The sequence below is a fragment of the Gobio gobio genome (genome assembly GCF_949357685.1).
Source record: "Gobio gobio genome assembly, chromosome: 4".
Lineage (NCBI taxonomy): Eukaryota > Metazoa > Chordata > Actinopteri > Cypriniformes > Gobionidae > Gobio > Gobio gobio.
Window position 1 is genome coordinate 30,337,188 of NC_137100.1, and position 288,358 is coordinate 30,625,545.

Genomic DNA, 288,358 nt, shown 5'->3' on the forward strand with positions numbered 1-288,358 from the left:
TCAAAAATTACAGTAAAAACTTGTTGCTGTTGTTGTTGTTGTTAAAAGTCTACATAAAATAAATGCTGGTCCTTTTGAACTTTTAAAATTTGTGAAATATTCCTGAAAAAAGTATCACGATTTCCACAAAAATATTTGGAGTTAATGTTTTCAACATTAATAGTCGTAATAATAAATGTTTTTTTGAGCAGAAAATCAGTATTAGAATGATTTCTGAAGTGTCATGTGAAAATTGCATTTTAATATATATATATTAAAATAGAAAACAGTTGTTTTAAATTGTAATAATATTTCACTATATTACTGTTTTCCTGTATTTTTTATTTCTAATAAATGTAGAGACTCTTTCAGAAACATGAAAAATCTTACCCACCTCAAACTTTTGAATGGTAGTATAGTTCAAGCTGAGTATTTAGTTTACAAAACAACATTTAATAAGGCAATGAATTGAATCGTTTAAAAACGACTTTAACTCTCTAGAACAGTGCTTCCCTGTTTTGCTTTCGTATATAATAGAAGCCCAAACCACATTAGTGATAATGAGTTATTCAAATCAATTCAAATCAGCTATTGTAGTGGTCAGCCCTGATTGTGGCCAAAAACTGAAAAAGTGGTATAGTGGTCAGTCTGCGCCTGTTGTGTCAAATCAAATAGCCTGCAGATGTTTGGATCGTCATAAGATCCCCTGCTGGCTGGTATTTGGACATCACGTCCCTAATGTTCAGAGTGGATCAAAGGTATGAACCAGTTTTATTGCACAACATTGTGCAGGAAACAATCTGTGTTTACATGGCAACAAAGAGATTAGCACACATATTGTTGGCTAAATAGAGTCTAAGTGTCAGAGTAGCAACGACTCAGTCTTTACCCTCCAGCAAGGTTAAGTTTGTGGTGTGTGTTCAAACAAGTTTCTTTGTCAAGCTTTGCATGAGGAACCTACTTTAATGACTTTGGAAATTTAATCACGACTCCTTTGAACAGTGCATCACACAAAAGGAGTCATTCACTGACTTTCTTGTAAAAAGTGCTTCTGTCAGTCCTCCACTGGATATCCTGCCACTATGGCAAGAACTAGCTACCATCTTGCCAGGCTAGCATGCTACCCACATTGACGCTGCTGTGTAAATGTGCTAGCGAGGCTATCAAGTTTAACAGCCTCCAATTGTTTGAAGTGAAAGTGAGAGTGGTGTTTTAGAAGAGAAATAAAATAAGATCAAATAAAATATGATTACAATGTGGATGTGCAGGATTTGTTGCATTTCGTAGGTTATTCCTTTGTAAATAATTCAATTCAATTAGTAAAATTGGATAAATATATTATTAATTGCAATGTTTTCTATTGTTTTTGCATGGTGTTTTTTTTAAGATGGTATGACCTCGGAAAAAATCAAATGAAATAATAAAATAAAATACAAATGCCTATTGTTTGTTTCACACAGCTTAAAAATAAGATGGAATTGCATGATTTGTTGCATTCTTATTCCATTGTAACAGTAAAATAGAATAAATATATTATCAATGATATGTTTTATATTGTTTTTCACACAGAACAGCTTTACAAAATGTATGATTTGTATGAAGTGTTTTATTTAAGATGGTATAAGAAAAAAATGAAATGAAAAATAACATTTTCTATTGTTTGTTTCACACGGATAAGCTTAAAAAATTCATACATTTCTTAAGTTATTCTGTTGTAAATATTTAAGTTAAGTTCAATTCAATTCAATTCAATTAGAATAAATATAAAATAATACAATTATAATAAAGAAACGCTATCTCACGACCAATTCATTTTACGAGGTGGCTAATTCGTACGAATTTGTACGATTTGTCTAAACCCCAGTGATGGTTAGGGGTTAAGGGGAGGTCATTCGTACGAACTCATACGAATTGGGCAACTCGTCAAATACGTACGATTTAGCAAAAATCGTACGAATTAGCCACCTCGTAAAATATGGACGAATTGCCGTGAGATCGGGTTGGCCTTTCCGTATAACCATTTTCATGTTTCACACCCCCTATTTCACCGCTCATTGCCACTGAACAATAGCCACCCCGAAATAAACCCAAACACAATCCCTTGTGTACATTCCTCCCTCAGAGCCTCTTCACGCTCTCATCGGGGGCTCCCGTGTTTGCTTCTCACCCACTCTTAACCTGACATGTAATCTCTTCCCCTTCGCCTGATCTTTCAGCAAGACTTTGTTCGGCCTGCTCGCACGAGGGAAGTGAGATCTCTCTCCCAGCAGGCATTACCCCAAGAATGCACGGAGAGGAGGAATCAGAGAGCCACGGCCAGGGCAGATGTCAAGTAGCCTCAGGGGCCGGACTCTTAACCCCAAGCTGAGGGTTTGTGGACAGCGATGGGAAGCCAACAGCGTGCTCTCTGAGAAAACAGAGCTGTGTTTTGTCATTGGACTCCCAATAATGGGTGATAACTTCTTTAGCGAAGCTGCCGCGGCCCCCATGGGAGCCGAGTCCCCTCTATTAGCTTGTTAATGACTTTTTAATGTTTCTTCATTGAATGGTTGACAGTTTGTATGAGAAAAGGTTGAATTAAAAATAAAGGACCACATATATTTTGACGGGAATTAACAGGATTATCCAATGATGTAACTATATATTCTGGATGTGTGTGTGTTGGGGGGTGGGGGAGGGCTGAATTTTCAGCATCATTACTCCAGTCTTCAGTGTCACACGATCCTTCAGCAATCATTCTAATATGCTGATTTACTGCTCAAGGAACATTATTATGTTGTAATATTGTATAACATTGTGTTGAGAACAGTTTATATTTTTGAAAGAAAGCTTTCAGGGTTCTTTGTTGAATAGAATGTTCAAAAGAACAGCATTTATTTGCAGATAGACATTTTGTAACGATGTAGAAGTCTTTGCTGTCACTTTTTAAGCAATTCAATGCACCCTTGCTGAATAAAAGTATAATTTATATAAAAGTTTCTCAATGTCTATGGTGGTTACAGTCAACCAAATATACTCAACAAATCGGCAAAACAAGCATTTATTGGCCTGAAAAACACATTGCAACGTTTATTTTCGATCAGCAATTGTTGTCCTCTCTGGATTTTAGCATGGCATCATTCTTTGGCTCTCTTGCTAGGGCACTGTAAATGAGCCTAAGCAAAGATCTTGGAAAATGACTTTTGGAGTAAAATCTCATGACTCTCTCCAAGGATTTCCATACAATTTCCATGTTCCTTTCAGAATCGCAAATTAAGACCATGCATTGCTGGACACAGAAGATAGTTTGCTGCTCTTGTACACACAAAACACTCAGGCTAAAATCACACAAAATGCCCCATAACAATAACAGTCGAACAAGCGATACAAAAACATGCAATGGGCATACGTATGCCAAGGCCAACCAGGACAGATCAAGACGAAATGTTGTTACAGGCAGCGCTTTCAAACATTTGGATTTACAAGCATTTGCATTGAACTTGAGGCGATTTGCTTATCTACTTGAATGTCTTGGAAATGTTGCGAACAAACTACAACGAAAAACGAGAGCTTAGACGCAGGAGCACAGCGAGGAGGTCAGGACTGTACTATTGTTTGGAGCCATGTAAATAATACCTTTGAATAAATACCACAAGCGCAACATGGCTTGGCTTCGATATGAACATCTGAAAGCGATATTTATTTGTACTCTCTTTCACAACTCGCACTCTCCCTGACTTGTCACTTTGGCTGATTACTTTATGAACCTGTCGTGAAAGGGAGGAGGTGACCTTTTCAGCATTGTTTGTTTAGGGGAAGCCTCTTGATATACTCAGCTGTTATTTATTGGAGAATACAGTCAATGTTGTAAAAGAAAGACTGTTTGTGTTAAATGCTGACAGAGAGGGGTAAGTGAAAGGAAGGAGAGAAGGAAAACATCCCACAGGTGTTAATGATATAAACCTGCCTGACAAGGTTCCGCCATGGAAACACAGAGGATGATGGTCGTTTGTGTGTGAGTGTGTGAGCAGACACAACTTCAACTCTACCCGCATTGACTTCATCAGCTGTCAGCTTAGCAAACATGGTAATTAAGAGCCGCAAATTTGACAAAAGCTCATGCGCTAGCTACACATTTCTTATTATATTACATGTTGCCTTGCAGGAATTCCACAAAAAAGGCTGCTGGTCCTGAAATGAGGGTAACAAATTGGGACCCTGCCCCTTTCGTTCATGCATTGGTGGAAGCCAAAGCAAAATTTACAACACGGCATTTATTTCACATGTCAAAATAACCCTGTGTCTTGTGTGCCTTCCTTGTGTTTAGGTTTGCATGCTCTTCGTCTTCAGCTTAATGTGTGTTAATTCGGCCCGTGTGCTCTGCAACTGAGGCGACAAAGTCGACAGATTGAGAGATGGGTTTGTCCTTCGCCTGGGGAGGAACGAGTGAAAAAGAAGGTGCGAGTTGGGACAGTGACGTGTTTGAGTTTGAGTTGTCCTCACTTACTCCGGTCAGACAAATGTTTTGGGTGTAAACTGTGCAGCCATGCAAATGAACAGAAGTGCCTTTTACATAGTTTTATCGACGCTGCACAAAACATGTTCTTAATCAGTTTTTTTTTTCAACAAGATACATTATAAATTAATCTAAAACTATAGATTTTAGTTTAGTTTTAAGCATAAATCTAACTATGAGGTGTATGCTTAAAAGATTGCTTGCATTCTCAGGTAAAAGCTATTTTTAAATATCTTTTGTCTTATCTGTTAACAAAATCAGATTTTGTTATCTCAATCTCACCAATCTGATCTCTTTAAAATGTTAGTATTGAAAGACAAAACTGCTTGTTTCACATAAACCGCATTGTCACATACTCCCAAACTCTGCTTAAGGAAATATAAATGTGGATCTGACCTGCCTTCCGCATGTGTTTTGCAACAGACAGGTTAACTGACATAAGGGTCTAGTAAAAGGAACCGAGCAAACATGCTGGCAATGCTAGTGATGGCACTTTGCTAATGTGCTAAATCTGACACTATGGGAACAGGGCTCATCAGTCTTGATGACACCAGCAGATCCAGCGTCCTACTGTTACAATCGACCCTCATTGGCTTCAGTATATTTGAACTCAAAAGCTTCTACTGTTGTATAATTTCTGACCCCTTTTCCACATTGTACGGGTATTTACAGAAAATGTTTACAGTAAATAAGTGAAGAGATAACAGGTAAAATGAGCACAGACCCTTCTAGCGATACCGACAATGTGATCGTTTCTTGATTGTCTTACCAGGATCTACATTCTTCCTAAAAAAACAGAACAGCTGTAGTCAATCTGTAATTTCACGCTATTCTCAGTCGTTTTAGGAGATATCATGCAGAGGTTTTTTTTCTAAGAGACTTTTCCCTGCTCCATTTGAAGCCAGAAATGATTCCAGTGAACTGTGCAACGAGCATTTAAGCCATAATGTCGAAGCTAACATTTATTAGGTCCATTTACAATTATTTCATATGTAGTTTGGAAATTTCACTTTAATAGGCAGACTAAAATAACGCTCAGGGTTTATTTCACATGATAGAATGGAATCAGACTCGAGCCTTAAAAAGTATAATTTGTTACATTTCTTTTTCTCCCTTTAATTGTCACTTTTTTTTTATTCTGTGAATCGGTCATCTTCAGAATACAATTGTTGCGTTTACAGTCGGAACAGCATAATCTGACGTCAGATAAAGCTAAATGTAAAAAAAATTTTTTTTTAAAAAGAGTGAATTGTAAAAGGTATTTCACAATTTATGGACCTCTCATGTTTCCTTCAACGACATCTGTGATACATGTAGACCATTAATGTCTTTAGCAGGTGCTCCATATTTGCACATAAAAGTGGAATAAGTAAACAAAATCATTTATCCTTTTAGATAAACACACTTACTACTAGTTAAAAAACTTAATGGCCAGTGTAAATTGTTGCCTCTCTAACAATGTACACAAAAATCTCATCGTCGTCCAGAATTAAGCAGAGTTAGAATCCCATTTATGTAGTTACGGTATTTGCACATATTTACATTGACTCTGGACTGTAACAAAGAGTGTTGTTGTTGCTCTGGAAAAGCCACAATCTAGGATTTTAGAACGTCTCAAGCAGCAATTGTTTGCTATATTTTTTATATCTCTTTGTATTCACATTTTAAATTAACTGATGACGTTTTTTTTTACTTGTTTTTTTCTCGTTCTGTTGCCTTGAATAAATCTTTGATTAATATAAACAATTACTTTTCTGTCAAAATAATATCACAATGACAAAGTAAGGTCGGAACATGGGACATCTTAAAATGTGTAAAAATTTCATTTTATTGACACTTTTAAAGTAGCAAAATTAACATTTAAATAATCTACACATTATGATGTATTATAATGTACAACATGCATGTCTGAAATGGTATGTACATTTTTATATACAGTGGGGAAAAAAAATTATGCTTAGATTAATGCTAGGATAATTTTTTGTGACATTTATTTTTCTCAAATGTCCAAATGTGTGTGTGAATAAATATACAATCAGTATAAAGCAAGCATGTACTTTTAAAATTATTAAATTTTATTAACAGGAAGCCTTACTGGGATGTCCGATTTAAAGAAAGCGCAGGTCTTTTTAATATGGCCTCCACTGAGAACGACAGAGCCTCTCCTGTGCTGACCTTTGTGCTCCATGGCTTTGCTACAAAGTCCTTTCCCGCTCTTTCTGAGCTTTTGAGTCCCACTGTGTCTTTGGTTGTACCCTCCCTGAACTTTTTCGCCGCTTCCTCCAGCAGTTCCTTACAGTACGGCCCATTCATCTCTGGATTCTTGTCATTGAGTGTCTGCTGTATGAGGGAATGGAAGGAGTTGAGCTTCATGGACAGTGTGTGCTTGGCAGCGTCTTTGCTCATGTTGTTGATCACATGCTCGTGTGCTGCATGTGGAGGTACATTTGGGAAAGCTTGTCCATACGCCCTCTTAGGAGGCGAGAAGGCCGAACGGGCACTTCCGTTCTGGCCGAGTCCTGTCTGAGCCTCTCTGGGCCCCGCCTGGAGGTCACAGGGCTCTGAAGCCACTCGAGAGCCCTCAAGCCTGGACGCGGCTGCCTCGTGCTCTGGTGGGTGGCTCTCGGTGGAGCTCATCATCTTTGGATCCCAAACAGCTCCAGGTTTCAAGTTCTGGACTGCGGTGGCGTTCAAGAGGCACTGCTGGTATAACAGGGCATCGCCAATACTGCTGCTGCCCCGCGGCCACATTACGAAGCGCGGTGAGAGCGGGTATTGGCGATAGGTGGTCGCTACGCTGACGTTGGAGGAGATGAGCTCCACGTTAGCTGTCGTCCCACCTGTGGCAGCATACTGCAGGGAGAGATCCAGACAGCCAGGCAGAAAGCCACAGAGATCTTTGGGAGAAGGTTCAACCGTGGATGGGGCCGAGGAGGATGAGAAGGCTGTCTTATAGGAGTTATACTCGGCAGCATGGACCATATTGCCAGGAAGGAAGGGCTGGCTGGACTCGAGAAGTTCCCGTTCTTTATACTCTCGCTCCAGCATGATAGTCTCCAGCTCCTTGTCGGCAAAGGCTCGTCTCTTCCTCATGCGGTCGCTCAGAGGTGGGGGCAAAGCGGGGCTGCCACCTAGAAATGGGTCATTTTGCACTGGACGATATCCTGTGAATGAAGATAAATTTGGTTCAATTTATATATAGAACAACAGAGCAGATTTATGTCACATTTCTTCTGTTGATTTAATGTTAAGAATTTCTACAATTCAAATTGTATTTTATTTTTAACTGTTTTATATTAGATGTGATAATATTATAAGTTAAACATGCTGTATATAAAAAGAAGCTTACACCATGAACATATCCAGAGAGGAACCAAGTGAATTAATTTGAAATGGACAGAAGTCCAAGAAAGGCTGAGAGAAGAGGAGAAAAGAGGAGTAACAATTAGTTTTAAAAAAGAAGGGGAAAAGGATGAAAAGTCAGATCAATCTTGATAAGAAGCGAGGAAGAGTTCTCAATTTGTGCATGCAGTTTGGTTCATTTATTTTTTACCCACCTTCTAAAATACTTTTTGCCAGCATGGTCGATGGACGGATGTGTCGCTGATAGATACTTCGTCTTTCCACTGGTATTTGCTTGCCAGATATTCCCTTTTTGTCCTAAAATAATACATGACATTTTTGCTTTTTAAAAAAATAACCTTTTTACTTAAGCAATGCAGTAATCTTTTGATCTGACTGACTACGTTCAGAAAAGTCTGCATGTTCACCTTTTTGTTTCACTTACGCCCTTACATTTTGTTTCCTCGATTTGATATTGACGACAATACATTTGCGCGCACTCACCTCTGTCGCTTGCTGTCTCCGCAGGGCCACTTGAGCAGCCATTACGCGCTGTCTCTCCACCACCAGAAGGCAGTTTGCGCACTGGCAGTCTCTCCATCGGCAGAATCGCTTGTGCCCCTTAAGACAAGACACTACGCCGTGGTTCCTACAGCGAGCGCATTTCGGAGTGCGGCTCAGTTTGCGCTGGTCTCCAGAGCCGAGGTTTAAGCGGCTGGGTTTGTCATCGTCTTTGGTCCCCGCGTCGTCCTCGCCGGTGCCGGTGAACACCACCTGATCATCGCTCTCCGTTTCCAGGCCCTCCACGTCGATCTCAAACTCCGTGCCCGAGAGATCCGTCATTTTCAGGACGCGTGTAGCCTAAATAGATGCTGCCCAGAAGAAAGCAGGACCTAAATTATTTTAAGTAAGTCTATAATAAATAGAAATATTTCTCATTCATTTTTAGCGTGTCAATTAATTATTGTAATTCTCCTTTGAATCAAATTAGATTTGCCCCAGTAAATCCGGTTTAAATAATTTAATAAACTTATCACGGTTGATTTTACTTTTAAAAAAAGCAACAATTAAACGCATGTTTTTACAGTATCTTTAAAATGTTATCTAAATGGCCAGTGTTATAAATATCAATTATAGCATTCCGACCTCCTTAGACACTTACCTTGCCAAAGCAGTCCAATAAACGAATGAGTGAATATCCAACGGTCTTTATAGCACTAGAGTTTTCTCCTCTCCCAGAGATAAGATGCGCACCTCCAAAGTAAATTAGGCCACCTTCAAAAATGTGTCAGTGAGCAACATTTAGACTACCTGATCTGTCACTGAAATGTGTGGTGAGAGTCTCTCTTCCTTTCAACTCTAAGATCAGCGCAGCAAACCTGGCACAGCCAATGGGGAAGCTCCGCTCGCAGAGAGCCAATCAGGAGACGGCGTGTGACAGTACATCCCCATTGGCTCGATGTGAACGGAGCTCCCCAATTGGCTAGAATTGAATCGCTCGCTAAACGAAGTTCTTAACGGAGTGAAGTTACAAATAAAACATTTCTAGGAAACCATCAATTAATCACGGAGGGCAGTGGGGACTCAGCTGTTTAATATGCCTACAGTTTCACTCCATGTCCCGTCTTATTACTGAATCATTTATTGCTAAGACTGACTTAGCCTACTATAGCCTATATTACATTCAATTGTTTTCCCGCTCAGAAACGACAGTGAGTGATATTTATAATATTTGATCAAAGAAAATAGATTACAAACGTAACACTTAACGAAAAGAATAAACACTGCATATTTCGTAAAGGATACATTTATTTAAATTGCTTGACATCTGAATTATGATGTTTATGTAATTATAGCAAACGCGTATTTGCAAGTTGCGTTGTTATATTTCGTTAATGCGCTTGCAGTGGCTAAAGTAACCACTAATTGACAATATTCAAATTGCTTTTGGTGAATGCAAAAACTGGCGATGAATTTTCATTTTTATTCAAATGCACCTAACAGCGTTGCCATACAGGTGTGTTTTTGTTTGTTTGCTTTAAGATATAAATGGGCAGGCCCGAAGCCTATAAATAGTAGGCTATTTTTTTGTTACATTTTTGAACGATTGTCTTAAAACTTTGAAAAGATGTTTGTTTGTAATTGCTCATTTGTTTAAGAGACTTGTCTTTATTCATATGCCCAATTGGGTTGCAATTTTAATAATTAGAAGCGGTTGCCTGACAAATGAGTTTGGCTGTTAACAAGACACTAGATCTCTTGTTACACAAATTAATATCTTTCTGAGTTGCTGTTGACAATGCACAACCCTTCGGGGATGCATTTAAACACTGTTTTCAACTTTTCAAGATTGAGCGTGATATGACAGTTGACACAACAAGCGTTACTTAAAAAACATTGACTAAGCATGCGGGACCGATACACACAACACAATTCTCTTTGTCCCGATCGACCTACCATGTGTGATGTTTCTCAAAACAAAGTGAAATCAACTGACACTAAAGAATCTCTCCAGACAGCAGCATATGCGGGACGTGCACGAGAGAGTGAGGCTGGCTGCAAGACGAGCAACAAATTTAGGCTGCGTCATTTGTTGCGAATAAAGAAATGTCTGGTTATGTTTTAATATCTGGCCTTATCAATTTGCATGTAGCAATGGAATTAAAAAAAATGTTGTCCGTTAAAAAACCGTTTAAAATAATTAATGGCGCATGTTCATCTCATCACAAATGAAAACGAGTGTTTCCCAACCCTGTTCCCGGAGGCACACCAATTTTCAAAAACTCTTAATAATAAAACACACCCGATTTTAAACTCATCATCTTGTTAGACTCCATAAATAGTCAGATATTAATGGAAACATCCAAAATGTGCACTGTTGGTGCTTCCGGGAGAAGAACTGGGAAACAATGGAATAAATAAGGCCTATATGCTATCCGTTCAATTGATTTAGGGTTTTATGTGGTTTGACTTTAAAAAAAAAAAAAAATCTATTTTTTATTTCGCGCGAGCTGAATAATCGACACCCAGGTAGCTACAAGACAATCGAGTCTCGTTTCCGTTCGCGAAAAAATAAAAAGGCTAGCTGATGGGAAATCGTTCGTCTATTTTTTTTAGCCTATATATTTATATTATACCATCCTGCTCATAAACAAAAATATGTTGCCAAATCCAATGAGATAATTTCCATATGCTAGGCCTATGCATTTAAAAAACAAACAACTACAAAAATGATGGGTTTAGAAAATAGATCCTAAATTATCTCATTGAATTTGGCAACACATTTTTGTTTATGAGCAGGATGGTATTTCTAGGGTGATTTTGGTTGGCCCTAATTGTCTGTGGTCTTGCCCCGTCATCTCTGTTACTCACATGTGGTGAAGATGTTTGCCGTGCAGGTGCAGCTTCGCCACTAGCCCTTCTTTCCTCTTAATTTATTAGCAAGGTTACGGCCAGCAAACCAAACTGCTACCCAGGGTGCAATTTCCCCACGTGGAATGCTTTGATCTTCTCTGTTGCCTTTTTCTAAACGCATATGACAATGCCAAATGGAGAAAAAAAATCGGAGTGTGTTTATTATTTAGTGAGCTTTAGCCTATAGGCTAGATCATAAAAGAGGCCATGCTATACGCGAGTGGTTGTTTTATTCCGCAGAAAATACATTTTCATATCTCCCATATGTAGGATGCTTGTTTGCAGATTATCTTGTGTTGGGAAATGAGGGCTTTATGTCAGCAGCCTGCATTGTTTATGATTCATGTTATACATACAATAGCTACTTTCTATTACAGTAAAATACAGGTCCATCATGGACGTTCGAGGATATTTATTTACAATAGCCTATGTGACAATAAACCCCATCGCGTCCGAGCTTCTGGTTTGGTTCAGGGTGTGTCACATTCAGGATGTTCACTGCAATGTAACCTGATCGGAGTGTAGAGACAGGAGATTTGTGAGTTCCCTGAATCCCTGTTATGTTAATTAGCATTTGAAGACGCTTGATTGATTGGTAACACGTGCAACAACCTGCTGAATGCCTAACCACTCATAATTTGTCTGCCCAGTTGGTGTATGAGAACACAGGGCCATGTTGACTTAGAGGCACAGATTCAAATGTCAACATTAAAAGCTGTCGCTCGGTTAAGTCAACAGATGTGTTAAATAGAACTGCAACACCTGCACGCTCGAGCGACCGCTGGTTTAGCATCGCATACTTTTATAAACACCATGAAACCTAAACAGGGCGTCTTAAACAAGCAACAAGTCACTAAATATCCACTGCAGGTTTTTCAGTTCTAAATCTAGACTAGGCTATGAATAGGCCTATAGGCTATTAATTTGATCGAGTAGGCCTACGTCTTCAGCAGCCCACCTCAGACGCTGAGTAATGTTCTGTTTGACATTTGCATAGGCTAATTAACTTGTCAGAGATAGCAAATTATAACAAAACTTGTATGACGTCATGACTTATTTTGTACACGATCACAAGGTGACAGTATTGAGTCATTATCGAAGTTTTCATAGGGAGGAATTCTTGCACGCAGAGCACTTTTAGTCTAATATTAAATAATTTAATTATTTAATTTGACAGATGCTGCAATCATTTTAATATGGAGAACGATATTCGCCGTGAATGATTTTAAAATAATTTGTTTTTATGTTTCCCGTAAAATCGAATTCTAATCGAACACTCGTCCATAAAGAACCTTTAAAAACCACGGAACCTTTACATTGTACAAAAGGCTCTTTATAGTGGAAAGGGGGTTCTTTAGATTGATACAATTTTCTTCACACTAAGAAAACGAGTTATTTTAAAGAAATGTTCACTTAGCCTAAAAGTTCTTCAATAGCAAAACAAGGGGTTTTTCGATAACCCCTTTTTTTAAAGCGTGAAACATAGCCTATTAGTCTTTAATGTTGGTTACGTATTTACGAATAATAACTTACTAAACAGGAATCGGCCATATTTTTGAAAGGGTTTTTCCTTCTTTGGGTCAGTAGTGGGACAAAATTGTCTATTGTTAAAAAGGTCCACTAGATGGCGCAGTTAGCTCATTTTTACAGCTCATTTCGTCATTGATAAACGCAAATAACTTGATCCACTGAAAATACTTTGCTCCAGATAGCCTGTTAAAATACCCTGTTGTGTTCATTTTATAATCACATTGACATAAATAACGTAAGCCTACAGATAATAAACAGCAAATGTAGTTTAATTATGTATGATTGGTTTAAAACGAAATAAAGAGACAGATGACGACTGGGTCATTTGTTAGTAATAGTGGTATGATTATTATACACTAAAAAACTATCCAGATATGAATAAATGTTCTTTGCAGGAGGTGGGCTAAATTGGTAGTGGATCAAATGCGAGACGAGAAGGTAATGTATTCCTTGAAGTTTTACATTTTACAGTTGCTACTGAATTATGTCTGGGCTTTTTTTCTTTCTTTCTCTGAATGGATATTCCATATTCTAAAAAAAAACATGCCTTTTATTTTTTCATTCTAAAGAGTTGCTACTTAATTTCGTTTTTTTCTTTGAAGGTATATTCTGCGTTCTAAACAAATCCAAGCCAAATTTATTTATTACCTGTTTTTTCTTCTTTATTTGAAAATAATAAATGTTTTGCAGACATCTAATACATGTATATGTTTGCTTCAGGTAAACACAATGACAATAACAGTTCATAGAAGGTTTATTTGCCATACTTTTACATGCAGGACTGCTGGAATATTTTTTTTTTTTACAATAAATTGTTATGGTACATTTCATGCAAAGTGGAAATAGAGATCACTAGCTGTGCTCAAATATATTAAGTTATTCAGACTTTTTGGTCAAATGATAGTACCTTAATGATTTCCTTCCCCCCAAAATTAAAGCTAATGTTATTCCACACATGATTAAGTTGGCACAACAACCTCAGATCTGGTAGAAATACAATACCTCAAGTAATGCACTGTATATCTTTTCATTGCGCTCCTAGACGAGCAGTGTCTTTTTTGTATCATTTCATTTGAAACACATTTCAGTGCTTGTTTCCCATCCTCCTATTGAAAGCGCTGGAGTGAGCAGAAGTTAGGAGGAAGTATTCAGGATCCTGGAGTCTGAGGAGTCAGATCTTTCATCATACTCCTCATCTGCAGCGTACATGCTCTGTTTGGCAATGACAGGGCAGCTCTCCTCCTGGATGCTGATTCGATGCTCCTCGGTGGGTCTGCTGGTGAGGAGCGGCGAGCTGCGGATCACTCCGGCTGAAGGGCCTGAGAATGGCGGGATATACTGTGAGCGCAGCTGATACTGTTGCTGTAAAGTCATGGTATTCCACAGAGTCACATCGTTGTGCATGAAGGGCCCGGCTTGGCCACGGCTCAACGAATTCCTCAGCATGAGGGGGTATCGAGGTGGCTGGGGGAAGCCGTGCTGTAGCGGCATGCTAAGAGGGCCTGGTACCACTCCACCAGAAGGCTCTGAGGAGAAGCGCAGGGAATCGGGAACACGGAAGGCCGAACCGACTGACCACTTGGAAGACGAGACAGGGTAAGAGCTCAGCGGGTGCTCAAAAAGGTGGCCGTTTGACGGGAGAACCAGGGCATCTGCGTTCTCAGACAGGATCTTCTCTGGTTTTATTGTGGAACGGCTGGACAGCAGGATCTCGATGGCTCCAACCAGGTCCCCACCGCAGCCTTTCAGGATGAGCTCCAGGACTGCTGGCTTGTGGGCTGGGAAGATCTTCTTCAGGACCTCCAGTGGAGGTCGGTTGGCCCTCAGACTGAAAGGCAGAGATACAGAGCCTGAGAGGCCTTCGATGAGGAGGTTGGGCTCAGGAGAGTATTTGGGGTTGTCAGCTTTGGGCTCTGGCTCAGTGCAGGATTTAGACAGGCTAAAGCGGGAATCCTCAAGCTGGGGAGTTTGGTCTGAGGTGTCAGGGGTGCAACACAAGTTAGGTTTAGACTCCTCAGGGGAGCTGGCTGGTTCTGGTTCTCTGTCACTGGCACTACCTCCGTTCTCTCCACCAGACTGCTCACCAGACAGATCCTCATTTAGGTCTGGAGAACACACGCACACAAGCATGGACTTCATGAACATACTGCATATCAAAAGATGGTAATAAAGTGATGCTGAAGCTACATTAAAATCATTAAGATGCATTATGATAAAAAAATGATTATGAAACCACCAGTCTAAAAGATAAATTACTACATTTTAATTGAAATATTTTACGGTCTGACAATTTACTGGCATTTCATACAGAATGACTGAAGTGGAAGCCGTCCAGCTAAAATTCTGGCTCACTCTACCTACTCAAACACTGTCCGATTCTGAAGACTATAAAGTGCAACATTCAGGTTATTGACCTGTCAGCACTCCTGTGATTTATAATGGGCGACTTTATTAACTGTTCACATAAAAACGCTGACGCGGTGGCACTGAGAAATCTAATGTCGATTCCACTTCACTATACAGTTTTGAAAACGGATTACTTTAGAAACGTTTTACATTCATTTGGACATCTTTGCATTTCAGCTTGACCTCCCCCGAAAGGACCGGCAGGGTCTGTCCTACCCGTGATGTGCACACTGTCAGTCGCAGAATATAAACTTTCAAACTATAAAGTTCATCACCTAAACAAACCCCAGTTCGACTTTGTCTGATTGTCTAAAATATTTATATTCTAATATATATATATCATTTCTTGACTAGATAATTTAGAACTTTCAGGGATGTACAGCCTAGCTATTTTTAATCTCACGTGGAAAAAAGTAGGCTAGGCTATACGTTCAATAAACGTGTTTGCGATGGTTAAAATATCAGGAACAACCATAATTCATAAATATATATTATATATTGTATAAGAACAAAATTAATAACAATATGCCTACTTATTATGAGTTTATTTTTCCGGGTCAGGAAAAAAGGCGATAATTCCAGGAAACAAACACGCCCGCATTATGCTTTATCATGCTGTCTCGATCAGTAAGATTGATGCTTAGTGCAAAGATTATTTTTGTAAGATATTTGAAATAATAATGCTTGTAGCTTTTGTTGCTAACATAACGTGGCATTAGGCCTGTTTAAAAAGTATTGTGGTTTTAACCCCAGTCGTGATATCGTTTATCATATTTTATATAGGCTAAGCTTTTTTTAAATAATGGCCTAGTTTTGAAACAACAATAAAAAAAATAATGAGAAAATTGTAATTATTAAAATAAAACGATTAATTTCAATTAACCTTTCCAACATGCAAAACGCGTACGCGTCTTCGGCGTTGCTAAAACCGGAGTAAAATGTCTAAAACATTGAGTTACTTATTACCTTGCGGTGGTTTAGGGGTCACTGTCTCTGTGCTCCAGCGCAGGTCTATGTCGCTTGACCGTGGGTTATTTGGGTTCTGCTCTCTCCCCACCGTGATGCCAGGCAGTGCTCTCAGTGACTCCGGGATCAAACTCTCCAAACTCTCGTTCGCCTGCTGCCGTCTCAGCGCCACCTGAGCCGCCATGACCCGCTGCCGCTCGATTATTAGAATACATTTCTCGCAAGTGCAGTCCTTAAAACGGCAGTAACGCTTGTGCCCTTTCAGCCAGGAGAGCACCCCGTGGTTCCTGCAGCGGGCACATTTGGGGGTCCTCTGGAGGGGCGCTCTCGGCTGGGACACCGGGCCCCCCATGTAGAGGTAGGGCGATCCGTAGCCATTCATTTCTCAAGTTGTTTCCAGAGGTGCCAGAGGCGCAAGTGCATCAGATAAGCAGTAGAGAAGAGTGCTGTCAAGTACAGTCAAGAGATCAAGCCCCTCTGCTGCTCGCTACACTCGCGATGAGAGGTGTTGACTCTTTAAGACGAGGATCCACCTTTCGCCCCGCAATAAAGAAGTGCATCAGGCAATCTGACACGCACTAACGAGTAACTTCTATTTCTCACATCCCTGTCACGAGCGATTTCCATTCCCCTGACACTGGATGGAGGGAGGAAGTCTCGCTTTTTTTCTAATTTCTAATTACAACTCGAGTTTGGAGCAATCTCTTGCCGATGTGCAACCTTTTAATACTAACAGCATACAATTTTAGTGTTTTTAAGCAGCGTGGGAATTATGTCTGATCTGTTCAAACTTGGAGACCTCCAAAAAAAGGTTGAAGGCGTCTCAAAAGTTTGTAACCAAATTGACTGGCTCGGATCTGTCTATAGGATGATGCATCAACAAAAAGCATATAGGCTACTGTTGTAAATTATTATTTTATTATGCATTTACATAACACAAGTGGGCTAAACCACAAACAATGTTCTGCTTAAAAAGTAGTTGCCTCTCTCAGAATCAAATCGGCTGCATTAGACAAACTTTAACACATTTAGCGAAATAGACTATCGAAGTGTAGGCTATTGACAGTAATTCATCCCAAAACGTCGACTACCATAAAAGTAGCCTAATTTAATAATGCGCATTATTTGAAATCAACTCTCTAATTGATTTTTTATAGGCTACGGCTAATAAAATTGCGTAAAAACTAAAGGGAATTTAATAATAATAATCCACCATAATTTTCACAGTTTTTTTGTTTTTTTCAACATATGAGGCTCTTAGGAGCGCAGTAATTTCAAAAATTAAGTGGGAATGTAGAAAAGAATTCCCAGAACTGCTGTGCGCTTTTCATGAAAATCCTACAACCGCTTTGGTATTTAGTTTAACCACACGCTGTGAATTCGAATTAAACACAGGCGACAATAATATGGTGGTTTGCATTTGAATGAGCTCCTAACTTATTCCCATGAAAAATGTTGAATAGTCCGACATGCATGCGAGTTAATTGGGCAATATCATTTGGATTTGTACCAAATGAGTTCTGGAAGGATCAGATTGAAGAGGGGGAAAAATGAATTGAATCAAGTGAACTATAGGCGATGTCATCTACATTAAACAGGCCTATTTTGTTTTGCGCACACAGTAAACACACACAGACTTTAAATGCAATTTGGCGCGCGATGTAGGGTGTAAATTGCAGCACACCTTTTTTTAAAATGATGCCCATCGCTTTTAAAGTCCAGTGAAACTCAACACCGGGCACCCTCGAGTCCCGTTTCTGTTCCTAAATGGGTTTATTCAAGCACGTAATGGGATCCCGGCTGCACAACTTTGAGAACTGGGGGCCACGGTAAACTTCACCACATGAACTCCGTTTCCAGGGCTATTAAGCTTTTAATTGGAAAATAGCAGATGAAATTTCAAGGTGACGATAATGCAGCGTGCAGTCTGTGCATGGCGAGGGGAATTCACACCAAGGGGAGTGGGAGGACAACACAAATGCTAATACAATTATTTATGTTTTCTGTCACTGATTGACATCAAAGTAAATGGATATGAACAATACAAAGAGAATACGGTGAAAACAACTATAATACTTTATTTTTACAGTTTGATACAATTGTTTGCCTTTACGATAAGCATAGATTAAATAAGCATAAAAAAACAAACCAACCAGCAAAGAAACAAATAGCTGGATGTAATTAAAGGAAATGAATGAAACCAAAGCCTATATAAAAATCAGATTGTTTAATTTTTTTGAAATTATATAAATATGCGTATACATTTAAAAATGTACTGATCAAATCCACTCAACGAAAGATAATTCAGGGTAACACTTTATTTTACAGTGTCCTTGTTACACGTTACATGTACTTACCATAGTAATAACAGTAAATTATGCATAATAACCCTCAACCAAACCCTAATCCTACCCTAACCCTATAGTAAGTGCATGTAGTTAATTAATATTACTCAGTACTTAAATATATCAATACACTGTAACAATGACACCTTAAAATAAAGTGTAACCTAATTCAGTAATGGGAGAGAACAGAAAATGTAAAAGGAGAGATAAGGAATAAAGATTATTTTGGGTGTTCATTCATTTTTGCATTCATAAATGTGTTTAAAACATGCAAATACCTCTAATTCAAAGTGGAATTTATTTTTTAAAAAGTGTTGATTTTCAATGGAGAAAGATAGGCATGTACATTTTCTGTGGGTTAAGTGAACCATACTAGTATCACTAGACTGTGGTTTATATGTGGAGCTCAAAAGTTGTTTTATACTGAACTGAAGGACAAAATAAAGCCAGTAAATGTTCCAGTTCGAAGATCCAAGAAACCATAAACGGAGTATTATGACAGCAACTAAATCTCTCCAGTCAACCACTCAATTTGGGTGGTACTTTCACTCCCTAATCATTTAAAATGTGACATTATTAATTTAGAAAACACAGTTATCCCCAGCAATTTACAAATGAGTTTAAGTATTATTAAGAGATTAATCTCAGAGAGAAAACAAGTAGTAGGTTACACACACACAAAAGGTCACTTGTAAGCAAAGTCTTTCAGACAAGGAATAATGACATTCATCTGTTTAATCTAAATACTTGTACTTTATTGTAGTACAGATACTGCAGTTTCAAATGAATGCCTTATGCAAAGAACATGGTACAGAAGAGGAAAAATACATTGTATATATTGTCATGCTCTTGTATTTAATTACATTTCATTTAGTCTCTTTTTGAGCTTTCTGTCAGGTTTGATTGAGGTTTATAGTGGTAATTATGTATAGACTCAACGTTGAGTCTGTGAACTGTCCACCGAGACCCCAATCGGCTTCTCTTTCACTGCAGCTCTGTGACAGGCAGCCAATAGTTTCAATGTTGTGAGTAATGATGGGACATCTGTCCAGTGAAATGTCTGGTTATTCCCGCTGTATGGACAGAGCCTCCAAGGGCACTCAAATCACTGAGACTCTGACAGGACCCACACCTCCCCGCCACACCCTCTCCATCTCAACGTGAACAAAGGCAGACAACTATTTCCTATAGCCCACTCTAATGGGACTTAAAATATACAATTGAGTGCAATTGAAACTCTAAGTTAGTACAACAAATAAGTAATTGTAAAACTCACGGACAGCTTCATATCTAATCTATAGACTCATTATGGATTTCTTGCACAGTTGTATTAATTCACTTTTTTGTGCCTGCAAAAAGGGTTTCATGTTCAGGCCATTACATTCACAGGTCAGGTGCTTGATCACGTTGTTGGCCTAATTGGGCACGCAAATTGGTCAAGTCAATTTAAAACAAAATAACTGTTAGAAAATGGTTCTTGTCTTGCAGAATATGTTATATATATACATTTTTTTTTTATTTATTTATTTTTTTTACTCTGTTAATTGGATGATTGGGGTAAACTGTCCTTATTGTCTTTTGGGAAAAGTAAATATCTTGTGTAGCATCTGAACGGCAAAAAAAATGTATATGAACAAAATGTGAAAAATGTACACATCCTGCTCTGGACGGGTGGAACTTCTGGAACGGAAGTTGCAATATTCTTTTTTTCCTTATAGTGACGTACATCCGAGTAAAACGGCTTGCGTCCCGTCCTCGCACCAATAAACACATCATCAGAGAAGAGATGTTGTTGCAAGAGTGAGGGGAACTTAGTTTGATTACAGATTACGGAGGTGCATGGATTTCATAAAAATAATGATGTGCATGGATAAATAATTTATAAAATTTTTTTTTTGTCAATTTCGATTTTATGGTGACTTTAATGCATCTTGTTGAGATCTTAAAATCACACAGTCACTGTTGGAAAGGGGTTCAAACATACAGAAGTTTATTTAAATATTTATTAATAATAAATAAATAAATATACAAATATTTTCCTAATGAACAATGCATGGGCATCAGTGCAGTAAATATTTAATAGTAACACGTTACAGTAATAATATTACTTTACCTGGTAATTAGTATAGTGTAACTAATTACTTGTAAAATTTAAGTGATAATATTAAAGTTACAGTGCATCCAGAAAGTATTCACATTACTTAACTTTTTCCCACATTTTATGTTACAGCAATTTTTTGAAAAAGGATTAAATTCATAATTTTTTTCCTCAATTCTACAAACTATACCATATAATGACAGCATGAAAGAAGTTTGTTTGAAATCTTTGCAAATTTATAAAAAATAAAAAATGAAAAAAATCACATGTAAGTATTCACAGCCTTTGCCATGACACTCAAAATTGAGCTCAGGCGCATTCCGGTTTCACTGATCATCGTTGAGATGTTTCTACAACTTGATTGGAGTCCACCTGTGATAAATTCAGTTGATTGGACATGATTTGGAAAGGCACACACCTGTCTATATAAGGTCCCACAGTTAACAGTGCATGTCAGAGCACAAACCAAGCCATGACGTGCAAGGAATTGTTTGTAGACCTCCGAGACAGGACTGTATCGAGGAACAGATCTGGGGAAGGGTACAGAAACATTTCAGCAGCATTGCAAGTCCCAATGAGCACAGTGGCCTCCATCATCTGTAAATGGAAGAAGTTTGGAACCACCAGGACTCTTCCTAGAGCTGGCTGCCCGGCCAAACTGAGCGATTGGGGGAGAAGGGCCTTAGTCAGGGAGGTGACCAAGAACCCGATGGTCACGCTGACAGAGCTCCAACGTTTCTCTGTGGAGAGAGGAGAACCTTCCAGAAGAAAAACCATCTCTGCAGTACTCCACCAATCAGGCCTGTATGGTACAGTGGCCAGACGGCACATGACAGCCCGCCTGGAGTTTGCTAAAAGGCACCTGAAGGACCCTCAGACCATGAGAAACAAAGTTCTCTGGTCTGATGAAACAAAGATTGAACTCTATGGCCTGAATAGCAAGCGTCATGTCTGGAGGAAACCGCAGGCACTGTCAGTACCATCCCTACAGTGAAGCATGGTGTTGGCAGCATCATGCTGTGGGGATGTTTTTCAGCGGCAGACTAGTCAGGATCTGGGAAAGATGAATGCAGCCATGTACAGAGACATCCTTGATGAAAACCTGCTCCGGAGCGCTCTGGACCTCAGACTGGGGCGAAGGTTCATCTTCCAAAAGGACAACTACCCAAAGCACACAGCCAAGATAACAAAGGAGTGGCTACGGGACAACTCTGTGAATGTCCTTGAGTGGCCCAGCCAGAGCCCAGACTTGAAAATGATTAAACATCTCTGGAGAGGTCTGAAAATGACTGTGAACCGACGCTCCCCATCCAACCTGATGGAGCTTGAGAGGTCCTGCAAAGAAGAATGGGAGAAACTGCCCAGAAATAGGTGTGCCAAGCTTGTAGCATCATACTCAAAAATACTTTTTTGAGTATGATGCAATTTGTGCCAAAGGAGCTTCAACAAAGTATTGAGGAAAGGCTGTCAATACTTATGTAGTCTACATGTGAATAATATTTTACTTTTAATAAATTTGCAAAGATTTCAAACAAACTTCTTTCACATTGTCATTATGGGGTATTGTTTGTAGAATTGAGTCAAAAAATTATGAATTTAATCACTTTTGGAATAAGACTGTAACAACACAATGTGGAAAAAGTGAAGTGCTGTGAATACTTTTCGGATGCACTGTACCCTCCAAAAAATGGTATTCACTAATGATTTGAAATTCAAAAATCCAATCATCCCTATCAATTTTCGTATTTGTTGCCATGCGTGTACGCACGTAACGTCACCAACGCAACAAGCTAGCTTCGTCGGAAGATGGAGAAGCTCACATCATATAGCAGCTGGAAATACAGCCATTATTTTAATTTTGTAGGGAGAAAGGATGACAAAAGTATCAATGTCACATGAAATTTGTTTAGTGGTATTAAGGCTTTATCTATCGTAATAGTTTTTAGGTCATTGATTAGATATATACATAGCATACTACTGAATAAACTTGTTTCATCATCAGATTAAATGAGCTGGTGCTTGTTGGACTCTTTTTTGTTCTGCCAACATGTTTGGTTGGTTCTACCTGCTTGAGCCCTTTTACAGATTTTAATACTAAGTTGTTTAAAAAAAATGTGGCTTGTCATCAGTTTGAGTCAGCTGTAATCTTCATTTGTCTGTAATTTTCATATATTCACAGGCTGCAAAAATTATGCATTTACCAATTTTTTGGGGTGTAATGGAAAAGTAATGTAACTATTAGTGTAACTACTGTTGGCCGGGAGTAATAAGTAAAGTAATAATATTATTTTTGAAAAGAGTAAATAGTAATGAGTAATAAATTTATTTGAGTAACAAGCCCACCCCACTGATGGGTATATAACGATTCAAGGGTATAAAATAAAGTTTGAAATGGTTCATTTGAGTAAATTCAGTTATTATTTTGTCTTGTGGACTATATCCTCCTGGGACCCACGAATAGACTTTTGTCCACTGTAGTGGACATTATATTTTAGGGAATTTCTCTGACATCAGAACATGTCACAGTCTGGATGTCCTGTAAAGAGCACATTCGGGGCTTTGCAGAGATACCAAATGTTTGGAGGTTTCACCAGGACAACAACTTCTTGGTCTTTAAAAATGGTTGACATTAATGCTTAGCACTCTTATGGAAATATGATAATATTTTTTAATTATAATTTAAATCGGATTAATTTTCAAATTGTTTGTTATAAATCAACATCTCAGGAAAATGTTATGGGGTTTCTAATCAAAATGTGACTTTCTGTTACAAAACAGGGCATTGATTTCATCAATGTGACTTAAATCATGTTTATCAGGCATTTTGGAGACATAACAAGTGAATAGGGAAAGAAATTACATATCAATATTCCTATGAAATATTAGATATTATGAAAATGTTGCCAATTATTACACTTCTTTTTTCATTACATGTTGCACCAAGAACACATTAATATGCAAATTAGATGCAGTGTATAGATACATTGCATTGAATGGGAAAATCCAAGTACACTCTAAAAAAATGCTGGGTTAAAAACGGACTAACTCAGCAATTGGGTTGTTTTACCCCAGCGATTGGGTTGTTTTAAGCAAACATTAAGCAAACCAACCACTGGGTTAAAACTACCCAATTGCTTTTTTAGCATTTTTTAGAGTGTATGGCAATTTTTTACCCACATATTTCATAAAGTAAAATGGTATAGCAATGCATTTCATTATATCTTTCATAACATAGTTCAGAATAATCATTAAACAAAGTTTGTTTTAAAAAAATGTTTCAAAATGAAACCTAAAAATTGATAAATCCCATTGTTTTTGCCTATACATGCAATTTCATGTCCAGGGGGGTATTCCAGAAAGCAAGGTTAACTTACCGTCACATATACCTTGAACTCTCGGTTGATTAACCCAAACCTTGCTTAGTCGAGGTATGCTGGTTCCAAAATTGAGTCCAGTTCAGTCAACCCAGAGTATGCCTTTTGTGTGTTAACCGGAAACATTCTCAACAGAGCTACGAATCGATGATTCACCATGGAAACAGACGCTAAGAAAAAGCGTGCCGTTCTACTTCCTCCTCTTCTTTTGTTTAATGGTGATTTACATAACCTACTTAGTGCACATCGCCACCTATTTGGTAGTTATGCAATCATCTTTTCGTTTAATAAGTAATCTTTAAAAAATTATTTTGTTTGTTTGATGCTAATTAATTGAATGCAGATCCATGTGTGATATGACAATAATTGAATTAACATTTAAACTTATTTTTTATTCTAATTCTTTAGAATTAACATATAATATTGTATATTATAAATGAAACAAATTTGGTTATATTAATAACTATATTAATTATATAAAACACATCTGAATAATACCTCTTAAGCAAATTAACCCTGGAACATAAACTGCTCCGGTTATGTTCAGAGAGTGAGTTGCCATGGTTACTTACATACCCTGAAAGTTACCTCCGTTTTTGGAACCGAAAGTTTAGGTTATCCGCTAACGTACTCTTAAACATACCTGGGTATGTCACATAACCTGCTTTCTGGAATACCCCCCTGGTGTCAACTACAGAGGACATATAACATATAAATATAATTTAATTTTTCAAATTTTTTTTTTTTTTTTCATTTGTTTCTTATGCTCTAAACAATGTAATGACATGAAAAAATACTAAATTCAAAACACTTTTTTTTTCTGGGTCCCAACACTCACTGGCCACTAAGTTACACCATGATAGTACCGGGTCGAACCCCCTTTTGCCTTCATTCTTCGAGGCAGAGATTTGACAAGGAGCAGGAAATATTCCTCAGAGACTTTGGTCCATATTGACATGTTAGTATCATGCAGCTGCTGCGGATTTGTCGGCTGCACATCCATGAAGCCAAATCTCCCGTTCCACCACATCCCAAAGGTCTGGATTGAGATCTGGTGACCGTGGAGGAGGCAATTTGAACATGACACGCTGTCCCAGCCTAAACCGACGATACAAGGCAGGATGGATCCATACTTTCATGTTGTTTACACCAAATTCTGACCTTACATCTGAATGTTGCAGCAGAATTCGAGACTCATCAGACCAGGCAACATTTTTTCCAATCTTCTATTCCAATTTTGGTGAGCCCTTGCGAATTGTAGCCTCAGTTTCCTGTTCTTAGCTGACAGGAGTGGCACCTGGTGTGATCTTCTGCTGCTGTAGCTCATCTGCTTCAAGGTTCGACGTGTTGTGCGTTTAGAGATGCTCTTCTGCAGACCTCTGTTGTAACGAATGGTCGAGTTACTGTTGCCTTCTATCAGCTCAAACCAGTCTGGCCATTCTCCTCTGACATCAACAAGGCATTTTCCCCACAGTACTGCCTTTCACGGTATATTTTCTCTTTTTCGCACCATTCTCTATAAACCCTAAAGATGGTTGTGTGTGAAAATCCCAGTAGATCAGCAGTTTCTGAAATACTCAGATCAGCCCGTCATGGCACCAACAATGATAAGTTTAAAGTCATTTATATCACCTTCCTTCCCAGTTCTGATGCTCAGTTTGAACTTCAGCAGATCATCTTGAATATGCATACATGCCAACGCCACTTGAAGGCAGGAAAAAAGCATAATGGCTGCTAATGCTGTGGTACACAGGGAAGGAGACAAGAGGCCTACCGGTGTCAATTCACTACGCTGAATAAACTGCTTTGGTGAGGAAATAGCTTATCATTTAATGAAACGACTGCCTGTCCACTAATCTTTAACATGTTTTACGCTAAACGATACTTTCGTTGGTATGACTATGTAGATTTTACTATGATAAAAATGTATTTCAGGTTTTACCAATTATAATAAGACTTGAATTGTAATGACTATGGCTGCCATGATGCCGATATAATGCATTTTAATGAATAAAGACAAAATTAATAATTTATTTATAAATATTGTATTATATTGTTTTTTAATGAATAAAAGGGTTCTCTCTATGGCTTACAGGTTTCAAAAAATACATTACTTGAATTGTAATGATTTATGACTGCTTTGTATGCCTGACATAATGATAATGCTTATTAATGAATGAAGGTAAACAAAATATAAATAAATGTATTCTTTCTATGGCTTCCAGATTTCAACAATTAAATTACAATCACATTTTAGTGACTAGTATTACTGCTATGTATGCCCAGTAAAGCTGTTTTTTAATGAACAGAATTCTAATCTGGTTTGAGCTGATAGAAAGGCAACAGTAACTCAACCATTCATTACAACCAAGGTCTGCAGAAGAGCATCTTTGAATAAAACACACATCTAACCTTGAAGCAGATGAGCTACAGCAACAGAAGACCACACCAGATATAACACCAAATATAGAGCATTATTCACAAGACGAACGCGCTAATACACAAGAAACTGTGCGCAACGTAAAATGTAACTGACATAAAACTCTGAACGCTAATGTCACTGCCTTATGATATATGATATAGGCTGAGGTGCCTCGGGTGGTCCAAGTTAGCCGTTACACTTTCTCCCATGTTAGAGCAAAAGTCCCTTGCATCTCCCCATAAGACCATCTCTGCTGCATGCCTAAATGCATTGAGTTTCTGCCATGTGATTGGCTGATTAGATATTTGCGTTAACGAGCAGTTGAACAGGAATAAATTGGCCAGTGTATACATGTAAACATCTGTTATTTGAAATAGCTTATTCAGGACCATGCTAAATAAATAATACAATTAAAAAATGTAAAATTTTAACATCTTGCATATTCTGCAAGGGGTACGTAACCACATTATTGTTGTACTATTTCTATTCACCTAAACAGGTTGTTATATATCAAGTGCAAAGCAAGAATGCTAATATTTGATTTTGTAATCTGTAATTGTAATAATTATATGGAATATTTTAACAACCATCTGCATGTTCTCCATAAATTTGACTGTCAAGTTTTTTTATTCTCTCGCCTTCCAGTAATCTTTTTAAATATCTTTGCAGAACCCTCGAAATAAAATGCATTCAATTCAAATAAATGTATTATTACAGATTAAACTGGGCCTTGTTTCAGACCGTACAGTCATCAAACACTTTTATGACGACCTCTTCCTCTCTTAAATCCAAAAGCCCTGACTTAAGAAAATGCAGCTCTAGCACCTGTCCCCCCCTCTCCAGTATGCACTGAGACTTTGGGACAGGGGCGGCTTTATCTTTCATGGAGCCGGCGTGATTGATGGCACAATAGCAGCTCAAGGAAAACAAATCCACAGACACTTTTCAGGCTGTCGCTGGAACACAAACCTGGAGCAGCAACAGAAGGACACGGCGGCACGCCGGAGCCCAGCGCTGACAGCCTATGATAAAGCGGCCTTCCTTAACTAAACTCGTAAAGCACGGGACAATAAAACTCAATCTTCTGTAAAATCCAATTAAGTCATTATCTGACTGATTGTATCTTTAATTGAAAACAGAAGTGACAGTAAATTTCTGTGATATATCAGGATCAATCGATACTGCTGTACAATCTGCTCTCCAGAAGTGATTTATAATGCCAAAGCCATATAGGTAACTCCACATTCTTCTCACTAAAACCACTGGGGGATGAAATTAAGAGTAAGTGCATTTAATAAAAAAAACAAGATGGTCAGGTTATTGATTACAGCAGATGGGGCAGAATCGAATGAATGTTTTGAGAGTGCAGAGCAAAGAAAATACAAGTAATTTTCATTTCAGGTTTTATATCGCGCTCCCAACAGTCAAAAGCATTGTGAAAGCCAGTCATCAATAATGATTTTATTTCCACTGAACATGAGAGCATATAAACACACAATGATTGCAAATTAGCTTTTGCATCGTTTTATAATCATAACACTAATACAAATTGTTGTAACATCATGGTGTCTGAGGACAAGAGGACACATCCACACCACCATATAAAATACAGTGGGTAAATGTACTTGTCTGGAAAACAAATTAACACATGAATCAAACTGTGAACTGTTAGTCTAACAAAATGGTACAAAAATCACAAAAGGCATAACGATAATTACATTTTACGTTCATTTTTTAGAAAAAAAATCAATTAATTTACGTCTCTGCTAGTTATCTATTAATAGTGAGTACACAAGTAAATATGATATACTGATTGTCGAAGAATATTAAAGGGCCAGCCACTATAATAAAAAATGTAAAAATCAGATTACACAACATATGGCTCATTTCAATCAGATCAAGATGCTGAAAAAAATGACTAAAAAGAAAGGCAAAGTTTTGTGTCTCTCTTCTCCTCTGTTTGTGACTTGACTGAGGACACTATTTGTGCTAAGACCATTAAAATCAAGGGCAGAGCTTCACATTATACAAAGAAAGCTCAGAAGAGCACCGCACATTAGCTGGATCATGCATAGGAACAGGGTTGATGCAAATCATCAAAAGTTAAATGATGTCCTTTAGCGATGGCCATAAATAAACAAGCCGTTCGCTGTGAGATTGAAGCATAATTTAATAGTATCTCTTCTGACCCAACTGTCCCGCACAACACTATGGAGAAACCCTCATATAGTTTGCAGCATGAAGGTCATGGAGAGGAAGTTAGATTATCCATTAGGCCAATGACAGCAATATTGAGCTTGAACCAATATGTGACAATAAATCGTTCTGCTCTGCCATTTCTTTCAATAGCGTTCTGCTAGAAAGTGAAAGTGAATCATTTTAGTCTTTAAAAACTGCAGCATCAACGTGAACAAACTGAAGCTATTGAACTGTATGAAACATAGTAAAGGGCATTTCTGATCATCACTGAGAAACGAATTAATACAAAACCAATGTCTATAAAAATCTTAAAGAATTACCCCTCCAAAGTTTAAGAACACTACATTGATCAACCTGATCAGTATTAACAAGAAAATGTTGAACAATAAGGTAGGATTTGGTTACAGAATCATTACACTTTTAGTTGAAAATTACAGAAACAACTCAAAAAACAAAGGGGGGAAAAAAATCAAGTTGTTGGTGCAGGTGAGGGCGTTTTATTTGGTTGCCCCATCTATGACGGAGTCGACGGAGAAGGTTCCAGACTCTGAGCTGCTCTCACACTCCAGCCTGTTCTCAGTGTTGATCATTGAGCTGATGGACACTGAGTCTTGAGCTCCATTGGAGTAAGCTGAAATAGGATGCATCATGACATCACATAAGCAATTTTTTTGTGCCAGAGCATAATCTGGTTATGGCATCTGTGATAAACGATACCTGAAGCATGCATGCATGAAACACAAGCTTTTTTTGGTTCCTGACATTCTTTCACATTTAACAACATGCACAGTGCAATAGTGCCAAAAAGTAACCTTAAGCCACACTTAAAGATGTTTGATTGCCTTTGCATTAGAAACAAAATATCAAGCAAGAAGCATTTATCAGAAATAACCATAAACATAAGATATATTGTTCAAGAACAAGACAATTGTTCAAGTACATACCTGTTACCTGTGTGAACTTGAGGGCAAACGTTTGGGGTCGGTAAGTTTTTTTTTAATGTTTTTAAAAGTATTAGTAAAGCTGAATTTCAGCATCATTACACCAGTCTTCAATGTCACATGATCCTTCAGAAATCATTCTAATATGCTGATTTGCTGCTTAATAAACAACAGTATGCCTGAACATTATTATCAAAGTTGAAAGCAGTTCATTTTTTTCAGGATTCTTTGATAAATAGAAAATACTTATTTTTTTCTCTTTAGTGTATTTACTGCCACTTTTGATCAATTGAAAAAACAAAATCTTACAAACCCCAAACTTTTGAATGGTAGCGTATCCATCCAATAACAATCACTTTGAAAGCAAAGTAATCAAATGATTAAATGATTTCTACGTGTAATTTAAGTGTCCATTTAAGTGCTTTTGGGGCAAGAGTGGAAACAATGCTGTCGAATAATTTCTGATCTAGACTTCTCAACTTCTCCAGTCAAACCAAACAGCATCAATTTATGAGCAGTGTGGTGGTCAGCTCTCAACATTACAACAAAGTAAAGACAGTGGTGCCTTTTATGAATCTCACACTGCAGCAAGTTCTGGCTACTTTGGCAAACTCACTCAAGCTGAAGATACGCGTATTGAGCCAGTCAGACTGCTGAGCGAGCACACGGCTACTGAGTGCAGGACAAGTCTGTCCTGTGCTGACTTTCTCTAGTATCTATGTGTAATAGGGGTTGAACGATTTTTTTAAAGTGGACATTTATGTGATGAAAGTTGAGTCGATTAGTTGCTGATGATGTCATTAATAAACAAATAACCCTGAACCTCGAGCTGAGACTTGAACGCGGGTTGCCTTGTGCCCACAAAGCAATTGCTCCTACATAACAGCTTATTTTTATCAGTTCTTTTGTCTTTGGGTTGTTATATTATTAAATCAGATACAGATAAAGTAGCAAAGTAAAGATATGAATGCATTAGTGAGGGGGCGATTGCATGTGAATTCATTCTTCCTGGCAGCGTCTCTTTTCTAAAGGTGAAGCTGTGGGTTTTAGTAACTAAGAAATATATGCTACAACTTTTCAGTTTCTAGGCTATTTTATTGATAAATCACACAACAGTAGCTATGTTTCCATCGCCAAATAAATTCTGACGTAAAGAACATTAAACCCATGTGACTAATCGGCTGTTTCCGCTAATGCCGTTTTATTTACCGTTGGTTACTAGGTTATCATCCGTTTGAACAACTTGATTGAAACGCAACTAATTCGCATTTGTTTTGTTCCTTTTTTTTGCAAACTTTGAAAAGATTCGCTTCACTTTCGGATGGAAACCCAGCTATTGTTGACAATACATTCCTGCGCGCTGTCTGTATTTGGTGTGTGTTACAATGCTGCAGCGCAGAAGGGCGATTCACTTACGTCTACAATAAGCTGTTTAAAATGTGCATTCACCCGATCAATTTTGAGCATCCAGATGGTATAATCAAACTTGTGAAGTGCTCTCGGAGTATGCATTTATATGTAATTTTAACTGTTTGGAAACAGAGAGTAAAAGTGGACTTCTAAGATTTCTTATCCTGTTGTGCCCTCTATAGGCCATGATTAGAAACTAGTCGACGTCAAGCTTTAAGCGTCATGGCAGAGCATTAAAGCCGACTATAACTAAAATAGCATCATGTTATTAATATTAACATAAGCTCTCTAAAGATTACCTTTAGAATCGCATGCTCTGTTTAACATTAAATAAACCCTGACAGTTATTATGTTACATTTTTAACCCAAAGACCAAATCATCATCTTAAATAAATGACTATGTAAATGTAAAACTGAAACACTAGCAGCACAAATGTTATGGTTCCCTATAAAAATGGATGGTAGTTTGTGCATTGAGCCAGGTCAGCTCTCATCTCAATGTGCATATGAAGCTAATACATTACAGTCTCTACCGATTCTATCAAAGTTACGAGTGTCGGGAGGGGCAACGCACACAAATCCTGTTCAGCTGCTTTCCTGACCTTCATAACCCGAGAAAAGGAGCATAAAGGCTCTTACTGTGCCTCTCATCCCTTCTTGCCCTCCCTCTTTTTCATCTGCCTCTCCTCCTCTGCGCTGCTCTGGCGTGGAGGTAATTAAGGGGCGCTGGCGAAAAGGAGTAATTTTTCTCCTCATTAACTTCCTGATTGGTTTCAGGCTACAAAACTTTGCGCTCCGCCTGCAGTTTGTCACCAATTCCAAACTGGCCAATCGTTAATACTAATGTTTGTGTAGCTAAACTGCACCGGCGCTCTCTGTACAACAATAATACACGAGTGAGGGTGAAAGAGGAGGGGCTGGAATTAGCCGTGGCTGTGTTAATTCTGAGGGAGTTCATCAGGGGGAAATCTATGGTGTAATTAAAGGGAAGATCTCGCGGGTGAATGGACAGGTCGTTTGTGGGGACGGTAAATCAGCTGTGGGGCTGTTCGGCGAGCGGACATGTTCTGTGTCATAGCTTCGTTGCCTTTGATTATCATTGCATTAGCACTTAATATAGACTAATGTTAGATCGGCAGTAAACACTCAGGCAATCAGGCCTTTAAATACACAGATAAAACCTAAATAATGAAATAAGTAAATGGAGTTTGTTTACTTTTATTATACAGAACATGTCCACTACAGTATTATGACTTTGAAGAAATATCTCTCAAAATAATTGACAATTGACACACAATTTCACCTAGCCAATCCTTTTGGAGGGATTTACAGCTGGTCATGCTGGAAGACCATCTTAAGCCAGTGAAAACCAGCTTAAACTGAAGTGGGTTCTTTAAGCACACATTCGATAAGTATAACACTTATGAAACTTTCACAAAGTTGCCAAACAATACGTTTCCTACAAAAAACAAAAAAAAAATCACACGCGTCTATCAAGTGTAAAACAATATTGAAACAAGAGAGGATTTAATTTCTGTACGCCCAAGAAGAGCTTATTCTCCCATCTGAACTTTTGCCCTATTCACCCTTGTTCGGCTGACTATCTTAGATTTCCAAACTATTAAACAGTCTTTGTGTGGTTTAACAAAAGGAAGCTTTTTTTTTTTTTTTTTTTTAGAAAAAGAGCATGAAAAGGGGAGGGGAAACAGTGAAAGAAGCTCAATCATTTCTGGCAGTTTGGAAAAGGTGAACAAAAGCCCAGATGTGAGAGAAGATGGTAATTCAGGGTTGATCTATTGTGGATAAGCTCTTTCCTCTGCAACTCATATACTGCCAGCACTGGGCCATGAGGGTCCATAATGCCTTCACTTAGATAAACACACAGAGTTGCACAGAGATAACGCACACGGGCAGTGACACACACACACACACGCACACACACACACACACACATTTACATGCTCGAACATGTATACAGATGCACTCATACACACATGCTTACAGTGATTAAAAGTAAGAATAAATGTTTACTGTATCAGTCTAAAACGGTGTTAAGATGTGCACAACATATTAGTACCATATTGGTTATAGGCTGATATTCGAGGTCGGTAGGTGAGATTTTAATGTTATGTCCGCTGTCAAGGTTTTTTTTAAAAGTTCATTTTCTACCAATTACACAAAAATTTTAATAAATAAATACCTAATTACACAAAGTGTTTTAAATGTATATATGTTTTTTGGTAAGATCTAATTAAAAAGTCCCTAAGAGAGCATACTATGTAAAATCATTATCTCAATATTCTTTTTTCATTCTATATATTATAATAGATTTCAAACAATTGATTTTGACAAAGTCGTACAGCATTGCAATAGAATGGTGCAGAACCTGAAAGTGTAATTCTCCGCTGATTCCTTCGAGATTTTCCTATGAGGTTTTTCAAATTACGAGTAAAATAAAGCCTGTAAACACAAATTTACTATACTTTGACGTTTTGTTCTACAATGTAAACTGCACACACTCACGTCACATCCCAAATTGTCTTATGTAGTTACGTTTTAGAAAATGTACGTTTTCAAAAATGAACATAACTGCTTCAAAATTCGTGTTTTTGCTATGGGTGTTTGTAAGTTACATTGGTTAATCGTAAAAACTTTTGACATTTTGTTCTACAAAGTTATGTTTACCACAGGCTTTATTTTACCCATAAATTAAAAGGCCCCCATTATATAACCCCATAAGAAAATCTTGAAGGAACCAGCTATATCCGAATAGCAATTTATCAGTTATTATCTATAAAGTTACAGTTTTCTGAGAGAAAAGTAGTATTAGTGCCTCCCAACCAGGGCTTAAAAACAGAACAAAAAAATTAATCGGTTCACTCCGAGCAGAAACAGTATTTTAACGTTTCTGTTTCTGTTCTGGTTCCGGTTAATAAGTTTGGACCATCTTGCAGAGCAAGGGGAAATAAAGAACTGGCTCTTTAAAGAAGTACAGCGTTTTCATTATTCCAAAAACACGATGTTTGTACGGGCTAATATTTGATGTATTTAAGGAGCAGAGAAGAGTGTCAGTCTGATATTTGCCCTCTGATCATAGCCAAAACAGCCTGTGCATCAAAAGATTTTGGCCAAATGTATAAAACGACAGGAAAAACTGAGCAACCACATAGCTACAATAAACTTTGTAACCAGTAAGTTGAGGAAAAACGTAATGCTGAACTTACTGCCTTCAAATGTGGCCGTTAATGACTGACAAAACACAAATCTCCGACATCCGCTGAATGAGGTGAAAAACCTTGTAACACCATTTAAGCTTGATTTAAAAATAAATTATGCAAAATGCAAAACACAAATGCCACAATACAATTTTTGCTGTTTTCAAAACACACTCAACGCTGGATATTAGACATATACCTGCCATTCATTTTCATAAAACTTTAACGGTTGGTGACATTTCCTTGGAAAAACTCCTGAGATAGATCCACTCATGTGGGTGCATCAACGTCACATTTGCACAGGCTGTATGCCTACAATTTTAGCCATGATTGGTTGATATCCAAATTAAAATATTAAACAGAACGATAAAATAATTTCCAGTTTTTGTTTTTGTTCCATAAACTGGTTCAAAGCCGCAAAAACTTACGGCAAAGGTAAACGATATTGCTGATCACTTGGGTGTAGTTCATTCGTTCAAACAAACTCAGAACCAAAAGCTGTGAAAGCACCCTCAGAGAAGAACACACATATCCATACGACATGACTTGGCTGAAGATGTGCTGGGGGGAGATGAAGTTCCCTCAAGGAATGACATGCATGTCTCTCTCAATCATTAGAGCCGTGGCAGGACTTAATGGCGCAGAAAACACAGGCCTACAGCAAGGAGGCGGCACTTTAAACAGCTGCTGACTCCTCAAAGAGTGAACAGCCGTGGCTGCTGCAGAGAGACGGATGCTATTCTCGGAGTGAAGTGCTCACTCATAATCACATTGGCATTGAAGTTTGAAGCACTCAAGGGAGGTGGATGCTGACATGTTTAACACTTAATGGCAAACATGAGCTTGCACAAGTAAAATTCAAAAGCATTTGATTATTTTACGCATAAAATATCATCTTTAGATTTTTTAATGATTAAATGAATACTCTGTTTTAGATATTGCAACTCAGTATAAAAAAAAAAACATCTAACGGAATGCAACTACAATGAAGAAAATGTCAGTGCTGTAGCCTGAGCAAAACTCACCCGTACAATGATAAGGTGTTGTGGGCGGTATGATTCAAGCGTGTAGTGCAAGTCATGCAGGACAAGATATGCGCCAAAGTGTAAAACTCAAAATCAATCCTAAATACTACAGTATTTTTTCTATTCAGAAAAAAATTCTGGTAACACCATTATATTAGGCATCTTTAACTACTACTTACATAAAAAGTCATTGTTAGATTCAGTGTACTAAATGGGTTCATGTTGTATTGCAAAACACTTTTGCTGCTATCGAGATGGGATACGGGTATGGGAAGGTTTAAGGGTGGGTTAAAGTGTAAGGAAAGGGTAAATAGTGTAATTATAGAAGCAATTACAGAAATTAATTACAGTTGTAATTACATGCAGGTATTTTTAAAATATATCTACAATGTAATAAAATGTATACAGTAAGTGCATTGTATAAAAAGTTAAAGGCCTTTAATATAAAGTGGGACCAAAATTATTTTATGTAATTGTTTCTTTATGTGAACTGTCTATTTATCATAGGCTGATGAAAAAAAAAAAATGTACCACGGTTTCCACAAAAATATTAAACAGCACAAATGTTTTCAATATTGATAATAAAAAATGTTTGAGCACCAAATCGGCAGTAGAATCATTAAGATCATGTGACACTGACGACTAAAGTAATGGCTGCTAAAATTCAGCTCACATGTGAGCACATCGGACACTTCAGTCCCCATTATTGGACTATTAGAGATCTGCATGAGTGGCCTGTAACGTCTGACAGGAGGCATCATGCCAGGGTCAGAGGCTAATTAAACACATAAGCACCTCCAGACCTGTATTGTTCCCCAATCTGTCCCCAGTCTCAAAGTGTCTCTGAGAGAATTGACAGGCCCTTCTCCCTGTTAAATCACTGGCACTGATACAGCTCTCCGCCGGCCCTACAAATGACCTGTCCGTCTCTCCCGGCCTGCACGCCGATCCGTCGAAACATTATGGATATACTATAATGACTTGAGACACAGGATCGATGATTTGAGGGATTTTGTGTTATTATCCTTAAAGGAGAGAAAATAATCACAAGTGAGAAATAAGTGGTGCAGGCATCGGTTAGCAAGGCTCCGAAGAAGAATGAAGCACCCCAGGGTGAAATAAACAACTTAATAGATTCAGTTGAATTAATTATGTTACGACAAGCGTTAGAATAGTTAAATAAGACTACATTTAGAAAACATTCTGCTCAAGAATGAATATCCACCTTCCATTAGTAAGCAAAACGAATTACATGCTACAACAAATTAACTGAAATCTGTGTGGAAAAGGAATAAGTTACTGTAAGGTAAAGACTCAAAATATGCCCGTCTTTAACCATTTACACAAGATTTGCTACCGATTGACCTGAAATAAAGCACTCTTAAATATATTTTAAAACTTTTTTTCTGTGATGGCAAAGCTGAATTTTCAGCATCATTACTTCAGTCTTCAATGTCACATGATCCTTCGGAAATCTTTCTAATAGGCTGATTTGCCGCTCAGGAAATGCTGAATACAGTTTTTACAGTTTTCCTTTGATGAATAGAAAGTTCAAAAGAGCAGTATTTATTTAAAATATACTTCTTTGGTCATTTGATAAAAATATCTTTACTGTCACTCTTGATCAATTTAATGCATCCTTGCTGAATTAAGGTATTCTTTTGAGTGGTAGTGTATATAAACTTGGGATTCTAGACTTTCTTTAACACAGACCGTCTCTTGAGGAGGACACTGTGCTAAAGAGAGCAGAACCTTTGGCTGCAGTCATTACCCATTTTATCTCTTCAGTGCCTCAGGCAAGTGTTAATGGAAATGTTGTACAACACATTACGACAGTGCTTGAGCCTGGAGCAGCCAATTACACTGGTATTTAACCGATCCATAGAAAGAAAAGACAGAGCATTTAGCATCAGCACTGGAGAAGGGAAGACAGCATGACATGGAGGAGTTACTGACTGTGTGGTTAAATAACACTGAAGCCAGGGATTTTGCCTGCAGGCCACTGATTTACCCTCTGATTTACTTGACTGAGACACATCAGGATTCACCAATTCCTTTGAAAGTTTTTGAAAAACATTACGTGGTGCATTAGCCATCCTCTTCATCTGTACTACTAACATATGGCCCAGATTACAAAAGCTATCAAGCATTTTTCTGAGATCAGAAGGGGAAATAGAAAAGAACTGGTAATTGTCAGCAGGTAAATAAAGAGAGTAAAACAGTACAAGCCGTCTTGCATCTAGCATTATACAGCATTCAACCATAATCACTAAATTTAGTGTATGAACTCCTGCCCTATCTGTAACCCTAGCCAGGCTAGCGAAACTGTGTAACAACCAAATAAAGGGACACATGTAACAGCACTTAACCTCGAGGGCACAGGATGTGCCAGAGTTCTATGCATGTTCTAAAGAGGAATAACACAAACAGGATGGATTAAATGTTAAAAAAGCTCCATAGCCTCTCTGTCAGATGAGAAGTTACACCTCTTCCTGCTCAAGCGCTACCTCTCAATTGTGCTTGAAGCTTGGAGAGAGTCATTATTCCCCTTTGTTATTCTGCATTGAAAGAGAATGAATGAACTCTTTGGTTGCTCCTATGAGATTTTGTGTTTTCCTGGAACTTTTTACAGGGTGTCTGACACCTCTGAAAGTGATATAACATTGTGACGAGAAGAAATGCATCCATTAAAACTGTGGTTTGTAAACTGCATCAGAACGATCGATATATGTCAAAAGCACAGTACGATTTGCTGTGACTGGAATTTGTAATTAATAACCTTTAAATAAAGCCCTTTACCATATTCGTATTCAAATAAAAGCATTGCTGATGGACAGCAACAAAAATGTTTAACTTATTAGAAAAAAAGTATTGAGGTAGAAACAGGATGATAATACCATTGTAGCCTACTATTTAAAATATGTAATGGACCTGAATGAATACCAGACTATATTTACTGGGTACTAGAAGGTACAGTATAAAGAATAGCTTGACATTAGCTTGGTCCAAGCCAAATAAAACATGGTATTACCATAGGACCATGTCCAAAAAAAAAAAAAAAAAACAAGATTTAAATAATGTGTTAATTTTAGAAAAAGCTTATGCACTACAAAACAATATCTTTACAATATTTTATTCAGAAAGCCACATATTCTCTTCTAGAGCTGGGCGGTAAAACGAGTTTGATATATCGATAGGCCTGTATTTTTATAAATAATATCGGATTAGGCAATAACGTTTATATCGATATACAGTAGTTTGATATTATGAGCACATCTGAAAAAATAGCGGAGGGCACAGAGTGAGCTGCTGTGGGGAAAGTGCATAATCCAATTTGTCCTAAACATAAGACATGCTTTATATTAAAGGCTTTAAAATAACTCGTAAGATATATAATGCGTATAGCTTAAAGTGGCTTGCCCCGTCAGATGCTCTGACAGATACTCTGAGATGAGGTGTTTTCAGCCTACATTTCACAATGTTACAAGGTCATGCAAATATTTCCATTTTGCTGTCAGGAGTGGACGAGCCTTATGCTTAAGCAAGTCTCCGCTAAACTTCACAGACTTAAAGCTACACTATGTAACTTTTCCGTCCACTAGAGGTCGCCTGTTCAAAACAAAGGCGTAGTTTGATGACGGCACGTTTGAGCGCAGAATCTCGGGACATGTGGTCTTCACCTCACAGCCGGTGGGAAACAGTCAGGATAGGACTCTGGCAGAAATCATGTTCATGGATGCGATTATTAACATTACTGTAGTCTGAAGCAGAGCAGGAGCGAGTGTTGTGGAGCTGAGCAAGGCCGCAGGAGCGATTGAAGAGCGGGACTGTTATTATGACATAGTCGCTGGCGGGACTTTTATTATGACACGGTTGCCGGCGCCACTTCCTCTGTTCCAGTCATGAGTATATGAGGTAACGCAACTCTGTTTATCATATTAGATATATCTGAGTGTGTTGAAAAGGAAGTTATGACGTTCGCTCGGCGGCTGCTATGACACTTGTTCACAATGCAGTGAGAGTAAAGTGTTTCACTGAATAAAACCGGAGACCGAGGGTAACGCAGATATGACGCAATCGACAGGCGACTCCCTCACACGCATAGCTCACACGTCCCAGCTCCTTGGTTAAAATAGCAATTTTCTCACGATTTACAAATAGTTGAAAACATTTGGGATATTCTACGTACTTAACTGAACAAAATATATAACACTGGCCTAGTGGTTTCTGGATGTTTTACTGCAAAAATCCTACATAGTTCACCTTTAAGTGAAAGAGTGTCGCTGCACGCATGCAGGGCCGTTTCTAGCCATTTTGACACCCTAGGTGAAATCCTTATTGGCACCCAGCCAAATCTTAAAAACCAACTTGGTATTACTGGTATTAATTTTAATCCTTATTAACAAATACATACACACATAGCATTTTGGAACTGTATTCCTTATTAACAAATATATACAAATACAATTTGGAAACTACGTATAAAAGCTTGACCAGTCACATGAAAGTAACAAGAATAAATATTGATTCAGTGGTCTTTGTTTCTCATTGATGCTTGAACTTCCCCTTTAAATAACGCAACGCTATGCCCTGTACGACACTATTAGAACTGATTGAATCGATTCAGCATTCAACACCATCCGTAAAGATGCATTAAATTCGACAAAGCAGTTTAATAAAGGATGTAATAAAACCAAGCTCTTTGATCTAATGGTGTTGAGCGCTCCAAATGCAAACTTTATACGGTATGCAACATTCAGACAGTAATTGACAGTACTCTGATCCAATATGGGAATCGTCTGATTGACAGTCCTCTATCCCAATAGTGTTAGGGGAACCAGCGGGCGCGGCAATCATATTTCAGGGTGGCCTTGACACCCTTTAGTTTACACACACCCCTGATATGCGTTCATTGGCGCCCCTTCAGCTGATGGCGCCCTAGGCGACAGCCTATTTCGCCTATGCCTAAAAACGGCTCTGCACGCATGCATTCCAAACAGACGCAATAGAATGGAAGCACAATAATTCTGACGAAAACATCGTTTTTCTAAAATATTTGTTGTTGGACATTAAAATGTGCCATAGAACTTTAAACCTACAATAAAGTTTATTTCTATGATAGCAGTAACTGTAAAGTGACTATTGTAATGGGGTAATCATATTGTTGGCAAAATTACTAAGCTCAGAGGAGTAAATGTGTGTTCCTCTTACTGTGCGTTCACACCGCCACCGGCGAGAGCGTCAAAATTCGCTCTGGCTGCCCTGCCATCGATGCTGTAGAATGATTTGTGGACGCGCTGACGTAGATTGAATGCTTTAAATTTTATTTAAAGGAGCCAAAGCAAACAATCATGTCGATCGGCATTTGTGCTGACTGACCACGAGTAGGGTATAACTGTATAAGTTAACTTCATGAAATCATTTAAAAGTGACTGTAAAAAAAAAACCAGATCAATGGTTTGCGTGTTTTTTTTGTTGTTGTGTGGTGTGACTTTTGTGTTCATGGTTAAGTGCTAGTCTAATTTCAACATGCAATTTATAGGAAACGATTGCTAGCATTGGTCTAATTTGTGTGCAGCCTACATTACAATAACTGTCCTGGTTGTAGTGCAGCATTAATACAATTCGTCAAATCGGTGTTGTTTTGAGCAAATGAATTGCATTCCCGCTGAAAAACAATATAGATCGAAAATGTTGCCTATAAATAGTGTTGTGAGCCTTCTTATCAAACCCGCCACAGCAACGAGCAACCTCTCCTCCATTTTGCTTGGAAACTAATGTGGTCGGAACCAAAGTTAATAGCACTGCGCTCTCTGGAATCCTTTCAAGCGGAGCACTTATACATTCTAATTGGTAGCCGCCTGGTTGCCACCGAACCTCGTCATAGCTCATTACCATAAAGTTAAGCTGATTTCAACTCTCCTTGACACCCAAATCGTCCAAGACGCACCACGCCGCTCTCGCCGGAGCTCGCCGCTGGCTCCCATTGAAAATGAATGACTTCCAGCCACTTTGACGCTCTCGCCGGCGGCGGTGTGAACGCGGCGTTACCAGATAATCTTGTGCTTTTGTTTTTACCTATTTTCATTTTTAGTTTAGTTAATTTAACTTGTGCTTTAGAAATCAGAAAAATAATGTTGTTACAATGTTAGAATTTGATGTAGTTTTAACCCTTTTTTTCTTTGCACATATAGCATAGCGTACGTGGTTACATTCACTATATTTGTTTTCATAGCCTTCAGTATGAAAATTGTTTGTAGGACAACATTGGGCAGGATGTGAAATATGTTAACCTTTTTTAAAATAAATACAAAATAGAAAAAAGTGATAATAAAAATTAAAAAAAAAATACAGAAATATATAACATATTGCCATTCAGACAAAAAATTACAGAGATATCATTTTTTTGGCCATATTGCCCAGCCCTCTTCAAATATGGTTGCTAACTTGCTGGTAAACAGGAAGCCCCCTCTCCACTTTCTCCAAAACTGTAAACTTGGCCCAGACTACAAACAAAACTAACTTTGAATCTTCCAATAATAAATGGTGACAAAAAGAATAAACAGCACAAGAGAAAATGGTAAAACCCATAGACTGTCTCGTATAACACTGAAATTCCTACATAACTCACAGCGGGCACATCATCTCACGGGCCGGGGCGGCTGCCGTGGGTGGGGGCGGATGCGGGTGGAGGTAAGGCTGCCCTGCTGGGTGATGGAGTGCAGTGTCACCTCCGGCCCAGGCAATTTATGGTGGAGCGCTGCTGACGAGCTCCCAGCAGTAAAGAGCGCACAGGGGCGTATTTCACAGCGAGCTGAGCTTTATGAAGAACACTTCGACGCCCCGGCAGGCCGCCGCTCGTGACGGATGGAGAAAGACGCATGACAAGCTTCATCATTGTTTGTAAATCTTAACTTGTTCCCGCTCACTAACCCCAGAGGCAATTTTCCAAAGACAGCTGTGGGGGCCGCTCGGAAAGGACAGCGTCGCACTCCTGAAGGTTATTTGGCCTCATATTTGGCCAACTGATTACCCCAGCGCTAGGGAAAATAAATACATGCCGCACAAGCACTGGAGCCACAGAAAGAGTACAGAGGACTCAAGAGTCAAGCCATCTGAAAACCAGGCGCCATTGTATCTTACTGAAAAGCTACTTTGAAAATAATTAAACTTGAATGCTTGTCATTTACGGAGTTGTCTCTTTTTTTAATCTCTCATTACAGTACAAGCAGTAATACCCCAGAGTCATCTATAGTTACTAGAATAGAACAATGCTGGGAACAGCTAATCACGTCTGACTGTAGAAGTTGTGATTGTGAATATGACACAATAAAACACTATGAGATGTTTAGGGATCTGAATGAAGAGGGAGTGCAGACCCCATCAATCTCAGGCAACACTAGCCTGGATCGTCACTCAGTGTCTTCCCTAACCAAAGGGTTTCGAACAAGATGAGTCTTGAAAACAATTTTGTTAAAGTTGTAATTGTGTAATAGTTGATTAGACTAGTTTCATACACACACACACACACACACATCAAACTTTTGGATGCCAAGGACCCCCAAATACATATGATGATCCCCTTCTGAAAGACCCACTTCAAGAAATATAAAGACAGCTAGCTATATATTTGCATGTATGTTACTTACATAATAAATGTATTGGCTTTTATGTTGTTACTGTACTGAAGCAAATTAATAATGAGATTACTTGCAGTTATTATTTTCTGTTGATAGCCCTATAACGTAATAAACAAAATAAACACACACACACAGACAGACAGACACACACACACACACACACACACACACACACACACACACACACGTGTAAATGTGTATATACATACACAATTATATACACTTTAATATGTTATAGGGCTATCAACAGAAAAAAAAAATACTGCAAGTAATCTCATTATTTTCAAAACAGAATGCAGAATCAAAGCGTCAGATTCTTTAAATGAGTAACAATTATTGTCTTAAACACATTTAATTAAACTTTTAATTTTATACATTAACTTTACTCTGACTCCCTAGCATATCCACAGACCCCAAAACCCCTGCATTAGGGAATAATATAAATAGTAGGTACAGAGCACATATAATAGATCACAGACCATTCAATGCTGGGCTCTGAGTATGGGTGTTTTGGAGATTGGACCACCCAAATTGGAGTGTTTTGTGTTGTAATGGAACATAACACCCCCTGCAGTGATAGTGGGGGTGACAGGCACCCTCATGTTGAAACCACTGGAAATCAGCATGGAAAAATCATTAACAGCCAGGGCAGGTGGCAAGCTTGGAGCTATACGGGAATGGTGGATCACAGAAACGCCATAATCATACCCACACTGACTATAAGTGCTAAAATGTCCTTCAACACTCTAAATTAGTTCAGAATGGTGCACATAAATAGTTTTATATAAAAATTGAAAATAATTTTAGTTTCAGTTTATTGCTTACATAGCTTTACGGAGTAAAAGGCACAGACATTTTTTATTTAAAATACAATTTATGATTTCTATGTTCTAAGGCTGAAGCGCTTAGCACATGGTCCTTGTCTCTTTAAATCTGAAGTCGCCAGAACAAATGATGCTCATAAAAGTTTTACCTTTGAATTTATTTATTTTTATAAATTTTACAGCGCCCTTGACTCAGAGTATGAACCTCCCTCAGATGTACTTGCTCACACTGTTGATAATCTCTGGATAAAAGTTTATGAACCCTAGGAGTGTGTGCAAGTGTGTAAGTGTGTGTGTGTGGGACTGACCTGCTGCTTTGGGCTCAGGGCAGGTGCTGGATGGGACAGTGTCGATCCCCTGACTCAGGTAAGATGAATAGTAGGAGTGTGTGAGGTACTGGGGGGGAACGTTATGGCTGGACAGGCGGCCATTTCCACTGGGCATCTGTTTCAGAAGGGATTTGATTTTTTGGGCAGGTGGAGAAAAAATAAGAAGAGTTAAGTCAACACATAGAGAGTCTGAAGGTATGAATGGTCGAGAATCAAAAGTCACAAGATCACTTTTTAACTCACATTGTATAATTGCTCATCAATGTTTTACATCATGATTTTCAAATTTGTACAACATGTCAAAGTTAGCGTTCATAGAACAGCATACTGAACAACTTGGGCAACACAAGATTTTGCGAGTCAGTTCACTTGGCAACAAAATGGCATCAAACAAATTGCTTTTTTTAGTTCTAATCCAACACAAAATAAAAACATTACACTACTGTTCTAAAGTTTGGTGTCAATAAGATTTTTTTTTAGAGAAATAAATTATTAATATAATATAATAATATAATTATTATTCAGTAAGGATGCAGTTTCTGAACTTTCTATTCATCAAAGAACCCTGAAAAAAAGTATCACGGTTCCCACAAAAATATTAACTGTTTTCAACATTGACAATAGATAAAATATCACAATGTCACTCCACAGAGTTTCACAAAAACTCCTTTTAATTTAGGGCCCAATGAAATCCATTTTATTTTTTGGGGGATTCTGTGTTTTATGATTATTACAAATGTATATAAACTTTAACAATTAAAATCAAGCTTTTAAAATGTAATCAAATGAAAATATAACAATTAATTTTCAACAAATAATTGCATTTTGTTTCCCAAATAAATTTAAAATATGGATGATCATATCAACATATCTTGGTTATATGATATTCCTTAGAAATAATATTATTATTATTACTTTGAGGAATCACTTATTAGCGACATATACTGACTGGGCTGTTGACGCGTTTATGTCTGTTGTGTGATAGGCTGTTAAATTATCCCATAGGAGTAAAAATATCCAGAGCTTATCACCGTTATCGATGTAAATTTGATCGCAATCTCGGTACGATATTGTTTATCGCCCAGCCCTAATTGATAATAATAATAATAATAATTGTTTCTTGAGCAGCAAATTTGCATATTAGAAGGATTTCAGAAAGATCATGTGACACTGAAGACTGGGGTTGGGAATTGGATACTTGATATAAAAGTAAAATTTCGATTCCGCTTATCGATTCCTGTGTGCGCATTTTATTGTGGTTTTAAACCATTCAAGCACAAGACGAAGAGAAAAAGAATCCAGTTTGGCACGTGCACATTGTTTTCTATGCTGGGCACATCCAGAGCGCACGCACAAAAAAACACCTCTCATATATAGTGCACAAATACTGAATTGAGTTCTCTTTCAGATCTTTTTGTACTTGAATGGACAAACACAACAAAATGTCAAAATATCCTCTTTAACACAGTAGATCATGTCTTAAGTGAAGGTAAACAGTTGAGAAAGAAAACGCATGTGTAATAGTATACTGGATCTGTGCATTTGGTCTTAAAGTGACAGCAGCCTAATAAGCCGGTCTGTCATTACGGTTAATCAAAGAACAAAAAAAGAGAGAAAACACTCACTGATCTTGACTCCATAACTTTTGCAACTTTAATAAGGATTAATCTAGATTTTATTTATAAAAAGAAAACCATGCAGTGTTATTTTATATTTGAGTACTGTATACTGACTGTATTCTTGTCTTTAATAATGTTTGAAATGTATATTAGTTAGTTATTATTAGTTAGTTGTTCTTTAAGCTGCTGATTTTTATTCATGGTATTCAGATGGAACAGAATTTTGAGTAAAAAGACAGAATAAATACATTTTATATCTAAATGTTTGACTTAATATTTTTACCATATTGGAATGGAAACTGGGAATCAATAAGAAAAACAGCACCAACCCCAACTGAAACCTGGAGTAATGGCTGCTGGAAATTCAGCTTTGCATCACAGGAATAAATCATATTTTAAAACATATTAAAATAGAAAAAAAATTAATAATGTAATATTTCACAATATTACTGTTTTTACTGTATTTTTAAAAAAATATGCAACTTGGGCGAGCATAAGAGACAGAGCACAAGAGGAAAAAAAAAAGAAAAAAAAACATATATACTGACTTACTGTTTTTTCATGTTGGCCCAGCTAATGTGCATGCATGCACAATGTAAAACAAAAAGACTAGGCAGTGTCTTTACCAATGAGACAACTGGCTTTCTTAATTAAAAGGCTGAACATCCTTTATTACAGACAATATATTAGGTGTTGCAATTTCCCTCATTCTTTTATACATATATGGTCCATTTTCTCATACGGTCTCTATTTGAACTGGAAGACATACCAAATAATATACAGTACATGGACACCAGATACAGTTTATGGTACACCAACAGTGATGGTCCTAAACCGGGTCTTGAGTTCTACTGCACACTGCATGACGCATTAATCTCAGAGCACTGAAAACACTTTACAGTCTTTACAATCTGTGTGTACATGTGACAATACGAACCTCTAGTCCGAGAAGAAGAAAAAATGGCCAGTGTAAGTTACGGTTGACCTCCTGGCTAGATTGCTTTATTTCTAGCTCTCTTTTTTAAAATAAACTGCAACACACTGCTCTGGCAAGTTTTCTTCCCTCTTGTGAAAACTTTAGAATGAGCTGTCTACTTGGCAGCACCGAGGCTTTAGGGTCTTTTCAATTTCACTTTTATGGAATTTGATTTCTGTCAGCCAGTAATATGTCACCATTTACTGTCCACCCCATCACCTCTTGACAGGTTTATAAACAGTTATTTAAACAATGTCAGCCTCTTGTATTGCCTATGACAAATATAATACAAATTGAACTGTATTTTTTCAAGAGTACCCCACCAATACATACATGAAATAAAACAAGGTGGAAAAAAGTATGTGCCACAACAAGCAAGAGACAAACACTGTATGTTTGTGCCAAAACATTTGCAATGCTACTCAGCTATTTCCTGGCTTTTCTATGCCACTCTTAACCTACCATAACACTTGCATCCAAATAAGTGCAAGTGGAATAAAATTCATGCATCATTCAACGTCATTCTCTGTGATTCTGATCTCTATCTCAGGTATGAAAATATCTAGGCAAAAATCTGGTAACATTGCATAGTGCCTGCTTAGGAGAGCTTCAGCAGTTTGAAAGTGCATTGTGATCCCCAATTAATTTAATACGAGAACTTCTCACAAAAAGGATGAAAAGGCCTGCTAGCGTTGTTAGATCCAGAGCAGCCTCATTAATGAGGGCTGGGGTGAGTCCTTTACCTCCCTGAGTGAGCTCTTATCTGGCACCATCAGCTGTCTGGATCCTCTACGCAACCCTCATATTTTCATTCTCCACCTGCAGTGCAGCGGAGCCCCACTCACTGGAGGTGGGAGAGGGCGGGAGATGGACACACTAAGATAAAAGCGAGATGAGGAGGAATAGCTGCTCGCCCTATTACTTCCTTATCACGTGAACCCTAATAAAGAAAAGAAGCTATGATGGAAAGTTTAATGAAATAAGTTATCATTTTGTAAATGTAAAGGAGAATACAATAATGTCCTACAAACACTCCATACCACCAACTTTAAAGTTTCAGAATTACAAGACATGATCTGATTCAAAAGAGAAATCCTGCTAGACGATGTGACCAACACGCTTTTATACAGGTTCGTTTTTCATACAGAAACAGAAGTCTCAGACTTTCTGTTTCATGCTTCTATTTTCCACAATATTTTTCAAGGTAAAAACTCATTCCATTTGACATGACAATCCAAACTAACCTTCAGGTCTAATAATCTGATATTTTTATCTTAAAGCAACACAATGTAGTTTTTTGACCTTAAAATAATGTCTCTAAAATTATTTCAGTGGTAGAACAACTCTTAACCGGAAAAATTCTACTGCCGCTGATACCCAAGAAGCCTCCTAACGCTAAATCCCACACTGTTTTGTGTTCGGGTCGGTACACACAGCGGACTAGCACAGTACTTGCGTGACTCATCATAGACATACTAAACAGAGAGAAGTAGCTCCGGGCCTCCGGCTACAATGTTCTTCCACAAGATGCATGTAGATTTGTTTATTAACCACTAGAGCACCAAAAGTTACCTAGTGTTGCTTTAATGACCTTGACAGACATTCTCAGGAGTCTACAGGAGTCCTATCTGTGATTTCATGTTTTATAGTTTTGTTCTCTCAAAATTGTGTTAAATTGACTTTGATTTGACGGATAAATGTTGTAGAAATATATATATTTTAAACTGCTTTGTTATTTTTTTTATTAAAATATTATACCAAACTACTTACTACAATCAGGTCAAACTACTTAAACTACCCAAGAATTTTAGCCTGTAAATGGGATTCTTCTGTAACACTCAAGAAGAAGGACAGTGACCATTTTGCATTAAAAATTGACTGAAATAACCACGTTACAACCGAGGTATGTAGCAAAGCATTTGTGAAGCCACAACGCGCACAACCTTGAGGCAGATGGGCTACAACAGCCGAAGACCCCACCGCGTACCACTCATCTCCACTACAAATAGGAAAAAGAGGCTACAATTTGCACAAGCTCACCAAAATTGGACAGTTGAAGACGGTCTCGATTTCTGTTGAGACATTCAGATGGTAAAGTCAGAATTTGGCATACACAGAATGAGAACATGGATCCATTATGCCTTGTTACCACTGTGCAGGCTGGTGGTGGTGGTGTAATGGTGTGGGGGATGTTTTCTTGGCACACTTTAGGCCCCTTAGTGCCAATTGGGCATCGTTTAAATGCCACGGCCTACCTGAGCATTGTTTCTGACCATATCCCTTTATGACCACCATGTACCCATCCTTTGATGGCTACTTCCAGCAGGATAATGCACCATGTCACAAAGCTTGAATCATTTCAAATTGGTTTCTTGAACATGACAATGAGTTCACTGTACTAAAATGGCCCCCAAAGTCACCATATCTCAACCCAATAGAGAATCTTTGGGATGTGGTGGAACGGCAGCTTCGTGCCCTGGTTGTGCATCCCACAAATCTCCATCAACTGCAAGATGCTATCTTATCAATATGGGCCAACATTTCTAAAGAATGCTTTGAGCACCTTGTTGAATCAATGCCATGTAGAATTAAGGTAGTTCTGAAGGCGAAAGGGGGTCAAACACAGTATTGGTATGCTGTTCCTAATAATCCTTTAGGTGAGTGTATATATATACAGTGAGGAAAATAAATATTGAACACCCTGCTATTTTGCAAGTTCTCCCACTTAGAAATCATGGAGGGGTCTGAAATTGTCATCGTAGGTGCATGTCCACTGTGAGAGACATAATCTACAAAAAAAAAATCCAGAAATCCCAATGTATGATTTTTTTAACTATTTATTTGTAAGATACAGCTGCAAATAAGTATTTGAACACCTGTCTATCAGCTAGAATTCTGACCCTCAAAGACCTGTTTGTCTGCCTTTAAAATGTCCACCTCCACTCCATTTATTATCCTGAATTAGATGCACCTGTTTGAGGTCGTTAGCTGCATAAAGACACCTGCCCACCCTATACAATCAGTAAGAATCCAACTACTAACATGGCCAAGACCAAAGAGCTGTCCAAAGACACTAGAGACAAAATGTTACACCTCCACAAGGCTGGAAAGGGCTATGGGGAAATTGCCAAGCAGCTTGGTGAAAAAAGGTCCACTGTTGGAGCAATCATTAGAAAATGGAAGAAGCTAAACATGACTGTCAATCTCCCTCGGACTGGGGCTCCATGCAAGATCTCACCTCGTGGGGTCTCAATGATCCTTAGAAAGGTGAGAAATCAGCCCAGAACTACACGGGAGGAGCTGGTCAATGACCTGAAAAGAGCTGGGACCACCGTTTCCAAGGTTACTGTTGGTAATACACTAAGACTTCATGGTTTGAAATCATGCATGGCACGGAAGGTTCCCCTGCTTAAACCAGCACATGTACAGGCCCGTCTTAAGTTTGCCAATGACCATTCGGATGATCCAGAGGAGTCATGGGAGAAAGTCATGTGGTCAGATGAGACCAAAATAGAACTATTTGGTCATAATTCCACTAAACGTGTTTGGAGGAAGAATAATGATGAGTACCATCCCAAGAACACCCCCTGTGAAGCATGGGGTTGATAACATCATGCTTTGGGGGTGTTTTTCTGCACATGGGACAGGGCGACTGCACTGTATTAAGGAGAGGATGACCGGGGCCATGTATTGCGAGATTTTGGGGAACAACCTCCTTCCCTCATTTAGAGCATTGAAGATGGGTCAAGGCTGGGTCTTCCAACATGACAATGACCTGAAGCACACAGCCAGGATAACCAAGGAGTGGCTCTGTAAGAAGCATATCAAGGTTCTGGCGTGGCCTAGCCAGTCTCCAGACCTAAACCCAATAGAGAATCTTTGGAGGGAGCTCAAACTCAGTGTTTCTCAGCGACAGGCCAGAAACCTGACTGATCTAGAGAAGATCTGTGTGGAGGAGTGGGCCAAAATCCCTCCTGCAGTGTGTGCAAACCTGGTTAAAAACTACAGGAAACGTTTGACCTCTGTAATTGCAAACAAAGGCTACTGTACCAAATATTAACATTGATTTTCTCAGGTGTTCAAATACTTATTTGCAGCTGTATCATACAAATAAATAGTTAAAAAATCATACATTGTGATTTCTGGATTTTTTTTTAGATTATGTCTCTCACAGTGGACATGCACCTACGATGACAATTTCAGACCCCTCCATGATTTCTAAGTGGGAGAACTTGCAAAATAGTAGGGTGTTCAAAAACTTATTTTCCTCATATATATATATATATATATATATATTGATCAGCGAACATAAAAAGAAGCTGAACCGTACTTGCTTGACGCTCAAGAACAAACCTCATTGGTTCATGCACGTCAAGCGAACGTGCTTGAGCTTCCATTTATCATCACGGATTTGTCTGTTGATGCATGTTAATGCATGAATAAAAGCCTAAATTTAATAATTTAACCATATAAAGCAATTCCAAAAATTTTGACTAAACCGCTGACTTCATATGGATTTGTTTTGATCTCTTTATGAACTTTTTGAAGCGTCAAAGTGGTAATTGCGCAGCTGTAAATGGAGGGACAAAAATCTCTCAGATTTTATCAAAATATATTAATTTGTGTTCCGAAGATAAACAAAAGTGTTATGAGATTGGAACGACATGAAAGTGAGTAAATGGTGACAGAATTTTCATTTTTTGGGTGAACTATACTTTTAAATAAATTAATATTTCATTAAAAGCTAAAAACAAAACCATTAGTTAATGAAAACTAAAACAATAAAACAAAAACAAAGACTAAACTAATAGTCTACTACGTCCGAAATCAAATACTTCCCTACTATATAGTATGTGAAAAAACAATACGCCAAAAGAGTAGCATGTCCGAATACACAGTATTCGAAAAACTGAAGTCGAAAAAGTCCCCAGAGGACCTACCTCTTCCGCCGAGATTCTGAATTGCGCATTCGATGGACACTTTACTATCCCATGAGGCCACGGGAGGGGATTTATGAATGGAAGTGAAGCAACACAACTCTCGCTGGTAGGTCACGTGACAGTAACAACATGGTGAAGGTGTCAAATTTTCATGTTGCGATTAATTGCTGAAGCTTTTATCACAGTATAAGGTATCACGATATTGAAACAAGTTGCACAAAAAGTGTTTTCATACTATAACAGGTTTAATAACTTTCTTATAACAAAAGAACCGGACTTTTAAATTCAATAAAGCAATACACAAAAGTGTATAGAGTAAATATTTGTTATATAAAGAACAATAGGTAACACTTTACAATAAGGTCTCACTAGTTAATGCATTAACATTAACAGAGCGAATAGCTACTTTTTTACAGAAGTTATTATTCTTGAAAACATTAGCTAAAGCAACTGTTAGTTAGTGTTAGCTCAGATCCATTAAATAATACAGTTACAACTTTTAATATTAATAATGTGTTGGTAAATGCTGAAATATACATTTAACTAAGATTAATAAATGCTTTAGAAGTATTTGTCATTGTCAGTTTGTTAATGAATGAACTAATGTTAAATAACAGAGCCTTATTGTAAAGTGTGTGACTGAACAACAAAGAATCAGAACATATTCAAACAATATCTAGGGCATGTAGTCCAGATTAAAATATAAAAATGTTTACGTTTGAAAATGAAAAGCCTTAAGTCTTTAAGTATTAGGTTATGTGATGAGCACCGTAGCAAATGCAGAAAACTGAATGGCTATGTGAAACATTTAAATACGGTTTAGTAGCGCGAGTCTGTTTTGTTTACGAGGATTACAGGGGAAACGGCTACATTTCTGCTGTTCCATCAGCGCCATCTGCTGTCAGAGTGAATGTGCATTTTCATTCATCGCATCCCCTACACTCGTCATGCACGTTGGGTTTGTTTACATCAGTGCGCGTTCCTCTTTGACGTGTTGTTCATTTTAAACGGTTGATGGGTAAAGCATTCTAAAAATCTGAATAATTCGTAATAAATAATTATTCACCGTATTTTGAAGTGCCCACGATAACAATATCGTGCATGTTCATTATCGTGATATATCGTATTACCGTATACCGGCACATGTCTAGGTGGATGTAGTACGTCCAAAAATTTTTCATACTACCCACATTATATAGAACGTTGCCAAGTAAATTCAAATTCAATACTACTCACAGAACATGATTTCGGAAGCGGCGGTAGTTCACTACAAAACATTAAAAGAATCACATCATATTTCCTTCACTCATCTTCCAAATAGTTAAATCAGGCAGAATTAAAGTCACTCCCCTTCTACAGAGCTCTGCTTAAAAAGCAAAGCTGTAACTTCATATAAGCAATGTCATTAACCTTTGCAATTCAAACCCTGGGACACTCTAAGGAGATGGAGGCAGTGACCCTGGAGCAATATGTCGCCATCAGGGACCCAACTGCACAAATAAGCTGAAATATGGCCCCTTCACTGACGTGTATATATAACACTCAGCAATGACTCCCTGGAGAAATATAGATTTAATTTACTTCACACTTGAGTAGATCAGATTTGATACAACAGGGATACTTTGCAATATAAATCAGATTCCATATATACAGGCTGATCTCCATATGAAAGCCATATTATATCATGGTATGAAGACACTTTCTTATGTCAGTGAGCCATGGCTGATTAATAAGGGCTTGTAAAACTGTTGCAATGTGATGATGGTATATCAAAGTTGAACGGGCCATGACTTTGAGGATGCCCTCAATTTCATGCTGTCCAATTTGATATCTTCAAACAGACATCTTCAGACTTGTGCAGCATGGTTTGACACAGACAATGTCCACACTGGAGAGTTGCTGCCAGGAGAGATTCATGTGCCTGGCATCAGAATTGCATGGTTTGCATCCGACTCTTGAGGGAAGCTGATAACTGAAATTACAGTACATCTGAATCTAACTTGGTGTTAAATCTTTAATCATACAGTTAATATGTTAATGTAAAAAAAATGGAAACACTTAGCCCCCTCTATTTCCAGGTCACTAATCAAATAAGCTAATTTGTCAGATTTCATTGAAGAACAAGATTCTTTTTGTAGCAAATATTGAGAATTTCTGAAATTCATATTGACTTTGAAATCAAGCTCAATTGTATATGTGTAATGTATTATTATAAAATCATTAAATTATTTGAAAGAATTTTCTCCAGTCTTACCCCACTGTGTAAGTTCTATAGTATACAGTTCAAAAGTTTAGGGTCGGTTTAGAATTTTTTACAAATATTCTCACAATGGCTGCATTTATTTGAAAAACAAATACAGTAAAACTGTTAAATCTTATTACAATTTGAAATTATTGTATTTTAATATATTTAAAAATGTATTTCTTTCCTGTAATGGCAAAGCTGAATTTTCAGCATCGTTTCTCCAGTCTACAGTGTCACATGATCCTTCAGAAATCATTCTAATATAATGATTTAGTTCTCAAGAAACATTCTTATTATGATCAATGTTGAAAACAGTTGTGCTGCTTAATATTTTTGAGGAAACCGGATACAACTTTATTAGGATTCTTTGATGAACAGAAAGTTCAAAAGAACAGCATTTACTTGGAATAGAAATCATTTGCTTCAGCATCTGTTGCTTTTGATCAATTTAATGAATTCTTGCTTTCAAATAAAAATGATCTTACTGACCCCAAACTTTTAAACGGTAGTTACACCAGCAATATATTATACTACATTAAACATTTGTAATGCAACTACTATAACTAGAAGATACTTTTAAAAGGATATATTTTACTGGTAGAAGAGTGAGACCATCAGTATCTAAATGTGAGCAGCACAATTAGAAAACTGGAAATATGAGATTTTGCAGATTACACTAACAAAAATATATTTAACTGATATTATAAAACAAAAACACTAATTCAAAGCGTTGCTTATTTAGACTGTTTGATGTACCAGTCTTCTTGTGATAGTTGTACAATGAGGATTAGGGTTAAAAAACCTCCAATGACAGAATTAGTTGCGGTTCTGGCTAGGGGGAGCGGGGAAATGTAAACAGCATATAAGAGGTGTAGCGTGGCATGAAAGCTCCACACCTTCCTGCTGTGTTTGGCCAGTGGTTTGGAACGATGGCACAAGCATTATCACTGTACGCCGAGGACAGAAGCTCACTACAGCTTGCCAACTTCCACAAGCCAGACGGGTCCAATGACAGCTGCCCCTATCAACACGGCTGCAACACACTTAATCACCTTATTACCGTGGCCCGGGCTACATGGGACGCAGACTTGGGTGAGTGTGGAGGTGTGTGCACCATGCTGGCGTTCACACGGATGTTTGCTAGTGTGCTCATGTGAGGTACTGTATGTCTAAAGGGTTGGTTTGAAGATACTATATAGTAGGGGGGGTGAGTTTGGGGTCAGTAGATTAATGCAAAATAAATGAGTTGTTAATAAATGAGTACAAACTTTAAAAAAAAAATGTCATGAACACTTCCTGTTACTTTTACAGTGATGCAACTCTACGGCAAAAAACTGACACTTTATGGTAAAGAAATACTAAAGCTAATGTTTAAAAAACGATTTAAATGAAATACTATAAAACATTATGAAGCTACATTTTCACCCAATGTGAAGCCAGAATAATCAAGATAAATGTAATATTTAGCAGGAGAGGTGCAATGTTATTTTTAGTGCTTAATCATGCTGTTAAAAATAATCAATTGAAATAATGCAACAACTTACTGGTTACCAACGTAGAGTAAAGGTTCCTGAAGTGAAGTGCAATTGGGACCAGTTGCCAAGCTTAGTACATATTATTATCAAATAATATTTATATGTATTAAGCTACTCATTCTACTTATATATATATATATATATATATATATATATATATACATATACACACACAGTCACACACACACACACACACACACATATATATAAGTATAGAATAAATAATGCATTCATTTAGCAGTTGACGAGAGGAGAACGTCTATTCACCTGGTATTGCTGATAGTTGTACAGGTTACTATAGTAGGACGTGTACGGTGTTGGCTGGTAGAGGTTATAATAGGAGGCATCCACCATCAGCTCAGATGGGCCCTCAGTGTGCCCTCTGCTGGTCACCGCAGAGCTTAGAGACAGCATGGAACGGCTCTCTGAAACATCAGACAATAGGTCAAAATGAGGTCATGAAGTCCATCAGATCAAATTTAACACAATATACAAAATTGGAAATTATACAGATTCTATTTTCTTTTTTAATCAACCAACTGAAACGTATTCCTTCCAAGCTATTCTCATACTTAAAAACAATTTAAAAAAAATATATGTTTGCAAACGTTTGTAAAAAAAAAACACAAAAAAATTTGCAGGGCATAATATGATCAACAAATGCAAATTTTAGTAATGATTAAAAATGCTTTAATGCATGTAAAAAATACTTTCTGGGACAAAAAGGATTTTATATGAGAACTGAACTAGGTTTTTGAGAATATAGGATTTCAGACTTATTTCAGACTAAAATTAAGTGCCCAAGAGACATTCTCACATTAAAAAAATGGTATAAAAAAAACATGCATATGATCAACAAATGCAAAATTTAGTAATTTTTTAAAAATTATTTAGTGATGGTAATGGCATTGGCACAGATTCACAGCAATATAAAATGCCAGTTTATGAGAAGTTATTTTGTCAGCATGCGTGTTATGTCATGCGTCACTTTATCTCTGACGACAAATTCTGAAAACCACCAGTAACTCCTGCTTCATCTGTCAGCAACTCGAGAGGCATCACAGAGAATAGGCATAGCCTTGACCTGTCTGGTATCCAACTCCTTCCTTAGTCCTATCTTGAGCTCCCAGGAACAGGACGTTTCTCATCGAACACAACACCCCTTCATACACATGGTCTGGCACGGCACAATCGCCATCTATGCTGATAGCCTCCCCCCTCTTATGAGAATGGATGTGCACCTCGCTGACTGCACTGACTGACTGTGTAAAGAGGTTGGCAGAATGGAGAATAATGGGACGGTTACAAGATGTTCATGGTTCCTTTCGTTTTTCCTCTGCCACTCACACAGTGGATAGTTCAGGGGGTCAAGACGTACTTATCTCTTTGTGTTCCCATGGTAAAGTGACAAAGGCCTGATTCACAGACAGAAACCTCCTACAAAGAGTTGAGCTTAGATCTCATTTTAATAAAAGAGTGTACATTGATGGACAAATGATGAGAATACAGGAGGTCGTAGTAATGAAACTTGCTATGATACGCTTTATTTTTTACTTCTCAAGGCTCTCATGATATTATGTATAATTTGATAGCATGCCTTTCAAAACACAAATGTTAAATGGTTATGTTGCATTAAGAATTTTTACTGAATACAAAAGCCCCTAGTGGACATTCAAGCTAAGTGAACAAACCCTTCAAATTGAGGGTTAAGATGATATTGCATGACAAAAATATTTTCTGAGACAAAAAGGTTTTTTATTTTTTTATTTTACTGAACTAGATTTGTGAGAATATATAGGTTAATAATTGACTCCGGTCCGTTGAATTATCAGAAAATAATTCACACCCAAGGTCGTAATGCAGTATTTTCAGTCAATTATTCTGCTTATCCTATGGTTACCACACTTCAAGACTTTGTTCAGAAGTTGTGTTTCAAGAGATTTGTCAGGTTTTTGTCCTTAAAACTCTTGTGTAGGATTTCTTATGTTATTTTTATTTAGTACTGCCCTCAGTTAAAGGGTAAGGGAATTTAAATTCTGTCATTAATTCCTCACCCTCATGTTGATCCAACCCAGTAAGACCTTCGTTCATCTTCAGAACACAAATGAAGATATTTTTGATGAAATCCGAGAACTCTCTGACCCCTCCATAGACAGCTATATAATTAACACTTTCAAGGTCCAGAAAGGTAGTAAATCATCGTTAAAATAGTCCATGTGACTACAGTGGTTCAACCTTAATTTAATGAAGTGATGAGAATACTTTTTGTGCGCAAAAAACAAACAAAAATAACGACTTTATTCAACAATTTCGTCTAGCCTGTGTCAGTCTCTTACGCTGTGGACGTAGGCTAGTGTAAACAGTGCAGTGTTTCCAAGTTCAAGGGTTTTCAAACTTTATGACGCTAAGGACCCCCAAATATGATGAACCTTTATGGGGGACCCCCTTCCTAAAATCCTTCTATATATTTTTATGTATGAAAAAAACATTTTTAAGTGTTAGATAAATAGTAAGTGTGACATTATAAATGCAATACACATTGTTTCCACACTTAAATTGGCTATACTTAACGTTGGATGTATAAACCTGAAGAAGAAATTAAAAATTATTTGTATAAGCAACTTTCACAATAAATGTATGCAAGCAGCTTACGTACTGCATTAAGAATACTGCCTTACAACCCCAGTGAGCGAGATAAAGGGGACTATAGGGAGAAAAACTCACTAGAAAGATACAAAGCAAACACATACAATTCTGGAAAGTATGTATATGACAAGAAAGGAGAGAACCATTTAGACTGTTTGGTAGACTTTATCCGTTTTTGCTTTGTCTTTTTATTCTCTGAAATTTTCTGGGGACCCCTTAGAACCTTCTGGAGGATCCCTGGGGGTCCTCGGACCCGTTTGAAAACCCCTGTCCTAGTTCTACGGCAGACCGATGTGCTCAAGTGAAGACTGTCAAGACTGACACAGGCTATAAGAAATTGTTGAATAAAGTCGTTATTTTTCTTTGTTTTTGTGCACAAAAGTATTCTCGTCGCTTCATAAAATTGAAGTCACATAAACTATTTTAACAATATCTTTCCTACCTTTCTGGACCTTGAAAGTGTTAATTAAATTGCTGTCTATGGAGGGGTCAGAGACTTCTCAGATTTCATCAAAAATATATTTTGTGTTCCAAAGATGAACAAAGCTCTTATGGCTTTGGAACGACATGAGGGTAAGTAATTAATGACAAAATTTTCATTTTCGGGTGAACTAACCCTTTAAAGCCATTTCACATAAAATTACCTAGTTCAAAAGTTTACATACGCAGCAATTTCCCTCGTTTTGTTAAAATGAATAACATTTTGCAGATTCTGCAAGGTGTATGCACTTTTGCCCACAACTGTAGCATGACAACTTGCCCCAACAGTTAAAATCTGCCTTGATTATATATTTGATTCTTGTAACCCAAAAACAGCTATTACATAGGCTATAATGTATATGATAACGCTGGAATTTTTGCTTAACTAACTTACAAAATGTTTTAACCCAACATACTGTAAATAACCACTTTCACTTCTTAACTTGACTTTTGACTCAAAACCATATGAGATCCCTTGACAAGTAAAGTTTTCGTTAAAGGGATAGTTCAACCAAAAATGAAAATTAGCCCATGATTTAGTCATCCTAGGGTGTACATGACATCCTTCTTTCAGACGAATAAAATCGGAGTTATATTAAAAAATGTCCTGACTCTTCCAAGCATTATAATGGCAGTGAATGGCTGCTTCTGTTTTGAAGTCCATAAAAGTGCATCTATCCATCATAAAAAGAATCAACACGGCTCCGGGGGGTTAATAAAGGCCTTCTGAAGTGAATAGATGCGTTTGTGTAAGAAAAAGATCCATATTTAAAACTTTACAAACTGTAATCTCTTAACACCTCGTCTACACCGGACGAGAGCGGCGCGATGCGACAGAAGACAATTTAACCCATCATAATCAGTGATGTTGTCTACACTGGATGCGACACAACAAATCCCTGACAGTAAACGGATGCCTCGTTCTATTTAAGACATACTGACATTAAGGACAAATGCTTTGCAATGGTCGCTTTGTCACATCCAGTGTAGAAAGCTTCTAGCTGTTGCGGCGCGACGCGTCAACGGTCACGTCCGGAGTAGACACAGTGTAACTTTCGCTAACTGTCGTATGCGCATTCCAGCGTATGACGCTCGGTGAGAATATGCTAGTTCTCACATGAACCAAGTTTTGTTTTGCTCTATCCTCTGCGCTTCCACGTTCATCACCAGAACGTACGCTACACCTGCGTCCTACACTAGAACAGTCTCTCGTGAACGTGCGTACGACAGTTAGCGGAAGTTAGAGATTACGGTTTGTAAAGTTTTAAATATGGATATTTTTCTTACACAAACGCATCTATTCACTTCAGAAGGCCTTTATTAAGCCCCCAGAGCCGTGTGGATTACTTTTATGATGGATAGATGCACTTTTATGGACTTCAAAACAGAAGCAGCCATTCACTGCCATTATAATGCTTGGAAGAGCCAGGACAATTTGACTCCAATTGTATTTGTCTGAAAGAAGAATGCCATATACACCTAGGATGACTTGAGGGTGAGTAAATCATGGGATAATTTTCATTTTTGGGTAAACTATCCCTTTAATCAACTAATTAATCAGGAAAGTTCTCTCACCTAGGTTGGTGGGAGAGGCGGTGGCACTGCTTGCGGTGGGTGATGGCGGTCTTGAGCTGATAGTAAACACATTCACATCACCCATGACCTCGTTCTTCACCAGAGTGTCTGAACAGGACAGGTTAACCGGACAGCAAATGCCCATCTCTTCCTCCTGGGCCTGCTGCCTCCGTAAGGCCACCTAACACGACAAACATTGAACTCAAGGCCCAGACGGGACAAGTTCACTCTCGAACGCATTAAACGCATCACGAGACATTTTGAAATACAATTGTTACAATTAAATTACTTAATACTTGTAAAATAATTGTTATTCTACAGTATTTTATTTGCAAAGATAAATAAATAAATATCGGCGCCAAACTGCAGCTAGCTGAAACAGTCGCAAAATCTGCACTGTTCAACAATGTAGCTACCAAACGTTACTATGATTGTTAACAATTTATCATTAATATTTTTAGTAAACAATCCAATTATTAGTAAACTGACTAGAACTGTATACTTACCGACTGCAAACTGGAAAAACGACTAAAACATGCGGTGGTGTTCTTTAAGAAACAATGAATTAAAAAAAACGATAGGGGGAGGCAAGCCGTGATAGAGTACGTTAGTTTAAAGTTTATAAACAACCCATAAACAAACACAAACAGTGCATTTAGATCACAAGAGACCGGAAAATACAACGAGAGAGGGAAAAAATAAACCCAAATCAGACTCTAGTTGAAATACAATGATTCCTGGCTCGTGTGTACCTGGGCTGCCATGACCCGCTGTCTTTCAGCAATTAGTCGGCATTTCTGGCACTGACATTCCCTCCAGTTGCAGAAGCGTTTGTGGCCCTTTAGTGGAGACACGATGCCGTGGTTCCTGCAGCGCGAGCACTTTGGCATTCGGGACGGTTTCCTGACTGACAGCGAGCCGTTACTCTGCTCTTCCTCACTCATCCCGACAGGTGGTAGTGATGGTCAGCCTCTTCTGCTTCGAATATGTCGCGCCAGCGGATTAAAACGTTTATAAGGAGGGGGGAGCAAGGGTCTGAGGTTTGATACAATAGGCGAATGTCTGGCGCGAGCACCCTGTGCATTCCAGCGCGCGTGGGAGCTGATGTTCAGTTTCTTCCCACTGAGACGGTGAGACCAAAGTGACTCCCCAAAATGTCTCATGAAATCATAGATCATAAGACAAAACAAAATGCGAGGATGGCAAAGCGTTGAAAAATGTGTTTTATATGGGTGCCAGCCCGTGTAGGTAGGCCTATTAAAGTAACTCAACTAAATAAGGTCATGATAATTTACAAATAACAACAACAAAAGTAAAAAGCAAATTATTTAAAATAAATTAAACGTTAAAACATTTAAAAACATAAATGGATGATTTGACCAATAACCTTGGGGGATTCCCAGAATCCCAGTGGGACATTTTTTTTTTTACTGAACTGAAGTTTGAAAACCCATGAGCTAGATGACGTCATCACCGTCCAGACAGGATATCAAATTAACTGCAATACTACCATTTTCTGTGTAGTTAAGAAAGGGACTAGTTTAATAGATCTTTATATAAAATATATAATAAAATGTAGAAAAATCATAGTCAGAATACACCTAATTCTGAATCATGGTCAGTAGAGAACAAAATGCTTTTAACAGCATAATGGTGTAGTTGTGATATCAACCAGCAGGGGCTAACCAGTCATAACCAGCCAGGACATCGATGATAATGATGACAATAACAATAACAACAACAATAATAATAATAGTAATTCTCTTTGCAGTGTCGAAATCTAAAATACCTCTATTATAATTGAGAAGCTGCTCATCATATGTTCATGCCTTCAAATCCCACCCCTGCAAAGGAGTGCAACAGAGTCAAGCTAATTAGTGGGCAGTTTTAATTAGGCCTACTTTATTAAAATATAGTAATACACAATGGCCCGGTTTCACAGACAGGGCTTAGACTAAGCCAGGATTAGGCCTTAGTTCAATTAGGACATTTAAGTAACTTTTATAAACGTGCCCAAGAAAAAAACATTACTGGTGTGCATCTTGAGATAAAACAATGCCACTGACATATTTTAAGATTTGTCAGTGCAAGATTCTTTCAGTTAAAACAGCTCAAACATGCATTTTAGTCTAGGATTAGCTTAAGCATTGTCTGTGAAACCGGGGGTAAATGTTTAATATTACATTCTGTTTGTACGCAATTACATTATTTTCAACTGAATATTTCCTGTTTGAATAATAGTGCCTAATAAGAAAAGAGATCAAGACAGCAAGTCATGTCTAAATAAATAAAAAAAGTGTACATTAGCTGGATTCCAGTAGAGGGAGACATTGTACTGTTGGCTTGTAAGAAGCTGGCCTACTGAAAGAAAAGTTTCATTGGAGGGACTGAAAAACCATGAACAAGCCTTGTCATTTTAGTACTTTATTAACAAGTTATAGGCTACTATCAGCAGTTATCCGTTATTATATTTGTGACTACACGAAAAGCCACATATTAGATGCAAGACATAAGTTTATTACATAAAGGCCAGTCAAAGCGATTACATCTACATATCGCAAAACATACATTATATACAATGAAAGTACAATTATTTCCGATAAAAACTTTTAATTGGTAAATATATCTGAAATTTCCTAAATACTGTGATTTTTAAATAGATAAAATGGCAAGTATAAAAGTAAGGACCATTTCCAATCTAGAAATATATTTATAAAACAAGTTGAAAGTCTGTATTTCAACTTGTGATACGCATTGGACATCTCTGCTGAGGTTTTGATAGAGGAGAAAAGATTTCAACTCTAAAGGCTGAAAATATTGGGCAGCATATACATGGTTCAAATATAAAGCTCATTATACATGGTTCAAATATAAAACTCATTGTCAGGCAACATTGGCCACATCTTGGAATTATAAATTATTGATTCTTTAAAAAAAAAAAAAAAGAGAGAGCGAGAGAGAGGGAGGGAGAAAAAACGACAGTTTGAACAGTAGATAAGCTTTAGGCCACTTAAAGGAGGAAAAATACCAAGACATATTAATATATTATAAAATATGACAAAAATATTCTGAAGGCAACTCCATAGCCACGTTCCAGTTGACGTCTAGATCTGATAATATGCTGGTGATTTCAGGCAGAAGAATACTTTGTTTCGAATACATTCAGGGTGAGTACAGATTTGAGGTCTTGAAAGGACTGACTCTTAGCTTGCAAGTCCATTTGTATTATATAATCTGAAAGCCAAGGAGAAAGACATAACTAAGAAGAAGTAGTTTGCAAAAGTGCTCAGTATAATTGCCTACTATCCATTAAGTGAGGTCTGAAGTAAGTTTTCAGTCTTTTAGCTGTAGATTTGGTTTCTAGCTGATGAAAATGGAAGGCACGGCAGAACCTGAAAAAATAGCAGCTCGGGCAGGGTGGGGTAGAAGCTCTCCAATCAAACGTGTCCCTTTCTTGTAGGACTGGGTGAAGTCTTCCTCCCAAGTCGAGGCGTACCCTGTGAAAAGATGACAGACATTAAAAGGCATGATTAAGAGCCAAACGTGAGTCAGCTGCAAAATCTAGAACCATTTTAAAAGGCCTCCTTCAGACCCTAAACTCTAGTATTACAAAATAAATTGTCATTCTCCACTGAAAAAGTCCAACAGGTCAAGACTCTTTATAATAATACTTTTCTTTTAAAAGAAAGAAAGCATGAATAATACATGAATGCATTGCATATCAGCTGAATGTGAAAGGGTGGCCACTCACTGGCGACTGTGCTTTGGAGAAGTTCATATGGGCATACAGCAGCACTGCTATGTCCTTGTGACCCGCTTCCAGAGCAATAGACAGGGCATTGCTCTCATCCTAGGGACGGGACACAGAAACAAACATCTAAATGGTCAAACGCCTCATTAGCCTTGCTTGCCGTCTCACAACAATAATGCATTATCCACTAAGAGAAATGAGTTGGACACATTATATAAACATACTTCATGTTCATTAAACATATTTGGTGGATTATCTAGTTTAAAAGGGGACTCTGCTCGCTTACATTATCGTTGAGGGTGGCGTCGCAGCCAGGCTGAGCCAGCAGCAGCTTGACTATCTCAACGTGGCCATGTTCACTCGCACACATGAGCGCGGTCGAGCCCTCATCGTCCTGGATGTTGACGTCTGCACCGCAGGCGAGCAGAGCCTTCACCATGTCCATTCTGCCATGACTGACAGCCAGCATCAGCCCTGTCTGACCAGCCTGGATTCAGGGTCAACGAGATCAGCTTAGACACTTCTAAAGTAACAGACTACTGTAGGAAAAGCTATTCATCTAGTTTAATGCTAATTGATTAACACTTTCAGTCCCACTGACCTGGCTGGCTTTTGCATTGACATCTCCTTTGCTGAACAGCTCTTCAACCACCCTCATGTCCTTCTGGGCCTCCACGGCAGCTAGTGCTGCTAGCATGATGGGAGTATAGCCCGCCTTGTTCTGCTGATTGACATTGCAGACATCTGTGATGAAACAGAGAGAACGGGGGAATCAGAGAGACCGCTGAGCCCACCCTTGAAGTAAATGCATTTGGAGGGAGGCCATCTTTTGTTTGTATTTAAGAGTGGGGACATGCAGGCTATTCAGACTCAGAGTCATGGGCTGTGGAATAAGAGAAGGACCAAAGTGGGGCTTCACTGACTGGCAATGGGGGCAAAGATGGCCAGAGGGTCTGAGAATGGAAGCAGACAATCGAGACAATGGGGGCCGCCCGAAAAGAGTCAGAGGAACACAAAGGCGTCGGGACAATGGGCTTTTATTTTCAGGAGTCGAGGCACCTCATCATGTGGTATTCAGAAATGTCTTTGGTGCTTTTTGGAGGGGGAACAGTGGGAAACGGCATGATTCTGGATGTGGCTGGAGAATTTGCCATTAGCGTACATACACCATTTGAGCTTGGTGAGATTTTTGAAACCATGGCTGCATTTATTGAATCAAAAATACAGTAAAAACAGTCATTTTGTGAAATATTATTAAAGTTGCTCATACTCATTAAAATGCTCTGATGTACAGTGCAGTGCTTGCGATAAAGAAACACAGGCAACAAAGCAAACAGGGAGCAGAATGGATATATCAGAGAAGGATATCTATGATGTAAATGTATCGAAACAATATAATGTGAAACAAATTCAATGTATGCCTATATAACTGCTGTGTGTGAGCTGATAAGCAAAACACATGGAGTGGTTTAAGGGTGCAGCAGCACAGACACGCAAGCTTGTCAAGCGCACATCCCTTTTTCATAGACATTGATGAACATTTTATAGTTCTATTGGATATGGCAACAGCAAAGAAAGTAAAATGAGGAGCATATTTCTAATGTTAACTGACAGTAAAGAGAGAGAATGCGTGCATGCTCTTGTTTTCTTATCAAAAACGAAATTGTATGTGCAAGTAAAAACATAAACTGTTACATGATACGTTTTCTGTACGCAAACATCCGAAACACACGCTCAGAAAAGCTGCCTCTCAAGCCACGTTTCCACTGCAGGAACTAGGAACTTTGGGGTGATACTCGGTGCGTTTCGACCACAGGAACCAGGGTCTAAATGAAGTTCTGGGTAAAAATGTCCCCCTCCGAAAGTCCCTGCTCGCGAGGTAGTACTTTTTCAAAGTTCAGGAACTTTCGGGGGTGGGACTTGGGCGCTGAACATGCTGATTGGTTGAGCTCACGGCGCAGCATTTTATTTCAACCGACATTTATAAAAGTATTTTGCGAGGATCGCTCTGCATTCAGCAAATATCGGTCTTTGCTCTTTCTGTCTGATGGCGCACGTTCGTCTGAGCCATCTCACAGTCAATGTCCGTAATAGCTGATAACATACGTTGTCTTATTTTAAATCTAGCTTTATGAGCTTTCAGAATACGCTTTAGTATCAGTGCTCGTCTCTTTTCCGCAGTTTTGTTAATTACCTCTTTAGTAAACCAATACATAACCAGCAAAAGCAGCACAGCTTGAATCTCAGACGCGCGCAGTCCTACGTCACCGGACTAATTTGCCTAATCTTCACTGTACTTTAGACCGCAGTGGAAACGCAGACAGTAGCAGGTCTGGGGGGAAAAAATTCCTGTAAAAAAAGTTCTTGGTACAAATTGTTCCGGGCAATTTCGGTAGAAACGGGGCTTCAGACACCGTGCAATGTATCCTATTGAATCAAGTTCTCTTTCATGTTGTCTTGTGCTTGAACGGACAAATTCACACAAAATTATATCAAAATGCTGTATAGGCAAGTATCTCTGTGAAACATAGTTGGTTATGTCTTAAGTAAAAATAAACAGTTGAAAAGAAAACGCGCGTGTATCAGTATGTTGGATACATGCAGCTCTTAAAATGACGGCAGCCTAATTAACCTACAGCTGTCTTTGTCTTTTGTTTTTAGATAAACATTGAGGACAAAGAGAAAATCACTTAAAAACTCACAGCTCTTGACTAGTTTGGCCCTTCTGGAGCAGCTCTAAATATCCACTGTGCTATTAAAATTAAAGATAAATATGATAGAGCAATAATATGAACAGTGAAAGTAACAGTAGTTCTTACAATACATTTCAACATGCATAATTAGGCTTGAAAATAACGGAAGGAAATGTCTATTCGGTTAACTTTCAGAACTAACTTTCTCTGCCCAATATATAACAAAACATTAAAAATGCAATGAAAATACAGGTATCGGTACTCTAAAAATAAAAGTGGTATCGGCGCATCCCTAGTATTAACATTGATCTCCGGTGGTCCAATCACAAATGCACAGCACTAACTTCTGTGATGTATGTGATCACATGTGACTTTATTCATGTCGATGCGTCCCGAACAACATCAACAGGCCACCCTCACACTCGTCAATCATCCACTGCTCTAAAAGGCTGGCTGTAAGTGGCTTTAAAAGAAAATGTGGAATGTGAGCCACATACTTACCAGCATCCAGCAGCTTCTTCACAATGTGGAAGTTGGAATGGGATACACTGTAATGGAGGGCGGTGTTTCCGTTGCCATCAGCCATATTTACAATGTGCTGTAGCAGGGCAGGGCAGATGCCTCTAAAAGCATTCAGATAATCCTCCACCATCTCTGCCACGGCCGTCTTCTGACTGGACACACGGAACCACTCGTGCTGCACTGTGTTCACATATGGCCTCTGGAATGACACAAAATGATCAATATGATTGAGATCAGTATGTATTACAGAGGAATTACATGGATTGTGCTCTATTGTAAGAACACTTCAACATGGAAGGAACCCCAAAATCATTATTAAATGTAAGATTGGTAAACAGAAGCAAAACACAGAGAAACATCCAGCATCTTACATAATGATCCTAATTGGTCTAAATTACATCCACTTATTAGACACAGCCTTTCTTAAATTCTGGACAAATACAGCTTTGACTTGAGGCAGGACTTAATAGTAGGCCTGTCAGTGCACAGCTGGGCGCGTCTCAGACCCTCTGTTCGGGGGTCAGCAGAAATAAGTGTTGATCCAACATTCTTTTACACCACGTTAACCACAAAAGAAGCCAATATCCTTCCCGTTCAGGCGCAGGGAAGCCGAGCATAAAGAAACATCTAAAACTCTAATTTGGTTTGAATCGCTTGTTTGTTTTGCAAGATTGCTGACTGAGCAAAAAAACCCAGCAAGACTTAAAGAGTAATTCACCAAATCATTTTACTAATCTTGAAAATCACAGATATTTTTGTGCACTGAGGGTTGACAAAAGGTTATATTTTCTTACCACATCTTTACTAGATAAAGTCTTGGGGTCGTTGAGGTGGGATTTCAGCATGTTGCATGCAGAAAGCATCTTCTCATTCAACTCATACCTGGGAAGAACAAAAAAACCACGTTACTAAATACATGACACTTCTGATTGCTAACCAGTATTGCGTAAAGAACCGTACGAATAAAAATGCATTTTTGGATTACAAACAAAAACCACATTGAGATGGTCTGGGGATTCTGGACTTTGTCCACACTTGACAAAGATGTTAATGTATTTTCATTATCTGCATACACATACATAATCTGTAATACAAAGGTTGTGCCAAAAATAATTATCCACATCTCAAGGACTGCTCTATTTTTTTCCCGTTAGAACAAAAACTGCTTGCTTTTATTAACCCTCAGGTGCTCTTCGGTCATTTCTGACTGGATAATTTTCTGTTTTGAAATGTAAAAAAATCACAGCTTCATTGGAATGATATTAAACTTGGTGACTTTTCTTGCATTAGATATGTAAACACACAAAAAAATTGGGGTCATGATTCGAGCATGCTAATTGGTCGTAAAAAAAAAAGTAGCGTTCATTGTCATCGGTCAAAACTGACCCCCATAGGAAATTAATGGGAAATCTGCAAAAACACAAAAATTCACAGAATTTGTGTGTGTACAATCTACAAATTGGCCATAATGCTGAAAAAGGTACACAGCAGTAAAGGGGGTGACACTAAAACATCACTCACACACGCACACTTATACACACACACACCTATGAAAAACTGAACCTATGAACCACATTTGAAATTTTTAAAAATCACAGCTTCATCAGAATGATATGAAACTTGGTGACTTTTCTAGCATTAGGTATGTAAACACATTAAAAAAGGCATGATTCGTTGTAAAAAAATACTCCCACTTGTGCTCTTCGGTCAAAAATGACACCATAGGAAATGAATGGCAAATCTGCAAAAACACAAATTCACAGAAAAAAATCTAGTCTTTGAGATTTTTTAAATATATATTCAAATCCATCAAAAAAAAAAAAATGTAATGTGTTCAAAACAGAACTAGGGAATTCTCAAGCCTCTCCATAGAGACCTCTAGTGATTACACCCATGGTTGCATGATTTCTTAAATAATTCCAAAAGAGGGCGCTAATCTGCCTTCAAAAAAATATATTTTGAAGGCCTAGTCTTTATTTTAACCTGAAATACTGCAATAATATTTTTTTTTCTTTTTTTAGAAATTACAAAAAAACATTTTTGTATAATTTTCAATGGCAAAAATAGACCATAATTATTGCATAAATATTAAAATATACCATCAAATCATCTCAAAATACAAAATTAAAAAGAAAAAATATTATTGAAGAAAAATAAATTGCATTGGTTCTACTGGGGTGGAGGAAGTTTAATTTTTAGGTTGTCCAGTCACTTATGACCGGGAAGACAACCAATGCAACCCCTAAACGAAGAGCACCAGAGGGTTAACGTGACATATTTTCACAAGAACGTCTGTGTGTTTTGCTTGGTTTTGTGGATTCTTGGCTCTCACAATGTAAAAAAGACAACAGACACTGCGGTCTTGTGATCTGGTTATCTGATTTAATTAACAATATCCAATGAATTATTCTTCTGGGCTAAACTAGGAGTCTCTCCCAAGTCCTCACTCACGTTTCTCTATTATTCAATTTTTAAAGCGGCGATTTAAAACTTTATTTTAAATTTACTGTTTAAATTTTACTGTTGGAATGCTTATAAAGTAGGGAAACATACCCCCGGTTTCACAGACAATGCTTAAGCTAGTCCTAGACTAAAATGCATGTTTGAGCTGTTTTAACTGAAAGAATCTTGCACTGACAAATCTTAAAATATGTCAGTGGCATTGTTTTGTCTCAAGATGCACACCAGTAATGTTTTTTTCTTGGGCACGTTTATAAAAGTTACTTAAATGTCCTAATTGAACTAAGGCCTAATCCTGGCTTAGTCTAAGCCCTGTCTGTGAAACCGGGCCATAATAGACCAAATACATTCTTTTGAAATGTCTGAATGTATTTAGAACTATCTGTCAATGGTTTTTTTAAATTAGTAAATGGTTGAAAATGTTTAAATGGCGGTTTCCATTTTGCATGGGTAAGTATGCATTTATTCATGCAAAATGGAAAACGCAATTTATACATTTTCAGCTCTCTGTTCGATCATATTGGAGACATATTGGAATGCAAAGTGCATCTATCCAGATATGAAATAATGTTAATTCCAGGTGGAAAGAGGACTACTTGGAGATTAGGAAAAGAGTACTTTTTCTCATAACTCATGTCAGGCTTGGTATGCAGGATTCTTAACTGATATGATTATACAGAGCTCCCATTCCTGCCTCCAGTGAATACATTCCTCTTTTTAAAAAAACATTCAAATATAACATTGCAGACATCACATCCAAATTACCTTAAATTCTCTTTCTAATGCAAGAGATGCTTGAATTGGTCTACAGTCATAAATGACGCAACACTAGCTATAAATCACTTGGATCCAAGCATTACTGGCAGTACTTGCCTCTGCCTTTTGTCCTGGTCTAAATCTTCAGTGTCTCTATCTTCATCCACTGCTTCATTGTTCCTGAATTCTTCTTTCCTCCTTTCTCTCACATTCACCATCTTGTCTTTCTCCTCCCCTTCATCCTCTGACCCAGAGGAGCTGCTCTCTTCTGAGCTGGAGTCATCGCTCGATGTCGTCTCGTACCTAGAGATGGAAACAGCAAGGAGTTGAATCTATGAATCGATACTTGATTCTGATTGTTTGACTGTGGCACTGATTTTGTAAAATGACCACTTATCTGTACATTTCATAGTTCTTCATGGCAACATCTACGTTTATGTGCAGGTTACTAAGAATATATTGTAATGTTGTTGCAGCTTAGGCTAAACTACAAGTAATATGTCATGCTATTTGGCAAGTAGACATGTAATAAGCTTTGCATTATGGTCTTGATCATTTTGCAAAAATGACCAGCTGGCTGTATGCATTAGATATAGCCATATTTTTTTTAACCTACCCTCCATTCACACCAACAAACTGCAAGTTCTTTTTTGTGCCATTAGGTCCCTGATGACCGTCTTTCTTCATGATTGACTTTAGGGTGCTATGACTGCCTAGTAGAAAAGAGAAATGCAGGCAATCAACAATTATTGTTTAATATTGTTAAAGTAGAGCTTAAATGTTTACACTTTAATCAAAAGTAGTCAGGTATATTCAACCTAATATGCACTATATTGTTAGTGCAACAGTTTTATTATAGATCTGCAAGCATATTTTGCCTCGACCACAAATGCTGACAGAAATCTACACCCCCTATCAAAATTGAAAGAAAATTGATAAAGCTGACATCATGATTTATGAAATACAGTGTTATTGCTGTTATGGGAAATGAACAAGCACAATCTACTTTAGCCAGTAACTGCTAATCAAGACCATAAGCTGGAGCTGGCTACATTACTTTATCAAATCTGATAGACATGTAGAATGTCCAACCCTTGTTGTCGTTTTCAACAAAAGAAAGTATAAATCAAGCGCTGCAAGTTCAGAAAAAAATAATAGTTGCATATCAAACATGAGTTATGAAAAAAACTATGTGAAGCAAAAAAAAGACATCCCGCAGCCTAAAGCTATGGCAAACATGTTAAGTATAGGCTTCGCTCTGCCAAATACCGAAGAGGATCGCCGCCCCTCTCCACGGAGACTGAAAAAAGAACAGTTCTGAGAACTGCCAGAACATGCCCTACAGATGGACACACTCCCTCGGACTGTCTGTATCTCTAACATTGTATACGATTAAGGCACTCTTTATCCACTTTTCCCTTATTTTGACAGGTGAGAGCAGCTGAATCCCTGGAACTACGTGCCTCGAAGCTGTTAATCTTCTTATATATTCTCCTAAAACAGTCACACAAGGGTGGCTTCATGAGAAAAGCCAAGGGAGTTCAACATGAAGTGGCTTCTTTTATAATGGTTAAATAGTCTTGGTCTTATAGTACTTGAAAACAACATACTAATTATCAACTACAACTGACCATAACCACAAAAATATTTACAAATATGTCTCTTGTTTGGTGACAGGGCATACCATGCAATGCTGTGGACATTTGCTGGTCCATGCGGCTTTTCTGTGTAGCTGTACTCTGTTCATGCGAGTCGTCAGTATAGACATTTTCTGTCCGTGTGACCTCGGTTCTCACACTACTCGAGTGGGAATGGACTGCACTGACCATATGCGTTTCTGGAGAAATAGAAAAAAAGCACAAATTAGGTACAGCAATGTATTTCTGTGCATAAATTGCTCGCTCTAAAATTATACGTCCAAGACATTATAATACGTGTACCTCCTGCCAAAAAAAAAATTCCTTGAAAAGGACAACTCAATATCAGTTCTTGATGTGCAATGGTTATGGTATGAATCGGAATTCAAGACTATAGATATTCCTAATACAAGATGGTCTTTTATTGACATGCACAAAATGTAGTAATATAACAAAAACTATTCTGAAAAGAATGTCTGATATGGAGAATACCTGAGTGCATCTCCCGTTTAATCTAGAGCCAAAACGGTCCACAGCAGACATGGAAACACTAAAGTCTTGGCAGCAATTTTGACTGATCCTTTGGCCATAATACTCTGATGTGCATGTAGAAATTCTCTCTGTCACGCTCGCTTTTCCCTTCTCTAAAGAGTAGAAGGAATTGCTATTTATAACTTCAGAGCATTCCATAAAAACTCATTCTTAAAGGCTGGTATTTCTAAATAAAAGATGAGGGAGAAATGCAAGACCATGACTAAGAACTTTTAGATTCCTCCAATTTGTAAGCCTTCATTCCTGGAAATAAAAACAGTACTTGTGCACATACTTAAAGAAACTTTGGATATGCTTCATGAGGCTGGCCTTATAGAGAGAGAAAGTCTTTACATAAGGCTTCTGTCCATTACATAACACAGTGGACATATGAATCAGCATCAGCAAAGACAACAACTAGCCTTTTAGCACAAGCTGCTGCCTTCCAAAAGAGATGAGATCACTGTTGGATTAGATCCAAAGCCCCCCATGCATTTTCAGGGTCAGAGAAAACTCTGTCCTGTCAGATCGTGTCAGGCATCATTACAGACACAAACGCACCGTGTACCCTCTTGTCTCGTCCCTACTCCTCAACATACTCAGCAGGAGCAGGGGCCGGAGTGTAAATATAGCAACCGTGCTTTATACTAAACATTCAGTGATATTCTTCTTCTTCTATATGCTTCTATGTTCTTTGGTTCCAAAATGTAAAAGGAAAAGTAACCAAAAAAGACAGTGAAATATTTATCATAATGATCATTAAAATAAAATATTTTTCACAAGAGTTCCCCAGAAAAAAACAGACCGGATTAATGAGGTCATTGCAAAAAAAAAGAGAAGAGAAGAGAAGCCGTTTAAAAATCCGCATGGTTTCTTAAACACAGAGCATATAGGGATCAAGCAAACAGCAACTAACCTTTCATTGTGTGGTCTGATTCCTCCTGCTGCCTTAGAAGGTCCACATTGCAGAGTTCCTCAACACTTCCATACTTCATAACTGAATTGATGGATGATAGAGTAGTAACTAGCTCACTGTTGATGGAGCTAAACTGGGATTGTTGAGGTGGGCCAAATGCATCTGCCAGCTCACTGTAGTTCTGAGCAAGCAACATCTGCTGTTCCTGCAAGAGCTTCTGCACTCTCTCTATGTAGTGATCAAGTCCAACACCTGCCCCAGGTTCTGCTGATGACATTGATCCCACAGACATACTCTTAACTTGGGTCGGGTCAGGAGACTGAGATGGGCCACAGGCAATGTTCCTTGTCTTCTGACCGACTAAAAAGTTCTCATGTATGTTCATGTGACCAACCCCAGCCTCTTTGGTTTTGCAAGATGCTGACTTATCAAGCATAACCTCTTCAGATGCTGTAGTACCTACTGAAACGGAGCGCGTTTTCAATGTGGCCGGCACATCTTTTACAAGACCATCCCCAATGGCTATTGTACGAGTCTCCACTGGTACAGTGCTTACTTGTTTGTCTTTTGAGCATGGTTGCGTATTAGTGCAGGAGTCAGTAAGAATGACCTTGTCTGTATTAGTTAACTTGACTATTGTCTCGATTTCTGTGTTTGTGTACTGTGAAGCACACATGGGCAAAACCATGACTCCAAAGTCAGTTCTGTGAACTTCATCTGTTGCTGAGCTCTGGGTTGCCATCTCCATGATGGGCCTGATCATTACATCCACTGAACAATCTCCACATCCAATAGACCTGAACTCCTTGGCTTGTTCAGCCTCTCTTTTGCAAAGTCCTAAACTTTCGGCCGTTAACTCAGTGTTGATCCCCATTTCACATACATTTAATTCCACTCCCACACTCTGGTTGCACATCACAACCTGCCTGCCGACACACTGATCCTGAACCTCAGCACGTTCTTGTACAACCCACCGCTCCAATGGCAACTCTGGCCCCACCAAAACATGCCTTGCATCTGGTCTGCAAGTAATTCCTACTGAATTCATTTTTTGGACATGATTTGTGCTTGCATCATTAAACTCAACATGGTTGCCCACACCTTGGCTCTCTGTGGACACTTTGGCCTCCACTGAAGTGCTGTACATCTCTGGCTTTGCCATCACACCCTTGTCTGTTTTTTTCCTCGATCCAGCCACTTGAAGCTGAAGCTTTAACTTTCCCATCTCCATTTGGTGTGTGGTCTCCTTAAGTTGGACCTCCAGTCTGTAGATCTTCTCTTTGAAAGCTTCGATGGTCTGGTGCTGCATCTCGATTTCAGCTTCTACCTCACTGTTCATGCCTAGCATGGCTTCAGTCACACCAACTCCTGTGCTCCTCACCTCCTGCTCTGTTCCAACAGCCACATCTCTGCTTTTCCCGGACGACTTTCGGTAAACCACCACGTCGTTCATGTTCTCATCAGCCCCGACACCAATGGACTTGCTCTCACGGCTCCACCGCTGGATGATTTGGTTTGTTTTTTGCTCTGTTTGGTGTAAGCTGTGCTTTATTTCCTCACCATTATCCTGTATGTTCCTCTCCAGAGCCTCCACTCCAGCTGTCAGTTGCCTAAACTCCTGTAGCCTTTGAGTGCTGTGCTCAGTGTTCTCAATCTCCTCAATGTGAAGTTCAGAGCCTGTCCTGATTTGGGTCAGGGGCTCATACTGATCAGCACTGCCAACACTATATGAGCGCTTCCTAAAACCGCCACACTGACTCTGCCCTGCTACCTTGGAGTTCTTCATCTGGGACACTAGTTGCCTCTTCTCTTCTTGCAAGACTGATATTTTGACTTGAAGGATTGGGATGGTCTTTACCTGCTCTTCCAGTTCTTTTAGTCTCTTTAGAGCCACTACCATCTGTTCTCGAATGTGCTGGAGGTGCAAGGGGCTAACATTGGTCACTGGTGTGGTCATTCCTGAGCTGAGGGGACTATGGCGGATCGAACTACCCATAGACGATGTGAAGTAGGGGTTGTACTCGCCATTGCCTAAATGTCCATTATGTTGGAAAGAATGTGAGCTAGGTGAAATCTGGCTTGGCCCATAGGAGCCACTGTAAGAGGACAGAGAACTGGAAGAGCCCATTCCGCCAAAACTGGCCAGTCGCCTGCGAGGCGGCTCGTTGACTGGTGGCTGCATTAGGAGCCGCTCTTGCTCCAGTCGCCTTCGAGTCTCCATCAGTGTTTTCTCCACCTGGGGGTTATGGCGAAGAAGGCGGGGAGAAGGTGGTGGCAGCAGCTGCTTGGTCTCAGGGACGTTCACAAAGGCTTGGGGAGCTTCATGAACTTGGGCAGTATGGCCAGGGGGGGCTACCTGGTTCTGAGGCGTGAGGTAGACGAGTGACTGTTTGCACTCATCGCTGTTGGAAGAGGACAAGGAGTCTGTTGAAGTCCACTCAGTCTGGCCACTGCAACTGCTCCGAGGAGGAGGCACAGACTTGACCACTTTTGGCTTCCTCTGGATGTTTAGCTTCTTGATGGTGTTGCCCCTCTCGATGTCATCAACATACTTAAGGAAGTCCAGGTCTAGCTGATAACCATATGGGGTTTCCAAGCAGTAAGGGTCCTTCTCTTCATCATCTTTTTCTGCAACAAAGAGAAACAGAGAGTGAAATTAGTTGTTATCTAATCATTGTACAATTTATTAAATTGATACAAAAATATACATTTTAAATATACAAAATTATGTATATGATCGGTCCTTAAAATGGGTTACTTTTTTTACAAAAACAAACTAATTTCCGGAAAGGATTTAAAAAGCCAGCTACTCTAAAAACAGAAATCTTCATTTTGACAGAATGGTTCTTCAGTCTGAGTCCTTAGGACATTAAGTCATATTTATAAAGTTTGAAACCAACTCTTATGGTTGCAGGCACAAAAGGTGTCATAGCGGTGTGATCACTACTGTCATACCCAGTAATCATAACAGTGTGAGTCAGTCATTCCAACACCACTTTACACTAGTACAATTAATTGTAAGATTTTTCCAAGAACAGTCAAACCATTAACTAAAAAAGAAAAAGTTGACCTTTCCATCTATCGGTTTCCAACACTAAGTGTAAAGAAGTATATTCCACACAATTTCATTGCAAAACAAACTCCATGTGTTTGCTGAGCATTTGTAAGGTGGGGGCAAGTGGGGGTGGGGTTGAGGGAAAACAAGCAAATATTTCTTTCTACCCAAAGATCATTTTGGTCTGATATTTTAAACATTTCACTCACTCACTACATAACAGACAAGAAATACCTTGACAGAATGGCAAAAACGTTAATAGTTTCTTTTCAGCTAGAAGCCAATGAATATCCATCAACAGAGCTTATATCACAGTCCAAATTCCACAACGGACAGAGAATTCCTGCCGTCAGTTAGACAGATTAACTCTCTGAAAGCCAAGACACTTTCAGATGATTTAGAGAGCAGACACAGTGCATTAAGTACAAACAACAAACCATTGAACATTTTCTTGGTACGTTTTAAGGACATATGTAAAATGCATGAAAGTTTACTTGACCATGTAACACTCATTCCAACATTGCCTATATAGGTTTAACTGAAAGAGGTTTTGAGAAGGTTAAGGTAACCGAATCCCTCATTGTTTAAGCGTCACTTACCCAAAGTCAAACAGCAATCCTCATGCAGCGGCGCCTGTTCCCTTACAAGCCGTAATAGTTTTATAACTAGAACAAGCTGGAGGCTGCCTCCCCTCACTCACTGAGCACTTTCTCAACCTTCACTCCATAAGGGGAAAAATTCCACTATTGGTGTAAACTTAGCCCAGCTCAGCGCCGTCTGTGATAGGCTAGCTGCCTCTACCAATCATGCAGCACTTACACTGTTTCTTCTGTCTTGCCTCTCTGAAAGTGTTCTTTAAACACGTTGGAACCCCTTAAAACAGTGGTCCTTTTTAAACACTTTTTCCAGGCATGTCTTTGTCATATTAAGGCGCCTAAACTCACCAGACACATAATACAAGGTTCAGTTAAGCTTTTGCTGCTCCTTAATGTGAACTATGTTCAGGATTACAAATAAAAACACTAGGATATATTGTGAATATGGCTTTTTTATATATATAACTATAAAGGGCTACAAGGTTAGTAGACTAAAATAGACTTTTTTTTTTAAATAGGTTACTCCAACCAAAATAAAAAGCCTTATTCTTTATTTAGCCAAGCAACAATCATTCAATAGCACTGACAAAACCTCTTTTACTGTATTTGCACAGCAACAATCGCTAGCTTGTTAATCACACCAGCTAGCTTTGCTGACTATAGCAAGAGCACAACAGCAATGTCATGGAGAGAGAGACAGGCTCGTCTGGTACGAGGAACAGACACTTAGGCAGCTGAGAGCTGACCTCACCGGGAGGGGGGTTGTAAACCTGTGACACTAAAGGGACGAGTGAGAAGCAAGGGAAATGAAAGAAAGCGGTGTGAGAAACGTCTCCAAGAATAATCCACCCACACTCTCTTTTAGCAGTCTAGAATTACACTACCCACCATCAGACAAAAAAAAGCCTAGAGGATGTTCAGATCAAAATAGTTTATGCTACAGGCAACGTAATGAAGCAAACTTACTCTATGATGGAAAGCACTTTTAACCGTATAAACTAGACTGGTTTAATGTTCAGCAACCGGCAGGCAGCAAGTAAAATATTTTAAAAAGACCAAACTAAGACTGTACAGAATAAATCATAAAGACATAAGCACACTCCGCCAGTGTTAAATTCAAAACTGATGGTGGTTAGGGTTAGGGTTAGTGCAGGCTAAGGTTTCAAGTTGTAGTCCTTGCCACAAGAAAAAGAAACAAATTACCGGGTTGATGCAACTTTTTTTACGTGATTGGCTAAAAAACAAAAAGCAAGGATATGGCAGTAAGCGAGAAAAATTTAAAAAGACTCGTGTTTCTGACAGATGGACAAGCAAACGTGACACACAATCATTTGGCATCTCTGTTGTCACAAAGTTATTTCTGGACAAAATTGAGCAGAAAGAGCCCTGTGTAAATGGGGTTTATAAAATGTATGGATTTTGTTAATATTAGGGGGGGAATGTGTTGAGTACAATCAGCAAACATTAGGAGTGACGTTGTCAGTCTAAAACATTTAAAAAAGGTTAAAAAAAATTGCCTGATTTGGTAGAGAAAATGGTTTGGGGAATCCCATAGGAATATTTCTAAAATATAGAATTGTTTCCTTTGTTTTGTATGTTAACTTGGAATTGCAGATGGACAGGACGGTGTGCGTTCTCGAAATTCTCACAAGACATCCACTTTTGACCAAATGTAACATTAGTGTCATGTAAACAACTTAAAATAGATGTCCACAGACAGCCCTGTTATTTTTCTTGCTTGGTCTGTGCACTGCTTTTACTAAAATAAAAAAAAGAGAGCGAGATGGACTGAGAAGAATTAGAACAAGTGTGACTCACAATCTTTGAGTTTAAAAGGTCATGGCTTATCTACTGTGTTTAGCAAAAACTGTCTGACTAAATGTCCAAAGACATGTCATCAAGTAGCTGCTAAATATTTGCGCGATCAGCATTACGTTGTCACCAGAAACCGTGCTGTCTTGCAAAATTAGAAACATTTTAACAAGACTGTTATCTAAAATCTGTAGTTCCGATTTATTTTTGGCCTCTTTTATGTTCTGCCTATATTACACTTCAGGTGTATTCCAATACAATCCTCTTGAGAGTATTCATTACCAGTTACAAACCCCTGAGGACAATGTTTTCAGTTCTCATATAACACAATGAAAACTCGGCGGATCTCGCACAATCACCTTAGGCACGAGATCTGCTGCAATGAAAATAGACATCTATTTTAAAATCTGACCTCAGATGCCCAAATCGATGATGTAGGAGGAAAAACAAACATAAATCAGCTTGTTTTGCGAACCACAAAACCTATATGGAAATTTGAGAGATCAGGATGTCAGGAATGACCTCCATACACCAAAGTTATCTTTCACAGTATATGTGCAGCAGGAAAACGCATCGGAAATCATGTGAGAAAACAAAACCTTATAGATTTCTTCGCGAGGTTATCCAATAATTTACTTTCCTAAATTTTACTATGAACTTTCAAACCAACAGAATATGCTAGCCACTTCCCAAACATAATATATTTAACAACAGCTAACCCATGTACATTCCACAGACTACATTTGTTTGCAATGAACATTTAGATTTTTTTTTACTTTTACCTGAACAGAACAAAACATGTGAGAAACTAACCTAAACAGTTACATATGAGCACTTGATAAGCAAGTAAAACCGATAAAGAATGAATGCAACTTTTTTTTTCTTTCTAAAAGCTTCTAAAAACACAGTTCTAAAAACACTGGGTTCATAGGCTTATATTATTACTCAGCTGCACACAAGAATCAACACAGTTACTGTAGTTATACAAATAGTTGAATATAACTGTAAGGCCCAGTTGGCGCTTGTGAATGTATGGATATTTCAGTCAGCTTTTGAATTTATACAGGCATTTCAGACTTTGAATTGCAAAAACTAAAAAAAACATATCAATGGCCTCCAGATTTTTACAATACACGTTTGCCAGTGCAATAGCAATGCAAGTTACAGCACTACCTACTGTACTGATGCTATAGAATATGACAGGGGGTGTGATATTGCCTGGTGGACAACATCTTCCCACAAAAACCTGTTGTACAAGATCATCCAATGGAGTCACTTTCAAAAATAAACTACAACAGAGCAGCTTGAATCCTGAGAAAATACAAAATCAGCAAAACACAACTGTCATGAATATCAGTAATTAAGTATCTACTACACTTTATCCATTTTACTTAATGGCCATTTATTCAGTCTACATTTAAATGCCTAGAGCACTGAATATAATACTGTTTTGTCACTTACTGGGACAGGAGTTTGACTGCAGCAGGCTAGCATTACTGGTCTGGGCATATCAGAGTCTTCTCTCAAACACACACACACACACACACACACACACACACAGAGAAGAGAAAACAGAGGCCCTTTTTCTCACTCTGGCCTGGTATTTCCTGACCCGGCCCATGGAAACCACGTCAGCCTTCCAGTTTAATTATCCCAGAAATCCACGTCATCTTCAAGACACTAACAACTAACACACACTAACAAGCACGCAGAGCCATTAAACAAGCACAACAACAGTGCTGGGACAGATACAGGAGCATCTCTAAGAATAGTCCTGCCATGAAAGAACAGAGCAAGCAAGATAAAAGGTGAACAGATCCAGTATTAAAGCATCTATATTAACTAAACCCGCAGTACACCGCAGATTAATGCTAATCCAGCCAATAACTGAATCAAGAATATCTGAAGGAATATTACATGTAGGGGATTGTTAAAGACAATAGGCTTCAAATTATTACAATTAATAGGGCTGAATCATAGTCCTGGTTTCACTCATCATTACATAATTTACTGCATACGTTTTCAGACGTGCTGTGAATGATTCAGTTGATAAACAACCTTAAATACCCCATGAAATGGCTTGAAGAGTACCGTTTTCTTTTCTGGGCACAATATGTAAAAAAAAAAAAAAAGTTTTTAAATATAAATATCTAATCATTTTGTCAAACTTCCACCACAGATAGCCACAAAGCTAACAGACATGGACTAAAAGCCACCAAACTTCCATCTTGAGCTTATGTACCAAACTTGTACCTAATGTCGAATTCATGTACTCAAATTATGCACTGATACTAAATATTTTAGCAGTCACGTTCGATCCCTGGCTATAAACACTTCTAAATGTTCAATACAAGTTTCTACACTCTAGATCAGGATGAAAGCTTGACTTTGCAGACATTCAATACACAAAGAAACTGAAAATATGTTTAAAAAGGTTAATGAGGTACCAGATTGCTTAAATAAAGAAGACCATTGTAACTTAACAGTAATCAAGTACCCGTAATACTAGTGTCCAACAATTTAGCACGTCCAAGCCTTTCGATCTTGACATGCTAATCAGCTAGAACTCTAGACTTTATAATGGCACAGCTTGGCAGCCTTGTTTAACACCAAGTGCTCTGGCCCGTTGTGTTCTGTGGAGGTGCCATATGGAAAGAGTCCAAGACAACACCAAATCTTTTTTAGGCTTTTTACTGACCTGAATTTCATTGTATAAATATCAAAAGGTCAGGGTTCACTGACAGACAACCAAAAAGCCCAAAGGAGATACAATATCATGAAGAAAGAAGCCATCTATTGACCGTGTTAGTTTTGTGAAGCTGATTTCCCTAATCTACAACAAAAACATGTCTGCTTGACATTAAAGTACCATCAAAATGACCTTTTGTCAACAAAAGCTGGCTGCATGGCAAAAAAAGGAGCAAAACCCATTCATTTAATTTATTTCCATTGCATCGCGCAATATAAAGCGACTGACATAACAGTTCTTTTTATTACTCAAGGTGTTGTTCTTTCACTTTATTGTCAGAAGGAATGTGCAGTGGAGTGTGTTAATGTTGTGGTTGAGTGTTCGGAGCCCGGCAGGGCTAACACGAAATATTTCACAGCATGCTGTGAAAATCACACTCCTGTCCCGTTTAAGAAATGCAGGACTGTGCAAAAATCATGGGTTTGAATCCTCAGTGCTCAACAATCAGAAAAAATATGTCTCAAAACTCAAAAGCATATGTTCAGTCATGTTCATATACCTATTCAAATGCTCACCTGGGTCTTCACTTGGCAAAGTTAAAGCTGAAGTGTGTACATTTTTCGATATTTAAATACCTTCTTTTTCATCGCATCGCAAACAACCAGCCCAACAAAGAACCACTGGCTCAACCAATGGCGTGAGTCTGGGGTGGGACTGTTTAGGGGGAGTGTTTGGGGAAGCCAATTTGAAAGCAAGTATTATTTTTGCAATTCCATTTGGTGACTCTACTGGTGCAGAAATTACACACTTCAGGTTTTCACTGAGAATAATTGTAGGCCTAAACACTAATGATTCATTAGCGATCAGAACAGACAGACAATCATGCTAATTAAAAAGGGAGGGGTGTTACCTGAGGCGTTGCCGTTAACGTGCATGGTTTGGGCCATGGCCGCAGACACTCGTTCGAAATCCCACAGAGAGCCTGAATGCACTCATGCAAATGTCATGCATCAAATCAGCTTGCCATGCAACCTGCAAACTGGACAAAACAACAAAAACACAAAATGTCAGACACAATAGCACATGCATGATTCACAACAACAAATACACATATTATACATATACTACAAACAATCCAAAGTCAATGTGAAGTTCACAAAACAAATCATGGACTCTGATATAGGTGAGACCAAAGTGACGAACCTCAGTGTTGCAATTTTGTGCTCGTCTCCAAAACCTTGTGGGTAGTTTAACCAAAACATGAGCTTTCATTGAGGTCATTTAATATTTAACAACAAATAGAGCTCTAACCTTCAAATGGTGGGCATGTAGAAATAACCTTGTGACAAATCTTACGCTTTCAAAAAAAGGTACAAAAGCCATCACGGTTTCAAAAGGTGAACTTTTGTACCTTATTTACTCCTAACGGGTGCATATTAGTACCTAAATGGTACATATTAGTACCCTTGAAAGAGTACCAGTAGCTGCGGATTGAAAATACACCCAATGGAAACACTGCAATTTTGCAAAAACTTCAATATAAATCGCAAAAAAAAGTTATTGCTCGCATGAGGTGGTTTTTTAGGCAATTCGAAAAAGGGATATTTTGCAAAACTGTTTTTCCGCATTTACAGGTCACCTGGCGTACGTAAAAGTCGATCATTCTTTAAAGTTGGCGTGGTATGTTTGGACAGAAGACTGACAGAGAGAGTTCTTTATTAAACTATTCATTAACTTTTCTTTATTAACAGTTCCTCTGTGAAATCGCATACTATAACCTCCCAGAAACAATTAATATGTGACCGCTCCCAAGTATAAGGGACTTTCCTTGCCATTAATGCTTGGATAACATGCCTACGTCTCCTTCAATTAAAAATAATGGCTAGTGCGGTGGCTGCGATATACATGAACCTACCAACATCCGTCGCCAGTGAAACGATTTCACTTATCGTGAAAAGGCATCATTTTGCAATAGTTTTTTATTCAAATCTGTAATGGAAACTAGCCTTGTGACAGCTTTTGTAAAAATTTTTATAAATGTTATAGTTCCCCCTAAAAAAGAGAGAAGTTTGTCATAAAAGCTATTGTATGAGAAACCGACTGATAGCCTAACACAGTCGCATACTTCTTCACCTTATAAGAGCTCTGAAATGAAACTGCACTGCATTCTAAATTAGCACTGGGACTGGAAGGAACTAAAGACGGACCAACTCGACCAATCAGACATGTTGGGCAAACAGCTCACCATCTGTAACCATCTCAAACTACATATCTGGTGCCATAACAAACTTGTTTTTGTATGAAGGAGAAGCCAGTTATCTTTACATGTTGGAGCATCAGTAAAATCAAGAACTAAGATTCAGCATGACTTAAAAGCATTTAGGCAGCAGATCGGTATTGTTTAAGCAAAGCAATGACGGAGCAGCAAATACGCATGTGTGCAGCAGATACAGTGGTGGGTCTCATAAACCCCTGGTGGAAGAACGGCAGGAAGAGGAACCAGTGGGAGGTCTTCCATGTTCTCTGAAGAACACAGACTTGGGAAGCTAGTAAAAACAATGATTGGAACAGTCCGGAGTATTACGAAACACAGGACGTGTTAAGGAATTTCCTCCATCTTGCACAAAAAAAACACAAACACACATATTACAACAACAGCAGGGCTCAGTTTTTGCAGAAACATACAGCACAGCCAAAGTTCACAGCCAAACTGAGGTAACCCCTTAGAAATGTTGTGCAATGTCTTTTTCAGCAGACAAGTTTTGATATATTTATTTTTTTATATGAATAGAAGACAAAGGACAACTTTTCATCAATAAATCACCTTAGTCTGTACAAACAATGAGACACATTCAACACTGTATAGACAGTTGTTTAGTTTTAAGAAAGATAATCACTCCATCTCAACAAAGAGGCAAAAATGTAACATGTTAATTGGATGAAAATATGCATGTGTGGCTGAAAGTCAACTCTGAGCTTGTCAAAACATGCTAAAATGCTGCCATTAAAATGAATGAGTGGCTTAAATTCAAGTATATTTTAAACCCAGAATGCTTGATTATTTAAAAATGTCATGCAGATTAGTTTGCATAACGAACTGTACAGACAAAAACACTTCAAGGGTAAGTTCAGGTACAAAAATGTACACGCATTAGATATATTCTTGTTATGCTGAGAAAGTGCATGCATGCAGATGTGACATTAGACTAAAAAGCGCACCTACCTTGTTCAGTCATTATTAAACGTCTTCAACATCTAGTCACAGGGAATGAAGTAACAACGGCCTTGCAGTCACTTATAAGCCAAAGCATCCACGCAAAGTGGAGTGTATATTACAGCTAAGATTAGCTAACTTTCTCAGATGTCACCAGTCCTATAAGAGGAAAGGATGCATCCGTCCGTGTTGAACAGATCAGTGACCAGAGCATTAACAGGAGACCCTAGGTGTAAAGCACAAGAGGTCCAATCGTACACTCTTACAATGTAAAGTTCTCTATTGGCGCAATGGCATCAACAAGATTGCTTGTTAATAGCAAACAGGGTCAGCCTGTTACAGATTGACGTGTAACTGCAGGTAGATCCTTCTTACTGATAGCGAAAAGAAACGGAAAGGCGTGTTTCATAATTTTTTACTCATTCCGTGTCACTCCCTGTTCTCAACACCCAGTAAGCAAAGTCTGTACTAGTAGAATACGGAGTGAATCTTTTCAAAAACAAAAATGGAAGGAGAAATGCACAGACAACACCTCTGGACATGCGATATGGCCCATCTGAATCAGATGCCACTGAATTTATAAGTCAACTGTTAATGGCAAGGGCAGATGTTCTCATAAACTTGTTCCAGGTATGTCACACAGGATATGCAGGAATTACACAAGAGAATGTGGCATGCTAGTGGGAGGTATAGCACATCTCCAGAGGTGAGGGCAGGGTAGCATGACGAGGCAGTCATCTGACTCAACACAATAGCCAGAGGCAGCATTTAAACATGGAGTGCAGGTCCGTACAAGGCTCTGAATTCAAACACGCACATATACACACAAACACAAACACCCTCCATTGCTGGAGACCGATTTAAAATGGGAGTGGTAAGGTGTATTGCTTTAGAAAAATGTACAAACACACCTACTTTCCTCGTCGCATGTCATTAATTTAATTGCTCTTTTCACCACACCTTCCACAGAATTCATTGTAAATTGTTAGAGGAAAACATTGAATGTCGTGCTATATTTCTACTGTAATTGAGGCATACATAAATTGTAGCTAGTTTACCATTCAAAATTAAAGTTATTCATTGACCAGACTGTATTTGCCTCAAAAGTAGAATTTAAAATGTTTTATCAAAATGTATAAATAAGAAGAAATATTTCTTGAGCAGCAAATAAGCATATTAGCATGATTTCTGAATGATCATATGACACTGAAAACTAATGATCATATGGCTGCTGAAAAAGTTATTTTAAATTGCAATAATATTTATAATAATATTGCACGTTTTTACTATATTTTTCATTAAATAAATGCATCCTTGGCGAGAAAAAGTGACTTCTTTAAAGAAGAAACAAATAAATATATGTGACAGTAGAGCTGCACTTTTTTGTTTAATAAATACAACTAAACAAAAAAAGGAATACATTTGAATGATACTTTTTTAAATTGTTTGAATGAATGATTCAATGACTCGAAAGACTTCACTTGTTTCATTACTGGTTGAATTAGCGTTTTTACATTAATCTCGAATGAATGATTCAATGACAAATACATTTTTATTTCACTTGTCGCCAATTACTGCCGTAATAATGTAATTGATGCAATCTTTCATTGAAGTGTCAAGTTTCAAAAGGCGATTTATTCTTTTCGATCACTGCCGTAGACATCAGTGTTTATATCCGAACTATAACATTTTCTCCCAGTACTTGTGTGATAATCTAATTCATTGTAAGAAAGAAATAATGATACCGTGTGGTTGAAAAGACTGTTTGTGAAGCGGCTTCATACCTAAACATGACAACTGCTCTCTCTGGGTCAGCGGCATCAGAAATGCAGATCTGAATGATCGTAGGCTACTTGTCAAAGATTTAATAGACACAGCCGAATCGTTGACATTAAGAATTAAGATTGCGTGGGTGTTTGAATAAAGATCTTTTAACGATTAATCATGCAGCTCTATGTGACAGCTATGTATCTGACAGATATGATGGAGGGGAAGAGTATCAGTTTCTCATACAAATCTATCATATGGCTTCAAAAGCCTTGAAATACAGCACAGGAGTGGGGGGCTACTTGAATGCGTTTTGTCCATTTTGGAGTACTGAAGGCTGGGTCACCTGTTTAAAAATATCTCTTTTTTTTATTTCTTCAACAAAACACAAGTGATATGGGGCGATATAACAGATTTTAAGTTTACTTAAGTTTAAGTCACCATCCAAAAAGCTTTTCAAACTAAACACTCTAAACTCGAGACCACCTAGAGAGCCTCATGCGGTTATCACAAAATTCCAGATAATGGGTCAAAGTAACATGATCTTTACGTCCTCAGGGGAAGGCCGTTTCGGATATTGCTGTTGTAGTTTGAGGTGGAGCTGCAGGTGTGTGTGTCCATTGATAATTTTCAGTGAGGGTCTATTATGTGACACAACCTGTCAGAAAATCAAGATTTATGACCAAGCAAAAGACAAGTTAAAATTCATAATGCCCTTCGAAACACTCACATGTACAAACTCCCTTTTGATCCTTCACACCAGTGTTTAAGAGAGTGGGAAAAAAGCCTAATGTACACTCATAAACAGCATTTCCCCCTTCCCATCAGCCACAGTCATTATGAAGACAAGAGTTGGGGGAAAAGGGGGATTTGCCAGCAGCAACTTGACCATGAAAGCAGGCAGCTGAATTTCATTATAGCGTTGGGCTTTGAATAAGCCAGAACTAAAGAACTTCAGAAAAGAGTGGGGCTGAACACACCTGTGCATTCATGTTAGCTTCTGGCAGGGGGGCCAAAGGTCTGACCCGGGCTCAAATGCCCCCAACCATTACTTACGACAACTATGCTGATCCCCCTTCTTCCAAATTCAGCTTCAAAGCTTATAATTACCTTGACAGGCACAGAGGGGGTTCTGAAACTGCAGACCACTTTTATTCTGTCGGTTTTTTCAGCCTAAGCAATGTAAAACCTAAAGAAATCGTCTTGACATAATTAGACAAACACTAAAACGCTGCAGTGCTGCATGGGTTTATTAAATAAATAATTACAATAATTAAACCATATTGTCATTACCCGGTTCATCTGAATCAAATGCATCCAGGATATTCCAAGAATTCGACATCAACTTGCTGGAAAAGTCAGAGTCAAACCTCAAACTGTGAGTGCAAACTCCTGCAAGCGGCTGATGCACTAGACAGCCAGTTCTAAACTGAAGATCTGACTGAACGGTCCCAAACCTGATCTAGGTCAGCTAAATATAAAGAACCCTGAAGAGAAAGTGACTTAATCACAACCACAGACCCGTTCGCATGGGCTGTAGACCCTATTTTTATCATTATCACCCTCTTGTCTGTTCGCCTTAAACGGCGTCCTGTGATACAGCTGTAGATTCACTAGTAAGTGAAGGCAAAGTGTTTGCTTATCAGTAACAAGAACATCACTCGAAGCTACTATAGCCTCTTCCTGTTTTCATATACGCCCTGAAATGTAAAAACTGTATGTGCAATATATATGGAATATGTGGAGTAAACAAATACATTTTTGATACTTTTGGAATCAATAAACTACTTTAAAGCTTAAAGGATGACAACAAAAAGCATATTATATGGACAGGATTTAGAACAAATTAGTCTGATTTAGGGCTGCACAATATATCGAAATTATCAAAATATCGCAAATGTACATATTGCAATATGCATATCGCAAGGGCACGCAATATCGGAATGATTTTAATAGGCTACTTCAGCATTGTGAAAACTGCACGTTTTAGGTCGACGCATATAGCAGAGAATAGACTGGGCACACGACTGTTACTTATGTGACTTGCTTGACATTAAAAAGAGTTATTAAACGCAATAGCTTGCAAAAAAACAACTCCTTGCAGTCGCGCGCTGTCTGCCACACACACTGACGCGCACAAAAGCCGCCTCTCTGAAAGCGCGTGATCCCTTCAGTTCTGTTTCGTGCCTTGTTACACACTCAAACTGTCAAATACACACAGAGTGAAAGTCAAAATGGCTGTTTTGATGAGTATTTATGTAAACATAGTCGGTTATACTTTAAGTGAACAATATCAGTCGGGGAAAGAAACCGAATGAGTGTCAATAGGATCCATACATTAGGTCGTAAAGTGACAGCCTGCTTATACAGTAAACCTGCTTATACAGTAAATCCCCCAAATACAGTAAACCTGCTAATACAGTAAACCTGCCGCTGTCTGTCAAACAACAAAAGAACAAGAGAAAATCACTCAGTGCTCTTGGCTGAATAACCTTTGTAGTTTTATTATGTATCAGTGTTTAATTCATGGTAATGCTACTGCTTTTAGTTAAAATTTTTAATAACAAAGATATGTTTAAAATAACAAAAATAACTGTCCAACCCTAGTTCAAGTGTCTTTGTTTACCTGGACGTGCAATGCTTTCTTTTCCCAGAAAGAATGTGAAACACATAAATGGTATCATTCTCAGTTTTTAAATACTTTTTTAATTTAATTTAAATAGATTTTACACACTTAAAGCAATATCATATCGCATATCGCATTTTTCTTCAATATCGCACAACCCTAGTCTGATTCAATGCAAGACTATATGAAATGTCCATTTGCGCCTTTCCAAACCACCTTATCTGGTGTTGTTAAAGAGGTTTTTGACCTTCGTACGTCATGCTGACAGAGAAATTGGGGTTAATAGATTGTTGTGGAATGCCTTAATAATGAAAGATTATAGATAAACTACGGTTCAAAAGTTTGTGGTCAGTGGGATTTTTTTTGTGTTTTGATAGAAGTCTCTGCTCACCAAGGCTGCATATTTGATCAAATATACACTATAAAATGCAAGTCAAATATTATTTACTTAACGTAATTTATTCCTGTGATGGGAAAGCCATTACTCCAGTCTTCAGTCTCACACGATGCTTTAGAAATCATCCTAATATGCTGCTTTGGTGTTCAAGAAACGTTTCTTATGATTATTAATGTTGAAAACAGTTTTTCTGCTTAATATTTTTGTGGAAACAGTGATTTGTTTTACTACTTCAAAACTTTTGTAATATTATAAAAATGTCTTTACTGTCACTTTGTCAATTTACATTTTTTTTTTTTTTATCTTACTGACCCCAAACTTTTGAACAGCAGTGTATATAGCAAGACTCATTCTTACATCTGACATTGTTGAGCTAGTAAATCATGCATATTAATTTTCATGAATAATCTGAAAACATTACAACACCGCTGTTCTACTGAAGAGTCTAATGTCAAGAGGTCATGAAGAGAGAGAAAATTACTTGCAGTAATGACAGATTTATAAATAGATAATATAAACAGCAGAATATTTTACAAGGAGTAACATTCTGTCAAAGGTAATGAGCTGACCAAATGAAGTGGTCAGCTCCATACAAAAATGTTTATAATTTAAAACTAATATATATATTAGTTTTAAATTATAAACATTTTTTATATATATAATATTATTTACTTATTTACTAATATATATATATATATATATAGTAAATAAGTAAATAATATTATATATATAAAAAATGTTTATAATTTAAAACTAATATATATATTAGTATTAGTACTGCAAATGTTTGAAGAATACCGGCCTGTAGATGGCAGTGTTGTCAAAAATGCACTTGAATGCACTTGATTTAGTCTGCATTGAGAAGTTAATACAGTCCAGAGTGTCTGTTGGCTTCAGTTAAGTGGAAGTGTATTCACTGCTGTATTTCTGCTATTAATGAGAAGAGAAGTTGAATAGAAAGTGTGTTGTGTTGGATCCTCTTGGAACTATTAAGTTAAAAGAATCCTCTGTTAACATACATTTTACTGGGTTTACAGTTCTCTGCGATTTTATGGGTTTATTTCCGTAAACTCTGAAAATCAGCCTGTCACAGAATTCAGACTGCCTATTAGGATTTTTTTGGGGGGAAATAATAATAAGACAAAACAAGAAACTTTCTTTCTCTGTTAGCTTGATCTGGAGTTCAGTTTTAAACTCTTGAAATCATAGTGCACAAGAAATAAACTAAAGGTTATAAACATATATATATAACATAAATTATAAACATACACATATATATATATATATATATTCCAAGAGGATCCAACACAACACACTTTCTATTCAACTTCTCTTCTCATTAATAGCAGAAATACAGCAGTGAATACACTTCCACTTAACTGAAGCCAACAGACACTCTGGACTGTATTAACTTCTCAATGCAGACTAAATCAAGTGCATTCAAGTGCATTTTTGACAACACTGCCATCTACAGGCCGGTATTCTTCAAACATTTGCAGTAAATGAGCACATAAATATACTAAAATGAATTAATAATATTAATTTATTCATTTCCCCCCCGAGGCACAAATACAAAACTATGAAGATTCATCCATATCCAAGAAATCACAAAACTAATTTCAATTAAATTACCAATTTAAAACATGAAAAGAAAAACATACATACCGAAAAACCGACAGTCCATTTGTCTCACTGCTCCCATCAGAGAAATTTTTTTTTTTTCGAGTCATGTAAAACATGCATGAAAGCACCCGAAGTGAAATGTTCACTCCACGTATAGCTGCAGAGCACACTCACTGCTTCATTTAACAATGACCCAGCCCTTCCACTCCACAGGGTGTATATGAGGAGAGTGGGTAGTCCCTATCAGCTACACACGCTTGCTATCTTTACCCTCTTTTGTCCGACAGATGGTTGTCTTTTTCTACTTCTCTTATTCTACCACGTTTGGAACTGAATAAAACAATGTGCATTTTTCATCTCCACACCTCTGTCCAAGCGTGCATTTGACCAAGGACAGGCTGGAGCCAGATATTTGTTTAGCTCTCCAGTGGAGCCAGGCAGACTGAGAGGCCCAGCGGCCGTTCTCCTCATGATAAAGAGCCTTGAGAGGGCTGGAGGCCAAGGGAGCCTCCCAGAGTTACGGACATAGAATGCTGCACTACCACGCTTTATTCATCAGAATGCATATCAAATTATAGTGCAGGATTAAGATTAAATTGTTTGGTTCTTTGATATTTGCACACACATTTAATACAATCTATTTTCCATGCATATTATACATAAAATATTAGTTTATAATAGTTTATCTATAGTAATGTATATTAATTAGAAACATTTAAAAATACATCAGACCACTATTATTTTAAAGCTACACTGTGTAACTTTTTTTGTTTATTCTTAGCTAAAAACACTTAGTTCTTTCAGAAATATATGTGCTCATTAATGTATATTTACTTCTTTCAAGTAATAAAGTAATTCTCGTAAGTTTATAATATGCCATTGAAAATACATACGGTAATGGGTTTGAATGCGGGTCGCCATGTTGCCCCTCCATCTTGAAAGTACATCAGCCAAAGAGGGACATATCCGTGAATTCAAGCTTCGCCTTTTGCGTTTTAACACTCGATGGCACCGTGTCGAATGTGGACGAGGTCGAACTGGAAGCCATATTAATCTTGGACTAAATCGGCCACCGTAGGAGTTAAAACGAAATCGGAATTGAGAGGAAGAGAAACTAATATTCACCGGATGGTCATATACCTTTTCACCGCTAGATGGGAGAAAATATCACACAGTGTAGCTTTAAATATCTTTAAAATCTTGTAAAATAATATGCATGTATATATATATTAAATGTATATTATATATAAAAATAGTTACTGCTTAAATTTAATAATTCAAAGGATGTTTTGTTCCTACATTTCACACCTACATGCTAATGCCAAATTAAGATTTACGGTTTACGGATTTAAAAAAAAAAATCATTGGAAACCCAAAGGGCGCTCCTTGTTGACAGACTACAGGAATGTTTTAGACAGCAGTTACAAAGAAGCAGGAGAAATTCCAATGCTAAACACACCTTGCCAGCCTTAATTAGAGCTGTGCTTAAAGGCTAAAGGGTTTTGTTTGGCTTAACCACTTGAGCTGGCAAGGTGCTAATGAGAAAGGGCCCATTCCAGGGGGTGGGAAGAGAGGGGGTGGATTTGGCTGGGAAATGCATGGAATAGGCACACCTTTCTGCTTGTCATCCAATGGACACAGACTGGTAGGAACCGCTGCGGAGGAGCACGTGACTCGCCATAAACAGAGAGAAGTAACTCCGGCTGTAATGTTCCTCCGCAAGATGCATGCAGTTCTGTTTATGAAGCGCTAGAGCGCAAAAAGTTACAGACTGCAGCTTTAATGTATGCAAGTTCAGCAATAAAACTTCACATTTTTCTAAAAAGGAAACAAATGAGTTGTTAATTTTAAGATACCGGTCTTATTTTCTCTTGTATATTTAGTATCGCTCTTTAATAAAGAAAAAGTACTTCTTATCCGATAAATCGATAGAAAAATTGGTAGAATAGCCCTACAACATATACAAACTCAGGTACATTTCATTTAACTGCTTCAGGACCGTTGGCTTTAGCACAATCATCCCACCAGGTTTTGTCTGAAATGCGTTAAAAATCAATTTTCCCTCTGCTCACTATGATCCTGAAGCCTCCACAGCTGTTCCACTGCCCGAAATCAGCACAACAAAGACCCAGAGCATCCCCTGTGAAAGTTTGGGAAATCATTCATCCGCTATGCTTTCAATCGAGTGAACAACCGTAAAGGAGGAAACAATATGTTTCAGGGAGGTACTCCGATACGCTTTGTAAAACTCACCCTAATAGATGCCGACAACAGAAAGCAGGAAAGCAGCAATTGGCTCAACCATAGCTACCAAATCAGTTTCCAGATTGAAAAAGAGACGTAATAACAACAAATTAGCATGAATGTGTCAAATGATCTTGTTAGTGGCTTAATGTATTCCCTCCGAATTCATTTTCTAACCCTCATCCACTGTTTATGCACAGCCATCTGTTGAGCGGTGACTGGACCAGCTGTTCTAACTCAGAGTTAGATTGGATATCCACTAGCCGGTCACTACTCTAGTAGTCTTGTGTCTCCAGTTGTAGAGATGGTCCAGAGGGACTTGTGAGGTGATGTCATGGCCAAGGATGGCCATTAAATGGCTTCCTTCAGCCATTCATGCTGATATTGAGTGGACCAATATGCCATGAGCTTATCAGCAGGAACCGAGAGATGCTCTTTAAGGTCGAATGACACACAGTATTCCCATGGCTAATTGATAAGCCGTATAGTGTTATCTGAAAATGAAAGACCCAAGGAGAGCTTGGTGGGAAAAGAAATGAAGTAGAACAATTCTGACCCACCAAACGCACTTTATGAAAAGTCTTAAGTAGGAAAAAAAAAAAAAAAAGATATTTGGTGTCTGAAATGGGTTGACAAATTTCAGTTGTTTACTGGCAGCAAGTGTGGGAAAGACATAGATAATGGTCTTGTCACAGTGAAGTGATTTGTCTCACCACACAGTCGAGGAAGAGAAACTGTGAGGATCCCATCTGGGTAAGCCACTGGTAGACGAAGCCAGTTTGAGGAAACCCCCACATTTAAACCCTGTAACTGCCATTCACCACACACACACACACACACACTTTTCCACCCATCCCATTCTCCCCATGGGATCTGTCGGACTGTCAGAACACTGAAGCTTGCTCTGTAAAACCTCTCATGACTAGAACGAATGCACTAGACACAATCTGGCAGTAAATATTTTAATTGCTTCCTGTATAACAACTGAGGCAGGAATGGGCTGAACAATAGTGCAAGGAGGTGCATGAATACTTAGATTGATGCTTCCCATATCGGCATACAGTGAGGAAAATAAGTATTTGAACACCCTGCTATTTTGCAAGTTCTCCCACTTAGAAATCATGGAGGGGTCTGAAATTGTCATCGTAGGTGCATGTCCACTGTGAGAGACATTATCTAAAAAAAAAAAAATCCAGAAATCACAATGTATGCTTTTTTAACTATTTATTTGTATGATACAGCTGCAAATAAGTATTTGAACACCTGTCTATCAGCTAGAATTCTGACCCTCAAAGACCTGTTAGTCTGCCTTTAAAATGTCCACCTCCACTCCATTTATTATCATAAATTAGATGCTCCTGTTTGAGGTCGTTAGCTGCATAAAGACACCTGTCCACCCCATACAATCAGTAAGAATCCAACTACTAACATGGCCAAGACCAAAGAGCTGTCCAAAGACACTAGAGACAAAATGTTACACCTCCACAAGGCTGGAAAGGGCTATGGGGAAATTGCCAAGCAGCTTGGTGAAAAAAGGTCCACTGTTGGAGCAATCATTAGAAAATGGAAGAAGCTAAACATGACTGTCAATCTCCCTCGGACTGGGGCTCCATGCAAGATCTCACCTCGTGGGGTCTCAATGATCCTAAGAAAGGTGAGAAATCAGCCCAGAACTACACGGGAGGAGCTGGTCAATGACCTGAAAAGAGCTGGGACCACCGTTTCCAAGGTTACTGTTGGTAATACACTAAGACGTCATGGTTTGAAATCATGCATGGCACGGAAGGTTCCCCTGCTTAAACCAGCACATGTCCAGGCCCGTCTTAAGTTTGCCAATGACCATTCGGATGATCCAGATGAGTCATGGGAGAAAGTCATGTGGTCAGATGAGACCAAAATATAACTTTTTGCTCATAATTCCACTAAACGTGTTTGGAGGAAGAAGAATGATGAGTACCATCCCAAGAACACCATCCCTTCTGTGAAGCGGCGTTTTTCTGCACATGGGACAGGGCGACTTCACTGTATTAAGGAGTGGATGACCGGGCCATGTATTGCGAGATTTTGGGGAACAACCTCCTTCCCTCAGTTAGAGCATTGAAGATGGGTCGAGGCTGGGTCTTCCAACATGACAATGACCCGAAGCACACAGCCAGGATAACCAAGGAGTGGCTCTGTAAGAAGCATATCAAGGTTCTGGCGTGGCCTAGCCAGTCTCCAGACCTAAACCCAATAGAGAATCTTTGGAGGGAGCTCAAACTCCGTTTCTCTCAGCGACAGGCCAGAAACCTGATTGATCTAGAGAAGATCTGTGTGGAGGAGTGGGCCAAACTCCCTCCTGCAGTGTGTGCAAACCTGGTGAAAAACTACAGGAAACGTTTGACCTCTGTAATTGCAAACAAAGGCTACTGTACCAAATATTAACAATGATTTTCTCAGGTGTTCAGGTATTTGCAGCTGTATCATACCAATAAATAGTTAAAAAATCATACATTGTGATTTCTGGATTTTTTTTTTAGATTATGTCTCACAGTGGACATGCACCTACGATGACAATTTCAGACCCCTCCATGATTTCTAAGTGGGAGAACTTGCAAAATAGCAGGGTGTTCAAATACTTATTTTCCTCACTGTATATCATCAGTCGATCAATGGTCAGTAAGACGTTTTACTTTTATTCAGCAAGATTGTATTAATTTGAAAGTAAAGACATTTATTATTTTACAAAAGTGTTCTATTTCAAATAAATGGGTTATTGTCGTGAGATGGCATTTTCACTGTCACACAAGATAAAAAGGAATATAATTAGTAGGGGTGTAACGATTCATCTACTACATCGATGTATCGATTTATTTTCCTATGATCTAACTACATCGATCTGTGCTCTGCAAGATGGCCTTCCGGACGACATATATCGATCTAACATCGTTTTAAAAGGTAATCAATCGATTGTATCGATCATGGGAAATAACGCATTGGATTTAAGCACGTCAGACTTTATATGGATATTTTTTCTTAGCACTTTTAATGATAAAGCCGTTAAACGTTACTCGATTAAGTCTGCCTATCTGTGACATCATCGCAACGCACGCACCAGCAGCAGCGCTAAGAAAACAAAACATAGCATGGCGGATGACAGAGAAGCCAACGTGCGAGAAATTATCAAGCCACCAGGAGAAAGAGCTAAGTTAGTAACGTTTTACCTGTACTTTCAACCCTTGCTAAATGTTACCTGTGAATTCCTGACACCAGTGTGCCAGCAGAGCGAGTTTGTAGTACAGCTGGCGACATAGTGAACGCACAGAGAAGTGTTCTGCGGTCAGATCATGTTGATATTTTTGAAAAAGAAATCTGTTGAGTCATTGAAGAGTAGTTGGTTACATTTTATCTTTGTTAAATATTGTTTGTTTATTAAACTGAGAGTAGTAGCAGGTTCAGCCAGTTTATTCATCCTGAAGAAATGTTGGTTGCACTTTATTTTTGATATTAATATTGTATTTGTATTATTTTAATGTTGTAAAACAACAGCAAAAATAGCAGGTAAACCTACTATTAATTAAACCTGAAGAGTAGTTAGTTGCACTTTATTTTTTATACTAATATTGTAATATTTTTATGTTGGAAAACAAAAGCAGAAGTAGCAGGTTAACCTACTGTTGAAATGTTGGTTGCACTTACTGTGCTTTTATTGAAAATGTATTGAAAATTGAAAATGAGAGCAGAAAAGGTCAACTTCCTTTTAATTCAACCTAAACTGTTGGTTGCACTTTATTCAAATAAAATTTGAATGCATTTGCCATTAATTGTTGTTTACTTGTTTGTTTATATCCATAATTAATTGATACCTGATTCCCTTACAAGAAACAACAGGAATCTAGGAAACTTCACCTGCATTGAGCAGTATCCAGATATTTATTTCAGTCACACAATTTTTGGCTAAAAAGTTACTGAATCGATTTCAAGTCACTGAATCGTTTCGGATCGTATCGTTCTAAATGAACCAATATCGTCCTTGAATCGTATCGACAACCTCAAATCGTGATACGAATCGAATCGTTGTTAAAACGAATCGTTACACCCCTAATAATTAGTATTGTCATCCTTTAAAATACAGTAAATGGTTAAACATTTATTTGTCTTACATGGACCTGTTGTTATAAAAACTGCTTTGTCTTTAGACTTTTTACATTTTTGAGCAAAATCTCACATATGTCCTATTGTGTGACTGTCTCAAGCATGGTTCAATAAATTACAACTTTTATAAAATTAAAAATAAAAGCATAAAAATGTTAATAAATGTTAATAAATAAGTGTCTGTTTTAGTAAATGACTTTTTTTTTCATCTATACATTTCTAAAAGTGTAGGTACTTGATACATTTTGTCACTGAAAACCATGTCCTCCGGTGTGACACCAATTCCACTGGAATTCCAAGTTTAATTAGTTGAAGGACCCCATTCAAGGTCATGTTACGGTGAAGCCCATGGTAAGATTTAAACATCTGTCTCAGAATTTTTCAAATATTTACATTTTTTGGAACCACATTATAAGTATTAATTTCTGTTGTCCTTTGGTGTGACACCCCAATATTCTTAATTCTTTCTATGTCACACCAAAGGACACATTTCAGTAAAAATGTTTTTTTTTTTTTTGGACCCTTATATTTTCTCAAACATCAAACTTATTTTTACTGATTTTTACCGCTTATTTGTCAACTACCCAAATGCTGTTATTTTAATCTTTCTACTCAAAGAAACCTGAAAAAGTGTCAGTTTACACAAAAGTATTAAGCAGCACGACTGTTATATTAAAATTATTTCTGAAGGATCATGTGACACTGAAGACTGGAGTAATGATGCTGAAAATTCAGCTTTGTCGTCATATTAAAAACGGTTATTTTAAATTGTAATTCACAATATTACTGTATTTTAAATCAAAGCCTTGAGAGCATAAGAGACTTTTCAAAAACAATAAAAATCTTAACAACCCAAAACTTTTGAACACTAGTGTATAATAACCCAACTGAGATTCATAAAGAAGACATGAAAAGAAGCCGTTTAGACTACAAAACAAGAATAACTGAAATAGTTAGCTGATGACAGCAAAATAATAATTTACCAGATTTAAGTGTGTGTGTGGTGCTTTCCCTAGTTCTTTTGAAAGAGTCATTATAATCTGTAAATGGACCCTTATGTGTGCTCAAACTGAAAGGTATAATGAGTGTTGTGGTTGACAGCATGTCAGCAGCATCTAACCATTGACAAATCCAGTATGTTCACAAAAGGTCTCGGTCTGAGGATTCACACACAAGCAACTAAAGTAAAACCACAAACAAGCCTCTAAATAAACACCCATGGGGCCAAACTGACTTAATAAAACAACAGCCTTCTGTCATTCGTTTGCCCAAAATGGCTGGCTCGTTCAGTAAGAAAAAAAGAAGAAGAAACGAACAAAAAGATCCCCTGTTGTTGAGATGTGAGAAGACCCACAGTTTTCAGAGTTTAGGATCTCCAAATAAAGCATGCAGGAAACCCCTTTAAAAGATGAGAAGCACTGCCTGGGGAAAGAAAAAGATGTCAACTGATCCGTTGACATTTAAAGAATAAAAAGAACACAACAAACACGGGCATAGGAATGTATAAACATACACGGATGAAGCAGCAGCTGGTTCTCTGCTGTAGTCACCATCCATGATATCTGACATACTATGAATTTAACGGTCCCCTTCAGCTAAAGCTGAATTGCAAATTGGACATGATGATGCCTGTTAAATGTTTTGGATGCTCAGACATGTTGAATGGTGCTGCTGACAGCTGTGACTAGTCATTTCAAACTATTCAGAGCACACGTGCAGCTGATCAGAAATATACACACAACGAACAATTTATTTCACCAAACCTTCAACTTGTATAAACAAAAATCTGTAAGAGCTTTCAGCAAAGCTCTAAACGCAAGTTATCATCATTACACCAAGAATAAACAGAGATTAAAGACTTTATTTTATTAGTCCACCTCAATTGTCCACTCAACGAGCATTCATTTCCATTATTATATGGATCAGAAATGAAATTTTGAAAAATTGCTTCAGATTCCTTAAAAGGAACACAAATGAATCATCTGCAACAGCTTGCAACAATTTCAGCTGAGCTCCTTGGGACCATTTGCCCCTCCTGACTGATATTGTTTTTGTTTTTTTTGCTTATGGTGTGAAGGGTCAAAGGGTCATAAGGTTATGACAATACTAGCGCACCCTCCTGCAGATAATGCACTGTATTGTGTGGAGATCACTGGAGCTCTGCTCTCAGCAGGAAGTTGAAAGCTGTGATAAGTGAGCTCTGGAGGAGAACAGACAGCGCCATTGTGACCCTTTGGGTCACTGTACGCTCACATCAAAGCAGGAATCCCACATCCAGCCCGTCCCTGTAATTACAAGAACTCTGAGAACTGGAGGAACTCATGAGAAAACTATAATATGAGAAGATGTGCAAATTATAAAAATGTGTGAGAATCGGATCTGGGTAAAACTTACAACTATTATCTATATACCATTAAAAACCTGTTACACACATTTGAAACAATCCCATAATACTACACTAAAAATGCCTTTCAGTCTTTCTGTGTTACTCGCAGATGATTTGCATTTCTGAGTGAAAATTGTTTTAAAGTAAAACCCACCAATTTTTTCAGTGTATATAAAGTATAAATAAAATTAAGACAAAAATTTGTTGGAAAACATGAGTGTTCCACTATATGTCTACAGAATAAACACACAAAGTTAGTCTTCAATAGGGCCTTGCAGATGCAATCATATATTATTTACATCTTTTTCTCACGTTGCAGCGATACTGTAAGTCCTGTTGTCAACTTTTTTAAATATTTTTTAACTTTAAGTGTTCATTCATATCATTTCCTACAGGGGAACTAATGAAGCAGCTGGTCGACTAAATAAGCGTAAAGTCTTTAAGTGCAGTCAAATTAGCACAATTTCACCGAAATTTGACAGGCAAAAAAGGTACACATTGTCCATTGACAATAGCGTAGAGATGTATGAAGCACAGCTCACACATAAGTCAGTCACTTTCAAACCAAGCAGCTTTCTGTCAGTCAGCACGGTGAAAATAAGTGACTAACTTGAACATAAGCAAAATCTGCATATGGGAACTTTTTTGCTCTTACATGAAACTTCCAATTGCCTAATGTTAGCACCCACTGGCAAAAGCCAAATCGGACCGTCTCTAAAGGTACATACATTGATACACGTTTCTAACTTCAATGGCATTTGAAGAGAATGACTTGCAGTCATAAAACTGACTGTAAAGTGTTCATCTAGCTGTCAGGTATGGTGCACATCTTTTGGATTTTTTATATTTAATAAAATAAACTGTCAAATCATATGAAAATATGGATATGCATTATTTCACTAGGATACTGTTTGGACTCTTACACACAATATGCTAGATGTATATGCGTCATAGCTGACAGAACACTGATGAGAATATTATAATTACAACAAATAATTTATAATATTTATGCGTTATGCATTGCTATTGACGATGGCCATTATAAGGAAGGAAATCCCACAGAATAGAATCTAGTTTAAAAAAGTGCATAGAGCTGCATGATTTATTTGTTGTTTGTTGATTTTCATATATAAAATTTGCTTCTTTTTGAAACTTTCATCTCGTTTGAACAAAACCTTGATAATATTGACACCCGTGATAATTTGGGTCACTATAATCATGATGTGAAATTTCCATATCGTTTCATCCCTAGTGTTTATGATACAAAAATGGTAAAACGATGTACTATAACACTGATTCCAGGTATCCTGAGAGGATTTTCTGGTTGTCATACTCTCATTAAGTTACGATTAAAGTAAGTGAGTCCCTGTGAACATACAAACCAAAATAATAACTGTTCTCACGTCATGTAACGGTGTAGGTCAAAAACACAAACGAAAGTCTACATGTCACAGACTTTATTGTAATTTATCAATTTTGTATATTTTTTTTATATTAGTTTAGATATGTTTAAGGTCTGCATTATCTGTCTTACTAAGGAGAGACTCTTATTTTGATGGGTATTATAGTCTACGGGTAGTGAAAGGGAGAGCTAGCAGTTTATCGGAGTTGTTTTGCAGATACAAAGTTTACAGTTTATTCGCACCCCCAAAAAGGCATACGGTCTGTATATGTTTGTTTACTGTTAGTTGTATGAGTGTTTTTGTATAATTTGCTGTGTATGTTAATGATAATGCAACGGAGAGAGTTTGTGAATGAGACGTTAATGCGCACATCTTATGCTTTGTTTGTTCAGCTCTTACTGTGATTTTTTTTGAGTGAAAAACGATGTAATAAACTTCATAAACCATCAGTAATGTTTGGCCATCATTCGGACGGGGTACGCTACCTCCAAAAAAATCTTGGGATAAGGTTTTCACACTGACAGCTGTCATTGTAAGACAGTTAGCAACTCCGTTTGTTTGTCCGAGTTAGCAATAGTAACTAAGGGGGCGGGGCTTACCGATAGGTCAATTGTTTTCCATTTCGCACCACATCTCATATCAGTTCAGAAAAAACATCAACAAGATACTTAAAACATGTGTGTCTTACAAATTGTATGTCTGGCAAACGCCTATTCTCCATGAAATTCAATTAATGCACTGATTGTCATGTGTGTTAAAATTTAGTTGAATGACACAAGCTGCAATCGAACTAGTAGCATAACAAGAAGTCACATGTAACCACGTCAATCAGAATGAATTGACCAGATCTGATAAATTTCATTTGGATTGTAAGGGGTGGTTTATTCCTTTTGTAATCCGATCGAGAGGACATATAAACAATTGCCAAAACTGGAGAGAACTGCGCATGTGTAATGACATAGATATAGTGTTATTACGTATGACATGTGGAACGAGCTGTTCTTCCTGTTGAATAAAGTGTCATAAATGAGTGTCCCGTCATTCTAAAATTCCCTTTCCACTCATCATATGTGAAATGGAGCAGGACTACATCTCACCAGTCCTTGTTTTGGACTTTTATCTTCAGACACCTTATTTTGGGTGTGGGAATGTGCGTTTTTACTGCTTCATAAAAATAAGCAGCACGGTATAACAGTTCATATGCTCGTCGTCTCCAAATAAGGACCCGAGATAGATAAATATTAAGTCTGCTTGTTTTTTTAAACAAAGAAAAGGAGGATGGTTAGTATGCAACAACAGCAGGAAACTCTGTATATTTGTGTATATGTCAAATGATTAAATCCCATCAGAAGCTTGTGACATAAACGTGCAAATCAACCTGATCACTTTATTTAGAGTTCATCCATCAGAATGAAGCAAAAAGTGTCCATGTAAATGTAGATCCTGATTAAACATACAGTTTTTTAACATTAACATCCACATACTGCCATTGCACTGCACTTTACTTTCCTATTGTTACTGCGTAACAACCTGTAATAAACCTTGCACATTATACTTCTTTATATATACATATATATATATTTATGTTAACCACTTATTTCTAAGTCTACAGTTTATCTCACTTATCATATCCACTTTTTTTTTTTTTTTTTTTTTTTTTTATATTTTTTATATTTTTATTTTTATATTTTTATTTTTATCTTATTTCCTATTTTTATCTTTTACTTGATTTATTTATAATTCTACTTATGTTAATACTTTTTATTCTAATTTTATTCTATTTCTATTTTAATTTCTTGTAACTGTTATTTGCACTGTCCATGGAGCGGACCTGTTTACATTTCACTGCCAGTTGTATATTGTGTATATAACTGTGTATGTGACAAATAAAACTCTTGAATCTTGAATCTTGAATCTTGAATAGAATGGATTTCGCCCTCAAAATTTTGCAGTGTCCCCAGAAATATTTCTAAAGAGATTATTCTCTCCAATTTTTGCTCTAAAACTTTGAACCCAGTAATCTGCATTAGCAAACCCACACAATGGGCAGCTGGAGAGGAGTCATATGCTCTTTCTGGTCTATAAGCTGCCCGGGTCCATTAGACATGGCACCCCAAGTGGACTGATCTTATAGAACACAGCTCGGCTCATGACCTTGACACTAGAGGAATGCCTGGGAATGAGCTCAGTAATTGCGAGCATGGCTTAACGAATCAATGAGCACTGATCAAATTAGGAGAAGCATTGTCTATCGACCGCAAAGCTGACTCCAGGGACCCTCCTCTCACTGTGGACATGTGGAGGAGTCTGTAAATAGACCCCTCAATAGGGGTTCTGTCACGTAGCCACACAAACGTGTAATGTTTGGGTTTGGAGCCGTTAGAGTGACTTGCACATAATCTGGTATTACTGAGAGGGGGAATAATGTAGATTTAGAAATAAATAAGGATAAAACGCAAGATTCTTAAGGCAGGTTTAATGGGACTTAAGATGGATTATCAAAGATCAGTTCAAAAGTAGGATGATAATTTGTGAATCTTATGAAGTAAACACTTAAAAAGCTTTAAAAAATTTAATTCAAAGCTACCGAATCCTTTTAAACAAGACCAGTTCTCTGTTGCTTAGAGGCTTTTCCAGATCAAGACAGTATTAATCTTCTTCTCAGGGAGAGATCTGTCACTGTACAGCAGACTTGTCTGCCAAGGCCTGAGGTTAAGGAATTTTTAATCAAGTCATCACACAAGCCCCTGAAGAGGTCTAAACACTCACATAATACAGAACACTGCATCTGAATGCAAAAAATTCAAGTATCTGTGCCTCAGAAAATAAAAGTGATGTTTATCTGAAAGTCTTAACTAACGGTTCTAATTTTTACATTTCGTTTTTACACTGGCTAAACAAAGCAGCAATACACGCATCATGTCTTGATAAATTAATGAAACATTTTCAGAGTTTTTTCAAGATACATTGTGATTGTGATCAGTTTTTATTTTCCATAAGAGTGCATTAATAAGACATTTTATCAGGGACATTTACTTTCCCTCTCTTGAGAATGAATAATCATTCTCTTGGCAAGAGAAAAGACTTTACACACTGCAGTAAGCAAATTCAAATATATAAAATGTAGCAAACCATTCCTTGAGATTATTGTGAGATTAAATCTCCATATTTGCATCCATGTACATCTGCGAATTTACGCTCTCTGCAGTGTCACGATTGCACTCTAACTTGAAAGCGCAACTTCACTGTGCTGTCACGCACTTTAAAGAGGGGGGGGGGGGGGGGGGGTCTAATGCCATTTCATGCATTCTGACTTCCTTACACTGTTAAAGAGTTGGATTCTCATGTTCAACATGCCCAAAATGTTTTTTTTTTTTTTAAACAGAGTTGGACATTATGACGGAGTATTTCTGTGCCAAATACACTCCTTCAGGATTCTAATAAGTTTTGGAAAGTTTTTTTTCGAGTATGGCCCAGTATGATGTCATAATTCCTTGTATGGGCACTTCTCCCGGATGAGCGTGTGCGCACATCAACCAGAGCGAGAGCAGGAGCGCGTCCATCAACAAGCTTTGTTCGGGTTACGGAAGCCGTCGGCAGTGCCATCACTTTTTTTTTAGACCACGAAATCAACAATGTCACTGAAGAAGTGTGTTTCTGGTTGTGAGGGAAAGATAACCTTGTTCAGCTTCCCAAATAACCCAGCAATAAGGAAACAGTGGATGCAATTTGTTTTCCCGGAGCAGGAATGGAGTTCTGCAAGTGCGTTTTATAAATATGGTAAAACTAAAGACTCTTCGGAGATATGAAGGATGCAATACTACTCTATAGGTACTCAAGATTAACATGATGAGACTGGCAGAAACTGTGTATGTACCCTTGGTCGGCTCCCGACAACATCAGGTGACCCATTAGTGTGAGTGGAGAGTTTAAAATCGCCTTACCTGTTAAACTATTATATATAAAATTGACTGGTTGTATTGATTAGGTTATGTGCAAGTAGAATTTACGCGAGGACTGTGAGACTTGCTCTTATCTCTTGATGCAGTTTTCATAATACTCAAATCATACGCATACAAATGAGCCACCAATCTGTCAATGTAAAATATTTACATTTTCTCATGAGATTGGTAACTTGTGACTGCCAACTGCCCCTTAGGTTTAATAAACATGTACTTTGACATAAGCAACCCGAAACTCCAAACCCCAAAACATCAGCGACAAAGATTTGTCCATAGAATTTCCCTATTCCAATAAAAATTATTTTGGATATTTTGTCTGAATATTATGTCCATTGCAAAATTCAACATGCTGAGCACCATAGCCATACCCTCAGAAATATTTGAAATCAAAAAAGGTTGTGTTGACGTGCAGGTGGCCTGTTCATTTCAATAAACAAAGCAGGTGGTGAGATCCTGCTCGGCCGTTTAAACAAATGCACAAAACTTTGTTGTGATTTTTCTTTCAGTAAACTTTAAACTTGTTTGATTTTTTTCTCGAAGGCATGAAGGGAAGGATGAAAAGACACATTAGAAGTTTGAATCCAGATGGAAATTTGGTTACCTAGGTAAACCAGCCCCTATTAGTGAAAACAGAAACCTGAGAGGACTATTATGAACTGGGCTTTGCTTTAGCTCGGCACGGCGCTCAGAGAGGCCAAGCACTAAATCCCACACAGACACAGACAGCCTGGTTATTTCAGATAATATTAAGCAGAAACATGACAGTATCAAATTCAGCTTGAAATTAGGTTATGGGGGGACAAAAAAGTGCAAGAGAGAACATTTCAGTTTAGATTAGCTTATTGTTATCAAAAAAAAAAACGTTTTTTAAGTAAAAACATTAGCAAGCTGTTCTTGTGTTGTTGTTTTTTTAAATCACACATTAAAACAAAGCATGTTTGAACATAAAGAGCTCAACATCAGGAACAAGCTTGTGGCAGCATGCTTGTACCGTTTAAGATAAGATCAAAATCAAGCCAATTGTTAAATGTTTAGCAATTAACACTACATGGTGTTCACAACAAGTATTTGCAGGAAGTCAACTAGGGCTGAAACGATTAGTCGACATTGTCGACAAATATCTTTGTCGAGTAGTCGTTTGATCTCATGTGACCTAATGTAAGGGCCTGCAATATCGCGATTTGACCGCTACGGCGCTGTAGCGCTAGAGTGTAATGCAGCCCTTACAAATGCTATTGCAGTAGAAGAAAACAGCGCGAATGACAGAGTGCAAACAAATCTGAACTAGCAAGATGTGGGAAAGTTTCACAAAAGTTCAAACTAAGGCTGCGTCTCAATCAGCTCCCTAGTTCAGTAGTCAGGGCACTGATCAGGGAGTTAGCCCATTGACTCTTGTCCTGATCAGTGCCCTGACTTCTGAACCAGGAGCTGATTGAGACATGCAAGGCGAAACTTTTCACGGGAACACAACGTGCATGTTGGAGCCATAGGCCGTAAAAAAATATGGACGACGCGACTTCATTGACTTCCGCTGACCAAAGTTGAAGCTTTCATAGGCCCGCTCACGGCGCTGACATCTTGGGACCGAGTCTGCGCAGTAGCGATCTCGGGACCGGAGTTGCGCAGTAGAGAACAGGAAGTAGAGGCGTGATTATCAAAAGCCCGCCCACACTCTCGCAGATGCAGAACAATTCATTATGTTGGTGTGAAATAAACAGTTATGGAAGTGTAGAAATTAAAGCTAAAGCTCCAATCTCCTCCCAAAAATCCAGAAAAAAGTCCGTTAGTGCCTCAGTGACAAGTTAATTCAGAGAAGCCGTCAATCTCAGCTGTCAATCATGACGTCACACCCCTCGTTTTTATAGCATCAAATAACTCACTAAAACTAAACTTATTTAAAAAACGAACACTTGAAATGAAATTATTGTAATAAAAACTGCCTAAAATGACAGAAACCATCTTTAGGAAACAATTATTTGAAGTGTAATTAAATTGTTTAGTGTGTCTCGCGCCCATTCTAATACATGGAGAGGCGGGTTTAGGAGCTATACTGGGACCGGCCACCGGGGGGCGATCGAGGCACGAAAGCTTCAATTTCTGACTGAAGCACTACAGGCTTGGTTGGAGCACTTAAAGACGGCATGAAACGGAAGTTGAGATCGTCTTTTTCTCCTTATTGTGACGTATATCCGAGTGAAACGGCTTCTGAAATTAGAAAAAATGTAGGACGAGGCTTGATTTCGTCCTTCGGGAATTGATTGGATCGTCGGAAGTTAGGCGTTCTAACAAAATGGAGTCAGATTTGAAGTTTGCACTCAGTTGTGGAGAAAAACTCGATCTCTCTTAAATAAATTTATTTTCTCTCTAAATCTTTTCTACATAATGTCACTGAGCATATTTCCGCACTTTTCGCTGGTTTATGCTACAGATTTTACTTATTTTAAGCCTTTTATGGCTTTATTTCTGTAAAGCTTTTTTCTCAGCTCTTCCTTATAAGGGGGGCGCGCCGTAAGCACGTTCACACACGCTGCATTCCTCAGTGCGAGTCGTCACGATAAGCTGTTCGTCCGACTATATTGAGTAATTTTAACATTTAAAAAAAAGCTTTTATTCCTCATATATTTCTCTCTTTTTGCCTCAAGTCCTTCTTGAAGAAGGTATTGTGTATACCGAGAAAAATGCACCTAACCACGATCAGTGACATGTTTCTGAGAGGAGGTGCAGAAACGAGACAGGGGGCGATAACCCCGCCCTCGCGCCATAGCACATGACCGGGAGAGAAGAGAGGTCGTTTCGATGGGGGAGGGAAAGTTAACATATTTGATTAAAGATTATAAGGGTAAATTAATTTTTTAAAAATAATGAAGTGCACAGATAAATCAGTTATAGTAAACACTACAATATTAAAGGGGTGGTAAACCACGATTTCACTATTCTAACTTTAGCTAGCGTGTAATGTTGCTGCTTGAGCATAAACATCATCTGCAAAGTTACAACGTTCAAAGTTTAAAGCAAAGGGAGATATTTGCTTTTAAAGAAATCAGTTTCTAAGAACTACAGCAAACGGCCAGCAGGCGACTACACACATTCCTCCAGGGTTGGTGACATCACCAGGCTCAATATTTACATAAACCCCTCCTCGTAGAATATTAAATAAGGGGGGGTGAGGCCATTTTGTATCGCGGCGCTGTTGTGGTATAGTTAGGCTGGAGTGTTGTTGCCGCGATGCCAAGGAAACGCTGTTATTTTCATCCGGATTGCAGGTCTGGGGTACTTGCTCTGTTCAGCCTTCCTTGGGACGGGGGTGCCTTGCAGAGCGTTTAACATACAGCATGTTATATGCACGTGTGTATGAGACAGCGGGGAACAGGCGCGCGCGGGGCTCCCTGCAGCACATCTCACGGAGGAAAACATCCACCGTCTTCGCGATTTCAATGCCGGATTTGCACAAAGTCAGCTGCGTGAAAAAAAACACTGCCGGTGCGTGGATGCACGACGCGTGCGCAGCACATTTCACGGAGGACAACTTCCACACACTTCGCGAGTTCAATACAGGATATGCACAACGGCTTGTCCTGAAAGCTGGATTTACAAACAGAAGCTGTTCACGGGCCACAACCTGTAAGTCTGATTTATATTTCATCGATGTGTTTTCCTGTAATAGGTTGTAGCAAGGAAGTAAACAGATGACAGCGCTGTTCTGCAAACCAGTCTGTTAAATGCTCATTCATACTTAACGTTATCCGACGAACACCTAACGTTACAAACACTAACGTTAAAATCTCAACAGCGAACCTCGCATTAGTGTAAATGATTCTTTGATTAGAGCTTTTATGTATTGTTTATCTACAGGCATGCTAAACATGGTTCTGTGTGTGATTTGGCTAACTTACTAGTAAAGCCAGTGCTTAGTGTTCGTTTTGGGTTAGTTCTTGCGACAGATATTTGGCTATAATCGTTCTAAAAATACAAAAGTTAAAGTGCCATTCAGTAGCGATCACTATAGATCCGCAGTCTTTACTCTTGAGGACTGAACAGGTTCTGCTCGATCATCTTCACTCAAATGTTCTGGGTCTGATTCGGGCTCATATGGTTTTATTGACGCCGTTGTTTCTAATACTGACCAAAGCACAGCCTCCGGTAAAGGTAAGGGGCGTGACGTTTCCGACAAACGTGCACTGCGGTTAGCGAATCACAACACACTGGGCCAGCTAACCAATCAGAGCCCATCGCGTATTTTTGAGGGACTGGCTTCATACAACCCGGAAAGCATCAGACCGTTTTACAAGGAGGGACAGAGCAGTGTAGAATAAAGGTCAAATATATGAAAAATAAGGCAAATTTTTTTAAAACGAAGCATGAACACGTTACAGTGCACCCCACAAACACAGTCAAGCCTTCAAAAGAATGTGTTTTACCACCCCTTTAATATAAAAATACGAATTCTAAAATTTGATTTCATGCCGCCTTTAAAGAGGAAACCACTAACTAACTAGCGGTATATCTCTTTATTAGATAATGCAATATAACTAATAATTGTAATAATATTAACAACAGTAATAATATAATTACAGTAATGTGATTTATTTAGCCTAGAATAAAGTTTGATCGAGCTTTGAGTCAGGACTGTTTTTATTATTATAACACTATTAGGTATTATAGTCTCATCACTTGCCTGTATTTTGTTCCATATGCACAAAGACTTACAAAAGGCGATGTTAGGAAGAATATCATGTCAGTTACTTTTTCATATTGTTAATTAAAAGTTGAATGAGAATCTGTCAGCTCAATTGTCATGTAAGAGATTATTATTATGTAATTTTGTCTGCAATGTCATTTGCAGATTAATATTTTTACCAATATTTTTCCTGAAGTAAATGTCCTCTTTTTCTGTTTCAGTTCTAAGAAAAGCAGTGGGGCCTATTATTGTTTTACAAATGAAGCTCTTAAAGGTGAACTATGTAGGATTTTTGCAGTAAAATATCCAGAAACCACTAGGCCAGTGTTATACATTTTGTTCAGTTGAGTACTTAGAATATCCCAAATGTTTCCAACTATTTGTAAATCGTGAGAAATTGCTATTTTAACCAAGGAGCCGGGACGTGTGAGCTATGCGTGTGAGGGAGTCGCCTGTCGATTGCGTCATATTTGCGTCACCCTCGGTTTCCGGTTTTATTCAGTGAAACACTTTACGCTCACTGCAGTGTGAACAAGTGTCATAGCAGCCGCCGAGCGAACGTCATAACTTCCTTTTCAACACACTCAGATATATCTAATACGATAAACAGAGTTGCGTTACCTCATATACTCATGACTGGAAAAGAGGAAGTGGCGCCGGCAACCGTGTCATAATAAAAGTCCCGCCAGCGACTATGCCATAATAACAGTCCCGCTCTTCAATCGCTCCTGCCTTGCTCAGCTCCACAACACTCGTCCTACTCTGCTTCATACTACAGTAATGTTAATAATCGCATCCATGAACATGATTTCTGCCCGAGTCCTATCCTGACTGTTTTCCACCGGCTGTGAGGTGAAGACCACATGTCCCAAGATTCTGCGCTCAAACGTGGCGTCATCAAACTACGCCTTTGTTTTGAACAGGCGACCTCTAGTGGACGGAAAAGTTACATAGTGTAGCTTTAATACTGCTGCCAACAGATGTTTACATTCAAACATCTATTTTTATTTTTTGTCTGTAATGCAGCTAATTTTTGAGTTCTGAGAACTTGGCTCAAAGTTAATTAAAAAAACCATTTCAAAAGCTGAAGTGATTTTCTTTTTTATATATTATAGTTAGAATATGTATAACTCAATGTTTTAAGTAATTGAAAAAGCTGAATAATCGTTAAAAATTACTGATTAGTCGTTGATGTCAATGACAATAATCGATGATTAGTCGATTCATCGTTCTAATAATCGTTAGATTAATCGATTATTAAAATAATCATTTGTTGCAGCCCTAAAGTCAACAGGAAAGAAAAATAACACTATATGGAACAGCATGAGAGTGTGAGTAAATGATGACCCTTAGAATGAACCGTCCCTTTAACTACTGTACTAAAACTTTGTTAGCTGGATATCTAGAAGCTTATTTCAGAGGGAGGAAGGCAGACAACAGCTGCAAACAGAAAGCATGGCTTAGAGGAGAAAGGACAGTCTGATTTAAAGGTGTCTATAACATGGATTCTTTAATATGTTCCATGTGATTCATTTATAATGTTAATAAAAGTTATTTGCACAAACAAAACATATCAACACACACACACACACACTTAAATTCATTGAAAGACCTTGGGATGTGCTGGAGTAGACTTTACAGAGTGCTTGATTCTTTGTCAATACAAGATCTTGACAAAAAATGTATGCACCTCTTGATGGAAATAACATCACAAAATGTATTTCCATCAAGAGGTGCATACATTTTTGGTCAAGATCTTGTACTGACAATGCAACAGTTAAGCCAGAAGTGCCACGGAGTTTCGTCTAGGACAACAAGAAGCAGAATGCTACTTTTAAGTTGCTGGAGTTGCGATTGGGGCTTTACATATTAATAGCCAAATTCCCCAACACATCAACTTATGCAAACGTTGATCACATTTAGAATAAGAAAAAACTATAATGCAGCCATGGCCAAATTATGAGAAACCCAACTTCAAGCTCACCTCCAGTCACCTCCCAATGCAAGCTTTTCACCTCGACGAGAAATCTTGTCACATTTTCATATCACGAGCACACCCGTACTAACTATGGAATTATTAGGAATTATTATTTAATTTCTATATCCATTATGGCCGTCACATCATGTGACGTGACAAATTAATGAATGACTTAGACCCGAAGACTCGGGAGGTGAACTAATAATTTTTGTTTCCGGTATCGCCTGCTAGCCTTAGCCTATGGGGCTGTCACGGTATGAATGAACTACTCAGACCCGAAGACTCAGGAGGTGAACTAATCATTTCTGTTTCTTGTATAGAACCTATGGGATGTTGCGCATGTGGGTGCCGCGTTCAACACAAAATTAATGAAATCACTCTCTGAGACAACTCGTTGTTCATATTAAATATTCTTTCAAAATGAACTAATCGTTCATGATCAACCCATCACTAACTGGCACTTAAAGCACACAAAGAACAGTGATGCTAATGCTAACTAAACAACTTGGCCTATTGAATGCATCTTTAAAAAAATGGAAAGTTCTGAAAGGAAAATTGTTGAGGCTTTCATTGTACAGTCTGTACTAACGGCTAATTACTGAAAGGATGTTACACAAAACTACCTGTTCTTGAATATATCAGATTAACTCTCCATATCATCCTGTCTTCATTATTTAAGTTTTATTGCTTTCAGACAAATCATCAGCATGTAACCATTGGACACCTAAAGGTAGTGTGTAGGAGGACATCGGTCTAGCTGACATTGAGGGGGTAACTCAAGCAGTCCGACAGGCCGAGGTAGACGCCTTCACTTGAAACCTGAGATCAGTGGTCAGTCAACCAAGCTCTCTGTAGGCTGTCAACTTGCCGCAAAACACAGTCAAATGTGGGCTGTTAAATACATTAGAGTTTACATATATACACACACAGCCTAAATAATGGTTTATTTGTTACTTTGTAAGCAAGGCGGTCAATAATACCTGGAGAAACTTTTACCAATTCCCATTCATATCAATGCCAGCTGCTCAGCTGATACAATTTGAATGATGCCATCTTTGCTCAAGGTCGTCCAGTACTGCTATAATAAACTAAATAAATCGAGCACCAGTCATTTGTTTATTATCAGAATATAAAACTAAAGCTGAGGGATTTAATTATAGTGCATTTAATGGAGTATACAGTTGTTTAGCAACATACCGTTTGTTCAGCTGACGAAACATCTTTCCAAATAAGACTTTCAGTAGACAAACTCAAAACGGTTTTAAAAGTTGTGAGTTGTGAAAATACATGATCCAGAACCTTTATACTGTGTGTCCCATTGTAAACACTTTAAGTTTATCCTTATAACAGCCTTGTTTTCACCTGTGTTAAATTCAATATGCCGTCAACCTGACTATATAGTCCACATTCTTAAAGGGATAGTTCATCCAAAAATGAAAATTAGCCCATGATTTACTCACCCTCAAGTCATCCGAGGTGTATATGACATTCTTCTTAATAAGAAAAATGCATCCGTCCGTCAGATAACGTGCTCCATGCGGCTCCGAGTTGATAATAAAGGCCTTCTGAAGCGAATCGTTCCATTTGTGTAAGAAAAATATCCATATTTAAAAAAAAAAAAAATCTATGGCTCTGCACAGCCGTCCCCGCGCCATCACTTCCGGCAAATAAAGTCAAAATACATGCAAAATACCGGCGTGATCATAGATATATACATAGATTCCTCATTAGTGCCTGTGTGGATCAGTCGAATGAGGCATCTACGTATATATATTTATATTATATTATATATATAATACATATATATATATATATATATATATATAATATATTATATATATAATATATATATATATATATAATATATATATATAATATATATATATATATATATATAATATATATAATATATATATATATATATAATATATATATATATCTTTGACGATTCTTTATATATATATATATATATATATATATATATCTTTATATATATCTTTGATCTTTGATCGCGGCAGTATTTTGACCTTATTCGCCGGAAGTTATGGCGCTGGGAATACTAGATGACATTCGTCTGATAAGAGGTAAAAAAATAACAAATACTGTTCGGTTTCTCGTAGAAACTGATCGTATAGTGTCTTAAGACATCAATGTGTCGCCCAGAGCCGCATGGTTTAATAAGGATTCGTATGTCTATGTGTTTTTACTCTCATTGCTCTCATACTCGAAAATATCCCCATTGACATGCATTATACGACTATCAAACTGTAACGGTTGGAGTTAAACATCTTCATTTGTGTTCTACTGAAGAAACAAAGACACCTACATATTGGATGCCCTGGGGGTAAGCAGATAAACATAAAAATTTCGTTTTTGGGTGAACTATCCCTTTAACAACAAAAGACCAGATAGGCCTACTTCATGACTAGGGTTAAAATGCATAAAGAAAATCTCAAACAAGGCAGATCCATAAATGTTGGGCACACAATTGAGCAGTGTCAGCCACTCACAATTTCTCACACCAGGACTATTTGGCATTTGCCTTTACTTAGTAAAGATGTACGTTCCTCAGACCTGCCTGTTCCTGCCCCAAACCTTCAGCTCAGTATTCATCAACGCTACCCTTCACTGCATTCCATTGAGCGCTGATCTTCAGAAGTCAGTGTAGGGGAGATCAGGAGGGTTCATTCCCTGAATATCTTTTCCACACTTCAATCAGCCCTGCTGGAATCCTTTTATAAAATGCCTATGGCAAATGATCGACTCAGTTGCTGAATTCAGAATCACATGCTGCTCTTACTACTTTTATCATATTTTACTATGGCAGGAATAGTAAAAGTATGCGGTTCTGATCTGAATAATACAGCAAGTGTCTTTTTTTACATTAACTCTATCATGAACAGCCATCAAAACAACCAATTAGTGCAGGCATCATCAAGCACAACATTTCTGAGAGTTCACACTTCCCAGGGGGCATTCTTTCTAGTCTAGATTTGATGGCACAAATCCAAATTCAATGTCACTGTGCTGAATGGGCTACAACAGTAATGTGACTGAATTTTAGTAACAATAATGAGGTTGAATAATGTTCCAAACACAACAATATCACACAGAAACATGCATCTTGTTGCTAGAAGATGCATAACAAATGAAAACAATATGCATTCTGAAATCTGCTCAAGATTTTTAATATCCTCCTGAATGGAATTCAAAGCTAAAAATAAAATAAATAATAAAACTGAGTCTATACCATCCTACTGTATTTTTCTGTATTCTGCATTCTGTATTTTGGTGCACACATTAAGAAATACATTTTCATCTGAATAGGGATATACATGAGAAAATGCGTAATGGAATATTTGAAGGACACCGGGAGTCACTTGTGTCTCTAGGAGGCCATTTGCAGTATGATTAAAGGCTGGAATACGCTGGAAGTCTCTTACACAAATTTTTCCCCCGATTTACAAATTTTGGCCAGAATCTGCAGACTGGCTCTGAATTTCATAATCTTCCAGCATATTCCAACCTTTAATCATACGGCAAATGATTTTGGCTTGCTCCTATAGACATAAGTGATGCTCTGTGTCCTTCAAATATTCCATTATGTAATGTGTCATGAAGACTGTAACTGTGCATGTCAACATACTGAATGTATAGGAAGCAAGTCAACTATGGTTCAGTCTGATAGAAAATTGTCTACCATTTGACTCAAAAAAAAAGTACACTAAAATTTCCAAAAATGTGGGTATGTCATACGTCATGGAAAACAAAAAGACCTCTGTGAAACAACTGACACGTTGAGAATGTAGGAGTTTTCCTCTGCACCCACTAATCCCAGCTGTATCTTTGCTCAGAGACCCTTTTCTTGTCACCTGACAAGATCTTGATGAAGATCTACCTTCATTTTGATGAAAAAAGCCTAATGAAAACTAAAAGATAAGTCATGGTGAAGAGCCATACAGAGAAAGTGCTTAGATATACCTGATAAGTTGGAACGACTGTGTGATGCTGTTATCGCTTTTAAAAATGGATAGTGAAGTGATGTCATCGGCCACTTACATGCATGAAATAAATAATAAGGGCCGCCATTTGTCTCATTCTGACATTTTAAAAATTGCATTTAATTATACAACCTGGTGGACATACTGTGGACATCATCTATCAGATGAAATGGGAAACTACACTTTAAACTCTGCCCAAGTTGAGGAAGAAGATGAAAACTGTCAACTTGAATTGTTAAAGGAAACATTATATTATATCCATCCATGTTCAACATATAAACATGTATAAGGGGAAGGATGAGTAAAGTGTTTCTCTACCTCCTACTCTAAGAAATCAATCCAAAACTCTAAAACAGACTACAATAAAGTCACTGTGTTAGGCAGCAACATAGTCTCAGGACAATGACCTTAAAAGTGCTGAGAGCTCTCTGGGATGCAGTAAACCTGATCCTTTGTTTCTCTATTTTACTGGAATGCTTCTAGCTAAATAAAAGAATCGTCAAATGACCAGGTGTTCCTCTTAATCCAGTGTTTTGGACCGAGTGTCAGAATGCAGCTGCAGCATGCCACTCAATCTGTCCATTCTGGGTAACAAAGGAAAGGACCAATTTTACAAAGCAGTTCAAGTCTGTGACCAAGTGCTAGCCATGTAGAGACAGCCAACCTTAACAAGCAATTCACGTTACACAGGTTTGATATATCCTTCATTTTTCTCTTCTAATAAAGATTATTTACATTTAAAAGCAATGCACTGATACTACTACTGACCAAGCTATTGGGAGGGTTTGGGAAGCCCTTTCGTGGGTGCTCAAGGCAAAGCTGTGTACAAAGTACAAAACTAGGGCTGTGCGATATTGAAGAAAAATGCGATATGCAATACCTTGTTAAATAATTCAATAAGCGATACGATATTGCTTTAAGTGTGTAAATCTATTTAAATTATATTTTAAAATTATTTAAAAACTGAGAATGATACCATTTGTGTGTTTCACATTCTTTCTGGGAAAAGAAAGCAAAGCATCGCTACAACTTCTAAAAGTGACCAGCAGTGTTTTAGCATTAAAATTAATGTCACAAATCTAACAATATAATTTTAACATCAATGGAAACAAACAAAAAATGTAATGCCAATATTTAAATACCAAAAACTCTTTGCTTGACTTGGTAATATATAGTTATATCAACCTAAAACTTAACATCAAGAACATCCAGGTAAACAAAAGCCCTATTCGCACGGGATTAGTATTATCTGGGGACCTCGTGTGATTTAGAAATTACTCCCCCACATCTGAATTTTGCGTGGCACATTCGCACGGGATAAGCAAGCCTGTGATTTTACTCGAATTTACTGACTTATCTCCCGGATATGATGCCAAGACTTGTAAATGTTTTTTCGTTTTTATTGTTTTATAGTAATACAAATAATTTAGTTCAGTTAGAGAACAGACGCTACAATTAAAAACTGAACTATAATAACAATATACGACGGAAGATTCAGTTTCAAACCTAAATGTAAAAGCGCCCATTTAAGCGAGTTTGTCATTGTACTGTTCAATTCAATTCAATTCAATTTTTTTTGTATAGCGCTTTTCACAATACACATTGTTTCAATGCAGCTTTACAGAAAGTGCATTTCATAAATGTACATTGAAAAATGTTAGAAAGAGAATGTTAAAGCAAAAACGGTTCTGTTTTTGTGTTTTTCATGAAGAATAATATTAAACGCACCATTCAAGCAATTTACTCCCAAATTGGTGCTCATTCAAGTGAAAGTATAGGCTAATCCGCGCGGCCGCACGGAATTCATAACGGTGCACATTTTATGCAGCCTAGCTCCATTCTTCGTGAAAGATAAAGATAAAAATGCGCACAGGAAACAAAAACCTTTACATATTACAGACATGGCCGATTCGCACGGGATTAAGATCACAGACATTCTCTGCAATTATTACAAATCACCAGAGGTCCCCAGATAATTCTAATCCCGTGCGAATAGGGCTAAAGACACCTGAACTAGGGGTGGACGATTATTTTTGTTTTTTTAATTTATCTTTATTAAAAATAAGAACTAAAAAAAGAACTTCACTTCACATGAATTAAATATACACTGAATACACTGATACATAATAAAGCTACAAAGGTTATTCAGCCAAGAGCACAGTGATTTTCTCTTTTTCTTTTGTTGTCTGACAGACAGCGGCAGGTTTACTGTATTAGCAGGTTTACTGTATGGCTTGTGCGCACGTTTCGGTGTGTGTGTGTCAGACAGCAGACAGCGCGAGACATCAAGGAGTTGTTTTTCACAAATTATTGCATTTAATAACTATTTTTAAAGTCAAGCAAGTCACATAAGTAACAGTCGTGTGCCCAGTCTATTCTCTGCTATATGCATCGACCTAAAACGTACGCTTTTCACAATGTTAAAGTAGCCTATTAAAATCATTCCCTTCCCACCCTTGTGATATGCATATTGCGATATTTCGATAATTTCGATATATTGTGCAGCCCTATACAAAACTATAAAAAGCAAAGCAATATTCCATAAAATTGCCAGTAGCACTTTTTTACTTTTGTTGTTGTAAATATTGCAATCATTAATTGAACGAGGAAATAAGTGGTTCCCACAGGACTTTGATTGTCTAGATAATTAATTCCTAATTAATATGTAAACATGAACGTCTAGACAGCATCCTCAGCAAAAAGTCATTCTGGACTTTATCTTGATTCTAGTCAGCATGACTGCATGAGTGTCTTCCAACAAGCCAATTTGATGGTCCCTGTTTGGATACGACCAGTTAACAACAACAAAAGACCATGAACCTCCTGCCTCATGATTTTAATTGCCTTGTACCCAAGTCTCTTCCTCAAATATACCCCCTCCTTGAGGCTAGCAGGACAAAAAAAAGGTGCATTATTACGAGAAAAGGCTTTAACTGAAGGGACATTTAATGCATCTGATGGAAAATGACTAATCCTATTCCACCAAGAGAAAGAACAAAGATGAAGTTGATGAGGCATCAAATGCAGGTGATTAAAACACTGCACTGAAATGAAGGCAACTAACATTCTGAGTGCAAACAACTAACATTTTCCACCAGGAAGTCATAAAGAATTAAGTGTTTTGAAGAGATAGAAAGCAGCATTTACTCTTAAGGAAGGATTACTAGAGCAAGGAGAGTTGACTAATATCAAAATTATTAACCTTATTTTACTGAACCTATTTGAATGAGTACCTTGCATCGATAACCGGTGACGAATTTAAACGCAGCAGGATTGCATTTATCTCTGCATATTGTTTAACAATATAAGTAACATGTTTAATTACGACACAAATCATAAACTAGCCAGTGAGTTAATTTGAAGACACACTACCAATGAAAAGTTTGGATGCAATATTTATTTTTAAAGAAACTAATAATTTTATTCAGCAATGATGCATTGAATTGATTAAGACATTTCTTATGTTATAAAATATATATATTTTAAGTAAATTATGTTCTTTTGAACCATCTAATCATCTAAAAATCCTGGGGGGAAAAAGTATCACAGTTTCTACAAAAATATTAAAAGGTCCCTTGCCGTGGATTTTTTTATTATTTAATAATGTTTCCTGAGGTGTACTTATATTGTTAGTATGATTTTTATATAATAAAATGTAATAATTTAGAAATAAAAGGCATTTTTTTCTATCCTAAGGCTAATATCCTCTGGCTTGAATGCTCTGTTTGAAGGGACGTGTCTGCTGTGAGACTGCAGTGAAAACGGCCACTGTTGTGATTGGCTTGCATCTTTGCATTTGAAATGAGTATTAGATTATGTGGTGGAGGGGGCGTGGTTTAGCGAGGTCTGCAAGCACTGCCAGAGAGAGACGGACTGGGCACTCGTGGACCAGAGAGACGGAGAGCTGGGGAAAGATAGCAGAGAAAGTTTTATAGTGTACCGAGTTGTTGAGAGCGCAAGTTTATTTTGTTTGGATCTGAGAGTTCTGAATAATTACGAGTCCCAGTCACACCAACCCGGTCTTCTTCCTCCTTATTCTACGAACTTTGTAACATGTGGAACCCCTTTCGAATACTTTTCCTACGTCTTTTTTTAACATTACAGCTTTCGAGATGAACGAATCGTGAAAGTGTTGATTATAGCATTATTTTTTAGATCTTTTCCCATCACATGAAAGGCTGCAGTGATGAGCAATGAGTACACAGACTATTGATCGCGTGAATGCAGTAATATCGTCATTGCAACTCTATTTCTCTCACAAAATGCTTTCACCACAACTAACAGCAAACACAATATCGATATGAATACAGTAAGAGCTTCGTTGTGCAGCATAACAGCGTAATTCGTTATAACGGCAGTTTGGGCAAGTGTGCAGATACACTCGCGACGTGTGATTGACAGCTCCGGACATTATAAAGAGAGTGTTCTTTGATCGCTATAGCATCTAATCACAATTTAAATAACAGATTTGTTTCATGCTACTAAAAGAAAAAATGTGAAGTTGATAGTTTAGTCACTGGCTTGATTCACTGATGCATTACGCTTAGGGCATCAAGACGGCCAGCGGCGGGACTGACAGTATTGAACGATTTAGAAAGAAAATCTGTGTGAACTCGAATAATTAGCTACACATCAGAAATCACTGATCACAGATCAGGCATTAATGAACAGTTACTCACTGTTTGTGGCGGTGCTGTCGAATCCATATTGTTTGTAAAGCCTGTGCTGACATTGCGACTAAAATAAACTGAATCCATTTTCTCCAAATTCTCTGGGCGGGCAAAGCAGAGGAAGGGGAGGTAACCTCTCCCTGTATGATGGCATAAAGGGACGATTCCAGATCGGTTCGTCTGAGCTCTCATTTTCTCAAAGGCAGAGCAGGATACCCAAATTTCTAGCCACTTGGGGACCATATAAAGGCTAGGGGAACTCATATCAAAGAGTAACTTCAGTGATTTAGCATTAGGCTTTGTATCAGTAAAAACCCAGTATATTCAAATTATGGTACTTTCCCCCCTCATATCCCCCTGAGACGAGAGAATTTTGCATTTTATTTCTGGAAAAAATCCTCCGATGACGCAAATATCGTCATTTTGCGTCATCAGAGGATTTTTTGTCCAGAGGCTAAAGACTACAGCCACTAGATGGAGCTGTTCCGCATGTTATCAACCCGCCCATAGGGGAGAGATCTCACACACAGAATGTAAGACACAGACGGCCGCACGGACTATCATAACGGAGCGCGGTGCAGAGTAAAGTAAGTGTTTCAACTTTTCAATGAATTCCTGTGATAGTTTAGCTTCCATATGCGATCTGAAAACGTGCCAGACTGGCGCTTAACGTTACCTCAGCTCTGCTCAGCTCTTCGCGATGAAAGACATCTGACATTGCTGCGTCTGTGCTGTGACTTTCGTTCGGCTCACTCACACTTTATTGAAAAGACACGTTCAGTTTTTAATTGTAGTGTTTATTCTCTAACTGAGCGAAATGATTGTATTACTATGAAGATCAAAACTACGGTGTACGGAGTGGCCAGGTAGGGCAGCGAAGCAAGTGCATTCTGGGATTTGTAGTCTTTCATCCACATGAGACAAAAATACATTTTCTGTCTTCTCAATAGAAGGCACCAAATTCAAAAATAATTTAACATTTCTACTGCATAAATGACCCAGTTTAAATACAAAGCTTAATGCTAAATCACTGAAGTAACCCTTTAATGTTAAAAAACCTCATAAAGTGAAATTTTCATTTCATGGGACCTTTAAGCAGCACAATCCTTTTCAACATTGCATGATAAGACATATGTATTGAGCACCAAATCAGCACGTTAGAATTTCTGAATGATCATGTGAAAATTCAGCTTTGCCATCGCAGGAACAAATTACACTTTAAAATATAATAATATTTTAAAAAATCTTAATAATATTTCACAATATTACTGGGTTGTTGTTGTTGTTTTTTGCTCGTTCAATTGTTTTTTTTTTTTTTTTTTCAAATAAACGCAGCCTTCGTGACCATAAGAGACTTCTTTCAAAAACATTAAAACATCTTAGTAACTTTTGAACGACAGTGCATATTGACCAGGAGTAATGAAACAAATTACAAGAATTACAAAATCTTGCTTTTCAAGAACAAGCTTTATGTACAACAATTTTGTTTTGGAAACCAGCCTAAAAAGTCATGGTAACTCATCCACAATATAGTGAACGATTCTAAAGATGTTTAGTAGGCTTGGAGCGAGTGATGGTAAAGGGGGTAGATTAGATTTGCAAACAATTCTAACCAAGCAGCAAAGTGGAAGTAATTTCCTCTGTATAAACAGGCGGCCGCGGCAGTGTGGATTTTACAGCCTGAGAGAGAGAGAGAGGGATGTAGGTGACAGTTCCCTTCACCATGAACTGAGCTTTGATCCCAATGTGGAAAGCTTTCTCAGCAAGGTGCAAATTGAGGAGGCTTCTGCCATATGTTCACAAAGACCTGAACATACACATCTTCGTTTCCACAATTGTTTAAAACCTGCATGGATTTCCTTTTTTCTGCGAAAGGAGATATTTTGAAGAACGTCTATAAACACCCTTTTTTTTGTGTCTCACAGAAGTCAGTCAGTCATAGAGGTTTGGAACGACATGAGGGCGAGTAAATTACTTTTGGCTCCATCTATCCTTTTTAACTGTACTTCTAGCGTTTTTATTTTGTAACAAGTAATCAGAAACCAAGCCTGCTGTTGCTAACAAATTCATGTATAAAACAAATAGAACAGGATAAATATTTGATGAGGGACACAATGTGCATAGAACATCCTATTGTTTTCAAAATGACAGGAGCATGCATGTGTTCACATGGGCAGAAAGTGAAATTCACATACAGCCGCACACTGCATCTTCTCATTTCAAACGGCCACATTGCCACCCATGAACATTACTCAGCTTCAAAGAAAACTTCTAGCCATCTTGCTTTTAACAATAAGAATCCCTATGGAAAGCAAGCATAAAGGCAGGGATCTCAAATATGGCCTTTCATTATGTCATTGGTGAAAGGAGACTTTCATCTAGAAACAGTTCCCTCTTTAAACAACTGGGACAACCTCCAAAAGATGTCTCTGCATCACAAAGCCTTCTTCCATTCATTGTCTCGGAGCAGAACCGAACAGTTTACACCCTGTGGACGTGCCAATTTTCCTCTGGATTAGCCCCTTACAAAATATACTATCCCAAGTTTAATGTGGTCTAAGAGGTCACAGACTTCTTGAGGAGTGCAACTGGAATAGGAGAAGAATCCAATCCAACAAAGAAGAATTTAATAATTGTCTGCTGTTGAAATGACGGGTGAATGCATCCAGTAAATGATATTTGAAAGGGGAAAGGGCTCCCTTGTTTCAGACAAACAGCGCCAAACAGAGGTTTCATTTCTGGTGGTGATAATATTTGTAGGTCGCTGACAGTCTTTTTCACTAGAGTATAATAATGTCTTTGTGAGAGTCTCTTGCAGACTGTACATGGCAGTGATGCCAAACTGGAAGAATGAGCATGCCAACACTGCACACACAATGCACAAGTTATATCTCAGTGTTTCGGACTAAAAGTCCTCTCTTGGACCTTCATGAAATGCTGCACTATAAAAAGTCATGTCATGTATAAAATGACATTCCCAGAAGTCACATCTGGTTATTTTAAAGTTTAAAGAAATAGTAATGATATTTCCTTATTTAAAGCATTTTATGTTACATAATTGTTTAGTGAATGTTTTAGTGTCATTATTTTTTGTGTCACATGAGTTACCCTGATGGAGTTAGGTCTTTGTTTGTATGACGTGGTGCAACGTCTAGTCTTTGTTTGTACAGTCACGGTTTATTGATATGTCATTTATGTTGAACTTTGATTCATTATGTAGCATTCGATTTTATCGCCTGCATTATTATGATGGTTTTTAGTATATTTTAAGGTGCAAAGCAGATTTAGGTAGTACAACTAGGAATACATTTTCCTGGATAATAACTTGACATATGATAGGACGATAAATTCATTAGTGAAAGAAGAGTTTCATGGCTGTTCAAGAGCTAACACCACCACCAAACAGCTTTAGGACATCCGTCGTTTACAGTGAGGTTATCATGAAAACCAGTTAAAACTTCCTGAAATCTGCACAGGAAAGGCGACCATCATAATTACTTCCTGTCAAGCGACCTGTGGACTGCATCTGAAAAGTTTCGAAATTTGCTGGACTTCATGAAGGCCTATACAGGGACATTTATTTCTACTAGGGGAGACCGAGGAGTGTTGTAACAATCACTGACAAAATAGAAACGAGCTACAGAGATATATCAACATATTTCTTTCACAAATTGCCAAATGTCTATGTATTAGTGTAACACAACCCATTGGGCAGTGGAGGAAGTTGTAACACCAGCACTCACTTGACATTCATTTATACAGTTTAGGGCTAAGTTGTAGATTTTTAAACCACAATTATTTAACAAACAAAAATAGTAACATTTTACCAAAGTTAAGAGAAAAACACAGTGTTACAGACCTTTAAACAGTGGTACCCTGCTCTACTCAGTTGTGAGAACTATAAACCTAAACTAACCATTCAGCAGACAACTTACATCACATACATCAAAATAATTAAATAAACAAACATAAAACTTAAACGCATGGTGTAGCTGGACAAAAATTAAGAACGCATGCTTCCCCACACAAAGGGTATCCTTGCAAAAAAGCTCTATTTACATAATTTATATCTAACAGGTGTGTAAAAACAAAGAATCACAAATCATCGGATCACCGAGTAGTCACAACACACAACATCCGAATGAAACTCTTTTTCCCACAAAGATCTGACCCTGTTAACCATTAAAATGACATTGTAATCTCTTATCTTGCTTTGAGAAAAGTAACAAGAGTAGTGCGACATGCACCTACAATCGCCCACGGCATTTATTCCCTACGCTGGTCCTGCACCTTACATGTGGTTTTTTTATACCACTGTCACGATTGATTTTGTTTTCTCGTTATATTTAAACTAGGACCAAATTTATCAGGTTAACATATCCCACAGAAAAACACAAATGTTTGCAGACCTGTTGTAGCTGCTGGATCAGGTTACGCACGCGCCCTGAAGTGAGCGATAAAGTCTAGTTTATAAGTATGCGGTCGGCGGTTTTTTAAAAAGGAACACTGAATTACCTTTTTGTTTTTTGTTTTCAAAGAAGTTTGTTTATACGTCCCTCTCCTGTCCCTGCGCTCCCTTTGTAAAAGTCCCGGTGAAGTGTCCTCTTCGCTCATGCGCACAAGAGCAACGTGGATCGTGCTTCACCAGACCCGACTCCCGAGCGCACAATGCATGTTCCCTGACGTGAGAGCGTGACGTACAAATAACTGAGTACACAAAGGCAGGTGCTCCTCTTACCGCTTACTAAATCAGCAGGGCCACTGAAAGTCACCCAATTGTGACTATAATAACAAAATGATTCTATTCATTTATAGGCTATTTTAAATGTATGCTAATCCTATAGATAGATTTCCTGGGGGATTTTCACTTTTGCTCAAGTCAGGTTAACAACATGCTATGGACTTTGCAAAGTTGTGACTTTTATTTTGGCTTTACTAAATGTTAAATCTTTAATAGGATCCAAAACTTTCCAAAACCTGAACTTTCTGAACGTGTTCTCACTTCTGTTCTAATTATAATAGACTGTATTAAACTCATTCATAAATGTTCTGACATGGTTTTTTATTTTTATTTTATTTTAAATGATCTAATGTGGAGCTGAGTAAGGAACCAAGCAGAAAACTTGCATGTGGAGATACAGTTTTTGGTCAAATTAATTTATTTAGAACTGCCCTAAAAAAGCTACAAAATAGTAGCTGAATTTATATAAGTGACCCCATTCGAAAGTTTACATATATGCGTGATTCTTAATACTTGTGTCATTACCTGGATGATCCATGATCATTATTTTAGTTTGTTCGTTTTGTGGTGCGGCTGATCGCTGAGGGTTGAGGTGGGATGTAGCTTCAGAGAGTATAGGTCTATAGGCCATTACAGCGGTGTTAACCAGTTTCTTGAATGGAAATCCATTGGATACTGGCGATCACTGAGGTGACCTCTGCATGGACATACATTATACAGTGTGAGAGAATTTCTGAAGATATTGTAAAGTCTAACAGCAGCATCTTGGATGCTTTCAAATGGACATGTAGCTCTGACAATCCAGGAAGGGAAAAAATGTATAGGCCTAGGATGTTATAAAGTGCACATCTATCAAAAACATAGGGCCTAGTTAACAGCCTTGAATGGAGGTAGTTCTGTGTTGCTCTTTATTTGAATATTCAGTCAGTTTTTATTCAAAATGTATGAGAACTTGCTGAAATGGGCTCATCATGCCTCTCAGTGTGGAAAGTGAATTAAGAAAACACTTTATCAGCCTCCCCCTTTCCAGCTTTGGCTCAACAAACTCACAAATACACTTGACCTGGAACATATACGGCTCTTTCTAAGGAATAAGAGACACCAGTTTGCTAAAACGTGGAACGGAACTCAAACTGGGTCGACATCGGTTTCCTCCAAGTCTCCTCTGCCTCCTCCCTCTAAATACCTTATAACTTAATACCTTCATATATAACGGGTTCCCATGTTTAAGCAAACTGGTGTCTCTTATTCCTTAGAAAGAGCCGTATATGTTCCCGGTCAAGTGTATTTGGGAGTTTGTTGAACTTCCACCTGTTTGTAGCATTCCTCCCCATGCAGTGTGTATCCGGCAGACAGAGAGTTGTGCGTGTGTGGATAGTTTTTTTTTTTTAGGAGTTTTCTGTATGTTGGAATTTATGCATGTTTGCATGTATTTATTTATGTATGTGTGTAGGTGGCATGTAGGCTATATCTGTGTATGCTTGTGTGTTCATATGCATGTATTTGTCTATATACTTAACTGCAGAAGGAACTATAACTTTTATTTGTTAGATTTTTGTATGCAAAAGAAAAATATGAAGGATCTTTTGATTCTATTTCTTCTAAGTTTTCTATACTTTATGCATTCTCAAACTTAATCAGGGCTGACCTCTAGTGGTTACTATAGGTAGTTCAGCATAGAGCCAGAATATACATAATGTAAAAATTCACCAATTAAAGGCACAATATGTAAGATTTTTGGATTAAAATATAAAAAAAAACACTAGAAAAATGTTTTATATTTTTTTGACTTGTGTAGTTAAATGTTTCCAAGAATGTTTAAATCCAGAGAAATAAGCTATTTTAAACAGGACTCGGCCGTGTTTGTGCTTTGCATATCAATGTCATCATACCCATGCTTGTCTCTCATTAGCAATCGCTCTAGCAGCCTTATCCTGCTCCACATGAATCCATGATCCATGAATTTGATTTCAGCCTGACTCCCGTCGGATTCTTTTCCACTGGCTGTAGAGGTGAAGACTTCCCATGATTCTGCAGAATCCATGCGGCATCAAGCTACGCCTTTGTTTTGAAAAATTACATATTATGCCTTTAAATACTTGGAACTATCAGTTAGACTTAACTCATTTAAGCCAACCGCCAACTATAGTTACCGCAGTGTATAGTTGTCATTTTCCTTTTGTAACATGACTATATGCATGAAACCATTCAGAAAAATTTGGGCACAAATGGGTTAAATTGCTTACAAAATTCTGCCATCATTGTATCCTTCTCATTATAAGGGAACTGTTGAATATTCACAGCATAAATGTGTTTTGCAATGATAATGTTCTATAGCCATGTAGGTCTGACTGTAAATTGCATATAGCCCACAGCTTAGCAGCTCAGTCTCAGAATGCTCTTGAATACATGAGTATGTTTTATTTGGTTATTATAGTTTTGCATTTTTAAATTAGTTTTTATTTTATTATCGTTTTCAAGTTTGCTTTAAATTTCAGTTTAGTTTTAGTTAGTTTTATAAATTGTTTTGCTAGTTTTAGTTTAGTTTTTATTTTGTAAACACATTTCTATTTAGTTTTTATATATTTCGTTTCAGTTTTAGTTTTAGTAATTATCGTTTAGCAGAGTTACCAGAACAAAGTGTAAAGACCAAATCAAGATTTTTAATTTCAGCAAAGTTTAATGTTTGCACTGATTAGAGTTTACTCTTATGCAGACATCTTAATAATATAAATAAAATAATGGAATACAGATTGTTTTATTTAATGCCATGTCAGCATCTAAGACTATATTCATGGCAAAAATTTAATTACAAAAATACAAATATCATATATATTCAATAAAACCAAGAAAACAAACACAACAAGTCATATTATACAAGATTTTTTTAAATCAACTTATGATTAAAAAAAAAATCAAAAACCTTTTCATTTATAATCTTACTAAATAAGTCCTTAAGTGAAATAACTTGATAAAAGAGCAGTCTTGTTTTAACCCAGGACAGTCCAACAAAAAATGTTTAACGGAGAGGGGAATCTACAAAACATGCATAAAGTTGGGTCTTCACCTTTAAGAGTCAAACTATGACCTATACAACAAACAATGGTCTGAGTCTGAGATTGAACAAAGAACCAAATAAATGCAATGTAAAAATCTAAAAGTAAAAAACGTTAAATTCCAGACAATCTCATTAAAGATGAAATATTATTAAACAATTAAAAGCTTATTTTAATTTCTTCAGTAGTAACGTACAATGTAGGCTAGCAGCGTGACCACTAAAGTCATCTGACTACAGCCAACACAAACTGTTGTGAAGAAGAGTGTGATTAAATAATGGTGTGTGTGTGTGTTTGTGTGTGTGTGTGTGTGTGTTGGAATTCCCTACGTTGTGGGGAAATGTCTCCACACGGATAAAAATATTATTAGTAGTAAATGATTTGTAAAAACAATGATAACACCTTTGAGCCTATCAATATTACACAAACATGAAATCTCAAACACACGTAGCAACCATGCGTCTCTCGTCGGGTATGTAACGGCGTTCTAAAAGCAGTGAGTTCAACGTGAGTCTCGTTACCCTTGTGTCATTTCCCATTTCACAGCCACGAACGCATTCTTTGTGAACAGCCGTTTAGGACTAGCGTTGTGAGTTCACTGCACGCGTTATGTCACAGCACAGGACAGCGGTTAATATCCTCAACTCACGCGCAGTAGTGCCATATACAGACATTCCCTCAACCGCCACAAGTCAGATTTTCCACCACAGAGAGCTTATTAATAACGAAAATTAATATTTATTTTTTGCTAATTATTATTTTATTTCAGTTAGTTTTTCAGTAAGAGTTGTTAGTTTCGTTTAGTTTTTCATTTATTATGATTTTTTAATTTTATTTCAGTTTACGAAAATGTTTTTTGACCAATAGTTTTAGTCTTAGTTTCAGTTTTCGTTTACGAAAATAACCTTGGGCAGAACTAGGCTATTTTATTTGTTTGTTTACCTCTATTTTGAGGTGATCTGAACAACAACTGAATAAAAATTAATACATTTTAAAAAAGCTCTAAATCCAGCCAATAAACCAGTCTGACCAGTATGGGAGACAAACTACAACCTACAGTACAAACATGGCAGACTGAAGACTGACTTAGCTACTCTACATTTATAGTTGACAACTCTCTGAAAAATAGCCACTCAAACTCGAAATAAAATTGGTTAGAAATATTATAACATTATACAACAGAAGAAAGAACCTAATTCACCCTAAAACCTGCTGCCACTCGTATACTAGCTGTAATGTCAGCTCGCCAGACAAACATGATCATGATGACACAGCAGAGATCAGGCACGAGGGGGCCCTTCATTCACTAGGCTACCCCGTTTCCACAATGCATTGTTTTGAAACTTCCACGCAGCTGTAAGTCACTCCTCTGAGCCTCTGGCTGTGCAATGTTCATTGGTTTAGCAGTCCAAATCTACACACACACACCCCTTTCCAGCACCATTTCCGCATTGATATTGTGGTTTCCGCGATTTAATGAGTTGCATGAAATATATATTATTAATACAACAGCGAGATTTTCTTTATTTCTTTACATCAGCACGAAGATCTTCAAACCTGCAGTCATGTCAGACCGAGGATCTTTCGACACTAATGTTGTGACTTTGACGAGATTTCTGCTTGAAGAGGGCAGGAAAGCCAAAGGCACTGGCGAGCTGACAACTCTTCTGAACGCGATGTGCACGGCTGTAAAAGCCATCTCGAGCGCTGTCAGGAAAGCAGGTATCGCGCACCTGTGAGTATTTCTTATATGCACACCTTTGACGGAGTCCAAAGAGTTTGAGTTGCTAAAACGAACTTGTTTGTTTAAGTTTAACGATGTCCATCTCGTGTTTCATTAGCTACTATACCCACACGTGAACGTGATTTCACCAAGTAGCCTACATGTTCCTGGAACAACATTTCAATCAACCAATCAGATTTCAGTTTCCAATCAGGACAATGATATAATATATACAATTAATATATAGGCTACAATTAAGTGCTGAGCAATATAAATTAAACAACATGTACTTACTATAGGGTTAGGAACAGGGTTTGGTTTAGGGTTATTTGCTTGTAATAATGCATAATGCACTGGTATTGCTATAGTAAATACGTGTAACAAAGGCACTGTACAATAAAGTGTTACCAAAGCTTATATTTTAGATAATTTATTTTTGCATTGTGACATTTTTTTTAAAATACAAATATTGCAATTTTTGCAATTTATGCAAGATGCTCGTTACTTTTTTTCTTAATTGTCAATATATATATATATATATATATAACTTATAATTTAAGTTTTAACAAATATGATGCTAGTTGATATTCTGATCATATTTTTCCCCAGTCACATTTTACCAATTCCAAACCACATCAATCTTAATAACTACTATTCATTTTGTATTTGATCATTTATAATTTTATAAGTGATATAGAATTAAGGAAGGCTGGAAAAGAAAAACTCCTTATATTCAGGTGTGCATATTAAGCAGGTTTTCTTTTACAGGTAAAATGAGGCAACATTTTTTAAAAGATTTAACTTGCATTATTAAATGCTCATGAGAAGAATGCAATACTAATGCAATACTAGAAATTACAAAATTAAGGCGTGACCAATAGACAGCAAAACGCTCATTGGTTCAGCAGGGTCATACAAAAACAAAGAAAGAAAAGAAGAAAAGACATGCATGTTAACTGCAATACAATTGAGGAATTAGGGTGAAGAATTAGGTATGAAACCACCAGGAAACCTATAGTCTCCAGTGCCACCATTTTCCAGAACTGCAACCTACCTGGAGTCTCCAGAAGTACTTTGCTAAGGTATAGACAGTTTTGGAGTGACTCTTGAAGTACCAGCAAGTCCATCTCCTATCCTGAAAGGTCTGTCTTGCTCATTGTTAGTAGCAGCTCACTGCACGACTCCCTCGCCACCGCTGCTGTTGTCAGACTTGCCTGGTCCCTCAAAAGTCACTCTCAACCTATCTGTCTATAGAGCCTTCAGACAGATAGGTTGTCTATAAACAGAAGATTCTTTACCTTAGCAAAGTTTCTGAGATTCTGACACCTTGTACTTCTAAAGTCTCCAGGTAGGTTGCTGTTCTGGAAAATGGTGGCAGGAGTCTAATATAAAGGGTTCCTGATTTATTTATTTATTTGTTTGTTTGTTTATTTTTGAGTGAAATATGACCTGGGGCCTATACCATTAAGCCGGTTTAGCTGGCTAGCCAGATATGTTTAAGCTTAGTTTGTGCCAATCCTGGGTTTTAGGTACCATTAAAGTGGTTTGGCTTTTAGCAGTGTTCATCTCCATAGTAACTTACGCTCCACGGCTAACCTGGTCCAGGACAGGTTATGTTCTGGATAAGACATCTCAAACTGAAATTAGACCAATCAGCTGTGAGCAAAGTGACACGCCTCTGATGCAATAAAGTCACTCCCCCAGTGTCTACTCCAAATTAAAGGTCACTACATAGCAAATGGTTTTTAAAGACTAAAGTGTCTGGCTTTTAACGATGCTTATTTATAATAATAATCATTTTGAATGACTTAGATATAATTTATGTAATTATTATACCCTTAATCAATTACACAGGTATCATTTTAGTTAATCAATCATTAATAGGCACATAGTTAAAATTGATATAAATAGCCTATATAAAGGTCATACAAATAAGCTTTAAAATCAATAAATAAAGCTATAAAAAATTACTACATGTGAGTTTACATTTTCAAATCTCTCTATATATCATCTAAACTAACTTCATAACTTTTACTTGCACTGACTAAGTAGCCTAAGATTTTTCTTAAAAGTTGTCCACTTTCATAGACAGCTCTTTTCTTCTTCCTGGGTACATTTGTTTAAATGCTTAATATTTTTTCATGTAATATTCTGCAGAAGAGAGAAATCAATTTCGCTGCTTCTCTCGCGAGAAGTAGATGTCAGTTTCACTGATCACAGCATGTGATTGGCTGTTCACTACTGATGTCACAGCTAAAATCCTAAACTCAGGATCAAAGCCTGAGTTGACAGAGAAAGTTGATGATCAGCATCATGGGACCAACAAAGCCTGAATAGATTGGTTTGGTTTTGTCAACTCGAAACTAATCCTGTAACCCTGAGTTTGTTAAACTACCATCATGGTACAGGCCCCTGGACATTTTCTTAGGTTTTATGCACTTTAATGTTTGTTTTGTTTTTGATTCAGACAGCGAGATCATGCAGGTCTACCCACATGTAGCTTAAGTTTTGAAACTTTAGCATGTTGACATGCTGGTGACAGGAAATGCTAGCAGAATTGAGAAACCTGAATTTTGTTTATTATTCAGTATATCCATTACATAGATTACGTGTGCAGTATCACATGAGCAAACAGTGCGTTATACTGGAAGTAGTGTGATGTTGCTTTTATACACATTTTCTGTAAGCAAGCATTGAGAAAAGATACCTAAAAACTAATTTCAGTCCCTCTGATATGATTTAACTCATGACTTTGAAATACTTCTGGCAGGTATGGCATTGCTGGAAGCACCAATGTGACAGGTGACCAGGTTAAGAAGCTGGACATCCTTTCCAATGACCTCGTCATAAACATGATCAAATCCTCATTCACCTCATGTGTACTTGTCACTGAGGAAAATGAAAGCGCTATCATTGTGGAGCCAGATAGACGGGTAAGGTACCCGTTTAATTATAAACCCTTTAATCAAGATATATTTTGTTGAAAGTGTTTGCCAGAACATAGTCAATGAGTTCACAGCAACTTTTCACAGTCTATTCCAAGAATGGAAAAGTGTGTGTTTCCAGATAAACTTGCATTTCCTGTGCAGAACATGAAGACTTAGTCACATGCCCCTAACTGATTTCAGCTGCTAGGTAGAGATGCATGCCTGCAGATCATAACTTGTATGTAGTGAAATTCAGGCCTTTACCTACATTGTTGGCCAGAAACCTATCCTGAATCTAATCTGACATTCAAGAATAGGGAACTTAGATACATGTGCAAATATGTACTTTCAATTGGGTTCCAAATGTGTATTTAACCAAAACTTCTTGCTTGTGTTCAAGGGTAAATATGTGGTTTGCTTTGACCCTCTTGATGGTTCATCCAACATTGACTGCCTTGCTTCAATTGGGACCATCTTTGCCATCTACAGAAAGGTATGACTGAATATATGTAATAGATTTGCAAGTATACAGCCCATGACAGTCCACGTGGATTCCACCCTAGTATCTGAACACACTTTAATGCCTGCTCTGTTCACAGTGCACAGACAGCGAGCCGTCTGAGAAAGATGCCCTGCAGTCTGGTAGAAACATAGTGGCTGCTGGATATGCACTATACGGCAGTGCCACCATGATTGTCCTCTCCACTGGTCAGGGAGTCAACTGCTTCATGTTAGATCCAGTGAGTCAGTTTTACTTACACCATTTTTTACACCTCACTTTTGGGATCATTTAGCAATGAATCAGTCGGTATTACACAGTTTATTCAGTCTACACAAAGCAAGCTAAGAATGTGCAGCTATGTGTAGTTAATCATTTGTTGCTTGAAATGATATGATACATACGGCCATAGTTTAAAACAGTGTACACTCTTAGAAAAGGGTGAACCTTTTAGGGGTCTATTGTGCCTCATAGAATTTGGACTAAACCATTAAATTCATATATGGATTAGTTTTACGATCTCTTTATGAACTTTTTGAAGCGTCAAAGTGGTAGTTGCATAGCTGTCAATGGAGAAAACAGAACTGGCTCAGATTGTATTACAAGTATCTTAATTTGTGTTCCAAAGATGAACAAAAGTCTCATGGGTTTGGAACAACACAAGGGTGATTAAAGGATGACAGAATTTTCAGTTTTGGGTGAACTAACCCTTTAAGTCGGTTATTACTGTAAATGTGTCTATTCTCCTTATCTTCTGTGGTAATGGACAGATGTCACAGATACTGCCCAAAGACGTTCTAAGTAACACATGCATTAATGAATTTAAATGTCAGGCTATTGGGGAGTTCATTCTGGTGGACAGAGATGTGAAGATTAAGAAGAAGGGGAAGATCTACAGTCTGAATGAAGGTTATGCCCTTTATTTCGATCCTGCCGTCACAGAGTACCTGCAGAAGAAAAAGTTCCCAGAGGTTCAGTATGCATTTTTTCCTAATAAAATTTATTTTTATAAGCAAAAACATGGTACATCTGAAAATAAACATTGATTATTTTATAATATCCAGCTACTAAAGGACACACATGGAGTATAACTATAAAAATGTGTTCAGGATGGCAGTGCGCCCTATGGAGCCCGTTATGTAGGCTCAATGGTGGCAGATGTGCATCGGACGCTTGTTTATGGAGGGATCTTCCTTTACCCTGCAAATGTGAAGAGTCCCAAAGGAAAGGTACTTCATCTAAACATTGTTTACATTCACATGACCTTGTTTACTTGGACGCCAATAAATCAACAGTTTTTTTTCTGATATGCTCTTAAACACTCATAATCTGACTACAGTCATATATTCAGTTATATATACTATCATATACTCAGATGAATATAACCATATATCCAGGAATATTGTGTCGTTTAGAATAGGATGATAGTTGAATCATTGCCGTTCATTGATAGATTATTTATTTATCATATTTGGAGTCCCAAGTTGCTCTTAAAAATGCCTGAACGCATTAGCACCTTCTAAAGAAGGCTAGAACCGAACTTTTCCCAATGAATTCCTCTCAAGTTCAGTCAGAGTAACCACAGGTGTAATGATTCACCATGTTTGACTATATGTAGCAATGTGAATGTAATGTATTGTTTCATTAATTTAATGACACTCATGTATTCACTTAAAGTGTCCAGATAGTTTAAGGGACACTGTACTATTTAATGAAATGGATGAATGAAGTGAAAAGTATAGATGACCTTTAGTCCAGTTCTTTTGTTTGGTGTCAAATCTACAGGCGTGTCTATGTTTATTCTCTCTTATCTGTAAGACCTGAAAAAAGATCCATTACATTACAGATACTTGTGTAAAAAACCTTTGTGCCATGCTATTACTTCACAGTATCATAATTCAAATACCTTAGTGAGAAAGCTTCACTCACCTGTGTGTCTGCTATGGCTCCTTCTAGGGCCTATTCAGGGAGCTGTAGCAATACGAGGAAGCCATAACTAAATGTTCTTGGATAAATAATGTGGGTGGGACTGGTAGAGACTTGTAAATTCTTTCACCCTTTTCAGCTCAGACTTCTCTATGAGTGCAACCCCATGGCCTTCATCATGGAGCAGGCCGGAGGAATGGCTACCACAGGGAACACAAACATCCTGGACATCCAGCCCGAGAACATCCATCAGCGGGAACCTATAGTGATGGGCTCCCCTGATGATGTCCAAGAGTACATTTCCATTTTTAAGAAACACCATAAATGAAGGCCAATAGTCAGAATGTACACCTAAGACTCTAATAAAGAAGAGATATAATACTTGACAATCCAGAATAAGAGACCAAAATGTGTTCTTACCTTCAAAATACCTTTGCAATGTAGCTCCAATTCCCTAAAACCAAATGTTTTTTATACACTTTATACCTCCATGAAGAAATATAAGAAGTATTTTAGATGACACGGACTAAGCAGTGATTATTTTTTAGAAAAAACTTGAGACCAAAATGTTTACTTTTAGAGAGTATATTCTGTTACTTGCAGCTGAAATTGTTCATGAGGATGATTTGAATTTAAATTGCTCTCATTTCTGTCTGTACAGATCAAATATTCACTTATGTGCTGTGAATAAAGTTCTTGGCAAAACAAAAGACTTTGTTAGACATGTTTGTTCTGTGCTAAGAATACATAAATTAAAGTAGGCATGAGTTGCAATAGTCTTTTCTTCCCTATTGTGATGCAAATCCGAGTAAAACGGCTTCTCGAATAAGAAAAAATGTGAGTTTGTCAATGGGGAACTGATTGGATCGTTGGATTGTTGTGCTTGGCTATTGCTGGGAGTGACTATCTATCTAAAACGTAAAACTATTTCAAATTTAAAGCTGTTAAAACTACTTCAAACTTTCTGGATAGGCTTTCTCAAGCCAACATCAAAGTTTGTCTACAAACTTTTCAATCCATACTGGACTCTAGAGAAAAAGCCATTTTACCTGTCCCACTTTGTGTTGAATAAAGTCCTGGTCAGATGTATTACAGCTGATTTCTGTCTAAACCAAAATAAACTTAAACTAATGGCTCTTGCAATAATGTGTTTAATTACCCACCATATTCCTACCTAAAATGAACATCTGCAGTGGACAAAATACACAGAACAGGAATAACATTTTGACCACCTTCTTAATATTGTGTTGGTCCCCCTTTTGCTGCCAAAACAGCCCTGACCCGTCAAGGCATGAACTCCACTAGACCCCTGAAGCTGTGCTGTGGTATCTGGCACCAAGATGTTAGCAGCAGATCCTTTAAGTCCTGCAAGTTGTGATGTGGGTCCTCCATGGATAGGACTGGCTTGTTCAGCACATCCCACAGATGCTCAATTGGATTGAGATCTGGGGAATTTGGAGGCCATGTCAACACCTCAAACTCGTGCTCCTCAAACCAGTCCTGAACCATTTTTGCTTTGTGGAAGGACGCATTATCCTGCCGAAAGAGGTCACAGCCACCAGGGAATACCGTTTCCATGAAAGGCTGTACATGGTCTGCAACAATGCTTAGGTAGGTGGTATGTGTCAAAGTAACATCCACATGGATGACAGGACCCATGGTTTCCCAGCAGAACATTGCCCAAAGCATCACACCGGCTTGCCTTCTTCCTATTGTGCATCCTGGTGCCATGTCATAATGTTTTGCCTGATCGGTATATTTAGCACTATCTTTTATGCTTGAACAAGAAAATAATTATTCGTCCTAAAATATTAAATAAATGTAATAGAAAGCATTAAATATATCTTTATCATACTTGTCCAGACATTGTTACAACACTAATTTTATGTTTTAAAACAAATTATAAGTAAACTCTGTGTTTCTTGTAAATTATCGCTTCAGTTAATGTTTTGCAACCTTATAATTCCAAGCGGAAAGTTTTTGTTTTTTTCAGAATTAGAAGGTTCTATCTGCATTGATTCGACCTGTTAAAAAAAATCCCTATTTACAAATATGAGAGGATTTTGATATTGTACATTTAGAATACATTTAGGTTCTCTGCCATTTTTATGTCCCCTATACTTTTTGCTATATGAAATGCAAAAACTTTGAAGCTCAATATCTCGAAATCGCTCAGAATGCAGATAGTACCTAATAATTCCAAGGTGATGAATTGTCCATTTTGAATTCATGGTGACTTTAAAGTGTGTTGATGTTTAAATTGCTTCAGTAATGAGAACACTTTGATATTATTGAATGAATGAAAAAGGCAAATTTTCCCTTTTCATACTCAGTGTATTCCTACATAAACAGAGATTTTAATACAAGACATAGGCCTACTGTACAGAAAGTTCAAGCAACCAAAAGAAGAGCAGATGACCTTTTCTGTAAAGGCCAGTGGTGCACAGAGCCCAGCTGACATTTGAGACACATTTTGGGGTGTTGCCCTACATGAGCAAGGTCAAAATATAAATGCATGCGAATCTGTTCATTTTAAGATGTTATTGATAATTATTTGTAGGATTGTGCAGTGGAAAACAAAATGCTCCGAGAAATGCTTGCCTGTGTTCAGTGATTTCTCCTGCGTGTTGGAGCCCACAGCTTTTCTTCTGTGAGTGAAATGTTGTCTGGAAGGATCTGATCCTAATGAGTTTATTATTTTGGGCTCTGTAGCAGAGAAAGCACCCACATTTAAGGCAATAAGAGCATGAGGCAACGCTTGTTTGGATATATGTCTCTCAAATCTGTTGAATCTGGAGAGCGACGTCTATAGCAGCGCATAAATATATTGCGTAAACAGTGCTTGTTGAGGGTTACAATTTAAATAAAGTCCTCGGAAAGCATGTTAATTGCACTTTTCAGTGCTGTGAATCAAATATAATGCATGAGCAGTGTGCTGTTTATCCATTTGCTTTAAACGTGTTTGATGTGTTTAGTCACAGTTCTAGGTTTGATTTTGAGTTATGGGGACACATTTACGTATAAATAAATACACAGTTGTATTAATGTGATCCATTAAACAGACCTCCAGTGTTCATTAGGACACGATTGTCATAAACAATCATGAGCTTTGATTTGCGACCCATGACCTTTTAACCCCTGAGTGTATGTCATGTGTCCACAGTGAACATAAATAATAGACTGAGAGCCAAGGAACGTGCTTTATAAGTTGAGCTCTTTGAGCTCTGGCTCTACTAGCATTCAGACTATACTACTGTCACTTGATCTGCTTCACCAATATAACCCTGGCCTTCATCCACTCACTGTGTATGTAAAAAGACTGCATAGAGTCTCTTCAGTTAGTCTCTGCCTGTCCAACTGCCGCAACACTCGGATACTGTAAGAATGTCGGATCAGTCGGTCTTTGATGTGGACGTATGGACCCTCACTCGCTTCGTGATGGAGACGGGGCGGAAGGCGAAGGGGGCCACCGGAGAACTCACACAGCTCATCAATTCCTTGTTAACTGCTGTTAAAGCTATTTCATCTGCTGTCAGGAAAGCTGGACTCGTTCACCTGTAAGTTTCATTGAATTATTTGAATGAATATGCTTTACTGTGTTATGAAGGCATGCTTTGACTGTATGCTGCAAAAGAGGGTGAAAGTTCGTTCAGCTCAGCCAATCAAAATGTGTGTAGTTACAGTACCCAGTATGAGGTAACATGGGGGTTTGGGGTAGGTTCAGGGGTAGTACCCAGTTATTGGAATAACTAAGTATGTACATGTATTACGCTGTGAGTAGCCTAATCCACAAAATATTGAGGCGCAAGAAGGGACGGAGAAATCAACAAGCCACTTACGTTAAACATCCATAACTCAGACAATGCCGAACAAAGAATTTAGAGAAACTGAGGGCTTTTATGCACAGGGAAGGTAATAAAACAAAGAACAGGTGTGAAACTAAATCAGAAACCATAGCAACAAATAATGACCTCATTAATATAAATGATCCATTACATGTGAGGCTGTTCATTTCTAATTCAGTAATATGTAAATGCCATGGGAGCATTATTTAGGAACACACAGAGAAAAAAGGTGTCAAAATTGTATCTTTAGGGGTAAAACAGCTTGTCGCTGGGGCAGTACCCTTAAAAGGACATCTTTGTTCCTTTTTTTTTTACCATTGAAAGGTTCATAGTCGTACTTTAAGGTATGTGTACTCTAAGGTACTAACATGCACCTTTTTAGGAGTAAAAAAGGTACAAAGATGTCCTTTTAAGTGTACTGCCCCAGCGACAAGCTGTTTTACCCCTAAAGATACAATTTTGACACCTTTTTTTCTGTATTAATAAGGAAACCCCAGCATTCACTGTTTTGGCATTTGAACCTCAGTTTCTGCTTTTTAATGTTAGTATGTTCTGGTTTCACTGAACACAGTCACGGCCTTGCCGGGCAGGTGAACGTCACAGGCGATGACCAGAAGAAGTTGGATGTGCTTTCCAATGATCTGGTCATCAATATGCTGCAGGCCTCTTACGGCACCTGTTTGATGGTTTCTGAGGAGAACAAGGACGTCATCTACACACCTGCTGAGAAAAGAGTATGAGCATTGCGATAAGTCTTGTTTATTAGTATATTTTTTACTGCTAAAGAGAAATGTCTGTCATTATTTACTCACCCTCATGTCATTCAAAACCTGTAGGATGTTTTTCTTTCCACAAAAGATGTTAGGTTTATGCTGCTCTTTTCATAAAGAGCAAATAAAGAGAGTCAGTCAAGCTCCTAGTGCATATTAAAAGCTTCACAAAAGTTGTTCATCAATTTTGGCCACATTTTCAGAAAATGTTAAGTCTCTATTCACTGAATATTTAGTTTCTGCTATATTGAAAATGTACATATTTGAATTTGGCATTTCATGATCGGTTACGTAACTTCATGTCCAACAATATCATGAGTGTCAAACTTGTCATATTTGGATGTGAACATATCTAATATGACATATTTTCATTGGTTTAGCTTAAGACATTTTGGAATTGTATCATGTTGACTAAACTGTGTTTTTGTCATTTATTTGAGCCTGACAGGCCCTGGCCTTTCCTTTTGTGTTCAAAGAAGAAAGAAAGTAGCCTAATACAGGTTTGAAACAACACGAGAGTGAGTAAATGATGACAAAAAATATATTTTGAACTATTCCTTTAACACCTGATGTCATGTTCACGATTGTGTTATGAACCAAATGTTGAATGAATAGAAAGTTTTTATTTCAGCAATGAACTCTAGTCAAACAAGTAAATATTAATGGGCGTATATAATAAAATGGTATTGCTGCTCGTTGGAAACATTGTTATTGGATAAAAGAGAGAATAGCTCAAAATGCGTTGTTTAAAACGTTGAGCTTGTTTTGGATGACTGAAGACAAATAATAAATCCAAGACAGATTTCTGATGTTTAGAAAGCAGTGTTTAAATTCCTGGTAGGTCCTTGTATTCATGCATGCAGTGTTTTTTTCTCTCTCTCTCGAAATAACTAAAAAAAATAAATAACTAAAAAAAATATATATATATATATATATATATATATATATATATATATATACATATACATATACATATACATATATATATATATATATATATCTATCGATCTGGATATCAAAATGGTTAGAACAGGATAAAGTTAATTAGTTTCCATCACACATATATCCAAATGTAAAAAAAGATTATAGTCAGGTAAAATAAAATAGCTTGAAGCATAAATAAATAAAACCTTAGAAATGTCTGTGTGGTTTCAGAATTAGTTATTATGGCTGCTGAAAACTATTTATGTCTAATACAGGGGTTTTCAAACAGGGGGCCGCACAGGGGATACAGGGGGTCCGTGGAGAAAGTCTAGAGAAAAACTGTAAAAAATAAATAAATATAATAATAATAATTTGATTAAAATAAACGAATAAAGCAATAGATTAGATCTAAATAAATATATATATATATATATTTTTTTTTTTGTGAATGGGAACCTGGGCAAAATTATTAGTTAGTCACTAATCTATTAAATAGATTAAAATAAATAAAAAATAAATTTGCTTTATGTAAATAAATAAATATTTGATTAAAATTAAATGAATAAATAATAATGCGTATAACAATACATCAGGCCTACTAAAGTGATAATTATAATATTCGTATTTGTTGAGTTTATTCAGATAATTACCACATGAGGTCGCCGTCTCTCTCATTCCGACTGCATACTCAGTTCAGACTGCTGTTTGTCACAGGGAAAGTATATAGTCTGTTTTGATCCTCTGGATGGCTCCTCCAACATTGACTGTTTGGCCCCCATTGGCACCATCTTTGCCATCTACAAAAGGGTGAGTGTTTGTATTGCATCTGTTGACTGCAAGATTGGAGTTGCATGTGCATTTGGTGCATGCGAGAAACCCATAAGCAAATGCAAAAAATAATAATAGAATTGTGTTTCCATGTAAACTTTTTGTCATCTGTGTGTGGGATGGATTGGTTTGATGTTTGGTGTTCTTGTGCTACTTTTCCATGCAGATTGACGAGGTATGCTGACTGCATTTGACCCTGCCTGATGACAAATATTGGCTAAGCAATTAATTCAATATAACTTTAAATGTGTTTTATTAAGTGCACTGGAATGTAATGAATAGCAACGGCACAGCTTATCTTATTAGTCTTGAACGTTTATGTTTTAATATTACATTATAACTGCAGTAACAAACATGTACTCTAGGTGGTGTCATTTGGGTTTGTTGAATGAACTTGACGTGCATGTACAATTTCATAATAACGATGAGGCTAAATTCACTCTTTTGTCTTTGTAGACAGACGGCTGATTCAGTTGTTTTGTCTGTTTCAGGCCTCAGATGGAGAACCGACCGTCAAGGACGCCCTACAGCCAGGCAATCAGATCGTGTGTGCGGGTTACGCTCTTTACGGCAGCGCCACGGTAGTGGCTCTCAGCACAGGAACTGGAGTTAACTTCTTCATGCTGGACCCAGTACGCACAAAAATTTCAATCTACTGAAACGATATACTAATAATGATTAATGATTCTAGGACTTTATCAAATAAATATTAAAGTATAGGTTAAGACGTGAGATCAGAGTTTTATGGCCACCGTATATAGGCTACTCAAGTAATTCAAGTGAATCATTTACAGCTTAACGACTATTATGAGCAAAGTGAACAGACACCGAGCATAATATTGTCTTAAAAAGAAAAATAGTTATGTAGTAAACTGTGAAACCTTTTTTTTATACTTATACAATATGTTAGTGGGAGTTGTTTCACTTCTCTTTATAGCTTAACATCTTTAGAGTTGTGGCTGTAGTGAACTACTTTTGATTCCTCATCTTTGGCTAATTTATATTTAGTTTCTCTAACATACAGTAGGCTACAGTTGTGTGTCATTGTGTAACTTACATGAGCTCATGATTTTTTTTTTTTGATGCTCCTCTTCTTCAGGCAATTGGCGAATTCATCCTGACAGACAGAAATGTGAAGATCAAGAAAAAGGGGAATATTTACAGTATCAATGAGGGCTATGCTAAGTACTTTGAGCCTGCAGTCAATGAGTATTTAAAGCACAAGAAATACCCAGAGGTGGGTGTCGAGACATACAGTACATAGCCAAAGTATGTTGCTTTGCCTGTGTATGTAAATTATTTTGGGAAAGTCTTATTGTTGCTAGCTGAGATTTTCTGAGCTAAATGTGTCCGTAAGATCACAACACTTGCACAGCACAAATCAAACTGTTGAGTGCACATGGTGATTTGCTCTGTACAACACATCATGTGACAGCCTTACTTACATGTTCATGACATGTTGCGACAAAACAGGGAATGTTGCTTAGCTGGCCTGAAGATCACTTAGTTTACAACAAAGTGAGTCTGAATAATGCTTGCTGACTGATCAACAGCTTGCATGACTGCAAAGCCGTGCTTAGCATCAGCTGATGTTTACACACATTACATATTGCTGGAAAGTGATGAGCGACTTCCTCTGCAGAAAGAAATCCTGTTCTGTTTTCTGACCTGGAACATATAGACTCAGCATATGTCACTGATTCAAGAGCGACTGGGTGCAGTGTGATCACAAAATATGCAGAGTATGAGTTTTCTGTGGGTCAGCTAGTTAATTATTAAAGTTTTTTTTGTAGTGAATAGATGTGAGATCTTGTGTTTCCAGGAATACATGTTTTTGTTTCTTCATTTTAAGATCATCTTAAGCAGTCTGATGGTGATAAGAAGGAAAAAGTAAACAAACAAAAAAGAGCTTGTCTTAGATAAAGTACTGCATTACAAAATGGTAAAACTTGCTAATCACGTACCTTATGTTATCAACTCGTTTTCTTAGAAGTGTTGTCAGAAACATGCTATCTTTCTAAAGGAAGAGGCATTTCATTTGATGACAGATGTCTGTGTTACACTTTATTTTCTTTTGTCCTTGTTACTGTGCAATTATACAAATAAGTACTGAGGAGAAATATTAACACCATGTACTTACTATATAATTAGGAGTAGGGTTTGGTTTTGGGTTAGTTGGTGTTTTACTAACTAGTACAAATATGTGTTTTAGCTGCCACAGATGTGTTTAGCTGTCCAGCTGGGTTTCAGTTTCCTGGAACTTCTCACACTACTTCCTGCTTTCCTATCCTCTTTTATTGAAGCTCATGTGACCTTTGTTCCCACCAATGTTTGTTTTTTTAGATTGTTTGCAGGCTGTGATGCAAGTCGAAATATTTTCAGTTCACAAATCCAGGCCTAGAATATCATGTATAATCAAAGTTTCTTATTCAAAGCACAAATATATGAACATCATTTGAGGTTTTGTTCTTATGAATACTGATGACATGTCCTCCTGGTATTATGTTTGATATAATGTAATTGTCTCACAGGATGGCAGTGCCCCATATGGTGCCAGGTATGTTGGGTCGATGGTGTCTGATATACACCGTACCATCGCATATGGTGGCATATTCATGTACCCAGCCAATGAGAAGAGTCCAAAAGGAAAGGTGAGATCACATGTTTTTAAGATATTCGGGAAAAAAAGTGGAAACCGGTCATAAAAAAAGCACATTTGGTGATAGTGATATAATAAAATGATGAGTATGAAGACTTTTACCATATTATGTTACAGTACAGTATGGTTGTGTTCAGTGTTATTTTGGTTTTATTTATGTATTATAGCATTTATTATTACCTGTTATTTTTATATATTTATTTTAAATGTTTTAAAGTTTTAGTAACATTTATGTGCTGTTGCCATTTTGATTAGTTTTTTTATATTTATATTTAGCTTTCATTTTTATTTCAGTTTTACTCATTTTAGTTCTTCAACGTATTTTATTTCAGTTTGTTGCCAAGGCAACATTTCTCATTTTTCCTTTCAAGTTTTTTTTTTGTTTAAGTCTTCATCTAATATTTACATATTATTTATTTCAACTTAGAGTGCTGCAGCCATGACGTCAAAACCCGGAAGACTAATTGGCCAGTGGTTCCCTAGAAATGTTCCTACAAATAATGGAGTTTTTCCATTTATGAGTGACATAAGGTACCGAGTACTGTGAAGTTATGTTTACCACAGACCTTATTTTACTCATAAACTGAAAAACCCCGTTATAAAAACCCATGGGAAAATCTCAAGGGAAACACTAATGAGTAAAGGCTGGCCCACATTAAAAGATTTTTAAAATCTTATAAGCTTTTTAAAACGTGAGAGACCACAAACATGATGATAAAAAAAATCATAGATTTGAGTAAACAAAGATGGCGGATGACGGGAAAGAAGAAACGGTGATAATAGACCTTGTTGTGTTCCAGTTCGTTTTTTATGCCCTTCCCTCGCTATGTACGTCATTGCTTACGAGTACCCACTACTGGCGGAACCCTTGCAATGGGCTGAATTGGAACGTCCTAAGCCCTTGATCACTTATTAATAATAATGACTTATTACTTACTTTTTCATTCTAAATGTATATAGGTGTGTTTGGGATGTTTCAAATAACAAAATAATATTTCATAGTGGTGTGTGGTGGGGGTAACTTAAACGCGATCTGCGGTGACGTCACAATCTTGTTGTATTGTGGTATATGGAGCTGCCTGAAGTGTACATATGAAGCAGACTTGCTCCCTTGGTCAAAATCGAGGGTCTGTCCATATAAACTTCACTTGTCCACTTCATGAAGTGGAACGCACTTCAAAATGGCGGCGTGGATTCCCCTGTGGCAGGGGTCTCCAAACTGTCCTGCAGAGTTTAGCTCCAACCCCAATTAAACACACCTGAACCAGGTGATCAGTGTCTTACTAGGACCGTGTAAGACCTTGTTTAGCTGGTTCAGGTGTGTTTTTTTGGGGTTGGAGCTAAACTCTGCAGGACAGCGGCCCTCGAGGACCGAGTTTGGAGACCCCTGCCATGTGGGGAAGTTCATGAGTGTGTGTGTCTAAAAGCGAAGAGGAGCGCAGCTCTAATTTACTGCAATGCCCGCCATCTTTAAAATATAAGCGAGGAATAAAAGCGAGGCTGTGAAAGATAGACAAACATCGCTTCAGTGGGTTGTACTGTTATTTAATGTTTTTGGATTGTTCTCCTGACAAAATACTGCAAAAAACATTTTTCCAAGAAATTTCAGTAGACAAAAAAACTCCAGACAACATGAGCAGTGGAAAATTATAAGTGAGAGGAGCTTAATACAGCTTTTAAAGCGGATGCCATTGAAAATACAGTAAGTCTATCCCTCACAGCCTCGCTTTCATACCAGTCATGCTGCTGTGAATATGGTCTATAGTCTTTAGTCTTCAGAGTTTCGACGTCATACCTGCGGCACTCTATTAACAATATTTACGTATTCATTTTAGCTTTAGTTAACAATAACAACACTGCAGCAGACTAGGTCACTTCATCACAAGGCATAAGAACACTTCTATTATCCATAAGTCTATGCACTGTTTTATACTGTAGATTACTTTAAGGTTTACAGCAGGTGCAGGCAGGTTGTATTCCCATAACAGATAACCTCTCATTTGAGGTTGAAGAGCTGTGTCATTCCTGACAATGGGCAGTGACCTAACCCACAAACTGGAGCAAATACACACTATAGCATGAAAGCAGTGACCCAGATATAGTATCTGCAGTTCATGCTGCGTTTCAAGAAAGGCCAGTTTATAAACTTTAATATGCATTTACACAGACCAGTGTCTCTGTTCTACACAGATAAGACTAAATTGAATCCGTTCTGAATGAACTCAAAAAATACTCCATGACCCAAAAATTGACAATTGATAAGAGAAAATGAAACATATCGGCTTTAAACTCGGAGGTAAAACTAGGATAAGTCTTCACGGTTTAGACCCTTAGAACTTCCATTGTGGGTTTATCAGCGTTATGTAACGTCTATGGCTCTCTTTTGTCTCACATGTTTCATGCTCATCAGCTGAGGTTGCTGTACGAGTGTAACCCCATAGCCTTCCTGATCGAGCAGGCCGGAGGCATCGCCACGACAGGCACCCAGCGCGTCCTGGATATTATTCCCGAGGGACTGCACCAGAGAGCGCCCTTTGTGGGGGGCTCTCCAGATGATGTGGAGGAGTACTTGTCCTTTGTCAAGAAACAGAAAAAATAGAGATTTCGGCACATTGACAACCCACATGACATTGAGTTAACATACAAAACATCACAGTAGTAGCTTTTTTAGTAGAAGCAATGCTTTTGTAAACAGAATCACATTAAATTTCCAGTATTTTAAATCATTTTTTTCTTCCCTTATTGCACGAATCACACATTCAAGGTCTTTCCCGTTCAGATTTGGTCTTCTACCCCTTTCGCAATCTTTCTTCCTCACTTATTTTATGTGAACATATTGTGCCTTTAGCAATGTGTTGTTTGTTAGTTGGTAAAGTGTTTAAACCCTCTTGTTCTAACAGACCCCTCCCCTCTAGCACAAGAGCCAAAACCCCAATAATCTCCACCCCACAAAGTCTAAGTTTGCTGGTCATGATTATGACACGTTTAATGGCAACATGCCAAGAGATAAACAAATAGGACACATTGTATTGCTTGAGCAAATGAACAGCCCTCCATGTTAATGTTTACCTCTCCTGAAGATCACAACACATACAGCGGAGAAAAAAATAGAATGTGACTGTTTGGAAAACCTGTATTTTTTTTTTTTTTTTTTTACCCTCATGAACCTGACATTGATCCCAGATATGCAGCTTCTTAGGTTTAAGTTGTTGAAAGCAATACTGGAAACCAGTACCATTTAGTCATAACCAACTAACTTCCTGTTAAAATATGTTTAAAATGAATAGTTCACCCCAAAATGAACATTTTCATGTTGTTCCAAATCCTGTATGAGTTACTTTCTTCTGTTAAACACAAAAGAAGATATTTTAAAGAATGTTGGTAACCAGACAGTTGACGGTAGCCAATGACTTCCACAATAAAATACTATGGAAGTCAAAGGGTGTCGTCAACTTTCTCATAGTAAATACTATGGAAGTCTGGTTACCAACATTCTTCAAAATATCTTTTGTGTTCAGCAGAAGAAAGAAACTCATTCAGATTTGGAACAACATGAATGTGAGTAGAGGATGACAGAATTTTCATTTTTGGGTGAACTATCCCTTTAATTGCACTAGTCTTCATTTTCTGTTTGCTAATCACAAGTCAACAAAATGTTGCAGTGAGGTGATAAGAATAATTTTGTTTTGCAAATGGTATGTAAAGCCACAGCAAAATATACACACTATCGTACAAAAGTTTGGGATTATTTTTGGGACTTATTCTCACCAAGGCTGCATTTATTTGATCGGAAATACAGTGAAATATTTCAAGTATCTGATTTCTATTTGAATATATTTTAAAATATAATTTATTTCTGTGATGTCAAAGCTGAATTTTCAACATCATTACTCCAGTCTTCAGTGTCACATGATCCTTCAGAAATCATTCTAATATGTTGATTTGGTGAAAAAATCTTTTATACAGTAATGTATGTCGTTATGGGCAAAATAATGTTTTTAAATTCCATATATAGAACTATTGGAAGAATATAAATCCAAGCCAAACGAAAACAGCTACATGTTTAAAAGTTTATTTGATCATACAGAAAGTAGAAATAAAAAACATTTGTACATTGTGACTTAAACTAAAGAACATGTATTTACATTGAGGCAAAAATCAACTAAATCAAAGCCATTGAAATGACCAAAAAAAAACAAAACAATTGCATATAGTCCCTAAAACAGTGTCACACAATGCCTAGAGGTTTCTCTCTCACAGTCTCATTCAGGCTGCGAGACACGGTCCCCTGTGTTAGGCGACTCCTTTTTTACTACACTAGTGGATTTCAGTGAACCACTCAGGTATCCGAGACACTAATGTGGCCTTCTGGTACAATGTCTCGATATTAGAGGTATCTTCCTTAGACAAGAGGGTAGCTAGCTGCTGTAGCAATACCGCAGTGGTTGTGTCTGTCCTTTGCCATGTAGATATATCCTTTATCACCCCAGTTCTCGCTCCAGCTAGAATACAAAAAAGGCACATTGGGTTAAAACCACTGGCTTTAAACATCGGCCATTCATGGGTTTTATGTGAACGTACAGTATAAATGATCTTCTTACCTGTTCTTGACAATCCAGTACTTCTTGCCATCAACATCCTCGCCCTCAAAACCATAACCAACGGCAAGAACGCCATGATCTAGCTCCTCGCTGCTGCACTCTTTCTCAAAGTAGATGCCTATAACAAGAGATATACATCCGTTAGTTCACACCCACAGGCTTCTCCTTCACTAAACTCTGTCATTTAGTAAGCTTAACAACTAGTGGTGAGAAATATGCACACCTGACTGGTAGAACTGGAATGACTCGTGTCCAGCATCAATAGCAACAGACACCGGTCCCACAGCGGCTATAGCCTTCATCAGAGCATGTTCCTTTCCACTGGGAATGTCAACGAATCCGGTGTCATTGGCTGCGCTGTTTTTGGGATCAAAATGGCAGGGCTGATCGTCCTGAAAACAAATGTAAAAACAAAGCATGCGTGTTATGGTAATCCTTTATGCAATTAATCAGAGTCATTTCAGAAGAATAAAGAGTTATGTAACTTACAGTTCCCAAGTAGGGGTAGGACTCTTCTGAGTCCAGGCCGCTTTGGTCCTTGATGTACTGGAAGGCCTGGTCCATGAGGCCTCCGTTACAGCCCTCGTTGCCTTCAGGACGGGAGCAGTCCACCAGGTTCTGCTCGCTCAGAGACACCAGTTTTCCAGTCTTCCTGAACATCTGACCCTCCATGGCTCCAGTTGTGCTGAAGGCCCAGCAAGAACCGCACTCACCCTGAAAATATTGCATTTGAAAATATTTTAGAACAGCGATTATTAAACGGGGCCGGGGCCATTATAATTTTGGCATAAAATAATTAAGATATTTCTTATTTTGGTTCCCCCTTCAACATGTTTTTTTTTTTCTTTAAAGAAAAAAATGTCTTGAAAAACTTGCCTAATTTTAAAAATGCAATTTCTAGACCTGGAAAATTCATGTAAATTAATAAACCATGTTTATTTTTGAATAACTGCAACTAGTCACTAGTAATGGAAAGCTGTAAAATATTTTATTGTGTAGATACTGTGAATAACAAGAAAATTTATGGAATAGTGAATAAGTTATTTTATTTTTTTAATTGTTTAGTTATTTTTTCATATAAATTATTTGAATTACTTTTTTAATTTATAGAATCTGTGATTGCCTATTGATTAAAATTATATTTTGGCTAGTGGGCCTTTGAATATTGTTGTGCACAAAGGGGGGCTTGGAGTTAAAAAGGTTGGTGACACTTTAGTTTAGGGTCCAATTCTCACTATTAAGTAGTTGTTTATTAGCATGCATATTACAATCATATTGGCTGTTCATAAGTACTTATAAAGCACATATTAATGCCTTATTCTGCATCCCTTAATCCTACCCAATACCTAAACGCTACAAAAACGACCTAACTAACTATTAATAAGCAGTAAGTAGGAGTTTATTGAGGAAAAAGTTGTGGTTAATAGTTAATAGTGAGAATTGGACCCTAATCTAAAGTGACCAAAAGGTTAGTAGTTTACTAAATAGTTTACCACTAGTTTAGACTAGACTACTTTAAATGGCCTAATAGATTATATGCGGTTTATTTATGACACATTTTCTCTGTGTATACCTGGAAAGACAACTATGATCTTTTACACACATCATATAGGTCTAATTTCCATAGTGGTCAGACCAGTTTTTTGTGTTTGTGTGGAGTTTGTATATGAGCTGTGGCTCATATTCAATTGTATATCATTTCTAGCTATTTAAGATAAAGGCAGCTATCTCACCTGATCTTTCACAGGAGTTACATATCCCTTCTCTCTCCAGTCCAACTTGTTTGGGGCCTCCAGGAAGTTGGGTTCCATGAAGAAGGTTCCAGCGACTCGTCTCTCCTTCTTGTGCTTGAAGCCATTCATCACCTGCCTGAACTCCTCATGAGTCTGTAGATATAGAATACATTGATGAATTGAAGGAATTTCATAAATCAGTGTGCATACGCCTCAAATAAACTTCTAAACTCACCATGTCCCCAAAGTGGTTCATTCCGAGTCTGTAAGTGTGTTCGCCCATGGAGTGCTCGAGATTGTGCAGTTCGATCTTATTCAAGTTTTTCTCCCAGACCATTCGCCTCCACCCCTCCTCCTTCTGTGTTGAAAGAGATAACACAGAGTTCCACGTCTTGCTCCGTTTTCAACTTGTTCATGTTAATTTAAAGCCAGCAATGAACCTTTAACACTCACTTCATGGTATTTTTTACTGTGCCAGTTCTTCCACTGCTCCCAATGGTCGTCTAACTGCTTGTCCAGAGTTGGAGCAGCAAATACTGCACTGAGGCACAACGTGAACGCTGCCAAATACACCCTCATGATCAAAACGCTGCAGGGGGGAAAACAACAACAACAACAGGTCAGACATGTTTCAAAAAGTGACTATGAACTTTTTTTATTCCATGTAAAGATATCAAATTAAAACATGTAAAAGTTGCTGTTCTTTTGTGTTTGTTTGCTTGTTTGTTTTTCACCACCATTTTAGCTCTAATATTTTGAATTGAGACATTTTTAGTACAAATATTCAGTGTCTTTGATGGATTATAATTATAATATAAAGGGTCATAACTATGAGGTTAAAAAAAAATCGAAATTATGAGAGAAAAAGAAAAAATCGTGAGATTAAAAAAATCTAAATTATGGGAATAATTCGACCTTTTAAGACCAGAATTATTACCAGTTCATAATTTCGACTCGTTATCATGAATTAGCAAGTCAGAATTCCAATTTTTTATCTTATGGTACCGAATAGGAATTATTTGTAATTAATATGCTCTTAATGCTGCATAAACCCATTTAAAATGAGGAAACTGCTTGAAATGTCATGCCAAATTTTCGTTAGTTAGTCACCTCGCTGCTGTATAATTAAACGTGTATGTATATTTAAAAGAACAGGCGTATATTTCCAAAGTGTCGTGAGATCAGATTACCGCCGCGACATATTTGTTTACACCGTGTAAAGAACCACCAGCAGACAGATGTAGTTATAACGTTGTTATGAATAGTAATAAAAGCCACCGAGAGTAACGTTAATGAAAACGAACAGAAACGAATCTATATCGATATCTGTATATCTTCGAAAAATATATTTGTTCACAACACGGGCCTCCGGACAGACACACCGGTCTGAATACAGAAGAGAATACGGTGTTCCTTTTGCAGCAGAAGTCACGGGATCTGGATGGTTGCAGCCCAGTTTCCCAGGAAAAGAAAACAAAGAGCGAAACCAGGCCACGGAAATCGAAAAAGAAACTATTGGAACAATTTTAGATAAATGGCTATAGAAAAAAGCGCTGTGATTTACCCATCTATTAAACGAAGGTGTAACCGTGTGTCTCAAGAATGTATTTTGTATTAACGTTACAGTTCATAAGAATGTATCAGCAACCGAGCGACCTAACAAGCTCCATTCTGTTCTGTATAAAGCAACAAAAAACTAAACAAAGATGTATATAACAAGTTTGCTTTAAAAAGGTCCATTAAACGTTAGACGCTTTTTTGAAAACAAACGTAAAAACAACACAAGATTTCGGAGAGCTTTAAAAACTCCTGACTCACCCTGTAGTCCTGAATCCCGAAGAAAATATTTTTGCCGCAGACGGCCACAAGTTTATAGTGCAGCTGAAGGCAAATTCCTAGATCTCTCATTGGTCGAGACTCTTGCATACAGGTCTTTAGATCCCGCCCCCCGACAACACGTCAGAGCATGTGACCCACCAGCACGTGATGACTTCACGACAGATGATATTACTCATGTAACAAAAAACAATGTTGCTAAATGAACAGCCTAAAATATTTGTATGCCTTATTATTATTAACTAGCAAGTAGTGCTTATGCCTTCTAAGTGTTCAAAGATTGAATGAATTCATGTTAGATTTAATTACCAAACCACGATTCTAACAGCTGACTAGACCTAGATTTGTGAATAAATACATTTAAAACGTTTACATACTCAATTATAAAGGATAATAAAACAAAACGAACTCTTATTTTAATAAGCAATCTCACATTTTCACTATAGGGAACACTATACAATACCAAGTAAACAACATGAATGCATTGAACTGCATGGCCTTGCTCACTCACTCTCACGTCGAAAACACTAAGAACAGTGTATATTGAATTTACTATCAGTACGTCTATGTGAGGACGTCAGTGCATGTAATCTAATCCTATAACTTGACTCTGTAACAACATTCCACATTGTTTACATTCATTGCCAAGCTTTGTGGCAGGTCAGAATTAGAGTGCTGCTGAATCTACATAACAACAAGGGGAAACTTACTGATTAATGGGTACCTCTGTCACAAGTAGTGCACAATAGCTGTGGATGGGAAGATTGCTCAGTTATCACTTATCACCTATCAGCCAATCTCTTCAGCAATGATCAAAAAGGAGCAGTTAAAAGAAATAGCCTATTATTGATCAAGTGTGAGCAATATACGCCAAACATGACTCTGCGTTACATTAGTATTACATTGTCACTAAATATATATTTTTTTGTCAACTACACTCTAAAAAATAAAGGTTGTTTTGGCATGGATGGTTCCATTAAAGGGATGGTTCACCCAAAAATTAAAATTCTGTCATTATTTACTCACCCTCAAGTTGTTCCAAACCTGTATGAATTTCTTTCTTCTGCTAAACACAAAGGAAGATATTTGGAAGAAAGTTTGCTACCAAGCGGATCTCTGCAGCCATTACCATAGTCAAGGTTGGGGATACTATGGTAGTCAATGGCTGCCGAGATCTGCTTGGCTACAAACATTCTTCCAAATATCTTTGTGTTCAGCAGAAGACAGACATTCATACAGGTTCGGAACAACTTGAGGATGAGTAAATGATGACAGAATTTTCATTTTTGGGTGAACTATCCCTTTAAGAACCTTTAACATAAACGGATAACGATTCTTTAAAGTGGAAAAAAGAAACCTCTATAAAGAGAGACAAGAAAGAAGAGAACAGGAAAGCTTCAATATGTTATGTTGAAATATAGGTGCGGTAATTCCGTTCGCTGAATAATGCAAGCTCTGTCATGCCACATGATCTGACTCCTCAAAAAACAAGCACATGACTGATTATTCATCGTGTAATGATTATCATTTTCAATTCGCTTTAGTGGGCACTGCTTCTCAAGGTTGATTTGAAGGCCTCAGTGGGAGAGCACATGCAAAAGGCATTTTACACAGAATGTACAATACCTTTGGAAATTAATATAAAATACATGGAATGTTACTGGGACAGGTTTAATAGCATATTCCATAATTTAAACCAAATAATCAGCTATTTTGCAGGGGGAAACTTCCTGTCCTAAAAATCTTCCTGTCTTTGCAATTTCTCTACAATCTCTTTCCTTCAAATCTTTTCTCTCAGTTTCTCAGCTCATCTCTGCTAGTGTTTATTTTTTGTTGTCGTTTGCTTATATAGAACTATGAATGTTTCTAACTGTTATGTCTTCACATAATTTATTTTCTTTGTGCAATGCCCTTAAGTTGGGGTGCTTCATAAATAAAATGTATTATTATTCTCCTAAAATGTTTTTTTAAACAGCTAAATGTAAAATAATGCATAGACAACACAAAAAAAACATTGATTAGAATAATTGAGTAAACAATTTATTATATATAAAAAAGTAGTACACTGTAAAGTTGAAGGAAGTATTAAGGACATGGCATTCAGAGACATGCGAACATAATATAAATAGAGAAATAATGTGAAGGTCTTGTGCAAAGAGATGACTGTACAAGTCTTAAATACACCAGGATAGCATCCCCTCTGATTTACCCTGTTAAAGTCTTCAGAGGGGAAACCATGAACCTTGACCACAGCTAAACAGAGAAAGAGCTCCATAATACATGGACTTAATCACAATATAAAAATGTGCCTTTTGGAATGAGAGAACAAAATATGCCCGATTCCCTTTTAGAATTGTTTGAGATTTTAAGCCTGCAAGGGGAAAGATGGAGGGTTGGAGGATAGAGCTGTCCCAAAATATTATATGGAGCAGTCCTCATTTTTTTAGACATTAAAAAACATGATGAAACGGTCTCGTTTGAAGGAGAGCAAAAGAGTCATAAGCATGTGTTTAGATGTAATAGAGAGTCTTTGCTGCCATCTACAGTTTTCAAGTTGTCACTTCATTTGTGTCCAGTTTACCACATTCATTACATCCAGACAGTTATTCCTATAACTGAAGAATGGCATCGCTTTTATCAGTTTCAATGCAAATGTTGACATTTTATGACTTTTTTTTTTTTTACTTCCCGAATGTAAAGAATACACATGACTAAGTGTTCAAAATGAACTAGTCTTAAACACTCAACAACAGTGTAAATGTGTGAAACAGAATATATTGATATAACAGCTGAACAACTGCAACAAAGATCATGCTTATCAATACACTGAAGCAGACATCACTAAAAAAAAAGAAAATAATTCTTATTTGTCATGTAAGTGCCTTGATCATTTCATCATTTCCATTTGATAGGTAGTTAGAACTGTAATATTTCTCAAAAGTGAATGTGACAAGTATAAGTGTGAATAGGACAAATGTGAAGTATTTCAAAAACCAGATTTTAAAATAATTGACCATGTATTTTTGCTTTTAAAAAGGAATGTTTAGTATGTTGGTTTGTGCTTTATCAGTCAAATAAAACCCTGTCCGACAAATTATGCCTTTTAGTTGCAATAAGAAACATTCAGGTAGTAAGTAAACTACACAATTTTCTACGTTTGGCAACAAGCGTAAATCTATTGTTGCTTAATAGATATGTTCATTAAAAGCTTCCTAAGACAGGTCAACTCTGAAGCACTGGCAGAGGTGCACATCCAATTTTGAAATCTAAAATGATGGCTCTTTGTCAACAGTTTACTATCTTCAAGGCACTCAATAGCTTGAGTCATTTATTAAATAATGTTGCCAAGCACTTAGTGATCGATCATTCGGTCATCAAATTTAGTGTAATTCCCCTATAACAGCTGTCTGATTATATAAAAGGATTCATTCGATAAGGACATTTTGAGAAAGGCCATCTACAGTTGTTTCACCTTGGGAATGCGAGACAAGTCGATAAAAGATTTGCAGGGAAAAAGTTACATAGGCACCTTTTGAGAGACACAGAGGATGAACATTCAGAAATCGCGAAGGGCAACAAAATGGACATGAAAAGAGTATCTGATTCAAATACTTCAGTCTCAGGACACCAGGGAGTTTGATATTTAACACCACTGCCGGTTAATTGCACGTTTCTCTATAGACACCAGTGACGTCCTAACGAGAGATCACGGAACTGATGGAGTTGTAGGACGTGCCGCCCCCGTTACACACCGGGCTGTAGGGCTCCGGTGGGGTGCCCAGAATCTCCATGTTGACTCGGAACACGGGGGCAGCTCTAAGGAGGAAATCTGCTGCGTCCCGACGGCCAAGTTCTCGCAACTTAGCGACCAAAATGCCTATGCTTGAATCGGGTCGTTGGCTCCATTCTTGCAGGAGCGTGGCTGTGGGGCTGACAAGGGAAAGGGGGTCTGCAGGCGGTGTCCCGTTGGTGCCAGAACTGTATTTAGCAGCAAGCTCGCTAAGGCCCAAGTTCATGGCAAGCAGGCACCAGTCCTTTCCGAGGGCATCAGGTGGGTCCAGCAGGCGGCAGAGCTTGCGCCGAGCCAGGAGACTGACTTCCGCCACGGCCACTTCCCCACCAAGGCTGCCCTGTTTGTAGACCTGGATGCATCCTAATGCTACGATACTGACAAAGCTCTCACGATAGCCGCCCATTGTGTTCGACAGCGCATTCTCGCCTCGCGCCTGAGCACGGAAAAAGTCCCTCGGCTGGTAGAGCATGACAGGGCCGTGGTGTTCCCGCAGCTGCTGAGGGCTTAGATAATGTCGGGCGGTAAGCAAACCGGGTAATGTAGCAGCTAAGAGACCCTCTGCCATGCCGCACAATGTGTCCAACAAACCATAGCAACGTCCGGGATCTGTGTCAGGTCCTCGTAACTGTACCTCCATGCCCTGCCCGTGGTTCACAAGCAGAACCAGAGCCTCAGCTCCACCGAGTCCGACCCGAGCTCCACCGCTCCACAACCTCACATCCTCGGGCTCGACCTCAGGCTTCTGTTGCCGGCCCCACCGACATAAGTTCACTTGGAACTTATGGAAAAGTCCACAAGGGAATGGCGCCAAGTGCTCCGCGGGGACAACGCGTACTCCACCATAAAGCAAAGTGTCCTCACCTTCGATGTCTTCCTCATCAGTCCAGGTGTGCTGTAGGCCACCCGTGCGTATCAGGGCAGGGATGTCCACCATTCCCGGGTTGGCTGAATCGCGGGCACATACGTCCATGGCGTCGAGCACCTGGAGAAGTTCATCGATGTCGCCTTCGGTGACAAGGTTTTGGAGTTCTTCCACACGGTAGCGGCCTCGGTAGTGGTGGATCGCTTTGGGGGTTTCAATTGAGAGAAGCTTGCCAAGTACGTTACTACAAAGCCAGCGAGGATCTAACAGGACAACATCCTGGACAGTCTCACTCTGCATGATGTTAATCTAGGGAAAAAAAGGAAATAGATATTATTGAGTGCAGGCAAATGGGTGATTCTGTTTGCCTTTTAAAGGTCTGTTCATATCAAGATGAATATTCAGTGCAATGTTATTTGAAAAAAATTTGTATTTAAATAAACGGCTGTTAATGTGTCGGTTTAATGTGACATATTCTGTTTATTTTTATGTAGAGATGCGCTAAATTGTTTTCCACTGCACCAGGAAGAACACCAATAAGATTGACACTTTTTGTCACATGCTCAGAGCTGCTGCAGTTACATAAAACTTTAACTTGGTGGCACTCACGAACAGACTATTTTGCTAAGTGCCAGTGAATAGCAGAGGAAGAATTTGGAACCAGCTCTCAATACTCTTGTATTTGCGATTGTTTGATAAACACCATAGCGAATACAAAAATCTGAATGGCTATTTGAAAACATGTAAATACTGTTACACTTCCTTTTTTCTCCCTGACAAGCGGGTGTCAAAACAAAGTTGCATGCCGTTTTGTGACTGCTTTTCTAAAAGCACCACCTACTGTTAGTCAGTAAATCTGCGTTTTCATTCAACCCATGTGGTGTTTTTTATGCATTAGTCTGAACAGTCATATCACGTGCGAAAATCGGACCAAATATTTGTGGTGAATATTGGCTTCCATAACAGTTCAGCAGATCCAAAAAAAAAAATTTAAAAAAGGAGAGAAAGGTCACTTTCTCAATTTAAAATTATATATTTTTTCAAATAAATGTGATAAATCATCAGTTGATGTATTCTTGGGTTTGTTCATCACACAGAGCTATTGTAAGCATTCGGAAGACTAGGAATAAGGAAAACTTTTATGAAACTTAAAGAGTGATTTTTGAAATTTTGGAGCTTGATAGCCTAAGATTGCAATGCAATCACACAGGCTGATATGAATTGTCATCTTTGGGTGAATTATTCTTTGAAGAGAAATGACATAACAGATTTTAAGGGGGATGAGGATAAATAGAGTGGAGCTGAAGCCCCATAAACCGAGTATCTTATGTAAGTAAATGTTAATAAAGCTGAATCACAGCTTGGCATTTTAGCCCATCAACATCAAAACATTCCCTAAAATGTGTTTAAGTGTTGCTGCTGAAAACGCAAATGACTAATATTGATGATAATGACTCATTCACCTGCCCTCTCTATCGGTGAAGCTGTTGTTGTAATGGTTGTGGGTGGTCAATAGACTGAAAAGCCCCTATTCAGTTGCTGACGCCCACCAATTCATTTGGATCCACATAAAAACATGTTTGTAGATGTTCTGCATTGTAGACTTTGAGTGGTTTGAAGTAATGGATGTGGCATTAATAGCGGGGGCGTGTACCATAATATAGCAGAATGCATGAAAATAATAATTTTAATTAATGATACAGTGCAACCACCTCAAACACACTTTATACCCACAGCAATATACCCATAATTCAAACATGCATACACATTTAATCATCTGCTCATCACCACACATACTCTCACACTTTCACTGGGACACCCACCCACCCACACACACACACACACACGCACACACACACACACACCTCTCCCATGCTGTGAAGTTGTGAAGCCAGTTCCCGCAGATCCTCTTCGTTGGCTAGAGGGTTGATTTGTTCTTGCACATCCACAACAAACTGTTGCCATGACATCAGCTGGTTTGGCCCATTCAGTTTCCGCCAGGAAGGCAGAGTGGACAACAGCTTCTCTGCCAGCTGAGTCATCGGCCTGCAGGTCTGTCAAAACAAGACAGATAGAAAAGCAATTTTTACATTTCTGAAGGAAACATGAGAGCGACCTGACAACCCCTTTGGCAAGTACAGTCTCGAGTGGTTCTTAACATGTTCCTATGCAGTTGCTAGGGTGTTTTGAGTGGTTGCTAGGTAGTTACTTTCAACCCAAGTCAAAAGAGCAGACCCCAAAGTCTTTAATATTCTCCTCTCGAAATATTGTCCAAATATGCGTTTTTTCCCCATTAACCGAAAGAGCAATAATATAAACCACCACTTATAAATGAATGCCAGACTTCCTCAACATATAATAAATACATAAATACTATAGTAAATACTTCTTGAAAAAGTATTTTTCTTTATATTAAACTGTAATGTACACAAAAATCCATTCCAGACACAATATAGTGGCAGATTAGAAAGAAAACGTAACAGGTACGTGTAGGAGTGCGAGAAAGAGAGAGATGTAGGAGGGAGGATCTGAGTGTCAGTGTTTGATATTGTGTATTTCTGAGAGAAAACTGTGTGTGTGCTGGTTATTTGGTAAAGAGAAAGCAACATACTATCAGAAAACATTATATATAATCAGAGTTCACACTTTTCTTTTCAGACATTTGTGATGGCTGGATAAACAAGTCCGCCTGTAGTCAATAATTGTCAGACATATTCGGACATATGAATGATGCAATACTACTCTATAGGTACTCAAGATTAACATAAGATTAGCAGAAACTGTGTGTGTTATGCCCCCTTCAATTTAGTATACATGGACCCGTGAATATGCAAATGAGCCCCGCCTCTACTCATTCACACCAGCTCAGAGATCTACTCGCTCAACTTTACTCAAGTTACTGTAGTAAATGCTGCACAATGGTATCGCTCTTTACAACGTCGGACACAGAACGGTAATTAACAAAACATAATTTAAGATGACTACGTTATCAAACAGCTAATAATGTGTTGCTAATGTTACACAAACCATGTTCCCGTTCGTCATCCGAAGGCCAAAGTATACTTCACTTTTTACGCGTACGTGAGGGTCAGCACACAGTATTGTTGATTTTTCATATCAACAATACTTTTTCATATACAAATATACTGGGATAACCTGGCTTCTCTTGAGACTCCCCTACTTTGCAGCAGAGGTAATGATGATTTGCTAAAGCCTATCTGCATGTTGACCTGATTGGTTACAAGGTAGTTTGTGATTTCAAACCGTGTGTGTTTTCTTTTGTGTCTTTTTTTCCACTGCACTTTTAAGGAGAAAATCCTCAGCAATGGTGTTGACTTATGAACTTGCACATGGTTTGTCTTAAAGCATATATTAAAAACACCACATGGACATATAAACAACATTAAAAACTTGATTTTCACCACAGGGGGTCTTTAAAATCATTTTATAGAAATCAAAAGCACCCAAAAGAGCAATGTCTTTAGGAAAGTTCCATGACTTTATTAATGCGAATCATCAATGATAAAACAGGGGTTTCAGGTCGTTTAATATGTTAATATATGATCTTACAGAGATGATGGCGTTGCGGAGCTCTAACAGAAGGTTTCTCAGGAGCTTCATGTCTTTGGAGTTGGACGCTCCTGCATCCATGACAAAGAGCTTCTCAGCAATCTGTAGATCATTCCCAAACCTGACAAAAAAATAATCAGTATAACACTCAATTTAATAGAAACAAAGCACATTCAAGGCTGAGTAGCTCTGCTCAATTGATCATTTTGGCTTATAATGATGTTTAATCTACCAAATCGCTTTAATGAGTATGATTTAATCCGTGCTACATAGAGTAAAATATCGCCTTGTAGGTCTCATAGATCCAAATTGACAGTATATACTGATTTAATCACCTGTTTTTGACTTCCCTAAGTAGAGATCTCTCCTTGTCATAGTTGAACTCTCCCCCAAACGATCGGGGAAGATTCACAATGTCAGCGTGTGTGGCCACCAGCACCACGCGTAGTGGATTCCTGATCTTCCCTCCAAAGGCTGCGGACACAACAGAGCACCAGTCTTATTCTCTGTTCTCAACATCTTTAATCTCAATGCATTATTTCATCTCGTAATTCTAAAAAAACTAGATTCCTAGACTGATGCACTGACTCTAATGAAGTCTCTTTTTGGCATTATCCATAACTCTATGAATGTGCCTGCTACAGTACTTACACAAATTCATCAACCATCACTACAGTGCAAGCAAAGGCAAGCCAGGCTGAAATTACCAGAGAGAGTTTGAGAGAGACAAGAATGAGAAAACTATAAACAGAATCAATGAAGCACACAGAATGGACAACAGTGAAACAGTGATGCATGGACAACAAAACAGAATTGGTTCAAAAACAGCAAAAACAACAGAGGCACAACGGAACAGAATGCAGGGGGTCTTGAGATGCTTTCAAAAGTGTAACTGCTTTTAAAAGTGCATCTTAACCCTCTGGTGCACTTCGGTCATTTCTGACCGGAAATTTGTCTGTTTTGAAATTTTAAAAATCACTGCTTCATCGAAACACACACACACACACACATGAAAAACTCAACCTATGAACCACATTTTGAATTTTTTTTAAATCACAGCTTCATTAGAATGATGTGAAACTTGGTGACTTTTCTAGCATTAGGTATGTAAACACACCAAAAAATTGAGGGCATGATTCGAGCATGCTAAATTGTCGTAAAAAAAAACTCCCACTTGTCAAAAATGACCACCATAGGAAATGAATGGGAAATCTATATTTCTAACAAACAAACAAAAATATCTAAAACTTTATAATAAAATAAATAAATTAAAATATATATTCAAATCCATAAAAAAAAAAAAAAAAAAATCATTAAATGTGTTCAAAAGAGAACTAGGGAATTCTCAAGCCTCTCCATAGAGACCTCTAGTGATTACACAAATGGTTGCATGATTTCTTTACTAATTCCAAAAGAGGGCGCTAATCTGCCTTCAAAAAATTTATTTTGAAGGCCTAGTCTCTATTTTAACCTGAAATATTGCAATAATAACAATAAAAAAAAAAAAAAGACAAAAACATAATTGTATAATTTTAATATACAATAGACCATAATTATTGCATAAATATTAAAAAATACCATCAAATCATCTCAAAATACAAAATTAAATAGAAAAAAATATTATTGAAGAAAAATAAATTGCATTGGTTTTACTGGGGTGGAGGAAGTTACATTTTTAGATGTCCGGTTACTTATGACCGGGAAGACAACCAATGCAACCCCTAAACGAAGAGCACCAGAGGGTTAAAATATGATGCACAAGGTGTGAAAAACAGCAAGACATGACACAACGGTTAAAACATCCATCTAGCAGTTTTTGTAGCTTACTAATAAATCACCAATGTTAGTAAATGTTGATTTGACTCACTATGGAAATGAGAATTTCAATAGTTGGGTAAAAGAGGGACAGAGACTGATAAATTGATAAAACTGAGCCTAAACAAAAATGCAATAAATACAGATATGGTCTTTTAGAACTTCTTCCTAAAACCTCTTAAATCACAGACTTCACAGCTTTCCTGCAATTATTGTAATGGAAATCCTTCGACAAAGGAAGAGGGAAAAAAATCCATACATAGACCTTATTCACAGCAGCACCATCTTTGATTTTAAGCGGGAATGAAAGCGAGGCTGTGAAGGATAGACATGCATCTCTTCAGTGGGTTGTACTGTTATTTAATGTGTTTTTGGATTGTTCTGCTGATCAAAACACTGCAAAAAATATCTTTCAGAGGAATTCCAGTAGACAAAAAGCTTTATAGAGCGGATACTATTGAAAATATGGTGAGTCTATCCCTCACAGCCTCGCTTTCATAGCTGTCATAGAGCTGCTCTGAATAAGGTCTATTACACACTGCAGTCTCACAGACATACCGATGTTGTCCTCTGGCAGCATGAGAGCCTTTAGGCAGTTGAGCCAGAATGTGACCTGGTTGAGCTGAGTCTCATAAGGCTCCTCCAGGCTGAATAAGACCAGATGAATCGCTGTGGCGTCATTTGCCGCGAAGTAGTCATATGAGCAGTAGTAGACGGGATTACCAGAGAACTCCCATATACTGAAGTCTCCAACACCTGAAAATGTACCCATACACACAATAAAAAAAAAACAACAACATAAGAATCATGTGACAATGAAGACCAGAGTAATTGCTGCTGAAAATTCAATCACAGGAATAAATTACATTGTAAAAAATATATATATAATAGAAAAAAGTAACTTTAAATTGTAAAAAAAATATTTCACAATGTTATTTTTTACTGTATTTTTGATCAAATAAATGCAGCCTTAGTGAGAATAAGAGACTTCTTTCAAAAACATTAAAGAATAATACATTTATTATATTAATACATCATTGAGACACATTAAAAACTTTCACCATTGACATTGGCGTTCTGGATGTCGATGGCTTTTGTGGCGGTGTCGTCAGCCGTGGAGAGAGCGTTATGAACAGGACTGAAGACCTCCAACACTCCTTTAGTCAAGCTGGGCTCAAACATCATACTGCGGCTACGTACACTTACATTCTCACAGCCTGGGTACAGGTTAGAGATACTGACAGACACTACAGGCACACAACAAACACATAGGTAAGCAAAAAAAAAAAAAATTTTATGACTCATAATTTATAACAACAAATACAATACAGATATATTTGTAACTGAAGGATAAATTATGTCTATTATTTAAGGGTTTATAAAAAAAACAATTTCAATAATTTCATGACCTGTGGAAACCCACCACATGGGGGAGCTCTTTGCTAAAGGCCTGATTCTAGCTTTCCCAGGGTTGACAGGAATAGAAATATTTAGGAAAGGTGTCTAAGGAAGCTTGATTTTTTTCTCTACAGAAAAATTCTCTGCATAGTAAGGGAAATGTTGCTTAGTTGGTTAAAGATATGGGCTGGTAATGGAAAAAGATAAGCCCCACAATGGATGATCCAATATCACCACATATACTACATAATTTAAGAAGTTCTGATTCCTGACAAAACCACAGAAGTGCAAAGAGCCATTTTAGCTTGGCGAAATAACATGAGTCAGATGACTCAAAACTCTTTTTTTACACTCTACAAACGTGTTAGTTGCGCTGCGCTGCATATGTCTCGCACAATCAACGCCTTCCACTGAACTTTGGTTCTTTCTAAAAACTTCTCTCACAGAAACCTTCCACAGTTTGGCTGCGGCAGTATTTGTGAGCAAAAAAAGCTTCATAGGTAATGCATTACATTGATGTGATTCCGCCTTGCAACGATAGCGCTTTATGAGGTGTGTGTTAATCTGGGCATGAGTGAGGAAAGCGAACAAGGTTGCCAGTTTCATACTTCGAGTTGCCAAGCTTAATTTTCAGCTTTTCTATAGATACACAAGGAAGAAACATCACCCTACCTGCAGGTTTGGAGGTGACCGGTGAGGCTGGGTGTCGTACAGGGTTGGTCAGTCTGGTCCTTCTCCTCCTGAAGAAACTACGCAAGATGCCACACTTTAAAGACTCTACCAGAGTGCTCTTCCCTGCTCCCGAGTGGCCGAACAGCTTGAGTTTGACGCGAGGTTGAGGGGTCTGTGTCGGCCGCAGCTGCTGGATGTAAACACTCTTATGGTTGTCCTGTAAGACCAGTCACAAAGGGCATGTAAATTAACACAATCCAATGGCATTACAACATGACATATGGAGCAATGACATAATGGTAATGTGACTTAGAATGTGCCGTGCATCCTAATGAGTGTAATTTATAGGCTCTTAATAGCTAGTATTCTGGGTCTGCTGACAGAGCATAATCCACATTTTGAAGCAAATAGCAAGACGCTGGATGCCATATATTAAATCATGTATGTGACGGTCAAATAAAATGGCTTTCAAAATCTAGATAAACCATACATCTGAGCAGTAGATCAAATCCGAGCGATTGCAGCATTATAATGACTAAGATTTCAAAGAAACAGATGTACACTGAAGGTCAAATTAGAAGTGACTGAAATATGTTAACATATGGAAAAACATTTATTTTTAGTAACCATGAAAATGTTTTCGCCACAGTAAAGGACTACGCAAGAGCTTCAAAATGCCATCTGGGATTTTTATTGGGATTAATTGGCAGATCTGGCGTTATGTTTCACATCGATGGGAGGGGCTGCAAGCTTCAGCTATGATCAGTCCCGCTGCTGGCTGTCTTGGTGCCCTAAGCGTAATTACATTATGGTGCGTGACTTTGTAGAGCTGCAGGGCTGTGGTGGTGGTGGTGTGGGGGGGGGGTCTTCTTTTGGTGCCCCCTCAGCACTTGGTGCCCTACGCGCGTGGTGGGAGCGGCGGCGCTGGCTATGATATTATTGTACCATTAAATTTACATGGTATTCCAAGGGTCTATGCCCAACAAATCATAGCAAGAACATGACACAATAGAGTGTATTTTTCCCATTCATTTTCCTCTCTTCGTTAAAGAGTTGTAAGCCATGAATCAAACCAACCAGCTATGAGGTGAATCACAAAATTACAAACTTTGATGAGAATCAAAATATTTGAAAATCAGACAAAAGGTACAAGACTGTCAACTTATACATCCATATACATATATTTACACATACAATATATTTTAAGTTTATTGCAAAATATGCATATGACTCTATTTCGTCATTTGCAGGGCTTAACTGGATTGGGTTGCCGCTAAAGAGTTCTTTTGGCACGATTTGCTAGACACAATTCTCTGATTGGTGGAGATTTTCTTGCACTGACATGGGTAATGTAGTTTTTCACCAGGAATTCTGTGTTAAACACGATTATTCAAAAATAAGTTGAAATAATGTAGACTGATGGCTACAGCGAAAGCATATGTAGCTCACATACACTCTAAAAAAAAAAAAGGTTCTATATGGCACCAAAAATAGTTCTTGGCTCGTAATCATAGGGGAACCTTTTTTAGTGCTATATAGCACCATTTTTGGTGCTTCAGTGGTTCTTCAGCGGTTCTTCAGAGGTTCTTCAGCGGTTCTTCAGAGGTTCTTCACCGGTTCTTTGACTAAGGAACCTCTTTCTCTGAAGAACCACTGAAGCACCAAAATTGGTGCTATATAGCACTAAAAAAGGTTCCCTTATGATTACGAGACTTTTTTTTTTAGAGTGTATGGTCTGTTTTTCACGTTTTTTTAAGTTTTCATTCAATTCCAATATGGAGAATATGAATGGTACTTTTACAACCTGACTGTTGCACTCTTTTTGGTACCTTTTTGTTGTTAGTCCTTTGTTAGTCATTATGGTTTAGAGCTGCCCGTTAAGTCCACTGGACATTTAAACATTAATTAGCTTCAAAATGCAGTTTAGCCATACATTATTATATACTGTATTATAAAAAACAACTACTACATGGCATATAATCATAGCCAATCTGAGAATATTTTGTGGTGTAATACACAACTATGGAGATGGCTTCTGGGCCAGTGAGATTTCAGTTGCTTTGCAATATTATAAATACATTTCGATATGATCTTTCAGACCAGCAGCAGATCAATGGGTTAACAATTATATGTTATGCAAGCCAAACATTTATTTTTGAAATAACTAAATCAGTTCTTCTGCATACAGGGGGATGAAAGGCATTATTGAGAGCAAAGCTGAAATCTTTTGCTGGTGTCATAATAAAATGCAGCAAGGATCTCCTAATCCTTAACAAAGTATTCATGTAATGCAAATGAATGTCTCTTGAGTCTTAGTGAGATGAATAATAAACAACGACTCACACCTTTTTCAGCTTGGCCAGCAGCACTGCTACATGCTCCTGCTGCTCTGCAGTCGCGAGATCCTCTGCTGTCTTCCCATCCTGCAAGAGACAATGACAGTGATGGATAAACTGCAGCGACAGAACATTACAGGCAATGCGGGGCCCTTCAGCGTCCAGTGACACAGATGAATGCGTAAAGCTACATAAATAAAAGTCCATCAGCCTTTCATCTGCTCAGTATTACCAGGCCACTGCACTGATAAAGCTCTGATAGATCGAGAGATATAGAGAACGAGTGAGCGAGTTTGCAGTGTAGACGTGTAAAAGAGAAAGTGAGAAGCTAACCAGGGAAAGTGGGAAAGAAAGAAAAGAGAGAATATCACAGCTCAACAGCGTGGCTCACAGTATGCTACAAAAGCTGCTCGAGACAAACAGCAGGTACAGTGATGATTATGGCTGAAATGAATGAAAGGTGTAATGCTGCCTTCAGCTCACATGCAATGAGTGCAGATAAAAGACACCACAAAATTGTAATCAGTCATAAAAATGGTGATCAGGCAAAAATATTAAGTCAGTAAAAGGGGGCGCCCTGGCACTCAGTCATTCTTTCTAGAAAACACATATTTGCAACAGTCATGGGATTACATGTGCTTTCCATTCCACCTGACTGCTGCACTCATTGAAGAAGAGTTATAGTGATGCGGTGGGTAATATTTTTCTGAACAGCTCCCAACTATTCACACACCCCCTCTCACTTCTGCTGCTATCTGTCTGTCCGCCCATGGAAACGGTCTCTTCAGCTGCTAGAAGCCATGTTAGCACCATACAGTTCAGGTAAAGTTCATTGCATCAGAGAAAAATGTGCATCAATATAAAATAATTTATTTGAGATTTTAACTTGAGATATACAATAAACGCTACTAGGGGTGTAACGATACCCTCATGTCAGGATTCGATAGATATCTCGATATTGAACTCACAATACGATATTATTGCGATACTCCAACAAAAAAAATGTACAGTTGATTAAAATGCTAATTTTGGTATTACATTGGTGGTGGAAATGAATAGGCTTGGACTTGGTGCTGGTAACCCAATGAACAGGAAAATGGTGACACAAGAATAAAAATATTCATGATTCTGAAGCTGAAAATACAGAATTTAGACGAATATGAATCCACAAATATACCCCCCAATGCATTATTACACATTATATTCAACATTATCTATAGTAGTTTAATGTAGTACTACACTCTAAAAAAAAAGGTTCTATATGGCACCAAAAATGGTTCTTTGCTCGTAATCATAGGGGAACCTTTTTTAGTGCTATATAGCACCAATTTTGGTGCTTCAGTGGTTCTCCAGCAGTTCTTCAGAGGTGCTATATAGCACCTTAGTCAAAGAACCGGTGAAGAACCTCTGAAGAACCGCTGAAGAACCACTGAAGAACCGGTGAAGAACCGCTGAAGAACCACTGAAGAACCGGTGAAGAACCTCTGAAGAACCGCTGAAGAACCACTGAAGAACCGCTGAAGAACCACTGAAGAACCACTGAAGCACCAAAATTAGTGCTATGTAGCACTAAAAAAGGTTCCCCTATGATTACGAGCCAAGAACCATTTTTGGTGCCATATAGAACCTTTTTTTTTTTTTAGAGTGTACCACACAAAAACTCACACAGTAATTTTTATTTTGGGTGAACTATACACAATACAGATGGTCACCATCCACGAAACATATTGTTGCTTTTTTGTATTGTGATATATTGTGACACAATATATTGTTACACCCCTACACGCTACGTTAACGTTCAAATGTTCGGGGTCGGTAAGATTATTTATTTTTTTTAACAGTAAAAACAGTAATATTGTGGAATATGATTACACTTTAAACAAAGTGTTTTCTTTCTTTCTTTTTTAAAATAATTTATTTCTGTGATGTAAAAGCTGAATTTTACACATCATTACTCCAGTCCACAGTCACATGAACCTTCAGAAATCATTCTAATATGCTGATTTGGTGATATGCTGATCATCAATGTTGAAAACAACTGCTTAATATTTTTGTGGAAACGGATACTTTTCAGGATTCTTTGATGAATAGAAACTTCACAAGAACAGCATTTATTTGAAATAGAAATCTTTTGTAAAATAACAAACGTCTTTACGGTTACCTTTGATCAATTTAATGTGTCCTTGTATAAAGTATAAAAAAAAATAAGTGTGTTTATTTTGTTATGTAGAGGAAAGCGTGCAGCACATATTTACATATTCATCAAACCGTCGCTCTCAGCAGTGTGGGCGACATCGTATGTTTGCTAACAGTATATCTCTGCTCATGTATTTCGAACGTCTTTTTACCTCTAAGCGAAGAACGAAAAAGAACTTCGCTGTGAGTATATCAGGGCCTTAAGAGATTATCGGTGTCTGTTTGGGTGGGTTTTCACTAGATCAATTTCCTTTATTGTCTGGTTATTGTTTGCACCTGATGTTCAATTGATTAATTAGATTGGACTGTGTATTCAAGTCCTGTGTTTCCATTGTTCTTTGTCAGTTTTCGTCGTGTGTACAGCGATTGTTCTGTTTCTGGTGTTTCGAGTACTTTGAGATCTGTTAAATAAATATAAACTGCTGCGAATAGATCCGTTCCCTCCCTTTATTGCAACCGTTTGTGACAGGTAGTGTATATATTATTCAAACCCCAGTATTAACCATCAAATTAACAATCCTAATAAATTGGAAGGACTGGAAGCTTTGTATTATAATTTGGCACTAATGGGCTAAACCCCACGTGGCATTTGTATCTTGAGACCCCCCTGGAAAATGGTTCTCATTTAAGTCAGTTAATGAGGCCCAACCAATCTACATTTCTAATCATTTTATGGACCAGCAATGGAATGATAAAATAAATAATGAAAGCATTAATTACACACCTAATGCACTTTCTTTGCTATTCATTTTTTCACAAGCATTAAAAAAAGCTTTTTGTCTTTGTGTGGAAGAGAAAGAGAGAGCGAGAGTGAGAGCGAGAGGGAGAGAGAGAACCCAACAAATCTGTGACTATTTTATTACAACCAAATTGACGCACTTAAGAACTTCCCAGGGGGTTTTGCACATGTGTGATTGTGAAATCAGCAGAGGGGTTGTGGAGAGGGAAAGGGAAGTATATTCCACAGAAAGGTCATATGCAAAAATGGCATAAAACATACAAACTTAAAGACAGCATAAGAAAAAACTGTGAGGCAACTCTGCAATGCTGTACACAAACCTCAAGGCAGTCTTGGTTATCTGAAGAAAAAGAAAAAAAAATCTGTTTACCCAAAACCCACAAGAGTCACAGCCCTTGACCAAAACCATTAATGATTTAACACCTCAGGATACATGTACACAATCTCACACACAGCAGCACAAACCCACACATAACACCTGGGGCCACAAGCACAAGCAAACCACACAACCAGAAACAGCTGTGTTCCTCCTCAAACCGACGGGGACAAATGAACCAGCCTCCCTCTGAAAGAGAGTCCCTACACACCCCCATGAAAACCAGAGCGAAGGAGGATGTGATGAACACAGAAGAGGTGTTAAAGCACCGATGAAAAGGATAGAAATGCTGCACTGTAATTACTCTTATCTAACGTGCCTTTCCTACCAATTTGACTATGAGATATGACTACAAATTTTGCCGTACAAAACAGCCTTATTCATTTTCTTATTCACAGACTCTTTTTGTGTCTGTCTGCTCATCCCCATGAGGGCGGGCTTGTATTCATTTATTGATTTGTGGTTGTCTCCCAAGACATTAAAAGATGCCTGGAAATCTCAAGGCTGAATGGAGCATCCTGACATGAGGGAACCAAATCTAGTGTTTGTTTGACACATTGAGACCACAGCTTGTCATTATCGTATTGGAAAAGGAGACATGAAAAATATATGGTAGTTGTTTGGAAGAGATTAACAAAAACAAATCAAAGTAGATTTTTTATATTTTCTGAATAAAATGTGAGTGCAATAATGTTGCTATGCAGTTGCCAAGGTGTTCTAAAGAGGTATTTTTGCCATTTTAGCATCAACCAGGTGAAAATAATACGTCTGATAAATACACTACCGTTCAAAAATTTGGGTCAGTAGGATTTTTTTTTTAAAGAATATAATTCAACAAAGATTCATTTTAATTGATCAAAAGTGACAATTATTTATAATATCTATAATATATATATATATATATATATATATATATATATATATATATATATATATATAGTATTAATTATTTAATTCAAATAAATGTTGCTCATGAACTTTCTATCCATCAAATAATCCTGAAAAAATGTTTCACGATTTCCTCAAAAATATACAGCAGCAAAACTGTTCTAACATTGATAATAATAAGAAATGTTTCATAAGCAGAAAATTAGCATATCAGAATGATTTCTGAAGGATCCTATGACACTGAAGAAATTTTGCTGAAAATTCAGCTTTGCCACGACAGCAATAAATTACATTGTAAAGTATATTAAAATTGAAAACAATTATTTTCACTTGTAATGATTTTTCACAATATATTGTTACTGTTTTTACTTTATATTTGATCAAATAAATGTCGTATTGGTGAGCATATAGAAAAAGACATATTTCAACAATAATCAATCAATCAATAATAATAACTAAAAAAACAATTATAACACTACAATAAGGTCCCATAAGTCAACAGTTAATGCATTACTTAACATTAACAATACATTTGTTACAACATTTATTAATCTTTGTAAACTTTAGTTAATAAAAATACAACTGTGCATTGTTAGTTCATGATAGCTCAGGTCCATTAAATAATACTAAAATATTTTTGAATAATGTATTAGTAAACATTGGAATTAACATAAACTGAGATTAATAAATGTATTGAAGAATTGTTCATTGTTAGGTAATGTAGTTAACCTTATTGTAAAGTGTTATCAAAAAAACTAAAACAAAATCATACCCACCCCAAACTTTCGAATGGTACTATATAGCCTAACAGATCACAAAAAAAAGCAAAATACAAAGACAGAGTGCCACATTTCAGCAGCTTCCTATATGTGGAAGCCATTTATTCTTTTCTTAAGCCACTGGCCCATATGCCTCTGGCAATGAATTATGGATTCTCAAAATTCCTGTATGCTGTAACAAGCATTGTGCATCAGCTGCTATACAATATTAACAGAGGAGAAGCACTTTGAGATGGGTTTGAGGTAGGGTGTGTGAGTGGGCCGAGGGGAGGGATGTGGGGGTTATTGATTAGAAACATACATTGTTTAGGACGAGTTGGTTGGGCGTTCATTGGGACATGTTGTCCTTCACCAGTGAAACAATGATTCTCTGAAGAAAATGTGAGTGCTATCATGATGCTTGGGCATTTTCATTAAGCTTCACTCTGGAAATTATATTGCACTGGGCTGACAGCTTACTGGAGAAGGTACACCCTTATATTGCAGAAAGAAAGAAAAAAACGCACAAATCTCTGAACACTTGATAAAGGCAGACAGATATCTCCACACAAATGCATATTAAGAATCAGTCATCCAAGAAGGATGATGATGATGGAGGACACCCACACAATCATAAAAGAACACGCAAACCTACAGAAAGCAACACACATCCTATGGGAGAGGCTCTATATGAGACGAGATGCAGTTGATTGAAAGATTAAGGATTAAGGAGAGAAATGGTAATCTAGGCTGTCATGAATGATAAATGAACACTTGTTTAAAGAGATGAAGAGCATGCAATTTGATTAATGTGCTAAGAGGGCAGGACACCAGATCATTAGTATTCCACCTCAGTCTAACACAAAAAGAAGACAGTAGTCGAACAGAACCCCAAAAAAGCTTTTATAGCATGTGGGGAAAATGTCCTTTTCTAATGTACTTTTCTAATCATACATATACATATATACACTCACCTAAAGGATTATTAGGAACACCTGTTCAATTTCTCATTAATGCAATTATCTAATCAACCAATCACATGGCAGTTGCTTCAATGCATTTAGGGGTGTGGTCCTGGTCAAGACAATCTCCTGAACTCCAAACTGAATGTCAGAATGGGAAAGAAAGGTGATTTAAGCAATTTTGAGCATGGCATGGTTGTTGGTGTTAGACGGGCCGGTCTGAGTATTTCACAATCTGCTCAGTTACTGGGATTTTCATGCACAACCATTTCTAGGGTTTACAAAGAATGGTGTGAAAAGGGAAAAACATCCAGTATGCGGCAGTCCTGTGGGCGAAAATGAGGTATGCAGCAAAGCATTTATGAAGCCACAACACGCACAACCTTGAGGCGGATGGGCTACAACAGCAGAAGACCCCACCGGGTACCACTCATCTCCACTACAAATAGGAAAAAGAGGCTACAATTTGCACAAGCTCACCAAAATTGGACAGTTGAAGACTGGAAAAATGTTGCCTGGTCTGATGAGTCTCGATTTCTGTTGAGACATTCAGATGGTAGAGTCAGAATTTGGCGTTAACAGAATGAGAACATGGATCCATCATTCCTTGTTCTGCACAGTGGTAACAAGGCATGATGGATCCATGTTCTCATTCTGTTTACGCCAAATTCGGCAATGGTGGTGGTGGTGGTGTAATGGTGTGGGGGATGTTTTCTTGGCACACTTTAGGCCCCTTAGTGCCAATTGGGCATCGTTTAAATGCCACGGCCTACCTGAGCATTGTTTCTGACCATGTCCATCCCTTTATGACCACCATGTATCCATCCTTTGATGGCTACTTCCAGCAGGATAATGCACCATGTCACAAAGCTCGAATCATTTCAAATTGGTTTCTTGAACATGACAATGAGTTCACTGTACTAAAATGGCCCCCACAGTCACCAGATCTCAACCCAATAGAGCATCTTTGGGATGTGGTGGAACGGGAGCTTCGTGCCCTGGATGTGCATTCCACAAATCTCCATCAACTGCAAGATGCTATCATATCAATATGGGCCAACATTTCTAAAGAATGCTTTCAGCACCTTGTTGAATCAATGCCACGTAGAATTAAGGCAATTCTGAAGGCGAAAGGGGGTCAAACACAGTATCAGTATGGTGTTCCTAATAATCCTTTAGGTGAGTATATATATATATATATATATATATATATATATATATATATATATATATATATATATATATATATATATATATATATATATATATATATATATATATATATATATATATATATATATATATATATATATATATATATATATATATATATATATATATATATATATATATATATATATATATATATATATATATATATATATATATATATATATATATATAAATGATTAGAAAAGTACATTAGAAAAGTACATTTTCCCCCACATGCAAGCTAATAAGTTAATAAGTCTCTTATGCTCACCAAGGCTGAATGTATCAAAATACAGTAAAAACAGTACTATTGTGAAATATTATTACAATTTAAAATAGTTTAGTTTAACATATTTTATAAATATAGTTTCAGCATCATTACTCCAGTCATCAGTGTCACATGATCCTTCAGAATTCATTCTGATATGCCAATTTGCTGCTCAAGAAACATTTCTTATTATTATCAGTGTTGAGCTTTTGTGCTGCTTAGTATTTTTGTGGTAACCATGACACATTTTTTTCTGCAAAGATCAGCATTTATTTGAAATATAAATATTTTGTAACATTATACATGTGTCTTTACTGTTACTTTTGATTTAAAAGAATATTACTGACCCCAAACTTCTGAATGGTAGTGTATATAAATGTATATTTTTAATAAATAATAAATGTATAATACCGTTACAAATTAGATCTCACTTATTCACATCAAAACCTGGAAGGATGTTGAACTTACATTGGTGATAGCCTCAGTGTTGGCTCCTGTAACGCAGAGATGACGCACCACCTCCAGACCACCATTACTAGCTGCCAGGTGAAGAGGTGTTCTCCCAAACTACAGACAAATAAAAAACAAACATCTCTAAATGCTCTCTTTCTGAGAATGATTCATCACTGACGGTAACTAGAAAATAATTAGGTAAAAAAAATTGAAAATCGTCAGAAAATTGTTGAGTGTGAACCACATGAATAAAAGTGCAAAATGTTAATGATTCCATTTCACATGACTATAATTCTGTTCCGTTTGACCCGTAAAGCCCTCATTTAGAAGGAACACAAATCTTCTTCCAGCTGTAATGGAAGTGCCATTTAAAAAATTTCACACAGAAGGAGCAACTTGGCATGTATAACTGGTATGTAAAAAATTTAAGAAAATTACCACCAAGTAAATGGGGTCAGTTGAGGGGACTTGAAAAAGGAGTGGATGATGATTCAAGACTGAAAAGAAAAAGTGCTTCCTCAAGAGCCATAATTAATACTTGAATAAGATAAAAAGCAAAAACTAGGGTTATTATAGCTAACTAAAACTAAAGTTATTATTTTGTTAATTTTGAAATAAAGTTGAAATAAAACATAAATATTAGACAAAAAAACTAAACAAACGTTGCTTTGACAACTAACTGAAATAAGCTGAAGCACTAAAATTACTAACTGAAAATAAATGTAAACTAAAACTGAAATAAAATATTAAACATATACAGTAATATAACAAATAAAAATACTATTAATACAAAAATACTAAAAATTAAAATGAGAACTGAAAATATACAAATAAAAGCTATAATTATATGTCAATAGATAAAAACCCAATCACGATTAATTGTACTCTTATCGTGAAATTAGTCAATTCATCAATTTGTCATCATTTGCTATATCCAGCAAAGTAAACCATCAGATTGAAGGGTGATTCTCACAAAACTGTATTTTCTGCCAGCTTTTTTCAGGGTAAATTTAGGTGTCTTTCCAAAAAATGGACACTTGGATACTTTAAAAGGACACCAAATGATATAAAGAGTCCATAATTCATACATTTATACACACCAAAGAACCCATGGAAAATAAATAAATGACAGAACAACTTTTCAGAACTCACAGTGAACAGTATGTTTACAATACAATAGCAAAGAGCTTGTTTACATTTTACAAGTCAAGTTGTGATACAGAAAAGGACCACATGTTTGCGCATCAATATAACAAATTCACACGTGCTTCCTGCAATCCTCATCAATCAAAACTTTACTAGGGAGATGCTGGTTTGCTTTATCCAGCCGAGAAATGTAGCTGATGTATCATCTGGCCATACAGCTGTGTTTTGTTTTGACGTTCCTGTATTTCACACAGTGAGGTGCGTGAGGGCTCACACTCTTCAGAAACAATCACAGAATATGACAGAGCTTGTGTTTCAAAGTGAAACACTGCAATGAATAATTCACTGAAAAAGCAACACGAGTCTCTATCCTCTCTGCCATGTTGGATGTAATGAGCCTGGTTTTCTATACATTAGTGCTGTTTGAATGAATTGGCTGGATTTAATTAGTGGATTCCTGGACTAAAAATTTTCTCAGAGTGTAACGGCTTAAAATCAAAAGAGAGAAAACAGAGAAGTGAAATCAGGTTAAAGGGTTAAAATAGAAATGTCTGCCTATTGCCTACCACCAGGGTTACAGGTGTTACTATATATATATATATATATATATATAGCTCTGGAAAAAAAAATTAAGAGACCACTTAACATTGCCGATCTTTATTGTTGTGTTGTTCTCCCTTTTGCTGCCAAAACAGCCCTGACCCATCAAGGCATGAACCTTTAAGTCCCAAAAGCATCATACTGCCTCTGCCGGCTTGCCTTCTTCCCATAATGCATCCTGGTGCTATGTGTTCCCCAGGTAAGCGACGCACGCGCACCTGGCCATTCAAATGATGAAAAAGAAAACGTGATTTATCAGACCAGGCCACCTTCTTCCATTGCTCCGTGGTCCAGTTCTGACGCTCACGTTGGCACTTTCGACGGTGGACAGGGGTCAGCATAGGCACCCTGACCACTATGCAACCCCATACGCAACAAACTGCGATGCACTGTGTATTCTGACACCTTTCTATCAGAACCAGCATTAACTTTCTGAGCAATTTGAGCTACAGTAGATTGTCTGTTTGATCGGACCACACGGGCCAGTCTTCGCTCCCCACGTGCATCAGTGAGCCTTGGCTGCCCATGACCCTGTCGCCGGTTCATCGCTGTTCCTTCCTTGGACCACTTTTGATAGATACTGACCACTGCAGACTGGGAACACCCCACAAGAGCTGCTTTTGAGTGCAAACTCGCTCAAATCCTTACGCTTGCCCATTTTACCAGCTTTTAACACATCAACTTTGAGGTCAAAATGTTCACTTGCTGCCTAATATATCCCACCCAGTAACAGGTGCCGTAATGAAGAGATAAACAGTGTTATTCACATCACCTGTTATGCCTGATCTGTGTATATATATATATATATATATATATATACAGTGAGGAAAATAAGTATTTGAACACCCTGCTATTTTGCAAGTTCTCCCACTTAGAAATCATGGAGGGGTCTGAAATTGTCATCGTAGGTGCATGTCCACTGTGAGAGACATAATCTAAAAAAAATCCAGAAATCACAATGTATGATTTTTTAACTATTTATTTGTATGATACAGCTGCAAATAAGAATTTGAACACCTGTCTATCAGCTAGAATTCTGACCCTCAAAGACCTGTTAGTCTGCCTTTAAAATGTCCACCTCCACTCCATTTATTATCCTAAATTAGATGCTCCTGTTTAAGGTCGTTAGCTGCATAAAGACACCTGTCCACCCCATACAATCAGTAAGAATCCAACTACTAACATGGCCAAGACCAAAGAGCTGTCCAAAGACACTAGAGACAAAATTTTACACCTCCACAAGGCTGGAAAGGGCTACGGGGAAATTGCCAAGCAGCTTGGTGAAAAAAGGTCCACTGTTGGAGCAATCATTAGAAAATGGAAGAAGCTAAACATGACTGTCAATCTCCCTCGGACTGGGGCTCCATGCAAGATCTCACCTCGTGGGGTCTCAATGATCCTAAGAAAGGTGAGAAATCAGCCCAGAACTACACAGGAGGAGCTGGTCAATGACCTGAAAAGAGCTGGGACCACCGTTTCCCAAGTTACTGTTGGTAATACACTAAGACGTAATGGTTTGAAATCATGCATGGCACGGAAGGTTCCCCTGCTTAAACCAGCACATGTCCAGGCCCGTCTTAAGTTTGCCAATGACCATTTGGATGATCCAGAGGAGTCATGGGAGAAAGTCATGTGGTCAGAAGAGACCAAAATAGAACTTTTTGGTCATAATTCCACTAAACGTGTTTGGAGGAAGAAGAATGATGAGTACCATCCCAAGAACACCATCCCTACTGTGAAGCATGGGGGTGGTAGCATCATGCTTTGGGGGTGTTTTTCTGCACATGGGACAGGGCGACTGCACTGTATTAAGGAGAGGATGACCGGGGCCATGTATTGCGAGATTTTGGGGAACAACCTCCTTCCCTCAGTTAGAGCATTGAAGATGGGTCGAGGCTGGGTCTTCCAACATGACAATGACCCGAAGCACACAGCCAGGATAACCAAGGAGTGGCTCTGTAAGAAGCATATCAAGGTTCTGGCGTGGCTTAGCCAGTCTCCAGACCTAAACCCAATAGAGAATCTTTGGAGGGAGCTCAAACTCTGTGTTTCTCAGTGACAGGCCAGAAACCTGACTGATCTAGAGAAGATCTGCGTGGAGGAGTGGGCCAAAATCCCTCCTGCAGTGTGTGCAAACCTGGTGAAAAACTACAGAAAACGTTTGACCTCTGTAATTGCAAACAAAGGCTACTGTACCAAATATTAACATTGATTTTCTCAGGTGTTCAAGTGCTTATTTGCAGCTGTATCATACAAATAAATAGTTTAAAAAATCATACATTGTGATTTCTGGATTTTTTTTTTTAGATTATGTCTGTTATGTCACAGTGGAGATGCACCTACGATGACAATTTCAGACCCCTCCATGATTTCTAAGTGGGAGAACTTGCAAAGTAGCAGTGTGCTAAAATACTTATTTTCCTCACTGTATATATATATATATATATATATATATATATATATATATATATATATATATATATATATATATATATATATATATATATATATATATATATATATATATAGTATTTAAATAACACAAAAATAACACTGGCTAAAACACACAATTAGGGGCCAAAAAAGCATATTATACAGAAGATTTTCTCCATCCTAGTTTGAAACTCACTTTGTTAGGAATATCCAAGTTGGCTTTAGCAGCACAGAGCTGTGTGACCACAGGCAGGTTGCCGTCCTTGCAGGCGATGTGAAGGGGTGTGTTGCCGTGACGATCCTGGTGGTCCACATAGCAGTGATGGCTGAGCAGACACTTCACCACTTCAATCTGACATCTCCTCACCGCCAGATGCAGAGCGATGTGACTGTCCTGAAATATACAGTTGCACAAAAAAAATAATAATTATAAGGATAGTCTAGAATTATTTTGACCTTGAATGAACCATAAAACACCCAACCACTGCAGTTGTTAATGGTTAATATTTTCTATGCGTCAGTGTTCACCTTATCAGCAGAGTCCATGTTTGCCCCATGCTCCAGCAGACACTCCACAATGTCCTTGAAGCCGCGGGCGGAAGCGGTAAGTAACGGGCTCTCACCCTCACGGTTCCGGGCGTTGACATCACAGCCAGCCTCGCACAGGGCTCTGGCCACCGCAGAGTAACCGTGCCAGGCTGCACAGTGTAGAGGTGTCTCCTGCTCCTGTAGAGGCATGAAAACAGTCTTTGGCATTCAGACCAAGAGCTCACGAATAACCTTGAACACACGAAGCTAACAAAACAACATTAGTCTGTGTCAAGGCCATTTCACATGACGAATTGCTCTTAATTAGCCTGCAACCCGGGCTGACACCTCCAATGAATGTAACAATGTTAAATATACAATACATGGCTGTGTCTGCCTCCTGGAATGGCATGTGAATATTGGGTTTCTTCAACAGAGCAGGATATTAAAAGTGGGATGGACACATACAATGTTGATAATGGGAAAAGCAACCACTTTAAAATGAATCCTTAATACTATTAAATTATTTAGTTGTGCACATTGCTTATCGTTAGTCTAATAATTGAACTTGCACACACATCATCTTAAAACGATTATCTTTATTGCATTTCTCTGAAGTGGTGCTTCAGGCTCATTAATTTGAGGTACAGCAAGTTTTTTTTTTATAGTGACAATTTTTTATTTTGCCAGTTAGTCAATGGTAGCAATATTTCCAAACACACAAGAGACTATGTGCCTATTAAAGTTACTGCTGTGAGCTCATAGTCATAGACATTCAGCACTCATGTCACGTCAGCACTTGCGAAAGCATTTATTACAATCGCAGTTCTTACGGTCACCAAAGACACCCGAGATTAAGCATTTTCTTTTATAAAAGTACATTTTCTTCTTTCAAGTTGAACATTATTAGGGATACTTTCAAATACACTACCGTTCAAAAGTTTGGGGTTGGTAAGATTTTATTTTATGCTTTTGAAAGAAGTTTCTTATGCGTATGCTTTTATTTGATAAAAATACAGTAAAAACAATAATATTGTGAAATATTACTACAATTTCAAAGACTGTTTTCCACACTATGAATACATTTTATGTGTTATAAATGTGATTTATTCCTGTGATGCAAAAGAGGAATTTTCAGCATCATTACTCCAGTCTTCAGTTTCACATGATCCTTCAGAAATCATTCTAATATGCTGATTTGATGCTTAAGAAAATGTTTTATTATTGTCAATGTTCAATGACATTATCAATGTTAAAAACAATTGTGCTACTTGATATTTTTGTGAATTGTTTTTAGCACTTTGTGGATATAAAGGAACTTCAAAAAGAACAGCATTTATTTACAAAAAATAATTTGTTTTTGTAATATTCTAAACTTCTTTACTGTAAGTTTTGATAAATGTAATGCATCTTTGCTTGTTAAAACGTATAAACTGTAGTGTATATAGAACACTACTTGAATTCTTAATTATTTTTGAAGTAATACTTTTTTTTAATACTTAAAAAAAAAAATGCACTCAATTTCTTCATTTAAAAAAAGTACATAAAAATAGTTTCACATGAGAGTCCAGTCAAATCAGCAGTCTAATAAACGCGTTTTATTTTACATGGAGCAGACTGCCTCATGGGGGCAGACATCTCATGACCAATTAAAAAACTGAGATCACATGACCAGTCTAACACTACTCGTTCGTCTTATCTCTGTAACCACCCTTTTATTGGTCATCTATTAAATAAGATGACTGTTAATATCACATTTGTACAATGCTAACTGGTTCTTTTTCTTTCTTGCGTGATGCTACATTCACACTGCTAAGTGTCATATTAGTCCATAATGGCTTGGGCTGTTCATTGTTCAGATCAGTGTAGATTAGAGTGTGTGTGTGTGTGTGTGTGTGTGTGTATGACACATACCCGGTCCAGTAGGTCAGGGTTGGCATGGATGCTGCAAAGATATTGGACTACATCCACGTTACCATAGCGAGCAGCCACATGCAGAGCCGTTTCTCCAGACTAGAACAAAATGTCAAACATTACTCACATTATGAATTACATGCTGACGTCTGCCTGTAATTCAGTGATGAGCAGGCATTTTATTAATGTGATTACACTTTGATGATATGAACAAAAAAAAATGCAATGTCCATGTGTATATGTACATCAGGGGAACAATCAAAAGTGCTGAACAAGACGGTAAGAAACACCTATGAACTTCATTAAAGTATTTACCTGATGCCAAAGAAGAGTCAAAGGAACTGAAAGAGCCTGCGTAAACAGAACGTGACCAGTTTAAGGGAGATCCCTGTGTGTGCTGAGAATTGCCAAAGCCAGTCCCAAATCAGCTTTGCGCCGGATCTGAGCACAGTGCTCCTCCTAGCAACACTTTAGTCTGAGGCGGACGTTTTAAGAACTCAATTTACACCCGTAATGAAGCTGCGGACACTCCAAGTGTGATCCTGTAAGGCACTCCCGACAAACTCAACAACACTTTACCCCACGATTTCGCTTGACTGAGCGCACTTCACTGACTAGTGAGGCAGTCAACAAACAGTCAACAATTATTTCATACAACGGCCAACCTCAGGCCAGTGAGTAACCATAGCAACTGCAAATTACCAATGGGAAATAGAGAGGCGTGTGAACTCGGTAGGAAAGGTTTTCTGGAGAAAAGGTGCCGGATGGGGAAAGCCTTTGAAAAATCGAATCTGTCCTCTCCCTGGTGTTGTGATTGTTGAATGTGTGAGTGTGTGTGTGTGTGTGTGTGTGTGTGTGTGTGTGTGTGTGAGTGATGGAAGCACCTTATCTTGGATGTCCAGAGGGCACTTCTTTTCGTGCAAGAATCTCAAGGTCCCCACATGGCCATGTCGGGCAGCGTAGTAGATAGCGTTGGCTCCAGTCTGAAGAAATGAATGGCATCTTGAGCAAAATTGTACGTATTTGCAGTTGTTTTGCATATTTGATGTCTATCATACCTATATTTACCATTGAAACTCTGTTAAAACTAAGTAAAGCATATCTTCGGTACTATTCAATATTTCTGGAGCATTTTGTCTGAAGTGTACTTATTTAATAATAATAATCACAAAAAAAATTCAGCAAAGACATTAAAATGATTAAAAGTGAGCACCAAATCTTTTCGACTCCAAACATTTGAATGCTAGAGTACATTATTTTAAAATTTTCTTGTACATTAATTAAATGGGAGAATGAAGTATGACACCTTATCAAAAGCTTGAATCTCTGCCCCTTTTTTCATTAGCACATCAATGATCTGGACGTTTCCACAGCCCGCAGCGATCAGGAGCGGAGGGGTCCCGTGCTGAAGTATGCACACACACAAAAACAAACAGAAACACACACACAAACAGGAATCATTGTATTGAATATAACAAGGCATTAATAGCTCCTTGCTTTCGAAAGTAGCTTTAATTAAGCCTATAATAGTCAGTACGAACATGGCAATTCAAGTTAGCCTGATTCATTTTCCATTGTTCTCACAGCAGTTTTAATTGGCGAAGAGCGAACGCAGTGGTTGGTAAAAAAAAAAAATTATTTCAGGCGCGAGACTGAAATTGTTTCTCAAGACTGGCGATAAACTCCTCTGAATGAATAAATGCATGAGAGTCATGATGGGAATAGTTCCCACTGTGCATATATAAACACAGATAGCGCCGGACAGCTCTGAGCAATGCAATTAAAAGCACGCTTGTCTCTTCACATCAGTGAGCAGATTACAGTTTCATCAACCTCTGCCTCATTCCCTCCTTCTACACAAACACTTTTCCTGTCACAACACACACACATGCAGATTTCGCTATCTTTGTGTGGACTCTCCATAGGTGTATTGGTTTTTATACAGTACAAACTATATATTATATCCCATAACCCTAACCCTACCCATCACCGAAAATTTTCAGCATTTTTACATTTTCAATAATATTAACTCAAGACAGTCTCCCTGAAAAAACATCTTGCTAAAGTGAACCTATTATGACCTTTTACAAAGTCTTGATTTTGTTTTTCGGGGTCTACTAGAATAGGTTTTCATTTTCCACATATTTTATTTTGTTGCAGCACCTCTCTTTCCAGTCTGACAGTAATTCTTTGTTTAGTTCCGGTCTCGTTTTTCCGTCCACCTTTTTTTATGCGCATTTTGGGATATCGCATCCAAAACTGCTGAATGGAAAAGACAAAATGCAAATAAATTCTAAAAATGCGCATAAAAATTGAGTTAAATAAAACATTTTATCCAATAAGAAAACATGCGCATAAACTACAATGGAATCACCTTTATTGAATAAATTCCTCAATGCGCATCAAAAAAGACACGTGGCTTTGCGATGGGACGGCATAACTGGACTAACCAGCTGACCGATCTTGTTGCACAGCATCTGCAATGCTGTTTTGGTTGTTCTGAAATGCCTGAGCAAAGTCGTCAAAGTGTTTTGGTATAATTCCCTCCCAGGACTCTCTTGACTGCTTTCCAAACATCAGCATCTGCCTCCGAAAGCAAGATAATACATTTATTGTTCTTCATCTGCATGCTCAGAGAAGCAAGTAATTTATTATATATGAAAATTATTATATAGTGGCTTCTCCTACTTCTCTTAGTGATATTTAGCACCAGTTTATCAGGAAATGAAGATTTTGTTATCTTCGACTCACTGGATAGAAACGGTGCTGTATTCACAAATGTTTTACGTGATATTCTAATTTTGTGCAAACGTTATACTGTATTCGCAATTTTGGATGGAAAAATAGGTATTGAAATCATTCCTTATGAAATGCAAATTGCTCTGATTGGTCAGCTGGACCAGGAGTGTTGTGATTGGTCAACCCCTTTCAAGCATGCCATAACCGTGAGTTTCAACCATAGACTGTAAAAAAAATGGACGTAGTGTCCGTGACGTCACCCATATTCTGATTCTGATGAGCAGTTTTGAAGCGCAAATTATGGACGAGCTGGCCGTTGCCATCTTGGCAGCGCGTCATTCCCGGATAACAGAAAATGGGCAAAAAGGCGGGACGTGGGCAGAGCTGAAGTGACGCAATGACTAACAGACAGCAGATAAATGGCTATCCACCTGTCACTCGAAGTGGCCACGCCCTTAATTATGCAGAACTTTAATGCTTTATATAATGTAAACGAATGAGTTATACAAAAATTCACCCCCCTCACAATTGTCATGAAGGGCAAAATTAGCTGTATAGACCAAAACCACATTGTGTACCAGGCTGTAAACATGTTTTAATCTTCTGTAAAGTTGGGCATTTTAACATGGGCTCAATGAGATTCTGCTCCCTTCTGGAGCCTGTCCCTAGCGGCCAGTCGATGAATTGCAGTATCTGTCACTTCCGTATTGGCTTCAAGAGAAACTGCGGGAGGTTGCCGCTTGGTTTCAACACACTACTAAACGCAACCCAACCAGGCCTCACCCCTTTATTTTGTGTATGCCTTGGGGAAAAAAAAGAGGAATATTTAATGAGGAATATTGTATAGTGTATGTTCATGGAAGAAAAATCTACAACTACAGTCGAGGTGTTTGAGGGAGTTCAGAAACAGTGCGTACTGATATAGAGAATAACTCCCTTTGGAGTGGACTTTGTAACTTTGCAGACCTTTTTCATGCTCAAAAAGCAACATTACACACTAAAGAAAGTTGAAAATGTAACAAAGCATAATAGGTTCTCTTTAAATAAAAAAATATTTTATTTTTATTAATACAAAATCTTAATAAAAAATGTGTCTCAATAAATTGATCTGATATAAGCATGTTTAAATATTTTTAATGGCTAAAAATACTGATTAAAGAATTTTTTTTGTAGTGTTCGCTTGCAAATATCTGGAACGATTAGCATAATAATGGTAGTTCAGCCCCAAGCCTCTTTCATTCTATTCAATATTCCCATTGTGAAGGTGACTATGCAAAGCACAGCCTCACTCGAATGGGATGAGATATGGTCCAGTGACTGTTTCTCAGTCACATGCCGCACATCTCAGTGTCACTGCTGAAAACGACAATGTAAACTCAGACGTCATGGGCATACAGGGACACTGATACACTTATCAGCTCAATCAAGCTCAGGTTGGCTACTGATCACTTGGACCGAGTCTGAGTCGAGTATAAGCTTGACACTCTCTCTATCATTTTCCTTCCACATATCACCTCTATAAGACTTGCTTTGTCTCTCTCACCTTGTTAGGTTGATTGATATCATAGCTGGTCAGGGATCCAAGCAGGTGTTTCAGACCTGGAACATTGTCGTCGTTGATTGCGTGGATAATAGCCTTCATGACAAATGAGTCCTCCTCATCCTGTAAAAAAACCCCCAAAAATATGAATAACTGAATCTAAACAATATCTTCATAATAACAGACCAAAACACATACTACAAGCACACATTACATATTTCAGTATAATACACTAATGTTTAAATGTTTGAGGTCAGTAAGGTCTTTTGTTTTTAAAGAAATACTTTTATTCAGCAAGGTGCTGATGCATTAAAGATTAAGCAGCAAAACTGTTTTCAACATTGATCATAAAAAATGCTTCTTAAGCACCAAATCAGCATATTAGAGTGCTTTATGAAGAATCATATGACACTGAAGACTGGGGTAATGATGCTGAAAATTCATATATTCATATATTATATATATATTATATTATATATATATATATATATATATATAAAATATTTACAAGTTTTACAGTTATTACTGTATTTGTAATCAAATAAATGCAGCCTTGGTGAGCATAAGAGACTCCTTTAAAGAAACATAGATCTTACTGACCCCGATATTGTATTGTAGGTCAAATGCATTTATTAATTTATTTAAATCATACATTTTTGTATAGATTTGAGCTTTTTTATACTCCCTTAGGTCAGGACATGTTGCAAGCTAGACTCAAACCTTTATCACCCGTGTGAGCTCCACAGTTCAAACATGTCTATTGCACAGCTCTGACTTGATCTATTTGTGAATTCAAATAAATGACGAGCTCAACTTCAGATGAAAAACCGCCAACATGACAGTATTTAGGCTATTATACAATAAGCTTTAGAAGCAAAAACAACAGCAAGCCTCCTCTGACAGTCACACTTTGAGCAAATCCTTTTACGCTCAGTAGTACTACAGTTGGTCTTATCAGCAAATACACAGCGTGAAGTCCTAATCCTATTGAATAATGCAGACGAGGGGCGGTGCACAGACACCGCTTTCTCTTCACTGCTCGACCACAGCTTAGTGTGCTTTGTTACCCAACCACTTCCAAACTGCATCTGACAGTTCAGATGTGTGTGTCAGAAGACTCAAATTCATGGCTAGAGGGAAACTGGACTGGCCGTGAGGGACAGAAGAGAACGAGAGAGTATGTGTGCTTGTGTTTAGTGAAGGAGTGTACTGGAATAACACCCAGATAGACCCACATACACATCTCATACAAGATGAGTGTATCCAATTACACAAAACGCACGCTCGAACACACTCTACAAACAGCCAGAGGCTTCTAAAGGGAGTGATGCTAGAGTCACTCGTGGACTGTAAAACACAACTCCAATGGGAATTTGTGTCATTTAATGTGACCTTTAGGTGATTTCTGTGTTCATGAATTCGGGTGCAAATTTGTTCCGTTGTTCCGTGGCACTACTATAATACAGAGATGGTATCAGATGATTATGCCATTACTTAATATAAGATTAGGTACTGAGTGATAGCCAAATTCAGTAGCACTTTAACTTACAGTTCTGTTCCGCAAATACTATGTACTTATTATAGTAATTACAATAACTGGGTAATAATTAGGTACTAACCATGAAACCTAACCTTAACCCTCATATTACCCAGGACTTCAGTCACATGATCTTTCAGAAATCATAAAATACGCTAAGTTTGTGCTTGATACTTTTCTTATTATTATCAATGTTGAAAACAGTTGTGCTGCTTAATATTTTTGTGTTTGATGAATAGAAAGTTCAAAAGAGCAGTCAATTTCGTTACATTTTTAATGCATACTTGCTGAAAAATGTATTCATTTCTTTAAAAAAGTAGTGTATAGATGGATTATTAGAATGTTAAAGGATGTCACATCTTGATTATTGCTGCTGACACCCTTCCTGTATGAAACTCAAAATGAATCACATATTTAAGTGCACTATAAAGGTTGAAATGTTTCTTATGGTTACACTATCACCATAATAGTAATACATACATATTAGATTTATAAGATCATTTCAGGTGAAAAATACATTTATTTTATAGCAGTTTAACAGATGTGTGACTAGTACGAAGCAGGGGAAGAGCGAGACAGTAAGCTGTAAACTTTTGATAATTTATGTAGCCCAACAGCAATAACACTTCACTCTTCAGGCTTATCACACATCACTAAGCAAATATCTGGACAGTAGAAAGATCAAGCTAAACCTCACATGACCATACTAGTGTCGACCATATGAATGTGCTCATATTAGTTTGGATGAGTCATCTGACTTTATGGTCAGCTTCAATATAAGCGTTCACAGCAATTAGCAGTCATGTGCATTACTGTGTTAAACAGTATTCTTCCAAAACCTGTAGAAACCAATTACAGCCTTTAGATAGAACATAAGTGTCTCCAAGTCAATTTTTGTGTGGAGCTGTTTTGTGTGTGTCTGCCTCTATTCTCAGGTGTGTGGGAAGCTGACAGAGCTCATTAAAACTGCTTCATCCCATAAATACAGACCAGTCCAGACTCCAGGGATACAGGGGTTCCTCTGCTGATGCCAGGCTGATCATGCGTCTTTTTAGGCCTCTTGTTGTTCTTTTTGCCAGTTCCTGCTGCTGTTTTATGTTGGGGTATTTTTAAATGGAGGGGGTGTGTGTGTCTGAACTTGAACTTAGAGTGTGTTTTATTTTCAATGCACAACTTTAAAATAAAATAAAAAAATAATAATAAAAAAAATTTAAAATAAAAAAATGCAGCTTATTGTGTTGGCAAATCCTTAATACAAGCTTTTTTTTAATAAGCTTTTTGAAAGGTGACTTTAACTGTGAGCTCTTACCAGTGTGTCATCACTGCGTGCCACACTCATGTTGCTCCTAGACAGGAAGGAGCGGGAGAGCCGGTTACACAGAGAGATGAGACGCACCGATTGCTGAGGAAGACAGATAAAACAAACAAATAATATTAAATGATGATATGAAGATGATATTTGTGACACCTACTGTAGATCAGGCTTTTTATCATTAGAATTCTTTTCAAAAAGATTTAATGACATTTCAGCTCTTCAAATAACATATTAACCAACTATTACGTGTTTTTTACATTAACTTAATTAACTTGAGGGCATTGTACCTATGTGGGTGCATCTTTTTTTCATAGCTTGTTTCATAGTCAAGGGCTTGTTTTTCCATTCATTTAATAGTGTGTGTGGAAATAGTGTGACTTGTTGGTGTGGCACATGATGCTGAGTGAGGGCAGAGAACTAATTATGTTTTATGTCATATAGCTAAATGTCTCATAGCAGAACATGATTAAAAATGAAATGAAAAAAAGCACCTTCCACTTTCTTCTGGCAGCAAACTTCTTAAATTTCTCCATATTCACAGCTGATTCCTTACGACTCAGTGCCTGCTGCGTGTCCTTTGGCTTAAACAAGACATTGATGCATTTAACCAAACGTTAAAGTAATACAATTTGCTTGATAAGTGCTTCATATGTAGTAGTTGTTGGACAAACCTTGATCCAGGGATGTTGAAGACTGTCCAGGATTGTCATTCTTTTTCTGTAAACATGAAAACATAATTTATTATACATACATTATATATATATATATATATATATATATATATATATATATATATATATATATATATATATATATATATATATATATATATATATATATAAATGTATGTATATATGTATGTGTATATATATATATATATATATATATATATATGTATATGTGTGTGTATATATATATATATATATATATATATATATATATGTATATGTGTGTGTGTGTGTGTATATATATATATATATATATATGTATGTGTGTGTGTGTGTGTGTGTATATACACACACACACACACACACACACACATATATATATATATATTTTAGTACATGCAGGCAGTCTGCAAATCTCTCTTCATCATGATACTTTCAAACATTTAACAAAAAAAAATTAGCTCCCACGAATAAGCACATAAAGGACAACCTTTAGAAGAACCGGGAAGGCATTCAACATACAATTTTAAAGATGGTTATCGCAGTGTACACAGATGGAATTGTGGGATTGGGCTCTGGAATGTTGCATATCAGCTTTCGTGACAATGTTTAGACCTAAACAGAAGTTATACTATGAATGACGCATTTTAGAGACCTTCCACAGAACTAGTTTTAGTTCTCTTTAAAAAAAAAATCAGAGGTGAATGAGGTCAGTCCACAGTGAAAATAAAAATGAAGTGAGAGCAATAAACAGGCAGAGATGCAATTTAGTAGACAAATATGGAACCAAATAAACATGAATTGCTGTTAATGTCTCCACCTTCTTGTGCAAAGCACCTGTTCCTGCTTGTTGACAACCCACATCCTCAGTTAGTATGATTTGTGATGAAAATGTTCTTTGCAGTTTTCACTGATACAGACAGTATAACCAGTCAATTTACAAAATGTTAATTATTATTAATATTTCTAATCATCACCATCATCATCCTTTAGCTAGAGTTACATTATATGATCACGCTTTTATTCATGCAAATGCTTTTAAAGCATTCAAATGTGACAAGACACAAAGAGAACTCAGTATGCTACAGGCGTGCGTCTCTGTGAATCTCCTGTCTGTGTGACACACACACACGACTCGTGCGCACAGAATGCTGTTTCAGACAGCGTGCCAGTACCACTTTCAGTTCTCCTTCACAGACAAAAACACACAAAATTATGCCAAAATGCCTATTTTGTTGAGTATCATCATATGCACAGTCTTAAATGAGTTAAATAAAGTCTTAAATGAACATAAATGGTTGTGAGAAAATAGGATGTGTCAGATATGCAACTGCTCTTGACTGAATAACTTTTGTAGCTTTAATAAGGACTAATCTGTATTAAATTTATGATTTGTGCAGTGAAAACTGTGAAGGGTTTGAGAAGATCAATTAATTTTTGTATAACGAAAAAAAATAAAAAAATAAACTAGCCTCAAAACACTACCAAACCAACTCAAATCATGAGAAGCTACTTCAATGGTCCTCACTTTGGATCTTTGATCAGTAACCGTGCAATGAAGTCTTTGGCCAGAGCACTGGTGTTGCTGAAGTACTCCTCATCGAACTCGTAGTCCACAGCTGACACATTAGCAAGTGTCTCCTGCTTATTTTCACCAAGGAAAGGTGAGGCACCACTAAGCCTGAAGATACAGAGGAAAAGAGAACATTTTATCTACCATTTATTGAATTTGAAGGTCTTAAGTATAGCAGCATTCAACAAAGTCAAATTTTATGTTATTGACTGTTGCTGTGATATTATAAACTGCAACCCAGCAGTTTCCTGACCATTACTATATCGTAAATATTGCTTAATTATTGTAAAATTACAGAAAAGTCTCAAAGTGTGAGAATAAGAAAAGAAAGGTAGAATAGGAATGCAAGTAGAGCGACTGGATTAGACGTGACAATGGTGTGTGATATCTACCTGATAAAAAGCTCTATTTGTATTTGCCAATGATGAAAGAGGAGTGGGAGGAACAGCCCTGAGATAGACAGGACTTTCCAGCTCTCTTTAGACTGCTAATATTAGCACATGTTGATGGACGGATATTGATGGACAGAAAAGATAGAGAAGAACAGACCTTTTTTTGTGATTAAATGTGGCTCTATTAAAAAAAATCCTAAAAGTAGGCTTGTTCTTTAAGTAATGTAATTTCTTTTTTCCCCCTTTTGAGTATAGGGTGAAATATGAGTTGGACATTTCCTGACAGTTTTCGTGAGATTCACCTATTTACTGTTTACGTCAGAGACATGAGGATTTGGTTCCCATCAAAACAGGAGGGTCCCCTCAGGTCTTATCACAAGCAACAGGCAAGTTCCATTGTTTATATTGCTCAGTGATATGCTTAGTTCCCTCTCACTAACACACACACACACACACACACACACACACACACAACACCAGCTTTACAATTAGACTGCACTCAGAGGTTGCGCTAATAATCATTATCCATCACTTGGACGGACTGGGTTATAAATTCCATGTCTATTTTTATATTGCAGTAAAACACTACTGCTTGATATTTTTATGTGACATTGACATCACAAGAACGTCTGTGGCAAGAGCACTTTCAGCCTTATAAAGTGCTTGAATTTTTCTTTTTCTTTTTTTTCTGTCAATGTTATTAAAATGTGGTAAATGACAGAGAGAAACTGTCAATGTACCATCTGACTGTGCAGCTCATGGAAACATCAATGTCTGATGCAGCACTTGGCTAGATGGAAGATCTTACTGAGCTTTATCTTTTAACTTCAAACATCAATCATTATAAGAGTTATAGAGTGACAAGAGTTTATTCTGTGACACTAGCTGACACAAAACTGCAAATTAAGGTAATAAAAACACATTATTTGTTTCATATTCAGCTAAATTTGTTCACAAAGCTTTCGTTTTACTGTGGAACGTAATTACAGCCATGCTTTGAGAAAAATAATTCAGTTACGAAAATGGATGCTATTTACCGCCTAAGTGAAAATCCATAAATGCATTCAAATTTAATTTGTAATGATATATACTATATTTACAACGTCACAACAACACTGATGATTATGAATACTCACAGAATATAAGTGATCACCCCAACGCTCCTAGAGTTAGACAGAAATAAAAACACAAGATTAACTTAGGAAGTGAGCAAACTGCGAGGTCAGATAGTGATATGAGATAACGCTCATTCTCACCACATGTCTGCCTCCAGGCCAAGAGGCTCATAGTTGACCACTTCTGGAGCTGCAAAACACAAAACAAAATCACTTACAATACAATCGTACAATATAGAAGAGATGGAGGTAAGCTGTGCCAGTTTTCACTTAGATCATCCTATTGGCAAAGAGAAATGTGAGCTAAAACTCATACACCTAATTATATTTCAGGATGTCTGCAAAACAAAACAAAACAAACTAAAAAACACATTAGGGGTAAGTTGCATCGTGTCAAGGAGTAAGTTGAATAAGTAAAGAATCTGATTTCAAATAAAAGAAAAACAAATGAGATTAAATCTAATTCTGCTGTATATCATTCACATTTTCATAAAACAACCAAGAAAAGATTTAATATTTGAATGAAATGAAAGAAACGATTCAAGTATATGTATATGTTATAGTACCCTATAATAGTACCCTATTAGTCTTGTGCAAGTTTACCCACAATTTTTTTTTGTCTTTGTAATATTTAGTCAAAGATATAACATATGCCCTCTATTTTTTCTCATTCAATCTCAGAGTTTACTCAGAGTTGGTCGCAAATTCCAGATGTACTTTTTCCCACAACAACCATTTTGGGAAATGCTTTATTAATAATTCATTACTAATCTTTGCCCAAAACAATTTTCCCTTAAAAGGGACAAATAAAGTATAAAGTAAAGTAAAGTAAATAATTTACATGGTTTTATATATCAGCAATTCACAGACAGGCATTATATATTTTCAGACCTGGATAAGTTTGCTTAAAACTAATTTTATTCGCCATACAAAAAACAATGCTTTTCACTTGTGTGCATTTCTCAAACAGCTATATATGAGCTAAATATACAGTTTGCAAGATGACGGGGTGCAACACATCCTACCCCATTCTAAAGGCCTGCAAAAATGTCTAGAAATGCTAAGTCGATGATAGGATATTTTCGTAGTTTCTCACCGTTTGAGCTGTGAAATGAGTCACTGGTTTCAGAGGATCTCAATCTCTGATGTGTTAATGAGGAAACAAGGAAATGCGGCTGAGGTGGGAGAGATGCCTGAGAATTGACTTAGATTTACTATTTGTCTTATCATGAGCTGGATTTGGTCATTGACCAGGGATGCAAAGAAGCAAGTTGCTCCCTGACTCTAAGGCTAAAAAAATTAATAAATCAATGAAGGCATGCCTGTGAAATGGGCCAATTGTTCAACTACTGGGACTGTTTTGGATTAGTGTCTCGAAGACTAGGTGCCTAGCTTGACCGGATTCACCTCCATGAAGCCTGATCGTAACTTTAAGCACTGAAATAGACGGCACTGTGGGGAAGCTGGAACTTGACCGTGGTCTTTAGCACTGTGTCTCTATTAAGACTGCTGTATCATCACTGCCTGCAGCCATACTGGCTGCCATTCATGTAGGACTGGATGTGATGCCAATGGCATGGAGGGATGAGGGTGGCGTGGGTGTGCATGTCTGTGTGCCTTCTATGTTGGTTAAGGGCTTGTTGATGTCAAATATGAAACAAAACAGAGCTGACTTTGAGCTGATATTGTTGTACACAAAATACCAACCAAACACCTAAACATACACTACCAGTTAAACGTCTGAACACACTTGACTAAAATATCGCTTTAAATTTTTTCAAAAACCTGGTAATGTAAAAGCCTATGCTTAAACACAAGAAAATGCATGAACTTCTTTACAAAACTGCCCAGTGTACATGTGAACTCCTTCACCGGTTTAAAAACCTGTGATGTATCTTCCTACTTATATATATATATATATATATATATATATATATATATTATACATATATACAGTGAGGAAAATAAGTATTTGAACACCCTGCTATTTTGCAAGTTCTCCCACTTAGAAATCATGGAGGGGTCTGAAATTGTCATCGTAGGTGCATGTCCACTGTGAGAGACATAATCTACAAAAAAAAATCCAGAAATCCCAATGTATGATTTTTTAAAACTATTTATTTGTATGATACAGCTGCAAATAAGTATTTGAACACCTGAGAAAATCAATGTTAATATTTGGTACAGTAGCCTTTGTTTGCAATTACAGAGGTCAAACGTTTCCTGTAGTTTTTCACCAGGTTTGCACACACTGCAGGAGGGATTTTGGCCCACTCCTCCACGCAGATCTTCTCTAGATCAGTCAGGTTTCTGGCCTGTCACTGAGAAACACAGAGTTTGAGCTCCCTCCAAAGATTCTCTATTGGGTTTAGGTCTGGAGACTGGCTAAGCCACGCCAGAACCTTGAAATGCTTCTTACAGAGCCACTCCTTGGTTATCCTGGCTGTGTGCTTCGGGTCATTGGCATGTTGGAAGACCCAGCCTCGACCCATCTTCAATGCTCTAACTGAGGGAAGGAGGTTGTTCCCCAAAATCTTGCAATACATGGCCCGGTCATCCTCTCTTTAATACAGTGCAGTCGCCCTGTCCCATGTGCAGAAAAACACCCCCAAAGCATGATGCTACCACCCCCATGCTTCACAGTAGGGATGGTGTTCTTGGGATGGTACTCATCATTCTTCTTCCTCCAAACACGTTTAGTGGAATTATGACCAAAAAGTTCTGTTTTGGTCTCATCTGACCACATGACTTTCTCCCATGACTCTTCTGGATCATCCAAATGGTCATTGGCAAACTTAAGACGGGCCTGGACATGTGCTGGTTTAAGCAGGGGAACCTTCCGTGCCATGCATGATTTCAAACCATGACGTCTTAGTGTATTACCAACAGTAACCTTGGAAACGGTGGTCCCAGCTCTTTCAGGTCATTGACCAGCTCCTCCCGTGTAGTTCTGGGCTGATTTCTCACCTTTCTAAGGATCATTGAGACCCCACGAGGTGAGATCTTGCATGGAGCCCCAGTCCGAGGGAGATTGACAGTCATGTTTAGCTTCTTCCATTTTCTAATGATTGCTCCAACAGTGGACCTTTTTTCACCAAGCTGCTTGGCAATTTCCCCATAGCCCTTTCCAGCCTTGTGGAGGTGTACAATTTTGTCTCTAGTGTCTTTGGACAGCTCTTTGGTCTTGGCCATGTTAGTAGTTTGATTCTTACTGATTGTATGGGGTGGACAGGTGTCTTTATGCAGCTAACGACCTCAAACAGGAGCATCTAATTTATGATAATAAATGGAGTGGAGGTGGACATTTTAAAGGCAGACTAACAGGTCTTTGAGGGTCAGAATTCTAGCTGATAGACAGGTGTTCAAATACTTATTAGCAGCTGTATCATACAAATAAATTGTTAAAAAATCATACATTGTGATTTCTGGATTTGTTTTTTATAGATTATGTCTCTCACAGTGGACATGCACCTACGATGACAATTTCAGACCCCTACATGATTTCTAAGTGGGAGAACTTGCAAAATAGCAGGGTGTTCAAATACTTATTTTCCTCACTGTATATATATATATATATATATATATATATATATAGAGAGAGAGAGAGAGAGAGAGAGAGAGAGAGAGAGTAATATAAATGTAAAATATTATTATTAATTTATTTATATATTTGTTTACACTTACGTTTACCTATTTGCAGGATTCAATGGATCACAAAGCAGTGATCAATGGTATTTCTTTACAGTTATGTCAGGCTTGTGGTTCAGATTACACATGAAAGGAGAAAAGAAAGGATTGGACACAGTTCCATAACAATAAGAGCGGGTGTAATTACAACACAACTCTATAGACTGACCAGTGGATGACACTGACCTACAAACTCCGGGGTACCAAAGATGTTTTTGAAATCGTTGCCAAAATCGATCTTGTGGGCCAGGCCAAAGTCAATGAGCTTAATGCGAGGGTGAGGCACACTCCGGTTTAACAGCATGATGTTCTCCGGCTGAGAGAGATGAGAATAGAGAAAGAATTGGAGGGAGAAGGCAAAAGAGAGAATCAGAGGATCTAATGATAGGTACAGAACAAAAACACAGCAGCAGAGAGGGGGGTGGGGGGGTGCAGAGAGTGAGTGCAGGAAATCTGCCATAATAACACATGGAAATCACATGCAAAGCTACAGAAACGTTCTCTAGAAAGAGCAGGCATTCTCAAGCCTGGCAGTAACAGATCCCTGCCTGGACATTCCATAGAAACAATACTTCCTTCAGTGGGCTTTATTCATGCACGGACTAATCTCTTAAAAGCTCCAATGACTTCAAAATATTTAACAGAAATGTTAAGGAAAGCTGTGTGGATGACTGCTCTGAAAGCTGTGGATCTAATTACATAAACATTGTTGCTTGAGTAACATGAAGGATTAGACATAAAACGCTAATAATGAGCGACTCAGCGACTGCTTGACTATTTAATTTCATTCTTTAGGTCACAGTTAAGTTGTTCAACGTGAATGTTGGTCGCTTTGATGTTAGTTTGTGAGTTAGACTGGTTACTAATAATGATTTTAGTCGGAAGTAAAAACTCGATCTACATCTGAGGCATTCAAATCAATGACTACTAATTTATTAATGCAATTTAGCAATAACACCATTCAAAAATTACATAGGGAAAAGGACTGAATTTATGACTATTCCAGCTCCGGGACAGTCAGCAATTATGTAAAGGAGTGGATAACCAGCAGGGAGGATAAAAGCGCCTCAATTGATTTGTTGTGGCTGGTATACGGCAATGTTAATCACCACAGTCTGGCATTGGGGTGAAACTCAAATGTGCCTCAGTACCTTCAGGTCAAAGTGGGCAATCTGTTTGGAGTGTAGGTAACTGACTCCATCCAAGATCTGCTTGAGGAACTCGGTGGCCTCCTCTTCACTCAATGACTCTTTCTCAGCTAGAAAGTCAAAGAGTTCTCCACCTGCCACACTGTATAGAGAGAGGACAGATGTTGACACTTGCAGTAGAGCTAGTTAATTGATAATCTTTATTTAACCAGGATAAAATTGAGATAAAATCTCTCTGAGCGACAAGATGGACTGTATACAACTGCCAAATCCAACACAGGCTCATTGGAAAAACGTACCTCTACTTACATTTTTGCAAAACACAAAAACACATACAAATCATCTGCAACATTTGAAAAACTAATACATTTTGATGACATAAACAGCTCCATATGTCCATATTTTCTGACGTAGCAGACATGCTTAGTATCTCACGCGGTACAACATTGCACTTGTGATGTGTGGCGCGCTCAGGTACGAGTACCGTGAGACACAACTCAAGTTCACACTGCACAATTTTCAAAGTAGTCAGATCACAGTTTTTTTCACACTGCATGACTATCTGGGGTAGTTTTCAGTTGCTGCTGTGTTTACACTGCACGATGGATCGGCGACAGGGGGTTTTAGAAGAATCGCAGACAACTCTGTCCGGTCCGCAAACTACGTTTCACACGCAAGATCAGACATGTGTGAGACCGGAGTTCTCGCGCAAGACTGGAATTGTTATTAAAAATGATATCCCGCAAAATGCTTGCAAGCCAAATTGTCTGTGTGCTGATTTGCAGTGAAAAGGAGAAAATGAATTGAGGAATTGATTGGGGGGACGCAGGGTGAAAGGATTGTGTGTTCTGCAAAGAGAGGTAAATAAATAATTTTGCAATGTTTTGCTGTTGCGACTGGTCAAGCAAATGTTTGTGCTTTGTTTCTGTTTTGATATAATTGTAAATATAACTATTAAAATAATGATATTCTGGTCTTTAACTCCTCCCTGAACTTTCCCCTGTATCTTGCTCTCTTATTGGCTGTAGGTCATCGCCAATGTAATTTCAGTCAGAACACATTTCTCACAGCAGGATGAAAATCTGGCCTAAAATAGTGCAGTGTGAACTCTGCTTTAAAGTGCCATGGTTGCTTCATTAAATGTGTTTTTATGTCATGCTTGCTTTTGTCAGGCTTTTCTGTCAGGTATGTTGTTTAGAGTTTAGTACGTTATTTTCAAATGCTATAGAGCATCAAACTTTTAGTGCCATTCACTGGAAGTTCAGTTCAGAACTGTCATGATACGTACAACAACCAACGTAATAAAGCATTGTCAGATTCAAGTTCATCTGTTTCGGATAAACCGGAACGCACTTTTAGCGCCACTCACTGGGTGTTTCACTTTGAAAATGTTGTGAAACGTGCAAGAAATGTCGCCACAGGCACGCTTTTCCAGCGAGTCTGGGTTGGCCAAATCCATTAAGGATAGCTGCAAATTGCAAGAAATCATGAAAAAAACCCTTCAAAAAACAAAACTCTTACCTAACATGGGGAAAAGTCAGATAAAGTGTATAACGTAATGTTTAAAGAGAGATAAGACAATAGATAAATAAATAAACCTTAAAATGTAAGTTTACATCCTTTTGGGAATCAGAGACCTTACAAATCAGGATTCACAGAATTACATAGAAAGAAACACTAATAAAATGATCCGAGAATTAAATCTGCAATAAAAAAAATATATGGCTATGGTGTAACATAACAATAATAATAATCACCAAGCCTGAGTCTGGCTTATTAAGCAGATGATCCAGCCTCTCTAATGGTTCTGAGAGATTCACTCTGGCAGAAATGGCTGTTGGCAGGGCTATAATCATGGCTTCTGGAGAGGACCAACAGGATTTGGGCATATATTTATTCAGCAGAAGGAAGCTGCAAACCAGCTGCACCCTGATGACATGATAACGTTTGCTGCTAATGGTGAGGCTGAGCAAGTGCAGCGACGAGCCACCCAGCTGCAAAAACACTGGCGGCAGATACCTCTCTATTCCCCCTCAAAGAACAGAAAGAAAAACACCAGCCCCCACCCCGTCTCGTAGTCAGATTTTTACCTTATTACAGCTTGTTCTGGCAAAGAAACTACTTAATCAGGAAAAAAATCGTCTAATTGATATATAAAACAGCAAACAGCCATTTGAGGTTGGGTTACCTGAAACAGATTAAACTAAACTAAATGAGTTCTTCTTCAAAAGCACTCATTGTATCAACCTGCTACCTTCCAAACACGACTTTGTTTCCAGGCAGACTGATAAAAAAAACAACAAAAAAAAACCTTTTCTTACTTTGGGAAGTTGCGTAGTGCAAGCCAATCAGATTTCAGCCAGCACTTGCCATTTTTTAACACATCAGACGGTCAGTGAACGGACGGTGTGTGGTGCGTGAGCATGTCGTCTGAGACTAGAAAAACACATGATAGCTTGTAACTTCTCACTTCTCAATATTGGTTGGGAGCGCAAAGGTTTTGAGAGGACGCCAAATGACCTGAAAATGAAACTTGACCTTCAGTTCCGAGGTCAGGATGGTGTGGTTATGTCTTTTAGCAAGGTACTTAACTCCAGATGCCTCAGTTAGTAAATAAAATAGCTTCACTGGTGAGTTATGTGCAACAAATATGAGCTCATAACATAGCTGCAGGGACGCCCTTTGTCAAAGGTTATGAAGTAGCAAAGAAAACCAGTTGGGTGAGGAGACACTTCAAGAGGTTCAGAGGAAAGACACTTCCGTCACCACATGTCTAACAAAAATGTTTTGCTGAAATGGTGAGGTTTGGCATTCCAGACTAATTATGTTAACTCTTATTATTACATTGTCAAATTATATATAACAAAATCTTTTAAACATTCTGTTCTGATAAATGTGAATTAATTACACAATGTAATGAGTGACTCATTGACTGCTTGATTATTTTTAATTTTGTTCTTTAGGTCACATTTAAGTTGCTTACAATGTTAGACTTCATGTTGATTTTCAGGTTAGACTGGTTACTCTAGGAAGCGATTCTTGAAGCACAATAGGGTAATACTACATCCAAACATTGTACATCACCGATAGAGTGCAAGTCAAATTTGACTCTGGCCAGTAGAAAAAAAATCCTTAGTGTTGAGCCCTGACTTAACTTAAAATAAACTTTGCTTTATCAGCCAAAGGTCTTTGTTTTTGTGCACCAGTATAGTGAAGACAGTACATACATCAATACATGTATTTTCCCTTTGAACACATTGGCAGTAGTGTATGAATGTGCACGGCACAACACACAAAACTGGTTGATCTACTCAATAGACTGGTTCTCCTCAACCCCCCACTGTTGACCTTGTCAAGTGTTTGCTTTGTAAGTAAAGGCTGGTGCAACTGCATTCAGGGAGAAGGCCTAGACAACTTATTTTATAGATTTATTAATTCTGTCATGTTCCAGAGCTCTAAATGAAACCAGCTGTTCATGTACTAGCGTCTATTACCGATCTTGTAGTTTTTAATTGTGCCACAAAAATAAGACTAAGAATGGAGACTCTTAATGATTTCATGATTCAGTAAATGCAAGAAAAACAATGACTCACAGCTCCAGGATGAGAATGACCTCGTTCTTGTTTTCAAACACATCGTGCAGGGTGATGACATTTGGGTGCTGGATTTCCCTCAAGATGCTGACCTCCCTTTCAATGTCATCTTTGGAGACCCCACGCCGACTCGATTTGCTGCGCCTCTTTTTGATAAATTTTGCCGCATATTCCACACCAGTGTTCTTATGACGGCATTTCTTTACCACTGCAAACTGACCACTGGAAGAAAAGAAAAAAACAATGCCATCATATTCAAGCACAAATAAATATATATATATATATGTATTTATTTTTAATATTTAAAAACACCAAAATAGTACTAAATATACATATTTCAACACAAAAGTTTGGACATTAACAGATTTGTTGAGTAATAAACGTAGAATAGGGTATTTTTTGTCAATATTTGTGTACCCTGCAAATGACACAATGCTCTAAAATTAGAAGTGAAAATGACTCTTTAATGTGTGAATTCAGTTTTGCTCCTCTATATTATTGCCAACAAGCATGACTCCACATTCCCCTTTGACACGTTCCAATCTTAGTCTCCGTAAGCCAAAACAAGCATTCTGAACCACTGCCAGAAACCAACAGCCAGCCAAGCTGGATGGTCACAAATTGCCAACAAGATCAAGTCAGGCTGACAGCCACAATCACATTTAAACACTAATATCAATTTATGTATGAATGTAAGAATTATTATTGAATGACATAAATGAGGCCTATTACTTCAACATATTCAAAGCAAAACAGCATGATATCTACGTTTTTCCACATGCTGTGGATATTCAATGGTTGATATTATCAGGGTGGATAACAATGACTCACACGCTATGCCATTCAAAGCCATCACACCAAACAGGGGTGCGTTTCCCATACAACGGCATAACTCACTGCTAACTACTATAGTACAATGCATTGTTGAAGAGATGAACTAGCTAGTCACGATTGTTTCTCAAAACTGTATTGTTGTAAATTTGTCGTTCAACCACGTTGGTTAATGATGTCACGCAGGCGGTGGAGCAATAACTTCTGAATAAATGCTAGATTTTTTGCTATAAATTACAGACATGGGATCTGAGGACTGATTCTCATTTTTCTCAGTTATTTTGCTTTGTTTCCAGATTCAATCATTGGCTCGTTCTTATACGTACTAGAGCATGTGCGTACATGCGTACTCTTCAAAAACAGTGCTTTAAACCTCGTCTTGACAAACGAAAAGACGTAAATGACATTTGTATGTATTCTAAATAAAAGACATAGATTGTATTAAGTGTCAGCTTGCTTATTTTGCTCAAGATAAGGATTAATTAAGTCCACATGTCATGCAAACAAGAAACTATGCTTCTAACCACAGGTTGAGAGCTGTCATTCAGAGCATACAACTTTGCGATACTGTTTGCGAATGTTAGGCCCCTGAAGCTTATAACTCTGCCGAGCCAAGCAGCATACAATGTGAGGAATATCCCAATAGAATCATCTCAAAATGTCACAGCTCTGCAAAATGTCTGGCTCTTTTAAATGCGGCTGTTATACAGATGTTGGGAGGTTTCTTTCCAAAGAAACGACAATTGTTTTGGGGCAAAGAAACAAAAAACTAAACAACACGGAAAAGGAAAGTGGTCATTGGGATGGGGCTTTCTCATGCAAATGCAAAACGCAGGGCTTCTATTCTTGCCTGCTCCACCTTTTGTCACCCAGACAGCAATCAGGCCCCACAGCAACGGGAGACAGTACATTTGCATTTTATCTGGGGCCTGAAAGGTTCGGAGAAAGCAGAGATCCTCGCTGTGTAATCTTAAAGGAACAGTTCACCCAAAAATGAAAATCGTCATTTACTTGCCTTCATTTTGTTACACATTTGACTTCTATGCAACAAAAATTGTAATTTCTGAAGAATATCCTGGTTACCTCTTTCCACATATTAAAGTGAATGAAGACTGAGGCTGTCAAGCTCCAAAATGACCAAAAAGTAGTAGCCCATATTAGTCTATTCCAAATCATATATTCTGAAACCATATGAGCCTTGTAAAAGAAACACACTGCAGTTTCAATCATTATTCAAATGATGATTCCAGTGGTCATTATTTACTCATACTCATGTCATTCCAAACCTTCTGTACATCTTCAAAACACACATTCAAATTCACTTCAAAAATGTCAAAGAAAAAGAAATGCATATGAAATTGAGTGGTTTTATTCAAGTAGCAAATAAAAGAAAGGTTCATTTCTGGGTGAACCATTCCTTTAACCACTGCAAGTAAATGATTGAGTCAGTGAGTCCATTCACTAACTGGAACCATCTGATCCAAATCATTCAGAACAGTTTGGAACTGGATCAACTAATTCAAATGAAAATATTTGACGGATGAATGAGTATTTTACATACAGGCAGTGGTGGAAAGAGTACTGAAAAAGCATACTCAAGTAAAAGTACTGTTACTTGTCAAAAAATGTAGTACTAGTAGAGTAAAAGTACCTGTCCTAAATACTACTCAATGTAGGAGTAAAAAGTAGCCCTTTTAAAAGTACTCAAGAGTAGTGAGTAGTATGCTATGAATGTTATTCCACCTTATACCCTGCATATTAAAAATGTAGCTTACTCTTTTATGGATGATTCTCAGTAAGAACAAAAAAAAAAAAAAAAAAAATGAGATCAACAGTATTTCAGTATTTCAATATTTTTAAAAGGTTTTTTTTGACTGCTAGTACTACAAATACAGCCATGTAATATTTGAGAAAGCAACCAATAATCTGGTAACATTTATGACAACCATTCTGTAGAGATTTTCTTGTGGTTAATTGAAAAAGGTTGCAAAGCGTTGTATATTAACAATTGTACGTTAAAAAAGCAGAGTTCTTTTTTTCAAGACGCATTCATTGTACTGCTTTAATATCAATGGATGTTTTCTCTGTAAAAAGAATACACTTCCGAAATCAGAATCGAGTAACTCACAATTTTCACCACTGATTATTTTTTGCTTGCAATTAAAAAATAAACCTGATTTAAATATAAATCTGATGTTTTATGAAAGTTATTTGCTATATACATGGACTAAAATTTTAAATCACCATGTAAGAACACATTACATTAAAATATGCACTTCAATAAGCTGACAGAAAGCAGGTTAATGCGTTTACATGATGAGCGAAATCGATGTAAGGTACAAAAATCTAGCAGTGACGATAGGATAATGCCTAATGCACTTTAAAGCCTGGCAAACAATCAAGCTAAATTAAAGGAACACGCCAACTTTTTGGTACTTTAGCTTATTCACCGTATACCCCAGAGTTAGATAAGTCCATACATACCATTCTCATCTCCGTGCGTGCCATAACTCTGTCTGACGCACTCACTGCTAGCCTAGCTTAGCACAAAGACTGGAGGTAAATGGCTCCAGCTAGCCTACTGCTCAATAAGAGGAAAATGTTGGCGTTATTTTGTCAATTTACATGTTGTGATGTGATTGTGTATAGTTACATCGTGTACTAAGACCGACGGAAAATGAAAAGTTGCGATTTTCTAGACTGATATGGTTAGAAACTATGCTCTCATTCCTCAAGGAACTTTGAGCCGTATCATGAGTGCAGCGGCGCAATGATATTATGCAGCACCTGATAATAGTCTCCAGCGCTCTCTGTGCAAGAAGATTGTCACGTAGTGTAGCGGACCCTGTCCGAATGATGGCCAAACTTTACTGAGGTTTCATGGAGTTTATTGAAACAGTTTGATCTCCAAAAAAATCACCGTAAGAGCTGAACAAATAAAACAAAGAACTTAACACCTCGTACACAAACTCTCTCTCTTCATAGCATTATCATTAACATACAGCGAAATACACAAAAATACTCAAATAGATGACAGTAAACAAGAACATACACACCTTATGCCTTTTCGGGGGGTGCTTAACAAACTGCAAACTTTAAATCTGCCTAACCACTCCGATGAACCGCAAGCTCTCACTATCTTTCCGTAGACTACAACATCCGTCAAAATAAAAGTCCCTACTTATTAAGACAGATAATGCAGAGCTTAAACCTATTTAAACACACAGAAATGTCAAAATGTACACAAACTAATTATAAGATCACAATGAAGTCTGTTACACGTTGGTTATGTTGATGGAAGTTAGCCTATTTTCAGGTGCTGCATAATATCATTGCGCCGCTGCACTCATGGTACGGCAGTAAAATTCCTTGATCATTACGCAGGAATGATAGTATAGTTCCTAGTCATATCGGTCTAGAAAATCACAACTTTTAATTTTCCGTCTGTCTTAGTAATGTAACTATACACATCCCAACATGTAAATAGGAAAATGTTGGCGTTATTTTGACAATTATTGAGCAGTAGGCTAGCTGGAGCCATTTACCTCCAGTCTTTGTGCTAAGCTAGGCTAGTGGTGGGTGCATCAGACAGAGTTATGGCACGCACGGAGATGAGAATGGTATGTATGGACTTATCTAACTCTGGAGGATATGGGGAATACGATAAAGTCCCAAAAAGTTTGCGTGCTCCTTTAAGTGTTTCCAGCTGATGGCACCGCGAGCTTGTGCAGCGCTAACAGAATACGGACCAGTCACACACGTGACGCATGGAGTCACAGGACTGATTATTCATCTTAGCCAATCATGTTGACAGGAAAAAAATAAACAATGTAGTGACGGCAGGTTTAGGGAAAATGGCGCAGTAAAAGTACCGATACAGCACTTAAAATGTACTCAAGTAAAAGTAAAAGTACACTGTTTTTAAACTACTTAATAAAGTACAATTCCTGAGAAAAACTACTCGATTACAGTAACGAGAGTATTTGTAATTTGTTACTTTATACCACTGCATAAAGGACATTGCTAATTCTCTCATAAACTACTGAACTAGTACAGATGACAACACTGTCAGTAAAAATGTCTTACATTTCAGTCTGTTCCTCAAACAAAGCCATGGCTTTAGAAAACTTGAGTCATAAGGGTCACTTTTAAAATACGTTTATGGTGCTTTTTTCGTGATTCTGCTGATTTCCCCTGTTCCATTATATTGAAAAGTGTTTTAGAAATACAGGTTTGGAACAACATTTAAATTTGTTTTTACACTAATCTTTTGGACCCACTTTATATTAGGTGGCCGTAACTACTATGTAATAACATTTTTTTAAAATACCTGCATGTAAATTACACCTGTAATTACATTTATAATTACACTGTTTGATACTCCCCTTACACCTTACCCTACCCTTAAACTTACCCATACCACCACACCTGTCCCTAACTTTACCCATATACCCATTACCCATTTACCCAATACTAGCAAAAGTGTTTTGCAATACAAAATGAGCACAATAAGTACATTATACTTATTTCTTTGATGTAAGTATATAGTAGTTAAGGCCACCTAATATAAAGAGGGACCAATCTTTTAATTAAGGACCAGCTCTGCTAAAAAACAAAAACATGAATTGCTTATAATTAATTGTATTGTTATTTTTGTTGACTATTGTACAGGCCTGTGTACATTTCAAGAGCTGAATTAAAAACAACTGAAAATCAGAAAGTCATGCCTCATGGTTTTGACAGCGTTACTTTTGGCATTCAGGCATGTCTAAACACTTTTGTCAGCGACACTCCTCAGTGAGAGGAGGGCATGGGTCTTCAGCTGTGCCAGTTTCTATAGTAGTGCTGGGGGCAGGGCAGTAGGAGAGGAGGGGGTCGTGTCGGCTAGAAAGAAGCCTGCGGAGCACAACAGTCCACAGCAAACATCGTCACACATAGCCCGGCAACCGGTCGACAATAGACACGGCATGTTTTTCTCTTATACAAGTTAGGCTGTTCCCAAAGTCCTTTTCAGAGCTGTTTCTGCCTGCTCTGAATGGGAGATGGGGCAAATGTGCGTATCAATGTCAGAGTAGCAGGGCTTGTGCTCATGAAATCTGGACGCCATAGTGATGAAGAGCCATGGCAATCACAGCGGACATTAAAAAGCTTGCCCAGAGGAAGCACTCTTTAGAGTGGGCACAAGATGGGCACAAGATACAAGTCCCCATTAGCAAGGCTGAAGCTGAGCTGACATTCATCTAGTGTCTGGAGTGCTGCAAGTCACTTAGGGTTTGTCTTGAAGTAATAGGAATTTGGTTAAACTATTGAAGTTGTGGCTGTATGTGGTTGAAATTTACTAGCGTATTCAGAGTGAAAATTGTTTTGAAGTAAATCCAACATTTTTTTCAGGATATATATAAAGCGTCCAACATTTTTTTCAGGATATATAAAGCGTCACAATGAAAAGATGGATATCTCAGCACAAATTTCAAAGAATTGTGTATAATAGATCTAATCATGTTGGAATCCACATCAGAATTAATTGCAGTTACTGGACTTTGCCCTTTAGCCTATAAGAGTTAAAACATTTTTCACAGTCATGGGAAATGCTACTACAGTACATTACATGACCTCTTTTACATTGTGCACCAGAAGGCACAACTTCTTAGAGGGCTGATTACATCTGTAGATAAAGAAAGCAGATTAAAATCCAGATTAAGTTCTGAATTATAACCAGGATTACAACTTGGGCCTTGCAACACAAAAAAAAATGAAGCACTGAAATTGAGGTCAGTAACACTATCAATGTCAGATTAAAAACTGATCCACAATCATTAATATTTGTTGATAGTGTGTTAAGAAAGTACCTTGAGGGAGGTTATGAAGTAAATCAGAAGGTAAATCCAACATGCACGTGCAAGACCTGAAGTAGCATTGAAAGCAAAGGGCCGTGTTTGAGAAAAGATACAAACCCCCTGGTTCATTAAGAGGAGAAAGTATTTCCCCAAGTAGTGAAAACAACTTCTGCAAACAACTGTTCAGATCATCTTGAAGGAATAGCCATTATTTACTCATCTTCTCATTTAATTTCATATTATCTCATGTGTTGTTTCCACAAAAACTAAAAATGTATAATAACAATGATTTACAATATTACTGTTTTACTGTATTTTTTATCAAATAAATGCAGCCTTACCAACCCAAACCTTTGAAGTGAACGGTATAGCGTACGTATCCATATGACTGTGTGCATGTATGGAAATTGTGTCATTCTGTCGTACAATAGTCATTCTGTTGTAAAATTTGTGTGAGGAACAGACTGAAATGTAAGTCATTATTCTCTGATAATCTTCTCCTCCAGTGAGCTGTTAATACAAGAACTGCTTTGACAAACATTGTCCTAACAATACAGCTAGACAATACACACCATCTATATCAATATCAATTCTGTACCAACGGTCAATTTAATCTTATTTTTTCATTAAAATACAGATATTATACATGCCTTGGGGCAGAGCAAAGACATGATACAAGTCTAATTAGAATAAACCAGAATCATTGTCAAATGGTCAAAATATGTTTTAACAATAAAAAGGATGGGGGAAAAAAGTAATGGTATACCTCTGTAACGCAACTGGCTGTTCTGGAGCAGCGCTCCATGACCAGGTTATGAACAAGCCTAAATGTCAACAACCCATTCAGTAGAAAATCCCACTCTGTAATTATTCCCATAGGATCCTAAAGAGAGACCCCATGCTTTAAGTGCAAGTTACACTCCCGCTCAACCTCAATGAGGCAAAATAGCCTATCATTAATAATGACTTAATTTGCATGTTTATACCTAAAGGACACATCAAAAATTATGTAAACAAAGCAGGCCAGCAAACTCATCTTTTACTCCCAGACACACTATTGCGAGGGATCATGTTGTTCTTTGTTACTTCTTTGGAAAGAGGCTTCCAACTTTTGCAGTGAAACTTGAGCCAGGTTGTGGAGGAGGGCTAGGGGGAGGGATGTGAACAGCCTCTGTTTCTCTTTTGCGTCCTGTTTTCTGTGTACCTATTGCAGTCCGGGCCTGCCTGAAAAGATCTTTAGGCCAGGAGAGCCAAAAAAGAGAGATTTGCATTACTCAACACAAATGGGTAAGAATGCTGATTTGGAAAACCACATTTGCAGAATGTGCGTGTTTGATTCAGCACCACATTTGGCACTCGTCTCGTGCAACCCCTTATTGCGAGGATCACTGTTTATTGTTGATTTGCTCTAATCCCAATTAGGGCTGTGCAATTAATCGAATTTCGATTTCGATTTCGATTTTGCCTCCCAACGATCACCAAAATAGTACAATCGAGAAAAAACGATTATTTTGCCATGTTCAGTTTTGCAAGAACAGTCTTATTTTGTCTTGCGTTCTGATTGAAACATCCGCCCCTCCCGAAGCCACAATCTCTCTCAGTTCGTGAGTCTCGTGACTCGTGTGCACATCATCCGCTGGAATTTAAAAACTCGGCGCGAGTAAAGATGGCAGAAGCAGGGCAGTTACAGCAGCGTTTGGTGAGCAAAAAAGGCAAAACCAACTCCGTTGTCTGGGAACAGTTTGGCTTCGAGGAATCAGACGACGAGCAGAAACATGCTACGTGCAAGATTTGCTACATGGTATTTGGTAGTGACTGCAACGCAAGGGAACATCACGAATTTGTTTAACCACTTGAAAAAACACAGTGACCTATGACAATCTAATAAAGAAACAAAAACTGACGAGAGCAGGGATGCCGTGTAAACGTCCTTTTTTTCCTTCATATTTTTCAAATAATTCTCTCTTTGTAAACTTTGTTCAATGCATGCGAGTGCTGCCATTTCGCCGTCTTCACCCGGGTTTAGTGCCAGAAGATGCGAATGAGAAGACGCGCGCGCTGTGAGAAAATGTGCGTCTCACAGCGCGCAAATATTGAGTTCTCTTTGAAGTCTTGCTCTTGAACGGACAAACTCACACAAAACGTATGTCAACATGTCCATATTGATGAGTATCCTAGCAGACATAGTCTGTATATGCCTTAAGTGAACTTTATACAGTCGAGAAAGACGACGCATATCCTCTTAAAGGGGCAGCTCCTTTACTGCTGTCTGTTTAATGTCAAACAACAAAAGACAAGGACATCACTCACCGCTCTTGATTGAATAGCTTTTGTAAGTTTAATAGAATTAATCTTTAATTTATGCACTTAAATATGCAATGTTATTTTACTTTTGATACATTTCTGTACCTGAAAACTAATGTTAGACGTACCTGAAAAGCATATCTAGCCTGATTTCAATATTGACCAAAATAATCGTGATTATGATTTTTTCCATAATCGAGCAGCCCTAATCCCAATGCATGCTGAGAAGCACAGGAGTTTTCTCTAGTAGGTTACCTCTCAGGTAGGTCCTTCAGGGTGTTGTGGAGGGGTGAGGTGTCTAAGGTGCCGCAACATCTAGCTAATGGGGTGCCTCAGGGCTCAGTACTTGGACCACTGCTCTTCTCCATCTACATGTCATCAGAAACATGGTCTTTCCTATCACTGCTATGCTGATGACACACAACTCTACCTCTCATTCCAGCCGGATGATCCAATGGTAGCTGCTCACATCCTGGCCTGCCTGACAGACATTTCTTGCTGGACCACCACCTTCAACTCAACCTTGCAAAGACCAACCCAACACTTCAATCACAACTTCTCCATTCAGCTAGCTTCGTCAACCATAACTCCATCTAAGACAGCCAGGAACCTTGGACAGGGCTGTTGCTAGGGAATTCTGGGCCCCTTGAAAAAAATCATTGATGTAGGCCCCCAACGACCTCCACTCATATCATATACGGTGGGCCTAGGCATGGAGGCCCACATCTGGTGCCATGCACCTGATAAGGATGTCTTACAAATAATAAATGCAAATAAAGGTTTTTGCAAAGTTGTATATAAATATTATATCAAAACAACGGAATTAAGTGACTAATAACGTATTGTTGTTTAAAATCATCAAGCAAGTATGCAAGACAAACTAATAAAATAAAAACAAAAGACAAGCAATTAGTAAAATGATAAAATAAAAGTTAAAAGGCCTATAAAATGTATTTCCAGTCAGTTTGATGTCTAACAGCTGAGATAAATCGTCCAAAATGATAAAGAATGCAGTCAAATGTAAAATAAAACCACTTAAAAGGTCCCATGGGATAACATTTTCATTTTATGAGGTATTTCAACATTAATATGAGTTCCCCTAGCCTGTATATGGTCCGAGTTCTGGCTGTCTTTCTCTGCCTTTGTGAAAATGACAGCCCAGACGAGCTGATCTTGAATTTTCCTGTTATGACCTCATAACAGGAACGGTTACCTCCCTTTCCTCCACCCAGAGAATTTGGCATGCCCATGCGAGCGCCATATCTGTCCTCGAGAGACCATGGCTTGTGAACGAGTGAATGCTGGCAGTTTCTCAGTGTTTGAATGTACAAATGAAAACAGAAGTCTTTTTTCAGTTCCTTCTGATCTGTGATCAGTGATTTCTGATGTATAGCTAATTATTCAAGTTCACACAGAACTGTATTATTCGTGCACACGCTGCGGCTTCTCTCCCTCCCGACAGAATGGTGTTTTCTATCTTGTGAGTCAGTGTTTTTGTACGTCCTCGTCGCATCTATCTGTTCTAAAATGTGCATACAGTCGAGAGTTTCTGCTCAACATCGGCAGAGTCACGTCTTTAGAGATAAACCTCACGCACGCCGAAGCTCGGGCTGCACTGACCGGTCGGCCTTCAACATCACCGACCCCCAGTACTGCATCTGGCCCACAGCGGAGGCACCAAACGCGGCGTGAGATTAAGCAGAAGAGGGGTAAGCGTGAGGGTATCCAGGCTAGCCAGCCTAGACCCACAATAAACTGGATTACATTCGATTACTGCGCTGTTGTGTATTTGTTTGCGTTGTGTACTCAATGTGCGTCACTGACGCTTTCATAAGATAGGAAAATATCTAAAAATAATGCTATAAATCAACACTTACTTGTAACTCGTTCATCTTGACAGCTGTAATGGTACATTACATGTTACAAAGTTGGTAGAATAATGATGAAGACGGACTCTGCATGACTGGGACTCGTGTTTATTCAGAACTCTCAGATACAAACAAAATAAACTCGCGCTGACATCGCTCTCATAACTCAGTAGTTACTATAAATAACTTTGTTAGCAATCGCTCCGTCTCTGGTCCGTGATGTCCGGTTCACGAACAAATCTTTCTTTTGAACCGGTTCTTTTTGGTGAACCGGTTCTTTTTAGTGAACCGGTCGAAACCAGTTCACCAAATCGGACTGAATCGTTCTAAATGGTTCGCGTCTCAAGTCAGCGCTGATCCATAATTTACTAAAGTTACCAACTTTCTGAAATGAGTGACAGTCCCTCCGACTAGAAATAAACTAATAACCTGAAGTATATGCTAGTAACTACAACAGTTCACTGAACTGAGATGTGCTGAGAACTGATGAGAAGTGAACTCTGGTCCATCCGTCTCTCTCATAGACCTCGTTAAACCACGCCCCCTCAGCTCATTTCAATTGCAAAGATGTCAGCCAATCACAACAGTGGGCGTTTTTACTCAAGTCTTGCAGCAGACACGCCCCTTGAAACAGGGCATTCAGCCACAGGGCAAACATCAGTATAGAAAAAATGCCTTTTTTTTCTAAATTATGACATTTTATGATGTAAAAATCATACTAACAATACAAGTACACCTCAGGAAACATAAAATAATAGAAAAATGCCATGCCATGGGACCTTTAAGTTTCTCACTGTCTTCATTTTTGATGAGGATAATGTGCTGTTTTATTAAATAAAGCTAATAAATGTATCCATCAATAGCAATGAGTTGTTAAAAATATCATCAGCAGCCGGCAAGTCTGTAATCCTTATGACACGCATATCTATTTTTCTGCATGTTATACAAACACAACAAACTACATTAGCGCAAAAAGACTTGGAGCGCGTAATTGTGCGTGCCTTGCCGGTATACAGAGATGTGACAGTCCCGGAGGGCACAGACGGCAGCTCTTATTACTTGTCCTATTCTGGACAAACTAAAACTTCTTTAACTAAATTGCATGTTTTTGTGGTTTTCATTTAACTCTCAGGCATACAAGTGTATATATTATAATGATTCATAAGAGTAGGCAAATGTATAGCATAAATACTGGATTTAGTAGGCCCCCTGGGTAGTGCCCCTGTAATTGTCACCACCTTTTACCCCACTAGCGACGGCCCTGACCTTGGAGTTGTGATTGACGATCAGTTGAACTTCACAGACCACATTGCTAGAACTCATCAGTCCTGCAGATTTGCCTTAAAAAACATTAAGAAGATCAGGGCTTTCCTCTCGGAGCATGCCACAACTCCTTGTTCAAGCTCTTGTTCTATCCAGACTGGCCTATTGTAATGCTCTCTTGGCAGGCCTTCCAGAATGCACTGTCAAACCTCTGCAACTGATCCAGAATGCTGCAGCAAGAGTGGTATTTAACAAGATGAAGAGAGCGCACTTCACACCCCTCTTCATCAATTTGCACTGGTTGCCAATAGCCGCTCGCATCAATTTTAAGGCACTGATATTTGCCTACAGAGCAAGCACTGGCTCTGCACCCCTATACCTAAACTCATTCCTCATTCCTACAGACCTAATAGCCATCCAGAAGCTTACATTCTGCAAGTAAACGGCACCTTGTGGTGGCATCTCAAAGAGGTACAAAATCACTTTCACAGACATTTACCTTGACTGCTCCAAGCTGGTGGAATGACCTGCCGATCTCAATCCAAGCTACTGAGTCTTTAGCCATTTTCAAGAAACTGCTACGCATCTTTTTCATCAACACTTATACTAACACTTACTATTCTATATCTATTATCACTAAATAAATTATGTATAATAAACACATTATACATTCATTTAATATAACGCATTTATATATACATTTAATTGCAAGTAATTTAATTCCAAAATGATCATTTTGGCTGCATGAGTCAATCCCTCCCCAACTTATAAAAGTGCAGGGGCGTATTCCCACAGGGAAGCACTTTGTTTCCAGGTGCTTTAGTCTTTTATGTAGCCTGCTATCTTCTGAATACTCAATTATGGATAATTTCGAGCTTTTTGAACAAAAGCGTTTGTCAAAAGCAATTTTGGGTTGCGATGAAATCAGACTCTTGCCCCGTTACATTTTGTACGAAACGCAGAATAACAAGGTGCGCAAATAAGATCAGAGGCGTTTCTGTCAGATGGGAAGCCTTTGTCACGACAGGTTGAGAATGAGCATGAATGAGCAAAAGGATGGCAGGTAAGAAACTCTGAAAAAATTAGAGATCCTCATCCTTCACTAAGTGGTTGGCTCCTAATGAAAACACAATGCCAGGTGCACTCAGTGCCATTAGCGTAACACACACGGACAGTCCTAACCAGCCGCCACTGCTCCTGGATGAATATTTAAGTGGGTTAGCGCGGTTTGAATACAGATTCCTTGTGCCCGGCTCATTCTTCAGGCAGGATTTGGATGTCATTGTCAAAATCCCCAGCATCAGCCTGACCTGGTATAATGGCAAGATTACCTATATGACAACGAAGACGTAATGAACACGGGCTAATGATGAAGAGGGGCCTGATCAAATGCCACTATCTTCAGGGCTTGATCCTTTTTTCTTGGTTTCACTATTGTACATGTGTTTTTCTTCCAAATTACCCTCCCTCCTGTGTGCGGCCGAACACCAGTCCAGGTTGCCATTAAGATTCAGAGCACCTTTGTTGTGCTGCACAGTCATTATGCAGCATTTTATCCACTGAGATACACAGATGCCTCATCTCTTGCTGACCAAGGAAGTGAATATTCTGAATTATATTACGGTTCTGTTTCATATTTATACTAAAAGTCACAAATAAACCATAAAAGACAAATCTACATGTTTAAGCCCAAAGCACACTAAATCTGTGTCTATAAATAATACAAAAATAGCAAACATTATCAGACACGATCAGAGGATACCTTCACAGTGCAACATGAAAATGTTTCTAGTCATGTTTGCAGCACTTAAAGGGATAGTTCATCTAAAAATAACAATTATGTCATTGTTTATTTCCCCTTGTCATTACAGACTTAAATTGACAGCCCCTGTCACCCATCCACTATCATTCTATGGAAGAAAAGAGCTTGGACATTCTTTAAAATATCTTATTTTGTGTTTCACAGAAAAAAAGTAACTCATTACAGTTTGGAATGGCATTTGGGTAAGTAAATGATTTCATTTTTGCGAGAATGATCCCTGTAATAAAAACTGGGGTAGAAACAATTTTCACTCGGAAACTGCTAGTACATTTAATTAACAAATTGCACCCAGTAACAGTTTGAATTAAACATGACATTTTGAAGTAGAAAAGAGAATAATTTTTTTTTTTTTATTAGGCACTTTTTTTTTTTATAGAATTTTTTGAATAAAAAATGACTTCACAGTGTTTTTGTATGCTACAGTAAGAAAACGTTCAGACAGACTTCCAAGGTACCATGACATCATGTCTAATGGTGTAGAACAAATTCAAGCTCTTAGATAACCATGCAAATAACTGTGATAAATAACCGTGCACATATTTAATGACTACAATAGTTATTTCTCAGTAGATCATTTATAAATTAAATTGACTTTTTACAGCTGTACTTCAGATGGTATTTTATTTTTGATTGTAGGATGTCATAAGCAACAATGGATCTCTAAACTCTAAAAAATCAACCAGACAAAGGCATCTTATCACGGAACAAGAAGTTACATTGAATTCATTCCTGCCAAGTTGTCTTCCTACCTCCATATACAGTCAACAAGAAAATGCATTATGTAGCTTTTGGACAGCAAAGTGTCCAGTGATTCTACTGTTAAATTCTCATACCGTCACTCATCAACATGATCTCTACTACGAGACCTCAAAAGATCCACCCTCCTGCTGTTCTTAGACCAGGCTCACCGAAGCAATATCAAGAAAACGCAGTTGGAGAGCAGAATCCTGCTGTAATCCACATCAAAAAAAGAGCGACGGGCTCATCAAAACACTTTAATACCAGATAAAATGTCAGTGTACCACGAACGGTGACCTTTGAACCCATTCCTCAGCCACATCGGTGACGGCTGACTCCTCTGCGTGTGCCAAAGAGAAACACTATAGACCAAACCACTTTACAAAGAGAACAGCAATTAATTATCCATCTTATTTGAAGCCATGTGAAATGCAAGCACACAACAGTAAAACCTAAACACTGCATAAAATGCATTTGATATTGAATGACTGCTGATTATTGCTCAGAAAAGTGCACTATGAGACAGCTGTCATCACTTTTCAAAATGCACAGTGTAGACATTGTCGATTACGAAGGACACCTACCAATTTTGCACGCTAGCTTGCTCATTTGAGCGGGAAATTGAAAAAGGCAAAGGAGAACAAGGAAGCAGAAAAAAAAAGATAAATTTAAGAAACATTTCATCCTTTCATTTTCAGAGTACAAACCACATATCGATATAATACAGCCGTCTATTAACCAGACGAGTACGGCATTTCTAAAAAATAAAACAGCTGACCACTGACCTTGGAACAAAAAGATGTACAATTGCTTACTGGAAAGAAAAAAATATATTAAACCTTAACAGTTACGTTTTTTTTTTCCAAGATGCAAAGTGAGCTGTTGGTTTTTTTCCAGCTTTGGTTTCATTCCCTACAGTCTCACCTCAAGGAGTCATTGTCAGGTGGCTCAGGGAATGTGTTTGCTCCCATCTTGCTTATACAGTGTTTACAGTATGGAAACGAGATGCATTTTCACCTGGTGCCAAACCAACGTCATGCACGCTTAGAATAGCACCAGTGAGATGAAAGTGGTCTCAAAGGCCTCCATCCACATGCGATGGGGAAAATCCAACCAAAAGGTTTCAACTCAGACGGGATTCAACAACCAAACACAAGAAACTCTCAGGAATTACAACATTTAAATATAATAACTGCAACATACAATTTGTAAAGTGTTAATTGCACTTGGTTAACATTATATAACACTATTGGGTAATATAATATTAAAATATAATACAAAAAATATAAAAAGTTACAACAAGGGTCAATCACAAAAGTAAAAAAAAAAAACATGCACTTCTTGCACTCATGTTGGTTTCGTATAGTTTTGAAAAACTTTAAATACAACTTTGGTTTGTAATTTAAAGACTGTGTTGTAACCATGAAGTAACAATGGAGTAGTAACCCTTTTATTTGTCTTACACCTTGAATACATTTGCGTTCACATAAAAATGTATTAAATAATTAAGGCAAGTTTTAAAATATACTTATAGGTATAAAATGTATAAACTGGTTTACAAACAAAATATAATTCAATAAATATTATTCATAATTACAAATATACATTTAAATATGAAGACATTCATAAATATGACATTTTTAAATCTGAATTAATATGGCCTAGTAATAGAAAGGTTAAATATTATGATTTTCCTTTCTCCTTATGACTGGGACACTACGATCTTCAAATCTTAACCGATTTTAAAATCATCGGAGACCAGAGACATGGAAAGTTTCAACCGATTTTTTATATTGTAATCCTCCAAGCACACACACTAGACCATTCAGCCAGACTATGAGGTTTATCAATGTCTTCAGCTGGCTCTCCTGGCGTGTGTTCTGTTTTGCAGCAAAAAACAAAAAAAGTCGAAAAAGAACATAGATGAAAACTCAGTTCAATACTCCATTTTCGTGACATGTTTGTGGCTGCCATGTTTCATCTATAAAAGCACGCATTGGCTATCGGCTATTACGGTTATCCAATCAAAGGCAGCGCAAAATGTGTTTGATATTTATGATTTGGGATCGGGGAAGCAGATTGGGAGCAGCAAAATATGTATGTGGCTAGCATTAATTATGCTTTTTCTTCATTATGATACCATAAAGATACCAAAAATACATCAAAATGAATTTTAATATAGGACTTACAAATATGCTTATCATAGAAAAGTCAATGTTTGTATGAACTGAATTGAAGTATTTCTGAATAAATTAATGGATTAATAAAAAAAATTGGTTAGATGTGGTTTTGATTGGATGAAAAGAAAAAGCAAAAAAAAAAAAAGATAGCATTGACACTAGTGTACATTTCAGATTGGCCTCTGCCTCATCTGATAATAACTACTCTGTATAATCATGTTGACTGGGTTTCGACCCCAGCAAGCATTATGACAAAGCAGCTTTTGTGCTGGCCCACCATTGGCTCGTCAGGCTGTTCAGTGGGGTGCCTGACTGGTTAGCACAACACCGGCCCCCAGATTGCTTTCAACAACCCCCATATTATTACACCCAAAGAGCCCAGCGATAAGAGTGGCTCATAATCTAAGCCGGTCTGATCCATAAATAATTCTGAATTCTGAAAGCACTACGGTATCAGGATTACCATACATTTTTCTCCACCGTTTATTGAAAGCCTTGCCCTTTTGAACTTTTGAGCAAGGGAGACACACCTGGGAATATGGCGCTGTTTCAGTTACCCTCATTTCCTCTCACTTCCTCATGTCTCCAGTCCAAGCTGTTCTTTTGCAATACTTAGAAAACAAAGTTGCCTCTTGGCAGCAGATACTACACAGCCAGCGTTCCTGCCAAACATCTACTTTTTGAACCATCATAAAGGGATGGAGTTTAACTTGGCGTGCTTCAGATGGTGGGGCACAGCATTAGCCGTGTTGGATAGCTGGGGCTTAATTAATTACAAGAGCTGTACAGCGAGTAGATTGAGCATGGCTTCGGCTACTAAGGTGAAAACAGCAGGAAATTAACAAATGATGAAGGCCCTGAGCCATAATAGGCTGCCAGTGATTTGTCAAAATCAAACAAGGCCAATGAGCTGTCATGTGCACCACACAAAACTAGACATAGCTCGCATTTGATTCCAATAGAGTTTGCCATTAGCATGCTGCTAAGCTAACAACGTGATATTCTAATACGCGAAAACCAAAAATAAATAGGAAATCTTTTAATCTTTCATCATACCTTCTGATATTCACCCATGTTTTTCGTGATGTAGTAAAGAGGAGATGAGATGATTGGTTCGCAACATTTATTGTTTGAATTTCATAATTGTGATGGCTCAGTGAGTAGTTGTGTGTTTGTTCCTGAGTTACAGGTGATTACTGGAGGTCGTTGCTCTACTCCTGAATTAAATCATGCCGCTTTAAAAGTGACTGGGAAAAACAGATAAGGAGGGAAGAGTTGCTCGCTGGTGTTGGCGTTTGCTCATGAGTCTACTGGAGAACTTATGGGATGTAGGGGTTACAGGAGACCACAGATACATTGGAGTTCTTTTGAAATATCTTCCCCTATTATGTGTTTTTTTATTTGGATCTTTCATTGTTTATATGTTTGGTTGGACTGATGTCGCTTCTACTAGCTTACACTCACATGACGCTGACGCGCTGGCTAACATTTACACTGATTACTTGACATTTCATGTTTATTCCTTTAGTTAAATAAATCGTATTGTTAAAGCAGTGGTTGTGTGTGGCGTCTCCCTTATTTTGTTGTGACCTAAGAATAAAATTGTAAGATAATAAAATTGACAGAATATTTTAAAGTTGGAGACTTTGCTTTATATTAAAAGTAACAGAGCTTTCTGCGATTATTGGATAGCAGGCGCTCTACAAATATTTAATGTTTTGTTTATGTTGTGCATTAACAGAAAATAGCACAGACTCAAATATTTCATACTTAAGAAACCATATCATTACTCATCATAGTGTCCACACAGCTAACATGTTTAACTGTTGTAGCTCAGGGGTTTTCAAACTGGGGTCCAGGGACCCCCAGGGGTCCTCCAGAAGGTTCTAAGGGGTCCCCAGAAAATTCCAGAGAATAAAAAGACAAAGCAAAAACGGATAAAGTCTACCAAACAGTCTAAATGGTTCTCTCCTTTCTTGTCATATACATACTTTCCATAATTGTATGTGTTTGCTTTGTATCTTTCTAGTGAGTTTCTCCCTATAGTCCCCTTTATCTCGCTCACTGGGGTTGTAAGGCAGTATTCTTTTTTTTAATTTTTAAAAAAAAAAAATTTTTATTGATGCTCAAAACAATACACATGTTGTAACAAAAAAAACAACAGAATACGGACAAAACAAAACAAAATAAACAAAACAAAACAAAAACAATTACATTACAAAGTTGCATCAAGCTGCAATGGTCCAAAACCTCTGGGAGAAGGGGAGAAAGAAAAAAAAAAAAAAAAAGAGGATGGATAACAAAAGACAAAAACAATAGAAAGAGAATAGAAATAGAGTTGTAGTAGAAGTAGTAATCATAATAGTAAGGCAGTATTCTTAACGCAGTACAGAAGCTGCTTCCATACATTTATTGTGAAAGTTGCGTATACCAATAATTTTTAATGTTTTTTCTTCAGGTTTATACATCCAACATTAAGTATAGCCAATTTAAGTGTGGAAACAATGTGTTGCATTTATAATGTCACACTTACTATTTATCTAAAAATATATAGAAGGATTTTAGGAAGGGGGTCCCCCATAAAGGTTCATCATATTTGGGGGTCCTTAGCATCATAAAGTTTGAAAACCCCTGTTGTAGCTTATCCATGTTGTGAACACAGTCAAAACGTGCTACCGGAGAAAAGCTAATTAAACATCTGTTTCGGTAACTGATTTCGGCCCCCCAAAACCTATTTTGGTCGAAAATAGATATTTCGGCCAAAACTTTTGGGTAGCCGAAATGACTGTGCAATCCTATACTTAAAATATACTAGTAGTCAGTACTTTGATAAAAGATCAAAAGTAAAAACTTATCCTAGTGGACTGCAGTCTGAATTTTGAATAGAGTGCTAGTTTCTGTTTATTCTAATTCAGCGACACATTTTTGCAAGTGTATAACATATAATGCACAAAACAAAAGAAAAAAATCAAAAGAAAAAAGGTCTCTTATGCTCACAAAGACTACATTTATTCAATCAAAAATAAAGTAAAAAATAGTAATATTGTTAAATATTACAATTTAAAATAACGAATAAATTATAATTAAAATAAGTTATTTTAAATTGTAATAATATTTAACAATTTATTTTAAAATAAAATATAAAAATGTAATTTATTCCTGTGATGGCAAAGCTGAATTTTCAGCATCATTACTCCAGTCTTCAGTGTCACATGATCCTTCAGAAATCATTCTAATATGCTGCTAATACTTTTGTGGACACTTTGATTTATTTTTCAGGAATCTATGATGAATAGAAAATTCAAAATAACAGCATTTATTTGAAATACAAAAAATAAAACAAACAAAAAATATATTTTACAACATTATTAAATGTCTTAACTCTCACTTCAGTTTTCAACAAATAATGTGTGTTCTGCAACTGTCCTTACAAATGATTATCTGCTCAAATATCTGTCAGCTGTATCTGGGTAATCTGGTTTAAAAAAAAAAAATTGCATCAGTGACAGTACAACCTTCAGTACCTTAACATATTAATCAGCATTGTCATCCAAGAGGAAGAAACTGCAAAATGAACCATTTTAGAAATGCTGACTACACACATACAAACTAGTTGGGTACACCAATGCACAGCATGTCAGATCAATAAAGTGATTTTAACACAGCGTGAAGATCACAGGCCGTAGGCCAGGCAATCTGCCAGTTTTCCAGGAACCAAAAGCACTTTTGCTATCGATAACTTACATTTAGAAAATCGCTTTTATAGTTGTTCACTCAACTTTAGAGTAAAGAGACACGTTTGGATTAAAAATGACCAAAGACAAAATCGGACCAAAATTTTAACTTTAGCATAATCAGTTATACTAACATAATGAATTTTGAACTGATGACAAAAGGATGTTAAAAACAAAAATATTAACAAATATAAAATCGAACTGAAAAGCAAATGTGGTGGCTTTGTAATGCAATACTGAATGTGCTCAATATAGTCAGTATTTTCTGAAGCTGTGTCCTCAAAATACAGCGACCCTCTTTTCCACTGGTGAACTGAGATTTGTTTGGTTCACAGAATAGTCTGTTGGAAGGAATCTGGCAGTGTCTGAACTGACTTTTCTAGCCCGCTGATCCGGTCCAAGTGTAATTAAATAAGCCTTGCTAGTGTCATCCCACGCAATTAAATGTGAACTGGGATTTGAAGAGTTTTTAGACTATAACACAGACACAATACACAAAGGTCAGCCTACTTTCCCAAAATTTCTCAGCACTTTAGCAGAGTGAAAACATCTGACCAGAAGTATCAGCTATTAAAGAATCTGTTTGGCTACTAATTTATGCCTAATGGCAATGGTCGGCATACATCTATATATCTTCGCACAAGAAATTAGATGTACATAATTTGAAATTATAATATGTATATGTGAGTCATATACTGGTTCATTAGCGAAAAATGAATGTGGGTGGACAGTTCAGAGAGAAAAGAGCCCACTAATCTTTAGTGCCCAAACTGCACACGTTATGCAATAACTCTCAGTGCCATAGTGCCATACAGGAGTAACCAAGGAAACAGCGCTGTGGTTGGAGTAGAGCTGACACACTCTGAGGTTTGAGCTGAGGATATTAGGGCTTTAGAGGAATATTGTCTGAGTTTGTGTGTGTACAATCAGCAGAAGCTGATAAGCAATCCTACTCAGAGACAGGGAACACTTAGACAAATGTGTGTTTGCCAGGTCACACTCTACATGAAACAGATACTGCTAAACATCCACTCTAAAATGTACACAAAAGCCACACGTCAAAAATACAAGTGTCTGTCAACTTAATGCGTGCTACAACCGGTGTAGACATGGTGTAAGCAGGATAGCCCTGTTGTTTAATGAAACAACACTCTTCTAAGGAACTGAAACTGACAGATCCGGTCACAAGGAAAAACAAAAAGGGCAATGACATGCAAAAACTCTCTGCACCATCTCTTTTTTTGTCTCATATGTACGTATATGAATAAGATCTTATTATTTAATATCTATTACAGCTAGCACTCTTAAACTCAGTGGTTAACACAACTTCAAGGTAAAAAATTTGGTAACTCATAATGAACTGCACTCCTAGTGCAGCATTTATTTACCTTTGTTAACGTTAATTTCAACATTTACTAACACATTACTCAAATCAAAAATTGTATAAGTTAATGCACTGGGAACTAACATGAATAAACAATGAACAGCTGTATTTTTATTAACTAACGTTAACAAGGATTAACAAATACAGTAATGTATTGCTCATGGTTAGTTCATGTTAGTTAATACATTAACTAATGTTAACAAATGAAACTTTGTTGTAAACTGTTACCAAAATTTCCTAGGGGAAACTCACTTGTCATTGGTTATCTCTGCATTGCTCTGCTTATAATTTGCATGAAATTGAACTCTTTTGTTTTAAGAAAAGACTTCTTCTATTGAGTCAAGGGACACCAAATTGCTACAATCTATTCTATTTCAAATAAATGCTGTTAATTAAAGAATGCTGAAAATATAAATATTAAGCAGCACAATTGTTTTCAACAAATGTTTCTTGAGAAGCAAATCAGCATATTAGAATTATTTTTGAGGGATCATGTGACACGGAAGACTGTGAGTATTGATGCTGAAAATTCATCTTGGACATCACAAAAATTACATTTAAATTACATTTTTAAATATATTAAAATAGAAACAAGTTATTTTAAGTTGTAATAATATTTCAGAATATTACTGTTTTTACTGTTTTCTCATCAAATAAATGCAGCCTTGGTGAGCATAATGGACATCTTTCAAAAACATTTTTAAAAATCCTTATCAACCACAAACTTTTAAATGGTAATGTAAAAGGCAGAGTGAAGGTTGGGTCACTCATTCGAAAAATAACACTAGGTATGGTGACATCTGTGAAGAAAAAGGGACATTTTATTTCTCAAAACATAATTTCTCTTTGATTTGTCCAAAAAGGCATTTGACATGTCAGCCGAATGTAATTTTGTCCTTTCAAGTGGACTTAAAGTCACAAAGAACACATTGTGTAAAGGGGCACCGGTGGCAAATGTGTATGACTAGGTCTGAAGTGGCCATTACTACTCGAGTACTGAAAATCTGACTAAAACACAAGCTCGCATCTGTAATTCAATCAAAACGGTGTAACCAATCAGAATATCAGCATTGTCCGATTAATTGCACTTCTCCCATGAGCATGAAGGACTGTCTCACATTCAGTCAATCAGAACTCATTTAAGGAAGCGTTGCTAATGGAGGAAGCCCCACAGATGACCGAGCCTAAATGATAGCTACGCCTGGAAAGAACTGGATAAATGGGTGGTTCCCATAGCAACCCAGGGGAGGAGACCTGAAGTCTGCTGCGGGCCTTATCTTCCAAATGCCCTAATGTAGACAGAAACTGACATTCACCTGGTTTCGACGAGTACTGCTTACTGTCAAAACATGATTCAGTGTTAAAAACGCATTCTGCGGCTTTAGTATTGACGTCTTAACAGTAACTGAGTAACCCTCCATAAAAGAACAATTATAAAGAAAACAAGAAAGCTTTTAGGAATGTGATTAGCCAGCATTAACTATTCTGGACTCGCTTCAAGCAGCAATATCAAAGAATTGTAAGAATGTATCTCTTGCCATTTTAAATAGGGTCAAATACTTTGTCTTAAAGTAAAAACATAAGATAAAAATGACGCTAAAAGGCGAGTAAAATGATCAACAAGGCAATGACAATGGCTTACAAGATATAAAGAAAAGCACTTGATATCCAGCACAGGGAGTCTGAATTCCTTCCACGACATCACTTCACCAGTAGCTTAGCAACAGCATTAACAGAGCTGGTGCTCCGAGATCTGTGAGAAGAATTCATAACATGTTCCCACAAATTTATTGCTGAATATTAACAAATGCGCCTGAGGAAATGCAGTTTGACAGCTCTTGGTCAAGCCGCCTTTAAACTTCCAAGATGCAGCCTATCAGTCGCAGTAATTCGCTATTAAGAACCATGATTCAGGAGGGGGATTCCCATTATTCATATTCATATGCTAACACTTGACATTAAATAGCCCCATCATGGCTGATGCACACAGTCATTACAGTGACTGCAGCATAAAACCAGGCAGTGAATGAAGAAGTGTTGGCTGTGCAAATAAAGTCGATTAATCGACTATGATCCACTGTAGCAACACATCCTGGACTCTGCAAGAGGTCTTGTGTGTGTGACAACACCGTGAGGTATTAACTCTTGTATCCGGCTGTGATAAAACAGCATTTATAGCCACAATTATACCCACAAAGATGACTCAAGCAGGTGGTTACAATATAAGAAAGTAATGATGAATTGTTTCAAAATGTAAATAACACTGTCATGCTCATTATGAAATAACTTAAACTAGAATATGTTTTAAATTATAACATTGTGTATTAAAAGTATAAAAGACATACAATTCAAATGTTATTAAACAGAATATTATAATCTTGCAGTTCAGTCAAGTCAGTTGTCAAAGGAGTGGCACAAAAAGTAACCAATTACAATGTACACCACACACATATTTAATCATATATAAACACTTGCCAATGCAGGCCACCAGCTGTATGATGCATTAAATCTAACTGCACCCAAGCTCATAGCATTCTCCAGTTGACCAGGTTTTCTGTCGATCACAGGAAACAAGAACCTGACACAATCAAGGAGCTCAATATTACCTGGAGAAACCTATCTGTCAGCATTATCATTCACCTCAGTGGTAGTTGCTCAGCTGGCACAGGAACCAAAATTGAATTCTGACATCTTTGCTTATGGGAGTCAAGTTCTGGACAATGTTTTAGGGTATGTTCACACTTGGCATGTTTGGTTCGATTAAAACGAACCCCAGTGCGATTGCTCTGTTAGTGCGGTTCATTTGAATAGCCAAAGTGTGAACGCTGTCACTGCCAAACAGGTGGGGCGACTGCTGAAAAGATGGGTATCGGTTCGCTTGTTCGAATGAAATATGAACGCAACATGAAACGAACCAAAAAAGGACATATCATCACAAGATGCGACCCTAAAAAGGACAGAATGCTTAAGCATACCTGTTTTTTCTTGTCATAGTGATTAGTCGCGATGTTGCCCATCACAGTTCGGTACAGGCATCAGAACCGTGTATCCTCGCAACAGATCGTTCGTTTCTGTGTGTGACTGAGGGATTCCTGCCGCTGTTTTGACTCCTTTACACATTTTATAAGCTCTTCACGAGTTCTCCGCTGGTCAAAATACCATCATATGTACGCACATACAACGAGCATATTTACCCCAGCACACAGCATTGTTTTGGATGCTCAGTAAGGTGTGTCTGGTAATTAAAATAATAAATGCCAACCAATCAGGTTGTAAACATCTGCTTTAGGTTTGGTGTTAAAAAATGCCAATTTGAATGCTAAGCGGAACAGAACTAAAAGTTAAATTTTTTTGGTCTGGACCAAACAAACCAAGCGCACTGAACTACAAGTGTGAACACACCCTTAGAGCCAATCACTTGAGCTGTAAATGCCATGGGACTATTCATTCAGAAGCCACAGGAAAATGATGGCTGATAACAGTGATTGGCTGATGGTACTGCAGAAATGCACTATTTGCTAGTATTAACTGTCCTGTGCTGTAAAAGGATGCAAAAGACCTGTCACGGGTAAGACATTTACTGTAATATAATGTAGGGATGCACTGATATCACAATTCTAGCTGATACCAATAGTCCCATAATTATTTCAATATTTGGGCCAATAACAGATGAATGGCTGATATTAAAATGTGTTACTATTTTGTTTAAAAATAAAGCACTAAAAACTAAAATCAATCATTTTAAATGCTCCAAGTGAATATTCCTTGTGACAATTGCTAGAAATAATGACGGCAAAGGTAATCAAAATGTAAATATTGGGCAAGTAGGCATGCATAATTAAAAATCCAATTTTTGCCAATTTGGACAAATGTAGACATTTCTAATATAAGCCTATAACCGTACCAATATATGGTAATATATGGTAACAATATATTATCTCTAATGAAATACTTTTTGTAAGCAACATACAAAATGCATTTCGACAGAATACAGGGCTACTTTTCAATGGCCATAAATTGAGAAAGATGCTTTATGCCCACAGATGCAGAACTGGACCATGCTATGCTAATAGCCAAACTATACTACTATTACACCTCAACAGCAGAAAGGGGTTAAAATAAAAAAAAAACATAAACAATTGCCATGTTTTTGTCAATGGCTAACAATGGCTCTTTATTGGCACTGATTAACATGCTGTGGTCAGATGTGGCCGGTTTAACCTTTGTACTATCCAGGAAGCCCAGTTAAGATGGTTTGTTTAGGATGCTGGGGGGGAATAGATTTTGGATCCTCAAAAGCTGCATTCACCATGCCAAACAGAAAATGACAGACAGAGAAAAAAACCCTCTAACTTTCACTCTTGTCTTACACATGCTTCACTGGTCAAGGCTAATACTTCACAGCAGGATTGCCTTACAGTGTACCATGACCCTCCCGGCACACTCGCTCACAAATGCTCTTGATCTCATACACATTCTCACCCCCACAGATCTCATTAGGCTTCACAAGAGACACCCAAACTTCACCCACTGAACACACAGGCGGACGAGTAGCTACGTTTACGCACTAGTGCACTCAGAATGATGTTATGTGCATAGCCACTCATACCAGCAGATATCTTCAGCATGATACTAGTCACATCCAGGAAGGGAAATTAATACATACTGGACCTATAAGATGTTTTGGATTGGTCTATATATGTTTTTTTTTGTTTGTTTGTTTTTGTTATTTGGATGAATGCCATATCAGTAATTTAATGGCAAGAGTTATGAAAAATGGTAGGTAACAGCAGACATGCAATATTTACTATAGTTGGTGGGTAAAAAAGTTAATCTCCCACTCTCCAAACCTCAACACCAGCAACCTCTGACACATTTCACTGGGGTGCAAATATAGGTCAACAACAAACAACATGCATATTCTGCATATCATTGCCGAGGGGTGTGTGGGGGGGCAGAATGATATGCAACTTTAACAACTTTAAATTGTTTGCCCTCCTCAAAAATGCCTGGGATCTCAACTTTTTGGAGGAATATCTTTAGAATCACAGTCCGGGTAATAAGGTCTCTGTAGCACTCTCTTCAAAAAACTACTCAGTCAGAAGCACTGCCTCTTGAAGCGATAGTGAGATCCAGCAAAAATCTGCTCCTCCCCTTTCACACACACAGCCAGAGCAAACAGACACAAAGGGGAACCAATTAGTGGCAGGACAGACTGAGAGCAGCCATGCTTATAGTTGGTCTAAGATACTTAATGTAATAGAGGAACGCAGATATCATTACTGAGTGAACTGTAAAATGAGAGGAGTTCCTTATTGGTTGGGAATTCATCTTCAGTTTTAGCATTAGTGCTAAAGCTGATGATTATCTTCTAAGAGTGGGCTAGAAAAGATCCATACTGCATGAAACAGATAGACAGACAGACTCCTATTCAAAAAGTTGTTCAGTGATGTTTGATGTACTTTCAATATGGTAAAGCACTTGGAATCTTGGAGAGAGTGGAACTTAAGTCTTTGGGTTTGGACTAGGGGTGGGATCCAATGAGAGATGTGGGGTAGTTTACATACTATTATAGTTTATCCATATTTTGAATTTGCTTTCAGTTTTAGTTTAGTTTCCATTTACTTATTTATATTCAGTTAATCATTTTACTGCTTGCCCTTACTTTAGTTCTAACTGTCTAAGTTTTTCATCTAATATATTTTATTTTAGGTTGGGTTCAATTAACAAAAATGTTTTTATTAGTTTTAGTGAACGATTAGTTTTAGTTTTAGTTAACGACAATAACCCTGATGTGGGGGAAATTTTAAATATTTCATTCATTGTCGCTATTAGTGCAGAAATTATACACATCACCTTCAAGTTGCGGCAGCTCATAGTGTTAATACATTAAAAAAGCAGTGCCAGCCGAGATCCCTGCAATTTAGCCAACAGACCACTGCTCCTCCTACTCTGTGAAGGACCACCCGGAGCAGTTCCCATCAGAATAAAGAAACCTCCTCACTTAAGAGCTTCCATGGGCCGAAGCCTCATAAGCCCCATAAAGAGAGCCTGTGTGTTTAACCTTACAGCCCGAGTAACATGCAAGCACAGAGTTACGCCTCAATTGCGGGGTGGGGGGGTGTGTCCTGGGTACGCTTAACCATCTTGACGAGGCATCAAAGCTAAGCCCTGAACATAATGAGGAGGGTAAAGAAATTAATGGCTGATTTGGGTACAGTGAATGATGTTCTGGGTCCTGATTTGGGGGTTTTGTTAGTGAAGGAGGGAAGGGGGCATTTTTTGTTATGCAGAATGAAATGGGAAACTTAAAATGTGCCAGTGGGCTTCAATGATTGGGGGTCCCATTGTTTTATTTCAGACTCTTTTGTACGCAGGTTCATAGATACCTTCAACAAGCTGCAATCCATTCATTGCTTAATGTCAATAGTGGGATTAGTAACTCTATGGCATAGCCATAAACAATCACTAGTCATGAAGTTGTCATGGTGAAACCATAATATTCAAATGTTTTGTCTTCAATACTATTCAAATAATTTTGAATATGTAAAATGTCCCATCATCCATTTGATTAAATTCAAGGACAGCATAAAATGCACAATACTTATCATAAACAGAAACATGACAATTATTTCAAGCAGATGTTTTCAATTAAACATTCAATGATAAAGATTACCAATAAATAAATGGAAAGTTCATGCATATTTAAATAGTTAAAACTCACAAATGTCAATTAAAAGCTGTCCAGACTTAAACATGAAATCAATGCTCATGAATATGCTAATTAACTAACAGCATTTTAACAGCAAATCAACTAAAAGCAAATAACCAACCTCAGATGCAACTCTTGTGAGAAACACAATCCCTAAGAGTAAAGTAATACAGCTTTCCTATACTTCTCTATTATAAAATTCAGTATTAACCGGAGTAAGCTACTTTGCAGGCATTGAGTCAATTATGCAATAAGATTGACCAACAGATGCTGTCATCCCTCAGGAGCCAATGACAAGAACATCTTCAGCATTCGATTCAAAGTCTCTTCAGTACGTTTAAGCATTATGTAACCGATTTTAGCAAGCGTGAGCAATGCATCGGCATCCTATATGCTGTTACGTGAGCACTAACACATAAAATATTTCTCTTAAAGACAAAGCTGCCCGATTTCCCACAACCCACACAAGGAGCAGACTCATTCCTATGTGCGTGGTGATTTATCGCCCACACACACAGCAGTCAATGGGAATCCGAGAAACTGCATTCTCATGAAAATCAGTTCAAAAGAACATCCATCTCCTGACCACCAATGCTGAAATGTTACACATAATATTACACATCTAATATTACACAAACTCAAACACTACTTTTTGAGGATGTACAATTTCTTTGGACACTGCAATGGTCGTGACTTCACTCTGCAGCGTCTTATAATTCGACATAATAAATAATAGTAAATCTAAAATGTAAATGTATACAATATACTCCATTTCTATGCCACACTGCACATCTGCAGCTTTAAAATGTGTTTAAAAAAAAAATTCAGCTAAGAGGTCACGCCATGACGAATCAATGTTTTATTTGTCAAACGTCATTATGTGATACAAATTTTCAGGTTAGTCAGAGTCCACCAAACTTAAAAATGGGAAAGCGGCGAAATGTGAAACTTCTTCACATAAGCTTGCGTTTCCGGTCTCCAGCATTCACATGCCTATGAACGGAAGTGAATGGAACGAAAAGTGCTGTGTGACCGTCTCTTAGTGAGAACTAAGTTACCCTGCAAATTAAATTAATTGCTGACTGGACGTTCTCAACAGCCAAATTATTAAGTAAAAATGCAATTGTCATTGAGTCGCAGCATAGCAGACTAACCCAATTTATCTTGACCAACCTCTCAAGTAAGGCTCCCAGAAGAGAATTTGGGCTTTCACAGCCACCTGAACCCCATTAATCAATAAATGCCACTGGAGATCATTACAACTAGGAATGTATGAACATCTGTCTAGAGTGATGACTAGTGATTTCCCGGCTCCAGGGGGGTTTGAGGTAGTGCTGGGCGGTATACCGGTTCATACCGAATACCGGTGTTTATTTTTGTTATGATGTGAATTTTGATTATACCGCAATACCGGTATATGTCGCTTAAACAACGTTCGGATGGAACACGGCGCAGTGCGACACTGTTTGAGATGGGTCCCTTTCACTGTTGCACTGTAGTAAGAGCACAGCTGAGATCGCATTACAGCCTATGGCTGAATTCAAAATCGCCCCCTATACCCTCAAATAGGGCATTATTTGAGGGGACAGCCATTTGTAGTGGTGTCCAAAACCATAGTGGACGTTTTTGAGTGCACTCATTCAATCCCACATTGCGCAGCAATAACGAGTGTACAGCCAATGTACACTCAACGGCTGTCCGAATTCACTCACTTTTTTCATTCACTCCTTCAAGTGAACTGTATTAGTGGACTAAAGTAGGGAATAGTGATTGAGGATTTAGGAGGCGACTTTGGATTCAGCCCTTGATTACAACGAGAATTCAAAAATATCTGATCTGATATAGATCAGATACAGACTGGATCGAGCGTGTTTAAGTTTTTTATGGACATATTTCATATACTCTAGTGCTCTAAACATGAACCAGCAGCGTGCATGCGCACATGTTTAATCACGTCTTCCTCAAATGAAAAATATGTGCAAACAAGGCCGCTGATACAGCCGTACGTCTGATGATCATGACCGCGATAACATGATGGATTATACTGCTACACTGAAGACAATGATGCAAGTTAATAGACAGACAATTCAAAGAAGAATGGGCAAAAAGTAACTGCTTTATTCTTTCTGTGTTAAACTGACATGTGTCATTTGTATTGAAAATATCCTTAGACCTTTTAAATGTCCTTCCGCGTTCCTCCTTCGTTTTGGCAGTTTGTTGTTATATAGGGTTAGATTTTTAAAATTCTTAAAGTGCCCTCAAATCTCCGTGGTCATATTTTAATATTCATGTGTCTGTAATAAGTGTGTTTTATTGGCTGTTGTCTCCCCACAGCATCATTTTGTGGGGCTTTGCAAACCTGTATTAATTCTACTGTGGAGTTTTTCTACAATATCCCCTCGTCATGACAGTAAAAATAGGGCATTCTAGTCAATCTACTGCAGTATTTCCTCTCAATAGAATCAGTAGAATTATCAGTAGAAATCAGTAATCAGTAGAAAATGTGGTTAACAACCGGTATAATTTAGAAAAATACCATGATATAAATTTTTGGTCATACTGCCCAGCACTGGTGCCCAGTAAATATTTATTAAATTAAAAGTATTTTTAACAGTTTAGGTTAGTAATAGATGTTTCGTGAATGTATATTCATATAATTCATCTAAAACAACCAACTGCATGGAATCAATTTCACCTAACGCCCCAAAATCATCACGTACCTCCCGAGTTCGTCTCCAATCTCGTATAAATCCTCCACATTCTCCTGGTTGAACACGGTCATGGTGTTCCTGGGCGCTTCCAGCTCTCCGGGATTCCCAAATCAGCAGCCCATCTCTGTCAACCTAATGACAGTTTGCGGCGAACCCCTCTCATATTCGCTCTGCGGAGAGAGAGAAACGCTTGTTTTGTGCGTAAAAACGCTCAGTGTGTTTTCTCGACTCGTGTAAAAACCTCTTCTGAGCCACTGACTACACTCACCGCATGTCAACTACTGTTTGTGTACGCTCAGACGGCTTAAACCGGTGGGTGGAAACTATCAAACCTCATACGGGAGAAGGTAACACTGGTTTTGTCAAGGCGTCTACGGCGATTGGCGTTGCCAAGTGAACAGCGCAGCTTGATATGTGTGTGTGAGGAACTACTCGTGGATAATACGTAACCCCTGTGTTCACTCACCACGGCAAGAAAACAGACAGGATAAACAAAAAACATTGCGTTGGCGATTGACACACCATATAAAATGAAATGTTTCATTACAACTACTACGCCATCCCTTTTAGGTTTCATATCGTTAGAGAAACCTGGCGTTTTCCTTCATTACTCACACGGTCTAACAGAGTATAGCATGCTCTAACCGGTAACATGCTTATTACTTCAATAAAAGCGAATAAAAGTAGCTTACCTTTATATTCCCATCCTTGTCAATCCCCAGGCAGCAGGTGCGATCCAGTGGGAAGCGATAAAACAGCATACCCTTCACGAGAGACATGGAAGTGTTGTGTTGCAGGAAATGGGAGGATTGTAACAATGTAGATGGTGCGGGGCTCTCGGTAAAAAAGATCGCCTGCAGTCCACCTGAGGTGGCGCTGTGGAGAAATGCTCATTATAATCAAAATTATAGTCTAGACATTTTGATCAATATTCTTCAGATGTGTTAAAATGTAATTGAGTAATTGAAATTTTTTATTTAAATTGAGTAATTTAAAGTTTTCAAATGTAATTGTAGGCATCTATCTATCTATCTATCTATCTATCTATCTATCTATCTATCTATCTATCTATCTATCTATCTATCTATCTATCTATCTATCTATCTATCTATCTATCTATCTATCTATCTATCTATCTATCTATCTATCTATCTATCTATCTATCTATCTATCTATCTATCTATCTATCTATCTATCTATCTATCTATCGTATGTCTGTCTGTCTATCTATCTATCGTCTGTCTGTCTATCTATATATCTGTCTGTCTATCTGTCTGTCTGTCTCCTATCTATCTATCTATCTATCTATCTATCTATCTATCTATCTATCTATCTATCTATCTATCTATCTATCTATCTATCTATCTATCTATCTATCTATCTATCTATCTATCTATCTATCTATCTATCTATCTATCTATCTATCTATCTATCTATCTATCTATCTATCGTATGTCTGTCTGTCTATCTATCTATCGTCTGTCTGTCTATCTATATATCTGTCTGTCTATCTGTCTGTCTGTCTCCTATCTATCTATCTATCTATCTATCTATCTATCTATCTATCTATCTATCTATCTATCTATCTATCTATCTATCTATCTATCTATCTATCTATCTATCTATCTATCTATCTATCTATCTATCTATCTATCTATCTATCTATCTATCTATCTATCTATCTATCTATCTATCGTATGTCTGTCTGTCTGTCTGTCTGTCTGTCTATCTATCTATCTATCTATCTATCTATCTATCTATCTATCTATCTATCTATCTATCTATCTATCTATCTATCTATCTATCTATCTATCTATCTATCTATCTATCTATCTATCTATCTATCTATCTATCTATCTATCTATCTATCTATCTATCTATCTATCTATCTATCTATCTATCTATCTATCTATCATCTATCTATCTATCTATCTATCTATCTATCTATCTATCTATCTATCTATCTATCTATCTATCTATCTATCTATCTATCTATCTATCTATCTATCTATCTATCTATCTATCGTATGTCTGTCTGTCTGTCTGTCTGTCTGTCTGTCTGTCTGTCTATCTATCTATCTATCTATCTATCTATCTATCTATCTATCTATCTATCTATCTATCTATCTATCTATCTATCTATCTATCTATCTATCTATCTATCTATCTATCTATCTATCTATCTATCTATCTATCTATCTATCTATCTATCTATCTATCTATCTATCTATCGTATGTCTGTCTGTCTGTCTATCTATCTATCGTCTGTCTGTCTATCTATATATCTGTCTGTCTATCTGTCTGTCTGTCTCCTATCTATCTATCTATCTATCTATCTATCTATCTATCTATCTATCTATCTATCTATCTATCTATCTATCTATCTATCTATCTATCTATCTATCTATCTATCTATCTATCTATCTATCTATCTATCTATCTATCTATCTATCTATCTATCTATCGTATGTCTGTCTGTCTATCTATCTATCGTCTGTCTGTCTATCTATATATCTGTCTGTCTATCTGTCTGTCTCCTATCTATCTATCTATCTATCTATCTATCTATCTATCTATCTATCTATCTATCTATCTATCTATCTATCTATCTATCTATCTATCTATCTATCTATCTATCTATCTATCTATCTATCTATCTATCTATCTATCTATCTATCTATCTATCTATCTATCTATCTATCTATCTATCGTATGTCTGTCTGTCTGTCTGTCTATCTATCTATCTATCTATCTATCTATCTATCTATCTATCTATCTATCTATCTATCTATCTATCTATCTATCTATCTATCTATCTATCTATCTATCTATCTATCTATCTATCTATCTATCTATCTATCTATCTATCTATCTATCTATCTATCTATCTATCTATCTATCTATCTATCTATCTATCTATCTATCTATCTATCTATCTATCTATCTATCTATCTATCTATCTATCTATCTATCTATCTATCTATCTATCTATCTATCTATCTATCTATCATCTATCTATCTATCTATCTATCTATCTATCTATCTATCTATCTATCTATCTATCTATCTATCTATCTATCTATCTATCTATCTATCTATCTATCTATCATCTATCTATCTATCTATCTATCTATCTATCTATCTATCTATCTATCTATCTATCTATCTATCTATCTATCTATCTATCTATCGTATGTCTGTCTGTCTGTCTGTCTATCTATCTATCTATCTATCTATCTATCTATCTATCTATCTATCTATCTATCTATCTATCTATCTATCTATCTATCTATCTATCTATCTATCTATCTATCTATCTATCTATCTATCTATCTATCTATCTATCTATCTATCTATCTATCTATCTATCATCTATCTATCTATCTATCGTATGTCTGTCTGTCTGTCTATCTATATATCGTCTGTCTGTCTATCTATATATCTGTCTGTCTATCTGTCTGTCTGTCTATCTGTCTGTCTGTCTGTCTGTCTGTCTATCTATCTATCTATCTATCTATCTATCTATCTATCTATCTATCTATCTATCTATCTATCTATCTATCTATCTATCTATCTATCTATCTATCTATCTATCTATCTATCTATCTATCTATCTATCTATCTATCTATCTATCTATCTATCTATCTATCTATCTATCTATCTATCTATCTATCTATCTATCTATCTATCTATCTATCTATCTATCTATCTATCTATCTATCTATCTATCTATCTATCGTATGTCTGTCTGTCTATCTATCTATCGTCTGTCTGTCTATCTATATATCTGTCTGTCTATCTGTCTGTCTGTCTCCTATCTATCTATCTATCTATCTATCTATCTATCTATCTATCTATCTATCTATCTATCTATCTATCTATCTATCTATCTATCTATCTATCTATCTATCTATCTATCTATCTATCTATCTATCTATCTATCTATCTATCTATCTATCTATCTATCTATCTATCTATCTATCTATCTATCTATCTATCTATCTATCTATCTATCTATCTATCGTATGTCTGTCTGTCTGTCTATCTATCTATCGTCTGTCTGTCTATCTATATATCTGTCTGTCTATCTGTCTGTCTGTCTATCTATCTATCTATCTATCTATCTATCTATCTATCTATCTATCTATCTATCTATCTATCTATCTATCTATCTATCTATCTATCTATCTATCTATCTATCTATCTATCTATCTATCTATCTATCTATCTATCTATCTATCTATCTATCTATCTATCTATCTATCTATCTATCTATCTATCTATCTATCTATCTATCGTCTGTTTGTCTATCTATCTATCTATCTATCTATCTATCTATCTATCTATCTATCTATCTATCTATCTATCTATCTATCTATCTATCTATCTATCTATCTATCTATCTATCTATCTATCTATCTATCTATCTATCTATCTATCTATCTATCTATCTATCTATCTATCTATCTATCTATCTATCTATCTATCTATCTATCTATCTATCTATCTATCTATCTATCTATCTATCTATCTATCTATCTATCTATCTATCTATCTATCTATCTATCTGTCTGTCCACCCTCCCTTCTGCTGCATGCCCAAAAATCTGCGGTCTGACTCTGATAAATGAAATATAAACCAACCAAAATATTTTCATTAACAGCGTAAATCTTAACGTTTTCCCACATTGGTCGGTAGGTAATTATATGCATTTCTATGAAAATATGTTTATTTTACTTGATGATGCTCACTACTGTAACATTTCTTCACTATTAAATGCTAGTCTCACAAGAGAAAAAAAGAAGCCTACACAGTTATTAAAAAAAATCTGTAATTCTAATTGTAGAATGTCTGAGAGCAGACTTTGATTGAATATGATACACTTGCACCACTGGTGGAAATACATTGCAGGTGCTGCTGAACCCCGGACAGGTGTTTTTGTTTGACAGAGCAGAGGCTGTAAAAGTAAAATCAAGTGACTAAGACTGCTTGGAACACTATGAGGACCATTTTTTACTTATACAAGTTTCTGGTAAGTTCCAGACAGTGACACATAACTGTGGTATTTTATTATAAGAACACCATAGTGACCACAGATCAGCCATGAAACAATAAAAACACATGAAAACTGAAAATGCATGCACAGCATACACTGGTTTTGTCTTTTTCGATTACCAGACACTTTGTGTTTAATTTAGTACAAAGGCGTGTTTTTCCTCACACTGTGGTGAAATAAACATGCCTCACAGCTTATTGTTGACAGCAGATCGTTAGTGTCAGTTTTTTATATGTTTTGACTCATGTCTGCCTTCAAGAATGTAGGCTAAGTGTTGACTAGTAGGCTAGGTGGTTATTATCATCCGCGCATTGATGACATATATTGGACGGACTGACATAGAATGTGTCAGACTTGCACTGTAATGATAATTTACTTTTTATGTTGTGCTGTTTATAGTCAGAAGGGTGACAGATACATTACAGATGGGTGAATAGAAGCATAGCAACTCTTTGTAGGCCTATAGCCTATTGTATTGAGCTTCTGCAAAATAATATGTGGCAACCTTGTGATTTTAATCTCTTACTTTATCTCACATATTTAATGGCATATTGTATATATTACACGCAGTCCTGTCAGAGATTTAGCCTTATATGAATCCTCCGAAGCATTTATTGGTTTTAGCGCGCCATCTTGTGTATAAAATGGTAGTTGCAGATAGACTTTGGACATACATTAGACAATTAGAGAGAGAGAGAGAGAGAGAGAGAGAGAGAGAGACACAGAGAGATTAATTTACTCACTTATTTAGATTAACTCGATTGACTTATTTATTACTGTGCTACATGTGACATGATCTGTACATATATAGTATATGTTTGTTTGTATGTTTTATTTTTAATTATTTATATATAATATGTTAATGCTTTGGCAACATTGTGACACAATCATGCTAATAAAGCTAATTTGAAATTGAAAAAATTGAGAGAGAGAGAGAGAGAGAGAGAGAGAGAGAGAGAGAGAGAAATCTGTGACTATTCGCGTGTCATCAGAACCAAGTGATTGCAAACTATTTTATTAAAATTTTGTAGTACTTTCTTTTTTCTAACCCCTCCCCTCAAACAGTCAAGCTGGGAGTTCTTCATGTCCTCACAGTGTGTGTGTGTGTGTGTGTGTGTGTGTGTGTGTGTGTGGCTTTCTACATTAACCTGAAGTGACAAGTCCTCATTCACACCTGCTCGGCCTGCATCTCTATCTCTTTTATGTTCTCTCAGTATGTTTATCTTAGGCCTGATCTTTAAACTTGGCCATTTTTCATTGCCCAGAATTTGCTATGTTAACCCAGTTTACACATGGGGACAAATCTTAATCAAATTATATCAATTTATCACAGTTTGGAAATACAGATACACATTTGCCTGTTTTAATGGCCCTAACATGTTGAAATGGCCATTCTGAGATGATTATGGAAAATTAATTTGCAAGTGGTATGAATGACTTTTGCTTGTGTCATTTTCATCATCAGATGCGGATAATTATTTTGTCATGTTTTTTACATTCGATTTTTTATAATATAGAATTTTATAATTCAAATTTTTAATAATATATTCTACAGATGATAAATATATGATGTATAAATATAATAAATACATAAATAAATAAATGTAGTTAGCTTTGACCCCTAGAAGTGCATGCTGTTATACAATATGGGGTACGTTGTAACAATGGAACTTCCTGTTTACTGGCTCTTAATTCAGAGAGAAAAAAACTATCTAACGTAACTAAAAGAGCAATTTTCCAAAATATACCTGTATTTTTAACAGTATTTCACAATGTGTTATAGGCTATTTCTGACTTTTCTGCAAAATTTTAACAGCAACATAATTATAAAACTCAAAACAATGAGCATGGTAAACCAGTAACAGAAAATATCATGCCATTAAAAAATTCTAATACAAAATCACTGTTATAGAAAAGCCAATCATCTATGCAATTGGACTTTTGGCTCAAAATCTTATTGTTACTAAAATATAGCCCTTGTGACAACTTTATGTTTATGTGGTTGTCAATGTCAGAGCAACATGGTCAAATGTGATTAGAGGGTGACAGAGTGATCTCTATATGGCCACTGGCACCCATAAATCACTGGTGTTTTCACAGCTGTTCACATTCACACGTTCATGAAGGCAAACACAGGGCGACATGCACATGACCATAAGGAAACACCCACAAGTGTCTGTACCTGCACATTTATGTCCCTTAAACTTGTCTTTAATCTATGCATCAGAGTTACACAAACAGCCGTCCTGACAGCCAAATGATAGGTGTAACTTACAGTCTTTGTTTTCTTGCCACCGTGTTGAAGCCACAGGCGTTTTTGAGGCTTTTGTTCAGTGTTCACTCACAATCTCAACATCTTCACCTCACACAGAGAGAGGAACTGTCTTTAAAGGAGTAATTCCACAACAGTAAAACAAAAAAATTATAGTGATAATCTATTTCCTCTTACATCCTATTTATTTTGAGAAATAAGTGTAGCTCGTATGAGTGTGAAAAGCAAGTGTCATCGGTTCTGTTACTCCTTTATGATCGGTTTTGTGCAATAGCAATGACTCAATGAGGGAACAAGTAAAAACATCTGTTAAAATCATATGACCACATGTAGAAAGCATGCTAACAAATGGAAGCATTCTAATGTATTAGCTATGAATTTGTTATAAAAGGAAATATATATTAGTTGTGTTAGTTTTTCTTCAGTGTTTCAGATTAGATGTGTGGGGATGTGCTGAACTCATCCAAACTGTGACTGGGAACACATGTTCAATATGTTGAAGAATTTCATCTCATTTGTGCAGGGTCAGTTCATCTCTTTCTTTTGGGAGAGGCCTTTAATAAATAAAGCACTTCCAGATTCCCTTTGTAATGTCCGGCGCTTTTCATTTCGCGAGCATTTAATTGAAAAAAAAAAAGAGAGAGAAAGGTTTGGGCTGCCATCCTTACACTTAGGCTAAATTACATTTCACAATTACAAGTCAAGTCAGCTTTATATATTTATCTTTACACAAATTCTCAAATAATCTTGCATGATCAACAGGTGCTAAAATGAACCCTTGCTTTCATATGCATTGAACTCAAATGAAATGGCGGAAATGAAGGGGTTTTTTTATTAGCAAAAAGAAGCCAAATCTTCAAAGCCTCTTTTCCAGCAGATTGACTCAGATAAAATGCTTGAGATGGAGGTGCCCAGCAGGGATGTGGAAGAATCGGAACACCTCCCCGCTTTCTTCACCCCTGCCCCATGGTGTTCCTGTCACGGGATAATGTGCTCCTCTCACCTCTCCTTTGGCCCACCTCATGTTCACACACATTAGAGACACAAACATTATGTGTTCTGTGTCCTAAAGATAAAGTGTGTGGATATACACTACTTTTCAAAAGTTTGGGCCTGCATTTATTTGATCAAAATACAATACAAACCGTAATATTGTGTAATTTATTTCAAAAACTTAAAACTTTATGGTTCATAAAGTGTCAAATGAAACATTAGTAAGACGTTACAATAAGTTCTATTTATTAACCAATTTGTTATCATGAGATAGGCCTACCAATGAAAATTCGTCTAAAGCATTAATCTTTGTATCAGTAGAAACCCGGTAGTGTATTCAAATTATGGTACTTTCCCCCCTCATATCCCCCTGAGACGACGAGAGAATTATGCATTTTATTTCTGGAAAAATTCCTCTGATGACGCAAATATCGTCATTTTGCGTCATTGGAGGATTTTTTTTGGCCAGATGCTAAAGACTACAGCCACTAGATAGAGCTGTTCCGCGTGTTATCAACCCGCCCATAGGGGAGAGATCTCACACACAGAATGTAAGACACAGACGGCCGCACGGACATTCATAACGGACGATGCAGAGAAAAGTGAGTGTTTCAACTGTTCAATGAATTCCTGGAATAGTTTAGCTTCCATATGCGATATGAAAACGTGCCAGACTGGCGCTTAAGGTTACCTCAGCTCTGCTCAGCTCTTTGTGATGAATGAAATCTGACCCCTGCTCCTGCTGCGTCTGTGCCGTGACTTTCGTTCGGCTCACTCACACTTTATTGAAAAGACAAGTTCAGTGTTTAATTGTAGTGTTTATTCTCTAACTAAACGAAATTATTGTATTACTATGAAGATCTAAACGACGGTGTACGGAATGGCCTCATAGGGCAGCGAAGCAAGTGCATTCTGGGAGTTGTTGTCTTTCATCCACATGAGACAAAAATACATTTTCTGTCTTTTCTCAGTCTAGAAAGCACCAAATTCAAAAATAATTTCACATTTCTACTACATAAATGACCCAGTTTAAATACAAAGCTTAATGCAAAATCACTGAAGTAACCCTTTAATTTCAAAATTTACTAATACATTATTAAAATCCAAAGTTGTATCTGTTCATATTATTTAATGGACCTGATCTAACATGAATTAACAATGAACTGTTGTTTAACTAACCTTAATCAAGATGAATAATTGGTCACGTACACTATAATTCGGTTGTCAATTTTTAAAAAAATGTATCCTGTTCTGTAGGGTGCAGGATAAAGCTCTCAATGGTGATGTGATAACCGAATGTATCCGCAATTTTTATAGCCAAATTTCTATGCAGTGAATGGAACCGAACTGAACAATTGATTGATGTATTTAATAATTTTCTGATAGGTGTTGCCTATCAGAAATGTCTTATTTTGCATTCACAAGAAAAACAGATATACGGGCCTTGACACTGATGGTGCCAGATCTTGCTAGAAAAAAACGGCCATAATAAACCTAAATAAATCCTAATGCAGGTAGCCCTAATACACATTAAATGTAGTCACGCTATGCTGATGTTGTTAACATTAACAATTTGAAAACAAAGTATAACTTGCTAAAGCTATCTGAACAAACTCGACTAGTTTCAGAGTAACGTTAGGTTTAGAGTTGACAAATCCAGATAAATCCAACCTGGTTTAGATCAAGTTCAACGGTCTCTCAAAGCTTGGTATAAACGTTCTCTGTCAACTCAGGTTTAATCCAGTTTGCGATTAACTCTGAAGCGCATGCACCTGAAAGTGTGTCACGTGCGGCAAACAGCCAATCAAATAAATATGCCTAATAATATAGGTTCACAAAGAGCTCAAATGAATACACGTTGTTTAAAATAATTATGAATGCATGTATTATATTTATATTAATATTTGGCTACTTGTCAATTAATATAATAATTATATGACTATATTGTATGAATTAAAAGTAATTATAATTCATATAGCCTAATATAAATATAACAAATAATTAGCACCAAAAGATGAGCAATTTTGTCTCTAAAGTTTTTTCACTATAAACTGCTTTAATTTGGAAAGAGAGATATAGGGGGTGTGGCTTTATTGTATCTTTACTTGCAGCTGATTGGTCCAGTTTGGGTTTGCGATCTCTAACCCAGAAGAAAACCTGCTCCAGAGCAGGTTAGCCTTGTAGAGTAAGTTACTATGGTGAATGAACACTGTTAAAAACCAATCCACCTTCTTGAGTCCGAAAAACCAGAGTTTGCTCAAATTAAACTCGAACTTACCTGGGTAGCAACTAAAACCAGCTTTGTGCAACAGGCCACTGCAAGTGAGATTTTTAATTGGCAGAAATATCGATTTCGATCTTGATTTAGTATCAATTCATATGTATATAGCCTAATGTACATATGAGGGAAAATAAGTTTGCCATTTTAGCACTATTTTAAACTTTTCTTGGGTTTAAGAAGCTTCGAATCAATCCGACACCCGTCTCTACGGCGACAACTAGTGGTCCTTTGCATGTGTTGATCTGAAATAACCTTGACAATGATCCATGGGAAGAAAAAAAAAGTTTTTAACTACGTGATCTTGATTTTGTAACCTGTAGCCTCTTCATTGTGAATAACTATATGTTTTTTTGGGTCATGAGAAATGAAGATTAAAATAAATAAAGCCACAATGTGTCACATTTGTTACATAACATTTTTATTCAAAAATATTAATTGCTCTGCTGTTGAAGGACTTAGCCGACTTTTTTTTTTTTTTTTTTTTTTACATATTTCTCCAGCCTTTGAAAAAATCCTCTCACAAGGGACACTTGTTGCTGGCATGCACATATATTTTTTAGCAAGTAGGCCTACAAATGAAGGAAAATCACTGCTATCACAAAAACCCCAGAGGTGAATATGGATTAAATTCACTTTTAAACTGTGGGGAATTAGGTTCATACAGATGTGTGGTTTGTTCCCGCCCCTTTCAATCAAACAAAAGGTGCGATCGACCGATCGGCGAGAATAGCCGCGTGCAGGCGGGGAGGAGCTGCAAATGGAGACGTGAAGTCGGACACTTTCTGCTTCCCGTAGTTACACTCGCGCTGTTTGCATACTTTATTATCACAGCTGAAGTGAAATAAATGCAAAATTTGTCAATACACAGATGTTTCAGAGACATTCTTGTCATGTAATACTTTATGCACTGACTTTATTTCATATCAAAAGCAGGTTTGGCAATTTGGCGTCAGATTTACTTGGGCAAAGTGAGAGCGTGAGACAGAGCCTGAAAGCGTGTGTCTCACGCCAAATGCGTGAGAGTTGGCGTACTTTGACTTGTTCTGTTATGGGTTGGTAGTGCAGCAGGGATAATAACAGACACGGACTTCAAAACAAAAGACGGGTTTAATAAATCAAGGAATCCAACAGGAACAAAACACAGCATACCAACATACGTATAACTTTAACATTAGAACGGACAAGGAGTGCTGGGAGTGAGTTCCATCGTGCAGACGATGACGACCAGGCGCAGGGAACCCGGGGAGAGCGGGAGAGACGACGAGGAAGTGAGTTCAGGTGTGAGACAGGGAGGATTCTGGGAAATGGAGTCCGGGACAGGCGTGGAGTGTAAAGCCGCGTTCCCTTATCGAGTCGGTCTCTCGACATTACGCATGGGGAAATCCATTTCCTCGAAAATGCTGAAGCCTGATTTGAATAACTCTTTTGCTTGCAAATAGCCAATGGCGCCCGAGCCCTCGCCTGATTGGCTGACAGCCTCCAATATAGGCGACGTCGGGCGGCAAAAAACCTCAGAATCTTTCTTCTTCACCTGGAGTCTGATGATAACTCGCCGTAGATTGACGCAATCAGAGTGGACAACGTGGAAAATATCCCCTCTCGCGTTCCGGCGGATTTTTCTTTCAAAATGTCTCATTGCTGCATGTGTGGTCATCCAATCGACTTCCGGACGCACACGAGCAGTGCGTGCTGTGTCTGGGTCGAGCCCACGCGGAGGCGGCGCTCGAAGGTTCAGGTTGTCGAGCATGTGAAGAACTCTACCAGCGGAACTCCCTGCAGCCCTGAGGATGCCGGATTCCAACCTGGTCTCCACCTTCAGCTGCCTGCTTAAAATATCCTTTACACTGTGTATGTGTGTCTGTGTGTGTGCGTTGCTGGCAATGCCACTTCTAAGAGCTTACTAGCTCTCCACCTCTCTTCTCTCGCGTCCGCGTTCTCTGATAGCGCCGCGGACAGAGAATGTTACACCCCCGCCGCACTAATGGCGCCGCGGACATACGTAGCTCTCCTCTTCTCTCGCTTCCGCCACGCTGATAGCGCCGCGGACAGAGAATGTTATACCCCCGCCACGCTAATGGCGCCGCGGACATACGTAGCTCTCCTCTTCTCTCGCTTCCGCCGCGCTGAAAAGCGCCGCAGACAGAGAATGTTATACCCCCGCCACGCTAATGGCGCCGCGGACATATGGAGCTCTCCTCTTCTCTCGCTTCCACCGCGCTGATAGCGCCGCGGACAGAGAATGTTATACCCCTGCCACGCTAATGGCGCCGCGGACATACGGGGCTCTTCACTCTTCCCCCTTTCTTGCTTCCGCCGCTCTGAAAATGGCCGCGGACAGAGAATGTTATACTTCTGTGCACTCGTGTGCAGGAGTGCACCTCTTCTGTTAGACAGAAGAGGTGCACTCCTGCACACGAGTGAACTCAAGCCTAAGCTCTCCTCACTCTTCCTCCTTTCTACTCTTCTTCTTCTCTCGCTCCCGCCGCTCTGATAATGGCCGCGGACAGAGAATGCTAGAGTAGACAAGCAAACTCAGGCAGCTGGATATATCGAGAACGCACTAACGTCACAGCCGTTCTCGCTGTGTTCTCTTACGTCATAACACGCGCTCTCCGTCTAGAGCATAATGGTATCGTAAAATGGCGGCCAAGCCTGCGCCCTGTTTTCACTATATCACTTCTCCCAGTCCCCTCTATTCAGGCAACTGGAGTGGTTCAACACTGTAGGTAATGTGTCCACTACATACAGGGAGTGCAGAATTATTAGGCACATTGATTTTCTGATCATATTTTTTTTCCAGGCACATTTGACCAATTCCAAACCACAGTAATCATAATAACTACTATTGATTTAGTATTTAATAATGTATAAGTGATATATAATTGTTCATGAAGGCTGGAAATGAAAAACACCTTATATTCAGGTGTGCAGAATTATTAGGCATGTTTTCTTTTACAGATAAATTGAGCGAAAAAAGAGATTTAACTCAGACTGAAAAGTCAAAAAGTATTAAATGCCCATTAGAAGGATGCAATACTAATGCAATACTAGACATTGCAGTTAAGGCATGACCATTGGACAGTGAAATGCTCGTTGGGTCAGCAGGGTCAGACAAAAACATGTGGCGGAGAAAAGACACCTATTAACCGCAAAAGAATTAAGAATTAAGGTGAAGAATTAAGGGTGAAACCATCAGGAACCCCTTAGTCTCCAGCGCCACCATTTTCCAAAGCTGCAACCTACCTGGAGTCTCCAGAAGTGCAAGGTGTCAGGATCTCAGAGACTTCAGTTAGGTAAAGAATCCTAAAAAATGACCCCCACTAGATAAGAATCACAAGCTGAAGTGTTGCAAAATACATATTTTGCATACATACTGAAGTGTTGCCCTGAAGTGTTGCCTGCTTTTTTATAGGCTTTATAGGTTTTATAGGTTGAGAGTGACTCTTGAAGGACCAGCACCACATCCTCTAGTACCACTGTTTGAAGAATTCATCTTCCAGAATCTGGCAGTACGTTTTGGGAGTTCATTTTAGTCCATCCTGAAGTCCGTTTTGCAGAGATGGACTAAAAATGAACTCCCAAAATGTACTGCCAGATTCTGGAAGATGAATTCTTCAAACAGTGGTACTAGACTAGAGGATGTGGTGCTGGTCCTTCAAGAGTCACTCTCAACCTATCTATCCATAAAGCCTATAAAAAAACCTTCTTCATGTATTTTACAACACTTCAGCTTGTGATTCTTATCTAGTGGGGGTCATTTTTTAGGATTCTTTACCTAACTGAAGTCTCTGAGATCCTGACACCTTGCACTTCTGGAGACTCCAGGTAGGTTGCAGCTTTGGAAAATGGTGGCGCTGGAGACTAAAGGGTTCCTGGTGGTTTCACCCTTAATTCTTCACCTTAATTCTTAATTATTTTGCAGTTAACAGGTGTCTTTTCTTCACCACCTGTTTTTGTCAGATCCTGCTGACCCAACGAGCATTTCACTGTCCAATGGTCATGCCTTAACTGCAATGTCTAGTATTGCATTAGTATTGCATCCTTCTCATGGGCATTTAATACTTTTTGACTTTTCAGTCTGAGTTAAATCTCTTTTTTGGCTCAATTTATCTTGTACGCTCTGAAATGGAATGTGTTTGCTAACTGGTGCGCTAGCAGATGGGAAAACCCAAAAGGTTGTGATGTTTCCTCTATTCTGACCTTCCTGCAGGAACGTCTGGATGCTGGCAGCTCCCCATCGACAGCGAAAGTCTACGTGGCCGCTATCGCCACCTCTCGTGATATGCTAGATAGCCATTCAGTGGGGAAACACCCCCTGATACTGAGTTTTCTCCGGGGGGCGAGATGATTGAATCCTCCTCGCCTTCGTCAGATGCCAGTTTGGGACTTATCGCTAGTGCTTAGTGCGCTGTCCAATCCACTTTTCGAACCAGCGGAGACTAGTGACCTTAAAGTGCTCTCTTTGCAAAAGCTTTGATGACCTACCGGTCAACTCCTCTGGAGAATGGGTATTCTCCAGCACAGCTCTTGATGGGGAGACAACTGCGTTCTACCATTCCACAGCTCCCAACTTTTCTAACCCCTCGTTGGCCAAACATTAAGAGAGTCAGGGAATCTGACAACTGGGGAAAAGAGAGACAGCAACGCAGGTACAACGTGCGTCACAAGGCACGTCCCTTACCAATATTGCAGACTGGACAAAGAGTGTGGCTGCAGAGAGAAAAATCACAAGGGACTGTCATTCGTCAAGCAGAAACACCAAGGTCTTACTTCATACAGACTGATGGAGGTTTGATCAGGAGAAACCACTTTCACATGCGGGCAGTTCATGGGCCGTTACCTCAAAATTCCATGGAAACCACTGTCACATCCCTTAGACAGAGTGATGCTGAGACTCATGTGCATGCTACTAAGGATGGAGACAGGTCCAGAGACACTGACTTGAGTAGAGCACCTTACGTGACCAGTTCTGGTCGAGTGTCACGGGAATTTGTGAGAGAGAGAAAAAAAAAAAAGGGAAAAAATTTACTGTTCGTTTATGTGAATGTAATGCAAGTTAGGTGACCTGTAACTAAATTCACGTTTGAAGGTTCAGCAAAGATGTTTTCAACATGTTTCTATAAAAAGAGTCCTTACTTAAAAGGGGAAGGTGTTCTGTAATGGGAACTTGTAATGTGATGCTACTGTTGTAGTACGGATATATGTGTTGGGACACAGGTTATGATGTGAGTTCCTGAGTAAAGAGCGATGCTGAATGTGTCTCGTGTTCCTGGCTCGTTATTATTAAATAGCTAACATAACAGGCCTCAATAGCTCTCGTTCAGTCGAAAGATTCTGAGGCGCCATTGGCTATTTGCAAGCAAAAGAGTTATTAAAATCAGGCTTCAGCATTTTTGAGGAAATGGATTTCCCCATACGTAATGTCTCGTTCCCTCCTCTCAGGGAACTACGGTTACGTGAGTAACCAGAGACGTTTCCACCGCAGGAACTTTCCCCAGGAACTAGGAACTTTGGGGTGGTACTCGGTGTGTTTCGACCGCAGGAACCAGGGTCTAAATGAAGTTCCGGGTAAATATTTCCCCCTCCGAACGGCCCTGCTCCCGAGGTGGTACTTTTTCAAAGTTCGGGAACTTTCGGGGGTGGGACTTGTGCGCTGAACATGCTAATTGGTTGAGCTCTCGCAGCATTTTATTTCAACCGGCATTATTTAAAAGTCTTTTGCGAGGTTCGTTCTGTGTTCAGTAAATATCAGTCTTGCTCTTTCTGTCCGATGGCGCGCGTTCGTCTCAGCAATCGCACGGTCAATGTCCGTAATAGCTGATAATAAAATACGTTGTCTTATTTTAAATCTAGCTTTACGAGCTTTCAGAAAATGCTTTAGTATCAGTGCTCGTCCGCCGTTTTGTTAATTACATCTTTAGTAAACCAATACATAACTAGCAAAAGCAGCGCTGCTTGAATCTCCTCCATATATAGTTGTTATTGTTGCAGACAGTGTCGCGCAGAAATTATTACTGTCCGTCACTGACTGGGAGGAGCAGTCGCGCCGCGCGCAGTCCTACGTCACCAGACTAATTTGCCTAATCTTCTCGGTACTTTAGACCATAGATATCCATAATAAAGGCCTTTATTATGGATATCTATGCTATAGACCACAGTGGAAACGCAGACAGCAGCAGGTCTGGGGGGAAAAAAGTTCCTGTAAAAAAAGTTCCTGGTACAAATTGTTCCGGGTAATTTCGGTGGAAACGCGGAACACATGTTCATTTTGATGTAGGCCTATATGTTTTAAATTGTTTGTTACAGGTTTATTACAATTTTCATTGACCTAAATTATGTGTCCGAGTAAAATTTACTAAATTGAAAGTTTTCTTCCATTTTACTTTGCAGATATTTCCGGTCTGCGAAGTAAAACCTGAGTAAAATGGCACAAAACATTGCTTTAGGCTGGCTCTTTTTATTTTATTTTTTTTACTTCAAACGAGATTTTTCTTATAATCTGGACATTAACAAACACTCTCTGGACCTCCATGAAGTAATTTTTTTTATTTTCAGTGAGCAAATGAAGCTGTATTTTTAAACCTTCTGTATGCGTATATACAATTATCAGCACTAGAACAATTCTTAAAATGATTAAAATGTTTATTATATGTAATTAGATATGCAAATGATAATTCTCCGAATAATTGTGCATGTGTATGTTTTTGTCATGTCTAAAGTGTCTTTCTCTGTACGTAGATGGCTGTGCTCTTTGGTCATTCGTAGCAGTGTTGACATCAGTAAAGACAGGTAAGAGATGTTTCACACTCTGCTGTTAGATGTTTCTATCTATCTAACAACATAGAAGTGGAGATGGTGGTCCAGTGGGTTAAACCACTGAACTCATATGCAGAAGGTTGCTGGTTCAATCCCAGCGGTCCCCACCAGTGTGTCCTTGAGCAAGGCACTTAACTCCATGTTGCTTGTCCCTGGGGGGATTGTCCCTGTAATAAGTGCTCTGTAAGTCGCTTTGGATAAAAGCGTCTGCCAAATGCATAAATGTAAATGTAAATGTAAATGTAAATGTTTCACTCACTGAAGGTAGATGGACGATTTCACCTTTACTCTGTTCCTATCTAGCATTCTAATAAACCTGGACTTGTATACAATGAATATTGTTGGCTCTGTGACAAATTGCTTATGTCCCTTGTAAGTTGCTTTGGATAAATGCTTCTGCTAAATTCATAAACATAAATGTGACACACACAAACAAGTTTGCTATTCTAAATTATTTCACACTCTATTAGGTCTTGACCCTGAAAATGGGTTGCAGGTCAATATCATGTTTAAAATAGCTGAATCCAGAATTTGAGAGTGAAAAGCAGACCGCTCTTTAATCCGGACTTTTGGAAATCAAGCTCAAAGACATTAAAGGGATAGTAACTCAAAAAGGCATAATTTTCTCACCCTCAGCTCGTTCCAAACCTACAATACATTAATATTTCTTCTGATTAACACAAAAGATGTTTTGAATAATGTTTTAACAATTTTTGTCCATTCAATTAAAGTGCCAAAACAAAATCAGACCATTGTCTTTAAAAAAAATTACTGTACAATCAGACATGAAACTCACAAAAAGGATATCTTGAAAAAAATGTTTATTTTTTATTATTTTCTCACTTAGCAACATACTAAAACGATGCTCTGTTGACCTTCAGCACATAGTTTGAGCTTCTGATGTTGTTTTTCACGCTTTGATTGTTTTATCATTTTAGTTTATCAGTACATTTTATTTTTATGTTAGTTTTAGTAAGGCTTTGTGTAAAATAATAATAAAACATTGTTACATATTCTGTGTTCTTTCATTAAGATGGAACTAAATACATTTTGACAGGAAAAATAAAGATTCAGATTTCAGTACTTTCAAAATCTGTGACTATTCGTGATAATTGATTATTTAATCGACTGATTGCACTAGATTTTATGTTTAACATGCGCATTTTGATTATTTGTGCACAGTTTTGTGTTTCAGAGCACTTTCTTAAGCTCTGGTTTATGAATTTTAGTTTACTGGTTATATTGTATTTAAATAATTTTCACTGCTCTAATAATTTTACCAATCATTTGGTATTTACATGATTGTGTTCCTACTGCCAATATGTAGAAACAATTTCAGATGTGATTTATTTCATGTTTACCACACGCATAGAAGCATAAATCATTTAAGAAACAATAAAATATAGCTAATATATTTGCCGGCCCTCAAACTTGATTGGCTGGACGCTGTTATAGTGCTGAAGAAGGAATGCAGCCTGTTCGGACACCTTTACTAATATTAAACCATTTTGTGTTTCCTCATTCTGTTCGAACAGTTGCTTCCATTGATCCATCGATGACTTCCATGTAATCAGTTTAAAGTTTCTTCTATACAGGTAATTCTGGTGTTCTTGCCTTTGTCACAAGACTGTGATCTTCTGCCAAGAACGTCAGGCCAATCCTCTCCTGTCCAGAAGGTGGTTTGTCTTCGTCTGGCATCTCAGCTGAGACCTGTCCACTATGGGTGACCCTACCAGTTGTGAAGTACCAGTGGCGTAGCTCTCAGCTTCACTGATGCACACAAGCCCTCACAGCACGTCAAGCTGCAAACCGTGTGAGGGACCCTAACCTACCCTAACCCAACTGCTTAAAAACAACTACATATCAACCAACCAATCAAAACATCCTAACAACCACGTATCAATGCACAAAAAAACACTCTGAAAATCCAGCAACCGCACCATAACGTGCTAATAACCGCTCAGAAAACCTTGCCAAACATGTCAACACCATCCCAAACATTGTGACAACCACGTAGCAATGCATTAAAACCACTTAGAACAACCTAGCAGGAGCTGCATAACAACAAAATCACCAAAAGCATCCAAACAATCATAGCAGTGTGCTAAAAACGTATTCATCAAAATAAAAAACTTAACTTACTCTACAAACTATAAACTTACTCTATAACTATATACAATATTTACATACGTAGGCCCCGCTGTGTGATACTCCAGCCTCCATGTGACACTTTGATGACTCAGTGTCTGGGCTTCTTTCTTCGGGGTTCTTCGGGCAGGGGCTCTTCACTGATGTCCACATGGATTCGTGGAGCGAAGCTTCTGCTGGGTGTGGAGAAGCTTTCAGTGATCAGGATGCGTCCGTCAGGCTGCTCCGTCTCCACCAATGAAGGGCAGTTGAGGGTCTCCCACAGCCGCTGCTTGATCTTCAGTCCCAGCTCAAGGCTGTAGGGACGGTGCCGACCAGAGCGTGTCTTCCTCATTGGCTCCACCACAGAGCGGTAAACATCCTGGTAGCCCTTCACGCTGCAGCCGTGGATGGAGACGGGCTCTTCCTGCTGACACACGTCCGCTGAAGAGACTGAGGCTGCTGGATGGATGTCCGGAAGGACAGCGGCGTTCTTTAGGTAGCGCTCTTCCAAATCGTTGTTTGAGATGCAGCAGCTGTAATTGTGATCTAACTTGATTACAGCTGCCAACTGTGAAAGGTCTTGAATGGAAGAGACGCCCTCCACCAAGAATTCCCTCAGGTGTGTGGGACGAGCCCTGGTTCTTCTTGAGCGTCGCTGTTCCATGCTGATGACTGAAGAGCAACTTCCCAAATTATACAAACCAAGGAAACTTTCCAAACTGAAGAGTTGTAAAGAGCTTGTAGCACGTATGATCGGACTTCAAGGCTCCAGGGACAGTTGTGTTGATTTCAAATGTCAACTACAGTTGCTACTCGCTTAGAATGCTTAGGCTCATTTAAATGTAAACAATGCTTGATATCAACAGCAAATCAATTAGAGCAGCATAAGCTCTATGTTACATGTATTATGCTTCTCTATTACCATTATCATCTTCATTTACAGTTATATAGGGTATATATTCCTCTTCTGTATGAATACAGTGGTGTCTATCAAAGCCACCATTATTAATAGGAAGTGCTTGGAACTGCTCTGTGTTTGTTGGTCTTTAACATACATGTATTCAATGAATCTTTTAAGTGAACAAATCCTGGCACTGACTCGTATCTACTTTTGTTTACTGAAGTCTCTTCTTTTTGATGTGCATTGGTGACTTTTCCTGCTTACAGAACTGACTATAGCACTCGAGTGCGGCCTGAGAAGGAGCTTTTCATTGTTTGTGATTTGTGAATCTTCTGAACAAAAACTGACAGTCTGAGTCTAACTGAGATTATCTTGTATGTGAATAAATATATATATAAATAGAAATATATATATATAAATAGAAATACATATTGTCCTTTTTCTAGCTTGCAAATATCCAGTAGTTCAAGAAAAACATATGTTCAAATTATATAATTATATTATATTACATTCTGTTTTTAACTAGTTTCTTGATTTTGTAATTGCAGACACCATGGGACATTTGGGATGAAAAGAAACTTGAGAAAGTTGCAAACAAGAAACATGACAGAATTAAAAGAAGAACGCAAAGTCACAAACTGTACTCTTAAAAAAAGGTTCTATATGGCACCAAAAATGGTTCTTGGCTAGTAATCATAGGGGAACCTTTTTAAGTGCTATATAGCACCAATTTTGGTGCTTCAGTGGTTCTTCAGCGGTTCCGCAGAGGTTCTTCACCGGTTCTTTGACTAAGGTGCTATATAGCACCGCTACCATATACAGAACATGTTAAGATATGGTGCTATACAGCACCAAAAGTGGTTCCTCTATGATTACGATGAAGAACCATTTCTGGTGCCATATAGAACTTTTTATTTTTAGAGTGTAGGTTCTGGCAAGATGTATATAGTGATCATTAATCATCATCAATGGTTCACTTCTGGTCTGGTTCTGGTCACTTTTTTTTTCTCCCAGAAGGTGACATCTGTAGTTACCGCCACACTCTTCCTGTGGGCTTCTAAAGAAAAAAGAAAAGAAGGAGGTCGAGATCTTGCTGGAGCATTTGATGGAAACTGAGGTGAGAAGGAAGAGAAAAGACTGTCACAGAACGTGATTGTAAAGTAACATTGTAATGAATATTATTGTATTAAAAACTGTTGTAATGATGTGCTGTTTTTGTTGTTGCAAATGTCTCTCAAATTATTCTGGAAACATTCTTGGCCTGGAAGAAAAGGAAAAGGCAAGAGAAACTGGTTAAATGGAGAGAAAGAAAGTTGACCATAAAGCTGCAGTGCTTGGGGTGAGTAAAAATCATGTCACTGATATTCCTCTTCTGTCTCTTAAAAAAAAAGGACTTTGAATGTCCCTTCACCTCCCCAGTTCAAGTCCTTTTTGAGCCAGGAGGTCTTGCTTTGTGAAGTTTCCATGTTTGTTGGGTATATGGGTTTGGCAGGCGTTTTCTTTACTGTAGGTATACACTGGTTTCCCCACAGGTGTATATTAACAAGTATAAATACTTTTATGTATTATAACATTTTAAAGAAAAAATGATACTTTTTAGTTCAATATATTTCTCCAGACCCTTGTGTTAAATTTGCAAATGCAAAGCAGAAAATAACAGCAAGAAAAGCTATGTTCGTTTCCTTTAAATCTGTAAAACTGGTTCGCAAAGAGGTCTGATCAATCTGAATCTAAATCTCGAGAAGCACACGAACAACAATTAATGAATCTCAACTGTGGATCTAAAGAGAAGACGCTCATGTAAGATTTAATCTGATGTAATGGTGATTGCATGAGAGGATGCGATCAGATTGTGACAACTCCTTTTGACAATTTTTCATGCTGTGTAGATCATTGTAAAACGTTTCTGTCATTTCTATAATTTTTTTACAGTAACTGTTCTCATAGGAATACCATTTCTCGTGTTACATTTTCCTTTGTTCATCTTCGGAACACAAATTAAGATATTTTTGATAAAATCCAAGAGCTTTCTGGCCCCTCTTTAGACACTTAGACAGCAACACAACGACCACTTTCAAGGCCCAGAAAGGTAGTAAAGACATCATTAAAATAGTCCATGTGAATGCAGTGGTTCAACCTTAATGTTATGAAGCAATGAGAATATTTTTTTGTGTGCAAAAAAACAAACAACAATAACGACTTTATTGAAGAATCTCTTCTCTTCTCTGTCAGTCTCCTACACCGTTGACTTAATAATACACTGCAGTGCTTCCGAGTTCTACATCAAAACGGTGATGCCAATTGGCCGACGCTGTTCATGTGACCACTGTGCATGTGTGTGTGATGCGGATGCAGGAGCTAGCCAATGGTGAGCCGCCGTTCTGACATAGTTGTGTTGCTGTCTATAACCGGGTCATAAAGCTCCCGGACTTCATAAAAAATATCTTCAATTGTATTCCGAAGATGAACAAAGGTCTTACGGGTTTGGAATGACATGAGGGTAAGTAATTAATGACAGAATTTTCATTTTTGGATGAACTAACCCTTTAAATCAATAAAACAACAATATTTTTAAATAAAATATTTGAACAATAACTGGGTGGGTCTATTCATCATTGGCTACACGGCTGATACACAGAATGTTAATTTAGGTGATTCACTCCTGTATTTAAATGCAGTTGTCACTCATGAAACTTTACAGTGTGTGTGTGTGTGTGTGTGTGTGGCCATTGAACAGGGTTACTGAAAAAAAAAGTGTCTTTTAACAAAAAAAGTAAAACTAATAAATCTACTATTTTTAGATCCATTCAAACCATGTTTCACTATATGTTCATTCTTGGTTCCCCCAAAACTTTCTCTAGTGGTCAGCACCACGGCCAATCTAGAGCCACAAGTCTTTCAGAACCACAGAGGCCCATGTTTTCTTCCCAAACCTGGATTAGTGAAGTCTGATCCCACAGCCACAGTTCAGCGAGCACACTGCTGGAACAGTCCTGCACCTAATTAACTTCATTTTGCCTCTGTCAGTGATTCCAATGTGCAGGCACAGCATCGGGCCAAATAGGATCTGACATTGCTTTCATAAATTCTGTGAGCTTACTTCACTGAACACAATGCTACTTACAGAATCAGCTGCATAACTCTGTTCCTGGCCTTTTGGGTTGAGGCAGAGACAATGTCAACAACTGCCACTCAATCTTTTTTTGGTAAAACCCATGATGGATTTGGATTGAAATCTGCTGTAAATTCAGTTTGTTTGGTTAGTGAAGCCTCCTTATTGTGAATATACGAGGGGTCATAGAAGAAGCTAATGTTGTGGTTACACTAGTTCTGGTGCAGATTTATCTGCCAATTAGCACTGAGGTATATGTGGTAGTAATGGTCCCACAAGCTCTTTTGAAATAAGTGCTATATAAATCTATACATGACGGCATATACTACAAAGAAAAGTTTGCACGTCTCTAGGCAATGTCATATTTTCCCAGAGGAAAAGTTTGAGCTCATATAAAAAGATTAAAACGATTTTAACCATTAAATAGGGCCTCAAACAAAAACCTAAATGAGTGAGTTTAACCCAGAGGTCAAGAGTTTCTCTGTGAAAGCAATTTTGGTTTCTGAACACATGATTATGAATGTTTCGTTATTGCTATTATGCTTTCATTTTATCATTTTGGCAGTGTGTCCCAATCAAGGGCCCTATTATTTCATGAGGTTTATCTCACCACAATGAGCATATCAAAGGAAATGAAAGAGTGAGCAAATTAACAGAAAGGTATTTAGCATCTAGCAGCGACCTAAATTTGAGATCTAACCAATTTATGAAACCACAATACATAATTACGGTTTTTATTGCTGCATAAACTATAATGTTGCCTTGTAATTTGATGGTTACACACATAGCAATTTGGAGACCTTAGCTATGCTTTGGCTTTGTTTGTTTGCGTATTTGTGTAACAAGTTCTGCTCCTCTGAAAATGTCAGTGTGTAATTTTCACTGGGTGTGTTTTTTTTATTCCTCTCAAAAGGCACAGCCGCATGACACATGCGGGTTTAGGCAGTTGTGCTATTGATGCTCACCTCCAAGTGTATGCTTCACTTTATATGTTGTTTTACTGGATCCCAAAACTCAGTCATCAGATACAGATGCTCATTGTTAAGCTGCAAGTGTCAGTATAATAAGTGTGTTTATATAAAGTGGGGAGAACAAGTATTTGATACACTGCCGATTTTGGTTTTCCTACTTACAAAGCATGTAGAGGTCTGTAATTTGTATCATGAGTACACTTCAACTGTGAGAGATGTAATCTAAAAATCCAGAAAATAACATTGTATGATTTTTAAATAATCATTTTGCATTTTATTGCATGACATAAGTATTTGATCACCTACCAACCAGTACGAATTCCGGCTCTCACAGACCTGTTCGTTTTTCTTTAAGAAGCCCTCCTGTTCTCCACTCATTACCTGTATTAACTGCACCTGTTTGAACTTGTTACCTGTATAAAAGACACCTGTCCACACACACTCAATCAAACAGACTCCAACCTCTCCACAATGGCCAAGACCAGAGAGCTGTGTAAGGACATCAGGGATAAAATTGTAGACGGTCAAGATGACGGTCAATCTCTCTCGGTCTGGGGCACCATGCAAGATCTCACCTCGTGGGGCATAATTGATCATTAGGAAGGTGAGGGATCAGCCTAGAACTACACAGCAGGACCTGGTCAATGACCTGAAGAGAGCTGGGACCACAGTCTCAAAGAAAACCATTAGTAACACACTACGCCGTCATGGATTAAAATCCTGCAGCGCACGCAAGGTCCCCCTGCTCAAGCCAGCGCATGTCCAGGCCCGTCTGAAGTTTGCCAATGACCATCTGGATGATCCAGAGGAGGAATGGGAGAAGGTCATGTGGTCTGATGAGACAAAAATAGAGCTTTTGGTCTAAACTCCACTCGCCGTGTTTGGAGGAAGAAGAAGGATGAGTACAACCCCAAGAACACCATCCCAACCGTGAAGCATGGAGGTGGAAACATCATTCTTCGGGGATGCTTTTCTGCAAAGGGGACAGGACGACTGCACCGTATTGAGGGGACGATGGATGGGGCCATATATCGCAAGATCTCGGCCAACAACCTCCTTCCCCCAGTAAGAGCATTGAAGATGGGTCGTGGCTGGGTCTTCCAGCATGACAATGACCCGAAACACACAGCCAGGGCAACTAAGGAGTGGCTCCGTAAGAAGTATCTCAAGGTCCTGAATTAAGCTATGGAAAACACCTGGGAGAACCATCAGTTATGACTGCAAGCTCCTTTGTTTGAACAAAGTGGTTCACAGCTTTGACTAACTAAACAGCAATTTTGTATTTCCTACATTACTTGCATTTGCCTAAGTGGTTGAAGAGCGCCCGATGTACAGTCGCAAGAGAAAGTCTTGATAGTTCGGTCCAGTGGTGTTGAAGTTGCAATCGATTTCTTCCTTGTTGACTGAAGAAGATATGATGAACCTGCACCGTTATTTCGACCTCCGTCGTGGTTGAATAAGTTGCACATGGCTTGAGGTGTTGGGCCTGCAGGCCCGCGATCGTGTGGTCGGATAGGGTTTATGGTCCCACACATGCACATGGCTTGATGAGTGTGTGTAGGCCTGCCAGCCTAGCTGGGAGCCAGCAGATGTGTGTGGGTCGTCAGTCGAGAGAGAGGCGGATCTGTGCGTCTCTCTTTAAGGTCTGGAAGAAGTCACACCTCTTAGGGTCGACCTGACCAATGTGATAGTTGGGGAGTTTATGGCTCCTGTCTCTGACATGATTAAACTGGGTGTGTGCTCATTTATAGACGTGTAAATCGTGAAACAAGCATTAAAGGTCCCATGGCTTGGCATTTTTCTATTATTTTATAATGTTTCCTGAGGTGTACTTATATTGTTAGTATGATTTTTACATCATAAAATGTCATAATTTAGAAATAAAAGGCATTTTTTCTATACTGCTGTTTGCCCTGTGGCTGACTGCCCTGTTTCAAGAGGCGTGTCTGCTGTGAGACTTCAGTAAAAACGCCCACTGTTGTGATTGGCTGACATCTTTGCATTTGATATGAGCGGAGGGGGCGTGGTTTAACGAGGTCTACAAGGCACGAGCAGGCACGAGCTGCTGCCAGAGAGACGGATGGACCGGAGTTCACTTCACATCGGTTCTGTCAGTCTCAGTTCAGTGAACTGTTTTAGTTACAGCATATACTTCAGGTTATTAGTCTATTTCTAGTCGGAGGGGCTGTCACTCATGTCAGAAAGTTAGTAACTTTAGTAAATTATGGATCAGCACTGACTGGAGACGCGAACCGTTTAGAACGATTCAGTCCGATTTGGTGAACTGATTCGGTTCACTAAAAAGAACCGGTTCAAAAGAAAGATCGTTCGCGAACCGGACATCACTAATGTACCAGAGACCAGTGTTGTGGGTAACGCGTTACAAAGTAACGAGCGTAGCGTTAGAGTACTCTAATTACTTTTTTCCTGAAATGTGTAACTTAACGCGTTAGTTTCGTGCGTAAGTAATCAGTAACTTCGTTATTTTTAAAAAAAAGTAATCCGTTATTTTAAGGAAATGAAAATCCCGACTGCAGCCTGCTTTTTGTCAGACAGTAGGCCTAGGTCTACTGTGCCACCTGCGGATGTATCAGCGGAGCCGAAGCTCTGTGATCGTAAAGTCAATGGCTGTGATACGTCTGTGCCCTGCGCCTGACCCTGTGTGTGTGTGGTTTATGGAAGTACGCACATTATTTTCAATTTGTCAACGAAAAAGAAAAGAACATAACGGTAAAATGCACACTCTGCGTTGGTGAAAAGCTTCTGTCGACCGCCAAAAATTCTACCTCAAATTTAAAAAAACATCTCGCATCCCAACACCAATCTAGCACTCTGGCTTTTCAGCCTCGGGAGTCTCGTTCTTACTCCCAGGAGAAATCGACTGTCGGACAAATTTTTCGAAAATCTGCTTCTGCTACGTTTTAATCACTACTTTGAAGAGTAAATGTAAGAGGACCGTGTTAAAGCAAATGTAGGCTTGTGACTGTGAGTGACACTTTAATAATAATTAGTTCGGCTATTAAGCGATTTGTCATTTGCCTGTGTGGCAGTGAAGGATTTAATTCGGTTTGTTATCATTTTTGTTTGACAGGCAGCTGTTAATTTCTGTTAGATCGTTGGCTGGCTGGTTGTTCATCATTTCTAAATGGATTTAAATTTGCAAGCCTGTTTAAGGTTGTGTTTACAAGTAAGCATACTTGTACTTTGATAACTGCATTATTTAAAGTTCAGGAAAAAATCAGGAGTTATCTTGTGGTGCTCATAATATACAGTAGCCTAGGCTACCCGGGCTGGGTAGGTGCGAATTTTGATTAATAATATGTTCTGTGATAATAAATAAACAAAACGCCATGTGGAATAGCCTATTGCTGACTGTCTTTCCTGTTATTGTTATCCTGCAGTGTTAATTTAGTCGGATGACTGACGTTATTCATTGTCGGGAGTCACGACTTCTAGGTGCATTTAAAGGGGCCGGGGGCTGTGTCTGTCATGTGTGAGCCGCTGCAAACGGCTTTTAATTTTTGGTAACGCATGAGTACTCTAACGCGTTACTTTTATGAATAGGTAACGCTGTATCATAACTGATTACTTTTAATTGATGGTAACGTTGTAACCTAACTAACTACTTTCCAAAGTAACTATACCCAACACTGCCAGAGACTGAGCTCAGCGATTGCTAACAAAGTTATTTATAGTAACTACTGAGTTATGAGAGCGCTGTCAGTCAGCGCGAGTTTATTGTTAATTGTACAGTGAACCCGTGAGGAACCACCACCAACAGGTAAGACAACATACACCCCCACATGATCACCCAGGAGTCCTGACAGTATCCCCCCCCCCATGACCGGCACCAGACGGGCATGGAGGAGACTCACCCTGTCGCCGACGGAGATCCTCGATCAGACCAGGATCCAGTATATCCCGGGCCGGAACCCAGGACCTCTCCTCCGGACCGTAACCCTCCCAGTCCACTAAATACTGAAAACCTCTGCCCCTGCGACGAGAATCTAGTAATCTCCTAACAGTATAGGCAGGAGCACCATCCACTAGACGAGGGGCGGGGGGTTTAGGGGCAGAGACAGGGGGATTGTTCTGGGCAAAAATCACAGGTTTAACCCTGGATACATGAAAAACTGGGTGAACCCGACCAAGAATAGGAGGTAACTTAAGCTTGACCGCTACCGGATTAATGACCTTAGATATACTGTATGGCCCAATGAAACGAGGAGCCAGCTTACGAGAAGGCTCACGGAGAGGCAGATCCTTGGTGGAAAGCCATACCTTTTGTCCACACACATAACGGGGTGGAGGTCGCCGGTGACGGTCAGCCGCAGCTTTTTTTTTTGCAGAGTTTTGTAACAAGAGTGATTTAGCTTTCTTCCAAGTGCGTCTGCACCTGCGCACGAAAGCTAAAGCAGACGGAACCGCTGCGTCGGGCTCCTGTGATGGGAAAAGGGGAGGTTGATATCCGACAGATAATTCGAACGGAGACAAATTAGTGGATGCGACGGGAAGAGAATTATGAGAATACTCAACCCAAGGAAGCTGTTGGCACCAAGAATTCGGATATTTAGACGACAGACAGCGAAGCGTTCGACCGAGATCCTGATTAGCCCGTTCGCATTGCCCATTGGTCTGCGGATGATAACCAGAAGACAGGCTGGCTGTAGCGCCGATCTGTCTACAAAACTCCTGCCAAAAACGAGAGATGAACTGAGGACCCCTATCTGAAACTACATCAGTCGGAATGCCGTGTAACCGAAAGACGTGATTAATCAAAACCTGAGCCATCTCCTTGGCAGAAGGAAGTTTAGGCAGGGGAATAAAATGAACCGCTTTAGAAAAACGATCCACCACAGTCAATACGACAGTGTTACCATTCGACGCCGGTAAGCCGGTGACAAAATCAAGGGCTATATGAGACCAGGGGCGGGAGGGGACGGGCAAAGATTTAAGCAGACCAGCGGGAGGTTGATTAGATGCTTTATTACAAGCACAGACTGAACAGGCTAATACGAACTGTCTGACGTCCGAAGTCATAGAAGACCACCAAAAACGTTGACGGATGGCAGCCAACGTTCTCCGAATTCCTGGATGGCCGACAAACTTGGATTCGTGACCCCACCGGATGACATCGGAACGTAGACGCTCAGGAACCCATAGACGACCCGCCGGACACCCCTCCGGGACCTCCCCCTCTCGGCCGGCCTCTCTCACCCGCTGTTCGATTCCCCACTCGAGGGCACCGACCACCCTCCCCTCCGGGAGAATGGTCTCGGTCCGCTCCGAGCCGGAACCCTCGAACAGACGGGAGAGAGCGTCAGGTTTAGTGTTCTTAGACCCCGGCCGGTACGAGAGGGTGAAGTTAAAACGCTCGAAGAAAAGTGCCCAGCGAGCCTGTCTAGATGTTAATCTTCTGGCTGAACGGATATATTCCAAATTCTTATGATCCGTCCAGACCAGAAAGGTGACCAGTGACGCCACTCACCCAGAGCGAGTCTAACCGCCAGCAGCTCCCGATTACCTATGTCGTAATTTCGCTCCGCTGGGTTTAACCGATGAGAGAAAAAAGCGCACGGATGCACTTTCCCGTCAACAGAGGATCGCTGAGATAAAACGGCGCCAACCCCGACATCAGATGCATCCACCTCCACTATAAATTGTTTTGCCGCATCGGGAATAGAAAGAACAGGTGCAGAGATGAAACGGGACTTTAATTCATCAAAGGCCTCCTGAGCCTCAGTATTCCAACGGAAACACACTTTAGAGGAAGTAAGAGCGGTAAGAGGTTTAGCGATCTGACCAAAGTTTCTGATGAAACGCCGATAAAAGTTGGCGAAGCCCAGAAATCGCTGAAGCTCTTTACGAGTGTCGGGCACTGGCCATTCGGCGACCGCTTTAACTTTAGCAGGATCGGGACGAATCTCTCCCTCGGCTATGACAAAACCCAGAAACGAAACCGACTCCTTGTGGAACTCACACTTCTCCGCCTTACCAAAGAGCTGATTCTCTAACAGCCGTTGTAAAACCTGGCGAACATGCTGGGTGTGTATCTGCATAGAGGGAGAAAAGATGAGAATGTCATCGAGATACACAAAGACAAATTTGTTAATCATGTCACCCAGCACTTCATTGACCATGGTTTGGAAGACAGCCGGTGCGTTACAAAGACCGAACGGAAGAACGCAGTATTCCCAGTGCCCTGATGGTGTATTAAAGGCTGTCTTCCACTCATCGCCCTCTTTGATACGTACCAAGTGATAAGCGTTGCGCAGATCTAACTTGGTAAACACGTGCGCTCCCTGAAGTAACTCGAACGCTGAAGACATTAACCTCTTAACAATTTTAAACTAGACACTTGAAATATTGCTACCCAAGAGTCATAATAACTCAAAGTAATATGGGAACAGAGTAATATACATGTAAATATACATGTAAGTGACTCACGTTTTTTGTTTTCACTTAGGGAAAAAAATATTATAATTTAATGTTAAGAGCCTGAAAATAACTTAAATATAAAACTGAATGTCTAATCATGTCATGATTCAAATATGAGGATGATTCTCTCAGTAATGTAGCTTCTGTGAGCTTTTATGTCAAGAAAAGTCTAGGCGTCATTTCAAAAAGGCCATTTATTTCAGAACATTTGCTATTGTAAAGAGTAGTTTTTCATTCAAATAAATCTGCAATAAACTGCAATATACTACTAATTATAATGGATAAACAGTTACTGAAAAACTAAAGCAACTATTTACAGAGATTACAAAGTGTAAAAAACTCATTTAGCTGATGGGAAGCGTCAGTAAGAGACTGCGCGCTCCACTGCAGTTGCGCCATGGAGAACGCGCAGCCAGCGCACAAACAGTATTCACCAAAGCCTACTTACGCAAACTGCGCAAGATAATGCCTTTTGATTGGTTACTAAGTCCATCAATCAAGGCCTTTGTTGGAAAGGCATTGGCTGGGCACCGAGTGCCTTTATCCAACGAAAACCATGGGCGCAATGATTGACAGCTCACCAAGCCTGTAAGGCACTTCCTCTATATGATGCATCCCAGAAGAGTCTCTGATTGAAGGAGAGAGACGGGGGAGGGTTTAAAATACGTGGGAGAAACTATTCTAGCAGGGGGAGTTTGCCAGAAAAGGATTAGAATCGATATTTCATTGAAAATGGACATGATTGATCACGCTAACTCAAAACTCTCTTGCAAACAACGGAGGATTTTTAGTTTTTTCCCTATTTTTTCGTTGTTTTGGATTAAAAAGTGGGATGTATTTTGAAGAGTGGACTCTTACACAGAGATGTATGCGGGTGTTTATTGGATTCGTCCGATCTGATCTGAACGACAGGAGATGAAAGATGAGTAACGCTAATATTTTGCTAATGTTTACATGGACGGTCCTTTAGCGTTTCATTTAACCCTTTCCTCTCTGGTGTATTTATTGCAAAAACAAGTTCAGAACATGAATCTTGAGTGTTTTAGCTTTCAAATGATGCATAGTTTGTGATAGTTGATTGAATATAGCGAATGAGACCGGCATTAAGAGACTCATTAATGTACTTATCCATAGCCTCTCTCTCTGGTTTAGAAAGGGAAAATATGCGACCCTTAGGCGGAGAAGTGTCTGAGAGAAGTTTGATTTCACAATCATACGACCGGTGAGGAGGCAGGGAAGTAGCCCGGGCTCTACTGAACACCCGACACAGATCAGAGTACTCCGCCGGAACTCCCGAGAGATCAACATCCGGAACCTGAAAAGTAGAACACACAACAGGAGAAGGAGCAGGACCGAGACATGAAACATGACACGCAGACTTCCAAGATAACACAACACCGTTCTGCCAATCAACGTGAGGATTATGTTTGGTCAACCAATCATGCCCTAAAATGACCGGCAATTGGGAATGTTCTAATAGATAGAATTCGATCTCCTCACGATGATTGCCAGAAACAAACAAACTCACAGGGGGAGTGCGATGGGTGATAACAGCCATATGCTGTCCCTTTAAAGTCCATGCGGAGAGGGAAGACGACAGAGGAATAAAAGGAATATTCCATGATTCGGTCACACCGGCATCCAGAAAACTCGCCTCCGCACCAGAATCCAGCAACGCCTGTGAATGAAAAGACTGTTTATAGTTTATGATTACTGGGAGTGTAGTACAGCTCACGGGAGACTTCAATGACGACACGCCCACCGAAACTCTCAAAGTCATTGGCGGGCAGTCTCTCTTTATCGGACACGCGACGGCAATATGCCCCGCCTTACCGCAATACAGACACAAACCACAGGCCAGACGACCATGTCTTTCGGTGGCGGTCAGACGGAGCTTTCCCAGTTCTTTGGGTTCCTCCGTTTGGAGAGAAGATGCGGTGAATTCCTCCGGTTCAGAGACGGCGAGATGACGAAACGACCGGCGGATGTCACGTTGACGGTGGCGGGTCTCGATCCTCAACGCCAGGTCGATCGCCGTCTCTAGCGATGTCGGCGGATCCCGTGCAGCGTTCTCATCCAGAATCTCAGGGTTGAGACCCTCGAGAAACTGAGCCCGTAATGCGGCGTCATTCCAGCCGCAGGTGATGGCTAGCGTCTTGAACGCGATGGCATAATCCGTGACGGAAGAAGCCCGTTGCAGTAGTCTCACTAGCTCGGCTGCTGCCATGTCCCCACGAACCGAGCGATCAAACAAACTCAACATCTCCGTTTCAAGAGCCTCAAACGAAGCCGTGCACGGAGCCCTGGCTCCCCATACAGCCATTCCCCACTGTCTCGCCTTTCCGGTGAGTAGTGTCAAAACATACGCCACCTTGGATGATGAAGCGGCGAACCGCCGTGGTTGAAGTGCAAAGACAAGGGAACACTGCTGCAAGAAGGCCAGGCATGAGTTGGGATCGCCGTCGAAGGACGGAGGTGTCGCCGCGTGTGGCTCACGGTCTGCAGGTGTATTATCAACAGGTGCAGACGGAAAACGCTCATCGACCTGGGAACCAATCTGGTCTACCCGGGTGCTGAGCTCCGTGAATCGTTCAGACAGGACACGAAAATCTCTGGAAGCTTTACTCAACAGAGATGTATGCTGTTCAATGGCTTCCTGCTGATGAAGTACGGCGTACACCGAATCCGAACCCTCCGAACTCGCTGACTCCATTGTTGGCGTGCTCATTCTGTCACAATGAGTCTCTGAGCCAAATGCAAGTTCACAATGTTTATTAGAAGGAGGCAAGAGAGGGTCAGATGAAGCACAAAAGTCACAGTCCACAGAACAGAGACCACACGCGGCGTTCCACGAGGTAATCCACTCTGGTCGGTTGACCGGGAAGAAATCCTCACACAGCAGGAGACTGACGATAATGTCTGAACACTGGACAGAAGGGAAAACAACGCCCGACAGAAAAGGACGCTCACCGGAACCTGGACGATACTGGATCTTGCCTAAAAACAAAGCGCACCAGTAATACCAGGAAAACAGAACACAGTTCACTCGAGGTCAAGTTCACGATATCCACAGGCGTGTGAACTCTGGGCTAAGACGAGCCTCCAGATGCCTGCGACCGAACCTGAGGAACTGGAGAGGAACAGCAAGATGAACCGACTGGACAAGGATAGCATGACTGAGACCAACCAAGACAATGAGCACGCGACGAGAGACAGGACAGAGTGCTATAAAAAGAGAACAGCTGATGAGACACGACAGGTGAACAATTACTGAAACGAGCGGGAGGAGCCAGTGAACCCGTGAGGAACCACCACCAACAGGTAAGACAACATACACACACACATGATCACCCAGGAGTCCTGACAACACCGCTCTGTCGGGAGAGAGAGAAGCCGCAGCGTGTGCACGAATAATAAATAATTAGCTACACATAAGAAATCACTGATCACAGATCAGAAGGAACTGAAAAAAGACTTCTGTTTTCATTTGTACATCCAAACACTGAGAAACTGCCAGCATTCACTCGTTCACAAGCCATGAGCGTTTGCATGGGCGTGCCAGATTCTCTGGGCGGAGGAAAGGGAGGTAACCGTTCCTGCTTGGACGTCAAAACAGGAGACTTCAGGATTGGCTCGTCTGGCCTGTCATTTTCTCAAAGGCAGAGAGAGACAGCCAGAACTCGGGTTTACACCGATCAACATTTCTATCCACTTGGGGACAATATTCAGGCTAGGGGAACTCATATTAATGTTGAAAAACCTCATAAAATGAAAATTTCATGCTATGGGACCTTTAGTTTGATAGGAGACACGAATATATGAGATTACATGAACTAGTAGTTTGCTCATAAGATATGCATAAAACAAAAATACCATACAGAAAACACTGCATAAGACAGTTCTAATCATACACACAATGTCGTGGGGTGCATGTTCATTTATAGATCAATTTGTCTATGAATTAATGCAGGAAAGTATGAACTCTAGGAGCCATGGACCCTTCCTATGGCGTTGCTCTTCACATTCTTTCAAGCAAGATCCATGGTTACTGAGGCCCTTCTTAGTGGTATGTCGGGGGGATGGTTCTAAAGACCCCAGAGCGAGTTTTAAAGACTATTTGTTAAATATAACAAATAATTGTGTCTGATTAGTCTCAGTCATTACTGAGTACTGGTTACGTTGTATGTTTTCGATTCATTAAAAGGAACCAGCTCTTATGAGTCATTTGTCACTAAAAAGAACAGGCCCATAGAATAATTTTCATTCAGGATTCAGAAAATGCTGGTTATGTTGTATGATTTGATTGTATGCCTAGTCATGATGTGGTTCTGTGACATCTTGTACTTTACTGAGAATGAGACAGAGCATTGTTAAGCAGTGAAATTTTGGCTTAGAGTGAAGTTCAAAAAACGGTCAGATTACTTTAGGTTGTGCAGTGCACAGTTCGTTCTGAGGTGTGGGAACAAAATCAGATGATTTGTCTTGTGAGAGTGTTTTCCTAATTCAGCCCCACACCCTTTGAAGCTGTACCACAACAAAATAAATACTACGATGAGGGACTTTTGATGGTCAATATTTCCCCCCCCCAAAAAAAAAATAATTTTTTTTTTTAAGGATGAAAACACTTTCAGGACGCTTTCTTTTTGTAATAGTGCTATGCAATGTACTTTAAAAGACACTCTCTTTCATACATTTTCTCCCAAATAGGAAAGTTTTCCAATTTATTCTGATCTAATTTCCACTGTCAGGCATTAAGTTTGAGGCTACACTCTAAAAAAAAAAGGCTCGTAATCATAGGGGAACCTTTTTTAGTGCTATATAGCACCAATTTTGGTGCTTCAGTGGTTCTTCAGCGGTTCTTCAGAGGTGCTATATAGCACCTTAGTCAAAGAACCGGTGAAGAACCTCTGAAGAACCGGTGAAGAACCTCTGAAGAACCGCTGAAGAACCTCTGAAGAACCGCTGAAGAACCACTGAAGCACCAAAATTGGTGCTATATAGCACTAAAAAAGGTTCCCCTATGATTACGAGCCAAGAACCATTTTTGGTGCAATATAGAACCTTTTTTTTTTTAGAGTGTATAGGCCCCTCAGAGGGGTCATGTTTATCAGGGCTGGGGACTTTGCGCTGCCCTTTTTCTCTCCATCCTTCATCCGAACCCCCCTGGCGCTGGACAGCTGGTGTTTCCTCCCAGTGGGGCTGCCATTCCTCATCAACCTGTGCACCAATCGCAGTAATGGCCTTTAAGCACAGCCTAATTATTGGTCTAATTGAGGTCTCCTGTGTGTTTTGGATATATGGCTGAGCTTCTAAACCCTGTATGAAGAAAAACATTGCAGTAACTGCCTCAAGACATAAAAAGTATACAAATATTAAAATAATTGCATGTTTAGTAATAAAACTGAATTGATTCATCATATAAAGCTAATATTAGATTCAAAATCTGAAGTGTGAAAGAAAAATAAAAACTTATTTTTAGATACACACAGAGAAGTGTTTTTAAGTTTGAAAACACCCTAAAACTGCTATAATTACTTTTTCCTCACAAGAGGGCGCTTGAGTTCAGATGAACCATTGAACTCCGCAAAGAACCGGAGAAGTGCTGAGAAGGCAAAACAGTTTTAACTTCATTACACATCTTTTTTTTTCTTCTTCTTCAACCGTGACATCATAGGAAGAGATAACAGATGTAACACTGAAGGGTCTGAAGTCGTATGGGGTGACGGAATAAGCTAGTGTTGAGGAGTAATTCATTCACACTGTGAATGACAGGACTTCAAAGAGACCCAAAGCCTAAAATAATGTGCTCATGACACTTGAACAGCTGTTTCTCTCTCTATTAGCATATCTGTTTCAAGTGTCAATCAGTTTACTAGCTTACCAGTCAAAAACTTTACCAAAATTCTTTATTATTACTTTTTTAAAGCCTTCAAAATCATTAAAATAACACAATGGAAGGATTCCGTGACTAAAAGTGTTGAACAAATAAATCAAATGAATAGTTATCCTTACTGAAGGATTTTCCAGATGAGCACCTATTGGCTGTTGCATATGGTCCAACTCAACCATTAAAATATAACAGTAACAAATATAATATTAATAATAATAATAATATAATTCATATATAGGCACAACTTACTTATAAACTATACTTATTTATTATCTGTCTACTATATAATTTAACGTGCTAAAGCATATGCATTTAGATCAAAAGGTTTTAAGATCACGAGAAACAAATTCAGTCCAGTTTCTCACATTTTACAATTGTGGATGGTATGTAAATGTGGATTATTTTTCAGAGGTCAGAGTTTTTTGATAACCTTTAAAACCAGAATGTCTCTTAACATCTCAGCTGTAATAATGCCTAATTTTTCTTTCCTCACAGTGGAAATTTGCCCTGCATCTGACACATTAATAAGGCTCCGGAAATACCTCCTCTTCCTCTGCACTTCCATTTTCCGTGTCAAATCCTAATAAGACCGGCGTGTGAGCCTCAAATGACGCAACAAGTTCCGAAGGTAATAGCTCGCTTGCTTTTTGTTTGTGTATTCGCTTGCCATCATCTGCATTCCTGAAATTATTTAGATCTCCTTCATCAAGTCTCTTGTATGGGAACGATTTGATTTAAACTACGCAACAGATCTGGTGTGCCATATCAGGGCAAAATCCAAAGCAAGCCCTTAACCATTTACTTTAAAGGCATGGTTATAGATGTTGCGTAGACTTGATACTGGAGTCTAGACTGTATGATAATGATCTGTGTATGATCTCAGCATAAGCCTCTGAGTGGCGAGCTGGCAGGGCTGTTACTTTACTTAACTGTCCAGATGTTTAAAATCTGAAATGCAGCATGGGATTCAAGGAGAAGGAGTTAGACCATGATTTGGGATTAATCCCGTGAGAATTAGCCACTTCACCTCAGCAAGCATTCCAACCATCTGAGTTTCCTGTTTGGGAAAACCAGCTATAAGGGCAAAGCAAGAAGAGAGATGAGCTTGTAGGGACAGGCCCTATGCAGCAGCTAACACCGATATCACCTGATCTCTGACCTCTGTGCTTTAGTGTCCTATAGGTGTGAATCATCAGACAAGCACAGGCTAGTAATATGGTTATTAGGTACATCTTGCTAGTACCGGGTCGGACCCCCTTTCGCCTTCATAACGACCTAAATTCTTTGTAGCAGAGATTCAACAATGTGCTAGAAACATTCAGAGATTTTGGTCCTTATTAACATGATAGCATCATGCTGCAGATTTGTCATCTGATGTGACTCTCCCATTCCACCATATCGCAAATGTACTTTTTTGGATTTAGGTCTGGTGAAAGTAGAGGCCATTTAAGTAATAGTGAACTCACTGTCAAGTTCAAGAAACCAGTTTGTGATGAGTTGTACTTTGTGACACGGTGCATTATCCTTCTGGAAGTAGCCATCAGAAGATGGGTGGATTGTGGTCATAAAGGGATGGACATGGTCAGCAACAATACTCCGGTAGGCTGTGGTGTTTAAACGATGCTCAGTTGGTACTAAGGGGAAATATCCCTCACACCATTACCAAATGTGCCGCACAAGACCTGAAAAGTGAAGCCAAAACTTTTAGATTGCCCCTAGATGGATGGTTAGATCCCAGTATAGGTCATAAACCCGCCCTCTCCATGTAATCTAATGGGTTGTGAGGCAATCTAATCAATCAAATTACACTTCAAATAAATTTTTCCAAAGATAGTTTATGTCATTTTAGGTAGTTTTTTATCACGCTCAGTTCATCCAGAATCAGAAGGAGCTTTATTGCCAAGTGTGCTTGCACACACAAGGAATTTGTCTTGGTGCTGAAGCTTCCAGTGCACATAAATACAACAAGAACATGGTAATACAAATTCTAAGAATAAAATATGAAAATAGTATAAAATTATAAGGTCACAGTTAGGTTTAGTCAGAATAAACATTTACAGATTATGAACATATTTACAGCCATTTGAATATGAATACATATGCCAAGGACCCCCAAATATGATGAATCTTCCTAAAAATCCATCTATATATTTTTATGTATGAAAAAACATTTAATCTGTTAGGTAAATAGTAAGTGTGACCATTATAAATACAACATATTGTTTCCAAACTTAAATTGGCTATACTTAATGTTGGCTGTATAAACCTGAAGAAGAACATGTTCAATTAAAAATGATATGAATAAGCAACTTGCACAATAAATGTATGTTAGCAGCTTACATACTGTGTTAAGAATACTGCCTAACAACCCCAGTGAGCGAGATAAAGGTGTAGTGAGAAAAACTCACTAGAAAGATACAAAGCAAACACGGCAAGAAATGTTTGGTACACTTTACCTATTTTTGCTTTGTCTTTTCATTCTCTGAATTTTTCTGGGGACCCCTTAGAACCTTCTGGAAGACCCCTGGAGGTCCCCGGACCCCAGTTTGAAAACCCCTGCACTAAACAGTGGGAGTATTGCACAAGGCATAATGCCTTGGGGGGTATTTAACCGTTCAAGAGGGAAATGGCCTGTGGGAATAAACTGTTCCTGTGCCTAGATGTTCTCGTGGCCAGTGATTTGAGTCGCCGTCTTGGCGGTAACAGTTCAAACAGGTGTCTTTGATGTCTTTGAGTCTTTGATGATTTTCCCTGCTCTCTTCCTCACTCTGGAAGAGTACAGGTCCTGGAGGGTTGGCAGGGGGGCACCAATAATCCTCTCTGCAGTCTGGACTGGACTGGACTGTTGTAGTCTCCTGATGTCTGATTTGGTAGCTGAACCAAACCCGACAGTGATGGAAGTGCATAAAAGACTCAATGACGGACGAGTAGAACTGAATCTGAACTGAAGCAGCTCCTGTGGCAGGTTGAACTTCCTCAGCTGGTGAAGGAAGTACAGTCTCTGCTGGGCCTTTTTCCACAATGGAGTCAATGTGATTGTACCACTTCAGGTCCTGAGAGATGGTAGTGCCCAGGAACCTGAATGACTCCACTAATTCCACAGTTACCCCTTTTCCACCAGAATGAACCGGGTGCTAGTTCAGAGCCAGTGCTAGTGCCAGTTCTTAGTTGGTTCAACTGATGTGCCTTCTAAGAACCGGTTTGCCTTTCCACATGCTAGAGAGCCAGCGTCACTGTATATGTGTCTTACGTCACTGTATATGTCTCCTCTTTCTCAGGAAACACAAACACACCAGACTTGTTCGAGATGCATCAGCGTATGTTATCAAAACACTGCATGAGCGATTCAACAGCATAAGGAGTCGTCTGCTCTCATTATACTCGTTGTCATACGGTGATCGGTCTGCACAGCACCGATGCATCTCGAACAAGCCTTCCATCAACAATGGCGAATGTTTCGTTACTACTGATGCACATGGCTTTACGATCCTACATCGGCATCAAAACACAGCGAATCCAACGCATTTGTGCAGCTCGCCGTAATTTGTATTGATGGAGATTACAAACAAGCAGCAGCTATTAGCTCCATTAGCTGCTATTTAAAAAATGGCGGATCTTGTGTTAGTCTTGTTGGTCACGGTAACCCCGCCCCAGCCCCTGATGCAAGCGGTTCTTACTTCTAGACCAGCAATGTTTTGGTGCTACTTAAAGGGATAGTTCACCCTAAAATGAAAATTATGTCATCATTTACTCACCCTCAAGTTGTTCCAAACCTGTATGAGTTTCTTTGTTCTGCTGAACACAAAATAAGATATTTTGAAGAATGTTTGTAACCAAGCAGATAGAGCAACCATTGACTACCATATAGGGGAAAAAATACTATGGTATAGTCAATGGTTGATCTGCTTATTCTTCAAAATATCTTCTTTTGTGTTCAGCAGAACAAAGAAACTCATACAGGTTTTGAACAACTTGAGGGTGAGTAAATGATGACAGAATTTTCATTTTTTGGTGAACTATCCCTTTAAGAACCACTTTTCCTGGTTCGGAGCTGGTGCTTTGGGTGTGGAAAGACAAAGAACCGATTTGAAACTAGGCTCTGGCTCCGAACTAGCACCAGCACTGCCTTGGTGGAAAAGGGGTAAGTGCTGTTCATGATGGTGCTGGGCTGTTCCTCCTGAAGTCCATACCATCTCCACCATTTTGAGCGTGTCCAGCTCATGGTTCGTCACCATTTTGGATGAGGCCGATGACACTGGTGTCGTCTGCAAATGTCAGGAGCCCTGTTTTTATAGCATCAAACCAAACTTATTTTAAAAAAAGACTGCATTTCAAAGCAATATAGAATTTTTGTGGAAAGGGACATTTAACCTCATTGCCAACAATATATATATATAACATATACATATGTGTGTGTGTGTGTAATATTTTAATAATAATACATTTAATAAATCTAGATATTTTACAATATAGATATTTTGTTTGTTAAATTTGTAACATTTGTTTAACATGTTTAACATCTCTAATTATTTAAGATAATTATTTTGCTGAACTTTTTACTGTGGCGGTTTTCAACACATCCACATGTGAAATAAACTGAAATACTTTGTGTTGCGTAAACCAAAGTAAATTGGGTAAAACCCAATAAATTTAGTGTTGAAGTAACTCAATCTTTTGCAGCAAACTATTTGTATACTCTCATTATCTTATTTTAATGACCACATTTGGAGTCTTATCTCTCTCTCTCTTTATTCCTCCCCCATCTCTTCGCTTAATTAACTGCTTGGACAGTTGACTTGAATGTGATTCTGTGGGATTCACATATGTAAACAGCAGTCTCTGTAAACCCCAAATTTGTCAGTCTTACAAGCTATTTAGTGTGTGTGAAGCCTAGGTACAGTAAAGGAAATGTTAATCACACGCCAGCTTGATGACCAGATGTAGTTGGTGGCACAGAGTTTAGACCAAGAAATTCTTTCATGAGCATATGGGCTATCAATGTTCTAAACTAGCTCACAAATAGCCTATATAGTATATGAATAATGCATTTCTTTATACAGCTAAAATATTGTTTAAATAGTATTGTTTGTTTATTATAATCTTTTGGCCTCTGCATATTTCCCATAACTCTATTTGTAGTGTCGATGTGACTATAATAAGTGTGACAGACAAGCTGGTCTGAGTATTCCAGAAACTGCTGATCTACTGGGATTTTTGTGCAAAATCATCTCTAAGATTTACAGAGAATGGTCCAGAAAAATAGTGTGAAGAAAAAAAAATCCAGTGAGGGGCAGATCTGTGGCTGAAAAAGCCTTGTTGATGTCAGAGTTCAGAGGAAAATGACCAGACCTGGTGGTTGAGCTGATAGAAAGGCAACAGTAACTCCAATAAGCACTCGTTACAACTGAGGTCTGCAGAAGAGCATCTCAGTATGCAGAACATGTCAAACCTTAAAGCAGATAGGCTACAGAAGCCCATGGAAACTGAGAAAACTGAGGCTACAATTCACACAGGCTCAACAAAATTGGACGATAGAAAATCGGAAAAGTTGCCTGGTCTGATCAAAGAATTTGGTGTAAACAACATGAAAGCATGGATCTATCCTGCCTTATCAATGGTTCAACGCTTGTGGTGGTGTAATGGTCATAGACTGTATAAAAAAAGGGATGACACACCTTCACTGAAGCCGCCAATGTCCCAATATGGCACTGACATCTTGCGCTGATTCGGGACCTGTGTCTGAGTAGTGAGCATTAAGTAGTGGAGTCGCGATATCAAGATCCCGTCCACACTCCAATAGAATCGGTTAGTACAGAAAACGTCTCGGTTACGTATGTAACCCTCGTTCCCTGAAGGAGGGAACGGAGACGTACGTCGAACGTGACCGACTGAAAGGGAACAGAAAAACTCATTATTTCAATGTGAAATAAACAGTTATGGAAATGTAGCAATAAAGTTAAAGCTCCAATCCACTTCCGAAAATCCCTAAAAAAGTATGTTGGTGTTCCAGTTACTACTTCATAGAAGCTGTAAATCATGATGTCACTCCCTCCGTTTTTATATAATCAAATAACTAACTAAAACCAAACTTAACTAAAAAAAGACTGCATTTCAAAGCAATATAGAATTTTTGTGGAAAGGGATATTTAACCTCTTTGCCAACTATATATATATATATATATATGTATATAATATTTTAACATTTTTAACATTTGTTTAACATTTCAGATTTTTTTAAGATAAATCTATTGCTGAACTTTTTATTGTGGCGGTTTTCAACATCAAACTTAGATTCCTCATCTTTGAGATTATACAGTCTGAAAGCTGTCACATTGTCACCAAGAAATTGTTTAATTCGTCTGGCTACAGAACTCATTTTAAGGCATTTGACAGACGTGTCTAGAAAAGTGAAATTCTATAGTGTTCAAGTTAATTCCATTACAGTTTTTGGGAAGAGTGCTGGTCCTTCAATTTATAGCTCAGCAGGCTTCATTAAAAAAGACAACTGTTGCTTGCAGAAGAGCAACTCTGTAAGAGTTTAATAAACATTAATTTATCATCACATTGTGCTAAAAAGAGAAATCAGAAGACCTTTAGATGTTAGATATAGAGGCAGTTATTCAATGTTCGTTAATGGGGATTTTTCATTAATGTGTTTCTGTTGATACTAAAGTCCAGTGCAGAAGTATTTGTAAACTTATAATTAAGATAAGCAACTACAGTTAGGCAAAGTCAAGCAAATCTGAACAGTACTGGATTTTATTTGCCAAAACCAAGAGACCTTCACATGAAATGCTAATACAAAATGTTGGTTCACAGGAAATGTGAATGTTGATGATAAAACGGTGGATCAAAACTTGTGTTGACCTATGGTTTGTTTTCCTAATTTCAGTTTTAATATCCAATGTAAATTTTATATAAATACAGCACTGGACATACAGTGAGAAAGCCACTGAATTAAGGGTGACTGCGTGTCTCAGTTAGGTCCTCTCCACCAACTTTTTTCTTTTTAATAGCAGTAATCCCTTACAATGAGGTCTCCCGGACTGTCTGACAGCTCTGACTCCAGAGTCAAATACATGGCGCCTGAGAGGGAAATAATAGCTGCTTATGACCTTTTGACCTTACCGATCACTGAGCTAAGCTAACTGGGAAGCCAGGCCTATGAGATAATGTAGATAATTAGAAAGAATTGATTATTTTATATAACTGAAATGAGTGCAAGAAAATATCCAAATATTTCAGCATACAGTTTATATTCTTCAAAGAACAACCAATGCTTTGTGTGGATATAATCCATTTTGAAAACTTTTTAGTACATATACACTACTGTTCAAAAGTTTGGGGTCAGTAAGATATTTTCAAAAAGAAATGTATACTTTTATTCAGCAAGAACACATTAAATTCATTCTGATGGATCATGTGACACTGAAGACTGAAGTAATGACTGCTGAAAATTCATCACAGAATCATCACAGGAATATTTAACATATATCATACCAGCACATTAGTTTTTCTGTTATATTTTTAAGGGATCTTAACAACTAACCCACGTTCTTCTTTGAATGACTTAATTGGTACAATATCATTTACTACTTACACAGAAGATTGTTGAATCACTCAAACTCTGATCAAGCAAACAAAACAACAGATTGGATGTATCATACATTAACATTTAATCTCAGATGTGACATTAACTTGCCCCCATAAAGCACCATCTCAATTTCATTTACCACGTGTCAGTTTGCTGCTTCTAAGCAATCTTGTGGTTACTGTGGAGTCTTTAGGGGTTTTAAAATAATTTTTCCTCCTCTCAAATATGACCAAGCTTACACACATCAAAACCTGTTATTATTGCAGATTGAATAACTGCAGGGCACTGAAACAAACGTGAGTGTAGCAATTATGTGGGTATGCCACATAACATCCAACTTTATTAAGCAACACTGTTGAATTTTAGCATACGTTTTCATTGACACTGCTAGATACTGTATTAGATGCTAAAAGGCTCCAAGTAAGACCGCGGATGAGCAAGGTAAATGATAGAGACAGGTGGACTTTAATTACATTTACGTTATAAAACTGAAGAATGTGGCCTCATAAACTTGCTAAATGAGTAATATTTTTGATATCAATAACAATACCCCTATGGTTTAGGCATGATTCCCCAGAACTTCCCACAGATTTAACAACATACTCAGACCTGGGACCAAGAAGGACTATGATATCTGGAGTAAGCTATAAAATAATAAAAATGGATGCCAAGAAAAGAATAACCAAACTACCAGTGATAATGAGCACCATGTTTTTAGTTTGGTCCTTTGGCTCTTTAAATTTTGCACTGACTTCATAAATAGCCTTTTGTGTCTTCCCCTTGTGCAAAACTGGGTCAAACGCCCAAAAACACAGTCATATTTGGCTATGAACCCAAGGCTTGATTAGCCTCAGTCAAATTACAATTAGCTCCAGAAAGTCTGTTCACATACATACTTACGATTGTTCTTGGCGTCAGCGGCACACAAGCTCTGCTCTCATGTGTAGTCTCGCTAAAAATGTGCTAGCATGGATGCAAGACAAATGGGTTATTAAAGCAGGGCCTGTCTAAAAAAATGGTATGGTCGATAGTCTACTCAGGCACCAATTAGAGCCATTCAGAGAAAAGAGGCAACATGGTGTTTGTAATGAAAATGTGTCTTTAATTGGTCCCCCTTTATTCAATACAGAAAGGTGTGTGTGTGTTTTGCACAGATACAAACGGTTTGACTACTTACATTTGCACTAAACCAGCTCCAGCTTTCTTAGACAGAATGTTAATGGTTTGCTTATGTCACATGATCAGTCTTCCACTCTGCGAAGTCCATTTGGGCCTCCTGATGCATTGCATTAAAAATCCTGCACACTTTCGAACTCAGCACTTGAAAAACTATTACCCCACTCATCTACACATTCAGAGCACACCATCTATTGGCCATAATACAGAGCGAATTCTTACCAGCACTTGGAGACGCTGTAATTCAAAACAAAACGATCTGGATAAAAGATTCTGTTTCTTTCATCGTTTAATGTTTTGGCATGCGATAAAAGGTCTTGGACATCAGTTCTACGGGTGTACAATTCATATGAGACATAAAGGAAAATGAATTGAGAGCAGATGGAATAGTGCACAGGCCCAAATCACAATTCATAAACATCTGGTTTAAGAATTAAGCTTGGGAAATGTTCTCTTGTGGTGTGGCAGGGTAAACTGAATTCATAATCAGTCTCAGCATTTAGAATTACAATTAACTTTAGATGGAGGCGAGCTATGCAAGTTACGAAATGCAGCCATATTGTCAACAAGAGGTACATTCAATGACTACCGTTTTTTGGTATTTGATGTGCTCCATCCTCTTGCTCAAAATGTATTTAAAGAGAGCCATGTCCCAGTCACAAACACTCAAGATCTGAGAACCATATTGTTCATGGTTTTTAGGAGTCTTTGAGAGTCACTGCATTCCAAAAGACTTTGTAGAGCATTTGTAAGGAAAATACTGCCGGGCGAGACCGCACACTGCAAGCGTAACATCAAACAAAACGTGCGTCTCTCGCAACGCATATCCTGAAATGAAGCCCGCGAATGTCCTTGTAATTCACTTCAACCTTTCCGAACTTTATGAAAGATTATTTTATGGAAGGTTCAAGTGATGTATGTGTGTGATGAATTGGAAGCAAGCAGTACACTCAGCGCCATCTCGCATCTGGTTAAAAACTAAGCTCAGAATCGATTCTGAAACTCTCTTTTGTATGACGTTATTAGAACGGAAATATATGATTTTTAGAAGAAACAAAATAAAGAACGCAATCATGAAGGTCTGTCTCCCCCTTAACCCCACCCCTAAACCTAACCGTCAATGGGGCGTACGCAAACCGTATGAAAACATACAAATGACTTTGTACGAATTGATGATGTTTTATAAACAAAGTTCGGGAGGAGCACGTTCAGATAATTGACACAGGTGGAGAGCACTCAGCTAATCAACAATAAGAGGTGTATACTGTATATACACACAGCAGTCTTTCCTCCATTCATTGACAGTTTTCCAGCATCCCTCCACCACCCCTTCTCCACACTTTTTATTTTATCAACCACTTACATACACAGGGGTACTCTGGGTTCGGGCCAAATTCCGAGCTCGAAGCCCTCCCCCCGGACAGCACGCCAAATACGCATTTAAATTACTCTCCATAAATTATATGTAAGTGTGAACTCGTGAAATATGAATTAGCCACTGATTCACCAAAATGTTAAATAGTTTTGTAATGCAATAAGAGTGTTTTCAGAATAGATTCATTCAAAATAATTTGTGAAATGATTCAACAAGTTTTTCTGAAATGGGTAAAAAAAATAGAAAAGGAGACATCGCTATCAGGTCTTAGTTGAGTACTTAATTTATTCACTTCAAAATGTTCCCCCTGCTATTTAGGAGAATAAAAAGTCAGTTATTCACTCTAAAAATGCTGGGTTGTTTCAACCCATGTTTGGTTCAAATATGGACTACATTTTTTACCTACATTTTAAACCCAACGGTTGGGTTTGTCCATATTTGACCCAAACATGAGTGCTTATGCTCAAACATGGGCATTTTTTAGAATGTATCCTTTGTAAGGAAAGGAAATATAGAAAAAGTTTCTTATATTGAAATTACTCTGATAAAGAGTGCCAAACATGAAAAATGTCCACCATTGAATTTCACCCAAATGTTCTTAACTTGTCAGCTGCAGTTCAGCTCTACGGTGCATTGATATGCCTGCAACACATTTCCTTGTTTTCCTGCTCGCTGACAGCATATGAATACGGCGACCTGACCTCAGCCACGCACATGTATGCACTAATGAATAATTCACAGTCATGCAGATTTCAGCCACATGAAAGTCTGCTAAGAGCTGTTTTTCGTTTTCGTTTCTTTCTCTCTGCCAGACAGGCAGTTTTGAAGTTCTGTGAAATCACACCTGTAACAGTATATCGCTCCAACTATCTGTCCCTCGATAAACAACAAAGAACATGGATGATGTAGAAAACCACTAAAACAAATGTCTGATGTTGGTTATGTAATCAGCAGAGGGTAATGATTAAAAAAAACTTCACACATACAGTATATGACTCCACATGCAGCACAGTTTCACAACCAACAGCTTCCAACAGTGAGAAGAAACCCATCATGAATTTTTTGACGGCAGTGACATTCAATTCGTCAAATGCTTGAGTGAACAAACGAAGACAAAAAAAAATCCTTGACTTACAGTGTTGCATATATATTTATACATGCAGTGAATGGGATCATTTAACTCCAATTCCTGTGCACCCATTACCAGATTAACTTTACAGACAGCTTCAGGCAGCCTCGCTCTCCCAGCATCCCGCACTCTCCCTCTGTTGTGGGCTGCCGGCAGTTAGAGGCGAAGTGCACATGTTGGTGTTTATTTCCATTCTGTCATGTGTATGAATCTGATTACAGGTCACTAAGTCAATATTTAGCTTTTGCGGACGGATTGCAGGCGGTCAGTATATTTTGCTTCTTGCCACTTCTCCCAGCATCTGCTGCCAGAAGCCTGCATGTAAAAATCAAAAGTGCACCACTGTGACAAATATAAAGACAAACAAACAAGTTCAGAAAGGCTGTGTAAAACAGGGTGGCATTGCATCTGTTATCCTTATTAAAATGTAATGCGTAATTCTTTAGCTCTTATAGGAAATGCCTTTATAAAATGATAACAGTACCACATTAGATAGCTGTTGAAATAGCCTTGGTCTTTATTTTTGGGAACATGTGTATGGTTTTTATGTATATATTATCTTTTTCTTTTTTTATTTAATAAGGAACCAAATGATTTTCAAGACATTGTACTGTTAACGGTTCATGCATGTGTTTATATGGACAAAACATTGCATTTAAATAAGGTTTCCCTGCATTAACGCAAAACATACAGCGCCATAAAATATGATTTTTAAAATCTAATGATGAAATCGTTCATTCAGATCTGATTGAATGACTGGTTCTGTTTAGCGAACCATAAACACTTTCAGTTTCTCAGTTAATCTCACTATCTTATTGAAACTGGTCATTCTCGGCTTCTCACGTACTGAACCTCAAGTCATTTATTTTGTCATGCCTGACTCCATGAATCAAGAACTGATACTGTCAATTACTGTATGTTCTACGACTACCTGAGACCAATAAGTCTACTGACTGGCTGTTCATAAGACAGTTTATATTTCAAAGATACACATTAAGATTTAAGTCATTAAGATTTAAGTCATTAAGATTACACATTAACATTTTTATTCTTTATATGAGTACATGCTTTGCTAAATCAAAACACTAAAAATATTGGTTCTTCAGGAGGATCGTGCTTCAGAAGATTTGGAATATGCACAAGTTGTATGGACTTCCATGGGGCTTTTTTGCTTTTTGGAGCTTATGAAAATGATTGAAAATTTATTTCTACACCCCCACTGTAAAAGTTTATGTGAGCTTTGGTTAGGGGTGGCTTAAATGCAACTATGCACATGCAACTGCCAACCTGCATGGAGAGGTTCTTGGGACTCCAGAGATGCCGTCAGCTTCAAATCAAACCTGCACATCAGTGGCTTTTTTTTTATAGTTGCCATTTTAATACAATTAATTTGTTTGACAGAAAATTTCCTTAATAAGCCTTTATCTGATAATGTTCTTCTGTGCTCTTAATCACTCACAAATCTTTTGATAGTTTATTATTTGGTATTATATTAGTTGTGTTCATGGCTTTTGCAAGATATTACATCATTTCATGCTTTTCATATTTTTTACTCCCCATATTGCATGAGAACTGTGACTTAATTGTGGAACAACCTCTTTGGGGTTTCCATTTACCCAAGTAGACTAACTATTTAACAAACCTGTCTGATATCCATAGCAGTTATCTAAAAAGATATGATAAATAAAACAAAAACTTTCTTTGAAAAACTAAATTGAATCTGATTTTTTTTTTACTTAAATCCTACTGATATGTATCTTGCATGATAATACAGACAGATCAGGCATAACATTATGATCCTAATCCTAATATATGATCCTAATATTGTGTTGGTCCCCCTTTTGCTGCCAAAACAGCCCTGACCTGTCAAGGCATGGACTCCACTAGACCCCTGAAGGTGTGCTGGGGTATCTGGCACCAAGATGTAGAGGTCAGAGGAGAATGGGCCGACTGATTCAAGCTGATAGCAGAGCAACTTTGACTGAAATAACCACTCGTTACAAGACCGAGGTATGCAGCAAAACATTTGTGAAGCCACAACACGCACAACCTTGAGGCGGATGGGCTACAACAGCAGAAGACCCCACCGGGTACCACTCATCTCCACTACAAATAGGAAAAAGAGGCTACAATTTGCACAAGCTCACCAAAATTGGACAGTTGAAGACTGGAAAAATGTTGCCTGGTCTGATGAGTCTTGATTTCTGTTGAGACATTCAGATGGTAGAGTCAGAATTTGGCGTAAACAGAATGAGAACATGGATCCATCATGCCTTGTTACCACTGTGCAGGCTGCTGGTGGTGGTGTAATGGTGTGGGGGATGTTTTCTTGGCACACTTTAGGCCCCTTAGTGCCAATTGGGCATTGTTTAAATGCCATGGCCTACCTGAGCATTTTTTCTGACCATGTCCATCCCTTTATGACCACCATGTACCCATCCTCTGATGGCTACTTCCAGCAGGATAATGCACCATGTCACAAAGCTGGAATTAATTTAAATTGGTTTATTGAACATGACAATGAGTTCATTGTACTAAAATGGCCCCCACAGTCACCAGATCTCAACCCAATAGAGCATCTTTGGGATGTGGTGGAACGGGAGCTTCGTGCCCTGGATGTGCATCCCACAAATCTCCATCAACTGCAAGATACTATCTTATCAATATGAGCCAACATTTGTAAAGAATGCTTTCAGCACCTTGTTGAATCAATGCCACGTAGAATTAAGGCAATTCTGAAGGCGAAAGGGGGTCAAACACAGTATTAGTATTAATACCCTTTAGGTGAGTGTATATATAATGAAAAACTTGAACAACATACATAAATACTTTCATAACAGATTATATTATGTAATGTGGACAATAAGACAATATAATTAATCATGTTACTGTATCAATTTCTACAGCATCAGTAACATTTTACATGTTTGTATACGTATTGTCTTTGTTCACTGAAAATACAGTCACGACACAAATTGCCTAACATATGTTGATTATTATGTTACATAAAGACTCCTAAATTGGTGCATCACAGGTTGGTCGGCAACTCAAAGAATTTGTTAAAATAAGCCTGAGGTGCACACATCTTGGACACACACGCAATAGGGGCAGTTTCTGTATAACACATCATGGTTAAACTCTGCGCCAGTTTACATTCTGGCCCTTAGGCTGAGGGGATTTAAGATTTATTAAAAATAGAGAGAGTATTTTTCTTTCAGTCATGACTCTATTTCAGGGGTTGCACTGTGCAAGAAGACCACACACGCTCCGACCAATAGACACGAATACAGACATATGTGAACACTGCGGAAAAAACACACGCTCACAAATCAGAGTGAAATGGAATTGTTTTCTTTTCTTATATTTTTTTCAAGTCTCTTTTCCCAGAGTTTTCATTTGATTCTGCTTAGCTTCAGTAATGACAGCTTACAAAGTGAACTAGTAAAACATTGTGAAACTCCCTCTGGCAAACCCTATTACAAAAAAAAAAAAAAAGTATTAATACTTTGGGTGAAATAATAGAAAGAATTCAGTTTAGATTCAAAGCTTTTGTTCAGACCATATATTCATTATGTTTAGGGAACACAACAAAACAAGAATTAAAATCCATACAATGTTCAAATGATTTGCTAAAACCGGTTGTATGCAAAACCAAAAACAGCATAAAACAATATTACAGGTATTTCACCGAAGCCAAAAAACAGATAGGACTTTCAGATATTCTTTTCAACAAGCGCCAAGTTTAACATCAATGTAAATGGATATTATATGCATAAATGGTTTATATTAAAATGCCAGTTATCCCTTTGCTCCTAAAACATCCTAAAAGGTTCCTCGAAATCTCAATGCTTGCCTTCGTTTGCAGTGTAATAGGTGAACAACACGCAGGAAATAAGTTCAGCCCCCACCACCAACTCAATTTGACTTAAACTCACACACACATCTGGAATTCATTGTGAAGCAGGAAAATAAGAGTGAGGAGAGACTGTAGATTGTAGCTTGAGTTTGGTCCCCTGCCTTACATTTCCTCTGATGCTGAGATACTGTTGTGTGACGAAAATCTCCTGGCGGTTTGTTTGCCTGACATTTTTGGAATAATGGAGGCATTTTGGGAGGGAAACAAATAAGACATTCACACACAACCCTGCTCGAAAATCAGAGTTAATGCCCAGACAGGGCTATTTTTCATAAACGTTGCACTGATTACAGTAACAGAGGCTTGTGCAGCCAGAAGCAAACAGTTTCATTACGGTAATTCGACAGATGGCCGTACATAGATGTAGCCTCTCTCATTTACATGTATGTTGTAGACCACCAAAAATGAGACATGGATTACTGCAAGATAGCTTAATGCATTTCCTCTGGGTCTCCTGTCAGATCATTGTAATTTAGGTACAACGTGTGTGGTGGATTGGTTTTGCGTGCCTCGGTGAGAATTAAACAGAAAGAAAAACACTTTAGCATGTTTTTCTAAATACTAGTTTCCTTAGGTTTATATCCAGCTCCCTTTAAATGTTATAAATAACCGGAAGACTGGACTCTGCATTGTCTTGCTGATGTATGAGGGGTCGGGGTTAATAATAGCATGGTAATAGTTCAGGAAAACTGGTATCGAGTTAAACAGACCAAAGGGAAAAGCATAATTGTTTAGATCTCCATTCATAATCAACAGGCCATTATGATAGAGGCTGCAAGTCTCTCTGCGATTAAGTGTGCTTGGGATCAAAGCAGCCTGCTATTCAGATAAGGCTGAACGAGAGCAATTTGATTGGTGCCTGATTTGGGAAGCAAACAGATTTTCTCAGTGGATAATTGGACATGATGTCACATTCCCGCCATTTTGGCCACTCCCTTCGTGACCTTTTCCAAGCTATTTTATTTGAGAAAAAAAATTCCTGAGGAACTAACAAAAACATGCCGTTTTGGCAGACGAATCAGCTAATATCCCTGAAGCAGAAATAGCTCCTCCTTTTTTCTTACCAGTGGAATTGGAAACACAAGAAAAACCTTTACTTTGTTTTCTGAAGTTTAATTTCCGTACTTTGCTCTAAGTGTTCCCAGCTGCTTTCCCCCCTTTACGTAACACTTTTCTCAGCAGGGTTCTATCTTAACAAGGGTGCCGCGCAGTCCCTGGGTCCCAACGTTTATTTTGCATACCACTTCAAGTCAGCATCCAAGCATCGGTGACTAAGCTCAGATTTAATAACCACAGAGTTGAGACACAGGGTGAATCTGGTCCTCATTGTTGAGTGAAACTTAAATCTCACTGTACGTACAACGACTGAGAGCAATGAAAAAAAAATAAAATAAATTCCCTTAGTGTTTCGTTTCTGAGCTGCTAGTGGCACCAAATAAATTTGCAAAAATAAATAATGACTGATTTCAAACAGGTTTCCAAAGACTCCCTCCACATCAGACAAAACAGAAATCCCTGCCTCAAAGTGCTATTGTGAGGTGGATCGGGATCGGGAACACCACAGAGAATAAACAAATGACTTGCGTATAGTCTATCCACATTAGGCTGGGATATTAAAAAGTGTTTTAACGTTTAACAAACATTTCACTTTTAATACACACTTCTTTCTCTGGGATTAACATAAAAGTCTGGACAATTGTGTCACATGTCTGTCCTGTCTCAGTGAGCACTGGTGGTGTTTTGTTATTTTGGTCCATGTGCTCCTGTCTGCAGTCTTGACCCCACCCTCCTTGTCATCTAATTAGTGATTAATTTGCCCCACCTGTGGTCCTCGTTACCTGCCTTGTTTGTCTCCTATTTAATCTCCTTCTGTTTTCTGTCCGGTGCTGGTACGTTGTCAATGTTGCGTTGTCTTTCATGTTCCCGTGTTCCTGGTGTTCTGTTCCAAGTTGGTCTTTTGTTATTTCATGTTTGATTATTTCCCCCTCGTGGGTTTGATTTGTTTTTGTATTATGTTTATTTGTTTAATAAACAATCCATTCCCTGCACTTGAGTCCTCAACCAGTTTCTCTTAGTTTAAACGTGACAAATTGTTCTATTTGAAGTAGGCATAATTAACAGTAACCTTCATGTTTCTTTGCATACTTCATCATAAAAGAAGAATTAATTATTTGGTCATGAAATATTTCTATGTTGTCATCAAATGTTTGGAAAAATTACAAATTTTAACGATTTTAAAATAAGTCTCTTATGGACATCAAGCCTGCATTTGTTTGATCAAAATACAGAAAAAAACAGTAATATTGTGAAATATTATTACAATTTAAAATAATGATTTTCTATTTTGATATACTTTATAATATATATACATTTTGTGATGCAAAGCTGAAATATATCAGCCATTACTCCAGTCTTCAGTGTCACATGATCCTTCAGAAATCATTCTCATATGCTGATTTATTATCAATGTTGGAAAAAGTTGTGCTGCTTAATATTTTTTTTATAACCTGTGATACTTTTTTTCAGGATTCTTTGATGTATTTTATTTTTCTTTTTTGTCTTTCTTTTTTGAAACTTTTATTCAGCAAGGATGTTAAATTGATTTTAAATAAATGCTATTCTTTTTTAACTTGTTATTCATCAATGAATACTGGAAAAAATCACAGCATTCAAAAAATATTAAAGGTCCCGTTTTTCGTGTTTTTTTGAAGCTTTGATTGTGTTTACAGTGTGCAATATAACATGTGTTCATGTTTCATGTGTAAAAAAACAGTATTTTTCACACAATTTACTTATCTGTATACCGCTGTTTTCACTGTCCTCAAAACGGCCTGAGAATTTCCTCGTTCTATGAAGTCCCTCCTTCAGAAATACGTAACGAGTTCTGATTGTGCCAGCGGTTCCCGTGTTGTGATTCGACAGCAGCTTAGCGCACGTTCCCCGGGAAGGTCACGCCTCTTACCATAACGGGGAGATGAATGCGCTCAAACTACAGCCCCTGACGGCCAAACAAAGGTGATTTGACTCCGGGATGAAAATAACAGCATCTGAACGACATGGTGACAAACGCAACCGAACCGAACGCAACACTTCCTCTTCTCCACAAAGGAAGCAACAAGACCACGCCCCCTTTTTCGCGTATTCTTGTGGGCGGAGGTTAGTCGACAAACTGTTCTACTGAGGTAATTAAAGCAGGATGTACCAGGATGTAGTCCAAACCGGCCGTTCGCTGTAGGCTTTGAAAGGGAACTTCTGTTAAATAAAATATCTCGCTTGGCATTGAACTTTGAGCTTTATAATTTTACAGGTATTATTTATGCTCTAACAGCAACATTACACACTAACTAAAGTTTGAAAAATGGGATCACGAAGAACAGGACCTTTAAGCAGCAAAAACCAATATTGATAATAACTAGTATCAAATCAGCATATTAGAATAGATTTTTGAAGGATCATATGACACTGAAGACTGTGGTAATGGCTGATGAAAATTCAGCTTTGATCACAGGCATGAATTACTTTTTAAAGTATATTTTTATTATTATTATTATTTTACAATTAGCGATTTAAGAATAACTGTTCAAGACTGTCTACTCCTATGGATAATAATAATACAAAAACATGATTTTAACATCTGTCACACAGTTTCTCTTGATCCCTCTGAAGCATTGCTGAGAGATTCAGTCAGGTTACAGCAGTCATCAACTGCCTTCCACAGCAGCTGATAAGTGTCACCACAAACTCTTTTTGCACTTGTTCTGTAAATGTGCAACAGTTTTTTGGCTGTGAGATTTTTCTAAATAAACCATTGAAATCTGCAGCTGCTTTGCAAGAGTCTCCACTATTTATATGTAAACTTCTGTCATTATCAAAAATAGTAAACAAGTGGTTTTAATGTGTGACACTGGCCATTGGCCAATGTAAATGCTTTTGTTATGATAACAGGCTAATTTCCTGTAGTTAAGATTTTTGTTTAACTTCAGGCCTATTCTCAGCCACTGCCTGGCAAGGGGCTAGAGCTTTAGTTTTGTCAGACTCTTAACCTTAGCTGTAAGGACCATACCAGATGTGGCTTATTTAAGCAAATTATTAGCTGTTCTAGTACTCTTAGCTTTCCAGATAAGTATTTCCATCCTATTTTTGGCAAAGGGAAGATGA

General features: G+C 38.1%; 8 protein-coding genes across 15 annotated transcripts; 2 read left to right on the top strand and 6 right to left on the bottom strand.

Annotated features, from left to right (window-relative positions):
• Positions 1-5,412: 5,412 nt before the first annotated feature.
• On the bottom strand, positions 5,413-9,152 carry dmrt2a (doublesex and mab-3 related transcription factor 2a). The gene is made up of 4 exons (XM_079814133.1): positions 8,979-9,152; positions 8,321-8,688; positions 8,032-8,134; positions 5,413-7,638 (listed from the first exon to the last, which is right to left on the bottom strand). Exons 2-4 carry the CDS (start codon positions 8,657-8,659, stop codon positions 6,566-6,568), a joined length of 1,515 nt encoding a protein of 504 aa, XP_079670259.1. The 5' UTR covers positions 8,660-8,688; positions 8,979-9,152; the 3' UTR covers positions 5,413-6,565.
• A 4,276-nt stretch (positions 9,153-13,428) lies between these two features.
• On the bottom strand, positions 13,429-16,690 carry dmrt3a (doublesex and mab-3 related transcription factor 3a). Its single transcript, XM_079814413.1, has 2 exons — positions 16,133-16,690; positions 13,429-14,865 (listed from the first exon to the last, which is right to left on the bottom strand). The coding sequence occupies exons 1-2, from the start codon at positions 16,512-16,514 to the stop codon at positions 13,895-13,897; spliced, it is 1,353 nt and encodes a 450-aa protein (XP_079670539.1). The 5' UTR covers positions 16,515-16,690; the 3' UTR covers positions 13,429-13,894.
• Positions 16,691-27,819: 11,129 nt separating this feature from the next.
• Positions 27,820-60,914, bottom strand: dmrt1 (doublesex and mab-3 related transcription factor 1; the record flags this gene model as incomplete). The annotated part of the gene is made up of 5 exons (XM_079815094.1): positions 27,820-29,201; positions 43,934-44,069; positions 55,537-55,694; positions 59,971-60,151; positions 60,723-60,914. The coding sequence occupies 5 exons, from the start codon at positions 60,912-60,914 to the stop codon at positions 29,068-29,070; spliced, it is 801 nt and encodes a 266-aa protein (XP_079671220.1). The 3' UTR covers positions 27,820-29,067.
• Positions 60,915-62,378: 1,464 nt separating this feature from the next.
• On the bottom strand, positions 62,379-125,128 carry kank1a (KN motif and ankyrin repeat domains 1a). Of its 6 annotated transcripts, none has more exons than XM_079815066.1 (13): positions 124,987-125,128; positions 82,299-82,427; positions 73,237-75,864; positions 71,837-71,989; positions 70,769-70,865; positions 70,270-70,455; positions 67,731-67,818; positions 66,916-67,135; positions 64,323-64,465; positions 64,008-64,208; positions 63,722-63,820; positions 63,363-63,467; positions 62,381-63,204 (listed from the first exon to the last, which is right to left on the bottom strand). In XM_079815066.1, exons 2-12 carry the CDS (start codon positions 82,333-82,335, stop codon positions 63,408-63,410), a joined length of 3,912 nt encoding a protein of 1,303 aa, XP_079671192.1. In that variant the 5' UTR covers positions 82,336-82,427; positions 124,987-125,128; the 3' UTR covers positions 62,381-63,204; positions 63,363-63,407. The 6 variants fall into 6 exon arrangements, with proteins under 6 accessions (XP_079671190.1, XP_079671191.1, XP_079671194.1 ...); XM_079815067.1 differs by lacking the exon at positions 124,987-125,128 and adding an exon at positions 84,612-84,981; XM_079815064.1 differs by having other exon boundaries at positions 62,379-63,467.
• Positions 125,129-129,668: 4,540 nt separating this feature from the next.
• fbp1a (fructose-1,6-bisphosphatase 1a) lies at positions 129,669-136,484 on the top strand. The gene is made up of 7 exons (XM_079815091.1): positions 129,669-130,003; positions 132,762-132,924; positions 133,319-133,411; positions 133,518-133,658; positions 134,251-134,388; positions 134,527-134,646; positions 135,483-136,484. The coding sequence occupies exons 1-7, from the start codon at positions 129,834-129,836 to the stop codon at positions 135,669-135,671; spliced, it is 1,014 nt and encodes a 337-aa protein (XP_079671217.1). The 5' UTR covers positions 129,669-129,833; the 3' UTR covers positions 135,672-136,484.
• A 2,156-nt stretch (positions 136,485-138,640) lies between these two features.
• On the top strand, positions 138,641-148,102 carry fbp2 (fructose-1,6-bisphosphatase 2). The gene is made up of 7 exons (XM_079815090.1): positions 138,641-138,900; positions 139,760-139,922; positions 141,597-141,689; positions 142,202-142,342; positions 142,810-142,947; positions 144,242-144,361; positions 146,780-148,102. Exons 1-7 carry the CDS (start codon positions 138,728-138,730, stop codon positions 146,966-146,968), a joined length of 1,017 nt encoding a protein of 338 aa, XP_079671216.1. The 5' UTR covers positions 138,641-138,727; the 3' UTR covers positions 146,969-148,102.
• A 323-nt stretch (positions 148,103-148,425) lies between these two features.
• ctsla (cathepsin La) lies at positions 148,426-152,609 on the bottom strand. 3 transcript variants are annotated; one of them, XM_079815088.1, is made up of 8 exons: positions 152,522-152,609; positions 151,157-151,292; positions 150,939-151,061; positions 150,704-150,856; positions 149,460-149,684; positions 149,194-149,362; positions 148,971-149,088; positions 148,426-148,871 (listed from the first exon to the last, which is right to left on the bottom strand). In XM_079815088.1, the coding sequence occupies exons 2-8, from the start codon at positions 151,280-151,282 to the stop codon at positions 148,772-148,774; spliced, it is 1,014 nt and encodes a 337-aa protein (XP_079671214.1). In that variant the 5' UTR covers positions 151,283-151,292; positions 152,522-152,609; the 3' UTR covers positions 148,426-148,771. The 3 variants fall into 3 exon arrangements, with proteins under 3 accessions (XP_079671214.1, XP_079671213.1, XP_079671215.1); XM_079815087.1 differs by lacking the exon at positions 152,522-152,609 and adding an exon at positions 151,894-152,142; XM_079815089.1 differs by lacking the exon at positions 152,522-152,609 and adding an exon at positions 151,814-152,103.
• A 1,952-nt stretch (positions 152,610-154,561) lies between these two features.
• On the bottom strand, positions 154,562-239,747 carry dapk1 (death-associated protein kinase 1). Its single transcript, XM_079815063.1, has 27 exons — positions 239,482-239,747; positions 232,842-233,025; positions 232,159-232,319; positions 200,766-200,987; positions 197,176-197,314; positions 196,211-196,340; positions 192,479-192,527; positions 192,359-192,385; positions 190,786-190,938; positions 189,261-189,306; positions 189,081-189,170; positions 188,584-188,676; positions 185,741-185,860; positions 182,765-182,863; positions 182,343-182,441; positions 181,459-181,557; positions 179,545-179,742; positions 179,213-179,410; positions 174,853-174,951; positions 166,995-167,072; positions 164,650-164,866; positions 163,641-163,826; positions 163,138-163,335; positions 161,100-161,238; positions 160,765-160,885; positions 159,060-159,248; positions 154,562-157,503 (listed from the first exon to the last, which is right to left on the bottom strand). The coding sequence occupies exons 3-27, from the start codon at positions 232,218-232,220 to the stop codon at positions 156,235-156,237; spliced, it is 4,320 nt and encodes a 1,439-aa protein (XP_079671189.1). The 5' UTR covers positions 232,221-232,319; positions 232,842-233,025; positions 239,482-239,747; the 3' UTR covers positions 154,562-156,234.
• Between the last annotated feature and the right edge of the window lie 48,611 nt (positions 239,748-288,358).

Coding starts and splice junctions, on each gene's coding strand:
- dmrt2a (XM_079814133.1), bottom strand. CDS start 8,659: ATGACGGATCTCTCGGGCACGGAGTTTGAGATCGACGTGGAGGGCCTG. Junction 8,135..8,320: donor GGAGACAGCAAGCGACAGAG/GTGAGTGCGCGC, acceptor GTATTATTTTAG/GACAAAAAGGGAATATCTGG. Junction 7,639..8,031: donor GGCAAAAAGTATTTTAGAAG/GTGGGTAAAAAA, acceptor CTTCATTCACAG/GATATCGTCCAGTGCAAAAT.
- dmrt3a (XM_079814413.1), bottom strand. CDS start 16,514: ATGAATGGCTACGGATCGCCCTACCTCTACATGGGGGGCCCGGTGTCC. Junction 14,866..16,132: donor GACCCCTAAACCACCGCAAG/GTAATAAGTAAC, acceptor TGTGTTCTCCAG/ACCTAAATGAGGATCTGTCT.
- kank1a (XM_079815064.1), bottom strand. CDS start 82,335: ATGGCCCAAACCATGCACGTTAACGGCAACGCCTCAG. Junction 67,819..70,269: donor GACCAGGACAAAAGGCAGAG/GCAAGTACTGCC, acceptor TGTTCTTCCCAG/GTATGAGTTGAATGAGAAGA. Junction 63,468..63,721: donor TCTCCAAAGCACAGTCGCCA/GTGAGTGGCCAC, acceptor ATCTTTTCACAG/GGTACGCCTCGACTTGGGAG.
- fbp1a (XM_079815091.1), top strand. CDS start 129,834: ATGTCAGACCGAGGATCTTTCGACACTAATGTTGTGACTTTGACGAGA. Junction 133,412..133,517: donor TCTTTGCCATCTACAGAAAG/GTATGACTGAAT, acceptor CTCTGTTCACAG/TGCACAGACAGCGAGCCGTC. Junction 134,647..135,482: donor TGAAGAGTCCCAAAGGAAAG/GTACTTCATCTA, acceptor CACCCTTTTCAG/CTCAGACTTCTCTATGAGTG.
- fbp2 (XM_079815090.1), top strand. CDS start 138,728: ATGTCGGATCAGTCGGTCTTTGATGTGGACGTATGGACCCTCACTCGC. Junction 142,343..142,809: donor ACTTCTTCATGCTGGACCCA/GTACGCACAAAA, acceptor CCTCTTCTTCAG/GCAATTGGCGAATTCATCCT. Junction 142,948..144,241: donor AGCACAAGAAATACCCAGAG/GTGGGTGTCGAG, acceptor ATTGTCTCACAG/GATGGCAGTGCCCCATATGG.
- ctsla (XM_079815087.1), bottom strand. Junction 149,363..149,459: donor CCTACCCCTACTTGGGAACT/GTAAGTTACATA, acceptor ATTTGTTTTCAG/GACGATCAGCCCTGCCATTT. Junction 149,089..149,193: donor ATTCCAGTTCTACCAGTCAG/GTGTGCATATTT, acceptor CTCTTGTTATAG/GCATCTACTTTGAGAAAGAG.
- dapk1 (XM_079815063.1), bottom strand. CDS start 232,220: ATGACCGTGTTCAACCAGGAGAATGTGGAGGATTTATACGAGATTGGA. Junction 196,341..197,175: donor TTGCCCACTTTGACCTGAAG/GTACTGAGGCAC, acceptor CATCTCTCTCAG/CCGGAGAACATCATGCTGTT. Junction 164,867..166,994: donor TGCTGGCCAAGCTGAAAAAG/GTGTGAGTCGTT, acceptor CTGGTCTTACAG/GACAACCATAAGAGTGTTTA.